At 37.4% G+C, this 288,358-nt stretch overlaps 2 protein-coding genes and 1 long non-coding RNA gene across 10 annotated transcripts; 1 reads left to right on the top strand and 2 right to left on the bottom strand.

Moving 5' to 3' along the window:
• Positions 1-125,491: 125,491 nt before the first annotated feature.
• On the bottom strand, positions 125,492-131,300 carry LOC129484090 (uncharacterized). The gene is made up of 4 exons (XR_008658354.1): positions 131,244-131,300; positions 128,708-128,790; positions 127,638-127,648; positions 125,492-125,730 (listed from the first exon to the last, which is right to left on the bottom strand). It is a non-coding gene; the product is annotated as an uncharacterized lncRNA (long non-coding RNA).
• Positions 131,301-132,902: 1,602 nt separating this feature from the next.
• Positions 132,903-284,398, top strand: CCDC82 (coiled-coil domain containing 82). Of its 8 annotated transcripts, none has more exons than XM_055283369.2 (9): positions 132,903-132,921; positions 250,091-250,171; positions 252,928-253,760; positions 254,252-254,456; positions 263,870-263,962; positions 266,075-266,199; positions 272,148-272,318; positions 278,001-278,180; positions 283,443-284,398. In XM_055283369.2, the coding sequence occupies exons 3-9, from the start codon at positions 252,942-252,944 to the stop codon at positions 283,509-283,511; spliced, it is 1,662 nt and encodes a 553-aa protein (XP_055139344.1). In that variant the 5' UTR covers positions 132,903-132,921; positions 250,091-250,171; positions 252,928-252,941; the 3' UTR covers positions 283,512-284,398. The 8 variants fall into 8 exon arrangements, with proteins under 8 accessions (XP_055139344.1, XP_055139341.1, XP_055139342.1 ...); XM_055283366.2 differs by having other exon boundaries at positions 132,906-132,921; positions 250,088-250,171; XM_055283367.2 differs by lacking the exon at positions 132,903-132,921 and adding an exon at positions 247,454-247,550 and having other exon boundaries at positions 250,088-250,171.
• On the bottom strand, positions 244,132-247,473 carry JRKL (JRK like). The gene is made up of 2 exons (XM_055283374.2): positions 247,335-247,473; positions 244,132-246,925 (listed from the first exon to the last, which is right to left on the bottom strand). The coding sequence occupies exon 2, from the start codon at positions 246,756-246,758 to the stop codon at positions 245,184-245,186; it is 1,575 nt and encodes a 524-aa protein (XP_055139349.1). The 5' UTR covers positions 246,759-246,925; positions 247,335-247,473; the 3' UTR covers positions 244,132-245,183.
• Positions 284,399-288,358: the final 3,960 nt, after the last annotated feature.

Here is a 288,358-nt window from a genome sequence, read left to right as displayed (position 1 = left end):
AAGTCCAATGATGTAAATAATGAAGGAGGTTTTGTTTGTTTTGTATACTCGGAAATTCAGGGTATTGGCAAGACTGGATCTAATTGCTCAAAACCTACCAGGGCCTCTCCATCTCTCCATCTCCCTCTCTCCTGGCATGACTTTGCTTGGTGTTGGCTTCATTCTCTATGCAGAATGGCTCCCTTTGAAGCTTGGAAAGATAGCCACCGGCAGCTCCTGTAGCTTCTTAAGACTAGCAGGTGAACATCAATTCTTGGGAATGGTATGGTACTCATTATCTTACCATGGAAGGCAGAATAATATCCCCCCAAATATATCTGAATCACCAGAACTTAGGAATATGTTACTCTGCAGAGCAAACGGGACTTTGCAGATATGATTAAGATTAAGGACTATGATATAGGGAAATTAACCTGAATTATTTGGGTGGGCCCAATATAAATCAAATGAGCTCTAAAAGTGGAAGAGGAAGGTAAATAAGTGGATCAGAGGATGACAGCATGAGAAAGATATGATGTCCCTTTGCTCATTCTGAGTTATAGGGCACTATGTGCAAAGACTAGAAAGAGTTCTGTTGAGATAAGGGCAGCTCTCAACTGACAGCTAGCAAGGGAACAGAGAGCTCAATGTTACAATCAGATGAAAAGAATTCTGTTAAGATCTGAATGAGAAAGGAAACAGACTCTCCCCTAGCCTATATAAGAGAGCACCTTAATTTTAGCCCAATGAGACTAATATTGGATTTGTCACCTGCAGAATTGTAAAATAATAATTTTGTGTAGCTAAATTTGTGTTAAACACAAGCTGTGAAACTTCTGTAATTTGTTACAGCGGCAGTAGAGAATGAATACACTTGCTTAGGTCACAAGCCCATCAGATGGGCAATTACTGTTTGCCATAGAGATTGCCCAAGCCTAGATTACCTGCACCAGAAAGAGGAAGAATCTTATTACTGACAGTGTGACTAAAAGTACAAGGAATGGGAAAAGTAGAGAAGAAACAAAGCCCAAACAAAATCAGGAAATATCTCTCCACTTTACCATGTTTATGTTGTCACTTAATCCAGTACCATATTTTAGTGCTACCTTCACAGTTGTTGTTTTTTTTTTTTTAAGATAGCTTTACCTTTTCATCTCTACCAACAAACAACTGGTCTGCCTTTGTTAGTAGTGTTTTTACTTTGGAGCGTGTGCGTGTGTGTGTGTGTGTGCACGTGTGTGTTTAGAAAAGGGGTGTCAGTATGTTGCCTAGGCTGAAGTACAGTGGCTATTCACAGGAGCAATTATAGGGCAATACAGCCTCAAACTCCTGGGCTCAAGTGATTCCTCCCACCTCCCGCCTCAGCCTCCCAAGTAGCTAGACTATAGGCACATACCACCATGCCTGGCTGATTAGCAATGGTTTTTAAAAGAGCATGAAAATAATGGTCAAAAGACAGAGGACTGTTACATAGTATCTAATTTTGGTCCTAGTTTAATATGTAAAACAATCTTCATTTATAAATATTTTATCTATTCTCAGACACCAAAGCAAAGCCTTAAAGGTAGAAAAATCAATCTTGCTTAGTCTTAGATCATTCATATTTATGAAGAAAACACAGGCCTGCCGATACTAAAGCTCTTGTTGTAGATCAGCTTTGTCAGTGGTTAAACATTCAATAGTGTGCACCAACCATTTGCTATGCTTCATTCCTGGTGCACAGTTTACACAACAAGGCCAAATAGAGTGATACAAATATAGCAGGAGCTCGGCAGGCACAGAAGATAAAGATAATGATGGTAATAATTATAAAAATCAAAATAGTCATGTCTGCCATATTGTTCCTTAGCTGCAGCTGCATTTTAAATTCTAAAAAACTTGAAGTCTTGCCTCACCGGAAAAATACACAGCTATGGATTTCCAACTGGAGAACATCAAAAGAATTATCGTCACTAGTGCAGAACTTTTTTATGTTGTCATAAAGCTAAAAGAAGTCAATTAGGTCTAGTACTTCATTAATGATGTCCACAAATCACATTTATAGCCAACCTTATATCCAGTGTGATACTAAGAAACGCCACTTAGAAAGGCAAGTTTTGACACCCTTATATTATGGTATTGTAGAAACTGTGGGGGTAATTAATTTTTACTTATACTGCAATGAATCCAAGCAAAACTCTAAAAGCCATTTGGCCAATTACTGACTCTTTAGGGCAATGAAGCCTTTGCAGAAAGCTTGAGTTTGTACTACTGGTATGATCAAAGCTTTAATGAAATTACTGCGTGGCAGAAACTACTATTAAGAGAACTATTAAGAGAAAACTACAAAAAAAAATGAGTGCCTAGCTCTGAATCTACAAAAACATGGGAGCCTTCTGGTTTTCTTTGATTGTCTTAATTTCTCATGACATACCCCATGTGGCATTCCTCTGACAAATTTCACTGAAGCATGTTTTCTCTTCTGCAAATTAGTAAAGCAAAGTCCTGCATGTGATCTTCTTAATGGGACTTCGTATCCCACTGTTCTTTATTATTATTTTAAGGGGAGTAGGTGTTTTCTCTTTCTCGAGAGTAATGACTGGACTAGCTGGAATTCTTTTATGGATACTGCAGTATATAACCCAATAGGTGTTAGGAAGAATTCATGCTGTGCTGCAGCTCCACAAGCATTCATCCACCCCTAATGCTTGTGTTGCGATGTTGTAAAACTCACAGTGATATTTAAATGGTACAGTAAACCAAGAATTCAGTGAAAGGCTTAACTTTCTATTCTTCCTGAGTAAACTATTACTGACTTGGATATCACATAACTCTTCAACACAGGCATTTAACAGCTCATTCACAGGCCCAGCTTAATCAGTCATTTCTATTCTCATGCTTTCATTGAGAAATACAGAGGAAGTATAATTAAGAAAGCAAAACAGTGAGAGGAGAGTATGAACCCATTCACTTGAATTTGTTTATTAAAGCTTTAGGTTTCTCTTGGCTGTACTTTCAAAACAGATCCAGGATTTTGCCATTTTTCACTACCTGCTCAGATACACCCCAGGTACAAGCTGCCATCATCAATTACTCAGCTTGTTTCAGCAGTCTCCTAACAGATCCCATGCTTCTGCCCTGCTTCTCAACTCAAACACTCTATTCTCAGCAGAGCAACCAGAGTAATGCTTTTAAAACTTAAATCAAATCATGTCTCTCCTTTTCCCAAATCGTATGATGGCTTATTATTTCACTGGGATAAGAAGCCAGTGTCCTTAACTGACCTGCAAGCCTCTATCTAATCCAGCCCACTTTAACCTCCTATCACTGTCTTCTTCAGTCCATCTATTCCAATCAAACAGGTCTCTTTCCTGTGTTTCAAACAAGCAGGCATGCTTCTGCCTCATGGCTCAGTATTTTATTTTCCCTGTAACTAGGAATTTTACACATGGCTCATTCCCTCACTTTCTGAAGATTTTTGCTCAAATGACTTCCTTCCAATAATTAAGGTACTCCTGTGCATTCCTTTAAATTTTTCAGCTTCCAGCCAGGTGCGGTGGCTCATGCCTGTAATCCCAGCACTTTGGGAGGCTGAGGCAGATGGATCACTTAAAGTCAGGAATCTGAGACCAGCCTGGCCAACACGGTGAAACCCCGTCTCTACTGAAAATACCAAAAAAAAAAAAAAAAAAAAAAAAAAAAAAATAGCCAGGCATGGTGTTGCATACCTGTTATCCCAGCTACTCAGGAGGCTGAGGCAGGAGAATCACTTGAACCCGGGAGGCGGAAGTTGCAGTCAGCCAACATCGCACACCACTGGGTGACAGAGTGAGACTCCATCTCAAAAAAAAAAAAAAAAAAATACAGCCCCCTTCTTTTCATTTCATCTCCTTCAACTCTGCTTTAGTTTTCTCCATAGCACTTACCACCACCTGTCATACTATGTACTTTATTTATTCTGATTAGTATCTATCTCCCGACTGCCCACTTGCATGTAAATTCCACAAAGGAAGGGTTTTTTGTCTATCGTATTTAATGTTATTAATTCTAAAAGTAGATGAAATATTTATAAATGAAGAATGTTTACCTATTAAACTAGGACCAAAGATAGGAAATCTGTAACTATAGCTTCTTCCTAAATGCAGACTTCTTCCTTCACTGAAGATTTGTCTATGTACAAGATAAAAGCAGTCTAAAGAAAAGCCCAACATTCAACCTAAGTATTTGCTAATGCCTACAATGTACTCAACAGTCCAGAAATGCAGTGGTGAGAAGGGTGAAGATGATGTAGTATGATCTACTACGTGTCTTCATGAAAACAAATGCAATGAGTTAATACTTTGGTAGGAAAATGCACTAAATTTTTAATATTCACTTCTTGTCATTGAACAAAATACAAAAGAGTAAGAAATATTTTTCCTTTATATATGCTAAAAACTCAAGGTTCTCTCCTTCAGACACTGTTATTAACTTTTGGATTGGAAGTGAAAAACAGAAGTTGCCAGTCACCCAAAGGAGATATCTGCTCTGTTGTTTAAGACTAGGGTCCTCTCCTGCAGAGAAGAAAGTGAAACAGCCTGATTCTAGGAGTTGAGAAGCAAAAGGAGATTTAACCCTGAAGGAAGGGATGAGTTTGGGAAATTTGTAGATTTTTATGAATAGTAGAGACCTAAACCCTTTTTATATTTAGTCACCAACTGTAGGTATCAGATATTAGCTGTAACCAGTAATTAAGCACTGAAGTTTGAGAATCAAAGAAATTCTCCACAGCCCAGTCATCAGGCAAGGGAGAGGACTACCTTAAGCACTGTTTGTGATTCTACCCAGGGATTAGTGCCCAGATAATGGCAAAGAATCAGCCTCGACAGTAGCATCAAACAACAGATGGAACAAGACACCACCAAGGATTAACAAGTCTCTCCTTCGTTTTATAAATTCTCTGCTAGCTGCCTGCAACTCCCATAGTATTATGAAGTGTAGACTGTGAAAAAACATTTCCAAAAATAAAATTGAGATTTGACTTATTTCACCATTTCAGCAAATGGAGTTTTAGGAACAAATTTAAATTAATTTAGAAGAAAACAAACTATATTCCTCTCTTGTCCTCAAAGATTATGGAGAATTTTATACTTGCTACCAGTTGAGATCTTACTCAAAATTACTAAAAATATTTTTACAGATCATGGCTGCACTATGTACAGACTATACAAAACTCCAATAAATCGAGCTTATTGGTTTTAAACCATAGCCAAGGCTCTGTAGAGAAAAATAGCATAGACAGATAAAAAATGTTAATAATCATTTTTAACTTTAAGGATAACAACAATAATGAGAAAAACAACAGTGGGCCATACTAAGTCTACATTTATGGAGAGATTTTGCAAATGTTTACAAACACTCCTAGATAGATAGAAACTGAGTGGCAGAAGGTTCAAAAGGAAGAGACAGCAAACATATCACAGAAGGTTATTTTGAAGGTCCTTTTTATCAGGCTCTGAACTTCTAAGAGAGAACATTTTCCTGAAAAGGGAAGGGCATTTGGTAGCAGATATGGGAATATTATAATATCCTAAGCTTGACTATAAACTCAGATATGGTCTAATGTTTTCAGACAATTTGTTGCAAAAATACCTTCAGCTTCCAAAAGAAGCAATGAACTCCTTGAAAATGAAGGTATTTTCTAGGGCTAGAAAGTTTTAAAGAAAGAGATACTAGAATTTTGGAGCAGGTCCATTTCTCAGGTGCTATAGCAGCAAATCTTGCCCCAAACCACGCAGATCCTACCTTTATAAAAACATCATTTGAGGGACCCAGTCCCTAAGAGTATTATGGCACTCAAAGTGCATGGCTGAATTACCTGTGCACTTTAGATTAAGCTTTGGCTATGTTGAAAACCAGAGAGCAATACAGATCAGCTTCTTGAATATCCATCCAAATGAAAATGCAAATGTGTCTGCATTTAACTAAAGCTAAAAACTGGTTCAGAAGTCTCTGGCCACAAAACACTCAGAACTGTTTAGCCAGAGAAAGAAAGGATATGTGTTTGGGAGCAATAACCCAGATTCTGCCAGCTACAGCAGATGGCAACTGAGCAGGGCAGTAAAAATGCATGGCTACTCTGAATGTCCTTCTTCTGTAGGTCCCTTAAGAGCTCACTACAGAAGCAAGGCAAACCTGATACCCTGAAAAATAAAGACTGTCCGTTAATCTGCTATCAATATTGTGCCTGGAAAATACAGGCAAGGATAGGGTTGGCACAGGGCATGAAAGGAACTGGGCTGGTATTGCTATGGGAGATGCTTTTGGAGTTCTGCATTGAAGATACCAGGGTGAAGTGCACTGCCCTGCAGGCTCCCACCATGGGCTGAAGAGAAAAGAGTTTGATGACACAGACAACTAAATTTCTTTGTTTGGAGTATACATTATGAACACTTTCCAAAGAACATCTACAATCTCTGTACACAAATGATCTGATGGTGAAGGCATTAATGGGGGATGTAAAAATAAGTCCTCCTTATACCACTTCAAAAAAAAACCAGCTGCCTTCTATTCCCAAAAATGCTTTTTTTTTTTTTTTAAATAACTAAGCCTGCATATCCTGCCCCATCAGCACAGTCAACAAATGGCACATGCTTCTGAGGGACTGTTCTACCTGGAATACTCACTTCTTGCAGAAATTGCTGTGGGTGTGCAGCAAAAGTCCAGGTATCTATGTGCAGCCATCTTACTGTGTCCAGAATTGGTTCCTTCTGGTGGGTTCTTGGTCTCACTGACTTCAAGAATGAAGCTGCAGACCCTTGTGGTGAGTGTTACAGTTCTTAAAGATGGTGTGTCCAGAGTTTGTCCCTTCAGATGTTCAGATGTGTCCAGAGTTTCTTCCTTCCGGTGGGTTCGTGGTCTCGCTGGCTTCAGAAGTGAAGCTGCGTACCTTAGCATTGAGTGTTACAGCTCTTAAAGGTGGTGCAGCCGGAGTTGTTTGTTCCTCCTGGTGGGTTCATGGTCTCACTGACTTCAGGAGTGAAGCCGCAGACTCTTGTGGTGAGTGTTGCAGCTCATAAAGGCAGTGCGGACCCAAAGAGTGAGCAGCAGCAAGATTTATTGTGAAGAGCAAAAGAACAAAGCTTCCACAGCATGGAAGGGGATCTGAGCAGGTTGCAGCTGCTGGCTCTGGTGGCCAGCTTTTATTCCCTTATTTGGCCCTGCCCACATCCTGCTGATTGGTCCATTTTACAGAGTGCTAATTGGTCCATATTTACAGAGTGCTGATTGGTGTATTTACAATCCTTTAGCTAGACAGAAAAGTTCTCCAAGTCCCCACCCGACCCAGAAGCCCAGACAGCTTCACCTGTCATTACCATTCTGAGTTAATGTGGCTCAGATAAATATTGATATATGACATGGACTTCTTCAAGAGGGCATATTTATGTTGACAGTTTATATCCCCAATAACTATTCAGATAGTGATTATCTATGATTGGTGTTTGATATCCCTATCATACACTGCTAGTTGATCCCAGCTCAGGTGAACTAGATATAAAGAGAGCATTTGCAAAATAGAGGTGGAGCCATAATTATATTTGGCAAGTATTAATGTGTGCAAGGAGAGTTTTCTACAAGACAGATATGGAAATCCCCCAAATCCCAAAGCTGCAGTATTATTTCATTTTTTGAAAGGAAAATGGTTGACAGTGTTAAGGTAGGCACTACTCCTTTGTTTGACTAACCTACTGTAAAAGACCCACACACAATTAGCTTTCCTCCTTGGAATCCTTATGTACATAACAAAACCAGAGAGAAATAAAGCCTGAAGAACAGCACAGTAAAAGTATTCATGTTACCAGCTTGGCATGGGTGAAGCCTGGCTCAATACAACCTTCAGTAAAGAAGACAACAACGGCAGCTTAAGAGACGGTGAATCTGGTGCCCCATGCAGCTTCCTGCTAGACTCTGGCCTAAAGCTGACCAATAGCAAAGGACTGCCTGAAGAGTAAAACCGTGTGAACAATGAGTGATTATCAAAGTTTTCCACATATGTGTAGGTTCTAACAGCAGGTTTGGGGAACCTGTCTTTAAATAAGGCATTACTTCTGTCAGATATGTCTTAGGGTAGTTATCTAATTCAGTACTTTAAGTTATTGGAGACTTTGAGGCTTAAGAATTTTTCTGAATATAATGCTAAAAGTAAATTGCATTTATTTAAACTAATGGAGCAGAGTCTAGCACTATTTAGTAGTTTTTAAATCAGTGCTTTTAGTTGTACATATGTTAGGATATGGAGAAACAAAGCATACAGAAAGCCAGTTCCATAGCTCAGTATTTTTAAGGGGAAGGTCATTTGAATCTCAGTCTTCAGCCTACTGTCTTACTGGTTTACAAACTGTTATTGCTGAGGTGCATATTAGTTTAGTTAGAGGAAACCATAATGTTCTTTTACAATTCTTTTTAAAGCAAGGTACTTACCATATTTTTAATGGCAGGAGAGAGAAAAGTTTTTAAAATAGTTTTTAATAAAGTCAGATATTTAAATGATGTTAAAAGAAAAACTTTAGACTCATTAAACAGACCTTATTCAAGCAACGGGCAATTCACATATAGGGCAGAACTCAGAACCAAAAGGGATTTAGAGAGCTCCACCCAGCAATGCGAGCAGCTAGCTTTTGTAAGAGCAACACAGAAGCTAAATACAGAAGTCACCTGATTGGCTACAGCTAGGTTTCTGCCTTATTGGAACATGGTGTGATAAGGTATTTGCTTTATTTGAGCATGGTCTAATCAGTTGGGTTGCCTTTGAATGGCTGAGCTCAGATGTTACCGATTTGCTGAAAACCAACTATCTGTTACAAAAAATATACTTCTAAGATAGGTTTCAGTTTGTTTACCTACTCAGTGAGGTTGTAGCTTGTTACATAAAAACACAAAGCACAAGACAACCTCAAGTTAATGGCCTCCTGTTTATTTAATTTAGCAATGATAATGACTAATGTGCTCAGTAGAGACTAAATAAATTTAAGATGAAAAAGAAACACACATACAGAAATACACATGTATACCCACAAATACACACCTATGAATCAAAAGACAACAACTAAGGACAAAATGAAGCTAGAAAGAGTATTGCCAGGTGCAAAGGTTACAAATTTCAGAGACAACCACGTGTTTTAAAAAGATAAAGCACCTCTTTGGAGTTGTGTGCTCATAAACAGAACTCTAAATAAGCACTGACAAAGTTATGACACATTTGATGGATTTTGATAAACCAGAGAGGAATAAAGAAAATGACCCAAGCTGGTCTTAAAAGAAATTAGACTTTCTGACACAATTCCCCTTGTAAGTATAACCCAAGGTGGCTGTGACCAAGGAAATAGAAAAGGAAAGTGCCAAAAGGCTCATTCATTTTTTTTAAACTGCCAATTTGAGATAAAGACCAACAATGGCAAAGATATTTCCCTCTGGCAATTAGATTATGGCAAGACACTCAATGTCAGAGTCTCAGAGGATAAGAAATGAGGTCTTCAAATACAAGCAAAAGCCCAAAGAACTTAAACAAGGTTAATGAATATGAATTGGACATAACCAGAAATTGCATCTTAATTTTTTTTTTATGGTTTTTAAGCCTAAGACATCCACGATTATGAAGGAGATCTCTTCAAAGGCAATCAGCTTGCCTAACTTAATTATTGAAAGCAAGCTCACATGAATGCTCAGAGAGAATATAAAAAATATCTGAGATGCTGATTGAATTATGAAAATAACTGCTTAGGGAGAGAAGATACACAGGTACATGAGCCACACTTATAAAGAGACACTGCAATGGGGAAAAATATTTCTTAAAAACAAAAATTTGCTGGAGGAAGAAAATTCAGAGGATTATTTATTTAGACAATAATTTGTGGAGGTTTTCTTTTCTTCTGTTGTAAAAAAGTCAAAGAAAGAAGTATTGGACCCTTCCCATTCTAAGACAGTGGTTATGAATCCAGAATCTAGGCTCCCTGTCCCAAGGATTGTAATGACTTATATGACAGAACCTGAAACAAGAAGTCGCCAAACGCATGGAAAACAAAAATTCCCCCAGTTGCTGACATCAAATCTTGAGAGGTAGTGACTCACCAAAAGTATCTGGTATAAAAACTGTTTAAATTTTATGGAAGAAAGGACCTCAAAATTGAAGAAAAAATGTTGTGTTTCTCTAAGACTGTGAGGAAAGAAGGAACTAGACTTCCAGGGAGTGATGAATAACCACACCCTCTCTGCAGAGGTGAGAGGCCATTGTGGGAGACTGGTGAGGACTTGCTCCTAAACACAAGGTCTTGAGCATATTCATGGTGTCTTACAATAAGGAGTTTATAATCCCTGGAAAAGACGTCTTTGAAGGATACGTTTAAGTCTACCATGAGGAACATGGAAGATTCACTGAACCATGGCACCATCATGAAGGTCAGAGTATGGTCATATAAGTACCATAACATATAGGTTACAGTACCTGTATGGCCATTGCAGACTAACAACCAGAGACTTTTCACTTTCCTGACACATTCCAGTACAGCCTCAGAAAATACAAGGGAGAACCTTAAAACATGAATGAACAGATCAATTTTTAAACTGTTGGTTGATTCCCTCCTCAAGTAGGGGACAGCAAATGGGTAACTCGTTCCCCATATTCTGTAGATAATAGCTCCAGCTTTGGCTAATATATCCCTCCCTGATAAAGGTGTGGGACTTTCAGGCATAACAAGAAAGGCATGTGAAAAGAGCAAAGTCTCCCAATTACAACTGAGGAGGTGAGAGAAATACCTGGTTACAGGTATTTCTGTACCATTCATCGGATGGTAACAGACCTTGAGGACAGTCTTCCAGGACAGGAGATTAACACTGAGAAGCCTGCACCAGTGTGCAGGAGGAAGTCAATTTCCTGGCCCTCAATGGTTAAACGTACCCGGGGCTCAGTGAGGGTGATGACATGAGCTGGTGCTTGCCCCGGGCACCCTCAGTCCTGTTGTTGGATCATCTGGTTGGGGGCTTCTGACCCAGAGAACCTTTCTCTTATGGGGCAGTGCACTTTCCAGTGATTGCCTCGGCATAGTGGACATGGACAAGGGGGCGGCTTGTTTCTTGTTGGACAATCTTTTTTAAAGTGTCCTTGTAAACCACACTGATAACAAGCCCTACTGGGTGATTGGCCTGCTCCATTTTCTGTCCTCTCTGAACCACCAAGGTTTGTTTGTCTGAGAGCTATGACTAAGGCTGCAGCCTTTCTCTGATCTTGCTTTGCCTTTTGAGCCTGTTCCTTTTGGTCCCTATTATAGAACACATAGATTGCCAGGTTTAATAGTGCCTCCAAATTTTTTTCAGGGCCCAGGGTTTGCTTTTGGAGCTTTCTCCTGATATCTGTGGCTGATTGGGTAATAAACTTATCTTTTAGAATCAATTGACCCTCAAACAATTTGGGTGACAAGGGAGTATATTTTCTTAAGGCCTCCTATAGCCACTTGAGGAAGGCAGAAGGATTTTCTTCCTTTCCCTGAGTTATGGTCAACATCATTGAATAATTCATGGGCTTTTTTGTAATTCTCCTTAGTCCTTCTACAACACAGGTCAACAGATGTTTATGACTCCATTCCCCATGATCTGAGTTGAGGTCCTAGGGGGATCCATACTAGGGACAGCTTGCTGACCGGAAGGGAATTTGTCCCTTTCTTCAGCTGTCATTCTGTCATTTACTTGACTAAGATACCAGGTATCTCCAAACTCTCAGGCTACATCTAAAGCCACATTCTTTTCATTAAAGGCCAGGGTTTGATCTAATAGTAGCATGACATCTCTCCAAGTGAGATTGAAGGTTTGCCCCAGACCCTGTAGGACATACCTATCAGGATCATCGGAAAACTTCCCCAGATGTGCCTTGATCTGCTTTAAATTAGAGAGGGAGAAGGGGACATATACCCGAGTTGGGCCAAATTCCCCACCCCCTACAGCTTGAAGAGGACATAACCAATAGCCCCGGGGGGTGGGGGTTGTGGTCCTTTGGAGATTTATTTGCTTATTTCCTTCTTGGACATAAGGTATTTCACTCCATTTGCCTTCCCTCTTACAGAAAAGGTCAAGCTGCAGGATAGTATTGTAATTTGTACTTCCCTCAGGTGGCCATTTTTCCCCATCAGAGGAGAATATTGGGGTCAAGCTATAGTGCAGAATAACACGAGCCACTTCTTTTTCAGGGTTTGTGGGTCAAATTGGTCCCAATGGCTTAGGATGCATTTCAAGTGTGAGCCTGTTGATGCCTGAGTGTTTCCCACCTGAAAGACAAAACCACCCATTGTTGTGGTTTGTTTCGTTTCTCCCCCTGCCCAAGAACCCACAACAGTCCCTGGACCCTACTGATCAGAATAGTTGTGCTCACCAACACAGCAGCAGAAACAACCCCTGCCCAAGAACCTGCAATGGCCCCTGGACCCTGCTGATTGGAATAGTTGCGCTCACCAACACAGCAGCAAAAACACTAGTTTTCCTCCCAGACCACAAGGAGGATTGAGGAAGGTCAGATTTAGTGGCCCTTACTGACACATTCTCAAAAACCTGTTAGAGTCCTAAGCATTCTCCTGTTAGTACTGAGACCTTACCCCTGACCTATAAAGATGTTATGCCCTAAAAATGAAGTGGAGGGCCATACCATGTAGGAGGAAAGGGTTCTCCAGGGTTGGAAGAGTGACACCTTTTGTCCTCACTTATATGAATAGGAAGGATACAATTTCTGAGGCTCCCCATATCCTAGCTTCAGGAATAGCTTTTGCTAGACCTGCTAGTCTGAGAAGGGATACTAAAATTCCAGATTGTCCCCACTACGATGGGGCTTTGTGCAAAAATTATGTCTTTCTGATTAGTGAACCCGAGTGCCTACAGAAGGTAACAAAGTCCTGGAGTTTATACTAGAAATCATTCTTATAGGAGAAACTAGAAAAGCACCAGAGACAGGGAGTGATTTTTAGAAGCAGGACTAGCCTCGGGGAAGAGAGACGAGAGGACATTTGCCTGGCAGGCATTAGGACCCAGGAGGGTCAGGGTAGATAGAACAGATGGGCAAGTCTCACTTGGGCAACATGCCTTTGAGAGTTCTGCTCATGGCCGCAGGGTCAACCAACTTGTTGTCGGGACCCCGGAGCTGAATGGCTTTCCTCTCTGTCGACCCTCACCTCAGCCCGGAAGTACAGGAAAAGTGGAAGCTGGTTCCAGGCAAACCAACGCTCCCAACTCCGAAGAGTTGGGGGTTGTTAGAGAGCCCTTTCCCAGAAAGCCTGACACCCATGTCTTTAGTCCAGTGGCTGTGCTAGTTGGTTTTAACTGGCCAACAGGTGCCCGGTATTTAGCCCCTGAATTCTAAGGAAAAATAGGACAGAATAGCAAGTGAAATGGGTCCGATGGTACTCACCGCTTGGCAATAGGCGACAGTCTCATCGCTTAGCGATAGGTGATGGTCTCACCACTTAGCAATGGTCTCACTGCTTGGTGATAGGTGATAGTCCCATCTGGGTTGCCAAAATGTGTCTGGAATTGGTGGGTTCTTGGTCTCACTGACTTCAAGAATGAAGCCACAGACCCTCATGGTGAGTGTTACAGTTCTTAAAGATGGTGTGTCCAGAGTTTGTTCCTTCTGATGTTCAGATGTGTCTGGAGTTTCTTCCTTCTGGTGGGTTGGTGGTCTCACTGACTTCAGGAGTGAAGCAGCAGACCTTTGCAGTGAGTGTTAAAGCTCTTAAAGGTGGCATGTCTGGAGTTGTTCGTTCCTTCCCATGGGTTCATGGTCTCACTGGCCTCAGGAGTGAAGCTGCAGAGCTTCATGGTGAGTGTTACAGTTCATAAAGGTGGTGCATCTGGAGTTGTTCATTCCTCCCCTCTGGAGTTGTTTGTCCCTCCCTGTGGGTTTGTAGTCTTGCTGGCTTCAGGAGTGAAGCTGCAGACCTTCACAGTGAGTGTTACAGCTCATAAAGGTGGCGCAGACCCAAAGAGTGAGGAGCAGCAAGATTTATTGAGAAAACTGAAAAAACAAATCTTCCAATGCGTGAAAGGGGACTGAAACAGGTTGCCGCTGCAGGCTAGGGTGGCCGGCTTTTATTCCCTTATCTGGCCCCACCCACATCCTACTGATTGGTCCATTTTACAGAGAGCTGATTGGTCCATTTTACAGAGAGCTGATTGGTCCATTTTGACAGAGCACTGATTGGTGCATTTACAAATCTTTACCTAGACACAGAGTGCTGATTGGTGCATTTACAATCCTTTAGCTAGACACAAAAGTTCTCCAAGTCCCCTACCCTTTAGCTAGACACAGAGTGCTGATTGGTGCATTTACAAACCTTTAGCTAGACAGAAAAGTTCTCCAAGTCCCCACCCAACCCAGAAGCCCAGCCTGCTTCACTTCTCAGTGGTACTCGCCATAGGACTTTGACGCACCTAGCCAGGCACTCCGGCAGCCCAGAGGGAGCTCGTCCCCCCATCGAGCCCAGCAGGTGCCAGCCGGCTGCACTGAGGGGCCCACTGAGCCTGCGCCCACTCAGAACCTGCACCAGCAGCCCCGGCTCCCACCTGAGCCTCTCCCTCCACACCTCCCCGTGAGCAGAGGGAGCCAGCTCCGGCCTTGGCCAGCCCAGAGAGGGGCCCCCACAGCACAGCGGTGGGCTGAAGGGCTCCTCAAGCATGGCCAGAGCAGACGCCAAGACCCAGGAGGTGCTGAGAGTGAGTGAGGGCTGCTAGCACGTTGTCACCTCTCATTAGGAAAAAATAGTTAATGTATGTTGGGCTTGTAGTTACCTAGGTGATGAATTGATAGGTGCAGCAAACCACCATGGTACACTTTACCTAAGTAACAAACCTGCACATCCTGCACATGTAACCCAGAACATAAAATAAAAATTAAAAAAAAATGAATGAGATGGAATTTCCCACTACCTTGGAGAGTGCAGAATAAAAAACAAATCTCATTTGATTCAGACCAAAGAAACTCTTTTTCTGAGTTTTGAGTAATAAATTCTACCCTGACAACATTGATTGGCATTCACCTTGAAGCAATAGTCAAGTTTATTTCATATTTTTAAAATTATTTTTCTCAAAATTATACTTTTCTAATGGAAGAATAGCCTTAATTGATCATATATATATATATATATATATATATACACAGTTTTTTGTACAATGAATGATTTTAAGCCGCTTCTGTATGCCAGACATTGTGCCCCATCCCAAGAATAAAGGTGTGGGCAAAACATATTTGTCATCTGCCCACATAGTGCTTTCAGTCTTACTAATTGCCTATCCACATGAAACTTCATGGTTCAAATTTCTCAAACATTTTTCACGAATGTTTTCTTCACTTTTATTTTTTAATTGGTGAGGTTGAATGTTGCCTGCAGGGCATTTGGGTCCTTACCATGAATAATGATTAAAAAACAAAAGCAACAGTAAACTCCTCTCAGTTCCTTCAACATTCAATAAATATTTACAGAGAAACTATTTGGTGACAGGTACTGTTTATGGACAGGAGGTAGACAATGAACAGCATGAAATTCCATTTCTTCATAGGGCTTATATTTTAGTAGGAAAGTACAGATGTTAAAAAAAAATAGGCAGGATGTGGTGACTCAGGTCTGTTATCCCAGCACTTTGGGAGGCAGAGGTGGGAGGGTCACTTGAGTCCAGGAGTTCAAAACCAGGCTGGGCAACATAGTGAGACCCCATTTCTACAATAAGCTTTTTTTAATTAGCCAGGTATGGTGGTGCATGCCTGTGGTCCCAGCTACTTGGGAGGCTGAAGCAGGAGGATCACTTGAGCCTGGAAGGTTGAGGCTGCAGTGAGCCAGGATTGTGCCACTACACTCCAGCCTGGGGACAGACAGAGACCCCATCACAAAAAAAGGGAGAAATAGGTAAAACAAAAGAGAATATTAGATGGATTAGATGGTGGTAATTATAAGAAAGAACAAAATAGGGTTTTGACTTTTAAGGGGAGAGAGGTCTGGGAAAGCCTTTCTTGGAGGTAACATTTGAGCAATGATCTGAAAACGAAACAGGGCATGCTAACGCTGAAAATGTGCTACTGATAGTGGTAAATGCTACAACACTTTATATCAATCTCTTGTCTCCCTCTTCCTTCACTGATTTTTCTAAATAAAAACATTTATTTATTTAACAAATATTCATTGAGAGTATAATATATGCTATATAATACTCTAGGCACCAGGATGTATCAACAAGAAAAAAAAAATTGTCTTAGTGGATCTGACAATCTAGAAAGTTGAAAAAGTTTAAGTACCTCCAACAAAGGTGCCTAATAAATAGCAAAGTCAGTTTCAAATCCAGGTATTTCTTTTTCTTTCTTTTTTTTTTTTTTTTTTTGAGATGAGTTTCATTCTCGTCACCCAGGCTGGAGTGCAGTGGTGCCATCTTGGCTCACTGCAACCTCTGCCTCCCAGATTCAAGCAATTCTCCTGCCTCAGCCCCTTGGGTAGCTGGCATTACAGGTGCCCACCACCACGCCTAGCTACTTTTTGTATTTTTAGTAAAGATGGGGTTTCACCACGTTGGCCAGGCTAGTCTTGAACTCCCGACCTCAGGTGATATGCCTACCTTGGCCTCCCAAAGTTCTGGAATTACAGAGGTGAGCCACCACGCCCAGCCCAAACCTAGGTATTTCTTATTCTGAAACTACTCTTTTCTTCCTAGAAGTACACTTCTCTTATTCTTTTTTTTTTTTTTTTTTTGAGATGGAGTCTTGCTCTGTCACCCAGGCTTGAGTGCAGTGGTGCAATCTCGGCTCACTGTAACCTCCGCCTCCCAGGTTCAAGCAATTCTCCTGCTTCCCCCTCCTGAGTAGCTGGGATTACAGGTGCATGCCACCATGCCCAGCTAATTTTTTGTACTTTTTTAGTGGAGACAGGGTTTCACCATGTGTAAGCCACCGTGCTTGGTGGCTTCTCATATTCTTGATGATGTGGAGAGATAACAGGAACATTTGAGATGTGGCAAATCCTTGCAATCATCATTATAATATTTCTTGCTAAAAATGGAATTTATTTGTTAAATGTTTGGTAAATAGTACATCAAAGTTGGTTTATGATGTAGAGAAAGCATTAGAAGAACTATTCATAATGATACCTTGTTTAGGTGGATTTTCCACTGGAGCAAAATGACATTTGACTATTTTTCTGTATCCTGTAAGTCACTACTAGGAGTCCCGCATACTTAGAGATGGAGGAGCATTTTGTAATCCATAAAGAGTGATGTACCATAAAGGAATTTATAGGGACAGAATGCATTTTAGTTAAGAGTTCACAACTGTCTTTACCTCCTCTGCATCATTTTATGTACTTCTCTTTTCTAATAAAAGTTTGATTTCAGTCATAGTCTTGACAGATGTGATGAAATTCACCTATATAAATAAAATTTGTTAACTAAATCATAGGAGAGAAATCAATGGTTCTAGACTCCAGTTTGCAAGTACAGAAAACCTAAAATGGAAATTGAATCAAAATCTTCCAGTTGTAACAATGCATTCAAACTGTGTACAAATCAATTATTCATTCATTCATTTACCGAAAGCACTAAGCCCTCTTGAGTTCATGCTCCTCCCCTGAATGGCAATTCAGGGTTCTCACAGAGAGTTAGCTCGTGATCCCCATGCTACAGATATTTGTCTATGGTAGCACAATAGGGATTTGGCTTTTGATTCTTTGTTTGAATACTCTTTCAGTTTGATTTTGCTGCCAGGTTTGTTTAATCTCTGTACTACAGAAAATTTTCAATCCATTTTTAAAAACCTCTGCCAATCATAAACTCTCTCATTAACAATTCAGTCCATTATTTCTGAAACTGGCTGAATTTAACTAAGGACAATTTAGACTCCAATGGCCCCTTTGTGGCAGCCTTGATCTCCCTAAACTTGTCCAGTTATGAGATGCCCTTGAATTTCAGGGCTTTAAGACCTCACCACTTGTCAGCTAATTTTACTTGGTACAAAGAAGCTTTAAAAATAAGAATATGTCCCTAAAATATCTCAAACTGTACAGCCCCTTAAAGATTGTCTATCTTACAATGAAACTCTTCCTCAGCTCTTCCTTTATCCCCCCAAATGCCCTCAAAACCCTTTTCTCACCGATAGCCCTCCATGAGTACCACCGTACCCGTTTTCCATACACGCTACTCCTGACTCCCTTTGGGCTGCTAACTCAAATCTGAGAAGCTGACCTCTCAAAGAAGAAATATTCTGTTCCATGCCATTCACAAGATGGCCACAATATTCTCTAAACCAGAACCCCTCCAAGATCTTCAATTATAAGTCAAAGTCTCTGACAAGGACTCTTAGGCCCTGCACCCAATCCCTGTAATATCCCTATCCTCCCAAAAAGTAAGAATAATGGCAAAGGATACCAGTTAGTCCAGGACTTGAGAGCAATAAACAAATAGTCATCCCAGATTTGCTCTAGATTCTAACTCTAATACATTCTGGCTTCTAGCCAAATTAATACCTTTCACTTTATAGTCATTGACTTACAGTCTTTTTTTTTTTTTTTCAGTGTAGCTCTTCAACCCAACTCACAGTATCTTTTTGCTTTCATATGGAAATCAATAGTTTACATTACGCTTCAGGGGTTTACTAAAGCCCCTATTTGTTTCCCTCAAACCCTACATGCAAATCAGAGATATTGGACCTTATCCTGAAACTCTTATTTAGTACATAGATGACCTTCTCTGCTCACCTGATTTTGACACCTCGCTTGTCTACAGCCCATATTCACCACAAGCTCTTGCCCATAAGGGGTATAATGTCTCCAAAGACATGCAATTATGCAGCCCTCAAGTGCATTACCTAGAACATGATATCTTCCTTGAAGGGAATAATTTATTCACTAAATGAATTAACACCATCATCAATTTTCTCATCCCTGAGACCAAAAGAACTGCAAAGATTTATAGGATTCATTGCCTATTGCCAGAACTGAATTACTAACTTCTATTACCACCTCCCCTTTTGAAGCCACGGCTAAGGAGTCCATTTCCAAACCCCTTAACTGAGATTCCCCTCCCATGTTTGCATTTCAAAACCTCAAATCTTCTCTATCATTTCCCCCGACTCTTGGACTCTATAGTTACTCATTGAGTTTTTCCATTTTGTTACGCATAAAGGAAAAGGACATGCTTTAGATGTCACCATCCAAAAATACAATGGAAGCCAAAGTCCTATTGGATTCTTTAGCCTCACTTTTGACCCTGTGGCTCAGACATTTTCACTTTGCTTTAGTTGCTGTTGCTACCAAATTGGTTAAGATCAATACTAAATTCTGAGTCATACATTCAACCTTTATGTGCCCCAAGTAGTTAAGACCCTACTACTAACTGAGAATATTCAACTCTTCCATTTCCATCCTCATGTCCTGTGAGATCCTACTACCTTATTCCTCTCATATTACTACTTATCACTGTCTATACCTAAATCCTCTGCTTTTCTTCCCCTACTATCTGAGGAAGAACCTGATGACTGTATCACTCTCACCCAAACTTCACCAGAACTCCCAAATATCCAGATGTCACCTTCTTTGTGCACAGTTTTTACCTCAGGGATACAAATGAGGAATTTTATGCAAAATATACTATCCCAGATTTTGAAACATTTGTTGAGTTCAAACCCCTACCGAAGGTTAAATCAGCCAAGCAGTTAAACTGATAGCCCTCGCCAGACTTGCATACTAGCACAAGATAAGAAAGCTAACATTTGCACAGGTAGCAGATATGCAATGGAGCTCAAGTAGCTAACATCTCAGAAGCTTTGCTACCCAAGGAATTAGCTACCCTCAAAGCTGAAGCTCACACTAGACAGACTCCTGATGCTAAAGGAAACCCGTGGGCAGACAAATATGTCAAGACAGCCACTTTGCAAGAAAATTCTTCCTCAGTTGCCTGCACTACTCCCCTTGCTCAACCTCCTTTAGAGATAGAAACTCTAATTAAGGAACTTCTGGGACAATAATTGCTAGCATCTAAGGCTGAGAAAGCTCATTGAAAACAAGCTACATGTTTTTTACATGTGAAGACACCCAGATGGCTACTTTTCATTCCTTGGTTTCATATCCAAAATTTAATCCACAACCTCAGCAAAGCCCACAGCAAAGAATATCTTTAAAATATCCTTCAGAAATATTGGTAGGGTCACATCAGCTTCACGGTAAGCAAATAACCTCAACTTACTCCATTTTCCATAAAAAAAAAAAAAATCCTAGCAAAAACATAAAGGTAAGGCAAAGATGAGAGACAGTTTCCTCTGTTCCCTTCCTCATTGGCAAATGGATTTTATTCCACTTTTAAAGTATTATAAATATGAATTGGTTCTACCATAGTCTGCATGTTTTCAGGATGATTAGAAGCTTTTACCTACACATAGGATACTGCCACCACTATATTTAAGTTGCTGCTAGAAATTATTTTCCCCACTTGGAGAATCCCTTTTTTCCTGTCTATCAATAGAGGAAATTCCTTCACTGGTAAGGTTACTCAGAATATTCAAACACTACTTCCACTCTCATAAGAACTCACTATTCTTACTACCTTCAAACCTCTAGAAAGATATAATGGTCCAATAGTGTTTTTAACCTCATAGTAGCAAACTCTTTGAGGAACCTAACCTGTCTTTGCCCAAAGTCTCTCCTTTAGACCTAATGATCCTTTGATCTCCTCACCAGCCAGTCAACTTTATCCTCCTGTGAAATTATTACCAGCAGGACAATCAATGAGATATTACTCTGGACATTGCTTTTGAATGAAGCAGACATTCCAATCTGCTACAATATATTATCCCTAAATACTGCCAAGCAATTGTTAAGTGCCCTTACACTTTCCCCCAACAGGTCAAGTTGTTTCTCCTAAGATATACCACCACAGCTTTAACATCATCTTCAGATGGGAGACCCAGTCTTCTGGAAGACACTATTGAAAGACCGATCCTGAACCCAAGTATAAGAGGCATTATGCTGTCTCCTAACTATCAATACCAGTGCAAAGCTACAAGGAGTACAAGCTTGGGTTCATGTTTCACAATTTTAAAAATAAGCTTTATTACAAATGGAAATCCACACCAACAGAATACCATAAACAGAGGATCATTTAAGAGTCCCCAGAAGAAGATGACAACATGAGATACACTGCATTCCCAAGAGCTTGGCACCAAGCAGATGACATCTCAAAGTGGTCAGCTTCTACCCAAGGCACTGGATCAAGATCCGTTAGGATTCTTATACTTAATTCCTTCTATAAACCTCCTTTGTAACCTACTCATCATCCTTCTTTTATTTTTCTTATTGAGATATAATCACCATGAAGTTCACCTTTTTAAAGTATATGATTCAGTGAGCTTTAGTATATTCACAAGATTGTACAACCATCATGACAATCTAATTCCAGAATATTTTTATTAGCTTAGAAAAAGTCCCATTCCCGTTAGCAGTTACTCCCCACTCCCCCCACCCCACCCCACCCCACCCAGTCTCTGGCAACTACAGACATAATTTTTGTCTCTATAGATTTTCCTATTCTGGCCAATTTATATAAATTGAATTATACAATATGTGGCATTTTGTGTCTGGCTTCCTTTACTTAGCATCATGTTTTCAAGGTCCATCCATGTTGTAGCATGAATCAGCACTTCATTCCTTTTTATAAATGAGTATTTTTTCATTATGTGGACATACATATTGGATATCCATTTGTCAGTCGTGGTTAATTGGTTTGTTTCCACTTTTGGGCTATTAGGAATAATGTCAGTATGAAAATTTGTGTATATGTTTTTGTATCAATATATGTTTTTAATTCTTCTGGATAGGGACCTATAAGCAGCACCTCTGGATCATATGGTCATTCTAAGTTTAACCTTTTGAGGATTTGCCAAATGGTTTTTGGAAGCAGAGGGACCATTTAACATAGCTGCCAGCGATGTAAAAAGGTTCTGGATTCTCCACATTCTTGCCAATACTTGTTATCTGTCTTTTAAAATTATAGTTATCCTACTAGGTGTGAGGTTGTATATCACTGTGACTTTCATTTGCATTTTCCTAATAATTAATAATATTGTATGACTTTTCACGTACTTATTGGTTACTTGTATATTTTTTAGAGACTAACTTCTTTTAATTTTCTATCATTTGTCAGTTTCAAAATTTCCTTCATTCATATATTTTCCTTTTCCTTTTGGCCTTCCCTACTGTGTCCTTTTTCTATATTCTTCATTTACCTGCAAATATTTAGGACCTCAAAATCATTTGAATGGCATCTGCAGAACTCATTAGTCTTGTAATCTTTCCTATAAGTGTTGGTTTTGTTGTCCCTTTTCTCTCGGTTCCACCATCTTTCTCAAAATTCCACTTCTCATCCTTAAAACCTTTACTGCTATTAATTTAGCTGTTTTCCCATACACAATGTTGGGAAACTCTTCTTATAGTTTATTTAGGTTAAATGAAGATCTAAATTCAATCTGGACCACTTTTAGAAGAGGCAGTGTTTGCTTCTCCTGCAATTTTACAGATGACCTATTTCTCAGTTCTTGTTTCTGCAAGTACACCTTTCATGCTGCCAACTCTGATTACAATTACTTGTAATATTCATTATTTTTTTCACAGAAGATATAATTTTATATCAAACAACTCCACCATGGGGTGTTACCAACAGAAGGTACTAAAACATTACATATGGAAAACTCCCAATCAGCATATTACAGCCACATAGTAGAAAACACAATCTATAGCATACAACTACTTCCCTCCCCTTTTGATAGTTCTAAAAGACACCTATTTCATTTGTGGAAACTGAGTGTACTTTCACTTCAGAAAACTGAACAGACTTATGTTATTTAACCAGTGTTGCCAGTTCTTATCAGATCTTTAACTCAATTCTCTTTTAAACAATTTAAATTAGTATCTATCTCCTTTAATGCCCCATCATCAGTCTCAACAGTACACAAGTAAATGCCTCCCAAACACGAAGACTGACACTAAATATGGGCTGCAGTCTTTTCTTCACTTTGGATCTGAAGACACCTGCAAAAAGGAAGCTAAATGCTTGAGAAGAGCTGACTGCTGCATCCAATCATATTTGGACCCCCATTGGACATGGAGGAGCTGCAGTATTGTAATATGAACTACTCAAGAAGTAAAATAAAACTCTTGCATCCCCTATGCCCCACTAGAGGAGATAATTATAACTCTGGACAATGTGACAAAGAACACTGACTTCCTCACCCAAACTTCAAGAGCCTCAATGTGCAGGTCTCCACAACCAACCAGCACTTCAGATAATCTGAGCATTGAGAAAGAGAACATCTATTATGGTCAGAAGCAAAGGCTTTGCCACAGTTGTTCACAAAAACTTCTCTGACCTCTGCATCAAACCAAGAATATTTTATATACTAACAAAATATTTGCTGCATCACCACCACAGTTGTTATTCTATCATCAAAGGACCTTTCCACATCAATCTCCTAGAATCCACTAGACTCGTTGCCAACTGGCTGTTAAGTCTTGATCTTACTCCTTAAGACAGTCTCTAATAAATATTTTTTGCTTATTCTTATAGGTATGCACCTAATTAAATGCTGTGCAATCAGAACCCTTTCTGAGTTCCAGACAACCTTCACATCATAACAGATGGTTGAGTTAGTTCTCCAAGAACAGAGCTAGCAAGAAACTGCTGACTCTATGGACTATAATACAAAGCCTTGGTATAAAACCCTACTGAAATTACTCTCCTGCCTAAGATTGTTTTAAGACAACTTTTGTCTTAAACAAAAGAGTGGGGAAAAATGAGGCCAATACATTTCTTTCTTCTTTTCCCTGAACCTACTGATAAGGCCTGAGGTACGCTTTCCAATTTCCCATACTTTGTCTCATAATTGATTAGCTAAGATTACAATGGCATGTCATGGTTGAGTCAGTAAGTTTAGAAATATTTGTTCCCTAAACATGGAGTAAAACACTTTCTGTTCAAATAACTTACTGAGACTTCCCCTTCTTGAAAAATAGCCCCAAATATAAATTTCCCCATCTCCTACTTGTTTACCCATCCTTATAAAAATCTAATGCAAAACCACCCTGCTGAGACACTCTGATTGTTGGATCTGAGATTTTCTCTTTATTGCAATAGCCTGAACAAAATCAATCTCCTTACTTATCTGATTTTGGTTTTATAGTTATAATACAAAATTCAACCAATATAATTAATCAATGTAAGTGATCATACCCATTAAAAAACACTTTCTTAACTTCAATCCAGTTATAACTAAGTAAGAAGTTGGCTCAGAAGAAGAGCAAACTCATGCTACCACCTAATACAATTCATTATAATGGAGTAAAACTAAAGCATACTATTAAGATGAACTAAGTTGGGAACCCAGGAATATTAAAACACTGCCTTGACCATCTCATCCCTCTTCCTCCAAAATCCCCAATGATGATACATTCATATAGTAAGGAAACCAAAGCAGAAAAAAATATTATTATCAGAGGAATGTTTGAAGCATACTCTATTTTAAAATTCTAGTAGTTTGGTTGACTACATAGAAAGCTTCTTGTTTAAGTATAAGCAGCGTCATAAACCAAAGTAGGCCCTAAGGCTGCTGTTTTGGCCACCAATGCCTAAACCCTACTCTCTGAAATTTCCATTCAAGTGGGACACCCACAATGCATGAATCAGTGGAAGAGGGAAAATAATTGTCTCATAAAATCTTATTTGTAACTTTAAGACTGCAACACTTTTAAAATTTGGGTAGAACAAGTGCCCTAGAAGTGAAGTAAATCCAGATCAACACTTCTTTTTATAGGGCATGAAGAAAAGGAAAGTAAGGCAAATAGGATCTTCACTTTCCTCACACCAAAACCAGCAGTGAACAAGAATGGCTCCTAAAGATGGACTAGAAAAGACTTCTACCACTGAGCTTCTATCTGCCAAGTCAGTAAAGTTAACAGGATGATCAATACACCTGAGAAACTGAAGATTCTTATAATGTAGTGAGAACTGCAAAGTCTAATATAGTCTATATTGTTTCGGCTAAGAAATTATTATTTTTATATATTACATATTATGATATACATTATTAATATAATAAATATGTGTTACTTTTATCAGATATCTAGTCAGTTTACATAGGAATTAATTTAACTAAACTGTCATTCTCATTGCTTATAAAGACATACACTTATGAAAAAAAAGGATAAAATCAATAGTTTTTTATTTTCCTTCATCTAAAAAATGGTCTTTAAAAGGCTACAAATCCATAAATCAGGTAAATAAAAAGTATAAAAAATCCCATTGTATTTTTTTTTTTTTTTTTTGAGATGGAGTCTCGCTCTGTCGCCCAGGCTAGAGTGCAGTGGCGCGATCTCAGCTCACTGCCAGCTCCGCCTCCAGGGTTCACGCCATTCTCCTGCCTCAGCCTCCCCAGCAGCTGGGACTACAGGTGCCTGCCACCATGCCCGGCTAATTTTTTGTATTTTTAGTAGAGACAGGGTTTCACCATGTTAGCCAAGATGGTCTCAATCTCCTGACCTCGTGATCCACCCGCCTCAGTCTCCCAAAGTGCTGGGATTATAAGCGTGAGCCACCACGCCCGGCCAGATTCCCACTGTATTTCTTAAAGAAAAAAAAGAAAATTATTGTAATTCATCTTCTTTTTATTGATCTTGCTATTTATTCATTATATGGTCCTTAATAGGAAAAATTATTTGCATTTTAGAATTTGTTATATTTTTAAGTAATCATTTTGGAGTTTTTAGGGGATTTTGTTGTTTGTTTGTTTTAGTTCTGGAAGTCATGTAGAACCAAACATTAATATCCATTCCATCTTGGAACAAAATTTGGACGAGAAAAAGCAAGAGAGTTCTAAGTTTCCCCTCACCCTAGGAACCATGTAGAAGAAAGTCTGAACTTACAGGGACGTTTACAGCAGGAGGCTCTTAAGGGCTGTTTCTAATCCAACCAGCAATAAAACAAGTTTAAAGTCCAATGCAAGACTTTAAGTGTGATGGGATGATATAGAATAAAAAAGGATTTAAGTAGAAATAGAAAATGGCAACTGAGCTCCTGAGGCAGTAAAGAAATTTTTCTTTGCAGATGAAAGAGGATGTCTTATATCCTATCACTTTTCAAGTGGTATTCATAAAGCAAAAGCAAAAAACACTCAAAAGGGAAAACAGGAAAATGACCCCTGTGCGGATGGAAAGACTCTTTTGTAAAAAAATAAAATAAAAAGCCTTTATTCCCCTCTAAATCAAAGTCAGAAAAGAGAATCCCATAACCAGGTAGACTATTCAGATTCATACCTTCATCCAAATGAATCAGATACTAAGAAAAAGCAGTCTTGTAACCCTGGTAACTCTGTAAATTGGAAATCTAAAATTCTGTCTCTGAAGTTTGCTCTAACAGAATATTTTAGGTGCTACCATTATACTCTAGTATCTTTACACTCTACATGTGGTTCTACCTACATGTACACCTTTAACCACCTCCATGAGGAACTGAGGCATCATCTATGCAGGCAAATGGCTATCAGCCCCCTTCATTTTTTTTAGGAACACTTTAAATCAGCTCTTTCCCAGCTAATTACCAAAGCATATAGGTAATCCCTTTATACAGGATACAGAATATTTGCACCCCAGTTTCTTGTGAGAAAAATGTAACCCCAAGTTATCTGCAATTTAACCCTTATCAAAAGCCAGAATGAAGGCACATTGTTTATGGATGACGGTCTTAGAGCAGGCAGTCCATCTACTTCTTCAGCTACTCTAAATTGGCACTGAACATCGATATCAATCTTCAAGACTGGAGAACATACACCACATTGTTCTGGCCCCTTAAATAACTGCTCTAACTGAATTGAGCTTTTTCTCAATATCTTTGAACTATTTAAATAAACAGCTCACTCAGAGATAATCCTGCATCTGTCAGGGACAAGAGAAGTGATGCTTTTCTAATAAACTGATTGGTTTTAATTTATGGATATTCTAAACTCTTAGAAATTATTTTATTCCATCTTTGTTTTGCCTGATGAGTTTTAAAGCCAAATTTGCATCTCACTTCTAGCAACTGCACAGAAGCATATAGAATCGTCTCTCGGTATCCAGGGGGTGGGGGGGAAGAGATTGGTTCCAGGATGGCCCACGGATACCAAAATCTGCAGAGGCTCAAGTCCCTTGTTTAAAAAGGTGTAATATTTGTATATAACCTATGCACATCCTCCGATATACTTGAAATCATCTATAGGTTACATGTATTACTTAATACAATGTAAATGCTATGTAAATAGTGTTATACTGTGTTTGGGTTATTTATTAGCAAGATTTTTATTGCTTTTTCTTTTTCCAACTATTTTCAATCCGCGGTTGGTTGAATCCTCGGATGAAGAACCTGGGGATACAAAAGGTCGAATGTACTAATCTGTAGTAATCTAAATTCAGCGTTTATTATTTTTCTATTCATTTGTTTCTCTTTGGCCCTATTCCTCTTACTTTTAGGTATAAGGTGCAATATGCTCCTTAATAGTAGAATTATTATTATTATTGGTATATCCTTCATTAAATGACATATTGAATAGTAATTAAAGAAGATTTCTGGCAGGGTGCAGTGGTTCACACCTGTAATCCCAGCACTTTGGGAGGCCGAGGCAGGCGGATCATGAGGTCAAGAGATCGAGACCATCTTGGCCAACATGGTGAAACCTCATCTCTACTAAAAATACAAAAAAAATTAGCTGGGCATGGTGGCTCATGCCTGTTGGCCCAGCTACTCGGGGGGGCTGAGGCAGGAGAATTGCTTGAACCCGGGAGGCGGAGGTTGCAGTGAGCTGAGATCGCACCTCTGCACTCCAGCCTGGGGACACAGCAAGACTCTGTTAAAAAAAAAAAAAAAAAAGAAGGAGAAGCTTTCTAAAAATGTAACTAAACTTCATGGAAATATTCAGAAACACAACTGATAAATTATCATTACTCATGTCTATTTTCAACTTTACCCTTTAATTAGCGAAGCACTTAGGTCATGCTGATTATATTACATTGTTTTAATGCCAATGCTCTTGTGCAATTTATATTTCAACACACTGAGAATAAAGGTTTCATCTTTAACAGTGCTGAAAATATTGTTTTCCTGGTGACATAATTAATGAGCCACCAGAAAAGCATGCCTATAACCAGGAAGGATATTAAATAACAACTGACAGAGTCATATGATAAATTGCTATATTTTGACATGTAAAGGATTATTTTCAATTATTTTTCTTGGACAATTCAGCTTATTCAAATTCCATAATGGGTTGTGTCAGTCATCATCATATATAAAACACTTGATGGTGTACACTAAGTTTTTTCTCCTCATACAAGTATCTTAAGACCTGCAATAATACCTCATTAAACCTTGGCACCATAATTTGGAAGTCTCATTCATAATATTTAGTCTAAAATTGTACTAAATAAATAACATGTATTATCTCTAAGCATTCATGAACTTGTCTGCAGCAGAATATTTAAAATTGCATAAATTAGGTAGGGTTTCAAGTGCCAGTAGAAGTAGATAAAATAAAATGATGAAAATTTTTTCCTTTTTCTGCCATAGAGAACATGTACTAGATCAATTTATTTCTGTTTTTATTGATGTATAATAGTTACACATATTTTAGGGGTACCTATGATATTTCGATACATGCATAAAATATGTAATCAGAGTAATTGGGATATCCATCACCTCAAACATATGTCCTCACTTTATGTTGGTAACATTCTAATTCTTCCAGCTATTTTGAACTATACATTATTGTTAACTATATACCATACTATCAAATGCCGAATCTTATTGCTTCTAACTGTATTATTATACCCTTTAAGCAACCTCTCTTCCTACCTCCACCCCCACCTTCTCAGCCTCTGCTAACCACCATTCTACTCTTTAACTCCATGAGATCCACTTTTTTAGCTCCCACAAATGAGATGAGAATGGCAGTATTTCTCTTTTTCTGTGCCTGGCTTATTTCACTTAACATAATGACCTCCAATTCTATTCATGTTGCAGCATATGACAGAATGTCATTATCCTTCATATTTTTGTATTTCTCTAAAACAAGTAAATAATTAAGAAGCGAGAGGAGGAGGACAAGAAAATAAAGACAGGAAGGAAAGAAAAAAGAAAGAGAAATTCTACTATGTTCCATGTCAGATAAGAAATACTAAATTTTTCTCTTTGTTTTAGCTACCATACAAGTTGGCTAGTCTACCCATTCTAAAATTGCATTCATGTTCAGAAACTCTCTGAATGATGATAGCTTGCAGAACTTTAAAAAATGCAGGTTTCTGAGTTCTATGCCTATTATGTTACAGCAGGACTGTAAAGGGACCTGAGAATCTGTATTTTGAAGTTTTCAAGGTCAGTAAACACATGAAAAGGTGCTCAATTTCATTAACTAACAGGGAATACTAACTTGAAAAAATGCAAAACCATTATATATCCACCAGATTGTTTCAAAGAAGACAAAAAAAGATAGAAACCAGAACTCACATACATAGTTGTTACAAACACAAATTGGAACGACCAGTTCAGAAAACTGTTTGGTAGGATCTTCTTCTGAACACTGAAAATGGTAATTCCCATGACACAGCAATTTTACTCTTAGGTATGCAACCACAGAAATATGAGCCAATGTTTTCCAGAAGACATAAACAAGTATAATAATAACAGCACTATATGTAATAGCCAAAAACTGGAAACAACTGAAATGCCTACCAAGAACAGAATAGGGAGATAAGTTTTAGTGGTACATAGAACTATATTCATTAAAAATGTATATGGCAATGAATAAACTGAATAAACTACAACTAAAAACAAGAACATAGATGAATCTCACAAACATAATGCTGAGTGAAATAAGCCAGATGTTGAAAAACTACATACAGTATGATTCCATTCATATCATGTTCAATAATATTTGTAGAAAATATGATGTAGAGGAAATTACTATTTATAATTTATAAATGTATATTTTTTATAATTTTAAATTTATATTTATTTTGTAATTTATATTTATTTTAATTTTTAATTTAATGTATACTTAGATTTATAAATTATAAATTTATAAATATATTTACACACAAAGATTTCTTACCAATCCAGTAAGGAAAAAACCTAAAATGTCCTAATATAAATATGTGATTATGCAACATACAAAAAAGATATACAAATGAATAATATACCCATAAAATGTACTCAACATCCATCAATGAAATGTGACTAAATATCTGAGAGATCACATTTCTCCCATCAGGTTTGGAAGAATTTAGATATTTTACAAATCCTAGAATTGTTTAGGGTAAACAGGTACTATCCTGTAAAGTTGGTAGATGTCTACATTAGCATATGTCTGTAGAACAGTTTAAGAATATAAAGCACATGCATAATGTTAATCCACTAAAGGCAAATATTTAGATTGCTACTCTGCCACAGTATCTCAAACAGTGACCAACACATGGTAGAGGCTAATATCTGTTGAATGAATGAATGAATGAATGAATGAACTAAGAATAATACAAGATGAAAAAATTACATTTGAACAAAAATTTTTCTACCACAGTCTTTATATCAGAAAAAGGAAACAACGTATATATCTATCATTAGAATCCTTCTTCAGTACAAAGAAAAATTAATCAAATATTAGATGCAATGATGTTCCCTTATTCATTAATATAGAAAAAGACTAGGAGAATGGAACCAAGACCAGGAGAATGGAACCAATAATGACATATTGAGTTAAAAGGAAATTAAAGTATCATATATAACATTATTTTATGTAGAATTATTTGTAAATATTTAATTGTATATGCTTACAGAGAGATGTGTTTGGAAGGATAGTCACCAAAATATTAGCAGTGGTGCTTTCTGAATTATGCAACTTAGTGACATTTATATTTTCTCCTTTGCGTGTTATATTATTTGAATTGCTTAATCATGGGCATGCATAATTTTAAAGTAATTTTTTAAAATTAAAACCAAATTATATTAAAATATACACTTATAATCACCTTTTAAAGCATCTCCTATTTGCCATTGAGTTTTAACACTGACAAAGATTTACTGTGTGTAGAAATTTAAACAGCCCTAATAAAAACAATGCCTAACATTAACATCCATCTATTTTATTTTAGAGCTTAATTTACCATCTGTTACATTCAAACTTCCCATTTCTTTACAATTCAATGTATGTTGTGGTAACTAGAAATCCAAATCTGTATCCAAAATAGACCATAAATGAAATATCCAAACATAAATTACATTTACTCAAACTGAATGCAAATACCCACAGACCTCTTCTTGGATTAGCATCTGTTTCCTGCTTTGTTTTCATCTGGAAATATGAAAACTAAGCACTCCCTACTTCAAAATGGGCAAGAAGCCATTTTTATTTGCCTCAGTATAGCAAAGGGAGTTGCTAAAGAAACATTTGCTGCCCCAGTCTATGCACAATACTTCTAAATGGTGTTTCTGAGACACTAAAATGGATATTGACAAAATAAGTAGATTTTTATTGCACAGAGTGTCAGGTGTCTTATCAATGACTTATTTAACAAATATTGGGTGTCAAATATGTCCTCAGCCTTGTGTTAAATGCTATGAAGGGCAAAGAAAAAAGCATAAGAAAAAAATTTGTTCTTGAGATGTTCTCAATTATTTAGGAGTGATTCTTTTAGATAAGAAAAGGATTGAAACAATTTTAGACAGCCTATAATCAGGTGATAGACAAAGCGTGTGTGCGTGCATGTGTGTGTCTGTGTGTGTGTGTCACTGAGAAAGTGGATTAATATTTCTTGAAACTTAAGGTCTAGAGATGCAAAAGCAAAAATAAAAAGATGTAAAGGATGACTAACTATTTAATAATGTACAGCTGACACAGATCAAAGCAAGTAAAACTTTATTGATAAGTCCCACACCCCGCACACTAAATTGAGTTTGTACTGAACATAAGAACTCAGTATTCCCAAATGAATATTCAAGTTTCCACCAACAATATACTATAAAACTATGCATTATTTTTAGAAGCTTACTACCCGAATTTATGTAAAAGAATAAAAGGCTTAGGAAGAACATAATGTTGGAACAAAGTTATCGTGTACAACCTGAACATTTACATCCCACTGTGTTCTCTTTAGAGGGACCTTAGGATGCCTAGTTGACTAAGGTATTGAGAAGCTGACAAATTTCTTAGTGAGAAAAGTATTGCATGCATTGGAAAGCTGTGTAGTTGCTGTTCTATGAGAGCAGGCGTGATGTTAGGAGATGCTGCCATTGTAACCAGCATTCTGATTGTAATGAGAATAGTGGCATCTCAGAATGGTACAAGCTCCATGTCAGTATGCAACTCCAGAGACAAAGGAGTCACAATTGACATAATAGGAAATAAAATCACAGTGAGAATCAAAAGGTTTTGACCTATGGTCTTGGACCTTTGGTTATGGAAAGTTGTTCACATTACTCCTAGAAAGAAAACTGGTAGGAATATGACTAAACTATTATTTGATCCAGGTAACCTAAGGAGCTCTAGTTCAAGTGTGTACTATAATGGAGACTCGCGGCCTGTAGCTCAGTTACTCATTTTAGCAGAATCCCTTTAAGGAAAGTGCCTGCGATGCTGCCCAAGAACACAGTGTACATATCCAAGCTTGCCCAGAAGAGACCTGTGGCTATTGTTTGAAGTGACTCTCCAGAAAAGAAAAGAAATTTCAGGAATTATTGGATGCTGGCTTTGAGTTTATTCTAGCACATGAGTACAAAAAACATCAGAGATGTTCACCAGCAAAGTGAGGAGATATTGGGGACAGGTGATAAAAGTTATTTTGGCCAAGTCTCACAGAGAGAACAGTAATTCCACAAAATCATTGTGCACCATTTCTCCACTTCCTGAATTTATGACTTCAATTTTCATATTTGACAACTGGCCAAATGGAGTGTAGTAAGAGCCGTTATTGTAGAAAGGTTCAAGTTAAAAGTCCTAATTTTCCTCCATCCAGGAAGCCAAAACCAAAATGTCATCTCTGAAGAAATTGCTGTAATTAGTACAACCATCAAAGTCTTGAAAGATGAAAGAGAAACAATTCTTATCACTAACTCATATTGTTTGTCTATTTGTTCTAACCATAATAGTAGTTTTAACAGTGAATATTTTAAATCAGCTGGCAAACTCAAATTCAGCTGCTATTTCAAGTATGGTAGGTTCCTGGGAAGAAAATCAACATAGGTCTTGGCATCTGATATATTTACCTGTTAGCCTAAAAAATGCTTTTTAAAATATCAGTTTCCCAAGACAAACCACAAAAAGTTTATTTTCATCTGGCAGAGACAGGAATACACATTCATTGTTTTGCCTCTATCAAAAAAAAAAAAAAATGCACCAGATGGGGTTTTAAAAGGCAAGGAAGACTTTACTCAAGCTTATTGCAAAATAGGAGAGAAATTAAACTCAACTCCACTGAAACAGAAGCTGAAGGGTTTTTAAATGCTGGAATAAGCTAATGGGAAAGTATTGGAGGAAGTCGTTTGTATGTATTGGGCGGTGAGGGAGGATGTTGGTCAGTGTAATTAGGCCACTTGTGTTTGCTAACTGGTGCTTATCATAGTTAGACTTCTACCCTCCCACAGAGACTGGGAAATAAGAACTCTATTATTCTTGATGACTGCATTTCAAAGAATCCATTTTCAGGTCCTTGATAAAGGCATTCCTGAGTTGTCCATCTCAAAGGAATAGAGGAAGAATTTACAATTCCAAGTTTTCTAAAGTAAATGCTCTAAGAAAATGGAGGTTAGGTGCCTGTAGTCAAGAAGAAACCTGTCCAAAATTTTAGTCAAGCTGAGGGGACTGTTAGGCTATGTTGGTCACTTCAGGGGTATATTTGTTTATTTAACTCTTCTATTCTCCAGAAAACAATCTATAAAAACCATAAGAACTTTAGTAGTCTTGATGTCTCACAGATTAGACCTGGTGAACAGAAAAGAGTACATATAAAAGATACATTAATAAAACATAATTGTTTCAAAAAATAGGAGATAAATTCTATGAAATGCATAAATTCACCACCTTGGTCCACTTTCTAGAAATCCAGTGGTCTACAGAGTGTCATAATTAATCCTCAAAAAAAAAAAAAGGAAGAAAGAAAGACTATGTCTAGAACTCTGGGAATTCTAAAGGATTCTCACTACTTCAGTAAGTAAAAGTTAATGGAAAATTAGGTCCTGAATTCAGGGCTGCAGAGGGCTCAGACCCTTCAGAAATGAAGTTTTAGTTCACTCTACCAGAAAAAGAAACTTGACCCCAGGTTCTTTCACTCTGAGGCTTCAGGGCAAAGGATATAATACAGTTTGTGGAGGAATAATGACCAGTCACATAAATAAAAACATCTGGTACAAAAAATATGTTATTCCTTATTTATTTAGTATGTATTTCATTGCATATCTCCCTTCTTCTTTTTCCCTAATATGCAATATAAAATTTATCAACAGTAATTAAGTTTTTTTAGTTACTAGTTTACTGAATATTTAGGTGAAAATGTGACTGAATAAGAAGAATAATTTGCTCCAGTGTTCCATTTCCTTTGTTCCAGGAACAGCTAGGTGACTTTACCATAGCCCCTGTTGTCCTGTGACCTGCAGGTACTGGGAGAGCCATAGGGAAGACACCGGAACATCTGCAAGATGGAAAATGAGTGATGTGTCCTCAGCCACCATCCTGTCTTTTCCAACGGTTTGGGGATGACCTGAGATGCTCAAGAACCATAACAATGTGCAAATCTTGCACCCTGGCAACCGAGATATCCAGGTTATATCATCAGAACCAACTAGGTGGCTGGCGTGACCCACAGAGAGGAAGAAAGAGCAGTGTGGTGTGGCGGCCCACCTGACAGCCACATAGGGCAGGGGAGCCCCCATCCCCCAGCCAAGGGTGCAGTGATTGGGCATGCTACCCATCCTGGGAATCCATGCTTTTTCCATGGAACTGTGCAACCCACAGATCAGAAGATCCCACTCATGAGCCCACCACACCAGGCCTAGGGTCCCAACCACAGAGGCTGGCACAGATTCTCAACAGCCACTCAGCTAGAATCTGTTTAAGCCTGCTGAGCTCCCTGGGGAGATGGGAGTGGAGCTGGGGGAGAAGGGGCCAGGATAACAGCTGCAGCTGCCTGTTTTTTAAGCCATTTGAGCTCCTTGGAGGAGGAGTGGCAGCCAACACTGGAATTGATAGCTGCCTAACACACTAAGCTCCCAGTGCAGTGGGGGAAGGGCGGTAGCCATCTGTATACCTCCAGGCTGTGCTTTTCCCTTGCTGGAGCCAGGGAGGCTGAATGGTTTGGTCCCAAGAGGTATCCTTCACACCTCAACACACTTCCTCAGGCCTGACCCTGACCCATCCCTCCTCACTGGGTGGGACCACCCTGCAGGAACTCCAACAACTCCAGCCAGGGGCTCAGGACAGAATTCTGATCTCCCTGGCCCTGACCCCCTGTGGGGAAATGTGGCCATAGTCTCTGCAGACCAGCAGACTTAGTCTTTCCTCCTGCTACTTCTGAGAAATCTAGGCAGCCCAGACAAGTGGATTTCCCCCCAATGAAGCACACCCCATCCACCAAGGGACAATCAAAGTGTTTCGTGAAATGGGTACTGCTCCCTGTGCCACCCAACTGGGTAAGACCCTCCAACAGGAGTTGTCAGACACCCTATACAGGAGCATTCGTACTGGCATCAGGTTGGTGCCCCTTGAGGTCAGAGATTCCAGAGGATGGAGCAGGGATCCCAGAGGAAGGAGCATCTTTGCTGTTCTCCAGCCTCCTTGAGTGACATCTCCAGACACAGGAGCAAACCAGATGAATAGGGCCTGAAGTTAACCCCCAGCAAACTGCAGCAGCCCCACAGAAGAGGGACCTGAATACTGAAACAAAAACAAACAAAAAGCAACAGCAACAGTATCAATGAAAAAAAGTCCCCACAGAAACCCCATCTAAGGATTGGCAGCCTCAAAGATTGAAACTAGACAAACTCATGAAGATGAGAAAAAATCAGTGAAAAACTGCTGACAATCCAAAAAGCCAGAGTGCCTCTTCTCCTCCAAATGATCACAATGCCCCCCCAGCAAGGGCACAGAACTGGACAGAGCATGAGATGGACGAATTGACAGAACTAGGCTTCAGAAGGTGAGCAATAAACTCCACTGAGCTAAAGGAGCATGTTCTAACCCAATGCAAGGAAGCTAAGAACCTTGATTAAAAAGTTACAAGAGCTGCTAACTAGAATAACTAGTTTAGAAAGGAACGTAAATGACCTGATGGAGCTGAAAAACACAGCACAAGAACTTTGTGAAATGTACATATGTATCAATAGCTGAATCAGCCAAGCAGAAGAAAGGATATCAGAGTTTGAAGACCATCTTGCTGAAATAAGGCATGAAGACAAGATTAGAGAAAAAAGAATAAAAAGGAACAAACAAAACCTCCAAGAAATATGGGACCATGTAAAAAGACTGAACCTACAATTGATTGGAGTACCTGAAAGAGACCAGGAGAATGGAACCAAGTTGGAAAACACACTTCAGGATATTATTCAGGAGAACTTCTGCAACCTAGCAAGACAGGCCAACATTCAAACTCAGGAAATACAGAGAACATCACTAAGATATTACATGAAAAGATCAACCCCAAGACACATAGTCGTCAAATTCTCCAAGGTTGAAATGAAGAAAAAAACATTAAGGGCAACCAGAGAGAAAGGGCAGGTCACCTACAAAGGGAAGCCTATCAGACTAATAATGGATCTCTCAGCAGAAACCCTACAAGCCAGAAGAGAGTGGGAGTCAATATTCAACACTCTTAAAGAAAAGAATTTTCAACCCAGAATTTCATATCCAGTCAAATGAATCTTCATAAGCAAAGGAGAAATAAAATCCTTTCCAGACAAGAAAATGCTGAGAGATTTTGTCACCACCTTACAAAAGCTCCTGAAGAAAGCACTCAATATGGAAAGGAAAAGTTGGTACAAGCCACTGCAAAACACACCAAAATATAAAAACCAATGGCACAATGGCACCATGAAAAATCTTCACCAACTAGTGTGCAAAATAACCAGATAGCATCATGATGACAGGATCAAATTCACACATAACAATATTAACCTTAAATGTAAATGGGCTAAATGCCCCAATTGAAAGACACAGACTGGAAAGTTGGATAAAGAGTCAAAACCCATCATGTGCTGTATTCAGGAGACCTATCTCACATGCAAAGATACATATAGGCTCAAAATAGAGGTACTGAGGAAAATTTACCAAAAATGAAAAGGAAAAAAAAAAAAAAAAAAAGCATGGGTTACAACCCTAGTCTAACCCCAGTCTCTGATAAAACAGATTTTACACCAACACAGATTTTTAAAAGAGACAAAGAAGGGCATTACATAATGGTAAAGGGATCAATTCAACAAGAAGAGCTGACTATCCTGAATATATATGCACCCAGTACAGGATCACACAGATTTATAAAACAAGTTCGTAGAGACCTACGAAAAGATTTAGACTCCCACATAATAATAGCGGGAGACTTTAACTGTTAATATTAGACAAATAAATGAGACAGAAAATTAATAAGGATATTCAGGACTTGAACTCAGCTCTGGATCAAGTGGACCTAGTAGACATCTACTGAACTCTCCACCCCAAATCAACAGAATATACATTATACTCAGTGCCACATGGCACTTATTCTAAAACAGACCACACAATTGGAAGCAAAACAATCTTCATCAAATACAAAAGAACTGAAATCATAATCAACAGTCTCTCAGACCACAGTACCAAATTAGAACTCACTCAAAACCACACAATTACATGGAAATTGAACAACCTGTTCCTGAACGACTCCTGGGTAAATCATGAAATTAAGGCAGAAATCAAGAAGTTTTTTGAAACCAATGAGAACAAAGAGACAAAGTACCAGAATCTCTGGGACACAGCAAAAGCACTGTTAAAAGGGAAATGTATAGCAATAAATGTCCACGTCAGAAAGCTGAAAGATTTCAAATAGACAACCTAACATCACAATAAAAGGAGCTGGAGAAGCAAGAGCAAACAAATCCAAAATCTAGCAGAAGACAAGAAATAAGTAAGATCAGAGCAGAACTGAAGGAGACAGAGACCCAAAAAAAGCACTTCAAAAAATCAATGAATTCAGGAGCTGATTTTTTGAAAAAATTAGCAAAATAAATTGACTGCTACCTAGACTAATAAAGAAGAAAAGAGAGAAGAATCAAATAGAGAAAAGAAAAAATGATAAAGAGGATGTCACCATTGACCCCACAGAAATAGAAACTACCATCAGAGCATACTATAAACACCTCTGAGCAAATAAGCTAGAAAATCTAGAAGAAATGGATAAATTCCTGGACACATACACCCTCCCAAGACTAAACCAGAAAGAAGTCGAATCCCTGAAAAGACCAATAACAAGTGCTGAAATTGAGGCAGTAATTAATAAACTACCAACCAAAAAAAGCTCAGGACCAGAGGAATTCACAGCCGAATTCTACCACAGGTACAATGAGGAGCTGGTACCATTCCTTCTGAAACTATCCCAAACAATTGAAAAGGAGGGAGCCCTCCCTAACTCATTTTATGAGGCCAGCATCATCCTGATAGCAAAACCTGGCAGAGGCACAACAAAAAAAGAAAATTTCAGGCCAATATCTCTGATGAACATCAATGTGAAAATCTGCAATAAAATACTGGCAAACTGAATCCAGCAGCACATCAAACAGCTTATCCACCATGATCAAGTTGGCTTCATCCCTGGGATGCAAGGCTGGTTCAACATATGCAAATCAATAGACGTAATCCATCACATAAACAGAACCAATGACCAAAACCACATGATTATCTCAACAGATGCAGGAAAGGCCTTCGATAAAATTCAACATCCCTTCAAGTTAAAAACTCTGAATAAACTAGGTATTGATGGAAGACGTCTCAAAATAATAAGAGGTATTTATGACAAACCTACTGCCGATATCACGCTGAATGGGCAAAAGCTGGAAGCATTCCCTTTGAAAACCAGCACAAGACAAGGATGCCCTCTTTCACCACTCCTATTCAACATAGTATTGGAAGTCTGACCAGAGCAATCAGGCAAGAGAAAGAAATAAACAGTATTCAAATAGGAAGAGAGGAAGTCAAATTGTCTCTACTTGCAGTCGATATAATTCTATATTTAGAAAACCCCACCATCTCAGCCCAGAAAACACCCTAAGCTAATAAGCAACTTCACCAAAGTCTCAAGATTCAAAATCAATGTGCAAAAATCACAGATATTCTTATCCACCAACAATAGACAGGCAGAGAGCAAAATCATGAATGAACTCCCATTCACAATTGCTACAAAGAGAACAAAATACCTAGGAATGTAGCTAACAAGGGATGTGAAGGATCTCTTCAAGAAGAGCTACAAACCACTGCTCAAGAAAATAAGAGAGGACACAAACAAATGGGAAAACATTCCATCCTCATGGATGGGAAGAATCAGTATCATGAAAATGGCCATACTGCCCAAAGCAATTTATAGATTCAATGCTATTCTCATCACACTACCATTGACATTCTTCACAGAATTAGAAAAAAACTACTTTAAATTTCATATGGAACCAAAAAAGAGTTCATATAGCTGAGACAATCCTAATAAGCAAAAAGAACAAAGCTGGAGGCGTCACCCTATCTGACTTCAAACTATACTACAAGGCTACAGTAGCCAAAACAGCATGGTACCGGCACCAAAACAGATATATGACCAATGGAACAGAACAGAGGCCTCAGAAATAACACCACACACCTACAACCATCTGATCTTTGATAAACCTGACAAAAGCAAGCAATGGGGAAAGGACTCCCTATTTAATAAATTGTGCTGGGAAAACTGGCTAGCCATATGCAGAAAACTGAAACTGGACCCCGTCCTTATACCTTATACGAAAATTAACTCAAGATGGATTAAAGACTTAAATGTAAAACCCAAAACCATAAAAACCCTAGAAGAAAACCTAGGCAATACCATTCAGGACATAGGCATGGGCAAGGACTTCATGATGAAAATGCCAAAAACAATTGCAACAGAAGCCAAAATTAACAAATGGGATCTAATCAAACTAAAGAACTTCTGCACAGCAAAAGAAACTATCATCGGAATGAACAGGAATTCTACAAAATGGGAGACAATTTTTGCAATCTACCCATCCAACAAAGGTCTAATATCCAGAATCTCCAAGGAACTTAAATTTAAAAAACAAAACAAAACAAAACAAAAAAAACCTTATCAAAAACTGGGGAAAGGATATGAACAGACACTTCTCAAAAAAAAGATATTTATGTCTTTTTACTTTAAGCTCCTCCTCAGACAACGGGAGCATCCAACAAGCATATGAAAAAAAGCCCAACATCACTGATCATTAGAGAAATGCAAATCAAAACCACAATGAGATACCGTCTCACGCTAGTCAGAATGGTGATTATTAAAATGTCAAGAAACAACAGATGCTGGCAAGGCTGTGGAGAAATAGGAATGCTTTTACACTGTAGGTGGGAATATAAATTAGTTCAAACATTGCAGAAGACAGTGTGGTGATTCCTCAAGGATCTAGAACCAGAAATATCATCTGACCCAGCAATCCCACTACTGGGTATATACCCAAAGGAATATAAATCATTCTACTATAAAGACACATGCATACATATGTTTACTGCAGCACTATTTACAATAGCAAAGACATGGAACCAACCCAAATGCCCATCAATGATAGACTGGAATAAGAAAATGTGGTACATATATATCATGGAATACTATGCAGCCATTAAAAGGAATGAGATCATATCCTTTGCAGGGACATGGATGCAGCTGGAAGTCATCAACTTCAGCAAACTAACACCGAAACAAAAAAACCAAATACCACATGTTCTCACTCATAAGTGGAAGTTGAACAATGAGACCACATGGACAAATGGAGGGGAGCAACACAGGGCTAATAGGGGGGTTCGGGGGTGAGGGGAGGGGATGGAGAGCATGAGGACAAATAGCTAATGCATGAAGGGTTTCAAACCTACATTGGTTGATAGGTGCAGCAAACCACCATGGCACACATATACCTATGTTACAAACCTACACGTTCTGCACTTGTATCCCAGAACTTAAAGTAAAATTTTAAAAAAAATAATAAGAGGAATTTACATCACTCAAATATTAATAGTGTCTGTTGGAACTTTTGTTTTTGAGGAAAGTATGACAACTTCTTTTAAAAACAAAAAGTTGCATCTTTTTAAGTGGAAGCATGAGGTTGTAATGATTGTTATATGTTAGTTGAAATATGAATAGAAATGTGTGAGCGAATGCCAAGCACTGAAATGGGGTAAAGTGTGCCAGTTACTTGCCTATCATTTTTAGTCTCATACCAAGCCTTCTTATCCTGCTGTATCATGATGGATCTAGGTGTCTGTAAACTGCATTTCCAGACCTCCTCACCAGATCATTTCTCATTAGGTTTGGCCCATGGGAGCCTCTTGAAGAATTTTGGAAAGAAGGAGAAGAGAAGAAACTCAATTTCAGCTTCCAATTTCTGTCAGAATCCTTTCAACAGCAGTTGATAACTATAGCTTCAACATGTTTCATCACTCCCAGAAAAAGCACATGGCATGATCTCAGTCATCCCAACAATAGCAAAGTGGTACTCTCTTAAATGTCCCAGCACAGCCTGGCACTCACTCATATGTCAGTATATCTTCCATTGACCCAGAGTCTCTGAAACTGTGGTAACTTACCCAGTGTCTTAGATCCTGAGATAGTGGAATCTCCTAAAGTTATGACAACTCCTCAGACAATAGGAGCTTTTGAGGAAGTGGCTTCTCCTTCTGACTTGTGAATTGTGACAACATCCCCCTGCTGCTTTCTCACACTTACAGACAATAGCAGCTTCATGCAGTTACCAATCTCTCATTCTTTTAGATTTTTCAGCTTTTCAACACCTGCATAAACACTTTACTGAATTAGACTCCCAGTTCTTGAAACACTTTGCGGAGTTCCTTTTTTTCTAAGTAGAATATGACTAAAACAGTTCCCCAAATGGCAGGGTGCTTTTCGTGAGATGAAAATCAGTGACTTATGCAATAACTATTTAATATATTTCATTATCTGACTTGTGCTTCCAAAAGCATGCCTATCCTACTTGAAAATAATATTGTTAAGGCATATTACCTTGTAATACAGTTAAACGTACAGCCATGGTGCACCAACAGCATTATTCCCCTTGTATTGTGCAACATGACTAAAGAGTGTTGGGATTTCTTGAAGAGACAAAGCATCTCTAAGAGCCCAGAAGTAATGCTCTCAATAGTAGAAATAGAATAAAATGGAAGACCTTCCAGAGAGGGAAAAATTAAAGAGGCTTAAGAATACTTCAATAGAATTTGAGTGAGGTTTTGTAATATGTATTCCTTTATGAGACAGAAATTAAAAGCCAACATGCTCAGGAAAATATTACCTCTTTCTGTTCATCTGGATGGTGCTTTCCTAACTCTGGCATCCTGCCTTCCCTATGTATTTTATTGTCTGCCATTTGATACAAGGGTAGAGTTGGTGAAATATTGGATTCTTAAGAAGTTTATAATCCTAATATTTTCAGAATGTTAAGATATTGATGTAGACATAAAATTAACATAGATGGGGACATAGATAGAGACATATTTAATACTCAAAGAATGATCAACCATCCTTATTGGACACTTGAGGAGCTTCTTGATGGATACAAACTTATCTGAAAAAAGTAAACATTCCTCATGCAGTTCTTTTGGGCAACTGATGAACAATTTTATGTAGGCTTTTAATTTTTTACATAGGAGAAATTGAGTTAGTCACTTATAATCCACTAGATACTAAAATTTGATATTTTCAAACTAATGCTTGTGTATAGTAAAATTTATTAAATGATTGAAATTAGTATTCTAAATAGTCTGCCTAGAGATGTCCTTCCAGAACACCTACTGAAAGATAGTTTTAAGAACTTGAGGTTTGGAAAATACTTAATTACTTGTTGTTATCAATGTTGTCTTAAGCTGGTTATGGTCTATATTCTCGCTTTTTGTTTTAATGTTGCCATTATTTTAGCATCATTGATGCCAATTTAGTTTTTGGGATCAGCAAACAAGGCCAGCATGTTAACAAAGTAGCCAGATGCTACTGAAGTTTATTATATATTGCATAAATGGATGGTTTCCTGTAAGTTTTATATTCATGAAAGTATTACAGGCTTATAATTTGGATAGAGGGGCAAAGAAAGAGGAACGGAGAGACCATGAGAATTTCATCTTCAACAAAGGCAAAGAGGCAGCTGTTTTCCCATGACCAATTCAGGAGAGCTTCACAGGTTGAAGAAGGCTAAGGAACTTGCCAGGGGAGCAGTAGCACTGCAGACAACCATCAGAGTGTAGTGGTCGAGGTTACTCCCATTCTCTGGCTGTTTGAGCCTTGTTTCTTTTACCATATGGGGCTGACCTATCTATGTGTATATGAGTATCTGTCTACAGTGTAGGTTACTATACTATACATGTAGGTTACTATTACTATACTACATATGTATAATTCCAACAAGAAATTATTGAGCGGGATGACTGTGTTCTGATGTGGGTCTGAATCTGTCATGAACAAGGTAATAAGTGGGAGAAAACCAATCCCTAAGCTAGAGGGCATGGGCCAGACTGCTACTATATTTCACATAGCACAAGATAATGTCTCAAAGAGGCAGAATAAATTAGCAAAAGCATATTTGATCATTTTTAGAGTATCAAATGAATGCATTAATAAGTAAAAACTTTCAAGAAATATTCTCTCTTTAATTCATGAATCATATTAACTATTAATACCAAGAGGATAGAAGAAGGGTACAGATTCCAACTAAAATGCATTCGGTGCAGAATTCATGGTGGTATAGATTCTTCCCGGAGCCTTTTACAGTCATAAGGCTCCCCTGCCTGCTGGCACTGCAAACCAGTCAGCCCTGAGCTGTCTCTCCCTCTGGCCAGATATTATTGCTGAAAGAGATGAGCATTTCACTACCCTAGCAACACTATCCTCTCCTGTTTCCTTGGCAGCAACAGGGAATCCAAAAAAACTAGCCAGAGGGCAAGAGCCAAAGCCTGGAGAGGGTAACCTAGGCTTCTGGAGCCATTAGAAAGCGAGGTCCATGGTGTATTCAAAAGAATTAGGGGTTTCTAAGCAAAAAAGAAAAAAAAAATTAGTGCATATCCCTTGTCAAGTACATAAAAGGTATTATATGTCTCTCGAATTACAAAGCTGAAATTTCTGTAAAGAGCTGGAAATTTAGTCCTGCACTCAGCTGATTTGCTTAATTATAGGAAATCTAAAGTATCCCATTAGTTCAGGTTCTACTGTATTACTAAGGGGAGCTTTTTAGGGATAGAAATATCTCTGAAATATGAGAAAGCTTTCTTGATGCTGTAGGTGAACTTATCTCCCAGTCATCATCTTCCCAACTCAGCTTTAACGTCTGGAGTAGTGTTACCCCAGACACAACAGTTACTTAATCTCATTTCATTTTTCAATGTCAGGGCACATTAATATTTTATAAAAGGAAACAAAGTCCAATTCTAATTTTTTCTCTTATAAAGAAGGCCATGTATATTTTAAAGACACATGATTACATTTGATATTATAATTTTATAATTATGAATCTAATAGGAGTCTAAGATTCTTCTTTCGCTCCCTTCATTTTATCAGACTCTCCAATAATATTTGGCATATAGAAACCAACTATCTTCTCAATGCATTAGACAAGAGAAAATGCCAAATGTAGTGCTGCAAGGATATTTCACTAAAAAGAAACTATTGAAAAGAATGACTTTCTATAAAGAAAAATTTTTAAAAGCTGTAACTTAAAACAACTCAGGGTAAATGCATACAGTCACAATGCTCTATTTACTCTTTTATTATTTAACCAAAATGCTGATGTTTAAATGGATTTTTGGTTGTCAAACATTAATAAAGTAATTTTTAAAAGGACCATCAACTAATAATTGCAGAGGACTTAACTCATGTGACCCAGTTCCAAGTTTTTTTTACTCCGTGTAGGAGACAACTTAGTGTATTTAAACAACAACAAAAAATTCTTTCATGGGGACAAATACATCTCTCCTGAGTTGTTGCTATGTTTCACATAGCACAAGATAATTTGATCATTAGTTCATAGCACCCATATCAGAGCAGGTTGAGACAGTGTGGATCACTGACACACACAGTCCAGATTGCATACAGCATGGTTTTATTTCACTGTACAGTCATAATTCAGGGATTCTTCTCACACCTGCCATGTGCAAATTTTCTATCACTCAGTCCCTTTCATCACTGAATTTCTTTTCCCAAAGTACTCTCAATATTTTAAAAAACAAATAAAGGAAAGCACCACTATCCACCAATGAACATAACACCCTTCTCCACAAGTGTTTTTAAACATCTAGTACTACATCTTCTCATTATGTTGGTGAGAAAAAATACATTAGCAATAATCTAAGACAGGTAATCCCCAAGTTATTTCTCTAAGCCCATCAAAGACCTCAGTATCCACTAAAACGGGTGGATCCCTTGGAACTGGAATGCAAAATGTCTAGATTCTGGTCTTTATCTCTGCGCTTCAACCATATTCATCATTCTTTCTTCCTCTTCACTTTGGTGTTTATCATTCTACATCATTTAAGAGAAAAATAGTGGCTGGGTGCAGTGGCTCACACCTGTAATCCCAGCACTTTGGGAGGCCGAGGCGGGCAGATCACCTGAGGTCAGGAGTTCGAGACCAGCCTGGCCAATAGAGTGAAACCCCATCTCTACTAAAAATACAAAAATTAGCCGGATGTGGTGGCAGGCTCCTATAATCCCAGCTACTTGGGAGGCTGGGGCAGGAGAATCGCTTGAACCTGGGAGGCAGAGTTTACAGTGAGCTGAGATTGCGCCACTGCACTGCAGCCTGGGCAACAGAGTGAGACTCTGTCTAAAAAAAAAAAAAAAAAGAAAGAAAAGAAAATATGTACATTGTATCTGGCAAATAAGAAAACGAAGGCAGATGAGTATAAGTATGTATTAACCATTTACTGCCTAATAGACATTACTGTCTTTTCACAAATAAGTTTTAAGTTTCAGGAGGACAGAAACACTATCCATCTTGTTAATCTCCAGAGCACTAATGCAGTGAAAAGAAGAGGGGAATGCTCGGGAAAAATTAATTGGCTTTTCCTACCTACTTTTTTTCTCCATCATTATTAAAATCATCTTAAATTCAGGAATGATGCTTATTTTTGGATACATATGCTCAAATACCTGGGAACAGGAGTGGGATCTACTTTCTGGGCAATTTAAAGCACTCTTTCAACGGGATCCTGAGAGTCAACTGTGTTTTACGCACAGTGAGTGAAAATCAATGATCTGTCTATGCCTATCACAGCATGTCACGTCTCTGATTGAATCTTTTCAAGCTGCTTATCAGACATACAGCACAGGGATAAATTTATCTTTATACACTTTATATGTGTCACCAAAAATAGCCTCAGGATCACTATAACCTAATGACTCTAAGAATGTCTCATAAATAATTAGGCTGTGCTTGATGGTGAAAGCATACACTCTGTTATTCAAAGTCTAAAGTAAAATATTTCTAAAAAGAACTTAGTTTCCAAAAAGTTGCTCCTAAAATAACACCTATGATACTTTAACACTAGCCAAATGAAATGTCTTCAGCTTTTACTCCTAATTTTATTCACATTTTCTACAAAGCACCCACGAAGGTCATTTGAATCACAGTTACGGTGTTGTTTTGTTTTCTTTCAAGGAATGATTCCCTAAGCAATCTTATTGTTCTTGCTGAATTAAAATTATGTAAATTTGGTGATTTTAATACAATAGCTGCTACCAATATGGTAAAGAGTAACATCTAAATATTTTGAATCTATAAATACCTTTAGATCAATCATTTTCTGAGTTTATGAAAAACAAATGCTACACTCTACTTGTAAATTACTCAGAAATCTTCTGCAACTCAATATAACTAATTATGTAAATGCACAGTTGAGGAAAATCATTTTATTTAAACATATATAAAACACAATTTTTTTGACAATTCGGGAACTACATTACCTTAATTTAAATCTATTTTCTACATCTATGATGATATTGATGTGCATTGTCATATTAACCCTAGAGACTTGTCTATAATTTATTTTCAAGCATAATATAATGGTGTGGGAAAATGGTACCCAAACTTATATATAAAGTATGCTGCCCCATATGTGAAGGTATAGTTATTGGCTCACCATTGCTGGTATATGTATGTGAGAGCTGTTGCTCCAGGATTGGAAACCGATTTGAGATGATCCACACATACTTTCTCATCTGATTCTCTTTATAATCAAAATTATACATCTGCAGCTCAGGTGGCCAACAAGCATGTGGCAATCTCTGCTTGGAGACACAAATGAAGCTAACTGGTCTTATAAAGGTGAAACTTACTACTTGGCTCCATCAAGGTAATGTTTTCACACAACCCTGCAAACTAATTTGACTCAAGGATACATACACATGCATAATACGAAGAGAACAAAAAATCAGTTTTTTATTGCCAACTCTCTAAGAAGCTCTGATCATCTAGGAAAAAAATGTAAACTACTAGCAACATGTAGAAGACCCACCTTGAATTGATAACTTTTTACATATCACTTCAACCTCAACCACTTTCTCATTCATTTAACAAATATCTATAGAGGACATATGCTAAGCCAGCACTGTAATAGATAGAGTGGGCACGAATATAAGCAAGTAATAAGTTCTTTCCTCAAAAAGCTTTCAGTTTAGTGGGAGAAAAGATAAGCAATAAAAAACAATAACAGCCACATTCCTAAAGGGGCCTTAATAAGATTGGGGGAAATTCTCTAAGAAGAAACGGTCATGATAGATGACTAAGAATCAGCCATGCAGAGAAGGTATTGAAAATACCAGGCATTCAGCTATCTGTTTAGACCTTCAGCCTTTCCTAATCCTTCAAGCTCAAATTGTGCCCTCCATGTGTGTTTTTGCAACACTTTTCAATTCCTGTGATAACAGTAAAATTGTAACTTCTTTATTTACTTCCACCCATCCTTCTAGAAGTATATTTCTATGTGTCTCTTTATTTGTTTTCAAGTCCCAGTAGTCTATAACCTACATAAAAGGTAGGACTGTATTTTTATTTTAATAGGTGTCAGAACTTCCAATATCTTGAAATGCCATGGCATAGAACAAGAACTAAGTAAATCATTGTTGAATTACAGTTGAGGGAAAGAATAGTTTGTATGAAAGCACAAATGTGTGAAACAACATGACAGAGAGTCAGTATGGCTGGGAATATACAGTGGGGTCCAGGATAGAGATGGTTCTAATTCTTCCCAAGAATGGTGACCCTTTTGCAATATAAATTAATGGGTCAATTACAGCTTTGAAGCCGAACTTCTTAGATTGTGTCCTAACTCTAACATTCACTATTTTATCTTGGAAATGATACTTAATCTCCCTATGCCTCATTTCATTTCTCTGTAAAGAACCTAATTCCAGATGCTTTTGTATGTTAAAATAAATTAATGTATATACACTTAGAATAGTACCCTTCACATGGTAAGCAATCAATATATGCTAGCTAATATTTCTAGGCAAAGAAATTTGCCCTTTTTTGAAAACAATGAGGAGCCTGAAAAATTTTAAGCAGTGATGTGGTATAAGCACCTTGGACTCTGTATCAGTCAGGATTCACTTCAGGAAAAATAAACCTTCACTTACCAACCTAGTTGATAGTTAGCTGTTGCATAATTGTCTTCAAGCTGTGTTTCCCAAAAGTATGCACACATTTTATTTATCCCTGATTCTGCACCTTCTATAGATTTTGTCCCATAGTATTTCCTCAATAAGAAAGAATAACATTTTATCCAAACCTTTTTATTCTACTAAAGGCTTTTTAAGCCATCTCTCTAAGAATGAGTTAGGATTATTGCTGCATTCTTTTTTGCCAAATAATAGATGTCATGAAAACAAACCAATCTAGAAGGACAGAATATATAATTCAGATACAAATCCATGCAGAGTTGGAAGAGATTAGCAATATAATTTAGAGCAGTGCCATGGTCTGTGAGGCACATCCCTTCTGCCAATGAACTCAGAACAAGGAAGTAGGAACCATCTGCAGACTCATCCAAAACCACTCCAGCGAACAACCCCCACGCCAGCAGGTCACCATCCACATTTTTTCTCTTTGGGTTCCAGGTGTGGAATTATCAAGTTGTTCATTTATTCAGGACACATACCTGCCAACAGCTTTCCCCACAATAATCCACACAGCTTCTTTCAACCCTTCCTGTTTTCCAAAATCAATAATATGCTGCTTCCTGTGCTAAGTTCCTCAGGATAATAAACTACTGAGCAGCCATAGATAAATATCTAATCCCCAATCAAATATGATATTTCAAACATGGCAAGTCTGATTTTGCCACCCTGTAGTAAAAACCTTGGCAGTTGCCTATGGCTTATACCACATTGGTTCTAGAGATTCTTGCTGTAGTGTATTCTTACAAGTGAGGCCATTTCAGAAAGATATCCCTTGAATCTTTCAACTACCAAACCTTATTATATTGCCTACAGAAAGACTTTAATTCCACTTTATGGCAATTTATGTTACAGATGTTTCTCTGTATTAAAGCCTGCTTCAAGAGTCTGTCTCTACTCTCTGTGCGTAAAATACAGAAGAATGTGTAGTTGGTAGGAAGCAATTAGAAGAGGAGGTTTGAAGTAGGAGGGCATTCAAACAATCATGATAGAGATCAATCTTCCCAAATCGCTGCTGGAGAAAAACTTACTTCTTACCAGAGCAGAGAAATTAGAGAATTTTTGTTTTGTTTCGTTTAAAGACAGGATCTTGCTCTACTGCCCAGGCTAGAGTGCAGGAGCACAGTGGCACATGCAATCACAGATCACTGCAGCCTCCAACTCCTAGGTGTAAGCGATCTTCCCACCTCAGCCTCCTTAGTAACTAAGACTACAGGTGTGTGCCACCACTCCCAGCTAATTTGTTGTTGTTGTTGTTGTTGATGTTGTAGAAATGGGGCCTTGCTACGTTCCCCAGGTTGGTCTTTAACTCCTGGCCTCAAGTGATTTTCCCATCTTGGTCTCCCAAAGTACTGGGGTTGCAGGCGTGAGCCACCATGCCTAGTCAGAGCACAGAATTTAAAAGAATTTTGTGTTGAGCCAAGAGTCATATGCGTGTGTCATCTATGAAGGTGCCCTGGTCAGGTCTCCCTCGAGGGAATCTGCTGCTGGGACTATGATTGAATGACAGGCTTCAACTGCCACAACTTTAGATCCATGACAGCATTCACCCCAGTTTGTGCTTCTTCCAGGCATCTCCTAGCCAATGACTGAGCACAGCAGGGGCTAGAAAAAGGCATAGCTACCCAGTGCAGGACGAAAATCTGGCTCAGGGGCTTCTCATATGTTTGTCTGAAACTTTCTCAGAACTAATCTCCAATCAGAGGTTCTTCTTACTCAGCTCTTCCTTCCCATTATCCTTTCAGGTTCCAGACCTATATTGTAATCTGAAGCGTTCTTCTTGCCCACTACTCTTGCTGCCTCCCCTCTTATCTTTCACAGGAATGTCATACTTTATGGGGTCCATTACTGTGACTATCACTGTGCAATTTTCTAAGCCAAGCAAAGAAGTTTAATGCTTTTATATTATATCCCAGTTTTGAGCTCTAAGGGATGAAATGGAATTCACAGGAAAAAAGAATATGAAATTTCATAAGCCAAATTCAAAGAAGTAGGATCACCTGAGATAAGGAGTTCTAGACCAGCCTGGCCAACATGGTGAAACCCCATCTCTGCTGAAAATACAGAAATCAGCTGGGTATGGTGGCATGAGCCTGTAATCCCAGCTACTCCGGAGGCTGAGGCAGGAGAATCGGCTTGAACCTGGGAGGCAGAGGTTGCAGTGAGCTGAGATCGCGCCACTGAACTCCAGCCTGGGTGACAGAGCGAGACTCTGTCTCAAAACAAAAAGGTTTGACCTTAAAAGTAACATAATGTGTGATATGTACAGACATACACACGTGCACACACCCACCTATAGCTATACCTATCTACCTCTTTTTTTCAGACAGGGTCTCACTATGCTGCCTAGGCTAGTCTTAAACTCCTGGGCTCAAGCAATCCTCCCACCTCAGCCTATTGAGTACCTGGGACTACATGTGCACACCACCACACCTAGCCATTACCCATCTATCTTATATAAAAAAAACAAATAATGCAGATATGCATATATTACTCATATTACATATATAAATGTGTGTGTGTTTAAATCTTCCTTGGTTTTCTGAGCAATCTTTACACTATTCTATTAATCAGAAGTTGCATAATAAACTTTGCCATATATTAGTTTTGTTTTCATCTTGGGTTCAATTAAATAAAATCCTAAATATTTGTGGGTAATTTGAGATGAGTTTTAATTGTTATTTAATATAACTGCCTCCCTCTCCCTTGCTGATTTCATGGTAAGTAAATCTTGATAAAAGGTTTTGGCAAAGTGAAATTCTTTGAATATGCAATCACTGACCTACAGCTTTGTTTTGTTTTGCTTTGTTTTTGAGACAGAGTCTCTCACTCTGTTGCCCAAGCTGGAGTGCAGTGGCACAATTTCGGCTCACTGCAACCTCTGCCTCCCGGGTTCAAGTGATTCTCCTGCCTCAGCCTCCTGAGTAGCTGGGACTACAGGCACACGCCACCATACTCAGCTAATTCTTGTATTTTTAGTAGAGATGGGTTTCACCATGTTGGCCAGGCTGTTCTCAAACTCCTAACCTCAGGTGATCCACCCCCCTCAGCATCCCAAAGTGTTGGAATAACAGGTATGAGTCACTGCACCCAGCCTACAGCATATTAATAGAATTTTTGCTTAAAGATATGTCACAAACTGAATGTGGAGATAGCTTGTGTCATTGCTATACCATCCTCTAAGTAGTTTATCTGCACTGTGAATTTAAGATTAATACTCTAATTATTGTGAAATACTCCCAAGTCACAAAAGCTTGTGTTTTTTTATAGTGAGTTTTGAAAACCTATTGCAGATCTCTAGTCCTTATTGATCTGCAATGCCGCTGCTCTATGGGTTTATATGTTTGGAGCTGCTACTGGATTATAAGAAAAGCCTATGAATATTCTTTCTTGTCATTTCAGGGTTACCAGAATAATAGGTAAACGTGGATGTTCTCATATAAAATGCCTCCATAGCTAACATTTCTAAAGATAATTACCAACATAAACTGATCAGCAGTACTTGTCAATTTAGAGGAAAGGAGTTTTCCAGTCACCTTGCTAGACAGCCTACAACTCATTTTGGAAAAACTTACTCAAAATTTAATGTGGCCCTGAAAATTTTCTTCATTCTCTCCTAGTCTACCTACATATTTAATTCTTCCAATAATATTTACCTCCTTTTATTTTCGAAGCTAAAAGAATTTAGCAATCCCCCTTAATAAGCTTTAAAACTAAATCTACTGAGCCCCACACACCATCTAAGCCTGGTTGGTAGTTGTGCAGAATCAAGGCTCATCTAAAGGGAGATAGAAAAAAACACATATTTTTTAAATATAAAATATTCTCCTTGATCTATATGGTAACTTCCTAAATTTGAGACTAGCTTCATACTGATTAAAAAAGTATGCACAAGGCGATGTGTATTTATCTGTATTACTACGGCATATGGTTTGGCTCCAAAACACAAGTCAAGAACCCAGAAGTGTCAAACTCTATTACCAACTCTGGGAAAAACTAATTGTACTTTCACATTTAAAACTAGAATGGGGTTATTGGGACACAGCCAACCAAAACCATAGTAGGTAATTCTATAATTATAACATGCAAATAAGAAGGTAAAAACCCCAAACATTTTATTTTCTCAAAATTTTAAGGTTTTCTTTTTATATCTCTCTCTTAAATTCTCAGTTATTTTTCTTTTAGTAGAAATTTAAGTTTAATGTATTAAATGGCACACAAATATTGACGTGAATAATAGATGCCCAAGGTGCAAACTACATGTGTCACAAATTGCCCTATTTGGCTTTGAGAGGTAGTTAAACAGTATCCTCTCAGAGCCACACTGCACATTAAAAGTAAAAAGACATCCTGGGATAGGGCAAGGCTTCTGAAATAAAACTGCACATATGTGGGGAAGGGTTGGCAGCAGCAGGATCCTTTAGAATAAGGGGAAGAATGGAAGAAATGAACAAGCACTTATAATGCTGAGTGCCTTTCATGTGACAAGAACTCTATAATTCTCAACACAACAGCCTGTATTTACACTAATCATAGCATTTATTCCAGGAGTGCTGATTATCTCTTACATGCCTATCTTCTCTACTGGATTTTAAGTTTATTGAGTGCAAAATCAAATATTACTTATTATTTGTTTTTGCCAAAACATTATCTACCAGTGACCAGCACAAAGTAGGTAATCGATAGATATTTGTCGACTTAATGAATAAGCCAATCTTCTAACAATTAATATTCCCATTTGATGAACAAAGAGACTAAGGCCCCCAACAGTTAAGTGACTTGTACAGGTCACACAGATCACACGGGTTAGTAATAGCTGAAGAGGAATACAAATACAAGCCTCTCTGATTTTGAGAACGAACTTTCTACTGCACCAAGCAGATCTATGGATGCCATAGTGGACCAAGCCTCAGAGAAGAGTCTTAGGGTTTGTGAAAGGATGGCAGTGGGAGAGAAAACTTTCACACATCTTCCCATGAACATGAAAGATTTCAGAGAAGTAAAAATGAAGAGGACAATTTTATTTCTGGGTACAGTTCAAACTAGGACAAAAATCATAGCATCGGGGTAGGGAAAGTCTCTCATGTTTCCTAGCAGCCTCTTCAATGCTGGCTTTTGATCTCCAACAGTTTGTGTTCATTTGCTTTTCTCTGTGCTTCCTTCCTGTCTTTCTCGCCACAGCTTCCTTCCTTATGAGGTTTAGAATTCCAGGGAGACATCTGTATACGAGGCCCAGGAAAAGCAGCTAAGAGGTCACAGTAGAGAGTACAGACTCTGGAGTCCATCTGCCATAGTCCCATCCCCACTCTGCCCCATTCTAACCAAGTGACATTGGGGAAATGATTCAATCTCTCACTGTCTCATTTGCCTCCCCTGGAAAATAAGAGTATTAATAATAGAACCTATCTACTGTATAAGAATTAAGTGAGTTAACACATGTCAAGTGCTGAGAACAGTATCTAGAACATGGTAGGAACTTAATGACAAGTAGGCATTACCATTACCATGTCCTTGATCCTAAAATTCAGGAGCACAGCAAGCTGCATGCATAACACAGCCCACTGATCTGCAAACACATCTATCATGTTCCAGGTTAGGCTTGGGACATAGAGACCCAACATAAAACTCCCCTCCCAAAGGCAGGAGGGAAGTGTTGCTGGGAGTAAGTGAAACAAATCTGAATAATATTTTCTAATATCCCCTGATTTAAATAGGCAACAGCTTGGAACATAAGCAGCTGTAGTTGGGGTCTTTTCCTCCATGCCAATCACTACATGTAAAAACCATTCTTGTTTGTCTAGAGAAAGAAACAAAGAGAGTAGTCTTTCCTCATTACTCTTCTCTGAGCATGTGAAATAGTATTGCAAGTTCACTTCAGTTCAAAAATGAATTCTACTGTTTCTTCATCTGGACTGCTGAGGACTTAAGATAAGGGAAACTATGCCCAATTTATTTGGAAATTACAAATATATCAGAAGCTAGGACCAATTTATTTGGAGCCATTTTCTTAGTTATGAGTCCTCATCAGAAAAAGCAATGATTAGGATGGTAGAGGCGTAGGGGCTGACCTGACTAAATAAGGGCCTATCTTTTTTCATATAACAACATATCCAAAGGTGTGCAATCTATGGATGGTACAATTGCTTAAATAGGTTATCAAGGACTTATTCTGTCCTTACTCTGCTCTCATTAAGATGCATCTTTCAGGCTTCATTTATAAGATGGCTGCTTTAATGCTAGTCATTGGGTTGAAGATCACAGAAAAAGAAATGAAGGAAAGGGCAAAGGACAGAAGGTTGAAAAACCAAACCAGAAATATACAGCTCCTTTAAAACAGCCTTCACAGAATCTCCACCCAGTGATTTGCTGCACCCAGTGATTTCCATCTTTGTGGCCAAAAATACTTGGCTCAATCACATGAAACTGTTGTTAATAAACTATGCAATGCATTTAAAAATATGGCGTATGATCCAATCAAATATGGCATATGGAGACAGGTAACACTGAGAGACAGGATGTTTTGCCTGGATGCATTGCCACTCTAGACACAATTGAGCTTCTATCAGTAAGAATAAATAACTAAATAAATATTGAGGAAACAACTAGTAGTGTCACCCATGTTCATGAAAGAAGAAGTCTAAAGATTGCCTGCGTCCTCATAAGAAATTCTCTAAAATGGCCAGGACACCATGAATAACAATAATAAAGAGCCATAATGTATTTTTTCAGTGGAATAGAATAATCCTCCACTTCAGCAGAGCATGTACCCAGAGACAGGATTAAAATAAGTGTATTAATAAATACAAATACAGGCCTACAAAAACAAAGCTCTACAGCAATAACATCTCATGGCATCAGCTCCCAGTTCTTCTCTTAAGTTGTCAGTGGTGACCAAATGGTTAATATAAACATGCTTTTAGCTTATGTTCCAAAGCAAAGGTTTAAAAGATGACAAAGTAAAGACTAATGATACCCAAGAGGTATCATTTTTTGGCAACAACATATAAGAAAATGCAGATTTCACTTTTAAGAAAAGAAATGCATGATGAGATTATATACAACAGTTTGAGAGAAAGGCAAATGGGCATCACAAAGAAAATATGCCAAAAGGGACAAAGGAAGGAATCTGAAAAATCACTGTAGAAAAGTGATAAGTGAGGTTAAGCAATGCATGCAAAAGGATAATGCAAAAGGGAAGAAAGACAATGAAATACAAATGGTAGATATGAAAGGTACATCATGGTATGTAACGTAGAAATAATTATTGTGTATGAAAAGGGGTAAATGATACACAAAAACAATAATTAACTATTTAACAAATATTTCTACTTGAGGTAGTATTGGAGACTACATTCCCTGAAAAAATTTTCAGTACCTAAAAAGTATAAATACATAATAAAATCTGATTCAAAAAATACTTGTAAATATAGATCCGAACTAGCAAAACCATAAAGGAGTTCCTCAAACACCAAAATAAGTAGATGATACATACATACAAAATAGATACATAGCATGTTCTCATTCCTATGTGGGAGCTAAGAAAGTAGATCTAATGAAGATGGGGAGTATATTGGTGGTTACCAGAGGCCAGGGAGGGTAAGGGAGAGAAGAGGATAAAGAGAGGTTGATTAATGGATATGAAAATACAGTTATATAAAAGAAATAAGATCTAGTATACAATGATCAATAGAATTACTATAGTAAACAATAATCTATAGTAAATTTTAAAATAGCTAATAGAGAATAAGCATTTTGAGCATAAAGAAAAATGTTTAAGGTGGCAGATATTCCAACTATCACGATTTGATTATTACACATATGAATGTATCAAAATATCACATGTATCCTCAAAATATGTTACATCTATTACGTACGAATTTTTTAAAAGACAGATTATACCAAAACATTAAAAAATGTAGATACACAGATATATAGATATGTAAGCAAATACTAATAATGAAGTAGAACCAAGGGATTAAACTACCATAAAGCTGCAGTTGTCCTGAAGTCATAGACAGATACTTAGGATCACAGAGTTTGAGTTTTAACAGTCAAAAACTAAGCATTAGATATGAAAAAAGTAGAATTTTTTAAAACTCCTGAATTAATCCAAAAGCAATGGAATAAAGCATAGAGAAAGCAGAACAACAAAAAACATAAATGAAATCATAGAAACAAATGTTAAAATATATCAGCAATTCGTATAATTGCAAATCCATTTAAATTTTTAAAGTCCGTTTTACAAGAGATAAACCCAAAATACACAAACAAAGTTAAAAATAATAGCATAAGCCAGAACAGTCAGGCAAGAGAAAGCAATAAGAGGCATCCAAGTAGGAAGAGAGGAAGTCAAACTATCTGTTTGCAGACTATATGATTCTATACCTAAAAACCCCGTCTCTGCCCCAAAGCTCCTTGATCTGATAACTTCAGCAAAATTTCAGGATACGAAATTGAAGGGGTGGCCTGCCCCTCCACACTTGTGGGCGTTTCTCGTCGGGTGGAACAAGAGACTTGAGAAAAGAAAGAGACACAGAGACAAAGTACAGAGAAAGAAAAGCAGGCCCAGGGAAACCAGCGCTCAGCATACGGAGGACCCGCACCCGCACCAGTCTCTTGAGTTCCCTTAGTATTTATTGATCATTATCCGGTGTTTCTCGGAGAGGTGGATGTGGCAGGACAATAGGGTAATAGTGGAGAGAAGGTCAGCAGGAAAACATGTGAACAAATATCTCTGCATCATAAACAAGGTAAAAAAAGCGCTGTGCTTTTGATGTGCATATACATAAACATCTCAATGCCTTAAAGAGCAGTATTGCTGCCAGCCTGTCTCACCTCCAGCCCTAAGGCGGTTTTCTCCTATCTCAGTAGATGGAATATACAATGGAGTTTTACACCTAGACATTCCATTGCCCAGGGACAAGCAAGAGACAGATGCCTTCCTCTTATCTCAACTGCAAAGAGGCCTTCCTCTTTTACTAATCCTCCTCAGCACAGACCCTTTACAGGTGTTGGGCTGGGGGATGGTCAGGTCTTTCCCTTCCCAGGAGGCCATATTTCAGACTATCACATGGGGTGAAACCTTGGACAATACCTGGCTTTCCTAGGCAGAGGTCCCTGTGGCCTCCCGCAGTGTATTGTGTCTCTGGGTACTTGAGATTAGGGAGTAGTGATGACTCTTAACAAGCATGCTGCCTTCAAGCATTTGTTTAACAAAGCACATCCTGCACCGCCCTTAATCCATTTAACCCTGAGTTGACACAGCACATGTTTCAGGGAGCACAGGGTTGGGGGTAGGGTTACAGATTAACAGCATCTCAAAGCAGAAGAATCTTTCTTAGTACAGAACAAAATGGAGTCTCTTATGTCTACTTCTTTCTACACAGACACAGTAACAGTCTGATCTTTCTTTCCCCCACAGAAATTAACGTACGAAACTCAGTAGTATTTCTATACACAAACAAGGGGAACTTAAATTTACAAGCAAAAAACAACCCCATTAAAAAGTAGGCAAAGGACATGAACACTTTTCAAAAGAAGATATACATGTGGCCAACAATCATACAAAAAAAAAAGCTCAACATCACTGATCACTACAGAAACGCAAATCGAAACCACAATGAGATACCATCTTACATCAGTCAGAATGACTATCAATAAAAAGTCAAAAAATAACAGATACTGGTAAGGTTGCAGAGGAAAGGGAAGGCTAATATACTGCTGGTGGAAATGTAAATTTGTTCAGCCATTGTGGAAAGCAGTTTGGTGATTTCTCAAAGAACTTAAAACAGAAATATCATTCAACTCAGCAATCCCATTATTGGGTATATACCCCTAGTGCTATTGCACACTTAAAAGACTGCAATACAGTGTAAACATAACTTTTATATGCACTGGGAAACCCCCAAAATTTGTGTGATTTGCTTGGTTGTGATATTTGCTTTACTGCAATAGTTTGGAACCAAATCTGCAATATCTCTCAGTTATACCTCTATTTAAAAAATAAGAATAATATGCACAATTTTATGTCATCCAAATTGAACATGTAATTAGAATTCATCACTTCTCAGGGCCAGGCGCAGTGGCTCACGCCTGTAATCCCAGCACTTTGGGAGGCCAAGGTGGGTGGATCACCTGAGGTCAGGAGTTTGAGACCAGCCAGATCAATATGGAGAAGCCCCATCTCTACTAAAAATACAAAATTAGCCAGGTGTGGTGGCACACACCTGTAATCCCAGCTACTCTGGAGGCTGAGGCAGGAGATCACTTGAACTCGGGAGGCAGAGGCTGCAGTAAGCCAAGATGGCGCCATTGCACTCCAGCCTGGGCAACAAGAGCAAAACCCCATCTCAAAAAAAAAAAAAAAAAAATTCACTTGTCAGAAAACTGAATTCAAAAAGAAAAACATAAGAACGGAACTATAAACATTTTTAAACTTAAACTGTAGTTTAAGGTATACAAACACACATGCACACATACACACACACACACTTCAACTAAGTCCAGATCTTTTTTTAGGTTTTTTTGGTGTATAATATTTGTACATATTTGTGGAACACATGTGATGTTTTGATATATGCATAGAATGTGTAATGATTAAATGAGGGTATTTATGATATCACCTCAAATGCTTATCATTTCCTTGTGTTGGGAACATTTCAAATTTTCTCTTCTAGCTATTTTGAAATTTTCAATATACTGCTGTTAACTATAGTCTCCCTGCTTTGCTACTGAACACTAGAATTTATTCCTTCTATCTAATTGTATTCCTTCTATCTAACTATCTAACTGTTGGTACCCATTAACCAACCTCTCCTCATCCCCTCCCCACACACATACACAACCTTGCCAGCTTTTAGTATCCATCATACTACTCTTTACCTCCATAAGATAATCTTTTTTAGCTTCCACATGTAAGAGAAAACTCACACTATTTTGTATTCTGTGCCTGGATCATTTCACTTAACATAATGACCTCCAGTTTCATCCATGCTGCTGCAAAGGACAGGATTTAATTCTTTATGGCTGAATTATACTTCATTGAGTGCATATGTCAAATTTTCTTTACCCATTCATTCAGTGATAGGCATTTAGATTGACTCCATGTCTTAGCTATTGTGAAGAGTGCTCCAATAAATATGGGGGTGCATGTATCCCTTTGACATACTAATTTCTTATCCTCTGGGTAAATACCGAGTAGTAGAATTACTAAATTGTATGGTAGTTCTATTTTTAGTTTTTTGAGAAAAACTCCATACTGTGCTTCATATTGGCTGTACTAGTTTATATTGTCACCAGCATTTTTTTGTCTTTTTCATAACCAAAAGTGACAATGATAACTGAGGTAAGATGTTATCTCATTATGGCTTTGATTTGCATTTTTGATTAGTGATGTTGGGCATTTTTTCACATACTTGTTGGTCATTTGTATGTCTTCTTTTGAGTAATGTCTATTCATGACTTTTGCCCACTTTGTAATGAGATTACTTGGTTTTTGTGGTTGTTGAGTTGATTGAGTTTCTTGCACATTCTGGATATTAGTTCCTTGTTGGATAAACAGTTTGCAAATATTTTCTCCCATACACCATGTTATATTTTCATTCTGTGGATTGTTTTGGGGTTTTCTGTTATGTTGTGGTGGTGGCTGTTGTTGTTGTTGTTGCACAGAAGGCTTTTGGTTTAATATTCCCATTTGTCTATTTTTTTGCTTTGTTTTGTTGTCTATGCTTTTGAAGTCTTAGCCATAAAATCTTTGCCTGGATTGATGTCCTGGAATGTTACCCCTCTGTTTTCTTACTGCAGTTTCACAGATTCAGGTCTACATTGAAGTCTTTAATACATTTTGAATAGTTTCGTATATGGTGAGAGAGAGGGGTCTAGTTTGATTCTTCTTCATAAGATATCCAGTTTTATCAGCACCTTTATTGAAAAGGATGTCCTTTCCCTAATGTATATTCTTGGCACCTTTGTTTAAAGTTGGCTGTAAATATGTGGGTTTACTTCTGGGTTCTCTATTCTGTTCCTTTGGTCTATGTTTATTTTTATACCAATACTGTGCTGTTTTGGTTAGTATAGCTTCGTAGTATATTTTGAAATCAGGTAGTGTAATTCTGCCAGCTTTGATTATTTTGTTCAGGATTGCTTTGGCTGTTCAGGCTCTTTTTTGGTTGCATGTGTATTGTAGGAATTTGTTTCTATTTCTTTGAAAAACGTAATTGGTATTTTAACCAGTGATTGCATCAAATCTATAGATTGCGTTGAGTAGTAGGACTATGTTAATAATATTAATTCTTCTGATCCATGAGCATGAATGCCTTTTCATTTGTTTCTGCCTTCTTTAATTTCTTTCATTAGTGTTTTATACTTTTCCTTGTAGAGGTCTTTCACCTCCTTAGTTAAATTTACAGGTATTTTCTCTTTTTGTGTAACTGTGGCAAATGAAATTGCTTTCTTGATTTCTTTTTCCTTCAGTTTGTTGTTGGTGTACGAAAACAGCTACTGATTTTTGTATGTTGATTTTGTATCCTCCAACTTTTTATTAGTTCTAAGAGTTTTTTTAGGTTTTTCTATATATAAGATCATGTCATCTACAAAGAGGGACAATTTGACTTTTTTTTTAACCTTATTTATGTTGAAGGACTACCATTTGACTTTTTCTTTTCCAATTTGGATGCCCTTTATTTTTTTATCTTGCCTGATTGCTCTGGCTAGAACTTTCAGTCCCGTGTTGAATAGGAGTGGTGAAAATGGGCATTCTTGTCTTCTTCCAGTTTTTAGAGAAAAGGCTTTCAGCTTTTTGCTCTTCAGTATGATGTTAAGTGTAGGTTTGTCATAAATGGCTTTATTATGTTGAAGTATGTTCCTTCTATGTCTAGTTTGTTGAGAATTTTTATTATAGTGATGGTAAATTTTATCAAATGATTTTTCTGCTTCTATTGAGATGATCATATGATTTTGTCCCTCATTCTGTTGATGTGATGTATCACATTTATTGATGTGCATATGTTAAATCATCCTTGCATCCCAAGTATAAATCCACTTGGTCATGGTGTCTTATCTTTTTGATGTGTTGTTGAATTCAGTTTGCTAGCATTTTGTTGAGAATTTTTGTGTCTATGTTTACCAGGGAGATTGGCCTGTAGTCTTCTTTTATGTTGTGTCCTTGTCTGGTTTTGAGATCAGAGTAATGCTAGCCTCAAAGAATGAGTTAGAAAAAAAGTTCCTCCTCTTCACATTTTTATAATAGTTTGAAAATAATTTGTGTTAGTTCTTCTTTATAAGTTTGGTAGAACACAGCAATAAAGCCATCCAATCTTGGGCTTTTCTTTTTTGGGAGTTTTTTTTTTATTACTGATTCAATATTGTTACTCATTGTTGGTCTGTTTATTTCTTTTATTTCTTCCTGGTTCAATCTTGGTAGGTTATATGTGACCAGGAATTTATCCATTTCCTCTAGGTTTTCCGGGTTTTTAACATATAGTTGTTTACAATAGTGTCTAATGATCTTTTGTATTTCTATTATCTTCTTTTTTATTTCTGATTTTATTAATCCAGACAGCTTTACAGATAATTCTACTAAACATTTAATAACAAATAGTTCCTACCACATAAAAAATTTTATAAACAATAGAAAAAGGCATTCATTTTATGAAGTTAACATAATCACAGTAGTAAAATTTAACCAGAAGATAAAACAAGAAATAAAATTAAAATCCAATGTGGTAGCATAGGACTAAATGCCTACTTGAAAATAATTGTTATGAATTTAAACTGAAATTACTTTTCATGGTTTTGTGTTTTTCCAGATACATACAGTTTTATGAATGCAGGTGCAAAGTATGTACAGAGTTAGATTTAACCCAAGTGGTGGTTCTGCCAAACAAATTTGAAGAAACAAAAAGGGAAAAAGGAGTTGGGCACATTTGAAAGGGAGTAATTCCAATGGCAGGTCATGGAATCTATTCGGATAAAGAAGGAAGAAAGGATAGCAGAGGGATGAGGGATGATAAAAAGATGCTAGGGTCCATAAACTACAATCCCTGATGGGAGATGGAAAATTGATTTGATCAGCAATCCTTCGATGTAGGAAAGACAATATTATTTTCACATTTATATATGATGAAACTGAGACTCAGATATGCTAATAGACTTTTCTAAAGTAAGTATATATGTGAGAAATTATCGGAGCTTTCATTCCAGTGTGAATACCCTGGCTCTCACTCCCTTTTCTGGTCTTTACTGACTTCTACATCTTGCTAATTTTCCTGGTTACTGCTGTTTCTTAGGGGTTAATTCTCACTTAGGGTCAACTAAGGATTCCCACATAATAAGTCAGATTTTCATAAGGCTCAGATTTTGTTTCTATTTTAATAATGTTGTAAATTCTAATTTTCTGAAATAATTATTTAAGATGAGAGGAAACATCTGTTTAAAAAGGGAAATGAACTTTATTGCCACAAAATGCCCATACTGTATAAGAATGGAGAGCACAGTCCAACATTCTCAAAAACTGTATATTCTATTACAACTAATTTTCCTCAAGTCTTCCTTCTCTATTCATATTCCATTCACAAGGTTTCTCTGCTCCTTTTTTGAAGGTTGAATTTTGAACACACTATTTACAACCTGCAGGTTTTTTGTTTCCTCATTCTACGTTGTAGGTTAACTAGGAAGTGCTAAGAATACCTTTCTCTAGAAGACTATAAATCGCCACATAAAGTCTATTTGTTTGACAACCTTTCCTCCCCTTGGTAATCTTACCAAGAATTCCTTCAAGGTCATCAAACTTGAAATATGTATTTATAATCATTATGTAATAAAATGAGAAAATGGGACTTGTTTGGACATCTTTTTATACAAACTGACATTTATTCTTCTGCCAATATCAATAAATAAAAACAGCTGCAAAATACATGTGTCATCATTCAGAAAATTGACAAAAATGACTGGAGAGTTGTTGCTTAAGTAAACCAGTTATCATTTAAGTATCAGGGTCAGAAAATGTATGGTGCTTAGTTTGATTTATCGTCTAGGTGTGTGCCTGCTTCTTTGTATCATCAATTTCCTAAGTATAACCTATCAACTTGGAGAGACACAGTTTCCGGCTCAACAACACCAGTGCATTAACATCTTTGAAGGCATTCACCACACATGTAAGATGTAAATCAAAAGTAAATTTATTCTAAAATGATGTTTTTAAGATACTATTGTGAAAAATTAAAAGTACCTCCAGCGAAATAAAAATAAAACACTTTTTAAAATTGGAATGCACTGTCTTGTGTCCAAAATTGCTGTTGTAAGGCAAATTTGTGTTTAGAAAATATAATTGTTATCTTGATATTTCCTTCTTTTTTATCACTCCTAAAAGGCCTTATTTGCTCTTATTTTGATTTCTCCTGCCTTATTCCACCGTATAATTTTCTCTTACACTTATATACTTTTGATTTCTCAGTAGTTTAGCCTACTTGATTTTCTGTGTAACATTGAATTCCTGCCAGTTTTGTAAAACTTATTTCATATTGCTTTAAAGTGTGATTTTTCTCAAACCCCAGATGCAGTAAATGTGAAACACTGTGCTGTGTGGAAATTTCAGTCACTGCATTTGTTTGGTTAAGACAACTTAATTGCTTGCAGAGGCAGCTCCAGTTTCAGCCAGTAAAACAAATTCAATGATCACTGTGAGTAAGGTGAGAACAAAGAAGAAATAATGTTTCATTCTTCTGCTGGTGGCTCTTCACTGCACTTATCACCACTAGGGAGTCAATGTTGGAGGGAGGGTGTCAAAAAGAGTGAGAATGCAGAATTGACAAGTAATGTTCCCATGAAATTATTGCTGAACCAGATGTAGAAAAATAATATCAAGCAAATATTTCAAATAACAGACAGCTGCACACAAAAGGCAACTCTGAGAGCTTTCATCGCAAGAAAATGTATTTTAAAAGTAAGAGGTACAGATTTCTCTCAAATACCTAGCCTCCGGAAGTGTTGCTTTAAAGAGATCTAATAAACTGTTGCTGAAGTAGAACAATCAGCTTGACATTGGTGAGATTTGTAAAGAAATTTTTAATCTATATGTTGTTACATCTCATTCTACCTCTTCTCTACTCAGAATGTTATATGGGGAATTTAAAGGACGACGCAAGGTTGGACAGTAAGAAGTAACTTAGTCCCATTCATATCAAACCACATAGCTCTTCCAGAGGTGGAGACACAGAATCAATCATGGGTGAGAGAATCCCAATATCCATTGCAACCTTATGAGTTAAGAGACCATCTACAGATGTGTAAAGTTTAGGAGAGTAAAAGAAACTACAGGAGAAATCTTGGAAAACCAAGATGCCTACTTTGGGCAAATAACATTTTGATGAGCTCTGCAGATTCAGTTTCCTGAAGGTCATATTCAAAAGAGCTCAGATGGGCAATAGTGGTAAGAATACCACCCAGGCCCACTGGCAGCAGCATATGCCTTTGAGCATAATACTGATCTGCTTCCACCCACAAGCCCATGAGAAAATTGTTTTATCTTTATTATCTGGTGGGATCTGTGAAAGCCTGGAGTGTTAGAGGAGGATAGGACACTTGAAAAATTAATCAAAGAAAATCCAGAAATTCTTAGTGTAAATTGGGCTGACATTAGATAGGAATTTGTATAGATGTTCACTGTGCATACATCCTTGAAAAGATAGTTTAGATCAAAGGGCTTCAGTGAACCACTTTGCAAGACATTCAGGAACACAAAAAGCTCATGGAGAATTTTCTCTTAAAACTGTCTTTCACTGAATAGCTACCCAGGAGAGAAATATTTCTTCAAAAACAATATCCAGAGGCCAAAGCAAGAATTCCAACCCCAACCCACACTGTCTATACTTTCAGAAAGAGATTATCTCAAAAAATAGAGTCCAAATGCAATTTCAGGGCTGATGCAATTTTCATCTCTTCATGCTTTTGTTATCTACCATTTTGCAATTACTGAGTGAGTGACTCTATTTCATAGTAAAATGCCCCATAATATTTACTGAGCCTTTTTATATGCCAGGCATCTTGCTAACCACTCTACATGGCTTACATAATTTAAAGATTGCAATAAGTTTATAAAGGAGATATTATTCCTGACTTATAGATAAAAAAGCAAGACTTCCAATCAAGACTATATGGTAAATTCTGTCTGTGAGCTACATACGCTCATATACACACACACACACACACTTACAAACATATGTGCATGTACAGATACACACATATTCAGCCGACTCCACATATCACTCTCATTGATATTTCAAAAAGAGTTAATAAAATTTGGACAAGGTGGAGTAAGATAGCCAAATAGAAGCTTCCACCAATCATCTTCCATGCAGGAACACCAAATTGACAACTATTTACACAAAGGAAAAGTATCTTCCTAAGACTCAAAAATCAGGTGAGCAATCACAGTGCCTGGTTTTAATCTCACTTCACTGAAAGAGGCATTGAAGAGTATAGAAAAGACAGTCTTAAATGCCGACATCACCCCTCCCCTATTCCCCAGCAGCAGCCATATGATGCAGAGACTCTTTGCACTTGGGGGAGACAGAGTATAGTGACTGTGAGATTTTGCATTAAAACTCAGTGCTGTCAACACTGAGAAATACTCAGCTGACATCTATGGAGGGAGCATTTGGACCAGCCACAGCCCCAGAGGGGAATCCTACATTATAGCAGTTGGGACTTGAGTTTCAGTTAGACTTGCCAACATGGGCTAAAGTGCTCTGGGGTCCTAAATAATCTTCAAAAGCTGTCTAGGCCATAAGGACTGCAATTCCTAGGCAAGTCTTAGTGCTGTGCTGGGCTCAGAGCCGGTGGACTTAGGAGATATGTGACCTGTGAGATACCAGTTTGGGAGGCTAAGGGAGTGCTCACATCAGCCCTCCCCTAATCCCAGGCAGTGAAGCTCACAGCTCCAAAACAGACCCCTTCCTCATAATTAAGGAGAGGAGAGGAAAGAGTAAAGAGAACTTTGTCTTGCAACTTGGATACTAGCTCAGCCACAATAGGATAGGGCACCAGGCAGAGTCATGAGGCCCCCATTCCAGGCCCTCACTCCCAGATGCCATGTCTACACACACCCTAGGCCAAAAGGGAACCCACTTCCTTGAAGGGAAGAACTCAGTCCTGGCAGTATTCACTACCTGCTGAGTAAAGAGTCCTTGGGCCCTAAATAATCAGCAGGGGTAACTGCACAGAACATGCCATGGGCCTTGGGTGAGACTCTGAGGTGTGCTGACTTCAGGTATGACCCAGCATATTCATAGCTATGGTGGCTGTGAAGAGAGACTCCTTCTGCTTCAGAAAGCAAAGGGAAGAGTAAATGGGATTTTGTCTTGCAGCTTATGCACAAGCTCAGCCACAGTAGGAAAGAACACCAAGGGGGATCTTGGGGTCTCTGATTCTAGCCTTGGCTCTTGGATGGCATCTCTGGACCTACCCTGGGCCAGAGGGGAGCCCATTGCCTTGTAGCATCAGTCCCAGGCCTAGCAGCATTCACCACAAGTTGACTGAAGAGCCCTTGGGCCTTAAGTGAACATCAGCAACATCCTAGCAGTACTCCCACGGGCCTGTGGTGGTGGTGGACACAAGGAGAGACTTCTCTGCGTGGGGAAAGGGGAGGGAAGAATGGAAGGACTTTGTCTTGTGATTTCAGCACCAGCTTAGTCACAGTAGAATAGAGTACCAGGTAAATTTCTAAGATTTGTTACTCTAGGCCTTGGCTCCTGGATACATCTCTGGACCCACCTGGGGCCCAAAGGAACTTGCTGTCATGAAGGGAAGGACACAAGACTGGCTGGCTTTACCACTTGCTGATTGTTGAGCCTTGGGACCTTGAGCAAATATGGATGGTAGCCAGGTAGTGGTTATAGTGGTCCTTGGACAAGACCCCATGCTGTGCTGGCTTCAGGTCTGACCCAGCACAGTCCCAGTGGTGGTGGTCACAGGGGTGCTTTTGGTGCCCCTCTTCTAGCTCCAGGTAGCTCAGCACATAGAGAGATTCCATTTGATTGGGAGAAAGTAAATGAAGAGAAGAAGAATCTCTGCTGTCTAGGCCACAAGATAATAAAAAGACAGGTAATCAAAAGAATTCTTCCAGATCAAATTCAAGACTACCAAGTCAGTACCTCTATGAGTCTGCAAGAATTACAGTGTTACTGGGCTTGGGGTGCCTTCTAATTCAGATATAGCTGCAGTGACCAAAAACTTAGATCACAACATCCAAGTTCCTTCAAATATCTAGAAAGCCTGCTCAAGAATGATGGGTATAAACAAGCCCACACTGAGAATACTACAATAAATACCTAACTCTTCAATGCCCAGACACCAGTGAACATCAGAAGCATCAACACCATCCAGGAAAACATAACCTCACCAAATGAACTAAATAAGACACCAGGGACCAATCCCAGAGAGATGGAGATATGTGACCTTTCAGACAGAGAATTCAAAATAACTGTTTTGAGGACACTCAAATGAATTCAAGATAGCACAGAGAAGGAATTCAGAATCCTATCAGATAAATTTAACAAAGAAATTGAAATAATTAAAAAGAATCAGGCAGAAATTCTGGAGGTGAAAAATGCAGTTGGCATACTGAAGAATACATCAGTCTCTAAGCAGAATTGATCAAGCAGAAGAAAAAATTAGTAAGCTTAAACACAGGCTATTTGTAAATATGGTCAGAAGAGGCTAAAGTAAAAAGAATAAAAAAGAATGAAGCACACCTAAAAGATCCATAAAACAGCCTCAAAAGGGAAAATATACGAGTTATTGACCTTAAGAAGGAGGTATAGCGAGAGATTGGGTAGAAAGTCACAGATGAATTAAAAGAAAAAAGATGAAAATATATATGTATGTGTGTGTGTATATATATATAATATATATGTACATATATACACACTATATAAACAGTAGTCAAAAGAAAAACAGCACGACCCAATTAATATTAAACAAAAGAGACTTCAAAACAGAATATTTGCCAAGATAAAGAGGGGCATTTCATAATGACAAAATGGCTAATTTATCAAGAAAACAGCAATTCTTAATGTTAACCTAACAACAGAGAGTCAAAGTAAATGAAAAAAAATTTAACAAAATTAAAGAGAAAAAATAATTAATTAATAATTGTTGTTGGAAACTTTAATATTCTTCTATCAATGATCACTAAAACAATTAGACCAAACAATCAATATAAATTTGAAGAAGAATTTGAACATTATCAACAAATTTGTCCTAGTCAAATTACAAGGCATCACCCAGCAGCTGCAGGATATACAAGCTTTTCAAGTGCACATAGAATATTCACCAAGATAGATCATATGATGAGGCATATAAAATAAGCCTTAAAAATTTGCAGTGTTCTTTGCACACAAAACATATTCTTTGACCACAAATGAGTTTAATTAGAACTCAAAAACAATAATATATCTAGATTATCCCCCAAAATATTTGAAAATTAAGCATACACTTCTTAATAATCCAGTGTCAATGAGGAAATCACAAATACACATTAGAAAGTATTTTAACTTAATCATAATAAAAACACAACATGTCAAAATGTATAATGTGCCATCTAATGAGGTGCTAAGAGAGAAATTTAGGGCTTTAAATGTTTACTTAAAAAAACAAGAAAAGTGTAAAATCAAAGATCTAAGCTTTCACTTTGAGATGCTAGAGAAAGAATAACAAAGTAACTCAAGATAAATAGAAGACATAAAATGACAAAGATAAGAAAATAATAAATATAATAAAGCAGATAACATTCAACTTTTCGAAACAAAAGAATAGACAATCTATACTACATTGCATCCATTAAAGAAATTAAATCAATAATTTAAAACCTTCCTAAAAAGGAAGTTTCTGCCAAGATGGATTCAGTGGTGAGGTCTATCAAACAATAAAGCAAAAAAAAAAAAAAAAAACCTAATATCACCAACGCACTTTCAGAAAGTGAAGAGGAAGGAACACTTTTACTCATTTTGAAACTAATACTCTAAAGTTAAATCTTGACAATGACATTACAGGGAAAGAACATAACAGTCCAATATCCCTCATAAATATAAATATAAAAGTACTTAATAAAGAAGTATCAATTCATTCCAAAAGACAATCAAGAAAACGCAGAATTAACTCCAATAATGCAAGAGAATAACTATATAATCATTGCAATAATTGCAATAAAAGGTTTAGCCAAAAGCCAGTACTGCTTCATGATTTTAAAAACCTCTCAGAAAACTAGAAATAAAATGAAATATCCTTTTATTTATTTAATGGAGCACTTCTACAAAAAAATCTACAGTAAATACTATACTTAGTAGTAAAATATTAAACAATTTGTCACTGAGGTCACACAAAAAAGGCAAGTGTATCTGTTCTCAGAACTTCTCTTCAGCATTGTAATGAGATTCTATCTAATGCAAGAAGACAAACATTTTAAATAAAAGGTATGAATATGGGGAAAGAAAAAGTAAAACTGTACTTATTTACAAGTGAAATACATGTATACCTAGAAAATCCAAAGGATTTCACCCAAACAAACTAATAGGTCTAATATGTGAATTCAGCCAAGTCTTAGGATACAAGGTCAATGTACAAAATCAATTGTATTTGTTTATACTAGCAACAAGCAGTAGAGATTGAAATTTTTAAAAAATCAATACATTTTATTAGGAGTACCATAAAAAAAACCCAAAACACCAGCAGTACATTTAACAAAAGATATAAAAGACTTCTATTTAGACAACTTCAGAACACTGCTGAGAGAAACTGTGGAAAACCTAAAGAAATGAGGTATACCATAGCAATGGGTTAAAAGAATCAATATAATAAAAATGGCATTTGTCCCCATATTCAGCTATAGACTCAATACAATTCCAGTCAAAATCGCAACAGGTTTTTTATAGAAATTGGCAAGCAGATACTAAACTTTACATAAAAATGCAAACCTAGAATGGCCAAAGCAATCTTAAGAAAGAAGAACATAGTTGAAGAAAAATAATTGCCTGGTTCTAATGGTTACTATAAAACTATAAAACCAGAGTAATTAAAATGGTGTCATATTGACGTAAGTATAGAAGAAAAATGGAATAGTAGAACAAAGTAGAATCCAGAAATAGGTGGGCTAGACAATAACTTTTTAAGTAGAATTCATGGAACGCTAAACATAAAGAAAAATTATAAATCATGCACTATAAACATTAAAATCTTCTTAAAAGACATTTAAGAAAAAAAAGACAAGCCAAATTGAAAAAAAATTACCAAGATTTCACAAATCAATAATAAAAAAGACGGACAACCCAATTAAAAATGGGAAAAAGGATTTAGACAGATACTTCAAAAATTGTGTATACAAAGTAAAGAAGATATACAAAGGAAACGATGTTTAATCATTGTCATGGATGAAATATAAATTAAAGCCATGAGATATCACTACACACCCACTAGAATAGTTACCACTAAAAAGACTGACTCTACCAAGAGAATGAGGAGCAACTGGAGCTCTCATATACTGTGGGTGGGGGTATAAAATGGTAGAAACAATTTAGAAAAACGTTTAGCAGGGTTTTTGTTTTGTTTTGTTTTTGAGACAGAGTCTCGCTGTGTCGCCAGGCTGGAGTGCAGTGGGGTGATCTTGACTCACTGCAACCTCTGCCTCCCGGGTTCAAGCGATTCTCCTGGCTCAGTCTCCCGAGTAGCTGGGACTACAGGCACCCGCCACCGTGCCAGGCTAATTTTTGTATTTTTAGTAGAGATGGGGTTTCACCATGTTGGCCAGGATGGTCTCCGTCTCCTGACCTCGTGATCCGTCCGCCGTGGCCTCCCAAAGTGCTGGGATTGCAGGCATGAGCCACTGCACCCGGCCGCAGGTTTTTAAAATAAAATTATACATACACCTATGTCTAGCAATTCCAGTCCTGAGTATCAAAAACTTAAAAACTTGGGCCCATAAAAAACAAGCACAAAAGTGTTGATTGCAGCTTTATTTATAATACAGAAAAAAAATGTAGAGGAAATAGATGTCTGTCAATAGGAGAATGTGTAGTGACCCTAAATCCAAGTGAAGAAAATATTTCAAGGAAGAAGTAGTAATCAGCTGTATCAGTTGCTGATATTTCAAATTATATAAGAACTGAATTGACCACTGAATTTAGGTAAGTCATAGGCATCTAAATAATATTAAATAATTAAAATACAATCTTTAAAGGTTTTATTTAATGTCAACTACCTCAATTGGGAAGAATTGCATCACAATCTATTTTTCACTTTTCTGCCTTGTATTATAACTTCACTGCAACACAATTTGTGGTAAATAAAGAGTATAATGTTCTTCCTAAAATTAGCTAATATACTCAGCATTTCCATAATAATAAATCCATTTCCCTAATTATTATAGTATTTTCATATCCTTAATATTCAGTGTCTGTACAAATAAATTGGCAGGTTTCACAATTATCAATTTTTCAGTATATCCCTCTAACAGTAATAAATTTACACTATACTCCCAAGTGACTCATGGGGATTTCAACATATAAAGCATATGATGAGATGTTTTCATTTCCTTACAGATGTATGCTTATTTATATTTGAAAGTGAAATTTTGAGGTAATATAAATTCAAATAAAATTGTTGTTTATTTACCCATATGGTTATGATGATAAGATGGTAATTTTCATGAACACAAAACATGCAAGAAATGACTATAAAATGGACATTTAGCTATCCGGACTTTGTAAGATCAAGTGGGCAGAGCAGATTCAGGCTGAATACTGATGTAAATGTGAAATTTGGTATCTTTTACTAGTTCAAAATCTAAAAAAAAAAAAGAAATTGCAAATAACTTATAGGTTAAAGAAGAAATCACACTGAAAAGAACAAAAAAAAAATAAAGAATTTGAATTTCAAAGAGGATAAGTAGTTTACGCAAAGTCACACAGCTAATCAATATCCAATTCATACTCAATATGTAATTTTAAGTTTTTAACCATTACAAAACAATGCCTCTGTGATTCTGAAAGATGTCTTGGCCTACATCTTTAGGCCACTCAACACCATCTGAAGCCAGTCAGAATTTATCTTTATCTATTAATAAATTTTCCAAAACAATTTGAATAGAAGCTCAGGAATCATTCACATCTCCCACTAGAATGTATGCTCCATGAGGGTTGGGACCTGGCTAGCCATGTGTATTCACCTCCATATTCTTAGTGTCAGAACATTTGGTACATATATTGCTTTCTTGATAAATATGTATTGAATGAGAGAATAAAAGAATAATTAAAATTTGGAGATTTTATCTGTTGTTTGGTTTTTGTATCCCAAACTCTAGCCACATAATTATATCTCAAATCACAATTCTCTAAGTGTTTAATAGAGATAAGAGCAGTATGAAGTGGCATTACAACAGAAGAGAAATCTATCAATATAGAACAATAACATAAGAGGTGTAAAAAAGTAAAAATCTGTATGGAGTATTCTGGGGAGAGTCAGGTATTGAATATATGCTTATGTTTTAAAGGCACTGTTATGGGTTGACTTGTGTTCTCCCCTGAATGTATACATTGAAGTCCTAAACCCAGTACCTCAGAATATGACCTTATTTGGAAATAGGGTTGCTGCAAATCATCATTAATTAAGAGAGTTCATACTAGGGTAGGATGATCCCCTAATCTAATATGACTGGTGTTCTTATAACGGAAATTTTAGACACAGACACACACATCGCAGGAGTGATATGAAAATGAAGGCAGAGATTAGGGTGATATTTCTACAAGTCAATGAATCCCAAAGATTGTCAGTAAACCACCAGGAGCTGGGAAAGTCATGGAACAGATCCTTTCCTGCAAGCCCTCAGAAGAAACCAAACCTATCCATACCTTGATCTCAGACTTCTAGCCTCCAGAACTGCAAATTATAAATTTCTGTTGTTTAAACCACCCAATTTGTGGTACTTATTACAGAAGTCCTGGCAAGCTAATATTGGCACCATACAGATAATCAATTACACCCATTGGGCTCTTAAACCATTGCTACTTGATCATCTTTCTATAGCAGGTGGTTTCACGTCTATGGAAGATGTGAAACGTCATAATAAAAAACTTGAGCTAAAGCATCAATGAATGGTTAAACTGGATGGCCTTTAAATATCTCCAACTTTGAATGTTTATAGCTCTATGGTTCTAAGATTATTTCTCCCTCTGGGGTCATTATTCAGAAGAGAAAAATGAAGTATCAGTTCTAACAAAATTTCACTGAGCACTTAAAGCACCACTCATCAAGTATTGTCCTCTTTTGAATGGTTTTGAAAGCATTTGAAAATGGAAAGTTGCAATTCTTGCCTTCAGTACTCAAGAAATATGAATACAAGGATAAATAACAAAGTAAATAATCTTATAATGTTTATGTCTGGTTTTGTCCCATGTGTTTGGGTTGGGTGCCTTTTCAAGGAATCTATTAAGTGCCCTTTCCTCCCACACTTCTCCAGGGTCCGATTCCTGCTCTCAGCATCCTCAGTTCTCAATACACTCCTGAATCCAGAGGATAAGAGTGTTGATAAGAAAAACCCCGGAGCCCAGTTGTACTACATGGAATGTTACAGAGCAGCCCTCCACTGGGATTAACTATATTTTAATCCTTGTCAATATTTGTTACAATAAAAAGGATGCTCTCTGAATCTCAGTTTAACACTTTATGACACCTTATCTTACACATCATTACCTACCACAAGTCTTTGAGTTCTTTGAGGACAAGAACCATCACTTTACCTTATTCCCTAGCACACTGTGTGCCTGGTGCTTTGCCTGGGAATGGAGGCATAAACATAACACATATTTACCTCCTAACATGCAAATTAATATTAATAGCACATCACAAATTTGCATAAAGCATTAAGACAACGTGTCACTAATGCACAAAGATTCATCAGGCTCAGGGATGCTACTTTGTGCTTCTCCCTGAAAATCAGCCTAACATCTAAATTGATTTAAGAGACCTTTCTTCAAATCTACTACATTTCTCTGTGCATAACTATATCAATGCATATTTACTATGTTTTCTTGAAATTATCTCTTTATGGCTCCTTTTTCCTTTGATTATGCACTTCTGAAAGGCAAGGATCATTTTCTTTTAATTTTTGTATCACCCAGCATGTATATCACAAGTCCTGAAACTTTATAGGCGCTCCAAACTACTTGCTTAACATGTTTATTGTTTCTCAAAAGGAGAAAGAGAATACATTTTTATATATAAAATACCTCTAGAATATCCAGATGATGATGAGACGTAGACATTTGAAACATAGAATAAAATATCACAATGGACTCAGAAGTCACAGAATTTGAAAAAGATGGCCCAAGTATGCTCCCTACTGTTCCTTTCAGATTCTACATTACATAACACCTAAGAAATTCCTTCCTTACTGACTTCCCCTTGATTTGTTGGTTGGTTGTTCTATTTCCACCTCCTCTGTATATCTTGCTGAGTTATATGCTTCTATATTTATTTTACAATAGTTAGATCATATTATATAAACTTCTTTGCATTTACTTTCCCTATGTAACAAAATCCCCCCATTCAGTTGTTTCCCTATGTAATCTATTAACGATTACATAATATTCCATAGTATGTGTATTAATTAGGGTAAATTACTAAACTGCTACTAAAGAGAGATCTCAACATTGCAATGACCAAAAACATGTTTATTTCTCTTTCATCTAATAGTTCCAGCCAGTTTTTTCCCACCCACAAGTACCTGGTTTCATACAGTTGTTCAGGGTCCCAGGCTGATGGCAGTTCTAGCATACTCAGCATATAGCTTCCAAAGTTGCTCTGGGTATTTCCAGTCCCACCCTGAACTGAAGAAATAGCATAAAGAGGCACATGCAGGAGGTGTATGGTCAGTCCTGGGATTGACACACATCACTTCCATTCACCTTTCATTGGCAAGGATTGATTTATAAGGCCACACATAGATGCAAGGGGACCTTGGAAGACCAGCCAGGCAGTCACATTCCAGCTATGACTTGATTACTATAGAAGAAGAAGAGAATCAATTTTGGTGGACAGCTAGCAATTTTCACCCTAGTGTGGACTTACCAAAATTTGTTCAAATTTCTTCCTAATGATGGGTCTTTATTTCTTATTTATCCTTACCAGTGTTTTTATTTATATGAATTTCAGGAAATGAAAGTAAGATTCAATAAATATGGCCACATTGCTTTCTCAAGTTTCCTTATAAATTTTAACATTTAATCTTGGGGTTAACCTGCTCTTTAAAAATGGTATAATAAATATTGCATGCTGATCTTTCATTTAACAGTTTTAAAATAGGCCCACAAGCTAGGCATCAACAAGTATCCTTTTGTCAAAAAGTACAAAATCCCCTGCCTGCTAAATCCCCACTATGCCAAACAACACATTGCAGAAGAGCTAATTCATCTGGAGAGGAAAGTGCTCATCTAGTAAATAAAACACAGGGCCCCTAGTTCTAGTAGAGTGTGATTTGAGATTGATATGCTAGGCATTTGATGGGCTTAATTTGTTCCCCAGTGATATGTAATCAGCATTACAAAACCTCTCATGCATGACTGGGATGAATTTGGATAACCTTCAGATCAGCAGTCAGAAAAACCCCTAAGCAGAGTATATCTGTAAGACTGAATAATTATGTCTACCGTTCTTCAGAAAGCTCAGAAAAATTTGCAAACAATAATTAAGCCATAGAACATTTATAAGGCATGGGCAAAATATTATTTTCTTTTTCTACACAATGAGCAGGATGAGAACAGTTAAATGATTAAGTGAAAGAGCTAGATAAAGATAGAATTCCTGAAGGGCTGATGTCAGGGTAATAATTTAACCACTAGACCCTTTTCTCTTCTTGTTATTCAAAAGGTAGGTCTCCTTAGGTCCTGGTTTCATAAATGCAAGCAGCATAAAGAATCTTACACTGGGGCTAGTCAGCAGATAAATAGGATATTTTCACTTTGCTGAGCTGCCAGATTTTACTCTTCAAAAGCCTAGGCTGTATCACACAAAGGGAGTTGAAAAAATAAATCAAATCTTCCTTTTTGCAAAACTTCTTAAAATCACTTCTTTTGAACATATGACAAAATTTGTCAAATTTTAGATAAAATTAACAGTTGGATTTCGAATAATTTCACTAAAGTATGAAAATCATTATTGTTGCTTTGTCAAGTTTATAAAAGGGGTGATTTCTGATAGCCTGGCAGAATTCAAATATAAAGATTTATTTCTTAAAATGTATATGACTAGTAAGAGAATAATTTCTTTGAGTTATTTTAGTTGTGCCATACTTAATTATTATAATAATTATCATATATAATTAATGGATTACATTATTAAGCACAGTAAAAATAAGTATAACAATCATATAGATGTCTATGTTTTATTTCCATATTTTACAAAATATATAAACATTGAACAAACGTTTGTTTAGTCTTTGACATTTTAGTATTTAGTTCTTTTTTCTTCAATGTATATTTTTGGGGCTGATGAAAGAAATCATTTTTAAAATCCATTAAAGATTTTCAAAATCTTTAATTTAATATTAAATTAATATATTAATTTAATATTAAATTAATATATTAATTTAATGTATATATTAAATATGAAATATATAATAATAATATATATATTATAAATACATAATATATAATATAATTAATATATATTATATATTGTATAATATGTAATATATAGTTTATATATTATATAATATATATTATATATTATATAACGTATTATATATTATATATAATATATCATATACTATATACTATATATTATATAATATATATTATATATTATATAACGTATTATATATTATATATAATATATCATATACTATATACTATATATTATATATAATATATTTTATATAATATATAATATATCTTATACTATATACTATATGTTATATATTATATATTTTATATAATATATAATATATCATATATTTTATATAATATATAACATATCATATACTATATATTATATATAATATATATTTTATATAATATATAATAATATATATTTTATATTATATATAATATATATTTTATATAATATATATTTTATATAATATATAATATATATTTTATAAAATATATATTTTATATAATATATAATATATATTTTATATAATATATATTATATAATATAATATGTATTTATATAATATAATATATAATATATATTTTATATAATATAATATGTATTTATATAATATAATATATAATATATATTTTATATAATATAATATGTATTTATATAATATAATATATAATATATATTTTATATAATATAATATATAATATATATTTTATATATATTATATAATATATAAAATATATTTTGGAGGCAGAGCTTAAAAGTTATTCTCCGCTACCCAGTGAAATAATATTATATATAATATAACATATCCTGAATTATTTGCTTTTTTTCTATCTCCAACAATCTTATGCTAATACAAATCACCACTCAGCTCACCTGAACAACCACAGGGCAATTGGTCTTCCTGTTGTCACTCTTGCTCTCTTACAGTAAACTTTCCCATTACCAGTCAAAATGATATTTCAACAAGATAAATCTGACCATACCACCACAAACTTAAAACTTCGACTTTTCCCCATTGCACTAGAAGTAAAATTTCTACTTCTTACCATGAGCTATAAAACTCTATATAATATTACCACTGTCCAATTCTGTAGCTTTATTTTTTATCACTGTCTTCAATGCTCACTATTCTTCAGCCATGCCATTCTTCTTTCAGCTCCTGAAGCACACAAAGTTATTTCTCACCTTTGAATATTTACACTTGCTTCTTCCTCTCTGTGGAACTCTGTCTCTGAATGGTGACCCCTTTAGTCATGTCAGATCTCAGTTAACATAGCACCATCTCAAGGACACCTTCCAAGGCCCCTTTATCAAATATTGCCACTTCCTGGCTCACTCTATCACATTACCCCACTTTAGTTTCACAGCACTGGAATAATTTTAAGGAATTTCGGTTTTTTGCTTTCCTGATCATTACTGGATTTCTCCAGAATAACATTATATGCATGACAACAGGAATCTTGCCTATATAAACCATATCTTTATCTTAGGTGCCTAAAACATTCTGGAAGATACTAGTTGTGCAATAAATATTTGGTGATGAATTAACTTCAAGTTTACTAGCATTTCATCCATCTATAAAAGAGAATGCCACAAACAATCCAGTCTAAAGCACATGTGCAGCCATTTCCAATCTTCCTTGAAAACTTTTGCTTTTGCGTACAAGGATTTAAGAAACAGAGAGCTGATTTATCTTACCCTACTAGCACCTTAGCCTGAGCTTCTATTGCATGATTTCTAGATACACTAAAACCTCGTGTTCTTCCTACTTCCATACTGTTTACAATAAATTCCACAAATATCTTCACATTAATCTTTAAAACATATGTCATATGTCATTCAAAACCTTCAATGTATCTTCTACATATAAAATAAGGTCCAATTTCTTCATAATCTGCTTCCCAAGCTTCCAAAATCACACCTCACTATGCTCATATCTTGTTGGTTTCCAAAATTTACATTTTGCTTATACTGTTCATTTGTTCATGACCTGCTCTTATCCAAACCTTACTAACTTTTAAAGGCTAAGCTATTTCACAAACTCATAAGACTTTCAACCTGTTCCAGCCTCCACTGATCTCCTATTGCTTTGAACAACGCTTGCAGTGGTGATGAAGAATAATATCCGTATCATTCTTTTGATACTAATTTATTTGCTGCTGTATTTTATGACACAACTGTTTTATGCAACATTTTCTCATTCACTCATTCATTCGTTCACTTGTCATAAAGTAGTGCTAGTCTTATGCTAGATGCTAGAGATATATAAATATCAATACTCTTAAAGAAGTCATTAATAACCCACTAGAAGTGAATAATGCATTGTGCTATGTTCATTTAATCTTCACAAAGACTCTGGGAGGTAGTTTGTTGCTATTTCCATTTGACAAATGAGAGCATGTGATAAACAAAACTTGCCTAATGTCACTCAACTAATAAAAAATTAAGATATAAGGAGCAGGTTCTAAGTGACCACAAAGTCCATTTTTCATGCTGCCACTCAGCAAATATTTTTCAAATATTAACATAACTTTTACATTATCTTAAAGAGATATATTAAAATGTTTTTTATGCCAGTACAACAATACTGCAGAAGCAGACTCTCTTGCTGTAGAATAAAGTAACACACACACACACAATAACAACAATAAGAGCCAGGCATTCCAATTAGAAATCAGAAAAGATATGCTAGTGTTCACTGGCAAGTGTTCACTAGCACGCTGAAGGAATTTGTTATTTTACATCTATTGGCCAACCTGGTGTTCCACAAGACATAAGCCCTCCCTGGAATCTCCCTCCAGTCTGACTAAACAGCACTAGAGTTTAGGTTTCTAGAATACTAGCAGCTTGAATTGGAAATAGTCTCTCTGAATCTTCGTACTCTCCTGAATCAAAGAGTTTCCAGGGGCCAGTAGGTGGGTTAAGCAGAGAAAATGTCATGAGGCTAAAGGCTTTCTAACTGTTCCTGCAGAAAGGCTTGGTATGAAATTTTCTCTTCCCTTGGCTGAAAGAGAGCCTGGGAACCAATATTCAGAGTAAGGATATTGAAACAGTGAATGTATCCTTGATGGAATGAAGAAGAAGCTGAATAGATAGATGAATGGAGTGCTCTGAATCCCTAATGCCAGGAAAGTTCAAGGAAACTGGATTGCAAAAAATGTTGCTCTTGGTGTCTTTTAGCAACCAATACACTTGCTGCTATCCCACAGCCCAAGTGAAGAGAGACCACTGCATTGTAACATCCACAGCAGCACCTCTGCTTAAGATAGTCTGATATTTTAACATCAGCAATGAAAGTTGGTAGTTATAGGAAAGAAAATTTCTTCAATGAGCTAAGAGAAAAATAACTCTCCATCTAGAATTCTATGACAAAGCAAAACTGTTTTTCAAGAATGAAGAAAAATAAAAATATTTTCACATAAACAAAAACTGAATAAATTTATCAAAAGACCCTCAGTAAAAGTATTCTCTAGGATGTTATTCAGGCAGAAAGAAAATAATTCTACATATGAAACCTGGAATGTAACAAGAAATGAAGTGTAAAGAATTGATAAATATATGGGTAAATACAAACTGACATGATCATATAAAAAGAGCAACAATGTTTAATTTGTAAGGAGAAGAGGGAAAACAGAATCAACCTAAAGGATGTGACATGCATATTGGACATACTTATGGCATATATATTGGGAGGGTAGTGATCTGAGTTAGTGCTCTAAATGTACTCAAGCTATGCTTGGGAAGGTGTGAAAGGTACTGGTTTAACTTCACAATTTGCTAAGGGACTAATAAATAAATGTAGAAATAATAACTTCTTAACAGGCAGAACAGGGAGTTGTAATGAGGAAAAAGACAGAAAAATAATTGGCTATTAGAAATAACAAAGGAAAAATAAAACAAAAAGAAAAAGATATTGAAGAGGGGAGAGAGAAATAGCACAAAACAAGATTTTAGAAAAAATTCTAAATGCATCAGCAATATCAATACTTTTAACCCACTTCAATTAAAAGACAAAGATTACTTCATTTAAAGAAACTTTAGGGGTGGAGCCAAGAAGGCCGAATAGGAACAGCTCCGGTCTCCAGCTCCCAGGCCGAGCGACACAGAAGACAGGTGATTTCTGCATTTCTGCTTGAGGTACCGGTTTCATCTTACTAGGGAGTGCCAAACAGTGGGTGCAGGACAGTCCGTGAAGCGCACTGTGTGCGAGCCGAAGCAGGGAGAGGCATTGCCTCACTCAGGAAGCGCAAGGGGTCAGGGAGTTCCCTTTCCTAGTCAAAGAAAGGGGTAACAGACTGCACCTGGAATATCGGGTCAGTCCCATCCTAATACTGCGCTTTTCCAACGGGCCTGGAAAACGGCACACTAGGAGATTGTGTCCCGCACCTGGTTCGGAGGGTCCTATGCCCACGGAGTCTCGCTGATTGCTAGCACAGCAGTCTGAGATCAAGCTGCAAGGCGGCAGCGAGGCTGGGGGAGGAGCGCCCGCCATTGCCCAGGCTTGCTTAGATAAACAAAGCAGACAGGAAGCTCGAACTGGGTGGAGCCGACCACAGCTCAAGGAGGCCTGCTTGCCTCTGTAGGCTCCACCTCTGTGGGCGGGGCACAGACAAACAAAAAGTCAGCAGGAATCTCCACAGACTTAAATGTCCCTGTCTGACTGACAGCTTTGAAGAGAGTAGTGGTTCTCCCAGCACCCAGCTGAAGATCTGAGAACGGACAGACTGCCTCCTAAAGTGGGTCCCTCACCCCTGAACAGCCTAACTGGGAGGCAACCCCCAGTAGGGACAGACTGACACCTCCCTCGGCTGGGAACTCCTCTGAGACAAAACTTCCAGAGGAACTATCAGACAGCTGAATTTGTGGTCTCATGAAAATCCGCTGTTCTGCAGCCACTGCTGCTGACACCCAGCCAAACAGGGTCTGGAGTGGACCTCTAGTAAACTCCAACAGACCTGCAGCTGATGGTCCTGTCTGGTAGAAGGAAAACTAACAAACAGAAAGGACATCCACACCAAAAACCCATCTGTACATCACCATCATCAAAGACAAAAAGTAGATAAAACCACAAAGATGGGGAAAAAACAGAGCAGAAAAACTGGGAATTCTAAAAAGCAGAGCACCTCTCCTCCTCCAAAGGAATGCAGTTCCTCACCAGCAACGGAACAAAGCTGGATGGAGGATGACTTTCACGAGTTGAGAGAAGAAGGCTTCAGACGATCAAACTACTCTGAGCTACGAGAGGAAATTCAAAACAATAGCAAAGAAGGTAAAAACTTTGAAAAAAAATTAGAAGAATAGATAACTAGAATAACCAATGGAGAGAAGGGCTTAAAGGAGATGATGGAGCTGAAAGCCAAGTTTCAAGAACTACACGAAGATTGCAGAAGCCTCAGTAGCAGATGCGATCAACTGGAAGAAAGGGTATCGCTGATGGAAGATGAAATGAATGAAATGAAGAGAGAAGGGAAGTTTAGAGAAAAAAAGAATAAAAATAAATGAACAAAGCCTCCAAGAAATTTGGGACTATGTGAAAAGACCAAACCTACGTCTGATTGGTGTACCTGAAAATGACGGGGAGAATGGAACCAAGTTGGAAAACACTCTGCAAGATATTATCCAGGAGAACTTCCCCAATCTAGCAAGGCAGGCCAACATTCAGATTCAGAAAATACAGAGAACGCCACAAAGATACTCCTTGAGAAGAGCAACTCCAAGACACATAATTGTCAGATTCACCAAAGTTGAAATGAAGGAAAAAATGTTAAGGGCAGCCAGAGAGAAAGGTCGGGTTACCCACAAAGGGAAGCCCATCAGACTAACAGCTGATCTCTCGGCAGAAACTCTACAAGCCAGAAGAGAGTGGGGGACGATATTCAACATTCTTAAAGAAAAGAATTTTCAACCCAGAATTTCATATCCAGCCAAACAAAGCTTCATGAGTGAAGGAGAAATAAGATACTTTACAGACAAGCAAACGCTGAGTGATTTTCTCACCACCAGGCCTGCCCTAAAAGAGCTCCTGAAGGAAGAACTAAACATGGAAAACAACAACCGGTACCAGCCACTGCAAAAACATGCCAAATTGTAAAGACCATCGAGGCTAGGAAGAAACGGCAGCAACTAACGAGCAAAATAACCAACTAACATCATAATGACAGGATCAGATTCACACATAACAATATTAACGTTAAATGTAAATGGGCTAAATGCTTCAATTAAAAGACATAGACTGGCAAACTGGATAAGGAGTCAGGACCCATCAGAGTGCTGTATTCAGGCAACCCATCTCACGTGCAGAGACACACATAGACTCAAAATAAAGGGATGGAGGAAGATCTATCAAGCAAAAGGAAAACAAAAAAAGGCAGGGGTTGCAATCCTAGTCTCTGATAAAATAGACTTTAAACCAACAAAGATCAAAAGAGACAAAGAAGGCCATTACATAATGGTAAAGGGATCAATTCAACAAGAAGAGCTAACTATCCTAAATATATATGCACCCAACACAGGAGCACCCAGATTCATAAAGCAAGTCCTGAGTGACCTAAAAAAGGACTGAAACTCCCACACAATAATAATGGGAGATGTTAACACCCCACTGTCAACATTAGACAGATCAACGAGACAGAAAGTTAACAAGGATATCCAGGAATTGAACTCAGCTCTACATAAAGTGGACCTAATAGACATCTACAGAACTCTCCACCCCAAATCAACAGAATATACATTTTTTTCAGCACCACACCACACCTACTCCAAAATTGACCACATAGTTGGAAGTAAAGCTCTCCTCAGCAAATGTAAAAGAACAGAAATTATAACAAACTGTCTCTCAGACCACAGTGGAATCAAACTAGAACTCAGGATTAAGAAACTCACTCAAAGCCGCTCAACTACATGGAAACTGAACAACCTGCTCCTGAATGACTATTGGGTACATAATGAAATGAAGGCAGAAATAAAGATGTTCTTTGAAACCAATGAGAACAAAGACACAACATACCAGAATCTCTGGGACACGTTCAAAGCAGTGTGTAGAGGGAAATTTATAGCACTAAATGCCCACAAGAGAAAGCAGGAAAGATCCAAAATTGACACCCTAACATCACAATTAAAAGAACTAGAAAAGCAAGAGCAAATACATTCAAAAGCTAGCAGAAGGCTAGAAATAACTAAAATCAGAGCAGAACTGAAGGAAATAGAGACACAAAAAACCCTTCAAAAAATTAATGAATCCAGGAGCTGGTTTTTTGAAAAGATCAACAAAATTGATAGACCACTAGCAAGACTAATAAAGAAGAAAAGAGAGAAGAATCAAATAGATGCAATAAAAAATGAAAAAGGGGATATCACCACCAATCCCACAGAAATACAATCTACCATCAGAGAATACTACAAACACCTCTATGCAAATAAACTAGAAAATCTAGAAGAAATGGATAAATTCCTTGACAAATACACCCTCCCAAGACTAAATCAGGAAGAAGTTGAATCTCTGAATAGACCAATAACAGGTTCTGAAATTGTGGCAATAATCAATAGCTTACCAACCAAAAAGAGTCCAGGACGTGATGGATTCACAGCTGAATTCTACCAGAGGTATAAGGAGGAACTGGTACCATTCCTTCTGAAACTATTCCAATTGATAGAAAAAGAGGGAATCCTCCCTAACACATTTTATGAAGCCAGCATCGTCCTGATACCAAAGCCTGGCAGAGACATAACCAAAAAAGAGAATTTCAGACCAATATCCTTGATGAACATTGATGCAAAAATCCTCAATAAAATACTGGCAAACTGAATCCAGCAGCACATCAAAAAGCTTATCCACCATAGGCAAGTGGGCTTCATCCCTGGGATGTAAGGCTGGTTCAACATACGCAAATCAATAAATGGAATCCAGCATATAAACAGAACCAAAGACAAAAACCACATGATTATCTCAATAGATGCAGAAAAGGCCTTTGACAAAATTCAACAACCCTTCATGCTAAAAACTCTCAATAAATTAGGTATTGATGGGACGTATCTCAAAATAATAAGAGCTATCTATGACAAACCCACAGCCAATATCATACTGAATGGGCAAAAACTGGAAGCATTCCCTCTGAAAACTGGCACAAGACAGGGATGCCCTCTCTCACCACTCCTATTCAACATAGTGCTGGAAGTTCTGGCCAGAGCAATCAGGCAGGAGAAGGAAATAAAGGGTATTCAATTAGGAAAAGAGGAAGTCAAATTGTCCCTGTTTGCAGATGACGTGACTGTATATCTAGAAAACCCCATCGTCTCAGCCCAAAATCTCCTTAAGCTGATTAGCAACTTCAGCAAAGTCTCAGGATACAAAATCAATGTACAAAAATCACAAGCATTCTTGTACACCAATAACAGACAAACAGAGAGCCAAATCATGAGTGAACTCCCATTCACAATTGCTTCAAAGAGAATAAAATACCTAGGAATCCAACTTACAAGGGATGTGAAGGACCTCTTCAAGGAGAACTACAAACCACTGCTCAATGAAATAAAAGAGGATACAAACAAATGGAAGAACATTCCATGCTCATGGGTTGGAAGAATCAATATTGTGAAAATGGCCATACTGCCCAAGGTAATTTATAGATTCAATGCCATCCCCATCAAGCTACCAATGACTTTCTTCACAGAATTGGAAAAAACTACTTTAAAGTTCATATGGGACCAAAAAAGAGCCCGCATCGCCAAGTCAATCCTAAGCCAAAAGAAGAAAGCTGCAGGCATCACGCTACCTGACTTTAAACTATACTACAAGGCTACAGTAACCAAAACAGCATGGTACTTGTACCACAACAGAGACATAGATCAATGGAACAGAACAGAGCCCTCAGAAATGATGCCGCATATCTACAACTATCTGATCTTTGACAAACCTGACAAAAACAAGAAATGGGGAAAGGATTCCCTATTTAATAAATGGTGCTGGGAAAACTGGCTAGCCATATGTAGAAAGCTGCAACTGGATCCCTTCCTTACACCTTATACAAAAATTAATTCAAGATGGATTAAAGACTTAAATGTTAGACCTAAAACCATTAAAATCCTACAAGAAAACCTAGGCAATACCATTCAGGACATAGGCGTGGGCAAGGACTTCATGCCTAAAACACCAAAAGCAATGGCAACAAAAGCCAAAATTGACAAATGGGATCTAATTAAACTAAAGAGCTTCTGCACAGCAAAAGAAACTACCATCAGAGTGAACAGGCAACCTACAGAATGGGAGAAAATTTTTGCAAACTACTCATCTGACAAAGGGCTAATATCCAGAATCTACAATGAACTCAAATTTACAAGAAAAAAACAAACAACCCCATCAAAAAGTGGGCAAAGGACATGAACAGACACTTCTCAAAAGAAGACATTTATGCAGCCAAAAAACACATGAAGAAATGCTCATCATCACTGGCCATCAGAGAAATGCAAATCAAAACCACAGTGAGATACCATCTCACACCAGTTAGAATGGCCATCAATAAAAAATCAGGAAACAACAGGTGCTGGAGAGGATGTGGAGAAATAGGAACACTTTTACACTGTTGGTGGGACTGTAAACTAGTTCAACCATTGTGGAAGTCAGTGTGGCTATTCCTCAGGGATCTAGAACTAGAAATACCATTTGACCCAGCCATCCCATTACTGGGTATATACCCAAAGGACTATAAATCATGCTGCTATAAAGACACATGCACAGGTATGTTTATTGCGGCACTATTCACAATAGCAAAGAGTTGGAACCAACCCAAATGTCCAACAACGATAGACTGGATTAAGAAAATGTGGCAGGTATACACCATGGAATACTATGCAGCCATAAAAAATGATGAGTTCATGTCCTTTGTAGGGACATGGATGAAACTGGAAAACATCATTCTCGTAAACTATCGCAAGGACAAAAAACCAAACACCGCATGTTCTCACTCATAGGTGGGAATTGAACAATGAGAACTCATGGACACAGGAAGGGGAACATCACACTCCGGGGACTGTTGTGGGGTGGGGGAGGGGGGAGGGACAGCATTAGGAGATATATCTAATGCTAAATGACGAGTTAATGGGTGCAGGAAATCAACATGGCACATGTATACATTTGTAACAAACCTGCACATTGTGCACATGTACCCTAAAACCTAAAGTATGATAAAAAAAAAAAAAAAAAGAAAAGTAAAAAAGAAACTTTAGTTATATTTTCTTCTTTTTTTTTTTTTGCTATTTAAGTGTCTTCTTTATTATAGCCCTAATAACAATCATGTTACCATATTCTATTCAACATTGATTTTACGGCAAAAGACCAAGAGGAGGTAGCTGCTTCTGCCTGCTTCCGACACCATCCTGCCCCCAACCCAGTGGTGTGCTGGTAAACATTTAACAACCAGATATGGACGAAAGGGGTAGGGCCCCTGATCTACGGCATTAACAAATTTGGGTGGTATAAATACTCCCACCAACCAGACGTCTCTGAAGGCAGAGTTGAAAAGAGATGCACACAACCAGTTCTCGGGGACATACAGCCAGCTCTGGCATACCACAGCTGCAACTCATGACATATCTAGAATAATTCAAGTTGTGTAACCACAGTTTTTTGTCTCTCTGCCTGTCTTCCCACTTCTGCTCCCACAACCAGGTGCCAAATCTCTCCATATATCTCAAAAGCAAATGCCCCAGAGGGGAGAACCTGATTCTATCACCATTCTTTTTTTTTTTAATTATACCTTAAGTTTTAGGGTACATGTGCACAACATGCAGGTTTCTTACACAGGTATACATGTGCCATGTTGGTTTGCTGCACCCGTCAACTCATCATTTACATTAGGTATTTCTCCTAATGCTATCCCTCCCCCAGCCCCCTACCCCCCAACAGGCCCCGGTATGTGTTGTTCCCTGCCCTGTGTATAAGTGTTCTCATCGTTCAATTCCCACCTATGAATGAGAACATGCGCTGTTTGGTTTTCTGTCCTTGTGACAGTTTGCTGAGAATGACGGTTTCTGGCTTCATCCATGTCCCTACAAAGGACATGAACTCATCCTTTTTATGACTGCACAGTATTCCATGGTGTATATGTTCCACATTTTCTTAATCCAGTCTATTACTGATGGACATTTGGGTTGGTTCCAAGTCTTTGCTATTGTGAATAGTGCTGCAATAAACATATGTGTGCATGAGTCTTTATAGTAGCATGGCTTATAATCCTTTGAGTATATACCCAGTAATGGGATGGCTGGGTCAGATGGTATTTCTAGTTCTAGATCCTTGAGGAATCGCCACACTGTCTTCCACAATGGTTGAACTAATTTACACTCCCACCACCAGTGTAAAAGCGTTCCTATTTCTCCACATCCTCTCCAGCAACTGTAGTTTCCTGACTTTTTAATGATCGTCATTCTAACTAGCATGAGATGGTATCTCATTGTGGTTTTAATTTGCCTTTCTCTGATGACCAGTGATGATGAGCATTTCTTCATGTGTCTGTTGGCTGCATAAAAGTCTTCTTTTGAGAAGTGTCTGTTCGTATCCTTTGCCCCATTTTTGATGGGATTGTTTGATTTTTTCTTGTAAATTTGTTTAAGTTCTTTGTAGATTCTAGATATTAGCCCTTTGTCAGACGGGTACATTGCAAAAATTTTCTCCCATTCTGTAGGTTGCCTATTCACTCTGATGGTAGTTACTTTTGCCGTGCAGAAGCTCTTTAGTTTAATTAGATCCCATTTGTCAATTTTCGCTTTTGTTGCCATTGCTTTTGATGTTTTAGTCATGAAGTCTTTGCCCATGCCAATGTCCTGAGTGGTATTGCCTAGGTTTTCTTCTGGGATTTTTATGGTATTACGTCTAACATTTAAGTCTTTAATCCATCTTGAATTAATTTCTGTATAAGGTGTAAGGAAGGGATCCAGTTTCAGCTTTCTACATATAGCTAGCCAGTTTTCCCAGCACCACTTATTAAATAGGTAATCATTTCCCCATTTCTTGTTTTTGTCAGGTTTGTCAAAGATCACATGGCTGTAGATGTGTGGTGTTATTTCTGAGGCTGCTATTCTGTTCCACTGGTCTATATATCTGTTTTGGTACCAGTACCATGTTGTTTTGGTTATTTTAGCCTTGTAGTATAGTTTGAAGTCAGATAGCATGATGCCTCCCGTTTTGTTCTTTTTGCTTAGGATTGTCTTGGCAGTGCTGGCTCTTTTTTGGTTCCATATGAACATTAAAGTAGTTTTTTCCAATTCTGTGAAGAAAGTCATTGGTAGCTTGATGGGGATGGCATTGAATCTATAAATTACCTTGGGCAATATGGCCATTTTCACAATAATGATTCTTCCTATCCATGAGCATGGAATATTCTTCCATTTGTTTGTGTCTTCTTTTATTTCATTGAGCTGTGTTTGTAGTTCTCCTTGAAGAGGTCCTTCACATCCCTTGTAAGTTGGATTCCTAGAAATTTTATTCTCTTTTTACCAATTGTGAATGGGAGTTCACTCATGATTTGGCTCTCTGTTTGTCTGTTACTGGTGCACAGGAATGCTGTGATTTTCGCACATTGATTTTGTATCTGAGACTTTGCTGAAGTTGCTTATCAGCTTAAGGAGATATGGGGCTGACACGATGGGGTTTTCTAAATATACAATCACGTCATCTGCAAACACGGATAATTTGACTTCCTCTTTCCCTAATTGAACACCTTTATTTCTTTCTGCTGCCTGATTGCCCTGGCCAGAACTTCCAACACTATGTTGAATAGGAGTGGTAAGAGAGGGCATCCTTGGCTTGTGCTGGTTTTCAAAGGGAATGCTTCGAGTTTTTGCCCATTAAGTATGATATTGGCTGTGGGTTTGTCATAAATAGCTCTTATAATGTTGAGATATGTTCCATCAATACCTAGTTTATTGAGAGTTTTTAGCATGAAGGGCTGTTGAATTTTGTCAAAGGCCTTTTCTGCATCTATTGAGATAATCATGTGGTTTTGGTCATTGGTCCTGTTTATGTGATGGATTATGTTTATTGATTTGCATATGTTGAACCAGCCTTGCATCCCAGGGATGAAGCTGACTTGATCATGGTGGATAAGCTTTTTGATGTGCTGCTGGATTTGGTTTGCCAGTATTTTATTGAGGATTTTTGCATCAATATTCATCAGGGATATTGATCTAAAATTCTCTTTTTTTGTCATATCTCTTCCAGGGTTTGGTATCAGGATGATGCTGGCCTCATAAAATGAGTTAGGGAGGATTTCTTCTTTTTCTATTGGTGGGAATAGTTTCAGAAGGAATGGTACCCACTCCTCTTTGTACCTCTGGTAGAATTTGGCTGTGAATCCATCTGGTCCTGGACTTTTTTTTATTGGTAGGCTATTAATTATTGCCTCAATTTCAGAGCCCATTATTGGTCTATTCAGAGATTCAACTTCTTCCTGGTTTAGTCTTTGGAGGGTGTATGTGTTCTGGAATTTATCCATTTCTTCTAGATTTTGTAGTTTATTTGCATAGAGGTGTTTATAGTATTCTCTGATGGTAGTTTGCATTTCTGTAGGATCAGTGGTGATATCCCTTTATCAGTTTTTATTGCATCTATTTGATTATTCTCTCTTTTTTCTTTATTAGTTTTGCTAGCAGTCTATCAATTGTGTTGATCTTTTCAAAAAACCAGCTCCTGGGTTCATTGATTTTTTGAAGAGTTTTTCATTTCTCTATCTCCTTCAGTTCTGCTTTGAGCTTAGTTTTTTCTTGCCTTCTGCTAGCTTTTGAATTTGTTTGCTCTTGCTTCTCTATTTCTTTTAATTGTGATGTTAAGGTGTTGATTTTAGATCTTTCCTGCTTTGTCTTGTGGGCATTTAGTGCTCTAAATTTCCCTCTACACACTGCTTTAAATGTGTCCCAGAGATTCTAGTGCCTTGTGTCTTTTTTCTCATTGGTTTCTAAGAATATCTGTATTCCTGCCTTCACTTTGTTATTTAACCAGTAGTCACTCAGAAGCAGGTTGTTCAGTTTCCATGTAGTTGTGTGGTTTTGAGTGAGTTTCTTAATCCTGAGTTCTAATTTGATTGCACTGTGGCCTGAGAGACAGTTTCTTGTGATTTCTGTTCTTTTACATTTGCTGAGGAGTGCTTTACTTCCAATTATGTGGTCAATTTTAGAATAAGTCCAATGTGGTGCTAAGAAGAATGTATATTCTGTTGATTTGGGGTGAAGAGTTCTGTAGATGTCTATTAGGTCTGCTTGGTGCAGAGCTGAGTTCAAGTCCTGGATATCCTTGTTAACCTTCTGCCTCATTGATCTGTCCAGTATTGAAAGTGGGGTGTTATAGTCTCCCATTATTATTGTGTGGTAGTCTAAGTCTCTTTGTAGGTCTCTAAGGACTTGCTTTATGAATCTGGGTGCTCCTGTATTGGGTGCATATATATTTAGGATAGTTAGCTCTTCTTGTTGAATTGATCACTTTACTATTATATAATAGCCTTGTTTCTTTTGATCTTTGTTGGTTTAAAGTCTCTTTTATCAGAGACTAGGATTGCAACCCCTGCTTTTTTTTGCTTTCCATTTGCTTAGTAGATCTTTCTCCATCCCTTTATTTTGAGCCTATGTGTGTCTCTGCACATGACATGGGTCTCCTGAATACAGCACACTGATGGGTCTCAACTCTTTATCCAATTGGCTGGTCTGTGTCTTTTAACTGAGGCAGTCAGCCCATTTACATTCAAGGTTAATACAATTATGTGTGAATTTGATCCTGTCATTATGATGTTAGCTGGTTATTTTGCCCATTAATTGATGCAGTTTCTTCATAGCATCAATGGTCTTTACAATTTGGCATGTTTTTTCAGTGGCTGGTACTGGTTGTTCCTTTCCATGTTTAGTGCTTCCTTCAGGAGCTCTTGTAAGGCAGGCCTGCTGGTGACAAAATCTCTCAGCATTTGCTTGTCTGTAAAGGATTTTATTTCTCCTTCACTTATGAAGCTTAGTTTGGCTGGATATGAAATTCTGGGTTGAAAAATCTTGTCTTTAAGAATGTTGAATATTGGCCCCCACTCTCTTCTGGATTATAGGGTTTCTGCAGCGAGATCTGCTGTTAGTCTGACAGGCTTCCCTTTGTGGGTAACTTGACTTTTCTTTCTGGCTGCGCCTGACATTTTTTCCTTCATTTCAACCTTGGTGAATCTGACAATTATGTGTCTTGGAGTTACTCCTCTCGAGGAGTATCGTTGTGTTGATCTCTGTATTTCCTGAATTTGAATGTTGGCCTGCCTTGCTAGATTGTGGAAGTTCTCCTGGATAATATCCTTCAGAGTGTTTTCCAGTGTGGTTCCTTCCATTCTCCCCATCACTTTCAGGTACACCAATCAAATGTAGATTTGGTCTTTACGCATAGTCCCATATTTCTTGGAAGCTTTGTTCGTTTATTTTTACTTTTTTTCTCTAAACTTGTCTTCTCGCTTTATTTCATTAATTTGATCTTCAATCACTGATACCCTTTCTTCCAGTTGTTCAAATCAGCTATTGAAGCTTGTGCATGCATCACAAAGTTCTCGTGCCATGGTTTTAAGCTCCATCAGGTCATTTAAGGTGTTCTCTACACTGTTTATTCTAGCCATTCGTCTAACCTTTTTTCAAGATTTTTAGCTTCCTTGAGATGAGTTAGAACATGCTCCTTTAGCTTGGAGAAGTTTATTACCGACCTTCTGAACCCTACTTCTGTCAACTCGTCAAAGCCATTCTCCATCCATCTTTGTTCCATTGCTGGCAAGGAGCTGCAATCCTTTGGAGGGGGAGAGGCACTGTGGTTTTTAGAATTTTCAGCTTGTCTGCTCTGGTTTCTCCCCATTGTTGTGGTTTTAATCTACCTTTCGTCTTTGATGTTGGTGACCTGCAGATGGGGTTTTGGTGTAGATGTCCTTTTGGTGATGTTGATGCTATTCCTTTCTGTTTGTTAGTTTTCCTTCTAACAGTCAGGTCCCTCAGCTTCAGGTCTGTTGGAGTTTGCTGGACGTCCACTCCAGACCCTCTTTGCCTGGGTATCACCAGCAGAGGCTGTAGAACAGCAACTATTGCAAAATAGCAAATATTACTGCCTGATCATTCCTCTGGAAGCTTCGTCCCAGGGGGGCACCTGCCTGTATGAGGTGTCTGTCGGCCCCTACTGGGAGGTGTCTCCCAGTTAGGCTACAGGGGGGTCAGGGACCCACTTGAGGAGGCAGTCTGTCCATTCTCAGGCTCAAATGCTGTGCTAGGAGAACCACTGCTCTCTTCAGAGCTGTCAGACAGGGATGTTTAAGTCTGCAGAAGTTTCTGCTGCCTTTGGTTCAGGTATGCCCTCTCACAGACGTAGAGTCTACAAAGGCAGTAGGTCTTGCTGAGCTGCGGTGGGCCCCACCCAGTTTGAGCTTCCTGGCTGCTTTACCTACTCAAGCCTCAGCAATGGCAGGCGCCCCTCCCCCAGCCAGGCTACAGCCTCATAGGTCGATCTCAGACTGACTCACTAGCAGTAAGCAAGGCGCCGTGGGTGTGCGACCCGCTGAGCCAGGCATGGGAGACAATCTCCTGGTCTGCTGGTTGCTAAGACCATGGGAAAAGCACAGTATTTGGGCAGGAGTGTACAGTCAAGCCAAAGCACAGTCTGTCATGGCTTCCCTTGGCTAGGAAAGGGAAATCTGTGGACCCATTGCACTTCTCGGGTGAGGTGATGTCCCGCCGTCCTTCAGCTCACCCTCCATGGGCTGCACCCACTGTCCAACCAGTCCCAGTGAGGTGAACCAGGTACCTCAGTTGGAAATGCAGAAATCACCCATCTTCTATGTCGATCACACTGGGAGCTACGGATCAGAGCTGTTCCTATTTGGCCATCTTGGAACGGAAAATGCTATATTTTATTTCAAGAGACACCGAAAACTTAAGAAACAAGAAAACGTTAAAGTGAAAGGATGGAAAATATATACAAGTTAAATTTTAATGAAAACAAAATTTGTATTATTTTGTATTATCTAATATAATAGGTAAAATTTGTATTACCTCATATATTAGATTTTTAAACAAAAACATTTCTAAAAATAAAAAGTTTCATATCTTACGAAAGGGTTTGATTCACAAAGAAAATATGGCAATTTTAAACTTACACAGTTATAACTCAGCTTCAAAATATATGAAGAAAAAAACTAATAGAAATACGATAAGACAACTGAGAATTTTTCAGTAAGTGATAGACCAAGCAGACAAAAATCAGTTAAGCTATAGAAAGTTTAAAATAACAAGAGAAGTTTGATTTAATGGATATGCATAGAATATTGCATACAACAGTAGGGGATATGTTTGGAAAGTATATCTTTTTTCAAGCACATCTGAAACAATTATATCAGAAATTACAAGTGCTAGCCCATAAATCTGGTAACAACATTTTTCAAAGACTATCATATGAAAATGAGTTATTATTCATGAATTTATTATCATATAAATGATAATTTTAAGAATCAGTAATCAGAATATAGTAAGATAACTGGACACTTTTGGAAGGTGAAAATATAATTCTGAGCAACTCATGGTCAAAGAAGCAAAATTAGAAATTAAAAATATTTATAACCTAAAAATAATGAAAATATTATGCATCATTATTAAATAATCAGGTAACATTTGCTTGAATACCTGCAAAAATAGCTTATTATAATCATTCTGGTAATTTTATTTTGTTTTAAATGACAAAACAATATTGAAAGAAAAGTCTTTTAATTTATTTTGTTTAACATGTCTAGCCACTTGTGACAAAATTACCATAAAGTCTTTATGTGAAAACATACGAGCTAGGAGGAATAGAAAAGATGTATGCAAGAAAAGGTTATCAAGCATCAAATATTCATAACAAGAGAATAGTCAAGACTATAGCATAGATGTATGCTACCCAGCTGTAGACACTCAACTGTGCTACAATGATGTTCCTTCAATTTACTGTTCCAACACTTCTGTCCAAAGCAATCAATTGAAACAGCAAGCACACAGTGCAGAACTCAAGAGTAAATGGGCAAGAATATGGCATAAAACTCACATTATGATGCAATATGAATAAAATTTAGATTACTAGAAAATCCTGTGTATATGCACACAAAAACTCCTAATATTTTCTTAGAAAATTTATGCACTTAGCTATCAGTTCCAAAGCACCTATCCTACAACCCTAGATACCACCCTAATACTGTTTCCCCAAGATCCTTTGGGTGTTCTCTCTTCTAGGTTATGGTATACTTGCCTTGAAGCGTGTACATGTATATGTTTTCCTTGCATTATACAATGAGCTTTTTGCTGGCAAACATCAGCACAATGCCTAGCACATGGTTAGTACTTGAAAACTTTTGTTTTCAATTTTCTTTTAGAAGTTCAATAATCGGACTTCTGGTTTTAAAATAGCAGTGTAGAAGCAGAATGGTTTCAACCCCTGCACCCCCCAGAAACAAAAACATACAGTGCAGACATTTGCACCAGCAACAACTGAGAACTCAAATATGAGGATGAGACAGATACCAAGGCCACCGTGAAATGAAAAAACTGAGAAACTATAGAATAATTGAACTTCCACATCTATGACACTCCTCCTCCCTTTCTGCCTGGCAACAAGCATGCAGAAAAATCTCCCAACTTACAGTTTCCATCCATACAGCAAAAAGTGAGATTAAGGTGGTCAAGCAGCTTTTGCCACATCTTGGGTTCCCTGATAGAAAGACCTGTCCTTACCCTAACCAATGGAAAGTATCCTGACTTCCTGAAGGGAGAATATCCCTGAGGGCAGGCAGAAACAAAGACTATAGGTGGGACTACCTCCCTACATCCCCAGCCCTGGAAACTGCTCTGTAACTTGGCCAAAAGAGATAGCAAATTTTTGACAGAGTGAGACCCTCTCTCAAAAAAAGAAAAGCATATGATTATTTCAATAGATGCCAAAAAAGCACTTAATAAAATTCAACTTTCCTTTATGATAAAAACGCTCCTCAAACTGCATATGAAAGTAACACACCTCAAAATAATAAAGGCCATGTATGACAACCTCACACTGTGAGGTTACACTCCACAGGGAAAAGTTGACAGCCTTTCTCTTAAGATCTGGAACAATATCAGGATGCCCAGTTTCACTACTTTTATACAACATAATGCTAGAAGTTCTGGACAGAGCAAATAAGCAAGAAAAAGAGAAAAGGGGCATCCAAACTTGACAGAAATAAGTCAAATTAGCCTTCTTCGCAGACAACATGATCTCACACGTAGATAAACTTAAAGACACTGACATAAAAAAAAAAAAAACTATTAGAACTGATAAATGAATTCAGTAAAGTTCCAGGATGCAAAGTCAACATACAAAAATCAGTGATATTTATATATGCCAACAGCAAACCATCTGAAAAAGAAATCAAGAATGCAATCCTATTTACAATAACAACAAAAAAATGCAAAATACCTGGGACTCAATCTAACCAAACATATTAATGATCTATACAAAAAAAAACTCTAATGAAAAATTGAAGAGGAAACAAAAAAATGGGAAGATATCCCATGTTCATGAATTGGATTAATATTTTTAAAATGACAATACAAATTCAATGCAATCCTTATTAAAATATTTCTATTCTTCACACATATAAAAAATCCTAAAAGTTATATAGAACCATAAAAGATCCTGAATAGCTAAAGCAATGCTGAGTAAAAATAACAAAGATGGAGGCATGACACTATATGACCTTAAAATGTACTATGAAGCTATAGTAACCAAAACAGCATGATGATGGCATAAAAACAGACACATGGACCAATGGAACAGAATACAGAACCCAGATATAAATCCATGCATTTATAATCAACTCATCTTCAACAAAGGTGACAAGAACACACAATGAGGAAAGGACACTCATGTCAATAAATGATGCTGGAAAAATGGATAACTATATACAGAAGAATGAAACTCGACCCCTAGCTCACACCATACAAAGAAATCAAATCTAAATGAACTAAATATTTAAATCTAATACCTGAAACTATGAAATTACTAGAAGAAAACATTGGGGAAATGCTCTGGAACATTGACCTGGGCAAGATTTTTAACATAAAGCCTCAAAAACACAGGCAACCAAAGAAAAAAAATAGGCAAATGGGATTACATCAAGCTAGAAACCTTCTGCACAGCAAACAAAGCCAACAAAGTGAAAAGACAACCTACATGATGGGAGAAAATATTTGCAAACTATACATTTGACCAGGGACTAATAACCAAAATATATAAGGAGCTCACACAACTCAATAGCAAAAAAAAATCCAATTTAAAAATGGGCAAAAAATTTAAAAAGACATTTCTCAAAAGAAGACATACAAATGGCCAACTGGAATATGAAAAACACGTTGAACATCACTAATCATCAGAGAAGTGCAAGTCAAAACCACAATGAGATGTCATCTTACCCCAGTTAAAATGGTTTGTATCAAAAAGACAATAACAGATGTTGGCATGAACGTAGAGAAATGGGAACCCTCATACACTGCTAGGGAGAATGTAAAGTAGTACTGCCACCATGGAGAATACAATAAAGTTTCCTCAAAAAAAAAACGCTAGAAATAGAACTACCACATTCTCCAGCAACTCCTCTACTGGGTATATATTCAAAAGAAAGGAAATCAATATATCAAAGAGATATCTCCAAGCCCATATTTACTGCAGCACTATTCACAATAGCCAAGATACGGAATCAACCTAAGTGTCCATCAATGAATGTTAAATAAAATGTAGTTTATTACACAATAGTATACTATTAGTCCATAAAAAAGAATGAAATTGTTTCATTTGCTGCAACATAGATGAAACTGGAGGCCATTATGTTAAGTGAGATAAGCGAGACACAGAAAGACAAATATTGTATGTTCTCATTAATATGTGGGAGCTACAAAAGTGGATCTCATGAAGATAGAGAGTAGAATGTTCATTACTAGAGGCCAAGAAGGATAGAGGGGAGGGAGTAATGAAGGAAGAAAAAGAATATAAATGTATTTCTTACCACTGAACTGTACACTTTAAAATGGCAAAGATGGTAAACTATATATGTGTATATAATTAATTAAAATAATTTATTTTAAAAAGAAAATTCAATAATGAATTAATGTTAAAATTATATAGAGTCTCATTCAAGGCAGGAAACACCTTTTTCAGTCTATACAACTGAGTTAATACTGACATAGTGTATAAAAATGTGCTTAGCAATATATTAGGCATTCAGTAAGCACTCAATAAATGCTGACTGTTGGAACTTTTGATGTTGCTGACAATCAGTGACAGAACAAGGAAGAAATTTTTTAAGCAGGTCTATCAACTACATTTCACAGAACAAGGAACTTACATACAATATTCAAAATTCAGATAAATGTGAAACTGACATTGAAAAAAGACACACTATGAATTCTATACTACTCCATAGCTAGAAGGCAAGAGGCATTATCTAATTAAATTACAGTTTGCTCAAATCCAGAAATGAGAAGGTCTTCATGTCAGGCTATCTGTGTTGGAGATACTACAACTAAATTTAATTATACCTGAGGAAAAATTTGGGATAAAATATATGTAAATATTTTGTTGACCATAAAATAAAATTTATCAACTTGCTTTTGCAAATTTAGAATATTTCTGTCCTATTTTCTTATCTTCTTATTCCTACGTATAGAAATTTCTCAAGTCCTTCTCATTAAAAAACATACTCACATCTCTCTTTCTCCATAAAGAGATGTGTTTAATAACATACAATCAACAGATCAAGGAATAATTTTTGAAGAATTTTTTTTAGTTATGAAGCATCCTGTATCACAAATTTATAAGCAGATTGTCTAAAATTTTCACCTACAAAACAAACAAACATACTCTGTATATTAAAATGTAGGGCTTTCCTGGCACATTAAATTTTTTACTAGAAAATTATTTATAGCATAATGTAGTGAGAAAAATAGTCTTTGGATCAGGCCAACTTGGATTCAAATCTAAGTTAATGTCTTAATCATTATAAAGGCCAACTGGAATATTCTACCTCTCATGATTGATTTTGAAGATAGAATAAAGTATTAATATGTAAAGCAATTAGGACATTGGTTGCCATCTAAAACACTTTGAAACTTGTTAGTTTTCCTTCTTTCAATAAACAGTAACATTAACTTTTCCAAGGTAGGATCTTCTAAATTGTCTTTTCTTCTAATATAATGAAATATCTGGGCTCCTTTGAGATTTGTGTCCACTTTAGCATCTCAACTTCCTGAATAAATGAGTTAGATCCCCATCTTAAGAGAGAATTTTTAGTAACTGGTACAAGGAAAAGTTCTCTAGCCTTAGTTTTATTTTTGGCTCTTTGCAATCACTTTCTCTTAACAAAGCATTTCTTTCTCAGGTCCTGATATGCTTGACTTTCATTCAAGGTTTTATGCTCTGACCTGATGTAATTTAATTTACTACAATTCTACTATCAGCATTATTAGACAGGAACATTTCATTTTCTAACATCTATGTAGCCATTTTTAAACTTTTAAATGCTTTAACAATTTTTCTTTAAATAATGATTTCCCAGAATAGCTCTTTGTAATACTTAAGCTTTATTTAAAAGAATGTGGAGAAACTGGAAATAGTCCAAAGAAGAACAGGCAAAATGATTAAAGGGACAGGAAATAAATTATCTCAGAAAAAGTTGGAGTGAGTTAAAAGGAGAAAGCAAAGGTATTATATAACTGGTCTGATTCACCAAACCTTCTTACAAATAAAAGTTGGTGGCCTTGGGAAGTTATACTGGAAAAGCCAGCACACATACTTGTGAACCAGAAAGGATGAAGGAAGTCTTCCAGGTCTACCTCTAGTTCCAACTCCTGATTGCTCTAGTTTTGTTCTGATTTCTCATAAAACTTAAAGTATAAATAAGAAATGAGAAACAGGTTGCATTATATGACCTAACTCTGACTAACTGGTGGAAGTTGTTTTGAGAATTATGAATTTTCATTTCTACAATGATTAGGATCTCCTTTTAAAAAAAATTGGTAGGAGATTAGCATCACATTCAGCTATGACTCATCAAGAGGCTAGAATCTATGAGAATTCTGTGGCAGTTACTGCCTAAGTCTTCCAAGGAAAAGCTTGGAAGACTATCTCTCAAACACACATCTTTATTTTGGGAACAAGGGAAGATATATATTAATAACTGAGAGAACTCTCTTAGATCTTGTCCCCAGAATCAGTGTCTATACTAGTTATCTCATACTTGCCCTCTGCCTTTTGTCACCTGGGAAGCTGTATCAAACAGTTTTCATGCCTTCTGGCTTTCAGATGGGTATATCCAACAGGAGGTACTGGCATATCAGAGAGCAGGAGGAGAATGAAATTAGGATATTTTCCCCCTTGACTCCCTTCTGCCACATAGCCATGGATTGCCTGAAGCTGCACCTAAGCCAGCAGTTCTTTTTAAGTGATGCTTTCCGTATACGTCTCTCTCCAAATTCTGGTAACTGTACTATCTCCTTAGTAACCATTCCCTATAGTTACTAGGCCTAGGGCGCTGTACTCTCCTTTGGTGTTTTTTTGGTTTTGGTTTTGGTTTTTTAACCCTGGTCACAACTTTGAAAGTAGTTGCTTTCTTAAACTCTGCTCAAATTAACCTAGTTTGAAAGTGCAACATGTTTTTGTCCCAGGATCCCAAATGATCGAGTACCTCCTAAGTATAAACCTCTACACATACATAGTCAATGAATTTGGATGCTTATTTAAGCTTTTCTTTAAGTTCAATAATGGAGAATTATGTATACTTGCCTATATGCTGCTGAAATGGTCAATAACCTAAAAATAAACTTCAAAGTGTTGTCTGGTTTTAGATTAATATAAATATCAGCCCTCATTTTATTTTGCATATCTCTGGATTATTCTGTGTATAAAGTTTAAACAATCATTAGTTGATACAGTTCTGTGTCTTTCTGAAGCATCTACTCAAAAATTGTTTTGGTTTCCAGGGGTTGAACAGTGTACTGGATGATTTCTTAAATCTTCCTACCAGGTTTGGAAGGAAGCTCTCAAATTTGTCCAAATTCAACCAAAGTTCACTGTACTCCTAATATTACCAGGTAATAAATTGGAAATAGGGCATAGCAACAAGGCAAAGATCCAAAACAGAAAAAAATTAGTCATTTTTTCTGGCCCCCCTTCTATCTCATTTCCTGGAAAGAGCTCACCATCTAGGAAATGAGGTAGAAGAATAAATCATCAAATATAAGTAAAGTATCAGAAACAGAATGCTTCAATATTCATTCATTGAACACTTACCATCTGGCAGGCAAAATACTAGGTATAAAAGTGGAAAAGATGAAAAAAGTGGCTCCTACTCTCAAAATAATCAAGATCTAGCAGGAAATCAGACACACAAATCATTGCAATTCAGTATGATAAGTACTTACAGAAGTACAAACAAAAAAAGCAATTACTTTTCATCAGCGACCTTTTGAGAAGATGTTATGAAGAAGATGGCACTTAACGAAGATGAGGAACTTGCTTAGGAGAAATCAAAGAAAAAATAATAAAGGTGTTTCTAGAATAAGAAGAGAACTGGTATGAGTGGAACATGAGATGGGGTGAGAGAAATGAAAGTATACGTAGGTATTTGGGGTCTAAAATCTGGAGGAATAGATGGAATATATAAAATCATCACCAAAATCACCACCAAAGGCAAATTATTCATTGGGCTACTGTTACAGTTATAAGAAAAGTAACAATGATGTGTATTTGAATAAAATCAAAATAAAGCAATCGGCAAATGAATTCAGTTTTTCCTTCCTCGTTAGACAATTTATCCGTACTCCTACTTCACTTCTTCCCTCCTACGTGGTGAAGAAATAAACAGGTAAGGGAAAGCACATAAAAGACCAGCACATATCCAGATGAATGATTTGACTTTCATTTCACAAAAATACTGAGACCCTACTATTTCTGAAACACTATGATAGACACTGAGGGAAGTACAAAGACAAAAGATATCCTTTTTGCACCCTCATTTTATAAAAGAAAAAAGAAGAATGCTGTGAAATAACTTGTTCAAACTCATTCAGGTATGTGAGAGCATCCTTAGTAATATTCCAACTACTAGGATGCTGCAAATAACATTGCAAACATTTATCACCTTGCTTCCTTAATTGCTTTGAAAGTATCTACATTTTATAAACAATACTTGTCAAGAAATGATATAATTCCATCACCAACTAATACCTATGATAGTAATAAGTGAAGACTCCCAAAATCTTTGCAAGTTGAGGAATATTCTCAGTAATGTTTAAAATTAGCATACTACGTTCACTTTTTTCTTGCAGATAATCTGATCACAGAAACTCTCAGCCAAGAACCAGCAAGAACAATAAAATATTCTCCATTTGCTCTCTGTATTGGTCGGTGCCCAGCCAAGAAAACAAAATTACTACACAAGGTAATTCAATAGAGAGAACTTAATATGAGAAATTAATCATGAAAATGCCTGAACTACTGAAAGAACAGCTAGAAGGTGAGGCAACTCTGAGATCAGTGACTGCAGGGACTATAGGAAGGCACTAACACCCCTAACATCCACTAGGGCCAGAGGGACCAGGAAGGCAGAGGAGTTGCTGAACTCCAAAGCTTGGCCATTGGTGAAAGCCAGATTCAGGAGCTGAGAATTGAGAGGAAATGGCTGACTACAGGGAGCTAGAACCACTTAACAGTTGCAGTCACTGCCAACAACGCCTAAGGCAGAGAGAGGGAGAAAAATACCCTACCCCCCTTCAGCACGAACTAATCCCTAGAATGGTCAGCATCATTCTCTACTGTAATTGCCTGTATATTTCTCCATCTATGTCAGTGCTTCCCAGTGGAAAGCCTAACTGGAATGCAGCACGAAGAAGTCTGAGAAATGCGGTTTGCAGCGGACAGTTCAAAGCAGGGAAATGGCAGAGAATGGATCTATGATCAAACAAGCAAATAACTTGCAGTCTAAAATTTCACGCTTGCCGTTAGTAAGATGTTTCACTCTTCTTGCCCCTCTTTCTCCTTATTTGGATGCCTCTTTTGAAGGAAAGTCAAAGGTTGTGTTCTTTGCTACTCATTTATGAGGAATCACTGAATACCTGGTCAGTGCCACGCACATCTAGCAATTACACCTAGTCAAGAGGTTTTTTTGGAAACTTCTTGCTGGTACACCTAGCAAAGGGTTTATGGTGAAATCGCATTCCAAAAGGTCAGAGATTGTTTAGTTGACAATTTTGTATCGTCAAAAAGAGTGCCTAATAGCATCATCAAGCTGTTTCATGAATATTTGGTCCAAAGAGCATGGCAGTCACTAATAGATTTGGGACATTAAAAAAAATCTCTGCCATTTTTTTGTCAACTATTTCTTAAAGCAATCTTTCAGATAGTTGACAACTCACTCCTGTGAAAATTAACTGTACACTCTGATATTATCATAATCCCTAGCATTCCGTGAGCATTTTGGGGTGCCATAAATTTAACTGAGCACTTTTTGTCAATCATTTAATAATCACGACCACCCCCATAAAGTAGGTAATAGTAAAACACACAGTCTATAGATTTAAAAAAAACGTAAAAGAGAATAAATGATCAGTCAGGGTTACATGGTTTGGTGAAAAATTACTCTAACCTGGGATTTAAAGACATTACAACCTTCCTTTTAACCATTACACCTGCTAGCAAAATGCTATACAACATCTATTTGTTTGCATACCTCTCTTCTCCAATAGAATACAAGCCATGTAAGGGGAGGATCCTGCCTTTTTGATATTTATATTTCCCTCATTCACCAATGCAGTAGCTCTCCATTAGTGTGGGCTGAATGAATAAAAATTCAATATGCTTTAATCTTTACACAAAAGTGAACAAAGTAAAAGAACAACACAAAAAGTACATGCTCATCAAAGGTACTAACCCAAAATATTACAATTGCCCTCTTAATCTCACAACAGATTTATTCTAAAACTTAATTTTCTCTTTAGTAACTCTCAAGCTATCTAATTTTGAAACATTTATTACCAAAATGCATTTAAGTGCCTATTTGTGCATTCTAAACCCGTTCTGCAGATCAATAAAACTCAAATTGCTTTTTAAAAAGAGATTCTAAAACATTTTTAAATACTTCAAAAGCAAGAATAAGATTACAAATTGAATTCAAACACAGAAATACTCTGAGAAATATCAAAGAGTTTTCCCCAAACAAGCTAACTTATGCTTGGCAATTAGGAATTTAGGAATAAAGAACATTGTTAACTAAGTAAAACAACAAGCACACAAAAAATATACATCTAAACTGGCATTGTCTTTTTAAATCATCCTTTGAAGAATGTACACTTAATTCAGTCAGGCTGAAACAGTTGAAATTATTTTTTGAGCTTCATTACCTTCAGAATCCCACCGAAAAAGTTTTGCCCATTAATATACACCTCACTGCTCATTTTCATTATTAGTCCATCAGAATCAGTGGCTACATCTGGTTCAACATTGTATTCCCAGCAACCAGCAGAACAACTGTGAGTCACAGGCAGTGTGTGCGGAATAAAAAATTAAAGAATAAATGCATTCGCACCTGAAAAATACTGAGATTTTCTTCCTTCTGAGTCAAAAAAGGGTGTAACTTGATGGAAAAACTTTTCAGCCATCCATTAGCTCTCATCTTCACTTTCATGTCAACCATCCCCTGAGGTAAGCACTATTTTTTTTTCTTTTTTTCTTTACACTTATTTGTTTTAGGGGCCCACTCTCTCACCCTGGCTGGAGTGCAGTGATGCAATCATAGCTCACTGCACTCTCAGTCTCCTGGGCTCAAGCTTCCTGCCTCAACCTCCTGAATAGCTGGGACTACAAGTGTGTGCCACCACAACCAGCTAATGTTTTTTTCTTTTTTTTTTTTTTTTTTGTAGAGACAGACTCTTGCTATGTTGCCCAGGCTGATCTCAAATTCCTGGCCTCAAGTGATCCTCCCTCCTACCCTCCCAAGGTGCTGGGATTACAAGAGTGAACCACTGCAACCAGCACTGGTGTTATTTTCTTTTTTTTTTTTTTTGAAGTTTTATTTTAATCTCAGAGGTACATGTGCAGGTTTGTTACTTCAGTACATTTATGTTCATGCGGGTTTGTTGCATGGATTACTTTGTCATCCAGGTGTTAAACCTAATTCCCATTAGTTATTTTTCCTGATCCTCTCCTTCCTCCCACCCTCCACCCTCCAATAGGCCTCCCTGTCTGTTGTTCCCATCTATGTGTCCATGTGTTCTTATCATGTAGCTCCCACTTGTAAGTGAGAACATGTGGTATTTGGTTTTCTGTTTCTCCATTAGTGTGCTAAGGATAATGGCCTCCAGCTCCATCCATGTTCCTGCAAAGGACATAATCTCATTTCTTTTTCATGGCTGTGTAGTATTCCATGGTGTATCTGTATCACATTTTCTTTATCCAGTCTACTGTTAATGGGCATTTAGGGTGATTATGTCTTTGTTATTGTGAACAGTGTTGCACTGAACATACATATGCATTAGTCTTTATAGTGGAAGGATTTATATTCCACTGGATATATACACATTAATGGTATTACTGGGTCAAATGGTAGTCCTGTTTTTAGATCATTGAGGAATCACCACACTGTCTTCTACAATGGTTGAACTAATTCACACTTCCACCAACAGTTAATATGTGTTCCTTTTTCTCCACAACCTTGCCAGCACCTGTTATTTTTTGACTTTTTAATAATAGCCATTCTGACTAGTGTGAGATGGTGTCTCACTGCGGTTTTGATTTGTACTTGTCTAATGATCAGTTACGTTGAGCTTTTTTTCATATGCTTGTTGGCCACATGTATGTCTTCTTTGAAAAATGTCTACTCATGTCCTTTGCCCACTTTTTAATGGGGTTGTTTGGTTTTTTCTTATACATTGGTTTAAGTTCCTTATAGATGCTAGATATTAGACCTTTGAAAGATGCATAGTTTGCAAAAAATGTTTCCCATTCTGTAGGTTGTCTGTTTGTTCTGTTGATCGTTTATTTTGATGTGGAGAAGCTACTTAGTTTAATTAGATTCCATTTGTCAATTTTTACTTTTGATGGAATTGCTTTTAGCATCTTTGTCATGAAATTGTTGCCCTTTCCTGTGTCCAGAATGCTGTTGCCTAGGTTGTTTTGTTTTTTTTTTTTTTTTAAATATGTTTGAGTTCTACATTTAAGCCTTTACTCCATCTTGAGTTGACTTTTGTATATGGGGTAAGAAAGGGGTTCAGATTCAGTATCCTGTATGTGGCTAGCCAGTTATCCCAGCACCATTTATTGAATACACAGCCCTGTCTTCATTACTTGTTTTTGTCAGGTTTGTCAAAGATCAGATGGTTATAGATGTATGACCTTATTTCTGGGCTCTCTGCTCTGTTCCATAGGTCTGTCTGTTTTTATACTCGTACTAAGCTGTTTTGATTATTATAGCCCTGTAGTATAGTTTGAGGCCAAGTAGCATGATGCCTCCAGCTTTGTTCTTTTTGCTTGAGATTGCTTTGGCTATTTGGGGCCTTTTTTGGTTCCATATGAATTTTAAAATACTTTTTTCTAGTTCTGTGAAGAATGCCATGGTAGTCTTGATAGAAATAGCATTGAAGCTATAAATTGCTTTGGGCAATATGGCCATTTTAACAATATTGACTTTTTCTACCCATGAGCATGGAATGTCTTTCCATCTGTTTGTATCATCTCTGATTTCTTTCAGCAGTGTTTTATAGTTCTCCTTGTGGAGCTCTTTCACCTCCCTGGTTAGCTGTATTCCTAGATATTTTATTCTTTTAGTGGTAATTTTGAACGAGATTGCATTCCTAATTTGGCTCTCAGCTTGACTGCTGTTGGTGAATAGGAATGCCAGTTATTTTGTACATCCATTTTGTATCCTGAGATACTGCTGAAGCCGTTTATCAGCTGAAGGAGACTTTAGACCAAAACTATGGGATTTTCTAGATATAAGATTATGTTGTCTGCCAACAGAGATAGTTTGACTTCCTCTCTTCCTATTTGAATGCTCTTTCTCTTGCCTGATTGCTCTAGACATGACTTGCAATGCTATGTTGAATAGAAGTGGTGAGAGAGGGCATCCTTTTCTTGAGGCAGCTTTTGAGGAGAATGCTTCCAGCTTTTGGCCCATTCGATATGATGTTGGCTGTGGGTTTGACATAGATGGCTCTTATTATTTTGAGGTATGTTCCTTCAATCCCTAGTTTATTGAGAGTTTTTAACATGAAGGGATGTTGAATTGTATCAAAAGCATTTCTGCATCTATTGAACTAATCATGTGGTTTTTGTCTTTAGCTCTGTTACATAATGAATCACATTTATTGATTTGAATATGTTGAACAAACCTTGCATCCCAAGAATGAATCTTAGTTGATCATGGTGGATAAGCTTTTTGGTGTGCTTCTGGATTCAGTTTGCCAGTATTTTGTTGAGAAATCTTTGCTTTGATGTTCGTCAAGGATATTGGCCTGAAGTTTTATTTTTTGGTTGTGTCCCTGCCAGGTTTTGGTATCAGGATGATGCTGGCCTCATAGCATGAGTTAAGGAGGACTCCCTCCTCCTCAATTTTTTGGAACAGTTTCAAGAGAAATGGTACCAATCCTTCTTTGTACATCCAGTAGAATTCAGGTGTGAATTCCTCTGATCCTGGGCTTTTTTTGGTTGGTAGGCTATTTATTACTGCCTCAATGTCAAAGCTCATTATTGATCTGCTCAGGGATTCAATTTCTTTCTGCTTCAGTTTTGCAAGGGTGTATGTGTCCAGAAATTGATCTATTTCTTCTAGGTTGTCTAATTTATGTGCATAGAGATGTTCATATTATCTGATAGTTATTTCTATTCTTGTTGTGTCAGTAGTAGTATCCCCCTTGTTGTTTCTGATTGCGTTTATCTTAATATTCTCTCTTTTCTTCTTTATTAGCCTAGATGGTGTTCTATTTTTATTAGGTTTTTCAAAAAACCACCTTCTATATTCACTGATCTTTTGAATTGAATTTCATGTCTCAATCTGTTTCAGTTCAGCTCTGATTTCAGTTATTTCTTGTCTTCTGCTATTAATACCTTTGTGGTTGGTTTGGTCTTGGTTCTCTACTTCTTTAGTCATGATGTTAGGTTCTATCTGTTTGATGTGGGCACTAAATTTCCCTCTTAACACAGCCTTAGTAGTGTCCAAGAGACTCTGGTATGTTGTATCTTTGTTCTGATTAACTTCCTGATTTCTGCCCTAACTTTATAATTTACCCAGAAGTCTCTCAAGAGCAGGTTATTCAATTTCCATGTACTTTTATGGTTTTGAGTGATTTTCTTAATCTTGATATCTAATCTTATTGCCAAGTGGTCTGAAAGAGTGGTGGTTATGATTTCAGTTCCTTTGCATTTGCTAAGGAGAATTTTCCTTCTGATTATGTGATCAATTTTAGAGTATGTGCCATGCGGCAATGAGAAGAATGTATATTCTGCTGTTTCTAAGTGGAGTCTATAAGGTCCATTTAATCCAGTACTGAGTTTGGGTCCTGAATATCATTAATTTGATGCCTCGATCATCTGTCTAATACTGTTAGTGTGGTACTGAAGTCTCCTACTATCCTTGTGTGGGAGTCTAGGTCTCTTTGAAGGTCTCTAAGAACTTGCTATATGAATCTAGGTGCTCCTGTGTTGGGTGGTTTTTTGAGACAGAGTCTCACTCTGTCACCCAGGCTGGAGTTCAGTGGCACTATCTCAGCTCACTGCAACCTCTGCTTCCCAGGTTCAAGCAATTCTCGTGCCTCAGCCTCCCAAGTAGTTGGGATTACAGGTGTGAGCCACTATGCCCAGCTAATTTTTGTATTTTGAGTAGAGACAGGGTCTCATCATGTTGGCCAGGTTGGTCTCAAACTCCTGACTTCTGGTGATCTGCCCACCTTGGCCTCCCAAAGTGCTGGGATTACAGGCATGAGGCCACCATGCCTGGCCAGGGTGCATATATATTTAACATAGTCAGATCTTCTTGTTTAATTGAACCCTTTATCATTATGTAATGCCCTTATCTTTTCTGATTTTTGTTGGTTTAAAGTCTGTTTTGTATGAATTTAGGATTGCAACTTTTGCTTTTTTTGGTTTTCCATTTGCTTGGTAGATTTTTCTCCATGCCTTTATTTTGAGCCTATGGGTATCATTGTATGTGAGATGAGTCTCTTGAAGGCAGCTTATCCATGGGTCTTGGTTCTAGATCTACTGTGTCACTCTAGGCCTTTTAATTGGGGCAGTTAGCCCATTTACATTCAAAATTAGTAGTGATACGCATGGATCTGATCTTCTCATCATGATATTAGCTGGTTATTTTGAAGACTTGTTTGTATGGTTGCTTTATGGTGTCACTGGTCTGTGCACTTCAGTGTGTTGTTTTTATAGTTGCTGGTAATGGTCTTTCTTTTCCATATTTATTGCTTCCTTCAGGAGCTCTTGTAAGGCAGGTCTGGTGGTAACAAATTCCCCCAGCATTTGCTTGTCTGAAAAGGATCTTACTTCTCTTTGGTTTATGAAGAAGAGTTTGGCCAGATATGTAATTGTGGGTTGAAATATCTTTAAGTGTATTGAATATTGGTCCCCAATGTCTTCTGGCTTGTAGAGTTTCAGCTGAGAGGTCTGCTGTTAGTCTGATGAGTTTCCCTTTATAGGCTACCTGACCTTTCTCTCTAGCTGCCTTTAACATTTTTCCTTTCATTTTGACCTTGGAGAATTTGATGATTATGTGTCTTGGGGATGATCTTCTTGTGAATCATCTTACTGGGGTTCTTTGCATTTCCTAAATTTGAATGTTGGCCTCTCTCACTAGCTTGAGGAAGTTCTCATGCATGATATCCTGAAATATATTTTCCAAGTTGCTTACACTCTCCCCAACAGTTCCAGGACACCAACAAGTCATAGATTTGGTCCCTTTTCAAAATTCTATATTTCTTGGAGGTTTTGTTCATTCCTTTAATTCTTTTATCTCTATTCTTGTCTGACTGTCTTATTTCAGAAAGCCAGTCTTCAAGCTCTGGGATTCTATTCTCAGTTTGGTATATTCTGCTATTAATACTTGGGATTGCATTATAATATTCTTGTATTGTGTTTTTAACCTCTGTCAGGCAGTTATGTTCTTTTTTGTATTGGCTCTTTTGCCTGTCAGCTCTTGTATTGTTGTGCTGTGGTTCTTAGCTTCCTTGGATTGGCTTTCAATTTACTCCTGCATCTCAATGATCTTTGTTTCTATCCATATTCTGAATTCTATTTCTGTCATTTTAGCCATCTCAGCCTGGGTCAGAGTCCTTACTGGAGGGGTTACACAGTCATTTGAAGGAAAGAAGGCACACTGGGATTTTGAGTTGTCAGAGTTCTTGAGTTGGGTTTTCCACATCTTTGTGGGCTGTTGTTTCTTCTACAATCTTTGAAGTTGCTGACCCTTGGGTGGATTTTTTTTTTCTTTTATCCTATTTGATGACCTTGAGGGTTTGATTGCGGTATAAGGTGGATCCAGTTGGCTGGAAGATTTTAATGGGCCACTGCTCAGCTCCCAGTTGCTGGAGTGCATGCTCTAACTCTGGGGGACTTGTATCAGGCCTGACTTTGTTCTGTGGCTCCTTTCAGTTAGGAATCCATTGCACTGGCAGGGCCAAGGTGTTCCCTGACTGCTGGTCACTACACTCTGATGACTGGTGCCAGGCAAAGCATTTTGTAGTGTGGAGGTAGTGGGATCTTTCCTTGTTCATATGTGCTAGCAGCAATAGTGCAGTGGTGTGCATGCTCATTGGCTGTGGCAGGGTGCTAGTGGGTGCCAAGTTACCTGCCTCCATGTGGGCATTCACAACAGTGATGGAGGCATCATGGCTCAGTGGGGAGGAGGATCCTGCTGGCAACTGTGCATGCAGTTGTGCTGGTGGTGGTGCCAGCACAGGGACTAGGTCTGGCAGATGCTGGTCTCTTTTTCTTCTATTATTTTTATTTTGTATTGTATGTATTTAAGGTGTACAACATGATGTTCTGATATACTTATCTTTGTATACATTTGCATAAAGAAGTCATTACTACAATCAAGCAAATTAATATAACTATCATCTCATATAGCCCATAATATTTCCATAGCAATTTGAAAAATAATTTCTCCCTTGTTGGACTACAATAGTCAGTCCACTAAGTCCACTAAGAAAGGTGTCTGCAGGGAGCTTAAAAAAAAATCAAAAAGCTATAGATATTCCTAGACCTACTAATTAGCACTTTAGATTACAGTGATAAGAAGTGGTAATAATCTGAAACAAAGGGATTTGAAAAGAGTACTTTAATTAGGGTGACCATCCATCTCTACCCAACTGGCACAGTTCACATATCACCTGTGATCCAGACAGAATTATTTGCCATGCCCCTTTCACTCTCCAGAGTACCTTGTTTTAGGAGGCTAATGATATGTTCACTTCAATTTTAATTCATTAATAATTCAAAACATCTCAAGTTTTCTTCTGAATTGGTTCTGTTCTCTATTTTTCTAGGCAGTTTTTCTTATTTCCCTGACTTCCTTCCTCTTCCATTGCATGTTTATTTTACTGCTATTAAAGTGAACAAGCAATGAAATAAATACTATTTATCATTACAACAGATTGCCAAAACATATGCTTTTCATAAATAAAGGTGGGATATTGGACTACTTAAACCTCTGTAAATGAACATGAAGGCAATAGGATTTTATGAGCTCTGGCACAAGGGAAAATGCTCATTAGAAAATACAGCATCAATTTATGGCCAAAAGTGGATAGCTCACAAAACTATAAAGATTTCTACCTTCTCTGAAACAAAGGATTTTTTTTCAGCACTACAATTTTAAGGCCAATTTTGCCACAAAATTAAGAAGGCTGCAGCATAGTTGATTCATTCATTTCAACTATCTCAGCCATCCATGCAGATTACTCCAGGGACAATGAGACCATGAAATCAGTACTGATCATAAAGACAATTGAAATTAATAAGTCAAGCTCCTAAGAAGATTATACACATGACCTTGCTTCAGTAGAGAGATAAATATGTATTTCTAATGTGCCTTTATAAAGGATGTCTCATAGGTCTTTGATAAAGAATTTTTTCTGAACCTGTTCAGTGGCAGAGTATGTAGGTCATTTCATTCATTCTCATTTGTTCATTCATTCTTGCATAAACTCTAATTTTCTAATGCCCTAATAAGTGCCAAGCATGGTGAGCACAGAAGATAGCAGAGCTATCCTCTAGGAACTCATAGTAAAGTAGAGGAGACAGATCCACGAATATCACATATGTTAAAGAGAAATATGCTCCTAGTGTTTCGCAAGCACAGGAAGAAGTGACTGGCTGCACCAGGGGTGAGGTAATGTCTAACCAAAAAATGAACAAACAAAAACACACACACATTCGTGTATCTTTGAGGATCCTCCTTCATCTGCTCAGCTTTCTACTCTGTCTTCACCTATTCTTACCTTCCCTTCAATTCCTAACCTTTGCAGTTTTCCAAATGTCTACCATGCTTTTTATACCTTCATACCTTTGCACATGAAAATTCCACTGACTGCTGTGTCCTTACCCAATACCTGCCTACTGACATATTTCTTTTAAGATACAGCTTAAGCCTTTTCTGACCACAAATCCTGAGAGATTTCACCTTTGAAATTTTTGCCTTGTTTTTTCTGTGTGCTTTAGGGTGTGGCTTGTTATATTCACCTGCGATTCCCAGGTATCTTGCACAGCACATTGCATAACTATTCACTGAATGAATAAATGAAAATTTGAGCTATATCCTAAAGGGTGCCACAAAATAATTAAAAGTTAAAATTTCATAAATATTTACTATTCGTAAGACCCAGAAATTCCATTTCTAGCTATTTGGCCAGGAGAAATAAAAACATACGTCCACATAAAGACATGTGCATGAATAGTATCTTATTCAAAATAGGCAAAATTGAGCATATCCCAAATGTCCATCAAGAAATAATATTCAGCAATAAGAAGGGATTAACTGTTGACTCTTCTAAAATCATTGATGTATCTCAAAAACATTAAACTGAGAAAAAGAAGCCAGAAACAAAAAATTACATAAGTATGATTTAATTTATATGAAACCTTAGAAAAGACAAGTCTAATTCATAGTGATAGAAAGCAGCTCAGTAGTTGCCTAGACCTGGGGATGAGGGACAGGTATTGACTGAGAAGGACTGCAAGAGAACCTTTGGAAGTGATTAAAATATTTCATTATCGTGACTGTGGTGGTGGCTACATGAATATGTACATTTGTCAAACATTATCAAATTCTACAAATAAAAAGTATGCATTCTATTATATATGTTACACCTCCATAAAGTTCATTTGTAAAAATATTGTGATAATTTGCATCTAAGGCATGTCAGGTTTTTGGGAGTCTAAAACTTACAGAATTTGGGTAACCTCCTTAACAAAAAATATAAAATTAAGTTAAAGATATTTATTTAGAATATGAACTAAAACCACCAAAAATTATAGATATTAAAAATTTGACAAATACTACAAACATTACAAAATGCAGAAAAACAAAATATTGTTTTTATTGATTAATTGCAGTGTGCACTTCTAGAGTACCTTTTTCCCTATATTTTTTGGCTACATACTCTTTGATTAACTCTTCATAGAATAATGATTTTCTGTAGAAAGAATGAAAAGATAATTCTGTCTTTAGCCCAGAAGAATAAAATTTGGTTTTATTATTCAGAGTTTATAAGAATTTTGTTTAGAATCATGACTCATCACTGATAATGGCATATGACCTTTTTTGAAGTTGTCAAATGTGGAGAATATGTCTGTCACACTATTTTCATATATGTGCTATTTCATATATATATGCTATTTCATATATGAGCTATAGATATACTCACTGTTTATAGTCATGCTAAATGTTTGTGCTTCTATGAATTCTGATAAATCCTATTTTATGAAATTATCATTTAAAAATCAAAATGTATGGTAAATCTATAGTTATATATTTCATTACCAAGTATATTACTGAAAAAAAGAGAGTCATTTTTAATAGGATCAATGAGAATCAAATCCTCTACATAAAATTTTGCACCACCTAGTGTTTGAAAAATTCTCCCTAAGTTAGCTTCTAGCTTTCACTTTTAAAATATTGTGTCTTCTCTGCTACCCACACATTCCTTGTACCAAGTACTATAGGGAGCCTTCATAACACCATGAGATCTCTGACATTGCACTCTCCTGGCATAAAACAGAGTGAGTTGGCACAGGGGCCAGTAGCAGACTGGAAGCCGTTCCCGCACTGACAACAAGTAGTAATGTATCTATACCCAGAAGTGACTAAAAGCTACATAAATATCCCACCAAACTCAAAATAAATGTGTCTGCCACTCCATTTCCTCTTAGATTTCCAAAATGCTCGTAAGGATTCCAGTGCCACTGACAAAAGGGTGAGAAAGGGAAAATTAATTAAAGAAGAAAGATATGGTAATTAGGTTCTACCCCATCTCTCTTAGAAGGTACAATTTTTTTCAAATTGTTTATAAACATATGACCATATAATTACATTGCTAAGGCTCATTCATTAGCTGCACAGTAAATCCACTACTATGCATCTAGTAAAATTTCTTATTCATTCATTCAACAAATATTTGTTTTATGGAAAGTCCTAAGCAACGAAAGTTTTTCCTCTAATTCTGATAGTTTTGAGAAACATATCTTGAAAAAAATATGTGTAAACCTTATTTCTAGCGAAGAAAACTTGCAAAGAATTCTTTCTGGACCTACTCACGAACTTGGAACCCTTAGTGAAATTTGGTGTGAAGCTGTATAATTCTAAATTGATGATGTAGGTCAAAATGTTTCATATAGAGGACTGAAGAGGCCTGAAAAATGAGTTTCTTGACTGGCTTCAATCATGATAGTTACACTATATCTGCCAAACATCTGAACATTTCACATGCATCTTATGTCAGGCTCATAACAGCTTCACAGCAACATTGAAAAACAAAATACTTACTGTGTAGCAAGGGAAATATATTTTGTGAGATTTGAAGTCTAGGGACAATGTTCTCCAAACAACTTAAAGAAGGAAATGAACTGCTTTCTGAAAAGATTTTTCTAGCAAGCACTTCTCAAAACGTTAGACAGCAATCTATATATATAGTATATTGATGTATAACATATACACATACTCCTTTTTCATTGTTTCTGGGGAAATTATCTTTCTCTCAGATTGTAAAGTGGGTGATAGAAAGTGGATAAGCTGATTGATCAGTCTGAGGAGACTAGAATGTGTGAATTGGAGCAATATTTGCAGTAAGTCATGTGTTTTTTTGTAACACCTTGGGAGAGAGCCCCACTCTGCTTACTACAGTTTGGTAGCTTCAGCAGATATTTTACTTCCTTGAAGCTAAAGATTTGTTTGAATTCAATATTTTGTCTTCTTAAAAATTTAGCAAGCAAATTTTATTAAATATTCTATCTCAAAAATGTGGGTTAGCCTTTAAAACCACAAAGTGTTCACATCAAGTAATATCACAAAATGTAGATGCTTCATATCTCACTAATTTTAAAGATTAAAAAAATGTAAAGCAAGAAAAATAGCAAGTATTTTCCCCTCTAAAAGAAATATCTTCTTTGGTGTTTCTCTGTTTCCTTCCCTATCCACCCAAATAATGAACTAGGGCCCCTAATTGTGGAATCTGTCTGCACCGGCACCATTTAGTGGCTGCATCTGAAATATATATATATGTGTGTGTGTGTGTGTGTGTATATATATATATATATACAGAGAGAGAGAGAGAGTGTGTGTGTGTGTGTGTGTGTGTGTGTGTATTTAAGCCTGTCCAGGCCCTGCCCAAGCTCAAATCTACCCAAGGAGTGGAGAGGGGCAAGTTATGTCTCTTATTAGAAACTCACCTACCACAAGTAAAGGGAGGTAGACAATAAGTTGCAGCCCTCTTCAGTTCCTATTTTTAGAAAACCTCACCACTCTTACACATTGTGTCTGGACACACCTGAATCCTGAAGGGAGCATAGCTGAGCTCTAAGGGAGGAACCACGCTACATTAAAATTGAAAAGTTGAAATAGCAAAAAGCTTCCAAGCAAATAATTTTTTAAACAAGGTTAATGAAAAAGAGGTTGTGATTTTGTATTTAAAATAAATGGAGTTTATTTGTAAATAACTTAAAAGCCTTGCCCTTTAAACACTGGAAGGAATAAAACATTTAATTTAGTAAAGTACCTATTAATATAATGTATACTTGTTCTCTTAAAGCCCCATTTGTCTAGTATCTCTTCTAGAAAACAGATTGGTACTCCAGAGCCCACAAGGAAATAACAGTTCCTTCCAGTGAGTGGTTAACTCATCTTAGCTCAATGCTGAATCTGATGCTTTACAAAATAAAAATAGTAATATCCACAAAAGCTACTACTCCTTCTATGTATGTTACAAAACAATATTGTTGGATGATAGCCCTACTACTACTAATAAAATAATTCAAAAATCAGTTGTAGAGAAGGTAAAATGGCCAACTACATGCAGCCAGGTGGAACAGCTCCCCCAAAGGGACTGAGACAACTGGTGTGCTTTTAACAGATCTTCACGGGGAAGATGCCAAGTGTACAGAGGGAATACACAGAAGCTGGGCTGGAGGGGAAGAAATCTGGGAACTCTGCATGGCTACAGCACACTGGGACTCACTTTTGAACCACAACAGTTCCAGGGGAATGAGTGAATTGAACTGGCAAGGAACAACCCATTCTTGCCACAAGCCTCTGGAACTCCAGCAGGAGGAACCCCTTGACTACTGTAGACACTCAAGTTGGCAGGGAGATCTGCTGAGAGAAGTGGCAGGGACAGAACACCAGCTGATGAGCAGCCCAGAGGCTTAGTGCAGGAGCATCTGTAGCAGAGCACAGCCAGGGACAGCCATCCCCCTAGGCTTAACTTGCTCCTATTGGAGACTACAGTCCTAGAAGAAGTCTGACCTGATCTCTGCAGGGCAGTCTTGCACATTAGGTGGGGCTCGTCCAACCTGGGCACCCCTTGGTCTGCTGGCCTCTCTGGGCAACACATTCTGGCCATTCCTGTTTACAGGGCAGTCTGGGGTGACTTGGGGTCTCACACCATAGCTTCTGTGCTAGTGGACCGTGCATGACCAGTGGAGAGCTCCAGTGAGGTGGACCCTATAGCCACAGAGCAGCCTACATGCTTCCTTCCCATGCTGCAGGTTACCCCAGCCCCATAGCATCTCTCCACATCACTTTGCTGGTACATTCTGCAAGGGCAGGTTTTGCTTTACTTGCCTGGCCAGCACATGGGAATGCAGTCCACCCCCAACCCTACCTGCTAACCACCATTGCAGACAAAGCTTTGGCAGGCACAGAACTAGCAACCCCACCCCCATCAGTACCCTACCCTTCCACTAACACTGCATGGAAGACAGCAGATATTCCCACACACTGAGCAATTATTCCTGCTTGTGGGGCACAGAGAAGGCACCCGGACATGCACAGACCAGCACCCCACCCACAAGCCAGCACCACCTCCAGTGCAACCACCCACACATCTCCAGCAGGCACTCCCTGCCCCCCATCTGTGTTGGTCTACCACTGTGGTGAACACCTGCAGAGAGGCAGGCACCTCTGCATCTGTTAGCACTCTGCTGCAGAACAAAACCTCTGAGAAATGTGGGATTATGTAAATAAATCAATCTATGACTCATTGGGGTTCCTAAAAGAGATAGGGAGAATGGAAGCAACTTGGAAAATATATTTCAGGATATCAACCATGAAAAATTCCCCAACCTAGCTAGAGAGGCCAACATTCAAATGCAAGAAATGCAGAGAACCCCAGTAAGATACTCCTTAAGATCCTCCCCAAGACACATAATCATCAGATTCTCCAAGTTCAAAATGAAAGAAAAAATGTTAAAGGCAGCAAGAGACAAAGGTCAGGTAACCTATAAAGGGAAGCCCATCAGACTAGAAGAAGATCTATCAAGCTGAAACTCTACAAGCCAGAAGATATTAGGGACCAATATTCAATATTCTTGAAGTCAAGAAATTTCAACCCACAATTTCATATCTGGCAAAACTAAGCTTCATAAGCAAAGCAGAAATAAGATCCTTTTCAGACAAGCAATTGCTGGGGGAATTTGTTACTACCAGACCTGACTTACAAGAGCTCCTGAAGGAAGCAATAAATATCAAAAAGACCATTACCAGCCACTCCATAAACACACTAAAGTACACAGACCAGTGACACTATAAAGCAACCACATAAACAAGTCTTCACGATAACCAACTAATATCATGATGAGAAGATCAAATCCACATATATCAATACTAATCTTGAATGTAAATTGGCTAAATGCCCCAATTAAAAGGCCTAGAGTTACACGCTGGATAAAGAACCAAGACCCATGGGTAAGCTGCCTTTGAGAGACCCATCTCACATATAATTACACCCATAGGCTCAAATTAAGGCACGGAGAACATCTACCAAGCAAATGGAAAACCAAAAATGCAAAGGTTGCAATCCTAATTTCATACAAAACAGATTTAAACCAACAAAGATAAGACAAGGGCATTACATAGTGGTAAAGGGTTCAATTAAACAAGAAGATCTAATTATGTTAAATATATATGCGCCCAACACAGGAGCACCTAGATTCAAATAGCAAGTTCTTAGAGACTTTCAAGGAGACCTAGACTCCCACACAAGAATAGTGGGAAACTCCACTACCCCACTGACAGTATCAGACAGAACATTGAGGCAGAATATTAACAAAGATATTCAGGACCCAAACTCAGTACTGGATTAAATGGACCTTATAGACTCCACTTAGAAACAGCAGAATATACATTCTTCTCATTGCCACATGGCACATACTCTAAAATTGATCGTATAATCAGAAGGAAAATTCTCTTCAGCAAATGCAAAAGAACTGAAATCATAACCACCACTCTCTCAGACCACACAGCCATAAAATTAGATACCAAGATTAAGAAAATCACTCAAAATCGTACAATTACATGGAAATTGTTATAACCTGCTTCTGAAGGACTTCTGAGTAAACAACAAAATTCAGGCAGAAATCAAGAAGTTCCTTGAAGCTAATGAGAACAAAGACACAACATATCAGAATCTCTGGGACACAGCTAAGACAGTGTTAAGAGGGAAATTTAAAGCCCTAAATGCCTGCATCAAAAAATATGTAATCCCAGCACTTTGGGAGGCCAAGGCAGGCAGATCACAAGGTCAAGAGATCGAGACCATCCTAGCCAACACGGTGAAACCCCGTCTCTACTAACAATACAAAAATTAGCTGGGCATGGTGGTGAATGCCTGTAGTCCCAGCTACTCGGGAGGCTGAGGCAGGAGAATCACTTGAACCCAGGAGGTGGGGGATGCAGTGAGCCGAGATGGTGCCACTGCACTCCAGCCTGACAACAGCGCAAGACTCCATTAAAAAAAAAATAGATCTCAAGTTAACAACCTAAGATCGTAACTGAAAGAACTAGAGAAGCAAGAGCAAACTAACCCCAAAGCTATTAATAGGAGAAGACAAGAAATAACCAAAATCAGAGCTGAACTGAAACAGATTGAGACATGAAAATCAATTTAAGTGATCAATGAATACAGAAGGTCGTTTTTTCAAAAAATTAATAAAATAGAATGCTAGCTAAGCTAATAAAGAAGAAAAGAGAAAAGATTCAAGTAAACACAATCAGAAAGGACAAGGGGGATATTACCACTGACCTCACAGAAATGCAAATAACCATCAGATAATATTATACACACCTCTATGTACATAAACTAGAAATCTAAAAGAAATGAATAAATTCCTGGATACACACATCCTCCCAAAACTAAACTAGGAAAAAATTAAATCCCTGAACAGACCAATAATGAGCTTTGACATTGAGGCAGTAATAAATAGCCTACCAACCAAAAAACAAAGCCCAGGACCAGATGGATTCACAGCTGAATTCTATCAAATGTACAAAGAGCTTATACCATTCCTACTGAAACTACTCCAAAAAAATTGAGGAGGGGCTCCTCCTTAATTCATTCTATGAGGCCAGCATCATCCTGATACAAAAACCTGGCAGAAACACCACAAAAAAATCAAACTTCAGACCAATATCCTTGATGAACATCCATGCAAAAATCCATAACAAAATACTAGCCAACTAAATCCAGCCACACCTCAAAAAGTTTATCCAACACCATCAAGTAGGCTTCATCTACTGTATGCAAGTTCAATACACACAAATCAATAAATATAATTTATCACATAAACAAAACTAAAGACACAAAAAAACCATATAATTATCTCAATAGATGCTGAAAATGCTTTTGATAAAATTCAACATCTCTTCATGTTAAAAACTCTCAATAAACTAAGTATTGAAGGAACATATCTCAAAATAATAAGAGCCATCTATGTCAAATCCACAGCCAACATTATATTGAAGGGCAAAAGCTGGAAACATTCTGCTTGAAAACTTTCACAAGAAAAGGATGCCCTCTCTCACCACTGCTATGCAACATAGTATAAGTCCTGACACGAGCAATCAGGCAAGAGAAAGAAATAAAGACATCCAAATAGGAAGAGAGGCAGTCAAACTATTTCTGTTTCTGCTTGCAGACAACATGATTCCATATCTAGAAAACCCCATAGTTTGAGCCTGAAAGCTTCTAAAGCTGATAAACAACTTTAGCAAAGTCTCAGGATACAAAATTAATGAGCGAAAATTACTAGCATTCCTATACACCAACAAGAGTCAAGCCAAAAGCCAAATCAGGAAGTCAATCTCATTCATAATTGCTACCAAAAAATACCTAGGCATAAACGTAACCAGGGAGGTGAAAGATCTCTATAAGGAGAATTACAAAACACTGCTCAAAGAAATCAGAGATGACACAAACGAATGGAGAAACATCCCATGTTCATGGATAGGAAGAATCAATATGGTAAAATGGCCATATTGCCCAAAGCAATTTATACATTCAATGCTATTTCTATGAGCCCAAATAGCCAAGGCAATCCTATGCAAAAAGAACAAAGCTGGATGCATCACACTACCTGACTTCAAACTATATGACAGGGCTACAGTAACAAAAACAGCATGATACTGGCATAAAACCAGACACACAGAAGAATGGAACAGAATAGAGAACCCAAGAAATGAGGCCACACAGCTACAACTATCTGATCTTTGATAAATCTGACAAAAACAAGCAATGGAGAAAGGACTCCCTGTTCAATAAATGGTACTGGGATAACTGACTAGCCATATGCAGAAGACTGAAACTGGACCCCTTCCTTTCACCATATAGAAAAGTTAACTCAAGATGAATTAAAGACTTAAATGTAAAACCTAAAACTATTTAAAGCCTGGAAGACAACCTAGGCAGTAACATTCAGGACTCAGGCACAAGCAAAGATTTCATGATGAAGATACCAAAAACAATTGCAACAAAAGCAAAAATCGACAAATGGGATCTAATTAAACTGAAGAGTTTCTGCACAGCAAAAGAAACTATCAACAGAGACAACATACAACCCACAGAATGGGAGACAATTTTTGCAAACTATGCAGCTGACAAAGGTCTAATATCCAGCATCTATAAGGAACTTAAACAACTTTATAAGAAAAAAAGACCATTAAAAAGTGGGCAAAGGAATGAACAGACATTTTTCAAAAGAAGACATACATGTGGCCAACAAGCATATAAAAAAAAAGCTCAACATCACTGATTATTAGATAAATGCAAATTAAAATCACAATGAGATACCAGCTCATACCAGTCAAAATGGTTATTACTAAAAAGCCAAAAAGTAACAGATGCTGGTGAGGTTGTGGAGAAAAAGCAACACTCATACACTGTTGGTGGGAGTGTAAATTAGTTCAACCATTGTGGAAGACAGTGTAGTGATTCCCCAAAGACCTAAAGACAGAAATGCCATTTGACCCAGCAATCCCATGACTGGGTATATACTCAAAGAAATACAAATCATTCTATTATAAAGACACAAGCGTGAGTATGTTTACTGCAGCATTATTCACAATAGCAAAGACATGGAATCAACCTAAATGCCCATCAACAATAGACTAGATAAAGAAAATGCACATATACACCATTGACTACTATGCAGCCATAAACAGAATGAGATCACATCCTTTTTAGAAACACAGACAGAGGTGGAGGTCATTATCCTTAGCAAACTAATGCAGGAACAGAAAACCAAATACTGCATGTTCTCACTTTCAAGTGGGAACTAAATGATGGGAACACATGGTCACATAAAAAGGAACAACACAGACTGGGGCCTATCAGAGGGTGGAAGTTTGGAGGAGGGAGAGGATCAGGAAAAATAACTAATGGGTACTAGGCTTAATACCCAGGAGATGTAATAATCTGTACAACAAACCCCCATGACACAACTTTACCTATGTAACAAACCCAGATGTGTACCCCTGAACTTAAAATAAAAATTCAAAAAAGAAACTTGAAGGGGCACAAGGAGATGGAACACAACTCTCTACTCATTGAGTGTGGGCTTTGGCAAGTGACTTCTTTCAAAGAAACTTCACACTGGAGAAACAACACACACTACCTTGACCACGTGATAAAAGTTATCATCAGTGGTAAGTCATGTTGAAATACATACCCTTGCTACCATGCTGAGAAGGGCACTTCATCTCTGAAGTCATTATCTCAAAACCCTTGTCTAACCATGAGAAAAACATCAGTCAAACTCCAATTGAGGAACCTTTTACAAAATACTTGACCAGCCCTCCTTAAAAATGTCAAGGTCATAAAAAAAAAAACAAGGAAAGTCTGAGAAATTGTCACGGATCAGAAGAGGCTAAGGAGACATGATAACTAAATTTAAGATGATATCCTTGATGGGATCCTAGAAACAAGAAGGAACTCTCAGTTAAAAATAGAAAAACCTGATAAACTGTGAAATTTAACTAATTATAATATACCAATATTGATTCCCTAGCTATGACAAATGTACCCCAAAAATGTGAGATGATAACAAACGAGAAAACTGGTTGATGCAGTATATTGGGGCTCTGTAATATCTTTACAACTTTTCCTAAAATTTAAATCTAGTCTAAAATATAGCATCTGTTAAAAATTTAAAAGTGGTAGAGATTATTTAATTGCCCACATGTGCATAAAATATCTGTGGAAGGATAGGCAATAAACTAGTTATTTTAGTTGCCTACCAAAAAATCAGTTGTACTTCCCCTTCCAACAGGAAAAATAAAACAACATGGAAATATTTAAACTTTCCATAAGAGAAATCTAAGACTTTTGCTCAATAGTGCCATTTACACACAGGAATGGAAGATTTTTGTGAACTCTGATAATTCATCTTTATTTCTACTTTTAAATTGGGTTTTGTGACTATTGCTATCTCATGATGAAGTAAATGACAAGGTGGGATACAGTTATGTAAAACCATGTAGTTTTTGTAGTTTTTCTTCTGTCTTCTTTGATATAGCTCATTGAAATTGATTCTAAGTTGAGTAACTACATAATAACACCAAGAATTTTCAAAAGTTTACAAAAATGAAGAGAAATAAAAGCTAATATAAATTAATATTATAGTAATTTATATTAATTTTCTATTTTAATTTATATCAATGTATTAATTTATCTTTCCCCAAGGAAAACAAAGAACTAACATGTATAAAGCAGATATCATGTGCAAAACATTTGCAATACATTTTCTCAATTCTTGGCACAATACACGTGAGATTATCCTGGTTTAACAAATGAAAAAAGTGAGATTTTTAAAAATTTTTCAACCCCATCAAAAAAGTGGGCGAAGGACATGAACAGACACTTCTCAAAAGAAGACATTTATGCAGCCAAAAAACACATGAAAAAATGCTCATCATCACTGGCCATCAGAGAAATGCAAATCAAAACCACAGTGAGATACCATCTCACACCAGTTAGAATGGCCATCATTAAAAAGTCAGGAAACAACAGGTGCTGGAGAGGATGTGGAGGAATAGGAACACTTTTACACTGTTGGTGGGACTGTAAACTAGTTCAACCATTGTGGAAGTCAGTGTGGCGATTCCTCAGGGATCTAGAACTAGAAATACCATTTGACCCAGCCATCCCCTTACTGGGTATATACCCAAAGGACTATAAATCATGCTTCTATAAAGACACATGCACATGTATGTTTACTGCGGCACTATTCACAATAGCAAAGACCTGGAACCAACCCAAATGTCCAACAACGATAGACTGGATTAAGAAAATGTGGCACATATACACCATGGAATACTATGCAGCCATAAAAAATGATGAGTTCATGTCCTTTGTAGGGACATGGATGAAACTGGAAACCATCATTCTCAGTAAACTATCACAAGGACAAAAAACCAAACACCGCATGTTCTCACTCATAGGTGGGAATTGAACAATGAGAGCTCATGGACACAGGAAGGGGAACATCACACTCCGGGGACCGTTGTGGGGTTGAGGGAGGGGGGAGGGACAGCATTAGGAGATATATCTAATGCTAAATGACGAGTTAATGGGTGTAGCAAACCAACATGGCACATGGATACGTATGTAACAAATTTGCACATTGTGCACATGTACCCTAAAACCTGAAGTATAATAATGAAAAAAAAATTTTTTGAGTAATCTTTCTATGTTATGTAGATAATGAATAGCAGAGCCAGAATTTGACAGAATTTTGCTTAATTCAAGATACAGACTTTCCCATCACACTATACTACCTTCAAGAATATTAACCCTGGGAGGGAATCAAAAGGTTTTCAAGGTTAACTGTTGTTATGTTTTGATTTATTTTATAGGTTACAAGGCACAATAGTGGGTAAAAGCTTTTTTTAGACCCCAAAATGCCAAGGTTAATAGACAGCTTCTTCTCTATTGATTTCACTTGCATTAATGTGTTGACTTCAGCAGGTTCACTAAATATCCTCAAGTTCCCATGTTAGCATTTGTTAAGTAATGTGTTCAACTCAAAAGTCCCAATGTGGGTCCTCTGGTGCAATTTTCTCATTGATCATTTTTTCTAAAAACTAAATAATGAGATCTCATGGCATTGATATGCATTACTAAGGCAAAAAAAATTTAATTTGCTTTTGGATTTTCAAAAGACCAACTGAGAAACTCAAAATGACTCCTCTGAGTCTCTCACACATCCGTTCTTTCTTCCATTCATTTGTTTACATACTAAACAAAACTTATTGAGCACATTCTGCATACCTGGCACTATTTCTTCTAGGCATACAAATAAATGAGACGAATAAAATTTCTATACCTATAGAACTTATATTTTAGGAGACCAGAAGGTGGGGAAGACTGAAGGTGGGGTATTTACTCACCAGCTTCCTCCCCACAGGGATTGTGTGTTGGCTGTGTCCCTCCATCTGAGTTGATTGCTCCTTCAGGTGGACCTCTCTATGTAACTACTCTCTCTTGATGCTAGAGCTTACAGCTACTAACTTGTCATAGTTTAGGATACTGCGATACCCTTTATGAGTTATTTTATTTTTGTCCCTACCTTTATTAAACTCCCCTTATGACCCTGTTGGAGTGTACCGTGTATTTCCCACCCAAGCCTTGATACACAGAGCCTAATACCCTGTCTATGGCTATCTTAGAGCTTTTGATTCCTGTATTTTTCCAAACTCTGCTTTCTCTGCTGTCTGCCAACACTTCCAAAAATTTACATGCGGAAGATAGAGGTATGCTAATTATAAGTGTTACATCTTCAGAAAAAGAGATAAAGAACTTGAAAGTGAGGACAAAAGGAAAGCAGTTAACCAAATGATATAATAAAAAGGAGTCAAAGAAACAAGAGAGTTATGGCATTGATATGAAACAGGCTCTCCTGGTTTACTGGTCCCTTCCCAGGGGCCTTTCCCAGGGGATAGTCATATTGTAAACTCCTATCTCTCTCTTTATCTCTCTCCCTCCCTCTGTGTGTGTGTGTGTGTGTGTGTGTGTGTGTGTGTATGTGTGTGTGTGTGTCCCTCCTCTTATGTTTGGCCTTGTCTTCTCTGAAAAGCTCTGGCATTTTCTTTTACAACTGTCATAAAGCTGCCTAAATCTGTCAAGCATGTGTCTGCTCTTCCATGCCGTTCAGTCACTTCATCTTAGGTCACATGCCACTCAAAACAGTGATAATACCTTAACAGAAGAATGCTTGCTAGTAAATGTACACAGAATAACAAAATTAGAAAAATCACCATTTTCTAATCCCAATGTACTATTTGATTTAAACAAGGGCTGTCAATGGATACAAAAAGCATTGATAAAATGTTGTTAAGGAAAAAGAGATTCACAAATTTTAATGCATTACACAATGGATTATTTAAAACTTATAAAGGAAAAATACACTTTTACAGTTCGGACTTCTGAGAGTCACCACCTTAACTGAGTGATCAAAATTATCATTGCTAATAAAGGAGCAATCTGATATTATATGTTTCAAATGTGATGTGCTTTGAAATAGAGATAATCACCTACCAAGCACCCTTGTCAAATTGTTTAACTTGTATCTTATCAAACTCTAGACCTATCTTCCCATTTCCAAGAAAGATAAAGATAGAAAACAATTTAGTCAATGTAGAAGACAATCAGATGAAAGGACATTTTACAAGACAGCTGATCAAAGCTCTTTAAATAGTCAGAAAAATAATATGAGAGGATTATTCTATATTAAAAGAAAGTTACATATATATAACAAAAGCAAATGTGTGCACCTCAATTGGGTCCTATATTTTTTAAAAAGTATCTATAAAAGACATCTGGTAATATCTGGATAAATTTTAAATATTGGCTGGATGATATTGTATAATCATTTTTATTTTCTTAAGCATTATAATAATATGGTTCTATAACAGATTGTCATTATTCCTAGGAAATATATGGTAAAGTACTTTAATTTGAAAAATCCCAAAGTCTGGAACTTACTTCAAATGGTTCTGGGGTACACATCCAGAAGGGCAGGGGGGAAGCATGCATAAAAGTAAAAATATATATATTTTAAAATCTGTATGAATGGCATATGGATATCTAATGTTCATGATACAAATGTGTTAAGTATCAGTAATCACAGGACACTGTCTAAAGATATTTCTTTGAGTGTATTTTCTGGAACACCAGTTGTGTGATATGTCAGGAAAAAAAAAAATTCCGTGGTCAGATATGTTTATGGAAACCGCACAGTAAATTCCTCTTGCAGAAATTCACAGTTGTACATTAATGATAATAGTGCATGCATTAATTTCTAAATGCTTCATAAAACTGTGGGAGGTAACCCAGATTACAGTTCTAGAAACTAAAGCACATAAAGGTTAAGCCATGTATCCAAGGTTCAAGATCACACAGTTCATAATGGAGTTAAGATGGGAACTGAGGCAGTCTGGTTCGGGAGCCACAGCTACATGCTGCAACAGACGTTCAGAGAAGCTCTGCACTAAAGAAGCTTGTTTAACTCATAAAATACCCAGTATTTCTCGTCCTTAATATTTCTATACTTCTTCTGTGTAATACTCTTCAGCTTCCTTTAGTATCTGAGAAACTGGTTTGTGTCCTGCTTTCAAGGATCATACAGTTGGGCTTGCAGGTAAGACTTAATACACACGTAGCAGCAAACAATAAAACAACACCAACTTAATTGACTAATTGTATAGAACAATCCACAGAGGGTTAGTTATTCAAAGAAAGATCAATCTCCACCTCTTAAACTAGAAAGCTATCTTAGACAGTCTTAATAGCCAAGGAAAAAGAAGACATAATTCAAGAAACATGATTTAAAAACTGACTTTTGAATTATGGTATAAAAAAAGATGGGTTTTACTCTGTAAACTTTTCCTCAGAATTTAAGGCTCTACTTATTATTGGTTTCAGCTTGATTTTTAGCAATTTGAATAACTAACCAAGTACAGTTATTTTTTTTTTAGAGAGGTAAATACAAATATATCAAGATGATAAAGAAGACCATTAGATACCCTTCATTAACAAAGAAGAAAGTTTCTTACCTCATCAGCAGCCTTACCATTTACTTTACAGGTATGCTTGCCAAGATTGAAGACCAAATATTCTTTTCAGGCTTAAAATCGCACTGCAAAGAAATGATGAAGAACACTCTTTTCATATATATAAATGTACACTAAAACAAAAATGAGAAAAATGCCATATCTAGAATTTATGTAGAACTATTTGCCTGTTCAAAATACTCACATGTGTATTAGATCATTATACTAAAACTGGCAGATCAAAGGCAACCATGAGCAGCAACATTAGAAATATATCCTCAGCTGCAGAGAACCGTGTGTTAGTATGAACACTCACATCACCAACGCATTTTTAAAGCATTATGTTTCAGAAGCCTCATAGGAAGAAGCCAATAATAATTTAAAACCGTAAGTCTCTAACAAAGACTTCTTTCTAGATCTTGAAGCATTCCAAAATTGCTTACCTACTTTTCGATTGGCCCTGAAGTGGGGTTGTGAGCTGTGATATTAAGTTTTCCATTAAATATTGTTCTCAGAAATTAGTTCTAAATTATATATTGAGTCTCCCTCCTTATTTTGATGCCACTCTGCTTCCAGGCCATAGTGTAAGCCTCTTTCTTTATATAGTGCTTTCTACTTTCCCTACAGATAAGTTTCTGATACCAGGGATACCTAGGCAAGATTAATATGACTTTCCTACTTAATATAAATCTTTTGATTTGCTGCTGAATGGACTATTCTTCAGGATTGCTATCTAACTTCAAGAAATAATGCTGTTTATCATCTGGTCCTGAAAGCAGTCGACCACATCTGGATATTTTCTCACTTTGAATTCAGAAACCATGAAATATAAATGTGCTACTATCAGCAGTGAGCAGAAATCAAATGAATAATGTTGGTTAGACAGCTGAAGTGGTTTACATTTCCTTTACATTCCTGATATTTTAGTTTAATAGAAAAGACTATTAATGTTACAGGCAGGGATATTTTTGGCAATCAGACTTCTAGCCGAATACATTCAGGAAGCATAATTAAGGACTTCTAGTATTTCATGTTTTTTCTTTTCCCCGCAGGGTTTTTAGACCAGAATGGCAGCTACTCTGTGTGACACTACAGCAAAACGTAAGGCAGTTGTCAAATGCTCATCACCCACATACATCCCTGGATATTAAATTGAAGTCAAATTTTATGAGACTGTCACCTGACAGGATTTCGGCGTTTTTGTTTACTTTTCCCATCTTGTATTGTCTATAATAGGATATATGGAAGATTGTCTATAAGCAAATTTATGATGGAGGCATTATTTTGCTCTACTAACAACTCACTAAACTTAGCAATTTTTGGCAAAAAGCAACATGTAGATAAGAAGTAATTAGACCATTTTGCTTATTCAGACCATAGACTGTTTCTGAATGCAGTTCTGAGAAAGGATGTTAAAAGCGATTTCATATATTCATTCTTTCTTTCATTTATTTCAAGACGTGCCTACCCCTGATATAGTTTCTGAAACTTTTCAATCTAAGTGCTTGCCATCATGAGCCCTACATTATGAATCATAAGGGAGGAAGGCAATCACTACTACACAAATTTGCAAAAACAGCAGCTTCATTGTAACAAGCTTTATAATCTAATGAGAGTGCTTTCGCGGACTGTGCCAATTCAATGTATAAGTTAATTTAGTCACTCAAAAATACTAAATGAGTATCTTCCATGCACCAAATACTGTTCTAGGCCCCAGGGAATAGAAATGTGTATGACACAGACATGAATATCTAATCCACCCTTATAGAACTTACACTCTGGAGCAGAAACCAACAATAAGGTTTTTTTGTTTTGTTTTTAGATATTAGTAAGTGCAAAAGAGAAAAATGAGCAAGGGAATGAGATATAGTGTCAGTAGGGAGAAATTTTAGTTAGAGTGGCCAGGGAAGCCTCATTGCAAACATGACATGGGAGTAAAGACCAATCATATCAATGTTGATCTTCATAAGTTATGGCCCTGGAACACGAGAGAGAGAAAGGCAGAGATAAGCAAAGTAACTTTCAAAAGGTTCCTACCAAACTGTCACCTTACTCCTGGAAAGAGACCTGTAATGCTGTTTGCATTTTAGCCTTTTAATGTAAGGTTTTATAGTGCAGACATGTAAATATATTCTAATGTAAGCAATATTAGTTTCCCCTTCTCTCTCTGTAAAGAATGGTTTTCTCTCAAAGGATCATATGTGATTTGGACCAGGAGCACCAGAAGCAAACCTGGGCTGCTTCCCAGCTCAGTAGAAACAGACCTACAGGAGACCATCTCCAAATAGTCACAGTGATATGAAAAATCTGGACTTTATCAAATAGATTTTTTACCCAAAGCTAAAAAATTCTAAAACCTCACTAACTAGAACTTTTAGAAAACTTCTAGGATTATGCTGTTCAAACTAATCCTGAAGTCAGGTTCAGTACACCACCTTTGTCCTAATAATTCTTTCTATAATTGACATATGGTTCCTGTTCTCTTTTAAGCCATCTTTCCATTGCTTTCAAGTTGCTTTTCTTAAAGAAGTAAACCCACTCATCATCCAGGATGCTGTCTGTCATTTACCCAGGCCCTTGGGCTTTTTTCTTTCAGAGGCAGAGGAGTGAGTGTTGTCTTCAACCGACATCATAATTGCTTAAACACAGTAGTGGAACCTTCTAAAGTCTTCAAATCCCACCCCCATCCCCAAACACACACACATATACTCATTGTCATACTATGGGATAGCATAAAATAGAAATTAGAAAATCTACTTAATATCTAACGATGCAACCTAATTGTAGAGACACAGCAGCAGAGCCAGTGGAGATAGTGGGATTGTTGGTCCTGACTGCCCAGTGAACTCCAGTCTGACCAAATGACCTTCTAAAGTTAATAAGAGTACATACCACTCTCTCACTGCTCAATTTTATAAATCATATCCTGAATTACTCTTGTATTTGGGAAACTCCTGAAATCTTGCTTTATCTTCCCTTTTCAAGCCTGTAATCGTATTTTACATCTGATGTGGCTTCTCTGACCCATAATTCTTAGAAAGGATCAGCACATGCCTACAGATGCAATTGCTCTTTCTACTCCTTTGAATTTCCGTTTTTCTTTTTTTCTTTTTTTTGAGATGGAGTCTTGCTCTGTCGCCCAGGCTGGAGTGCAGTGGTGCAATCTCGGCTCACTGCAAGCTCCACCTCCCGGGTTCATGCCATTCTCCTGCCTCAGCCTCCCGAGAAGCTGGGACTACAGGCGCCCGCCACCATGCCCGGCTAATGTTTTTTGTATTTTTAGTAGAGACAGGGCTTCACTGTGTTAGCCAGGATGGTCTCCATCTCCTGACCTCGTGATCCTCCCGCTTAGGCCTCCCAAAGTGCTGGGATTACAGGCGTGAGCCACTGCGCCTGGCTGAATTTCCATTTTTCTTAACAAATATTAACAATCGTCCATTGTCTATCATTCATTTGTTCAACAAGTAAGAAGTGAGTGCTTACTGTTAGGTTTTGAAGGGAAGACGAGGGTTAAAGAAAGACACAGAGAGGGGGCAGCTAAAACAGCAACACGGGTATATTGCAGACACCTGCGGAAGTTGGGGGCTAACTTACGGCCAGACAGAGCTCACCGCCCCTTACAGGCTGGGGTACTTAATGGGTCTGAGCGGAAGAGATCTGGGCCGTATGGCTGGCTGCCCGGTAGGATATTGATAAGATGTTCCCATGATGAGGCAGTTCTGGCCCTTGTTCCTCCAGAACATGGTGTTTCTTTGCACTTTCTCCCAACAGAATATGATAGGGATGTTTCTTTAGTTGAGCCTTTGCCTGGTAGTATATGATAAGAATGTTTCTTCAGTTGGGCCTTTGTCTGCTTTGTGGTCAGGTGGGTAGGCAAGATGTTTCTCACGGCCTGAACCTTGGTGAAATGTTTCATGTTGGCCAAGGTCTGCAAAATAGCAGAGGGGGGCGCTTACAAAATGTTACAGTTTGGACTAACATTGCCTCCTACTTTACTATAAAAGAAAGATGGGAGTTGTTAATTATCTGGCTGCTTCCTGCTGAATAGGGGCACTGTAGTCAGGGTTTGGGTTTTGAAGCAGTTTGTGTCATCTTCAGAGCTGTTTTCCTGGATGCGCTAATGCCGGACTTGGTGAAGAAGGATGGTATGAATGTGTTTCTAGGTGGCTGCCTGGACAAGGGAGTTCAGCCTTTGGGAGATTAAGCAGGATATAAAGGTGAGCACATGGGGCAATTGTTAGTATTATGAGGGAAGAAAACTAAGGGCTCTAAGAAAGGGGTTACCAAGGCATCCACTTTAGAAAGAATGACCCCTGCCACCAACAGTTAGTAAGTTGATGGATTTCTGCAGCCCTGTCATGGAGCCTTAGGGCCGTATCATGAATAATGCTGGATTCATTAACATAAAAACAGCATTGGTTTTGGAAGTATACACGTGTGTCCCCCTTCTCAGTGATTAACAGGTCTAGAGCCCTTTGGTTTTGAAGGATGACTCCCTCAAAGGAGTCTATCTGCCTTTGGAGGCTTGTAATGGAAGTATGCATGTCCTCTAGGGTATTATAGAGAACTGTCGAGATTTTGTTATATAGGGCAGTTGAGGGTGATATCCCTGCTATTCCAGTGCCAAGTGCAGCAGAGATGCTTAATCCTGTTACCACAGGAATGAGATGTAGAGTCTGCTTAGTGCGTGTAGAGGAAGATGAGACAGAAGCTGCTAAAGGAACCTGGATGGTCTGGTTGTTTGGTAGGATGTTAATGTTTGGGGGCTGAAATACTAGGGTGCCTGTTCTTGACTAATTGGCCAGTAGGCAGAGATAAGAATTTATTTCACACAGAAAAGACTTGGGGTTGACAGGCAAAAGTTGTAAGTGAAGGTAGTGAGCCATGAAAAGGAGGGGTTGAATCCTGAATAAACTTTTTGTTCCAACTTTTTGTTTTCCAAGTTGAATAGTTGGTAGCAAGGGTAGTCCCTGTGAGGACCTGATAGGGAATATTAGTGGGGGAGGACATGAAGGCTATTTAGTTTTGGAGAGAGAGAAAGAGACGAGTTTTGGTAACTAATAGCCATTGTGGTTCAGACAGGGCAGAAGGATAAAAGTTGCAGTTGAGGGAATCATGTGCATTTTTTTTTCCAGGAAGCACCCTTGAGTTTGATACATGGACAGCTGCACCGGCAGAGAGGGGCAGGATTGGTAGGAGGTGTTTTATGAAATCCAGCTTGTAACGTGTTTCGTTTAGAGGCCATGAAGTAAAGGAGGGCGACATCACAGTGTGTGACAGTGTGGGTTTATTTGACGGATGGGGGAGAGGTGTTTAGCTGAGCAAGATTATAAACAGGTTTTGGGAATGGATTGGCTGAGTAGGTGAGATGCAGGTTTATTTTGGACCAGGTTTATGTGGTTAGGTTAACAGGAAGGGCTGTGATTTGCTAGATTTATGTGGACAAATAAATTTAACAGTTGGAAGAAAGAGGGAAGTGTAACTGATTAAAAGATAATGTGTGAGGTTGACAAAGGGGCCCCAACTGCCAAAGGTTGGGGGTGGGGACTTTAGAGTACCCAACAGACAAAGAAGACAAAAAGAAAAAATAAAAACAAAAATGGAGATTTGAGTAGGAGAGATATCCTGGAAGGTGTCCTGCAGCCATAGCTCCTGGATTAATGTGAGGAACTGGAGTGGTCTATCCAGGGACATGGGAGGGAATACTGGGAAAGATTTGAAGCAAAGTATGAGATAAAAGATTTGAAATTGGAGGCAGAGAATCTCATGGACCAGGGCCTTCTGGATCGGCAACTTTTGGAATTTTTGTAAGTGCAGCAAGTCAGTCCTGTGAGGGAGGAAGAATAATTTGGGGATGAGGAAATTTCTGGAAGTGGAATTGGTGGTCTTTTTAGTTTGGAATGGTGTATCCAGTATGGATAGGATGTTAGCTTTGCCGCCATGAGAGTAGTTAGGATTACCTGGTGAGGACCCATCCACTTTGGTTGGAGAGAGGAGGAGGAGGAGTCTGCGATTCAGACCCGGTCCCCTGGTTGTAGGGACAGGGAGGAGTGTCTGGAGGATGGGCTTTCAGGCTGGGGCAAGTAAGCATTTGCACACTCTCTTATTAGATGTTGAGTAAGATGTAATGCCAGCCAAGTATCCCATATAGAAGGGGGAGGAGATGAAGGAAGTTTCTGGAGGATAAAGGGGCATCTGTGCATGAGTTCAAATGGGCTTAGGCTGAGGGACTTGTGGGAATTCCTGAATGGTGCCAGCCTAAGTGAGATTTGTTCCTCTTGGGTATATATAGGGTGTATGTTGGGAAAAATGGGCAATAATGATTTTTTAAGGGCTGCCTGCTGGGCTGCCGAACTTGCTAAAATCTTTCCCTTGTTTATGGCATTTGTAGCCTTTTAGTGTCCTTTACAATGGATAATGACAGCCTGTGGTGGTAGTTTAGCTGCCTCCAGCAGCTTGTATATTAGTTTGCCATTTCCTATGGGGGTTCTTTTTGTAGCTAGAAAAACCCTTTCCAGCTAGCTTAAGGCGTGAGAGTGTAGGATGTGGTATGCATATTTGGAATTCATGTAAATGTTAATTCTCTTTCCCTTTGCTAGGGTGAGGGCCCTGGTTAGAAAAACTAGCTTCACCTGTTGAGGCGTAGTATGAGGTGGGAGAGCATTGGATTTTAGGAGTTTGTTTTTGGAAATGATGGTGTAGCCAGCTGCTGGACATGGCTCCCTAAAAGAGTTTCTGTTAATGAACCATGTAGGGGTTCCCTGCAAAGGGGCTTCCAAAATGTGTTGGAAGTGGGAAGAGAGGGAGTCTAAGAGGTCCAGGCAGGAGCGAGAGAGCTCAGAGTTAGAGGTGTTTACAGAGAGAAGGGTGGCCAGGTTGAGAGCTTTACATTTCTGGAAACTGATTTAGAGAGTTTCCTATGAATAAGGCATGTACCTGCTGTAAGTAGGATGGTGAGAGGGATAGAAGAGAATGATGGCTTATGAGGTTCTATAGGTTATGGGAAGATGCATTACACATAGTAATGTGTTGTTAGAAAGTGAGTTTCTGTGCCTCTGAGGCCAACAATGTGGCCACACCTAAGATTTTTAGGCACAGTGGCCAGCCTTGAATGAGAGTCTCGTTGTTTTGAGAGGTATGTAACAGCTTGTGGGGCATTGCCATATGTTTGGTAGTCCATAAGCAAGGCCTTGGTCAGAATGTACATACAGAGTAAAGGGCTTGGTGGGGTTGGGCAGTCCCAGTGCTGGGGCCATTAAAAGGGCATTTTTTTAGTTTTTTAAAGTGGGAGTTGATGGGGCAAGCTTGGTTCAGGGATTTTAGGATGGGCCCATGTGAGGCCATGTAGAATGGCTTGGCCAGCAAGCCGAACTTGGGAATCTATAGCTGGAAGTATCCCACAAGACCCAAGAAGGAGAGGAGGTCCTCCTTTGTGTGGGGAAGAGGAATGTCCCAATTTAGCTCATTCCATTGGGTTGAGAAGGCCTGAGAATTAGGCGATAGAGCAAGCCCAATGTAAGTGACCTGGGTTTGGGCTACCCGAGCCTTTGTGGGTGAGACCCGATATCCTTGACTATGGAGGAAATTTAAAAGCTGAGTGGTGTGTTTGAAGGACAGGTTAAGGGAGGGGCTACAGAGAAGGAGGTTATTGACGCATTAGAGGAGGGCACTAGGAATAAGGCAAAGTTCAGCTAGATTCTTGGTGAGGGCCTGTCTGAATAGGTGGGGACTATCCTGGAACCCCTGTGGGAGTATGATCCATGTTAGTTGGGAGGATGTGTTTTAGGACTTGACCAAGTGAAAGCAAAAAGACTTTGGGAAGCAAAATTCAAGGGAATAGTGAAAAAGGCATCCTTTAGATCCAATACAGAGAAGTGTGGGGTAGATGAGGGAATATGGGAGAGTAGAGTATATGACTGGGGACCACCAGATAGATAAGCCTGGTTAACAACTCGGAGATCCTGGACCAAGAGGTAAGACCCATCTGTCTTATTGACAGCTAGGATAGGGGTGTTGTGGGGAGAGTTGACAGGCTTGAGAATTCAAGCTTATTAAAATTTACAGATAGTAGGTTTGAGGTCCCTAAGGCCAGCTGGGTTAAGGGTATTTTGAGACTGATGAAGGAAAATGGAGGGGTTTTGGAGGGGTTTTGGACAGTTATTATGACTGGGATGTGATGTGTGGCTATTGTGGGTTTAGGAACGCTTTGAACTTCTGGATTAACAAAAGTTAACAGGGTGGATAATGAGGATGAGGGGAAGGAGAGGGAAGCATCTGGGTAGCAGAGTAAAATAAAAGGGACGGAATTGCAGGAGGCAAATTGTATGGAGACCTGGGATTTACTTTGTATGTCCCACCCCAAGATAGGGGTAGGACACTGAGGGATAATCAGGAATGGGTGGGTGAAGGGGGTGTTGAATAGGTTGCATAATAGAGAACCAGTCTATTTGTGCCTAGAGGGGATTCCATTGACTCCCACAAATAGAGATAGAAGAACTGAGGAAGGGTCCAGAATATTCTGGTAAAACTGAGTAACTAGCCCCATATTTAATAGGAAAAACATAAGCTTACCAGAGACTGACAGTGTTACCCTGGGTTCCAAGGTGGTGATGGCAGTGGGGTTGGTGGATTCTGGGCCCCATCAGTCTTCAGTTAGAGGTGAAGGTAGATTCTGCCCTTAGTGGTACTAGGGCTTAAGGTGGTATATTTAATCATGGCCTCTGAAAGGCAGGAGAGGAAAAGAGCAGGGGCAGCTTTGTTCATGCCAGCTAGGAGGCATGATATTATATGGCCCTGTTTCTGTCTGTCTGTGGAAGTTGCCTGATAATCCCAATTGGAATTAGTTCTGGGGACAGCTAGGGTCCCTATTGGGTTATGGGCAGCATCTTATTGGTGGAGGGTGTTTGCATGGGCCTGGGCAGCTGTGCAGATGCATTCCCTGTGCTCCGGGGTGACGGTGGAGGACAGCATGACATGTCATGACAGGTAAGGTCATAAGATTGAGTCATATTTAGAAATTCCTTGCAGGAGGTGGAATTTGTGGGAAAAAAGCCGAGCTTCTTTTCAAGCTGGGAGAGGCTGGCTAGGGAGAAGGAAACATGATCTCGGATTGTGCCTTAGGCCCCCACGACCTCCCACAAGGGGAGCACTTTGGAGGACCTTTGGGCACGTGCCTGGTTTTTGGCAAAAGGGGGTTGAGTGTGAGACCTGGTATGCAGTGGAGAAGGAGGGAGTGGAGGAGCCACAGCTGAACGAGAAGGAGGAGGGGATGGTGGTGGGAGGGGTACAGAGGGAGAGGGTTTGTTAGCCAGGTTGAAATTAGAGAAGGAAGCCTTGTCTGGAGGAGAAGGTGCTTTTGCAGGATATTTGTTGAGGAGGAGGATTTGAAAAGGTGAACAGGGTTGGCAGGGAGACAACCACAAATGGAGATAAGCAAAGCACCTCAGATCATTTACCATTGCACAAGAGGAAGTTTTTTACATTATGTTGCATTTGGAAATCGAATGTTTTGTTTTTTGGCCATTGATTATTATTGTCCAGTTTACATTGAAGCTAGGCCACATTACAGAGGAAGGTACAGAGGCAAGTAAGGTGCTGAGTTTTAATAAAGTCCACCAAGCCCTGGGCTCGTAGGTCCTGCATGAGACATACGAGAGGAGTGAATAAGGCACTGGGTTTTAATGGAGTTCGCCAAGCCCTGGGCTTGGAGGTTCCAGATGAGGCATCCAGAGTGGTGTCTCGAGGAGGTTTTAAAGAGCCTTGCCCCACACTGGTGGCCAGAAGGGTGAGAAACTTAGAGGAGGGGAGTGAGTACCCCAATTCCTCCTGTTAGAAGAGAAGTGGCAGAACCAGAGCATCCCTGCAGCTCTTCACATTTCCCTGGAGACTGGAGTGGCCGGAGCGGCGAACATTGTGAGGGCGTCCCCTGAGAAGGCAGGCCATGGTCACCTGATGACCAGAGAGACCTCTCACCCAGCGCTGGGATTTTCTGTCAACTGGAAGGAATATGTGAGTAATCAGGACAGGAGGAGAAGGAAGACTCGCCCACTAATTGGAGACAGTTTGGGTTGTGATGTCCACCAATGGGGGTGATCCTTGTTGGAGCTGCCCAGAAAGGGGAAGGAAGGAAGGAAAAAGAAGATGGAGTGTTTGATCAGGATCTGGAGGTTAGCCCAGGACCGGAGAAGAAGAGAGAACAAGGGAATGGGGCTGGGAACAGGGAGTCCCCTCAGGACCTGGAGGCAGGCCCGTGGCCAGTTTTTGCTGCTTGCTGCTCTCCAGGCAGCAAGAGAAGACTTACGCATTAGAACCCAATCCCCGTCCCTGGTTTTGGCACCAAAACGTTAGGTTTTAAAGGGAAGGCGAGGGTTAAAGAAAGATACACACAGGGCAGCTCAAACAGCAACACAAGCATATTGCAGACACCTATGGAAGTGGGAGACCAGCTTAATTCCAGAGCCCACCGCCACTTACAGGCTGGGGTACTTAAAGTTTGAGCAGGAGGGGTCTGGGCCATATGGCTTGCTGCTCAGCAGGATATTGATAAGATGTTCCCATGATGAGGCAGTTCTGGCCCTTTTTCTGGTGGAACATGGTGTTTCTTTGCACTTTCTCCCAACAGAATATGATAGGGATGTTCCTTTAGTTGGGCCTTTGACTTGTAGTCAGGTGTTAGGCAGGATGTTTCTCACAGCCAGAACCCCCGTGAATGTTTCACTTTGACCAAGGTCTGCAAAATAGTGGGTGGTTTACAAAATGGTGCAGTTTGGACTAACACTTATTATGTGCCAGGCACTGATCTAAGTCTTAAGAATACAGCGGAGAACAAGACAGAATGGGAGCCTGCTCTCATGAAACTGACATTCTAAGAGGGAGATAAATTCAAATCAAGTAAACATAAGCAGACAAGATGATTTTAAAAAGCGGTAAGCTTTATAAATCAAAGCAGACATGAAATGACTGACAAGTATTTTTCTAGATTAATTGGGTAATCAAGGAAACCCTCTGAATAGAGGACATTTGACCTGAGTCTTGATGTTCAGTAGCCAGACCATCCTGCTGGCTTGGGATAGGCTTCTCAAAAGAAACCCACCCAAATCTCACATTGAAATGTCATCTCCAATGCTGGAGGTGGGGCCTGGTGGGAGGTCATTGGATCATGGGGGCGGTTTCTCATGGTTTAACACTATCCTCCCTTGGTGCTGTTATCACGATAGTGAGCTCTTTTGACATCTGGTTATTTTTAAGTGTGTGGCACCTTCCCTATCTCTGCCTTCTTCCTGCTCCAGCCATGTGAATTGCCAGCTGCCCCTTCACCTTCTGCCATGATTTTAAGTTCCCTAAGGCCTCCCCAGAAGCTGATCAGATGCCAGGATCAGGCTTCCTGCACAGCCTGCAGAACCATGAGCCAATTATCGGAGGGTCCTATGCCCAAGGAGTCTCGCTGATTGCTAGCACAGCAGTCTGAGATCAAGCTGCAAGGCGGCAGCGAGGCTGGGGGAGGGGCGCCCGCCATTGCCCAGGCTTGCTTAGGTAAACAAAGCAGCCAGGAAGCTCGAACTGGGTGGAGCCCACCACAGCTCAAGGAGGCCTGCCTGCCTCTGTAGGCTCCACCTCTGGGGGCAGGGCACAGACAAACAAAACCTCAGCAGGAACCTCCTCAGAATTAAATGTCCCTGTCTGACTGACAGCTTTGAAGAGAGTAGTGGTTCTCCCAGCACGCAGCTGGAGATCTGAGAACGGACAGACTGCCTCCTAAAGTGGGTCCCTCACCCCTGAGCAGCCTAACTGGGAGGCAACCCCCCAGTAGGGACAGACTGACACCTCACTTGGCCGGGTACTCCTCTGAGACAAAATGTCCAGAGGAACTATTAGACAGCTGAATTTGTGGTCTCACGAAAATCCGCTGTTCTGCAGCCACCGCTGCTGACACTCAGCCAAACAGGGTCTGGAGTGGACCTCCAGTAAACTGCAACAGACCTGTAGCTAAGGGTCCTGTCTGGCAGAAGGAAAACTAACAAACAGAAAGGACATCCACACCAAAAACCCATCTGTACGTCACCATCATCAAAGACCAAAAGTAGATAAAACCACAAAGATGGGGAAAAAACAGAGCAGAAAAGCTGGAAACTCTAAAAAGCAGAGCACCTCTCCTCCTCCAAAGGAACGCAGTTCCTCACCAGCAACGGAACAAAGCTGGATGGAGGATGAATTTGACGAGTTGAGAGAAGAAGGCTTCAGACGATCAAACTACTCTGAGCTACGGGAGGAAATTCAAAACAATAGCAAAGAAGTTAAAAACTTTGAAAAAAAATTAGAAGAATGGATATCTAGAATAACCAATGGAGAGAAGGGCTTAAAGGAGCTGATGGAGCTGAAAGCCAAGTTTCGAGAACTACACGAAGATTGCAGAAGCCTCGGTAGCAGATGCGATCAACTGGAAGAAAGGGTATCGCTGATGGAAGATGAAATGAATGAAATGAAGAGAGAAGGGAAGTTTAGAGAAAAAAGAATAAAAAGAAATGAACAAAGCCTCCAAGAAATTTGGGACTATGTGAAAAGACCAAACCTACGTTTGATTGGTGTACCTGAAAATGACGGGGAGAATGGAACCAAGTTGGAAAACACTCTGCAAGATATTATCCAGGAGAACTTCCCCAATCTAGCAAGGCAGGCCAACATTCAGATTCAGGAAATACAGAGAACACCACAAAGATACTCCTTGAGAAGAGCAACTCCTAGACACATAATTGTCAGATTCACCAAAGTTGAAATGAAGGAAAAAATGTTAAGGGCAGCCAGAGAGAAAGGTCGGATTACCCACAAAGGGAAGCCCATCAGACTAACAGCTGATCTCTCGGCAGAAACTCTACAAGCCAGAAGATAGTGGGGGACGATATTCAACATTCTTAAAGAAAAGAATTTTCAACCCAGAATTTCATATCCCGCCAAACTAAGCTTCATAAGTGAAGGAGAAATAAAATACTTTACAGACAAGCAAACGCTGAGTGATTTTGTCACCACCAGGCCTGCCCTAAAAGAGCTCCCGAAGGAAGCACTAAACACGGAAAGGAACAACTGGTACCAGCCACTGCAAAAACATGCCAAATTGTAAAGACCATCAAGGCTAGGAAGAAACTGCATCAACTAACGAGCAAAATAACCAACTAACATCATAATGACAGGATCAGATTCACACATAACAATATTAACGTTAAATGTAAATGGGCTAAATGCTCCAATTAAAAGACACAGACTGGCAAACTGGATAAGGAGTCAGGACCCATCAGTGTGCTGTATTCAGGAAACCCATCTCATGTGCAGAGACACACATAGACTCAAAATAAAGGGATGGCAGAAGATCTATCAAGCAAATGGAAAACAAAAAAAGGCAGGGGTTGCAATCCTAGTCTCTGATAAAATAGACTTTAAACCAGCAAAGATCAAAAAAGACAAAGAAGGCCATTACATAATGGTAAAGGGATCGATTCAACAAGAAGAGCTAACTATCCTAAATATATATGCACCCAACACAGGAGCACCCAGATTCATAAAGCAAGTCCTGAGTGACCTACAAAGGGACTTAAACTCCCACACAATAATAATGGGAGATTTTAACACCCCACTGTCAACATTAGACAGATCAACGAGACAGAAAGTTAACAAGGATATCCAGGAACTGAACTCAGCTCTACACAAAGTGGACCTAATAGACATCTACAGAACTCTCCACCCCAAATCAACACAATATACATTTTTTTCAGCACCACACCACACCTATTCCAAAATTGACCACATAGTTGGAAGTAAAGCTCTCCTCAGCAAATGTAAAAGAACAGAAATTATAACAAACTGTCTCTCAGACCACAGTGCAATCAAACTAGAACTCAGGATTAAGAAACTCACTCAAAACCGCTCAACTACATGGAAACTGAACAACCTGCTCCTGAATGACTATTGGGTACATAATGAAATGAAGGCAGAAATAAAGATGTTCTTTGAAACCAATGGGAACAAAGACACAACATACCAGAATCTCTGGGACACGTTCAAAGCAGTGTGTAGAGGGAAATTTATAGCACTAAATGCCCACAAGAGAAAGCAGGAAAGATCCAAAATTGACACCCTAACATCACAATTAAAAGAACTAGACAAGCAAGAGCAAACACCTTCAAAAGCTAGCAGAAGGCTAGAAATAACTAAAATCAGAGCAGAACTGAAGGAAATAGAGACACAAAATCCCTTCAAAAAATTAATGAATCCAGGAGCTGGTTTTTTGAAAAGATCAACAAAATTGATAGACCGCTAGCAAGACTAATAAAGAAGAAAAGAGAGAAGAATCAAATAGACGCAATAAAAAATGAAAAAGGGGATATCACCACCGGTCCCACAGAAATACAATCTACCATCAGAGAATACTACAAACACCTCTACGCAAATAAACTAGAAAATCTAGAAGAAATGGATAAATTCCTCGACAAATACACCCTCCCAAGACTAAATCAGGAAGAAGTTGAATCTCTGAATAGACCAATAACAGGCTCTGAAATTGTGGCAATAATCAATAGCTTACCAACCAACAAGAGTCTAGGACCTGTTGGATTCACAGCCGAATTCTACCAGAGGCACAAGGAGGAACTGGTACCATTCCTTCTGAAACTATTCCAATCGATAGAAAAAGAGGGAATCCTCCCTAACACATTTTATGAAGGCAGCATCGTCCTGATACCAAAGCCTGGCAGAGACATAACCAAAAAAGAGAATTTCAGACCAATATCCTTGATGAACATTGATGCAAAAATCCTCAATAAAATACTGGCAAACCAAATCCAGCAGCACATCAAAAAGCTTATCCACCATGATCAAGTGGGCTTCATCCCTGGGATGCAAGGCTGGTTCAACATATGCAAATCAATAAATGTAATCCAGCATATAAACAGAACCAAAGACAAAAACCACATGATTATCTCAATAGATGCAGAAAAGGCCTTTGACAAAATTCAACAACCCTTCATGCTAAAAACTCTCAATAAATTAGGTATTGATGGGACGTATCTCAAAATAATAAGAGCTATCTACGACAAACGCACAGCCAATATCATACTGAATGGGCAGAAACTGGAAGCATTCCCTCTGAAAACTGGCACAAGACAGGGATGCCCTCTCTCACCACTCCTATTCAACATAGTGCTGGAAGTTCTGGCCAGAGCAATCAGGCAGGAGAAGGAAATAAAGGGTATTCAATTAGGAAAAGAGGAAGTCAAATTGTCCCTGTTTGCAGATGACATGATTGTATATCTAGAAAATCCCATCGTCTCAGCCCAAAATCTCCTTAAGCTGATTAGCAACTTCAGCAAAGTCTCAGGATACAAAATCAATGTACAAAAATCACAAGCATTCTTGTACACCAATCACAAACAGAGAGCCAAATCATGAGTGAATTCCCATTCACAATTGCTTCAAAGAGAATAAAATACCTAGGAATCCAACTTACAAGGGATGTAAAGGACCTCTTCAAGGAGAACTACAAACCACTGCTCAATGAAATAAAAGAGGATACAAACAAATGGAAGAACATTCCATGCTCATGGGTAGGAAGAATCAATATCATGAAAATGGCCATACTGCCCAAGGTAATTTATAGATTCAATGTCATCCCCATCAAGCTACCAATGACTTTCTTCACAGAATTGGAAAAAACTACTTTAAACTTCATATGGAACCAAAAAAGAGCGTGCATCACCAAGTCAATCCTAAGCCAAAAGAACAAAGCTGGAGGCATCACCCTACCTGACTTCAAACTATACTACCAGGCTACAGTAACCAAAACAGCATGGTACTGGTACCACAACAGAGACATAGATCAATGGAACAGAACAGAGCCCTCAGAAATGATGCCGCATAGCTACAACTATCTGATCTTTGACAAACCTGACAAAAACAAGAAATGGGGAAAGGATTCCCTATTTAATAAATGGTGCTGGGAAAACTGGCTAGCCATAGGTAGAAAGCTGAAAATGGATCCCCTCCTTACACCTTATACAAAAATTAATTCAAGATGGATTAAAGACTTAAATGTTAGACCTAAAACCATTAAAATCCTACAAGAAAACCTAGGCAATACCATTCAGGACATAGGCGTGGGCAAGGACTTCATGTCTAAAACACCAAAAGCAATGGCAACAAAAGCCAAAATTGACAAAAGGGATCTAATTAAACTAAAGAGCTTCTGCACAGCAAAAGAAACTACCATCAGAGTGAATAGGCAACCTACAGAATGGGAGAAAATTTTTGCAACCTACTCATCTGACAAAGGGCTAATATCCAGAATCTACAAAGAACTCAAACATATTTACAAGAAAAAAACAAACAACCCCATCAAAAAGTGGGCAAAGGACATGAACAGACACTTCTCAAAAGAAGACATTTATGCAGCCAAAAAACACATGAAGAAATGCTCATCATCACTGGCCATCAGAGAAATGCAAATCAAAACCACAATGAGATACCATCTCACACCAGTTAGAATGGCCATCATTAAAAAAATCAGGAAACAACAGGTGCTGGAGAGGATGTGGAGAAATAGGAACACTTTTACACTGTTGGTGGGACTGTAAACTAGTTCAACCATTGTGGAAGACAGTGTGGCGATTCCTCAAGGATCTAGAACTAGAAATACCATTTGACCCAGCCATCCCATTACTGGGTATATACCCAAAGGACTATAAATCATGCTGCTATAAAGACACATGCACAGGTATGTTTATTGCGGCACTATTCACAATAGCAAAGAGTTGGAACCAACCCAAATGTCCAACAACGATAGACTGGATTAAGAAAATGTGGCACATATACACCATGGAATACTATGCAGCCGTAAAAAAGGATGAGTTCATATCCTTTGTAGGGACATGGATGAAACTGGAAAACATCATTCTCAGTAAACTATCGCAAGGACAGAAAACCAAACACCGCATGTTCTCACTCATAGGTGGGAATTGAACAATGAGAACTCATGGACACAGGAAGGGGAACATCACACTCCAGGGACTGTTGTGGGGTTGGGGGAGGGGGGAGGGACAGCATTAGGAGATATACCTAATGCTAAATGACGAGTTAATGGGTGCAGGAAATCAACGTGGCACATGGATAGATATGTAACAAACCTGCACATTGTGCACATGTACCCTAAAACCTGAAGTATAATAAAAAAAAAAAAGAACCATGAGCCAATTAAACATCTTTTCTTTATAAATTACGCAGTCTCAGGTATTTCTTTATAGGAATGTGAGAATGGACTAATGCAAAGTGATATATGTGTGTGTGTATATATACATATATATATATATATATATCTCTTCATTGAAAATGAAAATGACAATAGACATAATACGTATAAACATAATAGCAGAAGCATTGGTGAAAAAGTCAATTTTTCATAAAAATGAAATTACAATGAATTATTATGAAAAGAAGAAATAAAGAAAAATGTGCCTCATTTGTCATTTTTAAATTATAATGACAATATAAACACTATCTCATCATTGTAGCAAATCTGAAAAAGGAAAAGAGAAATACATTTTTTTGAATCAAACCTAATCCCACCACTCAGGAACAACCACTGAGAATATTTTGATAGCCTTCCATTTAATTTTTTCAATTCTATTTTTACATAGCTGAATTAATATATATCATTTTAAAATTATATATATTTTAATATCTGATTTTTTCTCATTATAAAGGAAATTATGTTTGTTGCTGCAAAATTCTAAGCTTACATAAAATTGGATAAAAGGTAAAATAAAAGAAACTCAGGAACGCATCACTCAGAGCTTTCTATGACAGCAATTTTCTTATTTCCTTATGATATTTCATGAATGTGCATGTGTATGTGTTTACGTAGATGTTTGTGTTTGTGTTTAATCTACCAGATATTATATCATATATCCTAATTTTAGGCAGTTACTGTAGGAATATTCAAAAATATTTATTGGATCATGATATAAAGAAGAGCTTAGTAAAAAGAATAATTGCTTGGCAGGGAGCAGTGACTCACACCTGTAATCCCAGCACTTTGGGAGGCCAAGGCAGGTGGATCACTTGAGGTCAGGAGTTCAAGACCAGCCTGGCTGGTGAAAACCATTTCTACTAAAAATACAAAAAAATTAGCTGGGCATGGTGGTGGGTGCTTGTAATCCTAGCTATTTGGGAGGCTGAGGCAGGAGAATCACTTGAACCTGGGAGAAGGAGGCTGCAGTAAGCTGAGATCATGCCACTGCACTCCAGCTTGGTTGACAGACCAAGACTCCATCTCAAAAAAAAAATAAAAATAAAAATAATTGCTATTATTGTGTATTTTCTTAGTCTTTACTGATTAAAATCTTCTATATAAGATACAAAAAAATAAACAAGGAAAACACTATTCTAGTTGCTTGGCAAGTTGCACAAATTGTGCGGCTGTAGACATCTCTATTGTTATAGAGTTGTGATAGCCATTAGTGCTAACCGCCAAATATTTTCTGTTCTTTGCTTTTCAGGTACATGGTAGGTTCACACTCTTTCCTCTTTTCTTTTCTTTTTGTGGTCTTGCCACTAATTCTGGCCAATGAATTGTGAAGAGAAGTGGTACACATCATTTCTGAGGACAATTCATTTAGTTGCCAGTACCAAGCCCTCCAGGGTTCTCTTTCCCTCTCCATGAGGCTGGAACATCTGCTATGTTCCAGGTGATGGCTGCTCTAACAGCCTGGGTCCTGTGGTACTGACATGTGGAGCATAGGCCCTAGACATCCTATGATGGGCATGGTAGTATGTGTGAGAAATAAACCTTTCTTGTTTTAAGGCACTGAGATTTTGGCTTTGTTTGCTACTGTGGCATAACATAGTCTATACTAACTAATACAGAAATTGGTACTGAGAAGTGAGGAGTTGCCATTAAAAAAATCCAAAATATGTGGCTTTGGCTTTGGGCTAGACAGCCTGTTGTGAGAAACACTGGAATGGTGATGCTCCATATTAAGCAATGGCAATGCTTTTGATAAAAATAATCACCTGTATTCAGTGGTGTGCTAGAGCTGGTTTATACCCAAGACAGCTAATTGTGAGTATCTCTTCCCAACTCCAAGTTTTATGATGTCATGTTGGTAACTTGGATCTGTCATAGTAGAAGAATTAATACCACTGAAATTGGGAGCACCACAAATCATGGAGTTTTTGCTTTTGTATTTTCCTGGAGAGCTGGCTATTAAACATTTACCGACACACACTGACTGCAATAATTTATAAAGCAGATCCTGCACCTGATGAACTTGTATTTCTGAGGGACAAATTGGAACACTAGCAATGTGTCCCAGCTGCTGTTTGTTGCACTTTGCAAAGTATTAAAAGGAAAAGATGGGCTCGGAATAGAACTGGTTCAGCTGTGAGCAGGAATAACAGAGAATAGAGAGAAACCACAAATTTAGGGACCCACAGAGTTGGAAAAGGCAAGTGTTTCTCAGTCCTGAAGAGGAAAAAATAAAATGGAGACACATTCTGAGAAACAATGCTTAGATAAAACTCAGTCTAAAAGCACAAAAACAAGGATGTGCCTTTACACTTATTGTTAAAAGTCTCTAGATAAATTAAGATGAAACCCAACAAATTCCTTCAATTGTTCAAAATTGCTCAAGAAAAAAAAGAAAAAAGCCTGAAGTCTGTCACTCCCTCCAAGTCCAAAATATATATGTACATATGTATATACTCACATACTGTGAGTATTTCTACTGACAAATAGACTGACTAGAATCAAATAAGTAAGAAGCCTGCTAAATTTTTCAAACACTTATAATCCCAAATAAATTAGAAGTCTGTGGAGGAGGAGGCAAAGAAGGAAAAGGAGGAGGAGGAGAAGGATGGGGAGAAGAAAATAGTGACTCTTCAAGATTTAAAATGACTTTTGGATTTCTAACTTCCTATGCAAAAGAAAACAACCAATAAGCAGCTTAAACAAAGGGAAAGCATATTCCCTAATCCCCATTCTAGATATAGTCAAAGAGAATAATTGGAAAGGAAGAACATCAAAGAGAGTAGAACTAAGCCACAGAGAACAGTGGACTGGGGAGCTTCTCCTAGCAGAATCAGAACTGAGAAAAAGAATATTTGTTATCCTCAGAATAGCAGGCCCTTGAAAATTATCCCTAGTAGAATTTACAAATTGCTATGAATCAGCAACTACTGTGAATCTTCCTTACTTTCCACTTCCAAACAAGAATGTTTACTTTATTTATCCTGCTCAATCATTGTATATTAGGTTGGGAGAAACAGATTAATTATTCTTTTTAGTTCATAGATCTATGGATAGCAGGAGCCACATCTGGACCTAATAAAGAAGTCATTGTGGCTCTGATTTCACCTCTGCAATTTAGAAACCACCATGAATTATCAAAGATCCTAGACTGATTTGATGTTACAAATGGATAAAACTTTTATATTTTCTCCAATGGGAAGACAGAGAGTATATGTTGCTTGCAAGAAAGAATAAAGCAAATATTTGGAACCAAATAGGTAGATTGTGATTGTCTTGAGTGAATTCACTGTAGATTTCTAGTTTCCCACTGTCCACTCACAAGTAGAATTATATGCCTGGCTTTCACCTGTTTGGATTAGGCTATAAAACTCGATCTGGCAAATAAGTTGTAAATAAAAATAACACGAATTACTTCTGGGCCAGAACACTTAAGTGCCTAGACATGACCATCCAAAGGTCATTTTTCCCTCTTCCAGGATGACTGGCAATGTCCCACTAGTGACTGTTTTGCCAGCCTAGATCCTGAAACAGGATATTTCCTTGCAAAGTCCCCCTTGCCCACCCAAGATGGACGTGTGATATGAGTGAGAAATAAAACTCTATAATTTTAACCTACTGAAAATTAAGGATTATTTTTGACTGTAAGCATAAATTAACGTGTCCTTACTGATATATTTTGAATTAAATTCTCCTCCCATAGTATCCTAAATTTGTAAAACCTCTAGCTATTTTAACAAATGTTTTATTAGATTTTCATCCAAAAATTTCACCTAAATTGTGTTACAACAGATAAAGCTAAAAAAAAAAAAATACATTTCCTAGTGTTATAAAACATGAGGAGGTAGAAGAGGATCTCTTGAGGGAAATACAGGAGAATCAAGCTTTGCCCATGAAGATGATATTAAGATGTGTCCTTGCAATCCTTCCTTAGATCAACCATCTCAACTGTTCTCTTCTTGTGACTACTCCTATGTCAAGAACTATATATTGGCCAGGCGCGGTGGCTCACGCTTGTAATCCCAGCACTTTGGGAGGCCGAGGAGGGTGGATCATGAGGTCAGGAGATCAAGACGACGGTGAAACCCCGTCTCTACTAAAAATACAAAAAAATTAGCCGGGCGTGGTGGCGGGTGCCTGTAGTCCCAGCTACTTGGAGAGGCTGAGGCAGGAGAATGGCGTGAACCCGAGAGGCGGAGCTTGCAGTGAGCCGAGATTGTGCCACTGCACTCCAGGCTGGGCGACAGAGCAAGACTCTGTCTCAAAAAAAAAAAAAAAGAAAAAAAAACTATACATTAAAGAACAAGAATTTTTAAGTTATTCTTTTGTTACCTAAAGTAGATCATTTTCAAAACTATGTTCTTTCTAAATTTTCTTTCCTTTCCCTTGCTATGTCTTATTTACATATAAATGATATGGATTATTTCTTTCTTGTCTTACTCAAGTAAGAAGAAAGAACTGATAATAGAAAACGTGTATAGATGTCACTGGATTAGTTCACTGTTAATTTTTGTGTTCTTTGGTCAACCTGTCTTCTTAAATATTAATACTGAACATAATATATTTCTAAATATATTCAATTCCCAGGATGTAGCATGCTTTCATCCATACTGCCACTGGTTTTAATGAACAGAAGATGGAATTTCAGATTATGAAACAATATGATGTTCTAATTATGAAATTCATGAAAAAGAACTGTAATCTTCAGAAGGCATTGTTTTCAATCAATTCCTATCCTAAATGCAATCTATTATTTGTGAAAACTATACTTCCCAGAATATAAGAGATCATTGTTAGTTTCTTCCACATTCTGCCCTGTTATCTTCATAAAGTTGCAGTCCTTTTTAAAAATATAGTAAAATGGTGCATGGGAATACAGAATTATGGGTGAATCAGATAAATGACAATTTCAAACAGAATATCTTTATAATAGAGGAGCCAGTGCCTAGTTTTCTGGTAGTCACTGGTCCAGTTTCTCTGTCCAGGGGCACATTTCAGAGTGGAAAACAAGTAGCTTCTAACATTCTTCAGATAGAAGGGGCTGCTCTGTTTCATGAAGCAAAGCATGTGGCAGACAAAATTATTTTCTTAATCTAGTTTTATGACAGACACTGTTGTTTGTTGACATAGTAGCCATATTCACATTCTTCATTTCCAAAAGAACCATGACTCTGTGTGTGTGTGTGTGTGTGTGTATGTGTGTGTGTCTGTGTACACATATGTGATAAGGTGCCTATCCCTAGACTAATTATTGATCATAAAAATTCTATTTATCTTAGAAAGTGATGGACCCACTTCTTTTTTTTTATACCTTAAGTTCTGGGGTACATGCCCAGAATGTGTAGTTTTGTTACATAGGTATATATGTGCCATGATGGTTTGCTGCACGTATTTCTCCTAATGCTATCCTTCCCCTAGCCCTCCACCCCCCTACAGGCCCCAGTATGTGATGTTTCCCTCCCTATGTCCATGTGTTCTCATTGTTCAACTCGCACTTATGAGTGAGAACATGCAGTGTTTGGTTTTCTATGTGATAGTTTGCTGAGAATGATGGTTTCCAGTTTCCTCCATGTCCCTGCAAAGGACATGAACTCATCCTTTTTTATGGCTTCATAGTATTCCGTGGTGTATATGTTCCACATTTTCTTAATCCAGTCTATCACTGATGGACATTTGGGTTGGTTCCAAGTCTTTGCTATTGTGAATAGTGCTGCAATAAACATACATGTGCCTGTGTCTTTATAGTAGCATGGTTTATAATCCTTTGGGTATATACCCAGTAACGGGATGGCTGGGTCAAATGGTATTTCTAGTTCTAGATCCTTGAGGAATCACCACACTGTCTTCCACAATGGATGAACTAGTTTACAGTCCCACCAACAGTGTAAAAGCATTCCTGTTTCTCCACATCCTCTCCAGCAACTGTAGTTTCCTGACTTTTTAATGATCGCCATTCTAACTGGCATGAGATGGTATCTCATTGTGGTTTTAATTTGCATTTCTCTGATGACCAGTGATGATGAGCATTTTTTCATGTGTCTGTTGGCTGCAAAAAAGTCTTCTTTTGAGAAGTGTCTGTTCATATCCTTTGCCCAATTTTTGACGGGGTTGTTTGATTTTTTTTCTTGTAAATTTGTTTAAGTTCTTTGTAGATTCTGGATATTAGCCCTTTGTCAGATGGGTAGATTGCAAAAATTTTCTCCCATTCTGTAGGCTGCCTGTTCACTCTGATGATAGTTTCTTTTGCTGTGCAGAAGCTCTTTAGTTTAATTAGATCCCATTTGTCAATTTTGGCTTTTGTTGCCATTGCTGTTGGTGTTTAAGACATGAAGTCTTTGCCCATTCCTATGTCCTGAATGGTATTGTCCAGGTTTTCTTCTAGGATTTTTATGGTTTTAGGTCTGAAGTTTAAGTCTTTAATCCATCTTGAGTTGATTTTTGTATAAGGTGTAAGAAAGGGGTCCAGTTTCAGCTTTCTGCATATGGCTAGCCTATTTTCCCAACACCATCTATTAAATAGGGAATCTTTTCCCCATTGCTTGTTTATGTCAGGTTTGTCAAAGATCAGATGGCTGTAGATGTGTGGTATTATTTCTGAGGCCTCTGTTCTGTTCCATTGGTCTATATATCTGTTTTGGTACCAGTACCATGCTATTTTGGTTACTGTAGCCTTGTAGTGTAGTTTGAAGTCAGGTAGCATGATGCCTCCAGCTTTGTTCTTTTTGCTTAGGATTGTCTTGGCTATGCAGGCTTTTTCCTTCCATATGAAGTTTAAAATAGATTTTTCCAATTCTGTGAAGAAATTCAATGGTAGCTTGATGGGGATAATATTGAATCTACAAATTACTTTGGGCAGTATGGCCATTTTCATGATATTGATTCTTCCTATCCATGAGCATGGAATGTTTTTCCGTTTGTTTGTGTCCTCTCTTATTTCCTTGAGCAGTGGTTTGTAGTTCTCCTTGAAGAGGTCCTTCACATCCCTTGTAAGTTGGATTCCTAGGTATTTTATTCTCTTTGTACCAGTTGTGAATGGGAGTTCACTCATGATTTGGCTCTCTGTTTGTCTGTTATTGGTGTATAGGAATGCTTGTGATTTTTGCACATTGATTTTGTATCCTGAGACTTTGCTGAAGTTGCTTATCAGCTTAAGGAGATTTGGGGCTGAGACAATGGGGTTTCCTAAATATACAATCATGTCATCTGCAAACACAGATAATTTGACTTCCTTTCTTCCTATTTGAATACCTGTTATTTCTTTCTCTTGCCTGATTGCCCTGGCCAGAATGTCCAATACTATGTTGAATAGGAGTGGTGAGAGAGAGCATCCTTGTCTTGTGCCAGTTTTCAAAGGGAATGCTTCCAGTTTTTGCCCATTCAGTATGATATTGACTGTGGGCTCATCATATATAGCTCATATTATTTTGAGATATGTTCCATTAATACCTAGGTTATTGAGAGTTTTTAGCATGAAGGGGTGTTGAATTTTGTCAAAGGCCTTTTCTGCATTTATTGAGATAATCATGTGGTTTTGGTCATTGGTTCTGTTTATGTGATGGATTACGTTTATTGATTCGCATATGCTGAACCAGCCTTGCATCCCAGGGATGAATGACGCTGACTTGATTGTGGTGGATAAGCTTTTTGATGTGCTGCTGGATTCAGTTTGCCAGTATTTTATTGCAGATTTTCACACTGATGTCCATCAGGGATATTGGCCTGAAATTTTTTTTATTGTATCTCTACCAGGTTTTGGTATCAGGATCATGCAGGCTTCATAAAATGAGTTAGGGAGGATTCTCTCTTTTTCTATTGTTTGGAATAGTTTCAGAAGGAATGGTACCAGCTCCTCTTTGTACCTCTGGTAGAATTCAGCTGTGAATCTGTCTGGTCCCGGACTTTTTTTGGTTGGTAGGCTGTTAATCACAGCCTCAATTTCAGAACTTCTTATTGGTCTATTCAGGGATTCAACTTCTTCCTGGTTTAGACTTGGGATGGTGTATGTGTCCAGAAATTTATCCATTTCTTCTAGATTTTCTAATTTATTTCCATAGAGGTGTTTATAGTATTCTCTGAAGGTAGCTTGTATTTCTGTGGGATCAGTGGTGATATTCCATATATCAGTTTTTAGTGTGTCTATTTGATTCTTCTCTCTTTTCTTCTTTACTAGTCTGGCTAGTGGTCTCTATATTTTGTTGAGCTTTTCAAAAAACCAGCTCCTGGATTCATTGATTTTTTGAAGGGTTTTTCATGTCTCTACCTCCTTCAGTTCTGCTCTGATCTTAGTTATTTCTTGTCTTCTGCCAGCTTTTGAACTTGTTTGCTCTTGCTTCTCTAGTTCTTTTAATTTTGATGTTAGGGTGTCAATTTTAGATCTTTCCTGTTTTCTCTTGTGGGCATTTAGTGCCATAAATTTCCCTCTACACACTGCTTTAAGTGTGTCCCAGAGATTCTGGTATGTTTGTGTCTTCATTTTCATTGGTTTCAAAGAACATCTTTATTTCTGCCTTCCTTTTGTTATTTACCCATTAGTCATTCAGGAGCAGGTTGTTCAGTTTCCATGTAGTTGTGCCGTTTTGAGTGAGTTTCTTAATGCTAAGTTCTAATTTGATTGCACTGCAGTCTGAGAGACTATTATGATTTCCATTGCATTGCATTTGCTGAGGACTGTTTTACTTCCAATTATGTGGCTGATTTTAGAATAAGTGTGATGTGTTGCTGAGAAGAATGTATATTCTGTTGATTTGGGGTGGAGAGTTCTGTAGATGTCTATTAGGTCCACTTGCTGCAGAGCTGAGTTCCAGTCCTGAATATTCTTGCTAATTTTCTGTCTCGTTGATCTGTCTAATACTGACAGGGGGGTGTTAAGCTCTCCCACTATGATTGTGAGAGAGGCTCAGTCTCTTTGTAGGTCCCGAAGAACTTGCTTTATGAATCTGGGTGCTCCTGTATTGGGTGCATATATATTTAGGATAGTTAGCTCTTCTTGTTGCATTGACCCCTTTACCATTATGTAATGGCCTTGTCTCTTTTAATCTTTGTTGGTTTAAATTCTGTTTTTTCAGAGATTAGGATTGCAACTCCTGCTTTTTTTTGCTTTCCATTTGCTTGGTAAATATTCTACCATCCCTTTATTTTGAGCCTACGTGTGTCTTTGCACGTGATATGGGTCTCCTGAATACAGCACACAATAGGTTTTGACTCTTTACCCAGTTTGCCAGTCTGTGTCTTTTAATTGGAGCATTTAGCCCATTTACGTTTAAGGTAAATATTGTTATGTGTGAATTCGATCCGGTCATTATGATGCTAGCTGGTTATTTTGCCCATTAGTTGATGCAGTTTCTTCATATTGTCAATGGTCTTTACAATTTGGTATGTTTTTGCAGTGGCTGGTACCGGTTGTTCCTTTCCATGTTTATGCTTCCTTCAGGAGCTCTTGTAAGGCAGGCCTGCTGGTGACAAAATCTCTCAGCATTTGCTTGTCTGTAAGGATTTTATTTCTCCTTTGCTTATGAAGCTTAGTTTGGCTGGATATGAAATTCTGGGTTGAAAAATCTTTTCTTTAAGAATGTTGAATATTGGCCCCACTCTCTTCTGGCTTGTAGAGTTTCTCCCGAGAGATCCTCTATTAGTCTGATGGGCTTCCCTTTGTGGGTAACCCGACATTTCTCTCTGGCTGCCCTTAACATTTTTTCCTTCATTTCAACTTTGGTGAAACTGATAATTATTTGTCTTGGGATTGCTCTTCTCAAGGAGTATCTTTGTGGTGTTCTCTGCGTTTCCTGAATTTGAATGTTGGCCTGCCTTGCTAGGTTGGGGAAGTTCTCCTCAATAATATCCTGAAGAGTGTTTTATAACTTGGTTCCATTCTCCCCATCACTTTCAGGTACACCAATCAAATGTAGATTTGGTCTTTTCACATAGTCCTATATTTCTTTGGCTTTGTTCTTTCCTTTTATTCTTTTTTCTCTAATCTTGTCTTCTAGCTTTATTTCATTAAGTTGATCTTCAATCTCTGATATCCTTTCTTCTGCTTGATCAATTTCACTATTGATACTTGTGTATGCTTCACGAAGTTCTCGTGCTGTGTTTTTCAGCTCCATCAGGTCATTTATGTTCTTCTCTAAACTGGTTATTCTGGTTAGCAATTCCTCTAACCTTTCTTCAAGGTTCCTAGCTTCCTTGCATTGTGTTAGAACTCTGATTCTGGTTTCTCCCCATTTTTGTGGATTTGTCTACCTTTGGTCTTTGATGTTGGTGACTTTAGGATGGGGTCTTTGAGAGGACATGCTATTCCTTTCTGTTTGTCAGTTTTCCTTCTAATAGTCAGGACCCTCTGCTGCAGGTCTGCTGGAGTTTGCTGGAGGTCCACTCTAGACCCTGTTTGCCTGGGTATCACCAGTGGAGGCTGCAGAACAGCAAAGATTGCTGTCTGTTCTTTCCTCTGGAAGCTTCATCCCAGAGGGGCACCTGTCAGATGCCCACCAGAGCTCTCCTGTATAATGTGTCTCTTGGCCTCTGCTGGGAGGTGTCTCCCAGTCAGGAGACATGGGGGTCAAGGACCCACTTCAGGAGGCAGTCTGACCCTTAGCAGAGCTCAAATGCTGTGCTGGTCTGCTGCTCTCTTCAGAGCCAGCAGGCAGGGCTGTTTAAGTCTGCTGAAGCTGTGCCCACAGCCACCCCTTCCCCCAGGTGCTCTGTCCCAGGGTCATGGGGGTTTTATCTATAAATCCCTGACTGGGGATGCTACCTTTTTTTCAGAACTGCCCTGCCCAGAGAGGAGAAATCTGGCAGTCTGGCCACAGTGGACTTGCTGAGCTGCAGTGGGCTCCACCCACTTCGAACTTCCAGGAGGCTTTGTTTACATTGTGAGGGTAAAACTGCCTACTCAAGCCTCAGCAATGGCAGACGCGACGCCCCTCCCTCCACCAAGCTTGAGCATCCGAGGTCGATCTCAGACTGCTGCTGTGCTGGCAGTGAGAATTTCAAGACAGTGGATCTTAGTTTGCTGGGCTCCATGGGGGTGGGACCCACTGAGCCAGACCACTTGGCTCCCTGGTTTCAGCACCCCTTTCCAGGGGAGTGAACAGCTCTGTCTTGCTGGCATTCCAGGCGCCACTGGGGTATGGGGAAAAAAAAAAAAAAATCCTGCAGCTAGTTCAGTGTCTGCCCAAACAGCCACCCAGTTTTGTGCTTGAAACCCAGGGCCCTGGTAGGGTAGGCACCAGAGGGAACCTCCTGGTCTTTGGGTTGTGAAGACCGTGGGAAAAGCACAGTATCTGGGCCGGAGTACACAGTTCCACAGGCTCAGTCCCTCACAGCTTCCCTTGGGTAGGGGAGAAAATTCTCCAACCCCTTGTGCTTCCCAGGTGAGGCAACACCCCACCCTGCTTCAGCTTGCCCTCCATGGGCTGCACCCACTGTCCAATCAGTCCCAATGAGATGAACTGTGTACCTCAGTTGGAAACGCAGAAATCACCTGCCTTCTGCATTGATCTCACTAGGAGCTGCAGACCAGAGGTGTTGCTATTCGGCCATCTTGCCAGCAATCAACTTTTTTTTTTTTGGTCACCCAGGCTGGAGTGCAATGGCACGATCTTGGCTTACTGCAACCTCTGCCTCCCGGGTTCACATGTTTCTCCTGCCTCAGCCTCCCAAGTAGCTGGAATTACAGGTGCACACCATCACACCCAGCTAATTTTTTGTATTTTTAGTAGAGATGGGGTTTCACTATGTCAGCCAGACTGGTCTTGAACTTCTGACCTCATGTTCTGCCTGCCTTGGCCTCCCAAACTGCTGGCATTACAGGCATGAGCCACCGCGCCCAGCCATGATTGACCTACTTCTAGGCAATGATGTAAAGAGAAGTCCACTGAAAACTTAGGGTTGGGGTATTTTTCCTTCCACATAAGAAGCATAGAAGAAAATGTTCTATTTTTGCACCTTCTCTCTTCCTTCCTGCTTGAGATGATTCTGTGTTGGAATGTAATATCTGGAGCTATGGCAGCTATCCTGAGATGATGAGATGAAAAATCTGAGGACAAAATGTGAACACATTGAGAATGCAGTGAGAACAAATGGAAAGAATCTCATTTCTTGATGGTGATGTTGGGTGCTTGAAGTATACAGAGAACATCTAACATCAGGCTACTTGTTAAACAAACAAAAAATGTCCTTATGTTTTAGTTACTATTAGAGTATTCTCTTATTTGAAACTGAATCTAACTAATAGAAGCACAATTATCCTCTGGGTAAGAGTAACTTTCTCCCAGATTTTGAATATTTTTTCTGTGAGTCTTTGTTCTCAATATTGCTATAGAGTTTCATCTTTTTTCCTTTACATTCTCAAAGTTTTTAGTAAAAATTTAGAAAAGTCTACACTAGGAGCAACTAGAAAAATTCTAGTTTAAGTTAAAATTTTGTATTCAGATTTTAATGACTTCACTCTCAAAGAGATTTTAAAGTCTCTGGAGTGGGTTTCCCCCTCCTGCCCTCCTCTATTTCTCTTCCTTCTCTATATATGATGATTCAAGTAATCATATTGTCTTTCATGTGGCTAGTGTCTTACAAAAAGATTTAATATGCATTAATGCATTTAATCTTCAAATCAACTCAACAAATATTTATTGTATAATTAATAATCTCAAGTCCCTGTGCTAAATACTCTGATGAATAAAAAGATGAGGTAGAGTTCCTGCACCCATGCAGCCTACAAGCTAGTTGAGCTGGCAATACATATCCACCTATCTCCAATATAACTGTGATTCATGTAATTTGAAATATAAGCAATATGTTTTCAAAGCAAGAAGAAGGAATTAATTTTCCACGGGAGAAAATCATTGAGTTCATAGCACAAAAGGACATATCATCCAGACATTAGCTACTTCCTTGTCCTCTTTAAGCTACCACCGAAAGAATCTATTCAATACAACGTAGTGAACAACATAACATAGAAGAGATGATTAGATAGCATACACCTGAGTCCAGGTTCTATTAGAACTGACTAGACAATTTAGCATAAGTTAAAATGACTTCTATAAATGTCTCTTTGCTCATCTAACAAGGAACTAACATCTACATTTCAGGGTTTATTGCAAGTTTCAAACTAAGAAACATATAATGCTCTCGGTACAAAGTTTGTCTTATGATGGAATTCTAAAATTATTTTTCTGTTGCTGTTATCATTATCACTAGTAATACCAAAATGAGAATGAGTTTCTGTATGGCCAAGAGCAGCACACACGCCAAAAATGGGTTCAAATGTGAGATTAAAGGAAACATGTGAGGGATGAAAGTGTAAAAAAAAATAATAAACCAAAAAAATGTTTTAAACTGGAAGAAGACATTTTACCTTGTTCTCATTTCCATCTAAGTTTGTCACACTTATATATTGCTTACATTGCTTGGCAAGAAGTTATTTATCCAACCAATAAGTTACAGCCTATAGTACCACCAACATAGGTGATTATAGAACCTCTCTTCTGTTGTAGCTTATTACTCTTGTGCCTGCTATATTTTAGGAAACTGGAAGTTTGAACCTTTTATATGTGTTCTAGTAAGATTTATTGTTACACAGCTCTGGTAAGGCCAACAGATCAGGGGACAATTGCCATTGAAAAGATAGTTTGTGATCCATAGTTTTCAAGAGGAGAAGGCACATCACACCATGCAGGGACCCAAGAAGCATGGGACTAGTCAAGAAGCAGAGGAGGAGGGGGAAACTGTAGACAAGATCCTTTATCATAGTTTCTACAGGAAGGAATGGGCAAGTCAGGAGAAGCAAGCTTCATTTTGTCTAATTTGAACAATTTCAGCAGACTCCAGGACAGAGGGGCCCACCCTAGTTGTCATGTACCTGGCCCCTGGGGTGATAGGGTAGGTGGATAGTGACCTGGAGTGTGAGAGCTCAGTAAAGTAGGTGATTGAGGTTGTTGACTCTGAATTAATTGGTTGGTATTTGAAAAGCATGCTGAAGAAGGCAAGTGATTTACTCTCTCTAGGAATTGGCTAACCCTGGGAGATGCACTCCCTCCAGAGCCAGCAAGGCCCCAGATGTCAAAGTTGAAAAATACAGAAAATAAAAGGCATGGTTAAAACAGTATGTGAAGTAAAAACAAATACAGATTGAGTGTGGGTCATTAGAGATCTTCCCAATTTTTAAGCATAAAGTGCTTGAGATCTGGCCCGTAAAACACTCTAGTCAGGACTTTCGGACGCTTATTTTCTAGTTCTCTTTTATGTTTCAGATGGTGGAAGCTACCGATTAAGTAAAGTACTTTGATACAGTATGTCACAGAAAATACCTTTATTTCCATTCAGAGGACTAGTCCAAATATACCGACCTAAATATTCAACACTCAATTGGTGCGAAAAAGCTTCCTAAGTCTACATAGTTAAGACATTTCCATACCTCATGAGAGTATTTTTGTTTTAATTAATTTTGAGCTGCTTAAGTCCCTGAAATCTCTTAACTAAAATTCATGCAGAAGACCATCCAGGGCCTGCAGCTTTTAAACATTTTCTTTCATCACTTATCTAGGGAAGAAAAAGCTCTTCATCACATCCACAGATGACATGGCCACCAGAGGTGGAAAAGAAGGGTGAATCATTCACCCTGAGAAGATAAATTAGATTTCCAAATGACCCTGGCAGCACAAGGAGGCAGAAATAAAAACAATGACTTTCAACCAGCACAAAAGTGCATTTTGAAATGAGAAACAGAGTGCAAAAACTCCAGATGAGAAACAGCTGACATTATGCAGCTACAAAAAGAGAGTTACAGACAGAGCTGACCTCAAGCTAAACAGGTGTCAAGAATGGTTCTGTCATTGGTGAAAAAAAAAATGTGTTCTCGGGATGCATAAATAAAAGAAGCAGTAACATGAAGAATTCATGCTGCATTTCTGGACTATGTAGCTAAACTAATTCAAGGGAGATGTGTGGAATTTGGAGTGGATTCAAAGGAGAGCAACTATGATTTTGGAAAAGTTTTTTAAAAAAAGAACAGTTTAACCTTGGTAAAAGAAAATTAATTAGGATTCTCAGGTGTCAGTTCATGTATTCCCAGAAGAGGTAGTTGCCTACATGGGGGGAAGGTACTATTGCCTAAAAATATTTCTGCCCAGTTGCCACAGCTCTGAAATTCTAACATTAGGATATTATTCATTTAATAACAAAAGAGGTAATCTAGGTCGAAGTTATACCGTCTGCATGAATATACTAGTCACTAACTTGAAAGTAGCCTCTGATTCAATTCCTCTAATGATGGAGCATTTCCTTTCTCATGATAATTGTAATCAGATGATGATGATGATGAAGATGATCCTTTATCATTCACTGACAACCTGCTGTGGGCTACACATTTTCCTAAATGTTTTAAAAGCATAGTAACATTCGGCTGGGCATGATGGCTCCCGCCTGTGATCCCAGCACTTTGGGAGGCCGAGGTGGTTGGATCATGAGGTCAGGAGATCGAGACCATCCTGGCTAACACGGTGAAACCCCATCTCTACTAAAAATACAAAAAATTAGCCAGGTATGGTGGCACGCGCCTGTAGTCCCAGCTACTTGGGAGGCTGAGACAGGAGAATCACTTGAACTGGGGAGGTAGAGCTTGCAGTGAGTTGAGCTCGCACCTCTGCACTCCAGCCTTGGTGACAGAGTGAGAGTCTGTCTCAAAAAAAAAAAAAAAAAAAAAAAGGATAGTAACATTCAACCCTATTTTTCAATGGGGGAATGGGAGCCTAGAATGGTTTTAGTACTTACCTAATATTGCACAAGTGGTGGGATGGATAATTGAATGTGTGCAGTCAGATTTTAGAGTCACTGCTGTTGACTACTAGACTATGCTGCTTCCCATTCAATTGATAAGGAAACCAAGGCTCAGAAAAGTTAAGCCACATTCCAAGGTTACATGCTGATAAAGCCCAGAGCTTGGCTCTGTACACAGGTCTGCCTGACTCCAGAGCCTCAGCATGTTCACCATCAGGCCACAGTCCTTTCTTGCTGACATTCAGGAACAATCTTGTACATATGCCATGCTCTCCCTCAAGCTTATTCTGTATAGAATTATTACAAATTGAATAACATGGGAGGCTCTTAATAAATATTCCTTGAATGAAATAATTGAATTTATGTAACAGCAAGCTGCATTATGAAAAAAATGTGAAAGCTATAAAAATTAAGTTTCATGAACAGAAACAAATCTAAAGAAATAAATACTCTCTTTTGCCACAATTTGCTTCCCAGAAGTGGTAACAGTATCCAAGTACTTTATAGCTATTTGTGTAACCTTGAAAGGGTTTCCTCTAAATCTGATCACTGCATCATGGCCAACTCATTTAATATTTGGTTTTTGTTATGACAAGGAGATGGCAGGAATTCAAAGTCCTGTCCACTAGGAAATGGATAGAGATAGCCAAGTCACTGCTATCAACAGTCAATTTCACTCACTGTTAAACTGGATTCTGACCAAGGCTTAAGTAATAAAGACCTTGAAAACTTAGTCATTTGATTCAGCTTTGGGCCTGACTTTAAATATTCTCCACCAAGATTACCATGTTTAAACATTTGGTAAAACACTCCCTTCAATAAGAAGTGTGAATCAGGGAGCACTCAAGGAGTCCTAAAGGAAGATGAAGTGGACTGTGAAATTCTCAAATATAATTATAAACTTAGTAGTGTGTGTATTCAATTCTGATTGGTGTATAATCACTTAACTAATAGAAAGAAACTAATTTGCCATTACAGCTGTTGTGAAATTACATTTAAAGGCAAAATCACAGTGCACTGGGAATTGCAGCCACAGAGCCGCTGACTAGATTTTAGCTTTGGAAGAAAAAAAAGACTATTTCTCTCTCATTTCTCCATTAATACTTGCTAGTTGCTACAAACAGAAACTAAAAATGGAATTAGCATTGAAGTCCTGCAACAGCAATGACTAAATCAATGGATTGGCATGTTACCACAAGCTTGTTTCAGAGATCGGGGCTGAGGTAGCACTTACTAAGCTTTGATGAAAACTGGTTTGTGGAATTACTTTTCACTAGGACCTAAATGGTGAAAATCATTTAAAACAGGTTCAAAGAATTGGGAATACTGACAAAATCCTTCTTATTCATGTTTATGTTTGACAAAAAATCAGACCTATTCAGGAGTCGTCATACCCTCTTGAAAGCAAAACATCAGCTTATAACTTTGACAAATTAAGAGATTGTGACAAGTGAGATCAACACAGTATCTGACATTCAGAATTTAGAGTAGATTAATTCATGTATATTTAAATTATCAGTAATGATTCCTATATGTATGTATAAGGTAACATCTTTATGTAAATCCTAATTATAAAACAGGATTACTCAACTTTAGCACTATGAACATTTTTAGTCAAATAATTCTTTTTTGTTGGGGGCTGTCCTGCACATTGTAGGATTTTAGCAGCATCCCTGTCCTCTACCCACCAGATGCATGTAGTACATACATCCCTGAACCACCAGTTGTGCCAACCAACAGTGTCTCCAAACATTGCCAAGTGACTCTTGGGTAGCAAACTAGTCCCTAGTTGAGGACCAATGGTATAAAGTAACATTAGTTGCATATTACGAGTTAAAATGGCAGTACCACCACCATATCGTATATGAGGACAAATTTAAGGAAGAATAATTAATTTTAAGTGATTTGAATAGTAGCCACAAAATGCTTTAATTTCTCAGGAGAAAATATCAGCTGTTATTATTAGAACTTCAGAGTCTCAGAATCTATTTATGGACCAAAGCTAACAGCTTTGTTTAAAAAAAGATTAAAATAATCTGAGAATATACTAGTCCAGCAGTTAAGGGACAGCCCAGAACACAGGGGGGCAGAGAATGGTGCTTATCTAGTGATATTTGCTTGAAAACAAGCTGACTTGACCCTGCTGAATCTAAGTCGCCTTACCCCTGCACCCCAAAATTAATCGATGGCTGAAGTCAACATTTTTTATTGACTATAACAAGAGAAATGTTAATCACATCACTTCTTCATTTCTAAAAACATAATCTATACCCTTAGACCAGGCAAAGTGTATGCAGCTGAATCCAGACAATAAAGCTGGTTTTTCTCTGCTGATTTACAATAGATTTTTATGACCTTGAACTACTTCTCCTTATTTAAGTTCTTCTCCTCGTCTCTTAAAAATTGAGCTAATAGCACAAGCATATACCTTTCTCCTTAATAATGATCATATATACTGGTTTTAAGACCTTCTTGATAAATTCTCTAAGGTATTTTGAGGTGTTCAGTGATAAATGAAGAAATAAAGTTTAATATTAAAAAGGATCTTTTATTCCACTGTGTAGACTGCAGAAATGTATAACTAATCATTAAAACATGGCCAATTTTGTTAGACTTAATATTGTTTTAAGCCAGTGCCTTCCAATCAACCAACCAAAGACATGTGGCAGGAAAAAACATACTTGCCCTGGAAGTCAGCAAACCTGGTTATAGGCCTCGTTCTGCCATTGGCTGCCTAGGTGAGCAGTTATTAGCTTTTAGCCTTTACTTTCACATAGGTATAATTAATTGGGCAAAATAAATGATCTCTAAGTACTATTCAACTCTAAAAGTCCACAATTCTTTGTGTTTATTTTCTTCTTATATATATTTCACACTACACTTTCAGTTAGGAAATGACACTTCCTCTCAAATATCTTAGAATATCAAATATCTCAGAATCTTTTTTGTTGTGGTTCTTTTTTATTGATACATAATGTTTGATACATATTGATACATAATATTTGACAAATATCAAATATCTCAGAATCGTTTTTGTTGTGGTTCTTTTTTATTGATACATATTGTTTGTACATATTTACAGGGTACTTGTGATATTTTATTACATGCAAAGACAGTACAATGATCAAGTTAGGATATTTGGGTTGTCCATCAAATCAAGAATTTACCATTTCTAAGTATTGGGAACATATCAAGTCCTTTCTTCTAGGTGTTTTGAAAAATACATCATTGTTAACTATAGTCACCCCACTCTGCTATCAAATATTACAACTTAATCCTTCTATCTAACTGTATGTTTCTACCCATTAACAAACCTCTTTTTATCCACCCCACACTCACACATCCTTCCCAGCCACTGGTAAATATAATTCCATTCTCTCTCTCCATGACATCAACTTTTTTAGCGTCCACATACGAATGAGAACATGCAATATTTGTGCCTGATTTATTTCACTTAACATAATAATAACCAGTTCCATTTACCAGTGCCATGATTTCATTCTTTTTATGGCCAAATAACATTCTATTTTGCATATAAACCACATATTTTCTTATCCATTTGTCCACCGATAGGTACTTAAGTTGATTCCATATCTTTACCATTATAATCAAAGAGCAAAGATTACAATAAAGAGGAGAATGCAGGTATCATTTTGATACACTGATCTTTTCCTTTGGATGAAGAACCAGTAGTGGAATTGCTAGATCTTATGGTAGTTCTATTGTTAGTTTTTTGACAAAAAAATTTTTAGTTTTTTGATCGCCATGCTTTTTTCCATAGAGGCCATATTAATTTACATTCCCAGCAACAGTGTATGAGTCCTCTTTTCTCTGCATCCTTGCCAGCATCTGTTATGTGTTGTCTTTTTATTAATAGCCATTCTAACTGGGATAATATCTCATTGTGGTTTTGATTTGCCTTTCCCAGATAATTAGTGATGTTGAGAATTGTTTCAATACCTGTTGCTCACTTGGATTTTCTTTTAATAAATGTCTATTCATATTTTTGCCCACTTTTTAATGAGACTATGTGGTTGGGGTTGTGGAATTGTTTGAGTTTCTTACACATTTTGGATTTTAGTACCTTCTCAAACAAATATTTTACAAAATATTTTCTCCAATTCAACAGGTTGTCTTTTCACTTTGTTAATTGTTTCTTTTGCTTGGCAGATGTCTTTTAGTTTAATATAGTTCCATTTGTCTATTTTTTTTTTTTTTTTTTTGGAGATTGAGTCACTCTGTTGCCCAGGCTGGAGTGCAATGGTGCAATCTCAGCTCACTGCAACCTCTGCCTCCTGGGTTCAAGCGATTCTCCTGCCTCAGCCTCTTGAGTAGCTGGGATTACAGGCACGTGCCACCACGCCCCGCTAATTTTTGTATTTTTAGTAGAGGAGGGGTTTCGCCATGTTGGCCAGGCTGGTCTTGATCTCCTGACCTCAGGTGGATCTGCCCACCTCGGCCTCCTACAGTGCTGGGATTACAGATGTGAGCCACTTCCCCTAGCATATTTTGTTTTTGTTGCCTGTGCTTCTGAGGTTTTAGCAGTAAAATATTTGCCTAGCACAATATCCTGAAGTGCTTCTCCTATGTATTCTTCTAGTAGATTTACAGTTTCAGGTAGTACATTTAAGTACTTAAACCATCTTTATTTGGTTTTTGTATATAGTGAGTGATAGGGGTCCAGTTTCACTATTCTGCATATAACCATCCAATATTTCCAGCACCACTTATTGAAGAGAGTACTCATTCCCCAAGTATCTTCTTGGCACCTTTGTTGAAATCAGTTGGCTGTAAATACATGAATATACTTCTGGGTTTTCCATTCTGTTCTGCTGGTCTATGTGTCTGATTTTATACCAATACCATACTGTTTTGGTTACTATAGCCTTGTAATACATTTTAAAGTCAGGTAGTGTGATGTCTCCAGCCTTGTTCTTTTTCCTCAGGATTGCTTTGGCTATTTGCATTCTTTTTTGGTTCCATATGAATTTTAGAATCATTTTATCTATTTCTGTGAATAGTGGCTTAGTATTTTGATAGAGATTACAATTAATCTGCAGGTTTCTTTGTGTAGTATGGCCATTTTTATGATATTAATTCTTCTGATCCATGAGCATGAGATGTCTTTCCATTTGTTTGTGTCCTCTTCAATTGCTTTCATCAGCATTTTGAAGTTTTTCTTGTAGAGGTCTTTAACATCCTTGGTTATATTTATTCCTAAATTTTTTCTACTTATTATAAATGGAATTGTTTTCTTGATTTTTCACTCAGGTAGTTTATTATTGGTGCATCGAAATGCTCCTAATTTTCTTATGTTGATGTATGTTGCAACTTTGCTGAATTTATTTATCAAAGATTTTTCTGGTGGAGCCTTTACGTTTTTCCAGATATAAGATCATACCATCAGCAAAAAGAAAAGATTTGACGACCTCTTTTCCAATTCAGATGCTTTTTGTTCTTTCTCTTGCCCGATTGATCTGGCTATGACTTCCAGTACTTTGTTGAATAGTAGTGGTAAAAGTGAGCATCCTTGTCTTATTCCAGTTCTTAGAGGAAAGGCTTTCAGTTTTTCCTCCTTCACTATGATGTTAGCTGTAGTTTGTCATATATGGCCTTTATTATATTGAGCTATGTTTCTTCTATGCCTAGTTTGTTGAGAGTTTTCATCATGAAGGAATGTTGAATTTTATCAAATGTTTTTTTCTGCTTCTATTGAGATAAAATATGGTTTTTGTCCTTCATTTTATTGATAAGGTGCATCACATTTATTGATTTGTGTATGTTGAACCATCCTTGAAACCCTGAGATAAATCCCACTTGATCATGGTGTATTATCTTCTTGGTGTGCTGTTGGATTCAGTTTGCTCATTTTTTGTTGAGAATTTTTGTGTCTATGTTCATCAGAGACATTGACTTGTAGCTTTTTTTGTGCACAGTATCCTTGTCTGGTTTTGATATTAGAGTACTGCTGACTTCATAGAATGAATTAGGCAGAATTCCCTCTTCTTCAATTTTTTTTAATAGTTTGAGGAGACTTGTTGTTAGTTCTTTGAATGTTTAGTAGAATTTGGCAATGAAGCCATCTGGTCTTGGATGTTTCTTTTTTGGGAGACTTTTTATTATGATTCTATCTCATTATTCATTAAAGGTCTGTTCTGTTTTTTTTTTATTTCTTCCTGATTCATTCTTGGTAGTTGTATGTGTCCCAAAATTTATCTATTTCCTCAAGGTTTTCCAGTTTGTTAGTATTTATCTCTTTATAATAGTCTCTGGTGATTGTTTGTTCTCTATGTTATCCATTGTAATGTTTCCTATTTCATTTCTGATTTTGTTTATTTGGGTCTTCACTTTTTGTTTCTTGGTCAGTCTAGCTACCAATTTATCAATTTTGTTTACATTTTCAAAAAACCAACTTTTCATTTCATTGATCCTTTCTATTTTATCTCTAGTTTAGTTCTGCTTTGATCTTTATTATTTCATTACTTTTACTGATACTGGGCTTGGTTTGCTCTTGCTTTTCTAGTCCTTTGAAATGTATTGTTAGGCTTTTTCTTTGAAATCTTTCTACATTGTGATATAGGTGTTCATTGCTATAAACGTCCCTCTTAGCACTGCTTTTGCTGCAACACATAGGTTTTGATATGTTGTATTTTGATTTTCATTTGTTTGAAGAATGTTTGTTTAAATTTCCTCCTTAGTTTCTTCCTTGACCCAGTCATTGTTCTGTAGCATGTTGTTTAACTTCCATGTATTTGTACAATTTCCAAATTTCCCATTGGTATTGATTTTTAGTTTTATTCCATTGGGTCTGAGAAGAAATATGATATGATTTTGATTTATTAAAATTTGTTGAGACTTGTTTTGTGTCCTAACATGTAGTCTATTTTGGAGAATGTTCTATGTGCTGATGAAAAGAATGTAGCTGTTGGATGAAATGTACTATTAATGTTTGTTAGGTCCATTTGGTCTAAAATGCAGTTTAAATCCAATTTTTTGTTATTGTTGTTGATTTTCTGTCTAGATGATCTGTCTAATGCTTAGAGAGAGGTGTTGAAGTCCCCAACTATTATTGCATTAGAATCTATCTGTCTGTCTAGATCTAATAATATCCGCTTTATATATCTGGGTGCTTTGGTGTTGTGTGCATTTCTGTTTATAAATTTTTGTCCTCTGGCTGAATTGATCCTTTATCATTATATAATAAATTTCATAAATTTATGCAGTTATTTTACCTTTGTCTTGTTATTACTGTTTTTGTCTTAATGTTTGTTTTATCTGACATAATTATAGCTTCTCTTGCTCACTTTTGCTTTCTTTTTCTATCCTTTACTTTCAGACTATATATTTTTTACATGTGAGATGAGTTCTGATAGGCAACATATAGTTGAGTAATTTTTTTATGCATTCATTCATTCTATATATTTTAAGTAGAAGTTTTAATTATTTACATTTAAGGTTATTCTTGATATGTGAGGGCTTATTCCTGTCATTTTATTAATATCTGATTTTTTGGCATATCCCATTGTTACTTTTCTTTTTATCCTATTGTTTATTATTGTAAATTGGTGATTTTCTTTAGCTGTAATATTTGAGTCCTTTCTGTTGTTTGTGTTTTCTCTACCAGTGGGTTTTATACTTTTGTGTGTTTTCATGATAATAGATATCATTCCTTTACTTCAAAGTATAGGACTCCCTTAAACATTTCCTGTAGACCATTCCAATGGTGATGAATTCCCTCAGTTTTTCTAGTCCAGGAAAGACTATTTCTCAATTTATGAAGAATAACTTTTCTGGGTATAGTATCATTGACTGGCAGTGTTTTGTCATTGTTGTTGTTGTTTTTCTCAGTACTATGAATATATCACCCCATTCTCTCCTGTCCTGCAAGGTTTCTGCTGAGAAATCCTCGTTAATCTGATAGTGTTACAGGAAAGGGGTCCCAATCCAGACCCAAAGAGAGGGTCCCTTGGATCTCTTGCAAGAAATTTCAGGGTGAGTCCATAGAGTAAAGTGAAAACAAGTTTATTAGGAAAGTGAAGGAATAAAAGAATGGCTACTCCATAGAAAGAGCAGCCCCAAGGGCTGCTGATTGCCCATTTTTATGGTTATTTCTTGATGATATGCTAAATAAGGGGTGGATTATTCATGCCTCCTCTTTTTAGACCATATAGGGTAGCTTCCTGACATTGCCATGGCATTTATAAACTCTCATGGTGCTGGTGGGAGTGTAGACACGAGGACGACCAGAGGTCACTCTCATGGCCATCTTGATTTTGGTGGGTTTGTCTACGGCTATACCACCCTGAACACATCTGATCTTGGAAGCTAAGCAGGGTCAGCCTGATTAGTACTTGGATGAGAGATTTTGGTGGGTTTTAGCTGGCTGCTTCTAACCTGTTTTATCAGCAAGGTCTTTATGACCTGTATTTTGTGCCAACTTCCTATTTCATCCTGTGACTTAGAATGCCATCACCATCTGGGAATGCAGCCCAGCAGGTCTTAGCCTTACTTTCCCAGCACCTATTCAAGATGGAGTTACTCTGGTTCACAAGCCTCCGATGATAGGGATTCCCATATGAGTGACTAAATGCTTTTGTTGATTTTAGAATTCTCTCTTTGCCTTTGTCTTTTGATAGTTTGACTATAATATGCCTTGGAGAAATTCTTTCTGCATCGTATTTATTTCGGAATCTGAGCTTCTTCTATCTGGGTGTCTAAATCTCTTTGCTAGACTTTGAAAGTTTTCAGTTATTATTTTGTTAAATAAGTTTCTATCCTTTTTATTTTCTCTTTAACTTCTGGGACATCAAAAATTTGAATATTTATTCACTTTGTGGTGTCCCAGATGTCACATAGAATTTGTCCATTGCTTTTTATTCTTTTTCTATATTTTTGTCTGACTGGGTTATTTCAAAAGACCTGTCTTCAAGTTCTAAAATTATTTCTTCTGCTTGATCTATCTATTGTTGAAGTTTTTTGAATGTATTTTTTATTTCACTTAATACATTCTTCAGTTCTAGAATTCCTGTTTGTTCTTTTTTATTCTGCTTATCTCTTTGATATATTCCTCATTCATATCCTGAATTGTTCTGATTTCCTTGTATTGCTTTGGTTTTCTCTTGTTTCTCACTCAGCCTCTTTAATATCATTATTCTGAATTCCTTTTTTTAGGGTCTCATAAATTTCCTCTTGATTGGATTCTTTTCTGGGGAATTATTGTGTTCCTTTGGAAGTGTCATGGTTCCTATTTTTTCATGGTTTCATTTTTTTCTTTACATTTATATCTGTATATCTGGTGTAATAGCTGCTTCTTCCAGTTTTTATAATTTGCATGCATAGGGAAAACTTTTTCCTAAAGATGTATCTATGGTGTTGGATGCACAGGGCACTTTAATTTTGATTCTAGGTGCAAGTAGGAGTGTAGTCTTTCTATGATTTATTTGATTGTACACAGCATCAGTCTGTAATTTCCACAGTGGCTTAGGGTATGGTTGTTAGCAAAAGCTTTGGTGAAGTTTTTCTGAGGATGGGGATGTCAGATGGGCCTTTCCTCAGACTCCAGTGCTATCAGTAACAGGCCAAACATGCCTGTCCTTGGGCCTCAGCATGGTGTATACTGCCACTGGTGTTAGCAGGTCCAAGCAGTCTGATTCTTGGACCTCCATGTGGCTTGCTCAAGTGCCAGTAGTAGCAGCAGTGGTCCGAGCAGGTGAATAGGTTCTCAGGCCCCCAGGCAGCAGGTGTGACATGGGCAATGGCAGCAGCAATCACAGGACAAACCTCTGGATTTCAAGCAGTCCATTCTGATGTTGACAGTGGCTGCAATGGGCTGGGCCAGCCAGTCATCAGGCTCCCAGGTGGCACATGCAGGTGGGTGCCAGCTCTAGTGGTGGTGGCAGGCTGGGTGGGCTAGATCTTGGGACCCCAGGAGGAGTATTCAGGTGGCAACAGTGATGGACTGGGCTGGGCAATCCCCAGGCACCTGGGCAGCATGCTGAAACACTGAGGAGGTGAAGCCAGGCGAGGAGGACCTGTCTTCAGATCCCATGGTTGTGTCTGCAGTAACTGGCTGTGGCAGGCAAAGGCAAGGTGATCCCCAGGCCCAAAGGAGAATGTCCAGGGGAGGGCAGCAGGGGCTGCACTGCAGCTCTTCTACTGAGGAGGGTGGAGTTGCTTTTAGTGGCAGCAGCCATATGCAGGTGGCTGGGAAGAGTGCACTTCGCTTGCACTTCAGCCCCCACAGTGACAGCCAACAGCACGCAACTACTGCTGCTGGCAGGAGTTTTTTGGGGGGGAGTAAATGAATGTGCATTATGGCTTTACTGCTGGAGGCAGTGGAGGTATTTGCCAATGGCTCATGCTCTAGCCCTGGCAGCAGTAGTCAGCCAAAGTGGTGGCTGCAGGTGGGGGATGTTAATGGGGCTCCAGAGATATGGAAATGCAAGGGCTGTTGGGTACCCAAGCAAGATGCAGCCCATTCTGGGCTGGGCTCTCAATATGGTGGTTTGCTGCAGCTGCTTAGGACTTGAGAAATGTGTAGGACCCAGTGTGAGCTCCCTCTCTGAAGCAATGCCTTCACTCACTCTCCAGGCAGCTTCCTACATTAATCTCAGGGACCACAAGGGTGTTGGGGCTTCCCCATGGCTGAGATGCATTCAATGGTTGGAATGTGGGCCACTAGGGGTCACTCATTTACCCTTTCTCTGCACTCAGGAGCCTCTCCAGCCTCCCAACCAATCCCAGATGAGCTGGCTGCTTCACTTCCTTCTCTTTTATCCTGTCACTTCTCAGCTGAATTCCAGTGTTCTCTCTTAGATGATTTATTCAAAGTGTGATTATCTACTCACGATTTTGGTTCTTCTTCTTTGAGGAGGTGAGTACCAAATGCTTCTGCTCAGCCATCTTGAAGCCTCTCCCTTTGTCGTGGAATTTTTGAAAGGCTGAGTCAGTGAGACAGAAAATATGACAGAATATAAGTCTCCTTCTACTATGAAACCTACTGAGTATAACAGGAATCCAGGAAAAAAATAACAGAAACAATGTTCAGGTGGACAATAACGAGCTTAGAAGTTGGTGGGAGGCTTTAGATTCCTAGAATTGAGATGGTCCTCAAAGTTCATCTGAACAAACTGCATGTGAGGAAACTGAGTATCACAGTAATGGGCTGACTTTTTCAAAGCTTATAGCTTTTAGTGACAGAGCTAGAACCCAGGTCTCTCACCCTCTGCTTCCAATTTTTCTGAAAATTATTCCAAATTAAAAGGTTAATAACATCTATGGAATTATTGACCTAATTATCCAGGATCATCCATGTCAAAATAATTAGTATCAAGGAATAAGCATGGGAATAGGTGAAATAGCTCTTTGAAAGAAAATATATTGAAAAATTAACACAGCAGTCTATTCCAATAATAAGCCTGAAGATTGTAGTCACTCCTAATTCATGTAATACCCTAGCCACTGATTTTCTTTGTGGAACTGAGCAGAAAATAATCTTCATGTTCTGCTCCCTGCATATTTCCCAGGGATGCAGTGAAGAAATAGAAAATCAAATGAAGCAAGAAAGTATTCACATATCATGAAAAATAAATTAAATTTATGGTTCTCCACCTAGCTGTAATTTAGAATCACTTATTGAACCCAGTTAAAATCTAAGACCTATTAAGTAAGGATCTTGGGGTGCTGGGCCTGGGAATCTGTAATTTTAAGTCTCAAAAAATGATTCTATGAATGCCCCAGATAAGAAATCACTGGATTAGATTTTATTTTAATGAAATTCATTCAAATCCAAGATTCCCCGATTCTATGATGTATCTAAGTAGACTTGAGTGGGATTTTGCAGCCATGTCAAGTCTGAAAGGAAATAAATAGTAATTGAGTACCTTTCCTGCTTCTGAACCCCATCTGGCTTCTGGGCATCATTAGAAAACATGAGGAGCAGTGGATGTTTATTTATCCTGAAAAGACCCTCTTATCAGGGCGTCATCCCTTAGGGACTTGAGTTCTCAAAAAAAGTCTTTATTTCAGAACCTTTAGGGGGAAAAAAGATACTATGGATGCTTGAAGGTATTATGTCCTTTTTTCCCATTTCCCCTTTCAAGAACGAATATGTTATCTAAAATAGTGCATATCCTAAGTACCATAGTCTCTAAGATTAGAGATTGTGATTCACTCATTAGTTTTCAGCAGAAAACAAGGGCCTGAGGAAGAAGGGCAGCATGAAGGAGGGGGGAATTCTGGGTAATGGCAGGAAACAGAAAAAAAAATGGCATGACACAGAGGAAAGATATGAGTCAGAACCACATAGCCCAAAGTTTGATCCGAAATCTACATACTGCTTTTTCTGAGATGGGTAGCTTTGAGCAAATCACATAAACCATATGATTTTCAGCTTTCTCATCTAGAGATTGTTAAAGATAGTACTGGTCATATATCATGATGCTTTTATAATAATTAGACATATGACATGTCTGGTGCCCTCACTACAGTATTTGGCCAAAGGAAATATTCAATAAATGGCAACAATTATTAACAGTACTAGCACTTTCCAGTGAAGTATGACATTGTGGAAAACCAAAGAACAAACATGTAGAATAGGAATGTGGAAGTACCTGCTAAAGGCAGAAAATCTCCAAACAATGCAGAGATGCATTTAGTAGACAGTTTCAGCATTTAACCTAGCCTAAATGATATTTTAACACTGTATAGCAGAGAATACCTATATCTCATATGTCCCTCTCTCTCCCCCTCTATTCCTCTCTCTCTTTTTCTCCCTCTATATTGCACACCTACACTCCCCAATAAAGAAATAAATAATAGCACATTTATAGCACAACAACAAAACTACAAAACTAGTGTATCTGGCAAAAAAGCAAAGCCTTCTGCCACCAGCATCTCCAGGCATTTTGCACCCGGAGGATGCATGACAGCAGAATCCCCAAACAACGCTGCTTTACAAGCCAAAGTGGGGATGACCTCAAGCAGGTCAAAGCCAAGGAAATGTACCATGCACATGAAAGCACAGCTTTGAACAGGAAAAAAAGCTAAGAAACGTTCATAACACTTCTGCAGTCAATCTGGCATGCAAAAGTCAGAAAAAGCAAGTTTTTTCAATCCAAGGCAATCAACATCTTTTGTAGGTAAAAAGGCAGCACTCCAAGAAGCCACACAAGCTCTCCAATAACTGCTGTGTCTATAAGTCATAGGATAAGGTAGGCAGCATAGAAAAGACTGCTGACCACACACCCACTGCCAGCCACAATCAAACATCTAATATGAGGGAGAGTTATTTACAGGCACTAAAATCTACTTAGCACTATTGTCATATACCAAAGTCTACAAGCGAAATGATTCCCAAGGGCATCTGGGCCAGCTATCACCCTAACTTCACAATGAATGGAGTTTGTTTTGACAGCTATCTGCTGCCATTTTTGCCTCTATATAACTTTTCTAATATCTTCCCTCCTCTTCTTTCTACTCCATGAATTAGCTTTTATTGGGCACCCATTTCGTATGTGCATGATGCTGTGGCAGGGACACAGATAAATAAGCCTTGGGTCTTGACCTCAATACATCCACAGTACCCAAACAGATAATGAGAGTATAAAGTGAGAAGTATCTAGAAGAATAAAACTAAAGTGGGAAGGAGTGAGCTTAATTCTGCCAGGGGAATCAATCAGAGATCATAAAGCTAGAGACATTTGAAATGGGCATGGAAGGATCTATAAGTATTTATGTCTGAGAGAATGGAAAAAGCAACCCAGGCAAAAGTCTCATAATAGGAGATATGTGCGGGGAATTGACCATGTTCTATTTGGGATTTGGTAAAGAAAATGGCATGATGTGAGGCAAGAAAACTAGTCTGGGGGAGGATTCTCAAATCCCTAAGTATCCATAGCAACCATTGACATGGTCTGTCCTTTCATTCACCCCCATCTACTGAGTGCCCAGCACGTGCCTGATGTTGCATAAACCTGGGGTTGTAGCTGTGCACAGCTCTTTATAGTACCCTCACCCAGATCTGCCTTATACCTTAACACTTCTAACTCCAGAAAGATCCCCCTCTGTGGACTCTGAGCCTCCAAGGAATTACTAACTAAAGCATTAGAAAAGTTGAGGCCAGGTGTGGTGCCTCACGCCTGTAATCCCAATACTTTGGGAGGCCAAGGCAGGCAGATCACTTGAGGTCAGGAGTTCAAGACCACCCTGGCCAACATTGTGAAACCCACATCTCTACTAAAAATACAAAAAAAAAAAAAAAAAAAAAAGCTGGGCATGGTGGCGGGCATCTCTAATCCCAGCTACTCAGGAGGATGAGGCAGGAGAATCACTTGACCCTGAGGCAGAGGTTGCTGTGATCCGAGATCGCGGCACTGCACTCCAGCCTGGGTGACAGAGTAAGACCCTGTCTCAAAAAAACAAAAAGAAAAAAGAAAAGAAAAGTTGAATGCCTACTCTTCCTAGTGGGTTTTTGCATTTTAGAAGAAGACTTATATTGACTCAAATGGAAACACTGGCATGGAAAAAATTTTGAGCAGAAGAACCATTCTGCCCTTCATAGCTTACCCTTAGGTATCATTCCTCATTCTCTTTGCTTATCCTTATTTCTGAATTAGAAGAGCAGAGGTCTACCTGCTTATCGGCACCCCACTCCTGATCTTTGATTTCTCTCCACTAGAGGGCATGTCAATTCTCACAGGAATTCAAGAAGTTTCAATCTCACCCCTGCTACACATTCACATGACAAATGAGATTCATATATGGAACACATTTTCCAAGTGCAGCCTATATAATGGCCTGAAACACAAACAAAATCAACCTGAGATTTTGCAGGGTTACTAGAATGCTACATATACTAGGATGCTCCATTACCCTCCCACATAAGCAAGCATGCTGGAATGAAAGTAAACCTGGGGTTACAATAGGGATAGTCTTGAATCCATTCTAATTTGTAAAAGAAAAATTGTAAGCAAATGTTGTTACTTCACTACTAGTATCACATCACATGACGCATGCTTCTAAACGATGCTGTTGCTCTAGTATGATACATTACCAAGCTGGAAAGTCACTGGCAAAGGTTCATACATATAATCTGACAGTTCTCAGTAGTACACTGTATGTCAGTAATGCATCTGTAGTTTTCAAAAGTGTCCAGTTCACTCTTAAGGCCTACATTACTGTTTGATTTGACTCATTAATGTACTATACATTATACCACAAAGTCTTACTGAACAAAACCAATAATCTTATGGAATTGTCTTTCTATTTTCTAATTCCTAATGTTCTAATTTCCTGTGTGTTGAAGTTTCAACATCAGCAAGTGTTTGCTTCATTTTAATAAAGAAAAATACATTTCATTTTATTTGGCATATAAGCTAAGATTTTTTGGAATACTACAGCTTAAATGATTATTTCTTAAATAACTAATAAATTTTTTATGGGCACTACATCCGTTGAACAAAACTGCAAAGGAAATTTGAAACAAGATCTTGAGTCCTTCATCAGTGAGCTTGCCATGAAGGAAACATTCTAAAATCTCAGTGGCTTGTAACAGCAAATATTTGTTTCCTACTTACATGTCTGCATCTGTGGAATGGATGGGGTACTAGAGCTTTGCTCAACTCTGTACTACATTTCCTTTCATCCTGGGACCTCAGGGAAAGATGCTTACTTTTGTGGCAGAGGCTAACAAGAAGCAATCAGTTTTGAAGCTTCTGTGCAAATATAAAGTTTGTCTCATTGGTTCACATTCCACTGGCCAAAAAAAAAAGAAAAGTCACGTGGAGTAGCCCAACATCCATGAAGCAAGAAAATACATTCTTCCTATAGCAGGAGAGGGAAATATACATTTGCAAAGAATAATACAATCGGTCGAAGAACACCTTCTCTGGATATTCACTTTCCTTCCTTTCTCACTCAAAGTTACTCGCTCCCATTAAATATACCTTGAAAATCTCATCCACTTATGGCATCAGGTGCAAAGTTGAAGATCTCGTGGTTGTCTCTAAGTCAGGAATGAAATAACTCATACACACTCATATAAAATGGTGAAACAGGGACAGAACAACTACAATGAAACCTCCATTCATAAAGAGGAAGGAAGACAGACACTTAGCCATCAGTAATACACAGTAAATTATTTTGTAGATGTATGTTTTTCTTTAGACTTAATTAAAGGTATTGTGAGCTTATCTAGTTATGGCAGAATTGTGCCCTTAGGATTTGTGACCACACCCCTAATTTTAGCTGTATCTACGTCTTAATCAGTGTTTTTGGCTCAAAATATTTCTTAATTTTATTTTTTATCAATTGATGATTGAAAACAGTTTCACTTTTCAATTCTGAAATCCCAAGATTTGGGACTCTGTGTTTTCTATTTCACTCCTTCCTACAAACAGGTCAGTTATTTTCAGTATTTATTTAATTTTAAAAATATCTTATCAAATGTAGCGAATAACCAACTCACACTAGTAATATTACTTTTAAATACCTCGCCAGCCAAAGCTACAATTTCATGAGGTACATTCTCTGCTTCCAAACTTATTACCATTGCAGAAAAACTATATTACATCGATCACCACTTTTTTTCAATTTCCTTTACAGTTTTCTTACCACCTACTTCCTTATCCTGAAGCAATTGTGACACCATTTTTATTTTCATAAAATAGTTCCCCACTCCTCATCTCAATTTCTATATGAGTCAGTTTGCTGCACAAAAAGCAACCCTAAAACTCTAGTGGCTTACAACAGTAAACAGGTTTCTTGCCCAAGTAACACGCCAGTGAGTGTCACTTGGCTCTGAAAACCTTGGCTCTGTTCCATAAAGCTTCACATTCAGGGACCCAGGCTGACAGGCAGCCACTCATGCATTCTCCTAACACATGCATTCTCATGGCAAAAGGGAAAGGCAAGAGGCTAATGCCTTTATTCTTAAATCATATTTAAGGTCTTTGCTTGAAATTGGCATCATTATTCTTCTCACATTCCATTGACCAAGCTCAGCATGATGGCGTGGGTAATTTTCCTCCCATTGGGAAGAAGGTGGAGTAAATATTTGCAAATAATAATACAACCTGACAACATGTTGTACTGAAAGATTTGGGTAATAAAATTTTAGAGTTGGAGATATGCTACCCAACACCAGAAAACTGGTGCAATTAGAAGGATTTTCATGAGATTAATTATTTTTTTCATCATTCTGCAAAGAAACCATAAGAAACCAATGTAGGCCGGGAGCGGTGGCTCACGCTTGTAATCTCAGCACTTTGGGAGGCCAAGGCGGGCGGATCACGAGGTCAGGAGATCGAGACCACGGTGAAACCCCGTCTCTACTAAAAATACCAAAAATTAGCCGGGCGTGATGGCGGGCGCCTGTAGTCCCAGCTACTAGGGGAGGCTGAGGCAGGAGAATGGCGTGAACCCGGGAGGCGGAGCTTGCAGCGAGCCGAGATTGCGCCACTGCACTCCAGCCTGGGTGACAGAGCGAGACTCCGTCTCAAAAAAAAAAAAAAAAAAAAAAAAAAAGAAACCAATGTAGCAGTTGATTTTATGCTGTGAAACATCACAAAGATGTAGTTCCAAAGTGATTAATATCCAGAATTGCTTCTATAAAAGTAAAAACATAAAAAGAGAAGCATAAAGGTTCTTAAATTTTTACTTTGCTTTATAAAAATTAAAAATGTATGATAGTAAACTATATTTTATGTATGGTTGCAAAAGCAATCTGAATTTGCTAAGTCCCTCTAGTTTACATTTGATGCAGTCAAGGACTTTTCGTCACAATCAGAAGAAGCATTAGAAAGAAAAAATCTGTCCAGAATTATGGGGTGTTTCTTATTATTCCTAAATAATTCACAAATGTTAGTAAATGCAGAGATTCCGTTTGAATGGGAGCCCTGCTGAGCTAAAGACCTCAGAAAGATAACAGGGTAACGAGTGCCCTCTAGTGATAAATCAAAGCTTTTGACTTGTAAACAGAACAGAGAATGATATTTTCCTTATTTTGCTTCTTAAGCTGTACTCTGGGGACGAAGGGGAAATTGTTGAATGTTAACATTCTAAGACTCCTTTTTCCTGTGCCTGAAACTTGTTTATTTGATACTTAAAAGTATTAAGCAATTCAATTCTCCTCACGTAAGAATAATAGATGTTATATGTCTATTACTTTCTTATCCTAAAGCTGTCACAAGTATATATTCAATTTTATTTTTAAAAAGAAATAAAATTTTTACCCTGGGGATGTAGCTTGAAGAATAATTTGCAATTTAGATTTTGTTTATATTGATTACAGGTCAGCACAATCACCAAGAAGAAATATCTATGTAGTTTCCAACTCCTGCTATTTCCAAAATGATTACACATTTTATTAATCAAGGTCACAGTCACCTCATTTCACTAGTGTCAATGAAAACCTGATGTTATCTGTTAATTAAGAATCTCCATGGCGGCCGGGCGCGGTGGCTCACGCCTGTAATCCCAGCACTTTCGGGGGCCGAGGCGGGCAGATCACCTGAGGTCAGGAGTGCACGACCAACCTGGCCAACGTGGTGAAACCCCGTCTCTACTAAAAATACAAAAAATTAGCTGGGCGTGGTGGCGGGTGCCTGTAATCCCAGCTACTCGGGAGGTTGAGGCAGGAGAATTGTTTGAACCTGGTAGGCGGAGGTTGCAGTGAGCCGAGATCGCGCCATTGCACTCTAGCCTAGGGCAACAAGAGAGAAACTCGGTCTCAAAAAAAAAAAAAAAGAATCACCATGGCAATGAAAATTGATATCTTAAGTGCTGCTGCTGCCGCTACCACTGCTGCCACTGCAATTTATGTGTGAATTCCAAGTGCCCTCTACTGGGCAAAAGACAGTGGGTGAACAAGCTGTCTGGATTCTAGTCTGGATCAGCCCTCTCCCCTTGGAGTTCCTAATCAAGCTGAAATACCATTTAAAAAATGTAAAAGCTCAACCTATGTAAAGACCATAGGATCAGACCTTATACTAAAATCGTAGAAAGAACAAATCATTAAAGCTTTATTGTATATATAAATAGTTTTCAAATACCATGCTTTTCCTTTTTACTCAAATCTCATTTCAAATGCGATTGCCTCCATGAGAAATTAGAAGCTATTAGAAAACAAGTCATGGACAATATTTTAAAACCTGACTTTTCTTCTCGGCACTTAGATAAATTTCCTTTTCTTTTTCTTTTTTTTTTTTTAACTTAACAGGCCTGGAATCCAACTTGTGCAGGTTTTTCACCCCCTGGGGAGATATAGAAAGTGCTGAAGTGCTTGCTAAGCTCCCAAAAAGGCAATGCCTCCACTGTGTAGTTGAAAACATTAACATTTGCAATTATCAGCTCAAGTTTTAGGATTGAGTAAAGTGATCTAGTCTTGGAGAGAAAGGGTAAGCGGGCTACTTTTTGGCTTCCAGGAGTTAGACAGTACTCTGGTAATGGCAGGAGCTATTATTAATCCTCTTGGTCAAACTTCCTTCTGTATGCCTGGGATCATGCCCTTATGAACCCCAGTCCACTTTGTTGGTTTTTTTTTCCTCCTCCTATGATCTCTCTAAGCTATTAAAGCCCTAAATTAATTCCCTGGAGTTCTAGGGGGGAAAAACAGTCCTTTTTTATAAAATGAAGGAGAAACATAATCTATATTCCCTGAACTCAGGAGCAAAGCATCTTTTGTTTACAAACCCTTTTCTTTCGAGAATTGTATGTATTACCAAAGCATGAGATCATAGCCCAGCTCCTAGTGAGTCAAAAGAAATATATCTGCATAAATAGAAATTCAAATAAACTACTTCCAACAGGGTTTAAACTACTTGTTTAGCTTCTAAAATATTAACAAAATAATCTGAAATATGAAGAATTTTGTACGTGTTGCTTTTCTATAATAAAAGTATTATGGGCTGAATCATGTTCCCTCAAAGTTCACATGTTGAAGTCCTAATCCTTAGTACCTCAGAATGTGATCCTATCTTTACAAAGGTCATAAAGTTGAAATAAGGTAATTAGGGTGAGGCTTTATCCCATATGACTGGTATCCTTAAAAGGAGAGAAGACTTGGATACACACATACTCAGAAGGAGGACCATGGGAAAACACACGAAGATAGCCACTTACATGCCAAGAAAAGAGGTGTCAGAAGAAACCAACCGAGCTGATTCCTTGATCTCAGACTTTTAGCTTCCAGCATTGTGAGAAACTACATTTGTTATTTAAATCACCTAATCTGTAGTACTTTGTATGGCATCTTTAGTAAACTAATACTAAAAGTGAGGTTGGCATTACTTCCATGGCTGTATACTGTCAGGATAAATATGTCAGCATTTATGTTAGCCTTTGCCTCAAGATTTTTGCCTCCAGGTGGATATCCAACTAATATAGCTCCAGGCATCATGTCTAAACTCAAGAAAAAAAAAGGGGAAAAAATACCCTTCTTTTTATCAAAAACTAATTATTTTTAATGGATCCTTTCTGTTGCAAGTACTTGAAAACTCAAAAGACTCAAACTCAGAATTTATTAGCTCAAGAATTAGAAAATCCAGGGGTTGCACCAACATTAGGCATGGCTGGACTCAGAGATCACATACATTATCTGGATTGAGATTCTCCCTATCTTTTTATTTTTCTGCCTTTGTATTGCTTTACTTTTCTGCTCATGCTTATCACTAGAAATTCCAGGCTTTTCCTCTTAGCAACAAGATGGCTGCTATAGCTTTAGCAACACAGTCTTTCAAGATCCAGTCTAGCAAAAATGAGTTCCTGTCTCCCAGAATCCCTACGCACAAACACACATATGATGCTTCTTTCTTGGGCACACCCTCATGGTGTAATTATGTAAAATGCCTCTTCATACTCTTTTATCTTAGCCTAAGCATTAGGAAGTCTGTATTTACTTAATAATGTTGATAATTATCAACATTGTAAAGAGTAAAGGTCTACTCTTTATTAAGCACTTTATGCCAAGCATAGTTCAGTATCTCCTTGAATCATCACACTATCTAATGTAACAAGAACAATTACCCCACTTCCAAAATATTATCGAATATTTTTTAAAACTTTTTAAGAAGTAACTAGTCATGAATGGGTCAAATAATTTGCCACATATCACTAAGATAGAAAATAGAGCCAGGAATTAAATATACTTTTGTCGGTGTCTAAAATCTTCAAACTCTTAACCACGATCTGAATCCACTTGATTCCATATTGTTTTTCAGAAAGCATGAAGCTCCTAGCTCTTTATCTCCATTTCAAGAACTTACCCTGCAATCACTTCTACCCAGTCAACCAATTCCCACTTACTCGGACTATGCCTGTTATCAATTCTTCAACTCATGAAAGGTTAATTTTTAACAAATAAATGCTCCCTTCTTCCCCAACCACTCTAATTTTAGGAAAGAAAGATTTCTGCTTATCCTAGTAATGAGAAGCATTTGAATTCTATATAGTCACTCAAACCCCTGCCCTTTACAAGCTAACCCATCTTTTTAAAATTTCTCTGACTTTTTTATTATGCATCTTTACTCTCTTTGAAGCATATTTAGAAGTCAGTCCTTGAAAAACACTGGCATGGAAAACACTTGAAAATAAATAGACAGCAATTATGCCAATACATAAGGATAAAAATGAGGGTCCCATTTTACATTGCCTTCTTTTCAGCAAAGATCTATTTTCAGTGCAGAGGTCAGAAGAATTCAATAGTATCTCTCTGCTGAAATCAGAAGCTAGCTGGCATCATCAGCACCAAGTAGAGCATGGAGCTGAGTGCACTTACAAAGCAAATTGGAAGATATGGACCCTGTCTCTTTAGAGATGACAAATCAAGAGGATACACAATCTTATTTGATGGGTGCTTTACTCAAGGCCACATCAGCTAGGAGACACATGGAACTAAAATGATATTAAAATATAATTTAGCCTCATCTGAAGGTTTGAAGGAGTCCATCTGTACCCCAACTACCCCCTCAAGAAGAGGTGCCCTTCCGTAACCCCCACTAGATTAAGTGGTCCGTGAGGACAGTAGCTATGTTGTATTTCTTGTTATATGTGGCTGGCCTGTGGCTGGAAAGTAACCATCATACAGAGGATCTGTGTTAATCAGGATAGGCTAGGTCTTTTTGTTGTAACAATAAATCTGGTAGGCTAAACACAAAAAATAGTTTATTTCTGGCTCAGGTTACATGTCCCTTGTGGGTGAGCAAGAGGCTCTGCTCCACACAGTCACTCAGGATGTCAGGCTGACTGAGACTCGACAGTTAGCAGCCTTACCATCTGGAATAGGCAGCATTCTTATTGCTGCAGCCAGAAAACAGAAAACCACATGGGCTTTTCTATACTTCAGGCTGGAAGTGACACATGTCACTTCCAGAAAGTACTGCTTTTTAACCTGGGCCCCCCACCTCGGGGGATCTGGAATTTGGAGGCCATACCAGTGCCTGGGACTTAGCTAGGCCCGGCAGCGTAACACAGGAAGAGCACCCCAAGCCAAGACCAGGACCTACATGAGCTCTCACCCCCATTTTTCCCCTTTAATATACACTCTGACCCTCCATCCCATACATAGAGTTAACCAGAGTCCCAGAGCTCTAGGAAGCTCTGGGGGATAGCCTAAAGGAGATTACTCCCAACAAGCAGTGTGATATTTCTTTTATGGAATTACACAAGACTGACTGCCAGAATGGTAACAACATGCTATTTTGGGTGATTCTCACTCACATTGGACACAAGACAAGTTCTGTGTTCTGAGCTACCATCTGTTCCCCACCATCTCTTGAGTTTGAGCCCTGTGTCTACCCCTGTGTCAGCTCTCACCCGTCTGTGTTCAATTCACAACATCTCCGGTCTACAACATCCAAGAGTGACAGAAGGCATTTTTTATTCTGTGTACCTCCCACTGCTGTCATGCAGTGCAATCATGTCACCCTTTTTGAAGGCTCTGCATCACATGAGAGAGAAAGTCTTGAAGAAAGGTGGAGATTGCCATTCTCCTTCAATGGATTTTTAGATCATTGCTGCTCAAAGTCAATAGGGTCTTCCAATTGATGTCTTCTCTTGCTTCCAATTGTGCTGATATCATATTCCACCAGGTCTGTCTTAAGCCATGTCAGATTAGGGACTAAACACTCCTTATGTGAATGGTACTGCCCTTCTCACTCCACCTTTCCTGCCAGTGTCGGTGTGTGGAATTCAGGGATATAGTCAACAATGAAAGCAATAGTATTCTAAGAATGAAGTGATTATAGCCTAAGGAGTTTAAGAGAAACATGGTTGGTAGATGTGCTATAATTCATTTACACTACAAAATTCTGAACAGTACATTTAACATAACCAAAAATGAATTATCATTCACACTTTCCTTCATACACTGGGTTAGACTTGCATGTGTGGTTATCATCAAAGAAGCACAGTAACAACTTTTGAGAGAATCATTCAAAGCCAGTATTCAGGGTTGGTGGGATGGATAATGCAGTGTCAGGAATGATGCTGTAACCAGCATTGATTGAACCCATGGAATTAGAAAACTGAAGGCATGAAGATCTACATTATTTCAATACAAACAGCTTCCAATGGACCACGGCATTGTGAGTAATAATATTATTACTTTTTCTCCCCAGTAGGAAATATGAAATTAGCCAAAAGTGGTGCATTTGCTAATAAAGAAGGCAAAAGATAGTTCCCCAACTTGAATCCAAAGAGATGGTGCCTGAACACTACAAAAAAATCTTCACTTGCTTTGATTTGTCCAGCAAGCAACTACCTAAGTACCTCTTCTCTAATTGCTATTCTAAATCTTCACTGATAAATAACTATAACTTACATGAGCCCATGAATTGTATATACATTTTTAGATCAAATTGTTTATATAGAGCAAAACAGGCCCAGGGCACCTCACGCTTTGGGATGGCTCTGCTTCCTTTCATATTGGCCAGAACTAATCTCATGGCACTACCCAGTTTCAAGGTGGCTAATAAGTCTATTCTTCTGAGTGCTCAAAAGGAGAGGAGAACCAGATATTGCTGGTCATTGGTAATGTTTGGTAACGTTTGCCAACCACAAGGATGGAACTGGGTCTGTGGCTTCTGATGTAGCCACATTTTAGCAACTATAAGTTGCTCTCTGGGTTGCACTTCCCTCCACTTAACCCACAACTGTCTCCAAAGCCTTGTGAAATGGCTTTAAATCCTTGCCTTAGTTTTGCTATAAAGAACTAAGGATTTCTCTCTCTCTCTCTCTCTCTGCCTTCTTTCACCTCCCCCATACCACAGTCTATCATAGTGATAAGAGCATAAATATGGCAAAAGGGAGAGACTCTAAGACTGCAAGAAGCAATTAGCAGAAACATGAGCTATAGCCTTAGACAGCCTAGAGATCAGGCTTTCAAAGCCAGGCAACCTAGGAGACAAAGGAATGATAGAACTGATAGAGAAACTTCTGGAGAATTTCCTACAAATACTAGAAGGGAGAAAATAACCTCTAAGAGAGCTCTGAGGTCCTGATAATCTGAGGAGCAGGACCAGAAGCAATTATAAATTGGGGTACACTTGCAACAAAGTATCTGAAATTTGTTTTTGAATGCGTCTCCTCTCCGGAAGCCTGCTCTGTGGCTTAGTTCCTCAAAGCTGGATGTGACAGTTAGACTCCTGTATAAGGTCATTCTTGCGTTGCTATGAAGAAATACCTCAGACTGGGTAATTTATAAGAAAAGAGGTTTAATTGGCTCATGGCTCTGCAGGCTGTACAGGCAGCATAATACAGCATCTGCTTCTGTGGAGGCCTAATTAGGCTTATCATGGTGGAAGATGAAGAGAGAGCACGCCCTCACATGGCAAAAGCAGGAGCAAGAGGGAGAGTGGGGTGGGGTTGGGGAGGTGCCACACTTTACAACAACCAAATATCATGAGAACAAATTCACTATCATGAGGACAGCACCAAGCCATGAGGGATTGGTTCCCATGACACAAATATCCAGACCCCACCTCCAACATTTCGGATTACATTTCAACATGAGGTTTGGGTGGGGACAAATATCCAAACTATGTCATTCTGCCCTGGGCCCCACAAATCTCACATTCTTCTTAGATTGCAAAATACAATTATGCCTTCCCTATAGCCCCCCAAATGTCTCAACTTGTTTCAGCATCACACAAAAGTCCCAAGTCCAAAGTTTCATCTGAAAATGAGTTCCTTCCACCTATGAACCTGTAAAATCAAATCAAGATATTTACTTCCAAGATACAATGAGGGGTATAGGCATTGGGTAAACATCCCCATTCCAAAAGGGAGAAATCCACAACCCATTTGGATTCTTCATTTGAAAATGAGCTTTGCTTTTATATCACATGGCCAGGCTACAATTTTTTAAAACTTTTACACTCTGCTTCACCTTTAAATGTAAATTCCAACTTTAAGTCATTTTTGCCATATCTAAGCATAAGTTGTTAGAAGCAGCTGCAGGTTGTTAGAAGCACCTCTTGAATGCTTTGTTTCTTAGAAATTTCTATCACCAGGTACCCTAAATCATTGCTTTTTAGTTCAAACTTCCACAGATTCCTAGGGCATGGACACAATGTAGCCAAGTTCTTCGCTAAAGCATAAAAACATCATTGACCTTTGTACTAGTTCCCAATAAGCTCCTCATTTCCATCTGAAACCCCAGCTTGGCTTTTGCTGTCCATATCAGCATTTTAGTCACAACCATTTAACCAGGAAATTCCAAACTTTCCCTCATATTCCTGTCCTTTTCTGAACCCTCTAAACTCTTCAAACCTCTTCCTATTACCCAGTTCCAAAGTTGCTTTAACATTTTCAGGTATCTTTATAGCAATGCCCCACTCCTTGGTACCAATTTTCTGTACTGGGCCATTCTTGCATTGCTATACAGAAATACCGGGGACTGGGTAATTTATAAGAAAAGCAGTTTAAATGGCCCATGGTTCTGCAGGCTGTACAGGAAGCACAGCACCAGCATCTGCTTCTGGGGAGGCCTCAGGAAGCCTACAATCATGGCAGAAGGCTGTAAACCAAAAGTATCTGAGACAGGTCTCAACCAATTTAGAAGTTTATTTTGCAAGGTTAAGAACATGCCCATGACATAGCCTCAGGAGGCCCTGAGAATATGTGCTCAAGATGGTTGGGTTACAGCTTGGTTTTATATACTTTAGGGAGACATAAGTCATCATTCAATACATGTAAGATGTGCATTGCTTTGGTCTAGAAAGGCAGGAAAACTCAAAGTGGGGGACTTCCAGGTCACAGGTGGATTTGAAGATTTTCTAATTGGCAGTTGGTTGAAAGAATGTACCTAAAGACCTAGAATCAATAGAAGGGAGTGTCTGGGTTAAGATAAGAGGTTGCAGAGACCAAGGTTTTTTATTATGCAGATGAATCCACCAGGTAGCAGGCTTCAGAGAATATAGATTGTCTTAATGTCTCTGTCTTAATGTTAATGCCAGTCAGTTGTGCCTGATTTCCAAAGGGAGGAGGCCATAATGAGGCATTTCCGGCCACCTATTCCCATCTTGGCCTGAACTAATGTTTCAGGTTAACTTTGGAATGCTCTTGGCTCAGAGGAGGGGTCCATTCAGTTGATTGAGGGGGCTTAGAATTTTATTTTTGGCTTATAAGGTGAAGAGGGAGCAGGCATCCTACATGGCAGAAGCAGAAGCAAGAAAGAGAGTAGGGTGGAAGAGCTGCCACACTTTATAACAACCAGATCTCATGAGAACTCACTCACTATCATGAGGACAACACCAAGCCACGAGGAATCCACCTCCATTACCCAAATACCTCCCACCAGGCCCTACCTCCAACACTCGGAATTACATTTCCATATGAGATTTGGATGGGGACAAATATCCAAACTATATCAACTGACTTTCACCTTTATAAAGTTATTTCTACCAGAGTGATACTGGGCACCATAAATGAGAAAGTGTGTTTATTTCCATGCTATTTATATGTTTTGGAAGACATTTTAAAGTAAAGAATGGTCTTTGAATGGTGATCACTAGAAACAGTTGATAGCAAGTGGACAAGATATTGAGATGGTAGACTTCTTGATATTCCTCCAACCTTACTGTTTGCATGTCTTCATCATCATCATAGTACTGATATATCCAGTCATCTTGAAATAATTTGCAGCTTAGGTATTGATCCTGGCCCATATAGCCAGGTCTGTTCTTCCCTGACACTTTTGGGTTAGGTTCTAATATAAATTTTTTTATGCTCTAGAAGTACAGAGGGACATGTCTCAATGGCACTGATGGCTTGGAGAAATTCAGGCAACCACAATAATTATAATGGAAAGTAAGCCTTTGAGTGGAGAGGGGCAGGGCAATGAGGCAGTGGGCAGAGGGCACGAGACCAAGGGAACTTGTGTACAGATGCAAAGCTGCTAGAACAAGTTGTACCTTAAAGATTCAGTTCATGTGTGAAAAGAAAATAGAAGCTTGCATATTAAAGAGAAAGATTTCAATGTATAAAAGTGAAATGTATACAACAAGAGTACAAGAATTAAATGAGGAAGGACACATTAAATATGTGGCAATGCTTGAAGCTTTAAAATTTGCTATTTACAAAGACATGGAATCAACCTAGGTGTCTATCAAGGGTGGACTGGATAAAGAAAATGTGGTACATATACATCATGGAATACTATGAAGCCATAAAAAAGAACAAAATCATGTCCTTTGCAGCGACACAGAAGCAGCTGAGCCAATACCCTAAGAGAATACATGCAGGAACAGAAAACCAAATACCACATGTTCTCACTTACAAGTAGCAGTTATACATTGAGTACATATGGACATAACAATGGGAACAATAAACACTGGGGACTACGACAAGGGGAGGGAGGGAGGCAAGGGTTGAAAAACTATTGAGTCCCATGCTCACTACCTGAGTGATGAGATTAATCATATGTTAAACCTCAGCATCACACAATATACCCATGTAAAAAACCTTCACATGTACCTCTTGAATCTCACATAAAAGTTAAATTTTTTTTAAATTTGCTATTTAGCTCCTAGTTCAAATCCTGTGACCAGCCAGAATGCAAGTATCCCTCTAGTACACAACACCAATTTTTTAGAAAAATTGTGCTTCACTATAGCAAAATCAACATGTGTGATATGGTTTGGCGGTGTCCCCACCCAAATCTCATCTCAAATTGTAGCTCCAATAATTCCCATGTATCATAATTCCCATGTGCCAGGGACCTGGTGGGAGGTAATTAAATCATGGGGGTGGGTCTTTTCCATGCTGTTCCCATAATAGTGAATAAGTCTCATGATATCTTATGGTTTTAAAAAGGAGAGTTCTCCTACATAAGCTCTCTTTTGCCTGCTGCCAAGTAAGATATGACTTTGCTCCTCATTTGCCTTCCACCAAGATTGTGAGGCATCCCCAGCCAAACTGAACTGTGAGCCACTTAAATCTCTTTCCTTTATAAATTACCCAGTCTCAGGTATGTCTTTATTAGTAGCAAGAGAACAGACTAATAGAGTGTGCAATCAATTTTCAAGTTTCATGTCAGGTATAGTGTACAACAGGAGAAGGTCTTGAGACCAGTGCAACAGAGTTACTAGAGAATGAGAGAAGGTCATTGAAAGCAGCAGGTCACGTATTTATTTATTTACTCAATAAATATTTATGAAACATCTACTATGCAGGCAGTATGCTGGGTGGGGAACATGCAGAAAAAAATAACACATAGTCTCTCCATTAAGAAGCTTACCATCTGGAGTTGGGAGCCTGGGCAAGAAATACACACATAAACTCTAATTATAATAGAATGTAACAAGTACTATAATAGGGAAATCACAGAACACTATGAGATTAAGCAAGAGGGGAACTTAGTATAATTTTAGGGGTTCACAAAACAACCCCAGCAGAAGTAGTAACCAGACTGAGAAAGGAAAGAAATGTAGGGCTTGACTTACTAAATGTGTAGACCTTGATCCAAGCAGAGGGAAAAACATGTGCAAAGCACAGAGACAATCAAGTACTTAGTGTGTTTGCAAAATGAATCTGTGTATAGAAGAATGTGAGGAGGAGAATGCATAAAATAAATGTAGTCGTAAGCAGAGGTAAGATTATATAAAGGACATTGGAAGATATAAATTGGAATTTATAATGAGAGCAATGAGGAGCTATAAAGAAGTATTGAGCAACCTTAAGTAAAAAATTTATTCTGCTTTTGTCCAGAAATATAGTAGTGCTTAGCACAGTTCATGGGATGAAGTCTCCACCTAAACAGATGGATAACACCTCCCCCATAACTCAAAATTTTGATTCTGTCAACAGCTCTTACCCCAAATTATTTGATAAAATTTTGTCTGCAAAAAGTAAATGACTTAGTTAATTTGTGCTCTTACCTATATGGCATTTCTCATCAATCTCCAAATACTGTCTTAGGGGAAACGTGGCTGCAGTAACTTCATCAGAATACCATAGACAAAATTACAGCAGTCCCCACTTATCCACGGAGGATATATCCCAAGATGTCCAGTGGATGCCTAAAATTGCAAATAGTACCAAACCCTGTATATATACACTCTGTTTTGTCCTATACATGCATACTACGATAATGTTTAATTCATAAATTAGGCACAGTAAGAGATTATCAAAAATAATAATAAAATACAACAATTTTAAAAGCATACTGTTATAAAAGTTATGTAAATGTGCTCTCTCTCGATCCCTGACCCTAAACCCCTCTCTCTCTCAATGTCTTACTATAATATACTCAGCTATTTTCAGACCTCAGTTGACCATGGGTAACTGAAATCTCAGAAAGTGAAACTGCAGTTAAGGGGACTACTATATATTCTGAACAGTAGACAGTCAACCCTAGCTTACAGCAAAAGATTATTGACTGTCAGTTCTCCCCATTAAAAACACTAGAAAAATCTAGGACCAAGGCAAGCTACATTTATTAGACTTATTGCAGTAAATGAGAACATCACCTTGAGAGAGTTTTAATAATGTCTCAAAATAGAAAATTAGGGCAGGGAATTTATAGAGTTTTAGGGTCTCAGTTGAGTGTTTTTCAGGTGAATCTTGCAAGTGGAAAACTGGCTGAGTTTGGGCAGAGGTTATTTTGTTTTGTATTTTGTTTTGTTTTGTTTCAATAGCTTTGGAGTGGTAGACACAATGAGGCAGGGGTCTTGAAGCAAATTTTGATGAATGAATAAACTGTTAGTCCTCATAAGTAAACTGTTTCATTGACTTGGTCTTTTCTTCCTTGAGAAGGCCTTTCTTGAAAGAAACAAAGTTATGTTTACCTGGTCCCAGCACAGTTTCATATAGACATATATGAATTTAATAGAGTTTCAATAACTAATAGATGTAATAAACAAGTAAAATATACAGTGTGTAGAGTCAAGGAAGAAAGCCTATCCCCAGTATTATGCAAGGGACAAGGAATATTGTTGATTTCAGTTCTCCTTAGCCACATAATTTCTTTTGACCATAGTCCCATTTAAGCAATATAATCCCAGGTAATAAATGAAGAGAAGGAACATTTATGCAAGTTAATATATATAACATCCATCCTGTCATCAATAGCTACCATGAATAATTGAAAATTAAATACAGATACATTTAAGAGGAAGGATAAAGGAGGGTATAACAGAAAATGACCACCCTTTTAGTAAAGTCCAATATTTTACAAATATTCAGCTGGACACAGATTATGATGAGGATTAAATGAGAAAAGATAGGTGGATGCTATCATTACTCATCAGTGAAATTTCTAAGGTATGAAAATAATCACAACCTCCACTTTTTACAAGCATATTATGTCTCTTCATCTAAATCCCTAAAATATAACACAAGATCATTCCGGGTCTGGCCTCTCAGTCCATTATCTTTAATACTCTACTCTCAGAAAACATCATTCTACATGAAGTTTCCCCTAAATACATGTTGCTTTTTCAGAATTTTGAACACTGATGTGCTGCTCCTTCTTCCTAGAGTGCTTCACCAATATTCCAGTCTTTCCCCACCCACCTGGATGGTTCCCATATATCTTTCAACAGTCAACTTAAGTATTGTGTCTTTAAGAAAACTTCTGTGATACCCCCCAATTATGTTGAGTTAAATGTTATTTTGCTTTGTTCCTGTAGCACCCCATGAATACCTGTCTCCCATAGCAGACTTCACACTGTGTTATAATTGTTATCAAACTTGCCTGCCTCTCCCTGCTACTCATCTGTGAGCTTCCCAAAGCCAAGGACTATGTTTTGTTCATTCTGATATTCCCCAGGACTGTGCGATATTACTGATATGCATTTGTACTAAACTATCTTTATTGAATATAATTGGAGAGTTTAAATCTCCTACATGAAAATGGGTTTAAGTGAATTTTCATACTGTAGTAAATATATTTTTTATGTCTGTGTTTTATACTTTGAAAATTTTATTTCTGAAAAATATTTTATGGAACATTCTGAATTGTGATAAACCAAATAGAAAAATATTGACTTCTGAGAAAACTAAGTTTACTCCTTATACATATCATGATTTAGCCTGTAGGGCTCTTTGTCAACCTGGAACAGTCAATTCTAATTAGGGTAAATTCAGATATCTACCTACTCAAACAAGGGAAATAACAATATCTAATTTGGAAGATAAATCTCTCAAGCTGCAGGAAATATTATCAATGCTAAACAATCAATATGCTGATAGTAAAAATAAAGACCACGCATTGAGAATCACAACCCATACCTCAAGTAAAGGACAATCATTTGATAGGATTGCCCAGAGATTAACTATACAAGAGATTATTTAGAGAATTTAGTCCACTAGATATAACTAATTACTTTCAATTCTACTAATTGTATATAAATTATTTTTAAAATGATAACAAACATGCAACTATAATGATAAAACAACCGAAGTTTTAATATGTAGTGATGTTAGAAGTAACTAGTAACTAGAACTACAGGCGCATGGCACCATTCCTGGCTTATTTTTGTATTTTTTGTAGAGATGGAGTTTTGCCATGTTGCCCAGGCTGGTCATGAACTCCTGAGCTCAAGTGATCTGCCTGCCTCAGCTTCCCAAAGTGCTGGGACTACAGGTGTGAGCCAACGCACCTGAACAGTGTCTCTTCTTGTAATCACACTAGCATCATCAGATCAGAGACCCAGCTTTATGACCTCACCCAATCTCAATCACCTCCTTACAGGCCCTGTCTCCAGATACAGTCACATTGGGGCTAGGGCTTCAACATATGAATTTGTGGGAGGGGGGACACAATTCAGCCCATAGCAGATACAATCATTGACATAAATCAAGCATAAATCCTCCATGTACATTCAAGAACAATAATAATTGCAGCAACATCTACTATTTATTAAACACTGACTTTGGCCAAATTATTTTTAATTGTTATGATATTTCTAGAGCAGATATTATTTTTCCACACTTTGAAGTAGGGGAAACTGAAGGCTTGAGTTGGAAAACACCCTGCCAAAGGCCACATAGCTACAAAATGACAGAATTGGAACTCAAGTCCATGTTTGTAGGAATTGAAAGCCCAAGTAAGATCCTTCTAAGATACCCTCTTACATCAAAACTATAATTCAGATGACTGACCAATCCTCCGTCCTAGTCTCTTTTCCTTCTGGAACTGCCAGCATCATGAGATTGTAGTTTGCCTTATAGACATACCTGAATATTGACTATTATGGAGCTAACAATGAGTAAATCACAATATATTTATTTAACTTGGGTGATCAGGTGCTGGGTAGAGCACTAGGTTACTACTTATATATATCTACATATGCAGGGCTCTGCCTCTTTAATTCATCCTTTTATTTATAGTTCCATATTTCTCTTAGTGATATATCAGCTTTTTAACTGACCTCACATTTGTCTTTCTCTTTGTCTTCCCCAGCAAAACATCCATTCATTCTTTAATTCTTTAATTAAACAAATATTTAATGATTCCTGCCCATATGAAACTTATATCTTAGCATAGTGAAACAGGAAATAACTAATAGATGTAATGAATAAGTAAAATATACAGTGTGTACAAATTATGACAAGGACTATGGACAAAGAAAAGGCACAGGAGATGAGGACTGTGAGAGGAGAGGGACGGTGTGAACCTCTTTGAGAAGCTGATATTTGAACGAAGATATAAGGAGGTGATACATCTGAGGGAAGAGCATTCTAGACACAGGACACAATGTGCAAAAAGACTTTGAGGTGAAAACAGGCCTGGCACATTTGAGGACCAGCAAAGAGAGCAGCATTGCAAGAACTGAGTGAGCAGGAGCCAAGCCAGAGAGATAATGGGATCACCAGATACTGAAGGGCTTATAGGCCGTTTTAAGGGCTTCTGTTTTTGCACTCAGTAAAATGGGAAGTCACTGCAGGACTCTGAGCAGAGGAGTGAGAAAGACAAGACTCATGTTTTTAAAGAATCAGCCTAGCTGCCCTATATAGGACAGACTGCAGGGTAATGAGGAAAGAAGCCAGAAGGCGAGGCAGGAAGCTATTACAATAATTCAGGGTAAGAGAAGTTTGATCGACCAAAGGAAAGGGTACTGGTGATGGGGAGAAGTGGTTAGATACTAGATATGTTTAGAAATTAAGAGAAGTCCTGTCTACTAACCCAGCTCTGCCTCAGTTCTTGAGCCAAGGGACGAGAAGTGCATCAGCAAGCTTAGCCTTCAATGCAGACGGCTGGGGTACTTTAAATAACATCTAACATGCATAAGCTGTTATTACCTACCAGTAACACTCAGAGTGCGTCTTGTAAGACAGGAAATCAAAGCACAGAAAAATTAAATGACTTCGGCGAGTCAGTAGAAGAGTTGGGATTGTTCTATCTGGCATAGCCAAAGTTGAACTCTGCATATAGCCTTCATTAAGGCACACATTGCAGACTTGAGATTTGATGAATCAGGGACAAATAGCTATGGCTGGTGCAGCAAGGGTGAACCAGGCTGACCCCTTAAGTGCAGCAGTCCCCAACTCACCACTGAGGCAGAAACACAATAATAAAGCAATGACTGCTAATAAGCTTAATTCTGAAATGAATGAATCTCTGGGCACAAAGTGATTCTATACTGTAATGACCCCTAACTAGAAATACAACAGTTTTACACACTGCCCTGTGTGCTTAAACAGTGTATGGCACATGATTTAACACTTTCTTAATGACCGGAGACAACGCTATGAACATTCACTGGGGCCCTGGGATCCAAGGAGCAGAGCCACTTAGCTTTAGGGGAGGTTTTGGAAAGGTTCTTTTTTTAAAGAGTATATTGAAGTCTGAAATGAGAAAAAGGGATTAACTAACTGGCAGAACATGAGGAGTGTTTTTGCAGCTTTGCCTCGGGAGAGATAAAGAGAGTTGATTCCGAGTACAGCTGGGCCACTGGGACTGCATTCCCGCCTCTGAGGAGGAGAGCCTGTCAATGAGCCAGAAGGGGCTAACAGAGGTAATGCTTCCTTATGATGGGCATTTTCCTGGGGGGAGCCAAAACCATATGCGAGGTTAAAAAAACAAATAAGGGCCCTCCTCTGCTTATAGAATGTGCTTATATGTTGTACTTACAGATTCTCAAGTTTTGCTATCATAAACACCCAAAGTACACCACGCCTGCAAGCTGAACGCTGACAGGATAGAAAACTTGCACAAGACAGTTAACATTGTAGCGATCGTCTTGCCAAACAGAGGGCAGCAATGCTTGTGTCTTGGTCAGAAAGGAGTTGGAGTGAAGTCACACAGGCAAGTGTCATTATTTGGTCCTGGGGTTTGACAGCCTGAGAGACCCCGGCAACATTGGAACTTGAAACAGAGGGCTTTAACTCCCAGTTAAAACAGTTTCAAGTCAGCTGGCCATGGTGGTTGATGCCTGTAATCCCAGCACTTTGGGAGGCCGAGGCGGGTGGATCACCTGAAGTCAGGAGTTTGAGACCAGCCTGGCCAACATGGTGAAACTCTGTCTCTACTAAAAATACAAAAATTAGCCAGGTGTGGTGGTGAACGCCTGTAATCCCAGCTACTCCGGAGGCTGAGACAGGAGAATCACTTGAAGCTGGGAGGTGGAGGCTGCAGTGAACCAAGATCACATCACTGCAGTCCAGCCTGAGCGACAGAGTGAGACTTTCTCAAAAAAAAAATTAAAAAAAAACAGTTTCAGGTCTTCCAAATAACCTCTCATTTGGATTCAGAATCCTATTATTTTTAAATGAATTTTTTTAATTCAATCATGATACATTTCGCTGCTGTAATAGGCAAAATTCTAAGACATTCTAAGACAGCTCCCAAGATTCTCACCCCTGGTGCACACAAACTTTCTCCCAGTTATTCTATTTGATCAAACATTAATCTAGGTGATTATTAATCTATGAAGGATTATACATATATAATTAAGGTCCCAAATTAGTTGTCATTAAGACAGAGATTCCCCTCAGTTGGACCTGACTTCATCAGGTGAAAACCTCAAAAGTAGAAGAGATTCAAAGTAGGAGGGGAGCTCATCAAGAGAAAGATTCTCTGTAGCTGTCTTTGAATATAGAGGGGGCCATGTGGCAAGGAAAGTGGCTGGGATTAGGAGCTGAGAGTAGTTCCCAGCTGACAGCCAGGAGACAAATTGGGACCTCAGTCGTACAACCACAAACAACTGAATTCTTCCAACAACCTGAATAAACTTAGAAGTGGAGGTTCCCCAGAACCTCTAGAAAGTAACACAGCACAGCCAACACTGATTTCAATCTGTGAGAACCAAAACAAAGAACACAACCATGCCATGCCTGGAATTTGTATACAGAAGTAAACTAAAAAATGAGTATTGTTTTAAGCTACTGAGTCTATGGCAATTTATTAGAAATCAATAGAAAATTAATACAATTGCTAAAAGCACATTTGGAAAATAAATCACTAGTAGAACTATATACTTAATAAGATGATTGATATTTCTAAAAGAAGCTTTCCTTTACCTGGACACTTTCCTTCATTTGTGTCATACATCAGAAGATTATATTTTGTATATTGGAGTTTCTTAAAGCAAGCTATATTTTTCTTACTTATGTTGCTACTATATGGTAATCGTAAGACCTAATTTTTGCTGCAACATTTAGCCAAAATCAACTAGCAAAAAAAAAAAGAATTTGAAAAATTATTTTGGTAAATATGTTATAATTCAGAAATGATTTGTGAATAATTTAGTTTACCTCCTTTTTTTTTGAGACAGAGTCTTGCTCTGCCTCCCAGGCTGGAGCACAGGGGCATGATCTCGACTCACTGCAAGCTCCGCCTGGGCTACAAAGCGAGACTCTGTCTCAAAAAAAAAAAAAAAAAGTTTATCTCTAACTGATGCCTCTGATTTAAACTATTGCCTCCATTTTCTTCTTTCCTAATGAAGGCAGTTTACACCGTTTAAATTTTTAAAATAATAAAAATAATTTTTAAATATTATGAATAATTTTTATATTTATATATAAAATCCATTCATACAATTACCAGAAATGAAATATATTAGAAAGCCTTTTCAGAACTCAAAGGAAACCGGATAAATAAAAATATAACAGCATTGTTCATAAAAGTAAAAGAAATCCCATCTAATTACAAAATTTGTCAGAATCAAGGACTTTTTAAAATTATAAATAAACATTTCAATTCTGAAATGTTGGCTTTCACAGCACAAATAGCTAAAACAATGTGGTTATACTCAAAATATTAAATATACTCAAGCTTTTTAATTAAAGTTCTTACTGACAGGGATTTCAAAATGGTAAAAGAAAAAAAATCCTCTCAAATCTAAAAATATATATATAAATGCATTTGCTAAGTGAAATATATATGTCTCCCCTCCTATCTATTGTTTTAAAGGCCGGGATGAAAACAGAAGTATTAAACTCAGGCCTAGAGCTATGGGGAGAAGCCTGACTACTGTTGCTTAGAGATAGAAACTTCAAAGGCAAGGGTCCAGATTCCGTGATCATAATAAGATTTCCGACATTTCTTACAAGCTAATGAAGCGCCTCCAGATCAAACCCACCAGCAACATGGTAGTATGTTAAAGAAGTTTAATTGCCAGAGAAAATTCAAACTTGGCCAAGAAGGTCCTGTGATTGCTTAGCTCCTAAAGCAATTCCTAGACTCATATAAACTTGCCAACAGACCTCATTCAGCTAAAGCAGTGAAGCCCTCATGTAATTAGGTACAACTCTTGACTACAAATGACAGTATACTGCTTAAGCAATAAGAATATTTTGAACTCATTCAACTGAAAATTACAGAAGAAACAGTGAATTGTGACCCAGCTGGATGAAATGCACAAATGCTGCCACTGAAACTCTCTCACTCTCTCCACGTAGCAGGCACAGGGTCTCCAGGGCCCCAAGACTCACAACCCACCAAACTTACAGCTGCAGTCATAAGAGAACATCTTCTCCAAAAACCCCTGAAAAGGAGTTCTGAGGAAGAGTCTGACTCTCTGGTTTAGGTTCATGTGCCCATCCCTGTAGCTGGGAGAAGACAGGGAAGAATGGGAGGTTTGTAGGCAGAAGGGGTGTAGTTATGTCTCAAATATATGGAATGTGTTTCCTTTAGAGAGGCGAGATTTTGTGATCAGAAGAGGACTGTATGCTGGGAGACAAAATAAATAGAGGTCTTTAACACTTCAGAAGGTGAATCCTCATTGATGCCACTCTCGGGAATAGCCACTGGAAATCACAGACCAGGAAGATACTCCTGTCAAGCAGAACCTGAACAAAAATCAAGTCTATCTTAATAGAGGAAATCAGACCACTACCAGGGCAGAGAGATCTTTGACATACCTATCTAGCAAATGTAATACAACCTGCAGGAGAGCAACTTCACTGTATTCATTCCCTTCTATAAAACAGAAAAAAAAAAATCATAGTTAAAAGTGAGTGAGGACAAATTCCACAATATCATAGGTAAGTTTATAAGCAACTGGATTTATTAGGAAAACATACAAATCAAGGATTAGAATTAAGAGGCATATAGTCTGCATTCTCTTATCACGAAGAAAGGTCTAAAAATCAGTTCAGCGTACTGATGGACACACCCCGGTTCCCTGCCCCCAGGAGAGGGATCCTGACCCTCTACTGTCATAACATGCAATCATGATAAATTTCAGATATGGAGTATAAATAGAAAGGATGTAGACACCAAATATTCTGAGTAAAAATGCCAACATGGCTAGGAGCCATCTAAGAATGCTAGCTGCCATCACCTGATTATTCCTGAGTGGTGGGACGCTGCTGCCGCTGCCATTCCTGCTGCTGGAAAAGGGTTCCTGTTACTCTGGATAATTGCGTTCAGGCATAGCCCTTCCCTCTGGGGGAGGACCAGCCTCTGCATCTAACTTGCTGAATAACCATTTTCCTTCTAACATTAAATTTGTCATCTAGCCTTCAGTTGCAGGGTCAAAAAGAGCCACATTCAAACCTGACCAGATGAAATAATTATCACCCAGAGATATTGGACTTGGAATAGAATAGAGAAACCAGATGCTATTTCTATGCCGTCTCCATTTAGAGAGAGTGTAAGTAGGGGCTTTTGCTCTTATTCTTGGTATTGAATGTGGGATCATTTGTAATATTACTTGGGATGTTCTTGGAACTGAGACGGAAATGCAGGTTTGCTGTAGGGGGGTCACAAACAGTGATATGCTGGGCAGCCCAGGCATAGTAAAGTGTGGGCAGTGGCAGCTATTGGTTTTCGCTGTCCCACAGCATTCCAGTGGGGATTTTCCCCATCCTCATCCTCTGGATAAGAGGAACAAGGGAAGGCCTAGTTATTCCTTTTTTCTGTAGATACAGTGATTGGGTGACTCAGAGGCTGATGTGTAGCCCAAGCAACTTCAGTCAGAATAATTCCCTGAAATTAACAAATTAACTGTGAGGTATATCTTGTCACATCCCTGCTCAGAACTTTGTAGTGACTTCCCATCAAAATTAAATCCAAACTCTTTACCATAGCCTATGAGAATCTGCATGATCTAGCCTCAGCTTCTACTGTCTCTTCTGCTCCTCATCACTTGCCACCTGGCACCTTGTCCACACACTCCAGCCATACTGTTTTTCTCTTAGTTCCTATAACATGCCAGGCTCTTTCCCACTTCAAGGATGTTTTCTTTGCCTCAAATTCTCTTCCTTTTGACTCTTTTTCTTTTTTGTAACTTTTTTAAAAATATAATTTCAAATTTAGAGAAAAGTTTCAAGAGTAGTAAAATGAATTCCTGTATTCCTCTTGGATATTGTAATTGTGAATGTTAAATTGTGTGTGTAGATTCTTGCTATTTTAATCCTCTTGAGATTGTTAATCTTTTTGTTTTAGCAAGCAAAAAACCTGGGTATATTCAGACTGTACTGTTTCTCACCTTTTGTGAGCCCTGATTTTAATCTTCATTTAGCTCGAAATCATCACTATGTTGGTCTAGGTTTGTCCTATGAATGTGTTATTTAGGGGTTAGGCTGAGACTTATATAAGCAGTTCCAGTCTCAGTTCAGTTTTCAAAGCCTTAGCTGTGCTGAATTGGGCCTGTTGTGTGCATGTATAGTTTATGGGTTAGACTGAGACTTTGTGCAGGTTTGTATGCAGTTAGGGAATCCTTTTCTCTGGATCCCTCCTCTCTGGGATTCTCCACACACCCCCATACTCCCAGACTCAGAAATGTTCCTTTTCTTTATACTCTGTTCAGAAAAAATATGGTTTCTATTAGAGTTTCAGCCATTCACTCATGTCAGCACTAAGAAGATAGTATCCCATTGTTACCTGGTTTCTATTGTTTCTATTGAGAAGTTATCTGTTATTCCATTTGTTACATCTTTACAGGTAATATTCTTTTTTATCCTGGCTGCTTTCAAGATTTTCCTTTAGCATTGCACTATAATATATTTAGGTGTGGATATCTTTTTATTTATATTTCTTGGGATTCATTAAGCATCTTGAATTTGCAAACTGATACCTTTAATCATTTCAGAAAATTCTCAGCATTATTTCTTCAAATTCTGCAGCATCCTCTCTCTGCTGTCTATCTGAGACTCCAATTAAACAAGTGTTAGACCACCTTACTCTATATGTCTCTTACTCTCCAGATTTTTTAATCCCTCTGTGGATTTTTTGTACAATTAAATAAAATTGGCAATGAATATTTTCTTCTGACATGTTCCAGTTCACCAATTTTCTCTTTAGTTATGCATAACTGAGCTAAATACCTTAGCAATTTTTGTTATGTTTTTCTTTTAGAAATAGAAACTCTAATTCTTTTTCAATCTGAAATGATGTGTTTTATCATTTTAAGTAACTTGCTAGAATTTTTAGATTTGGATTTTGATTTCTAAACCATTGTAAAATACCTATTTTACAAAGGATGTCTGATAATTCCACTATCTGGAGTACCTCTGGGTATGTTTCTCTTAACTTTTTGCACTTTATCTTGCTTATGTTGTCTTTCTGCCTCAGATATTTGATTATCTTTGATTGTATCCTGAGCATGGCATTTGAAAAATTATTGTAAAAACAATCTGAGACCTCAGGTAATGTTATCGTCCTCTAATGTGGAATTTTGTCTGCTTCTGCCAAGTACCTGGAAAGTCTAGCAATCCAAGATTACCTTAATTCAAATTTTATGAGTTGAAATTTTCTGGACCACTTACATTACACCATACTCATCTATATCTGTGAATGGGCTGATTTAGTTATGGCTTCCTTAATACCCACGGTACATCCACTTGAGATTGCTACCCTGTGAAGATGTTCATTAGATCTCAAACTTTGACATATTCTCAACTCCAACTTTTGTTCCACTTGCATCTCAAAAACATTTCAGAAGTGCTGGTTAACCTTTTTGTTGTCTCTTTCGAAGTGGCAAATGCCTGAAGAAAAACAATATAGCTTCAAATATTATGCTTGCTTTTTTTTTTCTTTTTCTTTTTTTTTTTTTTTTTTGAGACAGAGTCTTTCTCTGTTGCCCAGGTTGGAGTGCAGTGTGTGATCTCAGTTCACTGCAACCTCCACCTCCAAGGTTGAAGTGATTCTTGTGCCTTAAGCTCCAAGTGGCTGGGATTACCAGTAGGTGCCACCATGCCTGGCTAATTTTTTTCATTTTTAATAGAGATAGGGTATTACCACGTTGGTCAGGCTGGTCATAAAGTCCTGGCCTCAAGTGATCCACCCACCTTGGCCTCCCAAAATGCTGGGATTACAGGTGGGCTCACCTTTTTTTTGATTCGTCCTTTCCCAGATGTCATCTCAAAAGTTTTTCTACATTATTGATTTTATTAAAAGATTGTAAATATTTTGTCCAGACTTTAAATCTTCTTCAGAAATAGAATTTGCCTGAATTAACTAGTCCTCAGCAAGTAACTGTTTTTATTAAAATTGGAAAAATCAGGCATAGAAACAAAAACCTAGGGTATACACCAAAATAGAATGCTTAGAATAGATACATGATCAGATCCTTAGAGTCAACTTGAGTTCACTTAGCCAATGAACCTGGAGATAACCAACAATTGAAAGCAAGAGTGACAGACCTTTTCCCCTCATTTAGTCTCAGCAGAACAAGTTTTCTACAAGAAATAATGTACATTGTTTGACCCCAAAGTCTGGTACTGATCTGGTCCTTCTAAGCCTGTGACCAGGATGGTAGGCAGGTCCAGGAAATCCAATGGTAAAGGAAAGAGTAGGCTTAAACTGTTTGACAATAGGAAAATATGGCACAGAGAGAGAAAGTCAATTCCCCACATCCATGCCCTCTGAGTCTAAAGTCTGTGATATTGTTTGGGTATTTGTCCCTGCCTAAATCTCATGTTGAAATGTAATCCTCAGTGTTGGAGGTGGGACCTGGTGGGAGGCTCCAGCCTCAGCTCAAAGGGGCCCAAGTACATATAGTTCAAGCCATAGCACCAGAGGACACAAGTCATAAGCTCTGATAGCTTCCAAGTGATGTTAAGCCTGCAGGTGCACAAAATGCAAGAGTGATGGAGGCATGACAGCCTCCACCTAGATTTCACTGGATGTATGAGAAAGTCTGGGTGCCCAGGCAGAAGCCTGCTGCAGTGGTGGAGCCCTCATAGAGAACTTCTACTAGGGCAATGTGGAGAGAAAGTATAGGGTTGGAGACCCCACAGAGTCTCCACTGGAGCTCTGCCTAGTGGAGCTGTGAGAAGGCAGCCACTGTCCTCCAGACCCCAGGTGGTAGATCCACTGACAGCTTGCACCTTGAGCTTGGAAAAACCACAGGCACTCAACAACTCATGCCATGAGGGCCATGGGGGCTGAACTCTGAAAAGCCACAGGAGCAGAGCTGCCCAAAGCCATGGGAGCCCATCTCTTGCACTAGTGTGCCCTGGATGTACAACATGGAATCAAAGGAGACTATTTGGGAGCTTTAAATTTTAATGACTTCCCTGCTGGGTTTCAAACTTTCATGGGGCCTACAGGCCCTTTCTTTTGGCCAGTTACTCCCTGTGGAAAAGGAATGTTTACTTATTGCCTATACATTCATTGTATCTTGGAAGTAAATAACTTGTTTTTAATTTTACAGGCTCATAGGTAGAAGTGACTTAGCTTCTCTCAGATGAGACTTTGGACTTTTGAGTTAATGCTAGAATGACTTCAGACTTTGGGGGACTATTAGAAGGCCTGATTGTATTGTGCAAGGTGAGAGGGACATAAATTGTGGACAAGGATGGAATTATGTAGTTCGGATATTTGTCCCCATCCAAATCTATGTTGAAATGTAATATCCAGTGTTGGAGGTGAGGCTTGGTGGGAGGTGTTTGAGTCATGGGAGTGCATCCCTCATGGCTTGGTGCTGTCCTTGCAATAGTGAGTACTCTCAAAATCTGGTTGTTGTAAAATGTGACACCTCTATCCCCCACTATCTCTCTTCTTTCTCCTTTTGTCATGTGAAGTGCCTGCTCCTGCTTTAACTTCCACCATGAGTGAAAGCTCCCTGAGGACTCCCTAGAAACCAAGTAGATGGCAATATCATGCTTATACAGCCTGCAGAACTGTGAGCTAATTAAACCTCTTTTCTTTATAAATTACCCAATCTCAGGTATTTCTTTATAGCAATGCAAAACCAGACTAGTACAGTCCATTTGTGTAATTGCTACACTTTACTTCTAAAAAGAAAAAAAAGGATTGCTTAGACAGGTAGAAGCGAGATAGAGATTAAGTTATTAAAACTGAGAAAAAATGTTGATACTGTGATAGAGCCCAAGTTACACATCTGTAAAATTACTAGAATCAGTAGGAACTAGGAACAATGATGACTTGAAATTCAGTTACTATCTTAGAATTTCTTGCAGTTTATCTAATTAATACAAAATCTAATTTGAGCACTTGGAATGTGGCTGAGTGTTCAGACTGGGACTAAGAAACTCAATAGGAACTTGAAAACCATAGGAGCAGATGACAAACTGGATATTTTTCTACTTTTAAATGAATCCTATATCTCTTCTCTTTCATATACAAATATAATGCTTATGTCAGCTTGTCAAATTATTGCAGCAGGTTATAGCAATTTATTTTTCAATAGACTTGTTTTTAGTAATCCATTTACCTCCAAAGGTTAATCTCCTAAATGATTCAATTTTATCAGCAAATCTGTACTTTTGGTAAATTTCATCATACAGGTCTTATAATTTGCCACAAATTTCATTGGCAATTTTTTCATCATCTGTTAACTTCTGGCTGCAAGTGGAAATACTAGTCTTAAATTCTATTACTGATAAGTAATGTCAGCCACCTAGTGGAGAGATTAATATATTCTAATATCTACATAACAGTTAAGAATTCCAAAAATTAGTACCATTTATGGATTCAACAATTCTCACATTAACTCTGTTTGTACCTTATAAATCAATGGCTTGAAAAGTTGCATTAACAAAAGTTAAATTCTATTTAAACATACATTTTCTAAGTATTTAATGTGACAAATATAGGAAACACTTAAATAACTATCAAATATAATCATTAATATTTCTGACATCATGTCACTTTGGACTCCCAAAATTTAAATATTTCTTTCTGAAGACTATTCTTTTTAGTAATTCATATGTAACCTGAAAGTCCAACGTTATAATAGCCCCTGCTTGCAAGATAGCAAGATCTCAGGTCCCCTCTCCTTGAAATTCCCTTCAGCAAGAAACACAGCATTCATACTCCCTTGTCAGTACCTGACTTTTGGTCTTTCTTAAGTCTGGATTGCAATCCTCCTTCTATCCATGGAACTCTGCTCATTGCTCAGCTGCCGACAATTATGCAATTACTAGATCATCTCAGAGCTGCTGCTGCTGTTGCCACTTCTTCCACACTAGCCTCTATAGCAGCAGTTCTCAGTTTAGCTGTGCATAAGAATCACCTGTAGTGTTTTCAAAAATGCTGGTACTCATGCAAACACCAGGCCAATTAAATCAAATTTTCTGGAGAACTTAAGCAAAGTTATTGCTCTCTTCTCTCCTTTACAAGCATGGATACAAATTTTAATTAACTCTTTTCATCATAGTCCATACTACATTCTGCATCTGAACTTTATTGAAGACAGAAATAAGAGATGGGAAATACAACATTAAAAAATATTTAAGGCATATTATATGGCAGCCATCTGAATCCATGCTTCCTGAATTAGTCTCATGGGGCTTTTACAGGCTTCCTGATTATTATCATGGGACTTTTGCAGGTTGCTTCCCTGTGTAGCTCCAAGCCTGCTTCCTTGTGGCAGAAAATTACTTCCCAGCACTGTTGCAAGTGCATATGAGATACCTAGAGTAGACTCAAGATAACATTACAAAGAAAGGAGTTCCTTCTTTAACCAACCCGAGGCCTGCCTTTCTATCCTCATTTTCTGTTCCAGAAAACTGGCAGTGGGAAAAATTTATCTCCTTCAGGGGCAAGTACACTTGGCACCCATGGAAGTCAGTCCTGTGACCCCAACAATCATAGCAGACAATCTCATCACAGCTGCATCAGCTTCATCTCAAGCAATATGCACAGAAAAGGAAAATTTTTTTTCTTTACATCTCACTTCCATGCATGGTAAAAAAAAACAAAAAAACAAAAAAAAACACAATGGTTTTCATTTTTAACATTTCTCCATTATATATAGTGTATTTATACTCCAGTGGATGTTGAGCATCTACAAACCAGTTTAGTTCTCTTTTATGGTCTTTCCTCTGCTTGCATTTCATCCGTTGCAGTTTTGTTTTTGTTTTTGTTTTTGTTTTTGTCTGAACTCCTGACCTCGCTAACCAATGACTCTAATATAAACAAATAAAAATAAGCACATTTCCACCCACATCTACACACACACACACACACACACACACACACAGTGGAAGCATGTTGCAGTTTAAATACAAAACTGAAGGACTATCTGATTTCAAAACATACTGCAAAGCTACAATCAAAACAGTATGGTACTGGCATAAAAACAGACACATAGACCAATGAAACAGAATAGAGAGCCCAGAAATAAATTCACACATTTATGGTCAATTAACTTTTGACAAAAATGCCAAGAACACACTATGATGTAACAATAGTCTCTTCAATAAATGGTATTTTAAAAATTAAATATCCACATGCAGAAGAATAAAATTGGACCCGTATCCACATCATATTCAAAAACCAACTCAAAGTCGAATAAAAACTGAAATATATGATCAGAAACTCTAAAACTTCTGGAAGAAAACATAGGAGAAAAGTTCATGACATTGATCTGGGCAATGATTTTTTTGATATAATCACAAAAGCAAGACAACAAAAGCAAAAATGGAATAGAATTACACCAAACTAAGAAGCTTCTGTATATAGCAAAGGAAACAATCAACCGAGTAAAGAGAAAATCTACAGAATGGGAGAAAATATTTGCAAACCACACATCCGGTAAGAGATTAATATTCAAAATATGTAAGAGACTCAACTCAATAGCAAGAAAGCAAATAATCTGATTTTAAAATGGACAAAGGACCTGAATAGACATTTCTCAAAAGAAGATATACAAATGGACAACAGGTATGTGAACAAATGCTCATTACTAATCAGGAAAGTGCTAATGAAACCCACAGTGAGATATCACCTCACAACTATTAGAATGACCATTATCAAAAAGACAAAAAGACAAGTGTTAGCAAAGATGTGGAGAAAAGAGAACCCTTGCACACTGTTGGTATAAATGAAATGTAACGTAGTATAGCTGTTATGGAAAACAGTTGAGAGATTACTCAGAAAATTAAAAATGGAGCCATTATGTGACCCAGCAATCCCATTTCTTGATCTGTGTCTAAATGAAGTGAAATCAGTATGTTCAAGAGAGAGCTATGCTTCCATGTTAGTTGCAGCATTATTCACAATAGCTAAGATATAGAATCAACCTGTGTGTCCATCAACAATGAATGGATTTTAAAATGTGGTGTATATACACAGTAGTTGATATGGTTTGGATATTTGTCTCCTCCAAATCTCATGTCGAAATGTGATCCCCATTGTTGGAGGTCGGACCCAGTGGGAGGTATTTGGGTAAAGGGGGCAGATTCCCTCATGAATGTCTTGGTACCCTCCACCCAATAATGAGCTAAGTCAAGAGCTGGTTGTTTAAAAGAATATGACATCTCTCTTGCTCCTGTCTGTCTTGCTCCCTTTTTTGCCATGAGATGCCTATTCCCTTTTTGCCTTCCACCATGATTGTAAGCTTGCTTAGGACCTCACCAGAAGCACATGCTGGTGCCATGCTTCGTGTACAGCCTGCAGAACTATGAGCCAAATAAACCTCTTTTCTTCATAAATTATTCAGTCTCAGGTATTCTTTTATAGTAATGCAAAACAGAATAACAAGGCAGAATACTATTCAGCCATTAAAAAATGAGGAAATCCTGATATTTGTAATGACATGTATGAACCTGGAGGACATTATGTTAAGTGAAATAAGCCAGGTACTGAAGACAAAAACTTATATAGATATATAATGTAAAAGTCAAACTTATAGAAGCAGAGGGTAGAATGATTGTCAACAGGGGCTAGGGCGGTGGTCTGGGATTGAGAAGATCAAAATTTTAGTTAGACAAAGGGAATAAGTTCAAGAGATTTATTGTACAGCATGGCAACTATAGTTAATAATAACGTATTGTGTGATTGAAAATTGCTAAAAGAGTATATTTGGTGTTCTTACCACAAAAAATAATGATAAGTATGTGAGGTAATACATATTAATTAGCTTGATTTAGCCTTCCACAATGTATACAGGTTTTAAAACATCATGTTGTGCACAGTAAATGTGTACAATCTTTGTTAATTAAAAAATAAATAAATAACATTTTTAAAATAAAAAACTACAAACATAGGGAAGAAAACTCTCTCCAAAGGAAACAACTATGCAGAGAAGCAACTCTGCCTGCAATATAAAGACAACTTTTTGCATTATCCCAAAGAGTTATTTAAGCCTTAACCGAGTTTATTTGCCATTTTTCAAACTTTTTTCTCATTATGCTTTGTTCTACATTTGCATACACAAGTGACTTTCTGATAAGAAAGAACATTCCACAGCAAATATGCATCCATATCACAGCCTCTTGCAGGAGACAGATGATTTGCAGCTTTGACATGACAGTTCTTTACTATTCCCTACAATATTTTAAAGATCACAGAACCCATTTTCCACTTCTGCTGAAGCTCCAGGTATGATACATTCTTCTTTGACAAAGCAGCCTCTGCTAAAGGAAGCTTTTCCCAAGCACAGAGCCTAGGAGGGAGAGCTCAGCATTGATAAAAGCTGAGGTTGATTTCTGCCTGCCTGTCCACAACTTGCTCCAGAAACCAAAGCTTTTTCTCTCAGTAACTGGTAATTGATTCTTTCTGACGAGGATTCTCAGTCTTCATCTGGGTTTAGCTCAGAACACTTGTTACAAATACACGAGGATACTTAACCCTGAATTCTCAATTTTATAAGAATTTCTCACAAGAAAAATTAACAACTATATAATTTCGCGGGGTTTTATTATACAATTTTATAAATGCAAACTATAAAAAATTATAAAATAAATCTATGAAAAAAAAGCATTATTATTAGGCCCACCACCCAAATATTACTACAGATCGTTTGTAAATCCTTCTTCCTACCATTTTAGGGGATGCATGTATTTATTAAACAGAGAAGTAGAACAAGAATTACAAACACTTTGTGACCTATTTTCTCATGTCAAAAATTGATTTTTTTTCTATGCTAGTAAACATTCTTCTGCAATATCACTTAATGATTACATGGTGTGTCAAAATTAATTTATATAACCAGTGACATATTATTAGCAGTACTATGCTCACTACTGGGTGACAAGATCAATTGTACCCCAAACTTCAGCATTATACAACATATCCATGTAACAAACCTGCACGTGTACCCCTTGAATCTAAAGTAGAAGTTGAAATTTTTTTAAAAATGCAGTTAGGTTGTTTGCTGGTTTTGTTATTACAATCAATGTCTTTGTTACACAATCTTGGCACATAACCATGATTCTTTCCTTAGGATAAATTCCTAAACACAAAAATACTAGATTGAAAGTTATGTAAATTTTGTTTTATTTTTAATTGTATTCTTGTTTAATGTTTAAGTTCAGGGGTACCTGTGCAGGTTTATTATATAGGTAAACTGTGTCATGGGGGTTTGCTGTACTGAACATTTCGTCACCCAGGTGTTAAGCCTAGTACCCATTGGTTATTTTTCCTGATTCTCTGCCTCCTCCCACCCTCCACCTTGCAGTAAGCCCCAGTGTCTGTTGTTCCCCTCTGTGTGACCATGTGTTCTCATCATTTTGCTACCACTTATTAGTGAGAATCTGCAGTATTTGGTTTTCTGTTCCTGCATCAGTTTGGTAAGGATAATGGCCTCCAGCTCTATTCATGTTCCTGAAAAGGATGTGATCTTATTCTTTTTTATAGCTGCATAGTATTCCATGGTGTATATGTACCACATTTTCTTTATCCATTCTATTACTGATGGGCATTTAGGTTGATTCCGTGTCTTTGCTATTGTGAGTATTGCTGCAATGAACATATGCATGTAAGTGTCTTTATGATACAATGATTTATATTTCTTTGGGTATGTACCTAGTCACGGAATTGCTGGATCAAATGGTATTTCTGGTTTTGGGTCTTTGAGGAGTCATCTCAATGTCTTCCACGATGGCTGAACTAATTTACACTCCCACCAACAGTGTATAAGCATTCCTTTTTCTCTACAATCTCACCAGCATCTGTTATTTTTTGACTTTTTAATAATTGCCATTTGACTGGTGTGAGATGGTATCTCATTGTGGTTTTGATTTGCATTTCTCTAATGACCAGTGATGTTGAGCTTTTTTTCATATGTTTGTTGGTGGCATGAATGTCTTCTTTTGAGACGTGTCTGTTCATGTCCTTTGCCCACTTTTTAATGAGGTTGTTTGTTTTTTCTCTTGTAAATTTAAGTTCCTTGTAGATGCTGGACATTAGACATTCATCAGATGCATAGTTTGCAAAAATTTTCTCCCATTCTGTAGTTTGACTGTTTACTCTGTTAACAGTTGTTTTTAGTTTTGAGTTTGTTTGTTTTTTGTTTTTGCTGTGCAGAAGCTCTATAGTTAAATTATATCGCATTTGTCAATTTTTGTTTTGGTTGCAATTGCTTTGACATCTTCTTCATGAAATCTTTGCGTGTTCCTATGTCCAGAATCGTATTGCCTAGGTTGTCTTTCAGGGTTTTTATAATTTTGGGTTTTACATTTAAGTCTTTAATCCATCTTGAGTTGATTTTGTGTATGATATAAGGAAGGAGTCCAGTTTCAATCTCTGCATATGGCTAGCAAGTTATCCCAGCACTGTTTATTGAATAGGGAGTCCTGTCCCCATTGCTTATCTTTGTCAGATTTGTCAAAGATCAGATAGTTGTAGGGGTGCTGCCTTATTTCTGGGTTTTCTATTCTGTTCCTTTAGTCTGTATGTCTGTTTTTGTAACAGCACCATGCTGTTTTGATTACCGTAGCCTTGTAGTGTAGTTAGAAGTAGGTAGCATGATGCCTCTAGCTTTGTTCTTTTTGTTTAGGATTACCTTAGCTTTTCGGGCTCTTTTTTATTTCCACATGAATTTTAAAATACATTTTTCTAGGTCTGTGAAGAATGTCATTGGTAGTTTAATAGGAATAGCATTGAATCTATAAATTGCTTTGGGGAGTATTGTCATTTTAAAGATATTGATTCTTCCTATCCATGAGCATGGAATGCTTTTCCATTTGTTTGTGGCATCTCTGATTTCTTTGAGCAGTGTTTTGTAGTTCTCATTGTAGAGATCTTTCACCTCCCTGAATAGCTGTATGCATAGATATTTTATTCTTTTTGTGGCAATTGTGAATGGGATTGCATTCTTGATTTGGCTGTCAGCTTGACTGTTGTTGGTGTATAGGAATGCTAGAGATTTTTGTACACTGATTTTGTATCCTGATACTTGGCTGAAGTTCTTTATCAGCTGAAGGAGCCTTTGAGTCAAGACTATGGGGTTTTCTAGATATGATTATGTTGTCTGCAAACAGAGATAGTTTGACTTCCTCTCTTCCTATTTGGATGCCCTTTATTTCTTTCTCTTGCTTAATTACTCTGGCCAGGACTTCCAATGCTGTGTTGGACAGGAGTGGTGAAAGAGGGCATTCTTCTCTTGTGCTGGTTTTTGAGGGGAATACTTCCAGCTTTTGCCCATTCAGTATGATATTAGCTGTGAGTTTGTCATACATGGCTCTTATTATTTTGAATCACATTCCTTCAATACCTAGTTTATTGAGAGTTTTTAACATGATGAAATGTTGAATTTTACCAAAAACATTTTCTGCATCTATTGAGATAATCATGTGGCTTTTGTCTTTAGATCGACCTACATGACGAATCATTTTTATTGATTTGCGTATGTTGAACCAACCTTGCATCCTGGGGATGAAGCATATTTGATAGTGGTGGATAAGTTTTTTGATGTGCTGCTGAATTTGGTTTGCCAGTATTTTGTTGGGGATTTTTGTATCAATATTCATAAAGAATATTGCCCTGAAGTTTTCTTTTTCTGTTGTGTCTCTGCCAGGTTTTGGTATCAGGATTATACTGGCCTCATAGAATGAGTTAGGGAGAAGTCCCTCCTCCTCGATTTTTTGGAACAGTTTCAGCAGTAACAGTACCAGCTCTTTTTTGTATATCTAGTAGAATTCAGGCTGTGAATCTGTTTCGTCCTGGGCTTCTTATTTTTTTTTCTTTTTTTTTTTTGGTTGGAAGGCTATTTTAGGCTGATTCAGTTTTGGATCCCATTTTATTTCTGTTCAGGGATTCAATGTCTTCCTGGTCAGTCTTGGGAGGTGTATGTGTTCAGGAATTTATCCATTTCTTCTAGACTTTCTAGTTTATGTGCGTAGAGGTGTTCATAATAGTCTCTGATGGTTATTTGTATTTCTGTGGGGTCAGTGGTAATATCCCTTTGTTGTTTCTAATTGTGTTTATTTGAATCTTCTCTTTTTCTCTTTATTAGTCTAGCTAGTGGTCTATCTATTTTATTAATTTTTTCAAAAATCCAGCTCCTGGATTCACTCATCTTTTGAATGGTTTTTTTGTGTCTCAATCTCTTCCAGTTCAGCTGTGATTTGGGTTATTTCTTATCTTCTACTAGCTGTAAATTTCTAATTTAAAAAATGCAATGCTTTCAGGCAAGCTTCATCCAATTTACCCTCCTCTTATTTAAGCACTTTTGCCAATAGAGGATATTATTTGATTTTTAATATTTTATAATTTGATACATAAAAATACGGAATCTCACTCTGTCTCACATCATTCATGTGTAATGTCCTATCTGTGATTACTTGAAAAGTTGAATTTTTTATATTGTAGGCCAATTATTTGACTTATTTTTTGAATTTCCTGGTGCTGTTTTTGGCCATCGTTCTTTCCTTTTCTCTGACTTTTTTGTTTTTGTTTTTCTCTTTTTTTTCTTGAGACATAGTGTTACTCTGTTGCTTTTTTTCTAAATTAGGCATTCTCTTTCCATTTTTCATATATTTGTCACTTTCTTATAGATTCATAAGATTTCTTTTATATGAAAGATGTTAAAAACACATTGCCTTCCCATATATGTTGGCGCGGTTTCATCATTTCTTTTTTAAAAGATCAGTAGTTTAATATTGATTTATTTAATCAATATTAATAAGTATGCAATAAAATCAACTAAATTTTGCTTACTGGTTTCTGTCTATGATGTCATACTTGGAAAATCTGCCTTTCTAAGATTATGTAACCATTTATTTTCTTCTATTAATTTTATTATTTCAATTTTTAATAGCTAAAATATTAACCCATCTGGAAATTGGATGGTGTATGGAATAGGGTAAGAATCTAAAATTGTTTAATGATGGATCAATTGTTACAAAATTAGTTTGTATCAAACTCATTCTTATCTCACCAATTTAGAATATTACTTTCATCATATATGAAATTCTTATATATAACTTTTTGTGGGGTTTCTAATCTCATTGAACTGTCTTTCTCTTCCTCTGCCAATATCAGGTGATTTTAATTTTAATCGTGTTTGTCTTTACTCATCTTCTTACTTCATTTTCCTCAGAAAAAAAGGTTTAGCTCTTCTCTAAAATTTAATTATTAAAATTAACTTTAGAGCCACTTTGCAAAGTTGGGATCCCAATGGGAATTGCATTCTATTTGTTTATTAATCTGAGGAGAATTTACTTCTTTACAATATTAATATTTCACACCCAAGAACATCCACTTAATCAAGATTATTTTATGTTCCTCTACTTATTTTGTAGGTTTCTTCGAGAAAGACTGGAACCTTTTCATGAGAGTTATTCCTAAATATTTTCTAACTAAATTTTTAAAAAGAGTTAAGATCTTGGTAATCCTGTCCTAATTTCTAAATATGGTCTATGTGCTTCAGCTATAGTCTCCTACACAGTGGTTCCTAAGAACTCTAAACTCTGAGATGAGGAGAAAAATCAATTGTACATCAAAATAGTAAATACTTGGTAATGAAGCACTGTTACAGATTTTTTTATTCCATCATTTCTAAATTTTCTTTATCTTTATATTTAAAAATATGTTTAACAAATGAATGAGAGACCTACCACTTAAGACCCAAAACTCCCACACTTTCCATTTATGTCAATATATTATATATAGGTGTAGGCACCAAAAATTTTTGTGGTTAGTCACCCAAACTAGATTATAAAGGCTTTAATATTTCCCTGCACCTTTTATTTGTTATTCTTCATGGCTCCTAGTACAATATCATGAAAATAGTAAATGCCCAGTTGATCCCTCCTCAAGGAGTTATCAAGTGAATTGAGTGACTAAAGCAGAAGATGGAAAGAACTACAAAATTTGATGTCACAGTTCAAAATAACTTGGGCACTGTTTTGTTTTTAAATTATAATTCTTGTAGGTATGTCTATGTCTTCAACTAGACTATAATATGTTGTCACTAGGAGCTGTATCTCATATTCCTTGTATGTATTCTCATATTCCCATCAGAGCAACTTAGGAACGAATCATAGATTGATTAAAAATAAAACTTCATATGCTAAAGAACCAAAACCACATAACAATGTCAAAGAAGACAAAATAGAGAATACATCTGCATCCTAAACAAGCATTTTTAGAGCCATTACCCACATTTTAAATAGGCCAAAGGGTCTCAGTCGGAGGAAAAGGATTATAGCAAAGCAAGCATTGTTTTTGGTGGTGGCAGTGGTCTTCACTTTTTGTTATATTAGAAAGTGCAAGACAATAGCCAAGCGCGGTGGCTCACGCCTGTAATCCCAACACTTTGGGAGGCCTAGGCAGGTGGATCATTTGAGGTCAGGAGTTCGAGACCAGCCTGACCAATATGGTGAAACCCCATCTCTACTAAAAATACAAAAAGTTAGCTGAGCGTGGTGGTGGGCACCTGTAATCCTAGCTTCTTGGGAAGCTGAGGCAGGAGAATCGCTTGAACCCAGGAGGCGGAGGTTGTAGTGAGCCGAGATTGCGCCACTGCACTCCAGTCTGGGCAACAGAGCGAAACTACGTCTCAAAAAAAAAAAAAAAAAAAAAGAAAGAAAAGAAAAAGAAAGAAAGAAAAAGTGCAAGAAAGTAACAAGAGTGTTTGTCATTTTTAAAAAGTGAAACCTCGGCCGGGCGCGGTGGCTCACGCCTGTAATCCCAACATTTTCAGAGGCCGAGGTGGGCAGATCACGAGGTCAGGAGATCGAGACCATCCTGGCTAACATGATGAAACCCCATCTCTACTAAAAATACAAAAAATTAGCCGGGCGTGGCGGCAGGCGCGTCCCAGCTACTCGGGAGGCTGAGGCAGGAGAATGGCCTGAACCCGGGAGGCGGAGCTTGCAGTGAGTCGAGATCGCGCCACTGTACTCCAGCCTGAGCGACAGAGCGAGACTCGGTCTCAAAAATAATAATAACAAAATAAAATAAAAAATGAAACCTCTAGACAATATATTATAGAACGGATATATACAAATGTGGGTCATCTCTTTGTTTTTGCTGAGTCTGGTAACATTAAGGTGAACACCGAACAGCCATCTGCTAAGTAATTGCACCTGCCGCTTATTAATGTAACTCTTGTATTAGTTCAGCAGTGATGAACAATTTAATGGGTTGAGAAATTGCAGATTCAATTTCCTGTGTCACTACTCTCCCTTGTTCCCGTAATCAAGTTAGATATGTTTTTACCCACAACTATGTTAAATCAAAATAGTGTTAAAAAGAAGGGTCAATATTCTGATATACCACAAGATGGGGATGTTACTCCATCTTAAATGTCCCCATTGCCCTGCTCCTGCACCCCAACCCCTGTTTTGTTTCAAGATATTTAAAACTCTCCTGAAGACTAAATTTGGGTTTTCTTTGTCAAAAATTAAGATTTCAGATCATCTATGTTTCCAAATGAAGTTAGAATCAAACCATCTATAAAACAAAATGGTAACAGGGATATCCACTTTAAAATGTGTCAGGGATATACACTTTAAAAGGAGTGTATCTTTGTTTTTCTGCAGATTATATGCATCTGAATTTTGAATGGAGCTTCATGGTGTGCGTGTGTGTGTGTGTGTGTGTGTGTGTGTGTGTGTGTGTGTGTGTGTTTTATTCCGCAGGTGCTTGTTATCCTGTCTCTTCATCCACATGAATGCCTCCTACATAGTGATTTTGTGAGTCCCTATAATTGTCTCTCCTTTTTAGCTGTGCTAGTTCACATTTGCAACTCCAGTATGAAGTATGTGTGTTTGCATTTCTTTGTCTTGTGAACATGTGACTGTGTCATCCTTTGTTTCTGTTCTTCCTTATCTCTTCTGTTTTTCCATTTAAAAAAATCTTAATACAGCAAAGGTATCTGGTAGTCTATAATGATGCTAAAAAATTCCTTTCACCCACTATATCTCCCCATAATAGTCTGATTTTTAAAATTAGTTGTTGTTATCAAATTGAATTAGGAAATAAGAATATTTTATATGTTTTATATGCTCCCTGGTGTGTCTTGTGTGTATGTGTGTATGTTTATTGATTTTTTTTATTCCTCTGGGTGCCTTGTATTTAATATAAGAGGAGTTCCTTATTCAATTATTTTACGTACTCCTTGGACACTGACTTAAGTATTAAATAGAAAAGAAAATCTCCTTTTGATCCATTACGTCAGTCAGAAGTCGCTGTTTCCAGGGGAATTTAAATTGGTTTTCTCAGCAATTTATTATTTTATAAGAAGCTTGGCTACCCTACTAATCAAAATTTTATATTCTTATTTAACATGGGATTAAATTGCCTAATTCTATTATCAAATTCATAAAATATTTTCTTTTAAAAAAGTAACTATGTTCTTTCACTCCTATTCAACATTACACTGAAAATCCTAGCTGAAGAAACAGGACAAGATAAAGAAATAAAAGGCATAAGATTGAGTAGAATAAATAAAACTGTCTTTGCCCATGGATGACGTGAATGTTTAGGTAGAAAATTCCAAAGAATCAACACACAAAAAAACTACAGGAACTAATAAGTGATTATAGAAGGTTTCAGGATACAAGGTTAATATACAAAAGTCAATTACTTTCCTATACCAGCAATGAACAATTGAAATTTGAATCTAGAAACACAACACCATTTACATTAACACTGAAGAGTGAGAGAATAGTCATAAACCTAACAAAATATATACAAATCTGTAATAGCAAAACTACAAAACTCTGATGAAAGAAGATTTAAATAAATGGAGAGTTATTCCATGTTCATGGATAGACTCGATATTTTCAAGATGTCACTTCTTCCCAGCTTGATCTAAAGTGTCAAGAAAATCTCAACCAAAATCCCAGCAAGTTATTTTAAGAATTGATTATTAAGAGATTCTAAAGTTTACATGAAAAGGCAATAGACCCAGATTAGTTAGTGCAATGCTGAAGTGGAAGAATGAAGTCAGAGAACTGACACCACACAACTTGGAGATTTACTATAAAGCTATAATAATCAGAACAGTGTGGTGGTGGAAAAAGAATAAACAGATCAATGAATAGAGAGCTCAGAAATAGACCCACACAAGTATACTCAACTGATCTTTGACAAAGGAACAAAGGCAATTCAATTGAGAAAGAAGAATATTTTCAACAAATGATGTTGAAACAATGGAACATCTACATGCAAAAAAAAAAAAAGAATCTAGACACAGACTTTACACCCTTCATAAAAATTAACTTCAATGGTTTCATAAGCCAAATTGTAAAATTAAAACTATACGACTTCTAGGGAAAAAAAAAAAAAAAAAAAAAAAAAAAAAACATTGTAGAAAATCTAGGTCACCCTGGCTTTGGTGATGACTTTTTAGGTAAAATACCAAAGGTATGACTCATGAAAGAAAAAAGTAGTAAGTTGGACTTCATTAAAATTAAAAGCTTCTGTCGGGTGTGGTGGCTCATGCCTGTAATCTCAGCGCTTTGGGAAGCCAAGGCAGGCAGATCACTTGAGGTCAAGAGCTCAAGACCAGCCTGGCCAATATGGTGAAACCCCATCTGTACTAAAAATACAAAAATTAGCCAGGCATGGTGCCACATGCCTGTAGTCCCAGCTACTCAGGACTCTGAGACACAAGAATCACTTGAACCCAGGAGTGGAGGTAAGTGATCAAAGATGGCAGCACTGCACTCCAGCCTGGGTGACAGAGCTAGACTCTGTCTCTAAATAAATAAATAAATAAATAAGTACTTTTACTCTGCAAAAGACACTGTTAATAGAATGAAACAAGAAGACACAGACTGGGAGAAAATATTTGCAAAACACATATCTAATAAAGGACTGTTATCCAAAATATAACAATAACTCTTAAAACCAGAGACTCAAGGGGGAGAAAGAAAAGGAGGTAGGGAATGATGAAGAGGTGGTGTGAAAAGGATTTTTAAGCAAGTGAAACCATTGTGTATGATACTCTAATGATAGATGCATGACATGTATTTGTCAAAATTCATAAAACTATACAATACAAAGAGTGAATCCTCATGTAAATCATGACCCTTAGTTAATAATAATGTAATAATATTAATTAATTATAACACATATGCCACACTGAGATGTTAATAATTAGGTAAATTGTGGGGAGGAATATGGAAGAGGGGGTATATGAGAACTCTCTGTATAATCTGTATAATTTTTCTATAAACCCAAAAATGCTCTAAATGTAAGGGCTATTAATTTTTAAAAATGTAATGTCACATTTTATACTACCTTTTAATGGCTATTAGTCAAAGTAGCCTTATTAAATTAATTGAAACTCTATTAGAATACTGCTAGTTTCAAAGAAAATACAGTATAAGTTCCATCCATCTAGATAGTTTAGTCATCCAAGGTAATTTACTACATTTTAAAAGTTTTTATCACAAGACATTTGCATTACCTACTGGATCCAAGATTCTATGATTGGATGGGAAAACTCTAGTAAACATCTCCCTAATATTAAAGATGCAGTTATGGCCATAAATTCCAAAAGAATTATGTCTTATGTTAACATAGTCCATCCCACCTAGTCTTAGGCATATACCTTTTAAATGTTTATCAAGTAAATGACTGCATAAATGAATAAATTTCTTTTGTTTTTTTTAGACAAAGTTTTGCTCTTGTTACCCAGGCTGGAGTGCAATGGCGCAATCTCGGCTTACTGCAACCTCTGCCTCCCGGGTTCAAGCGATTCTCCTGCCTCAGCCTCCCAAGTAGCTGGCATTACAGGCATAAGCCACCACACCTGGCTAATTTTTTTTTTTTTTTTTTCGTATTTAGTAGAGACGGGATTTCACCATGTTGGTCAGGCTGTTCTCGAACTCCTGACCTCAGGTGATCCACCCACCTTGGCTCCCAAAGTGCTGGGATTACAGGCATGTGCCACCACGCCCAGCCATAAATGAATAAATTTCTACATGGGTTGTATAGCAACATAAGTCCTTTCCATTGATTTTGGGATTTTATCTACAGCAAATAAATGAAGTGCATGGTATTCTTTATTATTCTTCCTCTTGGACTCCATTGAACAAAAAGATAATTATAATTCTCATCTACAAATTCTTTAATTCATCTTTCCTAAAAACTAACAGAAGCCAAAATCTGTAAACGTGTTATCATTTTATTAGAAACTCAAACAAGTGGGGATCTATTGTCACGGATGTTTTAAGAATTTAAGTCTCACAACAAACCATTCCATCTTATGAATTACACAAAGAGAGTTCTGGTGAAGATTCATTGTAAAAAACTGTGATTATTCACTGAAATTGCAATCTGTATTGAGATAAGAGGTTAATTTTACCATAATGATAATCAGCTTATCACCTCACTAACTTAGTTCAAATAAACCAAACAAATATAACAATTACGCAGATTTTCTTAAAACTAGAGAAATTGCTAAATGTCACTTACAGTTGTCAAAATTAATTTTAAAGATAAAAAGAAAATGGTTAAACAAGTTATAACACAATTCAAAATTTCAATTAGCCTAGACTGATGGATACACTGATCTAAAAACATAGAAAAGTAGTGTTGCTTGGAAATACAGTGTTTAGATTTACCAAAATTTTTAATAGTGATAGATTCTAGACCTAGGATAAGATTACACATGAATGACATGGCAAGGAAGAATAACACAATAGAAGAGCTAGACAGAATTTTAAGAAATATCTTCATTTTAATGAAAAGGTAGGGGGAGAGGAGTCTATGAAGGAAAACAAGAAAGAATAGCCAGATGAGTGTTGTTAAGGCATTTAGGAACGTCCACTATTACTTCTTCCATCTCACTAGAATCACTACCCTTGGTATAGACTTAAAATTGAAAGACTGTAAGGAAATCAGAATCAGTGTGCCAGGCATAGTTTCTCTTCCTAGAAAGTTTATATGACATATGGCTAATAACACCAAATTGAAAATAAGCACAAAATACAGCCTTTTTGAGCAGCCCCTTTGCATCATCTTTTTGCAGCATCGTTAATAAATCATTTTAAATGGACAGAAGAGAAAAAGGTCAATCCATTGTCCCAAGTGCAGAAATGGCCACAAATCTCTATGAAATTCAATACAAAAGGTCATTGAAAGAGAATCACATTATCTGTCTTGTTAAATTTGTTTAAAAATTCTCATTAAATTTGGGTTGACTTGTTAGATTATATAATTGGGTATATTTTGATGGCCAAATATAGTCCTTTGAAACTAGAGGAATCAAATTAAAGGCTTAAATGCCAATAACCATCATGCCCATTGTAAAAGCAAGATCCCTAAGGGTTGGAACAGTGCCTGACATATAGTAAATTAGGAAATCCTTGGTGTTCTCAGGGGATTGGTTCCAGGACCCCTTCAGATGCCAAATTCTACAGATGTTCAAGTCCATCATACAAAATAGCTGTTATATTTGCATATAACCTATGCACATCCTCTCATATACATTAAATCATGTCTAGATTACTTAGCTATACTTCAATAGATTACTTATAATACCTAATGCATGAATGAAAGCTTCTGAAAGCATTTGTATTGCTCTTTGGTAATTTGCTCTGTCCCCACACCTTCAATGTGAAGGAATCATGGAGTCTCAAAGTTGAAAAAACCATCTCATCAAACAGCCCATGTGGTAACTGAATCCTTTCTCTAACAGTCTAGCCAATTGACTGTCTAATCAATCTTTTAACTCTACTAGTGATGGAAAACTCAATACTTCTGGAGGAAGTCCATTATGTGGCAACAACTCTAGTGTCAAGTTGACCCTTTTATTGAGTCACAAACTAATTCTCTGTTGTCAGTTGATCCATAGAGAAATAAACAAAACATATTTTTTGTGTGTTACCATGGGCTTAAAAGCAATATATACCATGGGCGAAAAGCAATATATATGTCCACTGCTAAATTCTAAGTACCTAGAGCAGCATCTGGCATATTTAAGGCTTCTGTAAATATTCACTAAATGTTATGTTATTATGAATATCCACTTAATTCATTATTGCTTTTAGACTATTTACAGCCTTTTTTTTTAACATTGACTCCCACAAACCACATTCTTCCTCTCTTTACACTTTGCAGTTCGGCAGATATGGATGAAAGGAAATCACCAAACAGTCATTTTAATAAACTTTATCTTGTTAGAGGATGGAATGTATAACAGTCATACTTGCATTTTTAAGTGCTATTTTTTGTGTATGCTATTAAGTGTTATGGATTAGAAAAAAGGTATTCTAATCTAGTAAATAGAAAATAAATGCCCTGTGTGTGTACCTTTATTTTAAAGCATTTTTATTTCATTTCAACTTCTATTATATATATATATATATATGTTTGTGTGTGTGTGTGTGTGTGTGTGTGTGTGTGTTTTCATTTTTAATTATTGGGGCACTTAGTTGGTATATATATTTATGGGGTATATGGGATACTTTGATACAGGTATACATGTGTAATCATTACATCAGGGTAAACGAGGCATTTAACAGCTCAAGCATTTACCCTTTGTGTTAGAATTAAATTATTTTAAAATGTACAGTTAAATTATGATTGAATATAGTCACCCAGTTTTTTTTATCAAATACTAAATCTTATTCATTCTTTCTATTTTTTGTGCCCACTAACCATTCTCCCTTCCCCCTGCCTCACCCACTTCCCAGCCTCTGGTAACCATCATTCTACTCTTAGTGTCCATGAGTTCAACTGCTTTCATTTTTAGCTCCAACAAATAAGGGAGAACATGCAATGTTTGTCTTTCTATCCCTGGCTTGTTTCACTTAACACAATGACTTCCAGTTTTGCCCATGTTGTTGCAAATGACAGGATCTCATTCTATTTTATGGCTGAATAGTACTCCTTTGTGTATATATACCACATTTTCTTTATCCATTCATCTGCTGACGGACACTTTAGTTGCTTTCAAATCTTAGGTATTGTAAATAGTGCCACAATAAACATGGGAGTGCAGCTATATCTTTGATAAATTGATTTTTTTTTCTTTTTGTTATATGCCTAGCAGTGGGATTACTGAATCATACGGTAGTCTATTTTTGGACTTTTTCAAGGAACTTCCAAACTGTTCTCCATAGTGTTGTAGGAATTTACATTCCCATTAACAGTGTATGAGAGTTCCCTTTTCTCCACATCCTCACCAGCATCTGTTATTACCTGTCTTTTGGATAAAAGCCATTTTAACTGGGGTGAGATGATATCTCATTGTGGTTGTGATTTGCATTTCTCTGATGATCAGTGATGTTGAGCACATTTTCATATACCTGTTTGCCATTTGTGTGTCTTCTGTTGAGAAACATCTATTCAAATCTTTTGCTCATTTTTAATCAGGTTATTCAATTTTTTTTCCTATAGAGTTGTTTGAGCTCCTTATATCCTCTGGTTATCAATCCCTTGTCAGATGAATAGTTTACAAATATTTTCTCCTTTTGTGTGGGTTTTCTCTTCACTTTGTTGATTGTTTCCTTTGCTATGCCAAAGCTTTTTAATTTGATGTGATCACATTTATCCATTTTTGCTTTGGTTGCCTGTGTTTATGGGGTATTACTCAAGAAATGTTTGCCTAATCCAATGACCTGGAGAGTTTCCCCAAAGTTTTCTTTAAGTAGTTTTATAGTTTGAGGTCTTAGATTGAACTCTTTAATTCATTTTGATTTCATTTTTGTATTTGTCAAGAGATAGGGGTCCAGTTTCATTCTGCTATGTATGATGGATATCCAGTTTTCCCAGCACTGTTTGTTAAAGAGATTGTCCTTTCCCCAGGGTATATTTTTGGCACCTTTATCAAAAATGATTGCTCTGTAGATGTATGGATTTGTTTTTGGGTACTCAATTCTGTTCCATTGGTCTATGTGTCTGTTTTTATGCCAGTACCATGCTGTTTTGGTTACTATAGCTCTGTAGAATAATTTGAAGTCAAGTAATGTGATTCCTCCAGTTTTGTTCTCTTTGCTCAGGATAGCTTTTGGGGTTCCATGTAAATTTTAGAATGTTTTTTCTATTTCTGTGAAAAATGTCATTGGTATTTTGATAGGGGTTTCACTGAATCTGCAGATTTCTTTGAGTAGTATGAACATTTTAACAATTTTGATTCTTCTAGTCTATTAAAATGAATATCTTTCCATTTTGTGTGTGTGTCCTCTTCAATTTCTTGCATCAATGTTTTATACTTTTCTTTGTAGCTGTATTAGTCCATTCTCACACTGCTATGAAGAAATACCCCCAACTGGGTAATTTATAAAGGAAAGAGGTTTAATTGACTCACAGTTCCACATTGCTGTGGAGGCCTCAGAAAACTTACAATCATGGTGGAAGACAAAGGATAAGCAGGCACCTTCTTCACAGGGAAGCAGGACAGAGTGAATACAAGCAGGAGAAATGCCAGGCGCTTATAAAACCATCAGATCTTGTTAGACTCACTCACTATCACAAAAACAGCATAGGCGAAACCACCCCCATCATCTGGTTACCTCCACCTGGTCCTGCCCTTGACATGTGGGGATTATGGGGATTACAATTCAGGGTAAGATGTGGGTGAGCACACAGAGCCAGACCATATCTGTAGCGATTTTTCACTTCTTTGGTTAATTCCTATGTATTTTTTTGTAGCTATTGTAAATGGTACTACTTTCTTTTTTTCTTTTTCAGATTGTTCACTGTTGGCATATAGAAATACTACTGATTTTGGTATGTTGAGTTTGTATGCTGCAACTTGATTGAATTTGTTTAACAGTTCTAATAGGTTTTTGGTCAAGTCTTTAGGTTTTTCCAAATATAAGATCATATCATCTGGAAACAAGGATAATTTTACTGTTTCCTTTACAATTTGGATGTCATTTATTTCTTTCCCATGCCTGACTGCTCTACCGAGGACTTCCAGTTGAATCACAGTGGTAAACGTGGGCATCCTTGTCATGTTCCGGATCTTAGCAGAAAGTCTTTCAGTTTTCCCTCAGTCAGTATAATATTAGCTGCGGGTCTGTCATAGCTTTCATTACTCTGTGGTACGTTCCTTATATACCCAGTTTTTGAGGCTTTTTATCATTAATGGATGTTGAATTTAATCATATGCTTTCTCAGTATCAGTTGAAATGATCACATGGTTTTTGTCTTTCATTCTGTTATATGCTGTATCACATTGATTGATTTGTGTATGTTGAACCATCTTTGCATCCCTGGGATAAATCTCCCTTGGTCATGATTAATGATCTTTTAACTGGTGATCTTTTTAGTTGCTGAATTCAGTTTGCTAGTATCTTGTTGAGGATTTTTGCATCAATGTTCATCAGGGATATTGGCTTGTAGTTTTCTTTTTTTGATGTATCTTTGTTTGGTTTCAATACAGGGTAATATGAGCTTCATATAATGAGTTCAAAAGTATTCCCTCCTCTATTTTTTTGGAATAGTTTAGTAGGATTAGTATTACTTCTTCTTTAAATGTTTGGTATTATTCAGCAATGAAGACTTTGGGTCCCAGAATTTTCTTTGCTGGGAGATTTGTTTAAATTACAGCTTCAATCTCATTACTTATTATTTGACTATTCAAGTGGTACATGTCTTCTTGGTTCAATCTTGGTTGTATGTGTCTAGGAATTTGTTCATTTCTTCTAGGATTTCCAATTTATTCACATATATTTGCTCATAGTGGCCATAATGATCCTTTGAATTTCTGTGGTATCAGTTGTAATGTATTCCTTTTCAGCTCTGATTGCATTTATTTGGGTTGTCTCTCTTTCTTAGTTTAAGTAAAGGTTTGTCGATTTTGTTTATTTTTTCAGAAAACCAACTTTTTATTTTGCTGATCCTTTGTATTGCTTTGTTCCCATTTCATTTCTTTCTGCTCTGACCTATTATTTCTTTTCTTCTACTAACTTTGGGTTTTGTTTGCTCTTGCTTTTCTAGTTCGTTAAGATGAATCATTAGGTTGTTAAAGTTTTTCTTCCTTTTTGATGTAACCATTTACAGCTATAAACTTCCCTCTTAGTACTGCTTTCACTATATCTCATAGTTTTGAGTATGTCATGTTTCCATTTTCATTTCTTTCAAGAAAATTTTCAATTTTCATCTTAATCTCTTCATTGACCCACTGGTCATTCAGGAACATATTATATTCCATGTGTTTATATAGTTTTCAAAATTAGTCTTGTTATTGATTTCTAGTTTTATTCCACGTGGTCAGAGAAGACACTTGATATTATTTCAATTTTTTTATTTTATTTTTTTTTTTTCCCGAGCCAGAGTTTCGCTCTGTCACCCAGGCTAGAGTGCAGCGGCACAATCTACGCTCACTGCAAGCTCCACCTCCTGGGTTCACGCCATTTTCCTCCTCAGCCTCCCAAGTAGCTGGGACTACAGGTGCCTGCCACCACACCTGGCTAATTTTTTGTATTTTTAATAGAGACGGGGTTTCACCATGTTAGCCAGGATGGTCTCAATCTCCTGACCTCGTGATCCACCCACCTCGGTCCCCCAAAGTGCTGGGATTACAGGCGTGAGCCACCACACCCAGCCTTTGAATGTTTTAAGACTTGTTCTGTGGCCTAACATATGGTTTATCATTGACACTGATCCATGTGCTGAGGAGAAGAATGTGTATTCTGCAGCCGTTGAATAAAATGTTCTGTAAATATCTATTAGGTCCATTCGGTCTATACTGCAGATTAAGTCTGATGTTTCTTTGTTGATTTTCTATCTGGAAGATCTGTCCAGTGCTGAAAGCAGGATGTTGGAGTCTCCAGATATTATTGTAGTGGCATCTATCTCCTGCTTAAGCTTTAAAAATATTTGCTTTATATATTTGGGTGCTCCAGTGTTGGATGCATATAATACTTATGATTGTTATATCCTATTGCTGAATTTGCCACTTTATCATTATATAATAATAACACTCTCTCTTTTTATGGTTTTTGTCTTGAAATCTATTTTGTCTAAGTATAGCTACTCCTGCTCTTTTTTGGTTTCCATTGGCATGGAATATCTTTTTTCATCCCCTTATTTTCAGTCTACATGTGTCCTTATAAATCAAGTGCATTTCTTGTAGGCAAGAGATCACTGGGTCTTGTTTTTTCATCTGTTCAGCCACTCTATGTCTTTTCATTTGGAGAATTTAGTCCATATATATTCAATGTTATTATTGATAAGTAAGAATTTACTACTGCCATTTTGTTATTTGTTTTATGGTTGTTTTGTAGTCTTCTCTTCCTCCTTTCCTTCCTTTCTGTCTTCCTTTTAGTGAAGGTGATTTTCTCTAGTGGTATGTTTTAATTTCTTGCTTTTTATTTTTTTCTGTATCCATTGTATGTTCTTAGATTTGAGGTTATCATAAGCCTTGCAAATAATCTTATAACCCATTATTTTAAACTGATGACAACCAAACACTGATTGCATAAACAAACAAGAAAAATAAAACGAATAAAAACACTACATTTTAACTTTTTTTGTACTTTTAAATTTTTGTTTTTATCTATATCTTATTACACTATGTCTTAAAAATTGTACTTATTTTTTATCATTTCATCTTTTGTCTTTCTACATACAATATGAGTTTACACACCACAATAAGTGTTACAATATTCTGATTTTTCTGTACTTACTATTACCAGTGAGTTTTGTGCCTTCAGATGATTTTTTATTGCTCATTAACATCTTTTTCTTCCAGATTAAATAAATCCCTTTAGCATTTCTTGTAGCACAGGTCTGGTGTTGATGAAATCCCTCAGCTTTTATTTGTTGGGAAAGTATTTATTTTTCCTTGATGTTTGAAGGATATTTTCACTGGATATGCTATTCTAGGGTAAAAGTTTTTTTCTTCAGCCCTTTATATCATGCCACTGTCTCCTGGTCTGTAAGGCTTCCACTGAAAAGTCTACTGCCAGATGCATTGGAGCTCCATTGAATGTTGTTTATTTTCTCTTGCTCCTTTTAGGATCCTTCTTTATCCTTGATCTTTGGGACCTTGATTATTAAATGCCTTGAGTTAGTCTTCTTTGGGTTAAAACTGGCTGGTATTCTACAATCTTCTTGTACTTAAATATTGTCATCTTTCTTTAGGTTTGGAAAGTTCTCTGTTATTTTCCCTTTGAATAAACTTTCTACCATTATGTTTCTCTCTACTTTCTCTTTAAGGCCAATAACATTTAGATTTGCCTTTTTGAAGCTATTTCCTAGATCTTGTAGGCATGTTTCATTCTTTTTTGTTCTTCTTCCTTTTGTCTCCTCTGATTGTATATTTTCAAACAGTCTGTCTTCAAGCTCACTAATGCTTTCTTCTGCTTGATCAATTCTGCTATGATGCATTCTTCACTATGTCAACTGCATTTTTTAACTCCAGAATTTCTGCTTGATACTTTTTAATGATTTCAATTTCCTTGTTAAATTTATCTGAAGGATTCTGAATTTCTTGCCTCAGCCTCCTGAGTAGCTGGGACTACAGGTGCCTGCCACCATACCCGGCTAATTTTTTGTATTTTTAGTCGAGACGGGGTTTCACCATATTAGCCAGGATGGTCTCGATCTCCTGACCTTTAAAAATGATGTATTTCTTGTAGTCTTCAAATCAAGACTTGTTTGAACGCGTCCTTCCTGGGCAGGCTTTCCAGTTATTTGAAGAGATTTGAGTGTTGTGATCTAAGTTTTTGGTCACTGCAGCCATATTTGCACAAAGGGGTACCCCAAGCCCAGTAATGCTGTGGTTCTTGCAAACTCATAAAAGTACTGCCTTGGTGGTCTTGGATATGATCTGGAAGAATTATCTGGATTACCAAGCAGACACTCTTGTTCTTTTCTTCTGCTATCTCCCAAACAGATTCCCTCTCTCTCTGTGCTGAGCTGCTAGAGCTGGGGGAAGGGTAATACAAGCACCCTTGTGGCCACCACCATTGGGACTGCACTGGATCAAACTTGAAGCCAGCACAGCACTGGGTCTTCCCCAAGGCCCACTGTAACCACCCCTTGGCTCCCGCCTATGTTTGCTCAAGGCCCTAGAGCTCTACAATCAGCAGATGGTGAAGTCACCCAGGCTTATGTCCTTCCTTTAAGGGTGAAAAGTTCCCCCTAGGACCTGGGCGGGTCCAGAGATGCTGGCAGGGAGTCATGGACTGAAGTCAGTAACCTTAGTAATCTATATGGTGCTCTGTTCTACCACAGCTCAGCTGGCACCCAAGCCACAAGACAAAGTCCTTCCCACTCTTTCCTCCCCTTTCCCCATGAAGGGGAGTCTCTCTCCATGTCTACTGCCACCACAGGCCCACAGGGAGTACTGCCAGGCTATTGCTGATGTTTGCTTTAAAACCAAGGGCTCTTCAGTCAGCTTGTGGTGAATGCCGCCAGGCACGGGACTCAGCTTTCAGGCCAGTGGGCTCTCCTCTGGCTCAGGGTAGGTTCAGAGATGACATCCAAAAGCCAAGGCCAGGAACTAAGGATCCCAAGAGCCCACTTTGTGGTATTCTCCACTGAGGCTGAGATGGTACCTAAACTCAAGACAAAATCCCCTTTACTCTTCCTTCTTTTCTCAAGCAGTAGTCTCTCCCCACAGCCACCACAACTGTGAATGTGCTGGGTCACATCTGAAGCCAGTACATCTCAGAGTCTCACTCAAGGCCCATGGTGTGTACTACCTAGTTGTTGCTGACGATTATTCAGAGCCAAGGGCTCTTTACTCAGCAGATCATGAATCATGCCAGGTCTGGGTCCTTCCCTTCAAGGTAGTGGGTTCCCTTCTGGCCCAGGGCGTGTCTGGAAATGTCTGAGAGCTAGGGTGGGCCTGAAATGGGGGCCTCACAATGCTGCCTGGTGCCCTATCCTACTGTGTTTGAGCTGGTATCCAAGTTGCAAGACAAAGTATGCTTTACTCTTCCCTCTCCTCTCCCCAAGTGAAAGGAAAGGGTCTCTTCCAGAACTGTGAGCTCTACTTCCTGGAGTTGGAAGAGGGGTGATACTAGCACTCCCTTAGCTGCCCTGGCTGGTTTCTCACTAGGTCACTCCCCACCCCAACCACCCACAGTCCACAGACTCTGAGCCCAGCACAGCACTAGGATTTGCCTAGCAGTTGCAGTCCTTGTGGCCTAGGCAGGCTTTCAAGGTTTTTTAAGATCCCCAGAGCACTTTCGCCCACAATGGCAAGGCTTGACAAGTTCAGGTTCTGACCACTGGAATGGGTGATTGCCCTTTGACTAACACTGGTCTAAATGCTCCCTCAATGAGTGCCAGCTGAGTTCTACCAAGTTTTGGCAGCACTGCATTCCAATGCAAGTTCCTTAATTGCTGTGCTCTTCCTCTCCCAAGAGTACAGATTCTCCTCCCTGCCACATGGCCACTGGCAGGGGATTGGGCAAAGTTCATGTTGGAAATTCAAGGCTGTCTTTCCTAACCTCTTCATTGCCTCTTTCAGTGATATGAAGTTAAAACCAGGTGCAGTGATCATGATCGCTCACCAGATTCTTGGTTCTTATGAAGGTGCTTTTTTTGTGTAGATAGTTATCAAATTGGGTGCTCCTGTGGGGAGGACAGTTGGTAGAGGCTTCTATCTGGCCGTTCTTGCTCTGCCTCCTTCTTAAAGCTTTTTGTGTATTACACTTTTAAAAATTTTTATGTAACTGTATATTGCCACACGCTAACAAAAAATATGGTGCATGCTTGAAAATTAATTTCCTGTTTTGAATATATGCAGGAGTCTTGGTCAACCCAGATCAGATTTAGCCCAACTAGGCTAAATTCATAAATTCCAGCTGTTTTAATAAGGATGATGGCAATAGCCTAATTAGAAGCCAACTCTGTAAAGCTGTGGAATATATGATTAATGTTAACACATCAGTCATGATGACTGTAAAAATAAAAGACATGTATTAAAGACCAGACATTTTTGCAATTTAATAAAACATTCATTACCTAGGGGAAGATTTTATGAAAACTCACTTAAGATAACACTTATATTAGATATTTTAGCATTTTTAGAGTATAATCATTATTAAGCATTTTTTATCTCTCTACTTTTGTCTTTGAGATTTTTTTAACCTAACAAATCATCTCTAAGTAAGATAAAATGGATATTATGTATAAATGTCTGGAATGTGTGTCAACAAAATAGATTATTTGTATAATGTGTTTACAGTAATCAATCAATAAATATTCATATTGTAAATATTTCTTAATGAAATAATTCCAGTTTTAAGAGCCAATTTGTATGCTAAAATGCATCAAAAATAATCAATCTTTCTGGGTATCTCCCTATCATCTCATTGATCACAAAAGTACTATAACAACCTAAAGTACAAGCATCATTTTTCTAACATACAAAAATATCTAAACATTTAATTTCAAGTCCATGGTCACAAATCTGCAGAAAGAAATTGGGGGATGACTTTTTCAACTTTTTGTTTATGAAGTAGGTTAATATTTGTAGGTAGATAAATATTTGAGATGAATGAATGACAAAATTACATGGTCACATGAAAGGAAAAAACAGTGCTTAAATTAAAAGAGATAAGTGTTTATCTAAGATACGTGTTATTGTTTAATATATAAAATGCAATTTTCCCCATTAAGATGAGAAAAAAAGGAGATTTTACTAATGTACAAATATAGCTTATAAAATTAATTCATGGAAAACTAATTTTTCCATGTTGTATCCAATTTTATTTGTTAAAATATCTGTAATAGAATAAAAATAGACTAGTTCTAAATACTTAAATGAAAATAGAAAATAACAGTGGTGCTTAATTTTATAATCAAATGCAGCATCTTGTTTTCAATTGCCATGGAGCTCTCATACATTTCTGTAGCAAAGATTTTTCTTCTTCATATGTCTTATACAACAAGGAGTGCCTTGTCAAACAAGTCTTTTATAAAAACTTGAATTTGTACATTTTTTGCCTTACATGTGTACAGACAATTCCCTATTATTTGTGTCAATTTAAGATCCACTCAGGATCTTTCCTTGCCAACCTCATAATAGATACAGAGATCAAACAAAAAAGATAGAGAGAACGAGCTGGGGCACAGTCTATAGACAACAATGAGTTTGCTAAGAAGGCATATCTTCCGTTAGACTGGACGATAAGACAATATGTATTAAAAAGGGATTAAATAGGAGAGCTTAGCTGCTTAATACCATTAATTATCTTAATCTCAGAATGGCATCAAATATCAATCATCTCTATGATCTTTTATCAAAATGCTGTTAGTGAAAAAGTAGATTCCCACTGCTACACAATTTCATTTAGGTGGCAACTAAAACGACATAACTGCTCTTGGTCAGCTTGAAATCATCCCAATATAAAATATATCTTAAATAACTTTTTTAAAACTCCCATTATTATTGCTCATGTTTTATGACCATAATTTTAATTTTCCTTATTCAGAAAGATATAAAACATTATTCAAATGCTGATTACTAATATTTTCAATATCCCGTTTCTTATTAACTCATCTCTGTTTTTCAGGTTTCTCTTATCTTTTCCTTTAAATGTTATTATCTTTCCATAAAATCTTAGATTTATACACCGCAAGGAATTTTCAAACACAATTAATCTTTTTCTTGCCTTGATACTTCCAAAAGTTATAGAAATATTTTCCTCCCCTCTTAGAGATCTCTTTGAATTGAGAATCTACAAACATCATATAATTAAAATATGAAAAATGTTGTCTTCTGACTCAGAATGTGAATAAAAGGGTAAGGGCTCTTATTATATAACAATAAGAGAAAGCAGCTTAGACATTAAAAGAGTGCCAAAGACTGATTGTATACTATAGCTCAACATACTGTAAATACCTGAAGTTGCACATCTTTAATCTCTCCCTTTGAACACAAACTCTTCTTCTTTCAATTATCATACTCTCCCACATTTTTCTTCATGTTTATGATGTCCTCCATTCCTTTAATCCTTCCTATTAATATAAAAACTAACATTAGTTCCTAAAATGTTATGCATCATTAATTTAATCATCTTAACAATATATATTATTATCCTCATTTTATTTATTTTTAAAGCTTTTTAAACAGCTTTATTGAGATATAGTTCATACACCATGCAATTCACTGAAGTGTACAATTCAATGGTTTTTATTACCTTCAACAGATATGTGCAACCATCACCAGATTCAATTTTAGAATATTTTCATCACCTCAAAAAAATAAAAACTTCTATATTCTTGAGCTGTCACCCTCATATTCCATTCTCCACTCCCCTGGCTCTAGGCAACCACTAATCTACTTTCCATCTCTATTGATTGCCTATCCTCTGCTTTTACATGAATGGAGTCACACAATATATTATCTTTTGTGACTGGCTTCTTTCATCACCATAACATTTTGAAAGTTCATCAATGTTGTAGCATATATCAGTATTTCATTCCTTTTTTATGGCCAAAAACCATTCCATTGTATAAATATACCATATTTTGTCAATTCATTTGCTCACGGGTGGACATTTCAGTGGTTTCCACCTTTTGGCTATTATGAATAACACGGCTATAAATATTCATGTATAAGTTTCTGTGCGGACATATGTTTTCATTTTTCTTGGGTATATACCTAGGAGTGAAATTGCTGGGTCATATGGTAACTTTATGTTTATCATTTGAGGAACTGCCAGGCTGTTTTCCAAAGTAGCTGCACTATTTTACATTTCCACCAGGAGTTTATGAATGTTCAAATTCCTCCACATCCTTGCCAACATTTGTCGTTACCTGACTTTTTAATTCTAGCTATTCTAGTGGGTGTGAAGTGATACCTCATTGTGATTTTGATTTGCATTTCCATGATGATGTCAGGCATCTCTTCATGGACTTACCTTCCATCAGTATATCTTCTTTGGAGAAATGTTTACTTAGATCATTTGTCTATTTTTCTTCAACTTTTATTTTACAGTCGGGGGTACATATGCAGATTTGTTGCATGGGTAAATTGTGTGTCACTGAGGCTGGGTGTATGAATGATCCCATAACCCAGATGGCGAGCATAATACTCAATAGGTAGTTTTTGAACACTCACCCCAAACTTACCCTCCTTCCTCTAGTAGTCTCCAGTGTCTATTGTTTCCATCTTTATGTCCATGTGTGCTCAATGTTTAGCTCCCACTTATAAGGGAGAACGTGCAGTATTTGGTTTTCTGTTCCTGCATTAATTTACTTAGGATAATGGCCTCCAGCTGCATTCATGTTGCTATAAAGAACATGATTTTGTTCTTTGTTAGGGCTGTGAGGTATTCTATGGTGTATATGTACTATATTTTCTTTACCCTGTTCACCATTGTTGGGCATCTGGGTTGATTCCATGTCTTCGCTATTGTAAAGAGTGCTGGGATAAACATATAAATGCATGTGTCTGTATGGCAGAACAATTTATTTTCCATTGTATATATACCCAGTAATGGGATTGCCTGGTTGAACAGTAGCTCTGTTTTAAGTTCTTTGAGAAATTTCCAAACTGCTTTCCATAGTGGCTGAACTAATTTACATTCCCACCAACAGTGTATGAGCATTTCCTTTTCTGCATAACCACACCAATATCTGTTATTTTTTGTCTTTTTAATAGTAGCTACTCCGACTTGTGCGAGATGGTATTTCATTGTGGTTTTGACTTGCATTTCTCTGATGATTAGTGATATTGAGTGTTTTTTGTATATTTGATGGTCACATGTATGTCCTCTTTTGAGAGGTGTCTATTCATGTCCTTTGCCCATTTTTAATGAGGTTGTTTTTTGCTTATTGAATTATTTAAGTTTCTCATGGATTCTGGTTATTAGACCTTTGTCAGATGCACAGTTTGTGAATATTTTCTTTCATTCTGTAGGTTGTTTATTCTATTGATAGTTTATTTTGCTGTGCAGAAGTTCTTTAGTTTAATTAGGTCCTATTTGTCTATTTTTGGTTTCTGTTGCAACTGTTTTTGGGGACGTAGTCATAAATTCTTTGCGAAAGCTGATGTCCAGAATGTCTTAGGTTTTCTTGTAGGATTTTTATAGTTTCAGGTCTTACACTTAAGTCTTTCATCCATCTTCAGTTAATGTTTGCATATGATAAAAGCTATATGGAAAAGGTTCCAGTTTAATTTTTGTTTATGTGGCTAACCAGTTATCCTAGCACCACTTATTGAATAAAGAGAGTCCTTTCCCCGTTGCGTGTTATTGTTGACTTTGTTGAAGATCAGATAGTTGTAATTGTGTGGCTTTATTTCTAGGTTATCTATTCTGTTCTATTGGTCTATATGTCTGTTTTTGTACCAGTACCATGCTGCTTTGGTTACTGTAGCCTTGTAGTATAAGTTCAGATACTATTATCCCTCCAGTTTTGTTCTTTTTGCTTAGGATTGCTTTGACTATTCGTATCCCCATTTTAGAGATTATGAGACTCAAAGAAAATTAGAGATTCACCTGAGATACATGGCTAGGACTTCTGATATCAAGATAAATGGTTGAGAGAGCAGATACTTTATTCTCATCTTACATCAACCATATAAATGATAGAAAATGTATATACACTTTTTTAAAAGAAGCAAATACAGACATCCTTAAAATAGGCAGATAAACTTTCAGAAGATCATAAACTGTGTGCAAGAAAATTGTGTTCCATATGTGTAAGTCATGAAGCTGGAAACAAGAACAAAAAGAGGCCTAGCAGAAAGATTCAGATACATAACCCAACCTTCCAGACTAAGCATGAGAGGGAAAAAAAAAAAGGTGTCTATACTCAGGAAGGAGCAGAGCTTCGTGTAATTTTTAGGGGGATAATTCTTGTAGCTGGTAAAAAGTCATAAAAAATGGGGAGCATCCAAGCTCAGAAGACCAGATTCTAAGTTTTCCATCTGGCAAGATATAATATTGATTCCTTATCCTATAAGTGGCTCCAAGCAAACCTTACCAGATGTTTTTATACTTCCCCAATATGTGCTGTATAAGCAAAGACCATAGTCTTTCATGGTATTGCAACTGCAGTTAGAAGTACACAATCAAAAACTACCAAATGTTGGAGTATCAACTCTATGAAAGACTGCAAACTCAAAAAATGGTAGGGAACGGACAGGGATAATATAGAAATCAAAAAATAACTTTTAAATAAGTAAAATTAATACAATCAAATAAAAGAAGATTACTGTATACAAGAAACAAGAATAGGTACTTGTAAAATGAACCATATGGAAAATCTCAAAATGAAAATTGGTAGAACTGGGATTCAAATATAGTTGAGTCCCACGTTCTTTCCTCTGATACCACAGTTGCATGCCCCCCATACATGCACACAAAAATGCATATACAGAAACATGCACATGTTTATTTGCATATTGTCTTAGTCCATTTGTGATGCTATAACAGGATATTTCAGACTGGGTAACTTATAATTTTTTTTCCTCATAGTTCTTGAGGCTGAGAAGTCCACAATCAAGGTGCAAGCATCTTGCAAGGGCCCTCTTGTTGTGTCACCACATGGGCAGAAGGTGAAAGGGTGATAGAGTGCCCACTCCCAAAAGCTCTTTTGATAACAGCATTAACCCATTCATTAGGGTAGAGCTTTCATAGTCCAATTACTTCTTAAAGGCCCCACCTCCCGACACCATTAGATTGGTAATTATTATACATTTTAACACGAGTTATAGAAGGGACAAATATTTAAACCATAGTGTTCTGTCTATAGCTCAACAAAAATGCATGTCTTTCTCATAAACAAAATATGTTTGTTCCATCCCAATACCCCCAAAAGTCCTAACTTGTTCCAGTATCAGCTTTAAAGTCTAAGTCCATAGTCTCATCTAAATATCAGCTAAATCAGATAAGGATGAGTCTCAAAGTACAATTTATCCTGAAGTAAATTCCTATCCAGCTGTAAGCCTGTGAAATCAAACAAGTTATATGCTTCCAAAGTGCCATGATGGAACATGCATAGGATAGACATTCCCATTCCAAAAGAGAGATAGGCGGGAAGAATGGAGTTACAGGCACCAAGTAAGTCTGAAACCCAACAGGGTAAACAACATCAAATCTTAAGGCTTGAGAAAAATATTTGACTCCATGTCCTGACTGGACATACTAGGGTGGATATGGGGCCCCCAAAACTGAAGGCAGCCCTACCCCAGCTAAACACAGCCCACAATTCAGCTCTCACAGATTGGAGTCAGGTGCCTGTGGCTTTCTCAGCCTGGCACCGCACACTGGTGGCTCTACTGGACCTCAAGCATGACACTGCCCCCGTAGCTCAATTAAGCATTACCGTAGTAGAGACTCTCTGTGACAACCCTTTGCTGGTGCTATGTCTCTGCCTGCGCCCTAAAGCTATCTGACATCTTTGGAAATCTAGGTGGAGGAAGCCATGCCTCCACAACTCTTGCATTGTGAGCCTGCACAATTAGCACTATGTGGACACTGCCAAGGTTTACCACTTGTGCCCTCTAAAGTGGCTGCTTAAGGCAAACCTGGGGCTGCTTGAGCCACAGCTGGGGTGGTCAAGGATTGCTGTAAGCCAGAATGCAGGGAAAGGGGAGCCCAGGGACCCCTGGTTGGTAAGCTCCTGGAAGGTGCCTCAGGCCAATCCCTTAAACTATTCTGCCCTCAAGGTCCTAGAGCTCAGAGCCTGCGATGTGAGGGGCAGCCTTGAAGATCTTTGAAATGCCACTGGGGTGATTATTGCATTGTCTTGATTAATAGTGCCTGGCTTCCTCCTATCCATACTAATCTCTTTAGCAACAGTCCCTTGACCACAATCTTGGTTTTTTTCTCCTAAATGTGCTTTTTCATTCTTTACATTGCCAGGCTAGGGATTTTCCAGTTCTCTACATTCTGCTTCCCTTTTGATTATAAATTCCATTATTAAATAATTTCTCTTCTTGCATCTTACTATATGTGTTTAAGAGAAGCTTCACAGTCCTCCATTTATGCAGCCAACAGACACATGAAAAAATGCTCATCATCACTGGCCATCAGAGAAATGCAAATCAAAACCACAATGACATACCATCTCACGCCAGTTAGAATGGCGATCATTAAAAAGTCAGGAAACAACAGGTGCTGGAGAGGATGTGGAGAAATAGGAACACTTTTACACTGTTGGTGGGACTGTAAACTAGTTCAACCATTGTGGAAGTCAGTGTGGCGATTCCTCAAGGACCTAGAACTAGAAATACCATTTGACCCAGCCATCCCATTACTGGGTATATACCCAAAGGATTATAAATCATGCTGCTATAAAGACACATGCGTGGCACTGTTCACAATAGCAAAGACTTGGAACCAACCCAAATTTCCATCAATGATATACTGGATTAAGAAAATGTGGCACATATTCACCATGGAATACTATGCAGCTATAAAAAAGGATGAGTTCATGTCCTTTGTAGGGACATGGATGAAGCTGGAAACCATCATTCTCAGCAAACTATCACAAGGACAAAAAACCAAACACTGCATGTTCTTACTCATAGGTGGGAATTGAACAATGAGAACACTTGGACACAAGAAGGGGAACATCACATACCGGGGCCTGTCGTGGGGTGGGGGGAGGGGGTAGGGATAGCAGTAGGAGATATACCTGATGTAAATGATGAGTTAATGGGTGCAGCACACCAACGTGGCACAAGTATACATATGTAACAAACCTGCACGTTGTGCACATGTACCCTAGAACTTAAAGTATAAAAAAAAAAGAGAGAGAGAGAAGCTTCACAGTCCTCTCAATATTTTGCTGCTTAGAAATCTTTTGCCAGACATCCTAGTTCATCCCTCTTAAATGCTGCCTTCTATAAAGCCCTGGGGCATAGACACAATTCAGGCAAGTTTTTTGCTACTTCATAAAAAGATGGCTCTTCCTCTAGTTTCCAATAAGATATTCCTTATTTCCATCTGAGCTATTACCCATATTGCCCTTAATGCTCCCTTTTTGGCAACACAGCATTTTTCCAGCGGTCACTTCAAAACTATTCAAATGCTGCTTCCACATTTTCAGATATTTGTTATAGCAACACCCCACTCCTTTGGTACCAATTTCTGTCTTAGTCCATTGTGCTACTACAACAGAATACCTGAGACTGGGGAATTCATAAAAGACAGAAATTTATTTCATCACAGTTCTGGAGGCTGGGATGTTCAAAACCAAGGCCCTGGCATCTGGTGAAGGCCCTCTTGCTGAGTCATCATATGGTGGAAGACAGAAGAGTGAGAGAGTGCTCACTCCCAAAAGTCCTTTTCATAATAGTGTTAATTAATTGACGAGAGTGGAGCACTCATGGCCTAATCACCTAGAACTTACACTACCATCAGATTCGCAATTAAATTTTAACATGAGTTTTGGAGGGGAAAAACATTAGTAATATGGCACTTATTCAGTTTCCCCATTATTATTTTATACCTAGTCTTGATTCCATGGTCCATCAAAGAAACTCATTATTCTCTTGTTCCCACATCTACTTTGTTTGCCCTGAAAATTGGTAATCTTGTGGTTCTCAACTCTGGCTGTATTATTAGAGATATCTGGGTACTTAAAAAAAATAAATAAAAGATATGCCATAGTCACTTTAGACCAAGTAAATCAGATCCTCTGCGAGTAAGACTCATGTACTGATATTTTTTATAAAAGCTCCCTGAATGGGTTCTATGAGAATAACTGCCCTAATGTACCTATTTTTGTTTCACAAAGGGCTAATTATTCAACAAATTTGTGCCTCCCTTTTGATTATATAAAGTTGTCATTGTGAAGCAGCTGCCTAGTTAGGGAGTCATTCCCATCACCCATCCCACCCCCACCCCACGTCAAGGTAGAGCCAGGTGACTAGTTTTCACCAATAGAAAGTGAACTGAAAGAATGTATATGGCTTCTGAAAGAAGGGCATTAAGGAAAAAGTGTGCACTCTGTATTCTCTCTTTTCCCAACTGCCAACCGGATGCAGAGGATTCTAAGTGTTTAGCAGATGCAAAATCACAAGATGGAAAGCACTTGGGTCCAAGAATCACTTGAAAAAAGTCATGCTTTGACAAAGCTTTATATCATAAGACCACTAAGAGAAAAAGATAAACAACACTTACTGTGTTAAGCCTCTAAAATGTGGGGGTTTCATCAGCTACAGTTACCCAAATCAACAGAGAAATAGGTATCTTGAAGTGGGGTGCTACTGTGATAATCAAATACGTGGCATTATATTAGTGAGTAGGAAATATGCGTCAAGGAAATAACTAGCAGGCACTGGAAAGATGGAATAGTGGTAAGAAACATGTTGTAAATATTACTTTCAATAACTCGGAAAGCAGACTGACTCTAAGCTTGTGATTCTAGAGCAGTGATTCTCATACACGCACAATTTTGCCGCCAGGGGACATCTGGCAATGTGTGGAGACATTTCTGGTTGTCATACTGGAGCAGGGAGGAAGTGGTAGGTACAGACAAGAGATGTTGCTAAGACTCCTTTAATATCCAGTACAGCCCCCCACAACAGAGGGTTATCTGCATCATGATAACCCTGAAGTTAAGAAGCCCTTCTCTAGAGGAAGTGGCTGGAAAGAGCCAGAAAATTAATGTTATTTGCTCCTTGCTGTGTTCAGCAAATAATACAAGAAAGAAATGAGCTCAGAAAATTAGTCAGTTATACGCAAAATAAAGCATACCTTTATTTTGGCATTCAGTTAAATACCTTGGCTTAGAAAAAGTCCAGAAATTTGGGGGCTTTTGTAGGTTTCAAAAACTATTTCTCCAGACTACAAACAGTAGGAAGGAAATAAGACTGAAAAAGCAAAGCCTCAGTAAGACTTCTCAGTTAAACAAATGGATTCATCCCTGCAGCTAAGATTAAATTAAGGTTTACTTTCCCAACCAAATGTATCCTTTAGGTGATCTCCTGGACATTGAGCTAGTGTCTACGAAAATATCTTAAGAATTACAAAACATCATGAAAATATTATTTTTGAAGGCCAACTCAGTTGTTACTATCTCTACTTCTCATATCAAAATTATTATACCTCCTTATGCCACTCATCAGAATGTCTTTCATTTGCACTCTTCCAGTAACACTTAACTCATTCTCCCTTTCTTACATGTCTGTTTCCTCCTTTCCATTGTAAATCTCTTGAATGCAGATAGTCTTAGCCATATATCCCATACGTGATCTAGAACATGTCTTATACATGATATACAATTAATGTTTAAGTATATGTCTATTGGATATATACTACTCTGCAAAGCATTGATCCCATGGTCTTTGATCTGTAGATGCTTATATTCCAGTATTAAGAGACACAACCACAAGAATCACTTTACAATATGGCAATTCTTATAGAATCTGAGGCACTACAGACACTCATTTTCACATTAGGTGTCACTGGGGAAGAAACTGCTGTCTACTGGTCATTCTTCCATCCCAACTTCTTTTTTTTTTTTTTTTTTTTTTTTTTTGTTGAGATGGAGCATCACACTGTTGCCCAGGCTGGAGTGCAGTGGCGCGATCTCGGCTCACTGCAAGCTCCATCTCCTGGGTTCACACCATTCTCCTGCCTCAGCCTCCCGAGTAGCTGTGACCACAGGTGTCCACCACCATGCCTGGCCATTTTTTTTTCTTTTTTTGTATTTTTAGTAGAGACGGGGTTTCACGGTGTTAGCCAGGATGGTCCGGATCTCCTTATCTTGTGATCCACCCGCCTCCGCCCCTCAAAGAGCTGGGACCACAGGCGTGAGCCACCTTGCCCAGCAGCTTCCATCCCAACTTCTAATTGCATAGGACTGCCTGAGACTAATTATTAAAGAAAGTTGTCACGGACTTAAATAGGAAAAACAGATAAGAGTACATATCTAAGAAGTGTAGCTAGTCTTAAAGAATTAGAGTGATGATCTTTTAAGGCTGAATCATAACAAACTAAATTTTAATACTTAAGTAGCAATAAGGATACCAAAATAAAAAAGAAAAAGAAACCACTACAACTGCCCATTGGAGGAAATGGAGAGAAGAAAGGGCATGTGTATACATCAGGAAAGACTAAGAAGAGATATAGATAATAATGTTGCTACTTCAGACCAAGGTAGCTGAGCTGTATTTTGACACTGAGTTAAATAATTATTTGAACTTCTTAACCCATCTGGGTGGCTCTGACATTATGATGCTAACGGAGAGTTCACTATAGATGGGAAGCAAAGCAATAATTTTAATTTCCCTTCTAGACTAAGTCCAGTTTCTCAATTGAATATATAAATCATAGAGCCAGACAGGGTGACTAGGTCACATGCAGGTAAGGGAAATGGATGAAATCACTCAGGAGCAGCAAAAATCATGACCAATGCATAGCTTAAAATGTAAAGGGTATACAGAATAGAAATCAGTGGAGAAATGAATAAGCAACTAAATCTTGATGGTTTTTTTACATAGCTCACATCTTGTTATACTGGTTCTTTTATATGAGCTTACAATTGAGCCAGATGGCTTTGGGGTTTTTTTTTTTCAAATATGTATAGTTTTTCCACCTTGATTTCAAGATGTTCAAGGAGAGCAACCTCTTCCCTTTCTTTTATATTTTCCTAAACCCACCACAGCTGGCAGTCTTCGACATATAGTAAAACTCAAGAAATTTTTGATTTACTGGATTTCATCATAACAAAGAATTCAACTTTCTACAACCCCCTTGCCACAAAAAAGCCCAAATCTCTCAGAAAAAAAAACAACATTATAATTTCCTACATGATCTTGTATTAGGTATATCTGCTCTCATAAAATTCTTGACTACTGGAAGTGTAAGAAGCATTGCATTGTCATTGGCTTTCTGAGAGTATTGTGTCAAGGCACATCAATGAGAAAAAAATTAGTGAAACTGGTGAGAGAACATGAGCCAATGGCAAATTTTTTAATGGATAAATAGAATGCCAAACACAGCCTCTGGTAAGACAGTGATAGAATAGGAATTAGGAGCTAAGGATACACAACTTTGGGGGCAGATACAGAACCCAAATAGCTTTTGGCTTCAACTGCTACAACTACTGATCAGCCTTTATAATTAAGGATAGAAGGATCCAAAACAGGGCTAGAGTACCAGTGTTGGCAGATTTCAGAGAATAGCTGTAAACCAAAGAAGAGCAGTCTCTTACAGGCTAGAGAAAGAGTCACAAGATTCACACTTACGGCCACAAAACAGTGAACCTTTTACTGGGGATTCAAGTTTAAAATCACACAGCTTAACAGTAATGTTAGTTTTACCACTAGGTGGCAATGAAACAGCTGCATTGGGCTGACATGATTAATTTTAAAAACTGTGCAAATCCAGACAGAAATTCCAAGATTTGTAGTACATATTTTCATTTTAGAAAAATTATTTTATGTACAGCTTACTTTATAGCAGAATGTGTCATTATCTGATTCAATATGTATGTTAACTTCTGATGGTTTTTCCCACTCTACACTGAGGAAATTCATGCAATAAACACAATTTTTAAACACTTTCATCACACATCTTCTGAAAAATGTAGACATACATCTATCATGAAAATAAGAAATTATGGAAAACTAAAAATACTTTTGAAGTTTTAGTATTCTACAGAAAGCACTATAAAATGTTAAGTATTTCAACAAAAAAGTTAAACCTTTAAAAAGTGACTAATAGAGAACAATTCTAATTTGTTTTTTAAAAATTTTTGGCCAAAACATGAAATAGCATGGAAACACTTTACTTTTAAATTACAAGCTACATTAATATGCATATGTGCAAAGTAGTTTCAATGTCTTGAATAAACATACTTAGTTTACAAAAAAAATTTATCAAAATTCTGATTTAGATTACATTTTAGCAGATTAATCCCTTTTTATATGTATTAAAATAATAAACAATAATATTCCTTAGTGTCTGTTACTTTCAGTAATTATTTCTGCTTTCTTCATAAAACAGGATACAAACATATGACTTATTTAAAATCATAAAACTTTATTATTGTAATTTCCTTTTCTCATCAAAGGGCCAGATATGACAATATTTTTCAAATTATAGACAACATTTGTGAGTATGCAGTAAAAAAACTAAAAAAAAAAAAAAAACAACAAAAAATCTTTTTAAATCGCAAATTCCCATGATGTTCCCCCATATAAGGTGGGAGCTCATATCATCACACGTAACATTACAAAACCTGTACTATATAATTAGATGAATAAATAATAAACCTATACTATTACCAAATTCATAATAAAAAGATCAACTTACCAAATTAAAATCAGCCTATTTACTCCCTTTGTATAAATAACCTGAAGTTCCCCAGGTTTTTATTTCCCAGTTTCCTACAAATGAATTGATCAGAATGCCTCTTTATAGATCGGCTTTCCCATAGTTTCTCTCTCATTTGGCAATCACATCCCATATTTACTTCATTTCCAGAATAATCTCCCCCGCTTGCAACCCACACAAATGTAAGAGAACGGAGGCATGATTTCTAAATAATTTCTATAATTCATAATTATTTCCCCATTATTGAATTTCATTTTTGAATTATTATAAATCATCCTGAAATCTAATAATATAAATCTTTCTCATCCTATCAGTCTATTAAAATATACAAAACATCATTTAAGATGGTTAACACAAGAAAAGATAACTATGGCAGCCTTCATAAATCAAGCAAAAGATTTCAGAAAAGTGCTTCAGTCTGTTCAGTTATCTCTAACTTTCACTAGAAAATTTAGGGAATGCCACTGTTACAGAAGGTATAATTGCAGATTCTAAAAAGTGAATACATGTGTACATGTAATTTATATCTATTCAGTATCATCTTCTGATTATCTGTACAAATAAAAGGACAAAAGACACAGATGATGAAAACACATAATCCTCAAACCACTTCAGATACATTTTGTGCCTGTATTTCACAGGACCAACTCTGAGAATTCAGAACACAAAGAAAATTAAGCCATATTGCAAAGAGTTTGTCACAAACACAACGAGCAGAACAATAAAATTGAAATGACATTATTGACTTGACTTTGTCATCTTCTGTTTATTTCTGATGGTGGCTCGAAGTTTACGTATTACCAGTCTATCAGGTAGAATCATATCACCTTGTTGTTCTAGATAATCCAATAAATTTTCAGTCCATTGGAGAGCAGCTGCATGATTAATATGTTTCTCTGGAATTAGTTCTATTTCCTCCTCTTCATTTTCACTGGATTCATCTGCCTGGCCTTGTGCTCTTCTGATGATTTCGCTATCAGTTAACACTTCATAGCCTGGTTCAGTACTGTCTACTTCAAGCCATTTTTCAAGGTTCTCAGTAGTCACATTTTCCAATCCTTTGGTGTGTTGTAAAATGGTAGCCACAGTAGCCACAGAAATATCTTCAACATCAAAGTTCAAGCTCTCTTTCTCCTCTACCATTGGGAGAATCTTCTTCCATGCTCTGCTAATGGTAACTGGTTTTACTAAGTTCCAGGCCATTGCGATTTCATAAAGTGCATCCAGCAGAGTTAGCTTCTTCCAGAATGATTTCAGGTCATTACCTTCTTCCAAGTTGTTCTGGAGAAGACCTGCACGATAATTTCTCTTCATCGTTGCTATGACTCCCTGATCTGAAGGCTGAATCAATGAGGCCACATTAGGTGGTAAATATTTAGCAAATATTTGGCCATCATCTGACCTTAGGACATTTTCATTTGGATGTGTTGGTGAATTATCCAACAAGAGCACAGCCTTTTCCTGCATGCCTTTAGATCTTAAATACTCTCGAACTTGCGGCACAAAAATTTTATCAAACCATTGTCGGAAAATGGAAAGATCCATCCATGCACCTTTTTGGCTGAAATAAGAGACTGGCAGGTTTAAGGTGTCAGTTGATTTAAAGGAGCGAGGTTTCTTTGCTTTCCCCACAACACAAAGTTTAAGTTTGTGTAAACCTGTCGCATTGGCACAACACATGATTGTGACTCTTTCTTCAATTGATTTGTGCCCAGGGACAGTGCATTTACCTTTGATTACTGAAATCCTAGAAGGCAAGCACTTCCAAAAGAGTCCAGTTTCATCTGCATTGTAGATTTGTTCAGGCTGTAAATTCTCTCGTTCAATAAAATCTCGAAAGTTGTTACAAAAATCTTCCACCGCAGTCTCATCTCCATTTAATCTTTCATTTCTAATGTTAATCTCTCTAATGCTGTGCCGCTGCTTAAAACGAGTTAGCCAACCGGCAGAGGGGTTAAAATCACCATCCATTCCCAAAGCATAAAAGAAGAACTCTGCCCTTTTTGCACAAATTGGTCCCGATATGGGATTCCCTTTTGCTCTTTGCTGGTTGAACCATTCCAGCATTGCCCTGTCCAATTCCTCATACATGGATGGTTTCATAGATTTCCTCTTGGCCAAAAGACTTGTGGAATCAGAACTGCTTGCATAAGTTATAATCTTTTCCTTATTTTTTCTTATATCCCGAACTGTTGTTTCACCAATTCCATAAATCACTGCCAGTTGTTTGGAAGAACCTCCGTCTTCAAGTTTCTTTATTATATCAAGCTTATCTTTAATAGTCAACACTACACGCTTCCGTTTCCCCGACATAGCGAGGTAATGGGATTCACCCCACACTCACAATGTAGCAATCCACAAAATCCTTCCTTCTCTTACACAGTCTCACTTTAACAGTCTTAACACACTCAGTCTTTCATCCTTACCAGCAACCTGGTGGCCCTGATCCCCTCCCGGGCTGGGGTTGGCTGGCAAACAGACTGCAGAAGAAGGTGAAAGAGGAGGAAGTTTGAGAGAACAGGCCTTTCTTTAACTTATACGGGCAGTAGCGGAGGCCCCATGTCACCGCGGATAATCCGGATTAAAGGCATGTGTTTTATTACCCCAGCAGCCGTGAGAAAGACTATACCCCCATCGTGGCCACGAACCTCCTGCACGTCCAGATCCCCGGTAACCGCCCGTCACTAACCCCTGCCACACCCCGAAGTTACGGCAGAGAGCCGAAGAGCCAAGGAGTCAAGGACTGGCACCCTTCCTCAGGGGAACGGATATATTAGATTCCTTCCCCAGCAGCAGGGCCCTCCCGCCGCGCAGCCCCAGTTTCCCGCGCCAGCTTTAGCCAGGACAGTCCTCCCAGTCCCTCAAAACCCGCCAGGCCCCTCTCCCCACCTCTCTTGCAACCAGGACCCGCACAGCTCCCTGCCTATCGCGCGGCAGTCGCTCCGCCCCTAGCCACGCTCCCGGAAGACGATCCCTCCCGCCGCCTGGCCCTGCCCCTCGCCCCACCCAGAGGCGGGACTTCCCTTGGTCCCCGGAAGGGGGAGGAGCATCGCTTGTCATGAGCTGGTTCCCGGGGCGGGGGCGGAGGCGGAGGCGCTTTGAAAGGTGAGAGCGCGAGGGCGGTGCAGGGCGGTCTCCCGGCTGGGACTCGCTCGCGCTCCCGGTGCTAATGGTTTATTAGAGGGGCGGGGGAAGCCGTGCCTCCTGGCGGGCTAAGAGAAAAATTCCCGCGGGCGCTCTTTGGGTGGACCGGAGAACACCCCTCAGCTCTTTGAGCCTCTAGCCCTCCTCAGCTGAGCTGCAGTGGGCGCGGTGCCCGTTATTTCCGCCTTGGGGAGGTGCTTGGAACTGATGTAGGGAGCTCAGTTGGTGACTTCTCGGGTTTCTGGCCTTTCGAGGCCCTTGTAATTGTTTTCTCGGTGCAGAGCCCTTTTGGGGTCTGGGGGTTTCTATCGTCCTGCGCGCGTCATCGCGAAGCTTGGCCTGAGGGTCCGGTTTCCTAGCTACTGTGCCCCTCCCTCCTGGAGGCAGAGTGACGGACTAGTGGGCTAGCGGGCGCTGGATTCCTGCGTCCCGCCAAAGAGGTTTGTAATCATGAAAGTCACCCTTCCGGGTGTTAATTCCTGAGAGGATCTATTCCTCTGTCTACCACTCATTCCTGCTGCATTAACCTTCATTGTTAACGGATTTTAATGAATAATATAGTTATCCCGGATATCATGCTGGCAGGATCCACTTTGCGAAATTGTGGACTGTTGGACTGTGATTCTAAGTGGGAGAAATAGGCTTTCCTCTCTTCATTTTCTTATATCCTATTTCTGTCATGTTCTGTCCTGTTTTCCTGCCAATGGAAGAACTATGATAAGTTTATTCATAGCAATGTGATAACAACTTGATCTTAATCATACACTGTAGCCCTCAAATCGTGTATTATGCTGGCTTGTTTTTGGTGTCGCTAGTAATTTCATCAGAGTGTGAGCTCCTTGGGAGCAGAGACCATGTTTATTTGAAATGGTGGCAGCACAGTTCCAAGCAGGTCCTTGTATTTTGGTAGATATTCAATAATTATTTTTCGGCTTTTAATCTTTGCTCTCCAAACTGCCATATAAAAGAAAACATCGGCCGGGCGCAGTGGCTCACGCCTGTAATCCCAGCACTTTGGGAGGCCGAGGTGGGCGGATCACCTGAGGTTGGGAGTTCGAGACCAGCCTGACTAACATGGAGAAACCTCATCTCTACTAAAAATACAAAATTAGCCAGGCATGGTGGTGCGTGCCTGTAATCCCAGCTTCTCGGGGGGCTGAGGCAGGAGAATCACTTGAACCCGGGAGGCGGAGGTTGTGGTGAGCCGAGATCGTGCCATTGCACTCCGGCCTGGGCAACAAGAGCAAAACTCCGTCTCAAAAAAAAAAAAAAAAAAAGAAAAGAAAACATCAAAGAGGAGTGATGTTTTACACCTGAGAGTGGATCTCTCCCGGTAGAATTTCAAATAATGACCTGGGGTTCCACTGCCTTTCAAATCTGTAAAGTGTTAACTACCACCTGCATTGTTTATACAGCAAGTAGGTGATTTCTCGAATGAATCTTTTCTTGAGTATGAATTAACCTCAAAGTTTAGAAGGAACTATATTTCTTCTGATGAGAAAGTCAAATGGCATCATCAAAGTACTTTTAGCTATAGAGGTACTGTGTTAGAGAAAGAACACAAGCAATATGGATTATTGCCTTTAATATATATTCTTTGGCAGATAACATAGCTATGTGTGTGCATCTTATATTAACCATGAAATACAAAGATGTGATAGTATTGATCATCTTCATTCACTTATTTAATGCTTTCTGTTTGGAGTCTCTGTTTTTCTCTTTGCTTAAAGGTAAGGTATCATTACAGAACCTCGATAAAATTCTCATTTCAGGAAATTAAGTGTATATTCAACATATACAGAAGTAACATTCATTAGCACGGATTCTCTTTTGAGTAGATTCTAAAGACCAAGAGGTATCTTACCCATCAAACTAGCTTTCCTTCACATCTCTTCCGAGGTTCACTCACCTTTTCCATCCATTATCATTCTTCCCTTCCCAGCTAATATAGTAAAACTACCTACAATTTAAAAAGAAGAGCCCAACATATTTAAATTGTCTTTCCTTTTCAGTAACAGAATTTTTTACCTTACTGATATAAATGGTCATTTTGAAATATGAGAGACCCTGGCAATTTGGCAATTGGTCCAATGAAACCTGATCTATTTTGTTTAAATAAAAGATGCTGCCTCAGGCATTCAAATTCTGCAGTTTTCCAAAATATTTTTCTCATCAGAGACTGCCTTTCTTTGAAATTTTACTTTTGGGCTCACTGGGGACTCCTTTAAATTTTGCGATTGGTGTTATTAATAAGATGATAGAGGGAAGTCTGCAAATATTCTTTTCTTGCCTAGTGGATAATAATTTCCGGAAGTTTCTGGCCTAACTCATGTGCAGTAAAATTCAGTTACATAATTTTTTTAAAAAGCATATTTGTAAACTCTAAACCATTTTAATGGTTATTTTTCTGAAACTAAAATACAGCATGAATGAGAGATAAAAATAACGATTTTTAAAGGCTTAATTTTTGCTATCTTGTACAAATGTGATATTGGCAGCAGTCATTGTGTGGCACTGGACGGGGAATCAAGAGACCCGGTTTCTAATTCCTGCTCTGTCACTAACAAGCTGCGTGATCTTCGGTAAGTCATTTAAACTCTATGTCCTTGGCTTTGATATTTACACATAAAAATAGATATCTTCCTTCTAGGATCATCGTCAGGATTTAAAAATCAATGTGAAAATGCACGAAAAACTTAGTTTCTTTTATGGCTTAACTGTGCAGTCATAAGTTTTTAATATTGTGACATTCTTAATCATTTCCACCATTGTCATAGGAATCACCTGTTTCATGATAAATAACTGACATTCTGGGTATGTTATAGTTTTGTAAGATAATCATCTAGTGTATATGAATTTGCTTTTGGGTGCTAATAAGAATCATCTTTAACTTTAATGTTCTTTACTGTCCATATTTGCTTTAGTATATCTACTGCAACCATATTTGTCATTGTTTTCATAAATGTTTTTTCATTATTTCTCCCAGTTCAAACAGGTTTATTAGAAAGCCATGCTTTGTTATTACAATGTGATATACTACACGTGCACATATGCACACTTAGCTTACGCAAATTTATGTGTTTACAAATACTTTTTTGTACTATACGGCTTAAAAATATAAGATGTCTAGTTCGTGTGGTGCTTAACCAAAGAAACAGTAAGCTGTTTAAAACCTGGAGGAGAAACTGGGTGGACATATTGTAATGCAGTATAGTGTACACAAAACCATGCTTTAAGAGTAATATAGAGATTTTTTTAAATGGTAATTTTGACTACACACAATTTTCATCTTTGCTGATTTTAATATAAGCCTTTTGTAAGATGCAACCCAAGGGTAATTTCAAATAGCAGACTGCCCTGTTGACCAGAATTTGTTAGATTGCTGTTACAATGCTGATTTTATTGTATAGCAATTACTGTCACAAGGTTATACTTTGGGCAATGGCTCATGCCTGTAATCCCAGCACTGAGGCCAAGGTGGGAGGATCACTTGAGGCCAGGAGATCAGGACATAGTGAGACCTCCATCTCTACAAAAAATTTAAAAATCGAAACAGATCGCTTGAGCCCCAGGAGTTCAAGGCTGCAGTAATCTATGATCATGCCACTGCACTCCAGCCTGGACAACAGGAAGAGACCTATCTCTTAAAAAAATGAAAGTTATATTTCATCCTACACACTATAATTTCTGCTGTATAATCTTGGCAGCCCCCGTTCTGATTTCACATGCGGTGTTAACCATTATACAGAAAATCTTATTGCCGTATAAACATATCAGAATTTGTACAATTAAATGAGCTGTATCCTCTCTTCCACAATCTATAGGAAAAAAGTAATCCTCTTGGAAGGCTGGAAACATAGTCCAGTAAGATTCCCATTGCTCAAAAAATTTTTGGCATTGAATTTTTGTAATTACCTTCAGAATTCGCAGCACATTTTTTGAATGTTTTTAATGATAGTTAATTCTCATCTTCTTAAGTTGGATTTCATTTCTGCAAGCTGCTAACAGGTCTTTATAACCGAGACAAGTGAATGAAGTGGGTATTAAAGTCACTGTTTGGGATAAAAAATGAAGTGTGATTATTTTCATATTTTTAGATTTTTTTTTTATAGTGTGTGGTTTATAGAAAGACTCCAGGAATATTCTGTGCTGTGGTGGGAATATTGGAATAATCAGCCTCATAAGGTGATTTCTTTGGTGAGGATAGCTGTCAGTTCAATATATACCTCTAACATGTGTATTTTGAGGTCAGTCTCATTACATTGTCATATTTCTATTCCCTGACAACCACAGAACTACATATGTTACTTTTTTTCTAGTTATCATACCTGTCACTTATTGTTCTTTTAGTATATACTTGTGATAATTTTAATGGAATTCATTCTTTCTAAATGGTAAACTGACAGCTTTTGTTTTCCTTCCCAATACTATGCTCTGCTTTGCCATGAAACTTATTTGTTTTATTCACTTAACTACATTATTGGATTGTTAGTTAAGTTTTCTGTTGGTTATATTGTATCTTTAACTTTGAGGGGAAAGCCACTCCCATTTTACTAAGGTATAAAGAGGCCACAATCTTAGTTGATATATTATCTCTCAATTTTGCACTGCTCTCTTCTTTATGTCATTTGTTACTTTATAACTTTCTTCGTGTAAATTGATCTTTTATAATTTATATCATTTCTCTATTCAGAATCCTTTGCCTACAGGGTGAGTCATCCTGGTAATCCCATTCAGTTTTCTATTCTTTTCTCCTTTTTTCCAGCATAAAACTCTTTTTCATACATTTTAAGCCACGCTTATTTACTGAACATACCATCTTCTTTCTTAAAGCCAGAGTTTTGCCCTTACCGTATTACTTGCCTGACATCCCTTTTTCTTTCATTCTTTCTGTTCAAATACAATGAATCCTTCAGAATGCTATCCGATCACATCTGTTCAAGATAAAGTGAAGCACTTGCCTTAGTGATCTCCCTGCATCTTTCCACTTCTATTGCAGTTATTTATGTTATTCATTTGATACTAAATATTACCTTGAAATTTTCTTAATTATTATATGTTTTAGATATTTTAGTTCTACACATAGATAATAATCTTCTAAAGGACAGCACTATGATTTTTCTATGTATCCCTTTCAGCACAACATACAACATAATTCAGAATAGATGTTCATATAATTATTTCATAGGCATTCAGTAAATTATTTGTTAAATTAATGTTCTGATTTTACATTTGTGGACCATTAAATAAAGCCAAATAAATATAATTTGTACCATAAATGCATTCATTGCTCTAATCTGGTTATCACTGTTATATTCCTAAAAACTTTATTTTGTAGAAGCTTAAGTGAAAATGATACATGTTAGAAGACATGAAACAAGGAAAAATTCCAAGAGTCACGTGCCTGAGCAGAAATCTCGAGTTGATTGGAGGCGAACTAAAAGAAGTAGTATCTCACAATTACTTGATAGTGATGAAGAGCTTGATAGTGAAGAATTTGATAGTGATGAAGAGCTTGATAGTGATGAAGAGCTTGATAGTGATGAAAGTGTTGATAATTACAAAAGTTTTGAAAATGATGAAGAGCTTGATAGTAACAAGGGACTTGATTGTAATAAAACACCAGGAAGTGAAAGAGAGCTTAACTTAAGTAAAATTGAAAGTGAAGGAAACGACAGTAAGTGTCTCATTAACTCTGGCAACACAACATATGAAGAAGAAACGAACAAAATCAAATATAGGAATATTGACTTACAAGATCAGGAAAAACATTTAAGTCAAGAGGATAATGATCTCAACAAACAAACTGGACAAATAATAGAGGATGATCAGGAAAAACATTTAAGTCAAGAGGATAATGATCTCAACAAACAAACTGGACAAACAATAGAGGATGATTTAGAAGAAGAAGACATCAAGCGAGGAAAAAGAAAAAGGCTGTCCTCTGTGATGTATGACAGTGATGAGAGTGATGACAGCGATATCCTAGTTAGAAAAGTAGGTGTTAAACGTCCCCGTAGAGTGGTTGAAGATGAAGGTTCTTCAGTGGAAATGGAGCAAAAGACTCCTGAAAAAACATTAGCTGCACGAAAGCGAGAACAACTTCAGAAGCTCAAAGAACTCTCAAAACAAAGATCTCGTCAGAGACGCAATAGTGGTAGAGATTTTGAGGTGTGTTATATTTTGTTGGATTTGTTATTGTTTTTCAGTTTTTTTCTTAAAGTATTTAATTTTTATAAAAATCAAAGTGCTGAGTCTGTTCCATTTCTCAATAATTCTAGAATTTATTTTTTAATCAAGTATTTTTGAACATGTTTGATTACACTATTGTACGTAATATACTGTTTTATCATGAGCCTCAGTCCATCCTTCTTTTTTAAAATTGAAAGACTATTTGTTATTTTATATGATCTTTCTTGTTTTTAACTTCTTATAATTTTAATGTCCATTTTAAACATTTTACATCACTTAACCAAGGTATATTCTTCTTCTTAATAATTTCAAAAGTTCAGCATTTAATATGACAATTATTTATTTTTAACTTTAAAATATGAAGTTAATTTCTATGGATCTTTTTTTGCTGTCAGATTTAATCTTTTAATTTTATATTGATACCATTTTAATGGCACAATTTACTGAAGCATTTATTTTAATTTAATTAGGACTCTGAAAAGGAATCTTGCCCAAGCAGTGATGAAGATAATGAGGAGGAAGAAGAGGATGATTATGAATCTGATGAAGATGGAGATGATTATATTATCGATGACTTTGTAGTGCAAGATGAGGAGGGTGATGAAGAGAATAAAAACCAACAAGAAGAAAAATTGACTACATCACAACTGAAATTAGTAAAACAGAATTCTCTTTGTAAGTTCAATATTAAGAAAATGTTTCATGAGTTGTTCTTATGATATTTTATCAAGTATCAAATTAGGCTTTTAATATCATGTTCTAAATCATTGACTAGGAACTGTGGTTTCATATTCAGATAACCTTGTCAGTTTAATAGTTTATTCCAGTGGTTTCAGGAACCATTTACATTTTTTAAAATTATTAACCCCCAACATGCCTTTACTTCAATGAGTTATGCCTGTCAATATTTACCATTGTAGAAATCAAAACTCAGAAATTTAAAATATATTAATTCATTTAAAATAATCGTTAGTAAATTTATTACATTAATGTAAATAACAATTTTATGAAAAGTAACTATATTTTTCTCCAAAATGTGATAAATGGCATTGTTTTACATTCTTGTATATCTTTAATGTCTAGCTTATAGAAGCCAGCTAGATTCTTATATCTGGTTTTACGTTCAGTCTGTTGTGACATGTTTTGGTTGAAGTGTATGAAAACAATTTTGCCTCACACAGGTAGCTGGAAAAGGGAGGAGTATTTTAATAGTATTTTAAAAATAATTGTTGATATTCTCATTTGATACTATGCCAAAATTTGACAAATGATACTGTTTTCTTAAAGGTAATATGGAATTCAAAACCATATAAATGAACTTTTAGTACTTGCATTACAACCATTGGTCTGTCTTGCAGTTTAAATAGATCATTTCCCCATGCATGATTTTGTGATAAAATGCATCAGTCATTTGGAAAATACTCATTCACTGGATGATACAGATCCTCCAAAATATTGACATATTTCATTATATATATATTTTTAATTATATTCATTAATATCACCACCAATCCCATGAGAATATTTCTCAGGTATTGAGAAGCTGTCAGGCTCAGAATAGCACATACAAGTTTTTCAAAATTCTGATTTCTGCTTTAAAACTTGATTGTTTTCATTGGCGACAAAACACTGTGAATTGTTCTTTTTGAACTGACAGGCTTACTTTGTTCTTTTTTGAGAAAAGTCTGACAGATTCCCAAGTCTGAATAACCAGAGCTTGTCACTCTTTCTTTCAAATAATGGTATTTCGTGAAAAATGAGGCTTTCCCCCAGCACACACAGTTGCACAGGTGTTTTTCCTTCAAAACAACCATTGTACTTTGGTATGCAGTATAAGTATTTTTTATGCACTTTCCATTTCATCCTATAGCATACTACAAAGATGTGTACTTCAGATTTAAGATTTAATACAGTTAATAGTTTTACTACTTCAAAGAGGACATTCTTAAAGTGGCTTTTTTACTGTGATTGCATGGCAGTAATGACAGTAATGATTACTAGTAGTTTGATGCTACTGCCATGATTCAAGTTAAGGGGCCAGCTGCCTTACCCATCGCTGCTTTTACATCATGAATGAAAATGTCAACACAGTGAAAAAAGCAAATAAATAATATTGTTATTACTTGAAATCACAGATTTCCTTAAATGGACTTGAGCACTGTCAGGGGTCTGCGGACAAACACTTTGAGAACCATTGGTTTTATCAGACTTTTTGAAGCTTCTCTCAAACAGTGAAACCTATCAGAGATAGGACATCACTTACATGAAAATATAAATCATGGAACCTGAAAATGTAGGATATATTTAAATTATTATTATTATGATTCCTATAATTCTACAGAATTTCAAAGATTGTTTCTATGATGTTTTACAACCCTGGTAGGAACAGGGTGTTGGATGGATACTTTTTTTTTCTTTGAGTGCATTCTTTCCAAATATTTCAGAAAAGGCCATATTGACTAAAATAAAGCATAACATGACTTGGTTTATATCTCATGATTTATAATAAAATAGTGGATTTTGAGATATGAATCAAATTTCAAGAAATTTGGCAGTTATAGAGATACCAGTTACAGTTATCTCTACACTGCAAGTTAATGACTGTTTTCCTTATATCAATAGGCACTGGTTCACTTGCCACCTGGACATTTAAATTACAGGGATACTCAATTAAGAGATATCCTATTTTGGGTTATCTAGAATGTGATGGAACATTTGCTGAGAGATGCCCACTCATATCAACTCCTGCCAATTAATGGAAATAAAAGGCTAGCATATGGGAACTTCAGCTTCTCTGCACCTTTTAGTTGTTTTTTTTTAAGGGCAGTTTTGGAGTTACAGAAATATTGAATGGAATGTACAGAGTTCAAATATACCCCCTCACATACACAGTTTCCCCTGTTATTAACCTCTTTTATTAGTTTGGTACCTCTGTTACAATTATTAACTGTAGTTCATACTTCACAACAGGGCTCATTTTTTAGTACCTTTTATGGGTTTTGACAAGTGTGTAATGACATGTATCTACCATTACACTATCATACAGAGTATTTTCATTGTCCTCAAAATGCCCTCTGCTCTAATTCATTGTCCTTTCCTCCCTCCTCTGAATCACTGATGTTTTTACCCTCTCCATAGTTTTGCTTTTGCCAAACTGTCATATAGTTGGAATCACACAGCATATAACTTTTCAGATTGTCTTCTTTCACTTAATAATATGCACTTCGGTTTCCTCCATGTCTAAACGTGGCTTAATAGCACCTTTTTTTTTATCGCTGAATGTTTTTCATTGTATGGATGTACCACAGTTTTGTTCATCCATTCACCTATTGAAAGACATCTTGATTGCTTACAAGTTTTGGCAATTGTGAATAAAGCTGCTATAAACATTCGTGTGCAGGTTTTTCTATGGACATAAGTTTTCAACTCATTTGGGTAAATATGAGGAGGCTTCCTTTAAATACTGAGGCTTCCTTTTAATACTGAGCATCTCTACCTTAGGAAGATGTATACGTTTTTATGCAATATATTTTATCTTGTGTATTCTTAATTACAGCTTCTCATCCAGCTCTATTATCTAATCAGTTCTATTTTCAATGATTTTATCCCTACAAACTCTTTTTCCTCAACTTGTAACCAAGTTCATGCCTTTCCTCCTTTGAGTTGGCATGTTCCATTAGCTACTATTTTAAATTTTATCTTTTTGTTCCCATTTCCCAGTAACTCTACAAAGCACTGTATTCAGGCTCTTGCTTGTGTCAGTCCAGTGAAATTGTTCTTACTTAAGTTATTGATACCCTCCTAATTGCCAAATTACCTTTAGTTCTTATATTAACCAGGTATTGTCATGTACTTTACTACCATTGACCACTCTCACTTTCAGAATGCTCTTCTTTTACTTTCTGTGGTACCCCACTTTCTTGCATTTCCGTTTGTAATATTCCTTTCCTCTATTACTATTTACCATGTAAATTTTGATGTTTCCAGGGGTTCCATCCTCAATTATCTTCATTTTGCTTGCGGGTTTGGGCAGTCTCTTTCCCATTATTTCAGTCCAGTCATTAAGCAGAAATTCCCAAACATTTATCTCTAGCCAAGATTTTTCCTGAACATAAAGGCTAATTTGTTTTTATCTTATTGAAGATTGTTATCAGACTTTCAGACATCTCAGGCTCAATAGGAACAAAACTGAATGATTAAGCGGTAATATGCAGGAGTTTTGGGTGGTGATAGAACTGTTTTGGTGTTGGTTATGTAATTTTATGCATTGGCCATAGAACTGTACACCAAAAAGAGTGAATTTTATGGTATGTAAAGTAGTAAAGCTCAATAAAACAAGCCATGTGGGTGCCCCTACTTCCAAAAAACAAAAACAAAACCTAAATAGTTAACCACCTTCCCTTTTCTGTATTTCTAGTACCCATTAGAGTTTGTGACACATTATAGGAACTCATTGTTAGTTGGGTAGATGATTAAGATAAGCATATTGGCTAAAGACTCCTGAATGTTACAGTTCAAGACTCAGAGAAATATTGGACATCAGATTTTTTCAAACATTAGAGAAAAGAAATTCACATATTCTAGAGTGATAATTTATGCTTGATTTGATGTTTTTAATATTTAGCAATTTTATGCCATATCTAAATATAATAAATAAAATTTAATATAGACAGTTTTCAATTTGCCAGGGAATTATGTTCTAAAAATTGCATTTGAAAATCAAACTACATTTTCTCATTAAAACAGTAACCTATATGATGAATAATGAACACCACTCTATGACTTGGGTTAAGTTGTAATTAGGCTAGTATTCCCAGATTCATTCTCCTGCCAACGAATCATATTCAACATATGAGAATTTGGGAGAAACATCTCCTAACTCTAAATTCAATATTTCAGTTGACAATCGGAATCAGTAGTCCATGTACTTGCCTTTTTGAAGTGAGCAATTCTAACATATAGGAAGACATTTTGTAATTTCCTATCTGCCATTTGGCTCTGAAAGATGCACCACAGGGTAGTTTCCCTCTTGCTACATAGTTGAAGACAGTCATAGTCTTCTTCTTTTATTATCATTCCCTATTAGTGTCTCTTTATTCTGAAACTACAGTTCTTGGAAAAGATATGGTAGGGAGTAGAGGGACAAAATAGCAGTGGTCCATTGCATGCCACATTTACATAGTTCACACACTAAAAATATTGTATGCAGGTAAAGAGGAAAAATCTTCAGATTTGTGGATACTAAATATTATTTATCTAGTACTCTATCATATATTCAGAGTGACAGAATCAAGTAGTAGAGATAAGAGTAGAATACATTTCAGTCTACTAGTGCCTTGCTAGAACACTGGAAATTAGACTAAGTGAATATCCACTTAGTCTTCATCTACTAATTAAAGAAAATCATTCTATTAACACACAATAAAGAGTGGGCCTAAGAACAGACTCAGAACCATTTATGTTAAATATTAAATCTTAGAACTTTCCCTTGTTCTAGGATAAGTAAAAAGTACCTGTGAAATTTATTGCAGTATAAGGTCAAGGTAGACTCAGAGGAAGAAAATAACTGTGAAAAGTGTTTCATTAAAAGAAACAAGAAAATGCTATAAAGCATTTGCTATGCAGTCTATGAAAAAGAAGTTATAAGGAGAGAACAATTTGAGGTGAAAGGGAGCTAGCTAAAATAAGAATTGCCAAAAATTTTAAAATGTAAAGCCAGAAATAAAGTCTATTGAAAGCAGTAGATAGCAGAATTAACAGTACAGAAAATCTCATGAATGACAGGAGATAGTTGAGAAGTTCTAGAGTAGAGAAGAAGAAGATTAGTTATAAAGGAGAAGATAATAAAGGACTACAAACGACCCTGTTTCACAAATTTGGGGGAGGGAGTGGCAGAAATACAGAACAAATGGAAATGTAAAGGAAGAAAATTGTATAACTTTAGTTAGATAAGTAAAAGAAAATTTGAATGTACTAAAAATCATACAATATTTTTGGATGGGAAAACATAAGATATGAATTCAAAGTTATTATAGAAGAAAGTATTCTTGAGGTATTTTCATAATGCATAACACATTTATGCAGATTAAACAGGCCCACATTCCTAATAAATTGATGAAAATAGTTTTGCAAACAGATGTATGAACTGTTTCTGTAATTACAAGAATAAAGAAAAAGATCCCTAATCATTCTTTTTAGAACTATAAAAATGGCTTAATATTAGAAGTCATTAATATATTACATTAATATATCAATAGAGAAAAAATCATATAATTTATTGAGATTCTAGGAGAAACATTGGTGACATTCAGTGTCCATACCTGGCTATTAAGAAAAGCAGTTGTTAAAAAATTAGTAATAGGAACATATGTCCTTTACATGATAGTATTTTAAACCAAGAGACAACAGCATACTTAAAATGAGGAACATGACAAAAATATTTTCTACTGACTTTGTTCTAGATGTTTTGAAAAATGCAACAAGACATGAAAACAAAAGAAATATAACTATTGAAAAAGAAAAGACATTATTTGAACATAATATGTGTGTGTGTGTGTGTGTATATATTATGTACACACATATAAGCTAAAAGTTTCTGACTTACTTAACCAAGGATACAGAAGTTAAGAGAAGGGATATAAATACTTTAAAAGCAGGAGTAGATGTAGCATATCTTTTCATAGCTTGCATCACATTCTTTTTGCCCTACAGGGGTGAAGATAGGGGAGATACGTTAAAGTAGAAAAAGAAATCAGTTTCTTGTTCTGCCTCTGCCTCCTATACTAGGCTGATACCTCCATTCCAGAAGAAAGTACATCAAGAATCTACATGCTTTTACCTAAGCGAATATTTGTAAACATTCTCTTGGTTCTTGAAATAAATTTAGCACTAGCAAGACCACATCCTCCTTGGGGTTGTGGGAGAAAGCAGAGATAGTGTCCAGGAATATTTTAACAGTGTCCATCTCCAGCTCTGTAGTGTCCCAGGAAGCTTATCTCCCAGAAATATCCAAGAGAATCTGACTATTTTGAAATTGGTAAAAGATCTCAGAAAAATCACCAGATTCACAGTAAGTATGTCAATCTCAATGGTTCTCTTGTATACTAACAATAATTACTTAAGTGATAAAATCAGGAAAAATTCCATCTACAATGGCAACCAAAATAAAGTTCTTAAGCCTAATATTGAGAAGAAAAGCAGGCCAGGCATGGTGGCTCACGCCTGTAATCCCAGCATTTTGGGAGACTGAGGCGGGCAGATCACCTGAGGTCAGGAGTTCGAGACCAGCCTGGCCAACATAGAGAACCCTGTCTCTACTAGAAGTACAAAAATTAGCCAGGCATGGTGGTGGGCACCTGTAATCCCAGCTACTCAGGAGGCCAAGGCAGGAGAATCGCTTGAACCCGGGAGGCAGAGGTTGCAGTGAGCTGAGATCGTGCCACTGCACTCCAGCCTGGGTGACAAGAGTAAGACTCCGGCTCAAAAAAGAAGAAAAGTACGGCTTTATAGGTAAAAAAAAAATACACTTTACTGTGAAACAGAACAGAAAACATGGATAAGCGGAGAGACAAGCATGTTTCTGAAAGGTAATATGCGTAGAACAAGAAGCTATTTCTTCTGAAATTAATTTTTTTGGTTAAACTTTGCAAAACAATTCTGAAGAATGACAGCCAGACCAGTAGGAAGGGCAGATGGTTTGAAAAAAAATCTTGGCATATATGTGAAATTAGTATGTGATTAAGGATACATGGAAATCAACAAAGAATGATTAGACTACCAAATGTTGACTATAAGGAAATTGATTAACTACCTTAGAAAAAATAAGTTATGCATAAACACAAATATAGGTTCCTCTTTAATACTTTTTCCAGTTTTTTAGTCATGGGGAAAACTTATTTAAAATGTTTAAAATATTGTTTAAAACAATATTCCTGGGACATTCCACAGAAACTCATTCGGTATAGCGATTAAAGCGCTATGAGAAAAGCTCTGGAGGAGAGCTGAGGTCTAAGCCTTATTTTGCCTCCGTCTAGTTATGTCACCTTGGATAAGTTATTTTGTCACTGAGAATGCCATTTTTCTTAAGATGGGAGATTTGAATTTTATTTTCTCCAGTTTTCCATCCAAGTCTAAATTTTGTGTTGTGACATATATCAAATCTACCATGTATAACAATATTTAACTAGGGGATAGGAACATGAAATCTGGAGTTAGACTGGGTTCCAGCCCTAGTTCCGAAACTTACTGTTTGGTCTTGGAAAGTTTTTCATCCTCTCTATATTTCAGTTTTCTCAACCAGAAACGAATCTAGGGTAATGGTAGTATCCCACAGGCTTGTTGTGAAAAATAAAGCAGTGCATGTAAATGCTTACAATGATGCCTGGCATATATTTTGCTCAGTAATATTATTTTTCAATTTGAAATTCCAGGAGCATTATGCCACCACTACCCACCAGTCTACTCAAGCATAATGAAATAGGTGGCTTTTTCCTAACTTTTTTGAAGTACATTCTGATATACATTCATAAAAAAAGAATCTTATGGTTAGGGACAAGACTCCTCAAATGATTTTGATCTCTGCCCTTTCCATTTCCTCTCAGGGTCTGAAATAGAGCAGCAGTTAGTTCTCAAGATTCTGTAGCAGATGAGTGGCATTGGGCATAAGGACATTCAAGAATGATACCTTCAGTAGGATGAAATATTCTATGCAATTTGTATGATAGTTAAACTTAGGTGCACATGGGATGAATTTGATTTGTTTCTCAACACATCTGTTAATAGTCCCAGTTTCTCTGAATACCATTTGAGAAATGCTTGTATAGATACAGTTTAGATGGATTTTAACACAAATAAAATTGCCCAATATTATATTATGTCCAGAGTTTGATAACAGTCTAGTCAAAGTTAAATTCTATTGAAGTATTATTTCATTTTTCAATTATGCTCTACTGATTTTTAAGAAAATATTATATACATTAAAGGCCATGATTATTGCCTTTGGTCATAGGCCATCTAAAGGCTAATGGCCAAATGATCTGCTATTGTCATTTATTTTTAGTATTATTTTATTTTTGTCTCTTTAGCACTTCTATAGGTGTCTCCTTAGAAAAGAATGCATACTAAAACATACCCTAAAGTCTGAAAGAGTTATACAGCCCTTTGAGTAACTAAAATATAAATGAAGAGGGTTTTCCATATTGAATCCCATCTTTCTTTTTACTTCAAGTGGAAGGAGAGTCAAAATCTATCCATGGTTGCTAATGATAGGTCTTATTTTGCTTTAATCCCTTGTCAGACATCTATATTTCTCAAAATACTCAGTCTGCCCTTAATACGTCTTCACAGGTGCCCTGAGCAGGGCATGTATTCTACAGTGACTGTTGGATCAAGGAAGGGGTCGTGGTTGTTAGAGAACATTTCCACAGTCATAGTAAACTCTGATCCAAAAGTAATGAGAATAGTAGGAATCTTCTCTCTTAACCGCTGCCTGGCCTGTCACAACAGATGATGTCATGTATGAGATTTGGTTAGCGAGAAAGTGGGCTTAAATATGTGGTATGGGGAAGGAAATAGACAAGTTTTCTAAATTGATATAGAAAATCCTAAATCTGGGGCAGCATGAAAAGGGAAATGAAGTTTTTGTAGCCATTGGGGTTCTGGCTAAGGTAGCAGTTCCCTGGACAATTTCATATGTAACGTGTTTTACAGAATAAGACATATTAATCTATCTTTGGAGGTTTTCTCTCTTGTTCTGTCACTCTAAGTGTCAAATTGATAAATATAAGTGTACAAGAGATAATTTTTATTTTTTACAACATATTTTAATATTCTCTGAACAGTTTTCTTAAGTTTGGGAAGTAAAGATTTGAAATTACAAGTAGACACTTTGGATTGGAAGCCAATAAGTTTGGAAAATGGAGATTTGCTCCATGACTAGACAAGTCATTGAGGAAGCTATAAAATTAGGGTGATTAAGCTGTTTGTACTATCTATAGTTTTAATTTCTTAGCAGTGAAGAATGGAACCTATTGTATTCGAGAAATTATTTTGTCTGCTCTGTTCTAATATTTATTTAAAATTAATTTCAGATTCTTTTAGTGACCACTATACTCATTTTGAAAGAGTTGTGAAGGCTCTTCTGATCAATGCTTTAGATAAATCTTTTCTGGGAACATTATATGGTAAGTTAATACTGTGAATGAAACAATTGGTTTTTATTTCTTTTTCCAATTTTAAAACAACCTCACTTTTAAAACTATGTAGATTAAACAAAACCAATGAGGATCATTTGTAAGACCTTCCAATATTTTCCCTGTAGGATCAACTACATCAAAACTCCATTCATGTAAAATGCTTGTTAGTGTTCATTATCTGAGATATGTGGAAGGTAAGTTTGTGACAGGTCCTTGCCCTTAGAGAGTTAACAGTGAATTTGACAGTATAACACCTAAAACAGCAGAGTGTCTTAATACCCATGTGCCAAACCCAGCCTCCCTGAGCTCTGAATTTCATTAAAAGTTCCATGCTGTTTTCTGCTTTTGTGCCTTTGTTCATGCTGTTTCTTCTTAGAATAGAATCCCTTTTTGTCCCAGATGTTTTAGGTGAGTATAGAAACATTTCTACTATGAATCTATCTATGACCCATTCACGTAATATTTATCATTCTCATTTGTGCCACCATCATTCTGAGTATGGTAATACTCATAGTACTCATTTATATGCACTTTTCATGTTGTATTGAAAATGTATTTTTGCTTTCTTCCCTTATAGTGCGGGAGCAAATTTATATATATGTATATGTATATATCCCCATTTCTCTTGCATCTAGCACAGAATCTGGCATTTAATAGATTATAAATATATTGTGTTAAGTAACTGCCAAATAAGATTTCATTTACAATATATTGAACAAATATTTTTTGAATGTCTATTAAAGCTAGGCATTATTTGAGGGCTGGGAATATGACAGTGACTTAAGACATATTAGATTCCTGCACTCATGTTACTTAATAGTCTAATGGGAGAGACAGACAATAAATGAGTAAACAAAATATAACATAATATGATTTCAATGAGTGATTAGTTCTTGTAAAAAAAGAATAAAATAGGGTAAGAAGATCAAGAATAAGGGAAGGTAAAGTTTATGTTATATGCTAGTTAGATTGGTCAAAAAAGGCCTCTCGGGGTAACTTTTAAACAGAAACCTGAATGAAGCAAAGGGAGCAAGTAATACGTGGATTACTTGCTTAGCAGAGGGCAAAGGAGGTGCTAAGGCCTTTAGGAAAGAATAAGTTTGCTGCGTTCAAGAACAACTAGAAGGCCTGTGTGGCTGAAGTGGAATGAGACAGGAGAGAGGGAAAAGAGAGGAGCTCGGAGGAGTAGGCTGAGGACCGAAGGGCTTTGTAAGCTATGGTAAGGTGTTTGAATTTGTGATTATTTAAAGAAACATGACAAATTCATTAGCTAAATTAATTAATAAAACTTCAAATAAGGCAAGAAAATAAAGCTTAAATGCACACGATGACAGATATATATAGAGAATATACTATGAGCCAAATCAGAAAGGCAGTAATGAGTGTAGCATACTAAAGAAGAATGAGGAAAAGGCCTAGCCAAAAAAGAGTATTCTGATTTGTTGACACAAGGAGTTACCATGGGATCAGTAGAATGGAGTCAATTATAGATGGCCTTGAAAGCCTATTCAGAAGTTTGAACTTTTATCTGGAATTCAGGGGCTAATTCATGTCAGTTTTGTATAAGAGAATAAAAGATAATTTGGTAAGCTTTTTCATCTGGCTTTTTTTGTTATCAGAAAATAATGTTAAAGCTTGATGCTTACAAAGGGAACTTTTTAAGATGGAGTCTCACTGTGTCACCCAGGCTGGAGTACAGTGGTGCAATCTCAACTCACTATAAGTTCCACCTCCCGGGTTCACACCATTCTCCTGCCTCAGCCTCCCGAGTAGCTGGGACTACAGGCGCCTGCCACCACGCTTGGCTAATTTTTTGTATTTTTAGTAGAGGTGGGGTTTCACCATGTTAGCCAGGATGGTCTCAATCTCCTGACCTCGTGATCTGCCCGCCTTGGCCTCCCAAAGTGCTGGGATTACAGGCATGAGGCACCGTGCCCAGCCTACCCTATTTTTTCTTAATGCTCTGATGGAATTATTTTTTAAATATTTTTTTTCCTAATTTAAAATGCTTCCAACCAAGTTGGGAAGAAATTTTTAAGTATTAAATTGTTTAAATATTTCTAATTAACAAAATGATTTTTTTGTTTATCCTCTGAACAGATGGCACAAGGCAAAAATCATATGCAAAAGATATGCTAACATCTCTTCATTATTTGGATAACCGCTTTGTTCAGCCTCGTCTAGAGAGCTTAGTATCTAGAAGTCGTTGGAAAGAGCAATATAAGGTATACAGTTTGTTTTTGAATCTCTGCTTGGGGGTTGGGGGCAGCAAACCTCTCAGGATTTTAAAATCTGGACTGAATAATCTTCTAAAATGTTGGCATTTCTTTGTTAAATAATCAGCTTATTATTTCTCACATCTTTTAAAAGTTATTATTGTTTTAATCATTCACATTAACTATATCTATCCAATAATTAAGTGGTTCCAAATGACGAATAACTTTAGAACATCTCCAGGGCTTAGCCCATCTTTTAAAATGAGGAGATTGTCTCACAGCGTGTTGTTATGTCAGAAAAGAGAGTTCCATGGTCAAAGAAATTTGAGAATCAGTGGATTTAATGTAAGCTGGTTTCTTTACTGGAAGACTTTTCCCAAGCATTATGTGTGAATTTATATTACAAATATTCAAAGGGGGTTATGGAATGCAGTATTTCCTAAATTTGTGTTTTACTCTGTGAAGCTCTGTTTATGAAACACCTGTTTACCTCTTATGATGCTTGATTTCCATAACACATTGTTGGGGAAACACTGGTCTAGATAGTGTTTGGCATCTTTCTTTATTTTAAGATTGCATAATTCTACCAATTTGAAGAATTTATAATTTATCTTTTTAATTTATAAGATTTGCCACATTTTATTTCATGTACCAGTTATCTATTTTATGATCTCTAATAGCAGAGGATGTACTATATGATTTGTAAGGGTTTTCTCCCCATTACTTCTAATATTCTATATTCTAATGATTAGGAAGAGGAAAAATGAAAAGATAATTGAAGTTTAAGTTATTTAAAATCCTTTTAGCACTTAAATCATTAGTTCTTGTACCTCATTTATGCCAAGAGATTTGGTTTCATCCAAGGCTTTTGAGCCTTGTTGAATTATGTGGTGATAAATTAGCCATAAATTAGGTTTATAAGACAGTGTAGGATTACAGAAAGAGTTAAAAGACTTCAACTTGGAGGATGGCTTGAGTTTAGGGCTATCTTTTTGACTTTTGATAAATTTAACCTCTCTGAACCCATTTCTTCTTCATAGGTGGAAAATACCTACTGTGAAATGAAATACTGTATATACATATTTACTTTCTTTGAAGATAAACTACAGGCACAGCTTTTAGAACATGGTGTAAATACTGTTTTCTTTAATAGAAAGAAAAATAACATATATAAGCATACCTCGTTTTGTTGCATTCCACTTTATTGCACTTTGCAGATAATGTGTTTTTTTGAGATTGAAAGTTTTTGGCAACTCTGCATGGAGCAAGTCTGTTGGCACCGTTTTTCTAACATGATATGCTTATTCATCTCTGTCACATTTTGGTAATTATTGCAGTATTTCAAACTTTATCATTATTATTACATCTTTTATGGTGATCTATGGTCAGTGATCTTTGATGTTACTATTATAATTGTTTGGGGGTGACAGAAACCATGCCCATATAATAGTGAACTTAATTTATAAATGTGTGTGCTGACTGCTCCACCAACTGGTTGTTTTCCCATTTCTCTTCCTCTCCTCAGGCATCCTTATTCCTTAGGACACAACAGTAATGAAATTAGGTCAATTAATAACCCTAAAATGGCCTCTGATTGTTCAAGTGAAAGGAAGAGTTGCAGGTCTCTCACTTTAAATCAAAAGTGAGAAATGATTAAGCTTTTTGAGGAAAGCATGTCAAAAGTTCAGATAGGCTGAAATGTAAGCCTCTTGTGCCCGTTAGTCAAGTTGTGAATGCAATAGAAAGTTCTTGAAGGAAATTAAAAATAATACATAAATGATTGAAACAGTCTTACTGCTGACATGGAGAACGTTTTAGTGGTATGGATTGAAGATCAAACTAGCTACAACATTCGTGTAAGCTAAAGACTAATCCAGAGCAAGGCCATAACTCTTCAATTCCATGAATGCTCAGTGAGGTGAGGAAGCTTCAGAAGAAAAGTTTGGAGATAGCAGAGGTTGGTTCAATTCATGAGGTTTAAAGAAAGAAGCCATCTCCATAACGTAAAAGTGCAAAGGTGAAGCAGCAAGTGCTAATGGAGAAGCTGCAGCAAGTTACCCAGAAAAACTAGCTAAGATAACTGATGAAAGTAAACAACAGATTTTTTCATAGTAGACAAAATGGTCTTTTATTAGAAGAAGATGCCTTTTTCTTTTGAGACGGAGTCTCCCTCTGTCGCCCAGGTTGGAGTGCAGTGGCGCAATCTCGGCTCACTGCAAGCTCCGCCTCCCGGATTCACGCCATTCTCCTGCCTCAGCCTCCTGAGGAGCTAGGACTACAGGTGCCCACCACCACGCCCAGCTGATTTTTTGTATTTTTAGTAGAGACAGGGTTTCACCATGTTAGCCAGGATGGTCTCAATCTCCTGACCTCGTGATCCGCCCGCCTCGGCCTCCCAAAGTGCTGGGATTACAGGCATGAGCCACTGCACCCAGCCTACCATCTAGGACTTTTATAGCTAAAAAGAAGTAAATGCCTGGCTTCAAAGCTCCAAAGGACAGGCTCACTCTCTTGTTAGGGGCTAATGCAGCTGGTGACCTAAGTTGAAGCCAGTGCTCATTTACCATTCCTAGAATCCAAAGGCCCTTTAATAATTATGCTAAACTGACTCTGTTTGTGCTCTATAAATGGAACAACAAAACCTAATGATAGCACATCTGTTTATAGCATAGTTTACTGAATATTTTAAGACCACTGTTAAGACCTACTACTCAGAAAAAAAAAAGATTCTTTTCAAAATATTATTCCTTGTTGACAGTGCACCTACTACTCAGAAAAAAAAAAGATTCTTTTCAAAATATTATTCCTTGTTGACAGTGTACCAGGTCACCCAAGAATTCTGATGGAGATTTACAAGGAGATTAATGTCATTTTAATACCTTCCAGCACATCCATTCTGCAGCCTGTGGATCAAGGAGTAATTTTGACTTTCAAGTTTTATTATTTAGGAAATAAATTCCAGGCCAGGCGTGGTGGCTTAGGCCTGTAATCCCAGCATTTTGGGTGGCCAAGGTGGTGGATCACCTGAGGTCAGGAGTTTGAGACCAGCCTGGCCAGCATGGTGAAACCCCATATCTACTAAACATACAAAAATTAGCCAGGCATTATGGTGCACACCTGTAATTCCAGCTACTGGGGAGGCTGAGGCAGGAGAATCACTTGAACCTGGGAGGCAGAGGTTGCAGTGAGCCAAGATCACACCACTGCACTCCAGTCTGGGTGACAGCAAGACCCCGTCTCAAAAAAAAAAAAAAAAAAAAAAGACATTTCATAAGATTATAGCAGCCATAGACAGTGATTCTTCTGATGGATCTAGGCACAGTAAATTAAAAACCTTCTGGAAAGTATTCACCATTCTAGATGCCATCAAGGACATTTATGATTCATGGGAGAAGATAAAAATATCAACATTAACAAGGGTTTGAAAGAATTTGATTCCAACCCTCCTGGATGACTTGAAGGGGTTCAAGACCTCAGTGGAGGAAGTAACTACAGATATGGTTGAAATAGCAAGAGAACTAGAAGTAGAAGTGAAACTTAAAGATGTGACTGGATTGCTGCAATCTCACGATAAAAATTGAATGGATGAGGAGTCACTTCTTATGGATAAGCAAAGAACGTGGTTTCTTGAGATGGAAACTACTCCTAGGAAAGGAAAGATACTACAAACATTGTTGAAATGACAACAGTGGATTTAGAATATGGTTGTTAAAGCAGTGTCAGAGTTTGAGAGGATTGACTCCAATTTCAAAATAAGTTCTATGCTGTATAACATACAATCAAATATACAATCAAACAGTACTGCATGCTACAGAGAAATCTTTCATGAAAGGAAGAGTCAGTGGATGCAACAAACTTTATTGTTGTCTTAAGAATGGATGCAACAAACTTTATTGTCTTGTTTTAAGAAATTGCCACAGCTACCCCAGACTTCAGCAACTAGTCCCTTATCAGTCAGTAGCCATCCTATTGAGGCAAGACCCTCTATCAGCGAAAAGATGCCTACTAACTGGAGGTTCAGATGATTGTTAGCATTTTTTAGACCTAAAGTACTTTTTAATTAAATGTAGTTTAAATTACATACATTTTAGACGTAATTCTGTTGCATACTTAATAGACTACAGTATAGTGTAAACATAACTTTTATGTGTACTAGGAAACCACAAAATTTGTGTGACACGTTAGTGGTATATTTACTTTATTGTGGTGATCTGGAACCAAATCTGCAGTTTCTCTGAGGTATATTTGTACTGTACTTATAGATTATTTAACTTTAGCCAAGTAATCTACATGTAAACAAAATTTTTTTTTATCTTCAAAGTAACCCCATGAGGAAGACAGTATTTTTGGAGGGAATAGAGGGGTCTCGTTCTGTGGCCCAGGCTGAACTTGAACTTCTGGGCTTGAGATCCTCCCACCTCAGCCTCCTGAGTTTCTGGGGCTGAAGGCATGTGCCACTGTGGCCAGCTGGAGGGCACTATTATTTCCCCTCTTTTAGAGATGTGGAAACTCTCTCAGAAAAATAAGTAACATAAGGTTCCACTGCTAATAATTAGACAGGCTTGTATTAAACCCAGAGTCTCTCAGACTGCAAAACCCATGCCTATATGCCATATTAGGTTTTACCATATTGTGGTGGGTGATTCTGAATTTGGATAATCTGATGTTGGGATAATAACTGTAAGATACCAAAAAGTATTAGCTGAAAAATTGAGACACAGATGATTCAGTAAGATCTTAATTAGGATCAGCTGGGTTATGTTACAAAAGATAAAGATATGACAAACAAACAAAATAAACCAACAATAAAATCCAATGACTTAACCCAACAAAGTTTATTTTCACTTATATATCCAGTGTTAGTCATCGGGGTGCTCTGCTGATTGTAGTCACTTAGGGAACTGAGCTGATAGAGGTCGATAAAGGTTTCATCTTAACATGTGATTCCATGGAGTACAGCAGAAGCAGGAAAGGAAGGTGGTTAGTTATCTATTCAGTCTGAATTTCAGCCTGTAAGTAATACATGTCATAAAGTGCCATGAAGTATGAGAAATATGAAAAGTTGACCACCAGAAAATGTAGTTTTCAATCATATAATATAAAAAGTAAACTGTCAGTATATTGGATACTTAATTACCATCCGGCTGGTAGAGGATATGAATGTGGTTTAGTAACCATGCTAATATGCTCATTGTGTGCAGTTCAAATATTGTATTAAAACCTAATCTACACTACCAATTAGAATAGTAGTATCTAGCACAGACCTAGAACATAAGCAGAAATACTCAGGCACAAGTAACTGTGCCTGAGTATTCATAAGCTTATTTTATGAATACTTATAATGAATTTATTTATTTATGAATGCCAAGTGTTTTCTCAGTTTGTTTACTCATTGATAACTGAGCTATTAAACTGTCCATATGAATACCAGACACATGGCAGTCCTAGTGCCAACTTGTTTTTTCCCCAGGACTGTAGCAAGTTATCATTAGGAGGATTGAATTATTTCTGGAATATTTTTGTGGAAAATATATAATTCATACAATGGAAAGTGAATGTGATTTTTTTTCTCAAGTTTTAACTAGCCTACTTGGAATTATTTTTCTTACATCATCCTACATTTTTGCTGCTCTTATTTTTAACTAATACCTCATTAACACTAACTAGAGATGAGAAATGGAAAAGAAGTAGCAACCGCGTAAGTGTAAGAGATATGAAACTAGCTTTTTCCTAGTCTGGTTTATTTTCATGCAATAGCCAAGATTATAAATTTTTTTATTTAAACATATCTTGTAAAATACCTACTATGTGCTCAGTATTAAAGTAAGAAATGCCAGGGTGTTTTGCTCTTACATCTCTTTGTATTGTGATCCCTAAGATGTTTTAATTTGGTTAGATTCTTATTTTTATTTTTATTCTTTATCTTTTAAACTTTTTTTTATATTTTTTGTTTTCAGGAGCGAGTAGAAAATTACTCTAATGTAAGTATTCATTTGAAGAATCCTGAAAACTGTTCCTGCCAGGCTTGTGGACTGCATCGCTGCTGTAGATATTCAGTGCATTTATCAGGAGAGTTGTATAACACCAGGACCATGAAAATAGATAATTTCATGTCACATGATAAACAGGTATTTTCTTCCCTCTAATCTTAATTTTCAGTATTTAGAAATTTTTAGTTCGTAAATAATCCTAAGTATCCTAAGGAGAATTTGACCCAAGTGGAAATATTTTTAGCATATAATCCACCAAATTGGCAACCCACAAGTAAATAATGGAAGATAGCTGTTCATCTAATAGGAGAGAATTCAAAAAACACTGTGCTTCAACTAGACTCTGTTAGAAGTATGTCAGAGTCTAAAGCAATCACCACATAGTTAAGATGCTATTAATTCTGTATGAACAGAAAAAACCGAAGAGTAAGTGTTTTTTAGACAAGAGCATAGCAGTATAATGTGAAATGATAAAAAGCACAGATGCTGACAACTTCTATTTATTTTTTCAATCTTACGTTATAAGATTGCTTCATTTATAAATGTGAAAATTACATTTATAAATGCAAGAAATACTGAGAGCTTTTTCTGGTGAGTCTACATATCTATGGAGGAGGTGTATATTTAGAGAGGTAGGACCCAAAGTTGTCTCTGAATCCTCCCAGTCAATTATTAAGATGGAAATATAATATTTATCTGAATTCTTCTATTAAACTGGGTAGTGATTTCTCAGTATCATTGAGCAGTAGTTGACCAGATCCCTCTGAGAGATCTGGGTTGCAAGAATGACTTAGAAGGTTTTTATGGGGATAATGAATTCAGAATTGGTCTCTAATGTTTTGTTTTATATGTTACTATAAAAATATGAATATATATATATTTAATAGTCATATGCAAATTTCCCCATTGTTTAAAAACTGATCTATGACTTTTTATGACATAAGATATCTGGAATCCTAGCAAAAGTGATTTCATACATTAGGGACCATGTTCTGTTATGTAGATCAAATACATTGCTGTACCTTCATGGTCTTTGCTGTCTGTAGCTAATTCTGAAGAGGAAAGTGGAGTAAGAAAATCACTTCTAGAGCTCTGACATTCCTGTGAAGCAGTAAAGATTCTATATAAAATAGTTCTTCAAATATTTAAAAAACAAAGAATAAACTGAAAGCATGAACTAAAAGCAAAGAACATCAATATTGCCAGTCACGTAAGAGAAAACTATAAAAGTTAACAAATATATGGGAAAATGCTTATTCTGCATGTAAGGGTATATAATTAAAACTACCTTAAGATGCCAGTTGATAACTCTTAAATTGGTAAAGTATTCTCAAATCAAATGATAAAATGCAATGCTTTCAAGGTTGCACTGAAACTAGTAAGTTCATGGAAAGTAAGATTCCTAGAGGAAAAAAGGGGTGATATATATCTTTTAAAAATACTAGATTTTTAGAGCTAGAGTCACAAAGCTATATACATACTCAATGTCTATAAGTTTATGTTTTGCAAAGCAGTTCAGTAAAAAGCAAATGGTATCATCATGAAGTTGATAAATAATGCTAGTTTGAAAGCATGATAATAATTAGTATTTGCACTATCTTGGCATCTATATAAAAATGTGTGTATGCATATATAACTATATGTAAACATTGTTAGTTATTGGGTATGTTAAGAGAGTGTGATTAAATTTTTTAAAAAGAAATTGTTTTTTCAGTAATTTTTTCTTTAAAGTGAAGAATGACTTACAAAAATTTATTTTACATCCTACTTCAATACAATGTAAATGCATATATGTAAAGTAGGAAAGAAAGGGAGAGAAAATAAACCTAGTTATGATCTAGAGCATTAAAGAGATGGTGCCTGGCCGGGTGCGGTGGCTCACGCCTGTAATCCCAGCACTTTGGGAGGCCGAGGCCGGCAGATCACGAGGTCAGGAGATCGAGACCATCCTGGCTAATACAGTGAAACCCCATCTCTACTAAAAATACAAAAAATTAGCCAGGCGAGGTGTCGGGCACCTGTAGTCCCAGCTACTCGGGAGGCTGAGGCAGGAGACTGGCGTGAACCCCAGGGGCAGAGCCTGCAGTGAGCCGAGATCACGCCACTGCACTCCAGCCTGGGCGACAGCAAGACTCCATCTCCAAAAAAAAAAAGAGATTGTGCCTAACCCCACACCCATCTTCAAGTTATTTTGAAAACTAATTCTTTATTTTGTGTTGCTGCTTGTAGTTACATAAAACTGAGACATTAACTAGGGTTCTTTTTGAGGGTACAAATAATACTTTTAAGGAATTCACTTAACAGCAAATTTGTTTCATAAGAAAACTTTTCTCCTTTCTTTAGCTCCTTTGAAAGAAAGGATGCCTTCATGGAAAGTGGAATCAGTGGGGGAAGAGTAATTTTGGTTACAGCAGTATTGATAGGGTACTGAGACGAGAGGCCTTGGACCACCAGATTGTGATAAAGTTTAAGGACATAGATGAGAAGGAAATTAACTAGATGAAAGAGAGTTGTGAAATATGAAAGGTAGTTTGGGAGAACTAAAAACAATCTTGGATTTATGCTTAGTTTTTCCCAGAGTCTATCCAGACTCCTTAAGATGCTTAGGATTTGGTGGGAGAAAGCAATAACTTTTGAGGCAAATGGCATTGTATAATATGTCCCTACAAAAAACAAACAAAAAACCAAACAAGGGCAAATGGAACCCTTTGGATTGGTATTATACTATCTGTTTCTGAAGACCCAGAAACAGAAAACAAACTTTTCCCCAGACTTACTGTTTCCTTGAGAATCTTTTTTCTTTGTTCTTCATACTTTAATTTCCATAAGGAGCTGGCTCCTCTGCCTATAAATAAGAGCTTAGAGAAATACTTCAAAAAGCTACCTACAGTTAGCTGAATATTACCAAGTCTGCATAGTACATATTTCATTATATTTCCTTGCCTCAGTTTGTTATCTAGATTTAATTTACACTCCATGTGATATAGCTATTAAATTAGAAATGAGATTCATTCTTCTGCTTTAGGAAAATTCAGTGATAATTTTTAGCTCCATTTCCAATTTTTACATATGTACGATCAGTTGGTTCATACTGATAACTGAACTGACTCAGTCTCATATTTATCAGGTCATATAACTGTGCTTAACCGTGCATAGTGGACCAGTCATCATTTATATGTCATCTTCCTTATCTGCTTTGTGAACGCTCAACACAGCACTTATTTTTCTATCTATGGTATTTTTTATACTAATTTTCTTGTTAGAATAGTTTCCTTAATGGACAGAAATTGAACTAGATAATTACAGTTGTTCTAAATATATTTTTCTGGACATTTAAAGAAATCATTCTAACACCATAGATTAATATTACCTGTTTTAGTATTTTATACAAATTGATGCCTACAGTGTAAGCTGTATTGTACTGTATACTTCAATTCATATGGTAAAGAAATACAATGGGCTGTAATAATACACTAAAAACAGGAATGAGTGAGGGGTTAACTTCACTTGGAGTATTACACCTATCCTTTGCATCTGCTGTTTTCTGTGAAATTTTACAGCAGTGGTGCCCTTCCATATAGGTTCTTCCATATAAAATGTGATCATGTTTTGTGAAAAAATAATACAAGAACATTTTAAGGTAATTTTCTATTTATAGATCTATATGATGATAAGTAGATGCCAAGAGGGGTAGGAATTAGAAATGGAAAGAAGTAAACCATAATGTTAAATATTTTCAAAGGATACTTGTTTTTCATACAGGAAAAAAATTAGGATTTTTAAACACCTCTCCTTCCCTCTTGTTTCAACTTAAAAATGCTATACAGATAAATTCCTCTTGTTTTGTGGAAATACAGAATAAATGTGAAAGAAATACAAATCACTTTATCGTATGCCTATACTTCATATAGAACAGCTATAGCTGAGTTCTCCCACACAGTCTACTTTGATGGCAGAAATGGAGACACACACAGGGTACCCTTATAGTCACTGCAACTTTTGTGTTGTCTTTTTACACAAAGTTGGAAGTATTAGCAAGTGAATTGCTGAAATGTCATTACTACCAGGACTGCTTTGATGATAAGGTTGAATTGGAAAAGTTAATTTTAATAAGCCATGTACAATAATACCTGTTTACTTCTAATGATCTGAAAAGCAAGAAGGCTTTTACGGAGCCATGAACAAAAATCTGAACATGCTTTTCTTAAACTTTGGAGGTTTGAAGAAGGGTTGTAAAATGTCCAAAATACAATTTTCACAAGAAAACACATCAAACCTGATTGTTGCCAATCGTTGTGATATAACTTATATTCATTTTGGAAACATACTCCTGCTTTGTCTGTCATCACTTGTACGTTTCCTTGCAGTGTGGCTTCAGGAAACAAGTGTATTTTTCTGTCAGAACACAAGTTGCACAGATAAATATTAAAACTATACCACTTGTACTCATGAAAGCATAACCCATTAATGAACTTAGGTACAGACACAAATACTTAAGTCAACAAGAAGTTTACTCTTTCCTTAGGTTACTACTTCATGAGAGTAAGATTGACCATATCATAATGTTTGGAGCCCTTTCTGATGCATTTTCTACAGTGGGTAAAATGATGTAGGTAAAAATATATTGGCCGGGCGTGGTGGCTCACGTCTATAATCCCAGCACTTTGGGAGGCTGAGGCGGGCAGATCACGAGGTCAGGAGTTCGAGACCATGACCAACATGGTGAAATCCCGTCTCTACTAAAACTACAAAAAAAAAAAAAAAATTAACTGGGTTTGGTGACAGGCGCCTGTAATCCCAGCTACTCGGGAGGCTGAGGCAGGGAAACCGGAATGCAGAGGTTGCAGTGAGCCAAGCTTGCGCCACTGCAGTCCAGCCTCGGTGAAAAAGCAAAACTCCATCTCGGAAAAAAAAAAATATATATATATATATATATTTAAATATTTTAAATATATATTTTATAATAACTTTAAACATTCAAAACATTCTGAAAGAGAAAGGTTCTGGTTGTTTGATTTCATAAAAAGAGTTCTTAATCATAGAATTATAGAAGTCCGTATGAACGTAGGAATTAAAATTCTTATAGCTGGCTGACAGCAAAATATTAACGTCTTATTCACATATAACACCTTAAGTAAAGCAATCAGTATGCCTAAACACAAATTTATTTTTTTACTTTAGATCATTTTTTGGGGGAGGAAAAGAAAAGTATCTAGTAAAAAACTGCCAATACTTAATTTTTGTGTCGGAGTTTGTTTCAGTTTTACATGTTGCTTACAGCTAGAAAAATATTATAATCCAGTCATTTTTAACTTCATAAATATGGACTTATAATACTTTTTATGCTTTTTTTTTTTTACTTTGCCCATCCTTCTGCCTTACATTAAGGCCATTTCTCTTTTTTCCCAAACTTGGCAAACTCTTGTGTTTTCAAGACTTAGTTCAAGCTTGATTTGCTTGGGGACTTTTCTTCTCTCTCGATTGGGCTAAGTGCCCTTCTTCACTAGCATTTTGGACATAGCATCTTGGACATAGCATTTTTCATGTTGTTTTGTAACCATTTGTCTTTCTCTCAAAACTGTAAGCTCCCTAATGCAGGTAATAAGTATTTTATTTATGTATCTCTAGTGCCTAGCCCAATATTTGAAACCTCACAGGTGCTCAGTGTTTGACTAGTTGTATAAGTAAGAGAAGGTAAAGGAATCATTGTGTTAACATTGAAAGTTAATAATGCATTTTGATTCTACTACTAAAGAAAATCCAAAAACCAGAAAGAATATATATTCATTGTCAGATAATAATCTTTATTTCTTGATTTAGGTGTTCACTGTTGGCAGAATTTGTGCCAACCGTACCAGAATTTATCATAAACTGAAACATTTTAAATTCAAACTGTACCAGGAATGTTGCACCATTGCAAAGACAGAAGAAGATGAACAAGTTAAAGAAACAGTGGAAAGAATTTTCAGGCAGTCAAAAGAAAATGGCTGGATTAAGAAGGTAAGGTGAATATATGAGAATCTTATCATGTAGTTTCTGAAGCCTAATTGTGATCAGCAAAAGGAAACAAATGATTAGAAGATAGTGAAATTTAAGAGAATCTCTTTCTTCTGTCCTTTGTATTTTCTCTTCTTCTGCTCATTCCTTTCATGCTTATCATTGTCCTTATGAATAGATGCCCTGATGTTCTAAGGATTCACTCAGCCCATCAGATAAATTTTAATAAGCACTAATACTGTCCTTTATTGAAGGACCTCTGTCCTTTCGCTTTTATGTATGTATTGCTTACATATATATTAAGTCCCCTGATTTTTTTTTTTTTTGACAGAGTATAGGACTCACCTCTGCTTGTCTGCTTCCTATTCTTTAGAACAGTTCTTGTGACCTGAGAGTGAAGAAGCACCTGGTGCCAGTCTGAGGAAAGGATCTCGGCTGCCAGTTCTAATACCACCCACATCCTCTTCTTGAGGACATGGGACTGAGCAGTGAGCACTGTAACTGAAGATCGAGGGGAATGCAGAGGTTTCAGGCCATGGCACTGATTTTGATTCCCCCATATCCTATTGATCACTAAATTTGATAACAGGAGTAAAGTGGGGGTTTTGAAGAGTGCACTGGATTCCCGAAGATCTGCTGGCAGCTTATAAGCTCTGGTCTGCTCACAGAGCTTTCAGAATTGTTTATGGTATATGGAGAGAATGCTAATATGACTGCAGTCTTCTAAAACAAGTCTAGTTACATGAACGTATAAGAGAGAACAAATAGTAGATTTTCAGGCAACTCTTATTAACATTTAATCTTTTAAAGAAAAGAAAAAAGCCTAACTTGAGATCCATTGCCTGGACTATATCATAGGGAAATTTGTAAAAGAGGAATATAAAAAATAAGGCAAGAGAGCTTAGGCAGAGGGAAAGAAAAGAGAACAAAACAGAAACTTTTTTAGCACATGTCTTGTTTAGTGGAGGTCTCCCAGTCTAGATAATGACATCATCATTGGTTTCCCTTTGACAATTATTCTCCCACCACAAACCACCACCCAGTGATCTTGCCTGCCTCCCACATCTTGATCTTTAAGTCGTCTTTCTCTCATTTTATTCTTTTCAGCTTTTTGTCTTTTACTTTGCTTCTACTTCTCCTACTCCAAATGCTTCTCCCTGCTTATCCGTACTTTTTCATTTGCCTTAGGAGAGAGCAATCACTCATTCAATAACTTCCCATCTTCATTTTCCTAGACAACATTAAATTCTTAAGTGCTTTTATTGATGCCTTTAAGTGTTGCCAACCCTCTAGTGGAATTGCAAAACCTATTGGGATAGCACAGTTATAAAGAATTAGATACTAGGTATAGAAAAATCACTGTGCATATACTGTGTACGTTATATAATAGTATCATATATGGGGAAGAACTTTAAACTTCTTGAAGAAAAAAGCATTTCCAAATCATGTATCCTAGAAAAAGCTTAACAAGGTTTAGGACACCAGAAGGGACCTGGAATTTTTAAAAACATTATTCTTTATGCATAATATAACACTTGGCTTTTTTAGGAAAAGAAAGGAGCTTAGGCTTTCTTTTCAAGAAAGCCAAGTGTCATGTTATACATAAAGAATAACATTTAGCATTAGGCATTGAAGGTATTTCAAGATTGTGCATGTCTAGGACAGTATACACATTTTTTTCCACATGAAAATACCAAAGACCTTCATTTTTTTGAGATTTCTCCACTTAAAAAATTTGTTTCTAGGTTTTCTCAAAAGATTTCCTAGAAACCACAGAAGTTTGTAGCCAATATAAACCCATTTGCAGCTTTTTGTGCTGTGATGAAATTTCAAAGTTTGTCACGTGCTCTGACATTTCCCATCCTCACTCTGTCTATCCCTCTCACTGTGTGCCTTTGAGTGAAAGCACTGCATGTGCTTTATGATGTGTGCTGCCTTTAGCTACAGTCTGGTAGTCACAGTTACTCTAACCCTTTAGAATGCCTGGGGCTCAGTGTTCCTTGAATGCCATCTCCATGGCACTTTCCACTCATATTTCCCAATCATGTCAACGCCTTTTGTTGCCTTACACGTACTATTTGTTCCTGTCTTTCTGCCTCCAGCTTGTATTCCACACCTTACTTTTTCCCTTACCTGGTTCTTCAGCCATTTTACTTTAATTATCTCAGGATGTCTCAACATGTCTTCCCAAAGACATGCCAACTAGACTGACTTCATTCTTCTTGTTGTTCTTCCTTCTAAAGGTTGAACTAGGGTGATCTGTTTTTAATGTAATGATACTAAAGGGGTGTAGGAGCAATTTGAGTATAAGAAAAGAATAAATAATAGGAAAATTATAATAAAACCAAAATATTTAATAAACATAATAATGCATGTCTTATTCTAAAGAAGAGTTCAATAACATACTCTAATATGACACTGGCAAAATTCTAACGAATATTTGTTCATTAAGAAGAAAGTGTATATGATGATGGGACTTCCTGGGAAGTTGAAGATAGTATTGTTGGATTGGCTGGTGGATGCATAAACACCAGGTAGTAAAGAAAGCATGTCAATAGAAGTATCAGGTGCCCATTCATACTGTAAATACTGTTTGTAAAACTGTTACAAGTGACAGATGTATGTAAATTTTAAATGTACTGATAAATATTGTCATATACATAATAATTTAAAATTATAATTAGATATCCCTTGCCTTCCTTAAACGCTTCTCATTTCTTCTTTTTCCCCTCCTTTTTAACTTTTTCCCTTGCCCCTTTTTTCCCCACGCCTTAAACTGATGTTTCTCAAAACATCGCCCTAAACTACCTATGTCAGAATCACCTAGAAGTTTTTGAAAAGTGTATAATCCCCTAGCCTCATCCCAGATTTATTGAATGACAATCCTTGTGGATGTTAAACATCCAATATTTTTAGCATTGGTGATTCTTAAGTAGATAAAAGTTTGAGAATCACTGCTGAAAATTACCCATTAACACTGAATTCTGTCCTCATCCTTTCAAAGTTTCCTTGGCAAATCAATTCCCTTCTGCAGTTGTAGCTACTACTTCTGAGTAGAAGATTCCAAACTTCTCTTATATTCTGACCTCTTTCCCACACGTCATTTCCACAATTCCAACTGTTTTCATCAGGAGGTCCATCAGGTGTTGTAAGAGAGTAGTCTTCACTATTAAAATAAGTAGTCTTCACTATTAAAACCCTCCAAATGTTTAGTAAAGAATTATGAGAGCAACATCTTTAGGTGGAGAGGATGGCAGAGTAATACTAACTGCAATGTCTGTGAGTTTCACTTTCCAAGTTTTTTTTTTCTTGCCAAAGCTGCATCCTAGCCACACCATTTAAATCTTAGAAACAACATACTCTATACTGGTTAAAAGTATAGGCTTAAGTATTTGCTTTGCCACTTACTAGCAGTAGAATTTGGGAGCAAGCTATTTTATTTCTCTTAGCCTAAGTTTTCTCATCTGTAAAGTAGGAACTAAAACAGTAATACTAATTAGGGTTTTGATTGTGGAGATTAGATATGTAATACGTTTTAAGCATTTAGTATAGGACCTAGCAATTAGTGATTGATTAATCTTAGCTGTTACTTGCAATAAAAGCAAGTAACCTCCTATCTTAGTATAGCTGAGATAGATTTTAATTGTCCTAGCTGTGTGTGGTGGTACACAGCTATAGTCACAGCTACTTGGGAGGCTGAGGTGGTAGAATCGCCTGAGCCCAGGAGTTCAAGGCCAGCCTGAGCAAGATAGTGAGACCCTGTCTCTTAAAATAATTTTATTAATTTTTAATTTTCCAAAAGAAATTTAATAAATAATAAAGGGATATGAAGAAAGGTAATATGAAAAACATAAAAACAGTCAAACTTTTAAAGTATAGGTTTCTAATCCTAGAGTACTTTACTTATATCTAATAAAACGTATCTAAGTGCTAGGCCAAAGAAAATTCCTAAGTAGTCCCTAGGCTATTTCCCCTTCTGTTATGTGCTTCCATCTTTCCTGAGAAGGAGATCCAGTCAGATATCATAGGGTTATAAAAAAGAGTTTCATGGCCTTCAAGGTGTAGAAGGAACATGCACTTCTCACATTCCCTTCTGTAGGTCCCTATCACCACAAAAGTCAGGGTCACCAGGATCCTCTCTCATTTCACTGAAGATTAAAACACAGTTCATAAACAGAGTCAAGAAACTAGTATGTCATTAATCCCCTCACTGAAGTAAATAATTTGAACTCTATATGTCTGAAACTGAAATCATGATCTCTTTCCCTCGCACAAACAACCTGCAAAAGAGCTCTGCCATTATTCTACTCTGTCAACTTTGAAATCTCTAAATCATTCTTGACCTCTCTCTTGTTACACTTTGTTGTTTACTCTTTATCTTCATTGCTGTCACTCAGATTTGGGCCCTCATGACCTAAATTGTTATCACAGACCCATAACTAGTTGCTGAACTATTCTAGAATGAATGTTTTACCAATTTTCTTAAAATACACCTTAGATCAGTTCAGTCCCCTGCTCCAAAACCTTTAGCAAGTTTCCCATTACCTGTCAAATGATTGTTCAATTCTTTAACCAGTATTTTATAACTTTTGTTCTCTGAAGTCAGTCTCTTTGGTTCAGTCTTAGCTCTCTCTGTTCTCCTAAAAATACTCAGGTTGTAGTCAAATCCCATATTTTCTTGTCACATCACTTTGATGGACTGTTCTTTCTTACTGAAAACTCTTGCCACCAACTCTTTGCCTACCAAATCTGTTTTTCCAGGACAACTTAAATGTCACTCTTTACTGCTTACCTCAACTAACCATGACCTATCTTCTGAACCCTCATAACAGTGTCTGTACCTCTTTGGCACTTATTGATTGTTATTGGTGTATTACTACTGAACTGTATTCTCCTTAGGGGCAGGAAAAGTATCTTTTAAAAAACATTGTACCTAGACAGTCATTAGCAGAGCCTTTGATATATATGTTCAGCAAACTTTTTATTAAGTTATTGAGGTTACTACATTTCTACTGTAAGCATGATAATATAAAAATTATAATTTAAAACAGTTATAAAATTAATAATATTCACTTTGATCTCTTTCCAATGCTTTCTATGAGTTAGAAATGCTTATTTGAAATTAAGTTCCTGTTTATCATAAAAAGATTTTTGTTCACGATTACCATGAAATGAACTTATCCTAATTGTGTCGGTAGTTTGCAAAGGCCCAGTTTGTCTTCATTGCTTTGAGTAAAATAACTAGCTTTTCTATTGTATATGCAGAAATATGGTCAACTTGAAGAATATCTCAATTTTGCGGATTACTTTCAAGAAGAGAAGTTTGAGTTGTAACACATTTCCGTCAGAGAAGATTTTTTAAATTCCTGTAAATGTGAAGATCATGATTCTTGTTTTTCTGTATCATGTGACATGTTTATACATTTTATCTATATCTTCATGGCAAAATATTTTGTTTAAAACATGATTATCTTAATTCCTATGAAGTGGCACTCTACACTCTAATTAAACTTTTATCTGATGTACATAAAAGCATTATCTTAATTTTTAAGTCTGTAAATATATTTTAAAGTTTTATAATAATAATAATAGCTTTATAACAGATGACTGTCAAGTGAATGAGCTGTTCATATCCTGTCAGTTTAGTCAAAATATATTGTATTTTAAAAATGTATTTAGACTAACATCTACATGTATTTTTACTGAATTCCTGTCCAGATCTGTTTATTATCCTTTTACAGTATTAAATTATTTTCACGAATTTATTTTTTACTGCTATCATCTAAATCAGTGGGCCATGGAAGAAACCTCAATATATCATTCAGTTCAATCCCATTGCTTCAGAATCAGATCATAGCATATCTATTCTAAGTACAGGAATGCTTTTTTCCTTTTCTTGAAAGTTTCTCTTTCAAATAGATTTCAGGCCTCTAGAGTCTTTCAACCCTCACATTCAGGAATAATTTTATGTAAATTTTCATGCTTTATAATGTTCTTACTTTTTTCTATTCAATTTTGTCTATATGTTGATGATTAAGATATATTTTATTTATTTTTATCCATAGCTTTTTCCATATAAGTATGTATCTTAGGGTCAGAACTGCTGAAAGAGACAAACTCAGCCAAAAACACTTGGAAAGCATATTTTGGTATCTGCGTTGCTTTGCACATCTAAATTTTCCCATAAAGTAATAAAGTAAAATGGTTGCAGAGTGAACAAATGAACCCTGTCTGTTCTATATTTTTAATTCTTAAAAGTGGTATTCTAGTAGGATCTATCCTTTAGATAATTTTTTCTTAATGGAAGTCTTGGTTGAACTTGGATTCATCTATTATGTGACTCATGGCATGGATCTTAGTGTACGTATCCATAAAAAGCTACATTAAGCTCATATGTGGAGTTAATATTTTCTACAATTCATTTCCTGAAATTATCCGTATTATTATTGTAAACAAATGGGGTGGAAAAAAACTCACAATGTGGTGACAGTACTGATGCTGATGTTTAATGTTTAATGAGGAGTGCATACCTTTTTCAAACATTGTGAAATGGAAATTTCACATATCTGTATTTTTTTTTAATTTGAGATGGAGTTTCGCTCTTGTCACCCAGGCTGGCGTGCAATGGCATGATCTCTACTCCCTGCAACCTCCACCACCCGGGTTCAAGTAACTCTCCCACCTCAGCCTCCTGAGTAGCTGGGATTACAGGCATGTGCCACCACACCTGGCTAATTTTGTATTTTTTAGTAGAGATGGGGGTTTCACCATGTTGGCCAGGCTGGTCTTGAACTCCTGACTTCAGGTGATCCACCCACCTCGGCTTCTCAAAGTCCTGTGATTACAGGCATGAGCCACCGCGTCTGCCCTACATATCTGTATACTCATTCATATTTCCCTGGCATATGGCAAAATAATTCTTAACTAAATTCCAAGGAATAAAAATAAAGCCGTAATTGAAAGGTGAAGATGAAGGGACAGTGTCCACAAAAAAAGCAAGGCAGAGTTAGAAGTGACAGTCAAGGAGGAAGGGTAAAGGATCACAAATGATTTATAAAAAGGAAGGCCAGAAGAAATGAAAAGAAAAAAAATGGATCTCTAAAGCATCTCCAATTACCTAGAAGCATCAGTTCTCATATGGGACATTACAGACAAACTTGAGATGGCTGAAGAGTAATCTTAAAATATATCTCTTACTTTTAACAGCATGCAGTTAATTTATAAATTAAGGCAGTAATAATTCCAAGGACTTATCTGGATCAACCATCTTGTTGGCTTGAAGCACTTTTCCTATTGGAACAGCTGCCTGTTGATCATAAAATGCCTATAGGTAGTTGGTCTGATGTCTAAGGTCATTGCAACCAAGCATGCTACTTTGTAGGAATTTGGAGAATACAAGAGGCTCTAAGGTCGTGGTAACATCAAAAGAATGGCAAAAAGGCTGTTAGGAAGTGAGGATTAACATGTATTAGGGGGCAAAAAGCCAGTAGTTCATAAGAAAATGGAAATGTTGAAAAATAGAATTAACCTTTACAGGTATTAGGACATTATTTTATCATTATCATCATCATCATCAATATAATTGATTCAATAACAACACAAAAACAGGTTTTTTGTTTTTGTTTTTCTGAGATGGAGTCTCACTCTGTTGCCAGGCTGGAGTGCAGTGGGGCGATCTCACTTACTGCAACCTCCACCTCCCAAGGTCAACCGATTCCCCTGCTTCAGCGTTCTGAGTAGCTGGGACTACAGATGTGCACCACCACACCCAGCTAATTACAAAAATAGTTTTTAAGCTCATTTATTTCACATATCATTTCACATGACTATAAATTTTTTAGATTTGGCCATTTGTTACTACAGTGTTAGGTGCTTTAGTGTTAGGTAGCTATTGATAGCAGAGATGATGAGGAAGACGGAAATGGACAAGTAAAAGGGAAGTAATTCTAGAAAGAAATCACAGGGCTATACAGAAGCTTTAGGGTTATTAAGAGATGGAACAAAACCGTAAGACAGGAAAAAACAAGGTAAAAGAAATGTTTATTGTACATGCAGTTGGATGCAATTGGCCACATTTCCTGACTTGTCTGCTCATATTCGGATGAGTAGATCTATACAGTACTCATTCCTAAGAGGTATTATATGACTTACTTAGACTCCAGAGTGTTCACTGAGGGATACTTAAACTGCAGCCTTTCAGCAGCTTTGAGCTACTTTGGAGATAGTTTGGCTCCCCCATAACTCCTTTCATACTTGCTATTGAGGCAGCCAGACTAGTGATTAAGGTGGAAGTCAGTCTTTTTTCTTCAACATTTATTTTAACTTCCGGGTTACACGTGTAGGATGTGTAGGTTTGTTACATAGGTAAATGTGTGCCATGGTGGTTTGCTGCACAAATCATCCCATCACCTAGGTTTTAAGCCCAGCATCCATTAGCTATTCTTCCTAATGCTCCCCATCCCCCAAACCAACCACCAACAGGCTCCAGTGTGTGTTGTTCCCCACCATGTGTCCATATGTTCTCATCATTCAGCTCCCACTTACAAGTGAGATGGTGCAATGTTTGATTTTCTATTCCTGCATTAGTTTGCTGAGGAAAATGGCTTCCAACTCCATCCATGTCCCTGCAAAGGCCATGATCCCATTTCTTTCTATGGCTGCATAGTATTCCCTGGTGTATATGTACCACATTTTCTTTATCCACTCTATCATTGATGGGCATTTAGGTTGATTCCATGTTTTTGCTATTGTGAATAGTGCTGCAGTGAACATACATGTGCACATATCTTTATAATAGAATGATTTATATTCCTTTGGGTATATACCCAGTTACGGGATTGCTGGGTCAAATGGTATTTCTGCCTCTAGGTCTTTGAGGAATCACCACACTGTCTTCCACAATGATTGAACTAATTTACACCAACAGTGTAAAAGCATTCCTTTTTTCTCCACAACCTCGCCAGCATCTGTCGTTTTTGTTTTGGGTTTGTTTTTTTTTTTACTTTTACCTAATAGCCCTTCTGACTGGCATGAGATGGTATCTCATGTGGTCTGGATTTGCATTTCTCTAATGATCAGTGATGTTGAGCTTTTTTCGTGTTTGTTGGCTGCATAAATGTCTTCTTTTGAGGAGTGTCTGTTCATGTCCTTTGCCCACTTTTTAATGGGGTTGTTCATTTTATTCTTTTAAATTTGTTTAAGTTCCTTGTAGACTCTGGCTATTAGACCTTTGTCAGATGGATAGATTGCAAAAATTTCTCTCATTCTGTAGGTTGTCTGCTTACTCTGATGACAGTTTCTTTTGCTATGCAGAAGCTCTTTAGTTAATTAGATCCCATTTGTCAAGTTTTGCTTTTTTGCAATTGCTTTTGGTGTTTTCATCATGAAATCTTTGCCCATGCCTATGTCCTGAATGGTATTGCCTAGATTTTCTTCTAGGGTTTTTATACTTTGGGATTTTACATTTAAGTCTTTAATCCATCTAGAGTTCACTACTCCTGTTCAATATAGTGTTGGAAGTTCTGGCCAGGGCAATCAGGCAAGAGAAAGAAATAAAGAGTATTCAAATAGGAAGAAAGGAAGTCAAATTATCTTTGTTTGCAGATGACATGATTCTATGTCTAGAAAACCCCATTGTCTCAGCCCAAAAGCTTCTTAAGCTGATAAGCAACTTAAGCAAAGTCTCAGCATACAAAATCGACATGCAAAGATTGCTAGCATTCCTATACACCAACGACAGGCAAGCAGAGAACCAAATCATGAATGAACTCCCATTCACAATTGCTACAAAAAGAATGAAATACCTAGAAATACAGCCAACAAAGGAAGTGAAGGACCTCTTCAAGGAGAACTACAAACTACTGCTCAAAGAAATCAGAGAGGACACAAATGGAATCCATGCTCATGGATAGGAAGAATCAATATCATGAAAATGGCCATACTGTCCAAAGTAATTTATAGATTCAATGCTATTCCCATTAAACTACCATTAACATTCTTCACAGAATTAGAAAAAACTATTTTAAAATTCATATGGAACCAAAAAAGAGCCTGAATAGCCAAGGCAATCCTGAGCAAAAAGAAAAAGGCTAGAGGCCTCATGCTATCCAACTTCAAACTATACTACGAGGCTACAGTAACCAAAACAGCATGGTACCAGTACAAGAACAGACACATAGACC

Source organism: Symphalangus syndactylus, chromosome 6 (assembly GCF_028878055.3).
Source record: "Symphalangus syndactylus isolate Jambi chromosome 6, NHGRI_mSymSyn1-v2.1_pri, whole genome shotgun sequence".
Classification (NCBI taxonomy): Eukaryota; Metazoa; Chordata; class Mammalia; order Primates; family Hylobatidae; genus Symphalangus; species Symphalangus syndactylus.
The sequence above is the reverse complement of the archived record's forward strand: the minus strand, read 5'-3'. Positions and strand labels throughout refer to the sequence as shown.

Excerpts from the sequence above, each read along its gene's own strand:
- JRKL (XM_055283374.2), bottom strand. The coding sequence starts at position 246,758 with ATGTCGGGGAAACGGAAGCGTGTAGTGTTGACTATTAAAGATAAGCTT.
- CCDC82 (XM_055283369.2), top strand. The coding sequence starts at position 252,942 with ATGATACATGTTAGAAGACATGAAACAAGGAAAAATTCCAAGAGTCAC. Across the intron at positions 254,457-263,869 it reads AGTAAAACAGAATTCTCTTT|ATTCTTTTAGTGACCACTAT; the intron begins GTAAGTTCAATA and ends AATTAATTTCAG. Across the intron at positions 266,200-272,147 it reads GTTGGAAAGAGCAATATAAG|GAGCGAGTAGAAAATTACTC; the intron begins GTATACAGTTTG and ends TTTTGTTTTCAG.